Source organism: Mustelus asterias, chromosome 4, assembly GCF_964213995.1.
Source record: "Mustelus asterias chromosome 4, sMusAst1.hap1.1, whole genome shotgun sequence".
NCBI classification, from domain to species: Eukaryota; Metazoa; Chordata; class Chondrichthyes; order Carcharhiniformes; family Triakidae; genus Mustelus; species Mustelus asterias.
The window spans coordinates 47,814,258-48,055,512 of NC_135804.1; the positions used below are offsets into that span (position 1 = coordinate 47,814,258).

General features: G+C 42.9%; 2 protein-coding genes across 2 annotated transcripts; one reads left to right on the plus strand and one right to left on the minus strand.

Moving 5' to 3' along the window:
- The first annotated feature begins 5,160 nt into the window (after positions 1 to 5,160).
- Positions 5,161 to 11,087, plus strand: tmem170a (transmembrane protein 170A). Its single transcript, XM_078210935.1, has 2 exons — positions 5,161 to 5,328; positions 7,875 to 11,087. Exons 1-2 carry the CDS (start codon positions 5,163 to 5,165, stop codon positions 8,003 to 8,005), a joined length of 297 nt encoding a protein of 98 aa, XP_078067061.1. The 5' UTR covers positions 5,161 to 5,162; the 3' UTR covers positions 8,006 to 11,087.
- An 8,136-nt stretch (positions 11,088 to 19,223) lies between these two features.
- LOC144493103 (dynein axonemal heavy chain 5-like) lies at positions 19,224 to 233,640 on the minus strand. Its single transcript, XM_078212005.1, has 81 exons — positions 233,545 to 233,640; positions 233,071 to 233,205; positions 227,535 to 227,619; positions 219,454 to 219,614; positions 216,984 to 217,202; positions 215,617 to 215,748; positions 208,444 to 208,620; positions 207,807 to 207,920; positions 207,587 to 207,694; positions 205,849 to 205,971; positions 204,393 to 204,617; positions 202,151 to 202,156; positions 199,127 to 199,234; positions 195,733 to 195,818; positions 194,916 to 195,237; positions 193,786 to 193,992; positions 192,760 to 192,931; positions 188,583 to 188,728; positions 187,284 to 187,407; positions 184,415 to 184,645; positions 182,404 to 182,591; positions 181,873 to 181,975; positions 180,482 to 180,609; positions 178,447 to 178,648; positions 174,228 to 174,463; positions 172,196 to 172,414; positions 168,971 to 169,033; positions 167,450 to 167,688; positions 163,583 to 163,823; positions 161,831 to 162,030; positions 159,604 to 159,757; positions 148,709 to 148,872; positions 147,300 to 147,456; positions 143,428 to 143,640; positions 143,044 to 143,268; positions 141,177 to 141,349; positions 137,747 to 137,925; positions 137,468 to 137,655; positions 135,849 to 136,043; positions 133,154 to 133,288; positions 129,081 to 129,194; positions 128,689 to 128,836; positions 126,639 to 126,785; positions 126,053 to 126,294; positions 118,503 to 118,679; positions 117,789 to 117,993; positions 115,142 to 115,284; positions 114,170 to 114,304; positions 112,107 to 112,229; positions 109,307 to 109,520; positions 108,759 to 108,982; positions 105,399 to 105,597; positions 104,327 to 104,499; positions 102,319 to 102,449; positions 100,746 to 100,899; positions 96,262 to 96,529; positions 91,473 to 91,596; positions 89,192 to 89,299; positions 87,637 to 87,751; positions 79,642 to 79,818; positions 74,301 to 74,501; positions 70,963 to 71,142; positions 70,345 to 70,482; positions 66,740 to 66,875; positions 62,871 to 63,187; positions 61,674 to 61,829; positions 61,295 to 61,477; positions 58,883 to 59,126; positions 56,936 to 57,050; positions 56,577 to 56,767; positions 53,257 to 53,378; positions 46,962 to 47,114; positions 45,067 to 45,312; positions 44,311 to 44,530; positions 41,364 to 41,569; positions 37,261 to 37,464; positions 33,336 to 33,551; positions 28,404 to 28,616; positions 26,077 to 26,229; positions 21,573 to 21,807; positions 19,224 to 19,619 (listed from the first exon to the last, which is right to left on the minus strand). The coding sequence occupies exons 1-81, from the start codon at positions 233,638 to 233,640 to the stop codon at positions 19,468 to 19,470; spliced, it is 13,881 nt and encodes a 4,626-aa protein (XP_078068131.1). The 3' UTR covers positions 19,224 to 19,467.
- Positions 233,641 to 241,255: the final 7,615 nt, after the last annotated feature.

The window sequence follows — 241,255 nt, forward strand, 5'->3', positions numbered from 1 at the left end:
TTCTGCTGCCGATGGTCCACACACATCTTGGATGCCCAGATTTGGGGTGCTGGATCTGTTCTGAATCTATCCCATTTCATAGAGTGGTGGTGCCATACACCAGTGGTGTCCAAGAACTGGCTGCTCCCACCATGGATAGAAGCATCTGCTACAGGTAGATTAGTGAAATCAAGGTCATATCACTTTCTCCCTTTGTTCTCAGCACCACCTGTGCAGTACTTGAACACAGCTTTATTTTGTATGTAGGAATGTTGTGTTTAGTCTATGTGCTATTGCACTAACCGTCATTCCACAGGAGAAATGAACAAGTCTGGTCAGGTCAGACTACCATATCTGTCTGCCTGAGTTGCCCTTTGTTGGTTCGTCCCCAATGCACCTCTTTCTTTGTCCACTCATTTCCCATTAGCAAGATCCTTGCTGACATTCTGCTAAGCTTTCATCATCTTTCTGACTAAGTTCAAAAGTTCAGAGCAGCTTACAATTTGCATACACCTTTTTTAAACATTGGTGCTATATGTTTGCTCAGTTCGTTTACCTATTTCAGGTGTGTTGACTTCAATGTAGGACACAACAGTCAAACCAATGCTTTTGCTGGACTGGTATTAATATGGGAGGGCTTGCAGCCAAGTTCTCCCAGCTACAGGAGAGTGTATGGCTGGGAAGAAAGTAGAAAGTGTGGTGTGGGTGTGTTTTGTAAATGGTTCTTGTAAGTGTTAGAGTTTGGGGGAAGGAAATGTGGCAGTTTTAAACTTGGAAGTTGGATGGCAGCAGGCTACAAGCAGCAAGTTTTTTTTCCCTAGACAAGGAGGGAGCAATGTCTCTGCCAAAGTACAGTAGGGGGAGGTGTCTGTTTGGACGAGTGGGGGCGGTCCCTGAAAGGCACTAAATAGAGACATGGTGGTGATTGCATACTCCGTACACTCAGAGCAGATAGCTGTAGTGCTTTTGGATGCAGTTCATTGAATAGCCCATTCTGCAGCACACCAGTGTCTGATTTTTGTTTTATGTTAAGTCCAGCAGGACTGTTAATTAAATTAACTAGTGTAGAATTTTCCCTCCCGATTCTATAATGAATGAAAAATTTAGTTGAAATTCATTGGATGAAATTGGAATCTACAGTGGTTTGAATATTATGTTGTTAATAAATTGAGTGAAGTGCCCCAGAATTTGCTGGATAAATAAAGGTGAGTTAATATGCACACCATTTATCAGTGTGTAGATAACCCAGCAATTTGTGCCAAGGAAGAGAGATACTGAGTTGTGAATTGTCATGAATTGCTGGCCAGCTTGTACCTTTCACTGTTGGCCTCTTGGAACTGGCAACTCATTGTCAACTTCTCACGAATATCTCAAAATTACTGCATATACACTGTTAAAGCGAACTAAAACTCATCACAAAAAGTTCTGGCTGGTATTTCACGATGCTAAAACTTGTTTTTAATTACAAGATTTTACTCTGCAATGCCACACAGAATCATTGGCGCAGAAAGGGAACAAAGCCAATAGACACTCACTCATGGAGGGTGAAAATTGTTCCTCGAGATTTACAAAATACAAATAATTTCTTTTAAAATAAAACCTTATGTATTTTTTTATGTATCTCTCTCTCCCTTCCCTTCCCTCTAAATTTATTCTTTTGCATCTTTTTCTACCTCTTTTCCTGTATGTAGTTTTACTCTAATTGACTCTTCTCCTGTAGATCATGTTTCTTCTTCTTTAAATCTCATTGGTTAGAGAGATGTACTGTTGGTCCCATCTTTCACCAAATCCCAGATGCCCTGTTGAGCTTGCAATGCCATTATTTGTTCATACTTCCAGTAATTTATTCCATGCTGAGGGATAAGGAGAGAAATCCCATTAACTGCACGAACCATGAGATGCCACTGCCGCTAATTCTCGACCATCAGTAGCTGCTTCTGTGAAATTAACACTTTATACCAACAATATAAACATTTTAAAATCTCTGGTATCATGTGAAATATGGAGCTGTTTCTTTTGGTATCTGACAAAAGGTGGCAATGTCATTTATGAACTAATCCTAATCCTCAATACAGTACCTCTTTTTCTTCAACTGCAACCAGAGAAGAACATGTTTGACTTCAGCCTGCCTTACAGAGAGTGTACAATCTTGATTGCAATGCAGCAATCCCCTGAAGGAAGCTGTACATTATGAAGGGTGTTCGTTATCAAGGAATATGATTTAGCCCATCTGTACACTGCAGGACAAATCAGTCTTCAGAAGCGATTAGGGCCAAGGTTGGGGCAGTGGAAGAATGAGTAAATGAAGTAATTTATTGAGGAGCCAGATGAAGATTTAGATGGAAAATGCTATTATTGTGAGGCCACACTCGGAGGGCATTGTCTAAGGAAGGACATATTGTACATAGTCATGTAGAGTCAAATTCTTGAGTCAATTTTTAGGTCAAAAGGTCGGATTTTACCCAGGTAATATTTTTGAGGGTTAACATTTACTTGATTTGGGTCCAAGTGAAATCCCAAAAGGGCCATCACAGTGAAACGGTGTGAATCAGCACCAAAGAATTGATATTAATTATCCTTCATAATCTGATCATTTGAATATGAATAACACTTAAATGTTTTAAGCATTATCTTACTGATATTCAAATTAGTATTTGTTCATTTACAATGAATTTGAATCGTGGGAGTATAAGAATAGGAGTAGGCCATTCAGCCTATTGAGCTGAAGGCTGATCATCTACCTTCTCACCATATCCCTTGATGTCATTAGTCTCCAGAAATCTTATCAATTTCTGTTTTCAATATGCTCAATGAGCTTCCACAGCCTCCAAAGATTCGCCACCCTCTGAATGAAGAAATTCCTTCTCATCTCAGACTCACCAGCCAGGAGAAACATTGTGGGTGTGATTTTCCCGCCCCACTACCCTGGTCGAGTAGCCTAGCAGGGCGGGAAATGTAACTGGGAGGCCAATAACTGGAATCACGATCGGCAATTGACGTGATCAGCCTCGCACCAGGGAATGGCACGTGACTGATTTTAATATTCAAACATTAATTTAAATTCTTCTAGCGAGCTCTGTATGCTATTGTATGGGCTCACTTGGATTTTCACGCTCGCTGCTGAAGGTTCCCACCAGTGGGGATCACAGCTGGTCCCCTGCAATGGGGACCTGTCGTAATAGCCTCATTGATGGGACCTGAGGCCCCTGGGAGGTCAGCGGCAAGGGGAAGCTGTGCCAGCCTGGCGGGGCCTGAGGGGCAGGGCTTTGTGGGGACAGGGCCAGACGAGGAAGGAGGGAAGGGGGAACTCTTCATTGTGGGGGGGGGGGGGGGGGGGGGGTGGCTAGTGGTGGGGCCGGCTCCCTGCAGGGGAGTGGAGATGCCAACATAGATCTCCCAATGTACTGTGAGATCAGCGCATGCCTGATGACCCTGCTGAGCACTTTGCTGCCAGCCCCTCCAGCAGGATCAGGCTCTGCACCTCCCCCTGCCCCCATAACCAGCATGAATGGCCTGACGGCCTCTGTATGACAGAGTGCCATAAGTTACCAACACAGCTCACCAAATATTCAGGCAGAAAGCCCCCCCATTGGACACTTAGAATTATTTTGGGAAACCTGTCTTTATCCACCCTGTAAGAATTTTGTAAGTTTCAATGAGGGGTCACTCCTCATTCTTTGAAACTCTAGGGAATGCATACGTAGCCCCCCAGTCTCCTCTTATAAAACAATCGTGCCATCTTGGGGATTGATCTGGTGAGCCTCTGTTGTACTCCCTCTGACAAGTATGTCCTTTCTGAGATAAGGAGATCACCAGAATTCTCCAGGTGTGGTCTCACCAAAGCTGTACACAATTGCAGCAAGAGATCTTTACTCCTGTATTCAAATCCCCTTGCAATGAAGGCCAACACACCATTTGCCTTCGGCCCGGAGGGGGGTGGAATGTGGGGGGGCGGTTGGGGCTGGTTCGGGAATGGTCAGGGGCCCAGCAGTTGGATAGTTTGGGGAGGGGGGTTGGGGCGGAGGGCCGGCGATTGAACTGGCCGGCAAACAGGGGTTACTGTGCATGGGCCAATCTCAGCGCTGACAGATCGCCACATGCGCAGTGACATGCTTAACGCTATGCTGCCGGCCTCTCCGGCGGGAATAGGATGCCCCTGGATTTTTAATGATATACACGCTAATGACCTCTGCAGTGCACAGAGTGTGGGAGATTCTTCTCTGAACTCCCACTGAAAAAGCCAGCGTGATTTACTCCAGTTTTCTCACAAATTCGACACTTCGAATTTTTTGGGGGAGAATTCCAGCTCTCCAGCCGTGTGCTCAATCACTTAATTCAATTCTCTGACTTCGATGTTCACCAACATGTGCGACTGGAAGTAATCCTATGATTTCTCCTTGTGAAGTCCTTCTTAATCTCCTGACCATGTGCCCCTTGTTGATCGTGCAGTTTGAAAAGGCTGAATCCTCCTGAGACATTGGCAAATTTAACTTGCTGCTACAGTAATTCGCATCAATTCAACCAACTGCTTTAGCTGACTGATAGATAACTGCCGCTTCCAGGCAGTTCCCTATTTAACAAAGTAGTCTAATTTACTTGGAGGTTGTTAATTTATATCAGAACTTGGCTTTTAATCTATCTTTAAACCCGAAAAAATAAACCTGATTCATTAACATCTCCAGGATTATACTTTGGTTCTGAAAACAATGGGCTTTGAGCTCTGAAAAATTAGGTTGACCTTTACACCAAGTTTTTAAGGTACTTACAAGAGTGTGAACAGAGAGGTTCACAGACTAGTTACCAGACTTGAGAGGATTGTCCTACATGGAAAGATTATCTCGTATGGCTTATTATCCCTGGAGTGTAGAAAAATGAGATGATCTAATTGAAACACAAAATTCATAAGGGGTTTAACAGGATAGATGCTGATTAAAATATGTTTTCCCCTTGCTGGGAAATCAGGGGCCTCAGTCTCAGAATAAGGGGTTTAGGACTAAAACAGTAATTTATTTGTCAATCTTTGGAATTCTCTATCCCAGAGATCTGTGGCTGCTCTGTACTTGCGTATATGCAAGTTAATGACTGGATTTTTAAATATGATCATTTATGGATCGCCTTCAGCTCCAGGTTTGCTGCAGCAATGATAAGGTTTTGGTCTAATTCTTTATTTTTGTGTTACAGAGATGTGGTATGGAGTGTTCCTTTGGGCTTTGCTGTCCACAGTTTTTATCTATGTTCCTGCTGGGTTACTGGCATTTGTAATGCTACGGCACCACAAATATGGACGTTTCATGTCTCTGGGTATCCTGGCTGGAATCCTGGGACCAATCACTGCAGCAGTGTTGACCAGTAAGTATTTGTTCAATATCTCTAATTATTTAACAAATCAATTCAGAACGTTTTCCAAAAGGTTGTTTCTCCTGTCCTAAAGTATCTGAATGGTCAGGTGAGAGTGGCTGAACTTGACGACATCAAAGCAGTATTTGACAGTGTATCAAGGAGACCGAGTAGGGAATTGGGAAAAGCACTCCACTAGTTGGAATCCTACCTTTCACAAAAGAAGATGGCTGTGATTGGAGGCTGATCATCGAAGCCACAGGGCATGCTCACAGGTGTTCCTCAGGCCACTATCTTCACCTATTTCATCAATAGCCTTCTGTCCGTCATAAGATCAAAAGTAGGGATATTTGCTGACTGTGCCGTGTTCAGTTTCATTCACAACCCCAGATACTGCTGTCCATGCCTGCATCCTGCAAGACCTGCATAACGTTCGTGCTGGAGCTGATGAGCGGCAAGTAACATTCACACCACACGAGTGTCTCCAACAAGAGAAAGTCCAATCACTTCACTTCTCTTTGAAAATCAACTGCACTACCACCCCCAAATTCCCCACCATCAATACTCTGGAGATTATCACTGACCAGATACTAATCTAGACCAGCCACATAAATACCTTACTACAAGAGCAGGTCAGAGATTTTGACCTTTGTGTCAAGTGACTCTCCTGAATCCCCAAAGCCTGTCCACCATTTCTACGTGGCACAAGTCAGGAGCATGATGGAATACTTTCCTGGATGAATGCAGCTCCAATAGCTTTTAAGAAGCTGGACACCATTCGGGTCAAAGCAGCCTGCTTAACTCCTTTCTCCACCTTAAACATTCGCTGCCCATACCACCTCTGCGCAGTGCCTACCATCTGTAAGATGCACTGCAGCAACTTGTCAAATAAGCCTTGACAGTATCTTCCAAACCCGAGGCCTCCCCCATGTAGAAAGACAAGGGCAGGAGACACATGGACTCACCATTACCTGTGAGTTCCCCCTCCAAGTCTCACACCACCCACTTTGGTTAACACTTCTTCATGGCCATTTGGGCAATATTCTAGAACTCCCTACCTAAAATACTCTGGGAGTATCTACCCCACACAGACTGCAGTGATTCAAGGAAGTTGTTTCCTACCATCTTCTCCAAGGCAACAAATGGTGACCTTACCTGTGGTGTTCATATCACTTCAATAAATAGAACAAAAAAGCAGAGAAACCATTTGAAAGGCGAGTTCTTGGGCAGCAGATATCCTAATCCTTCCTTCCTTGCTGATGCCAATGTTTGAATTATGGGATTTATCGTGATTTCTGTACTTTCCAAGATACTTCCATGCCAGACAAAGGCTGGTCAGACGGCAGTTTAATAGGTCTAACAGAGTTAATTTTAAATAGATGGCCGTGTGAAGCATACTGAATTATATGTATCTATTTCCTCAACATTTGGAAGGAATGTAGCGTTCAGTCTTCACCAGCTGTGAAGTGTGACAAAACCTAACAGTTTCAAATTTAATAAAATACTACTGACATTGCATTTGTTTGACAGAAGGGGTCAGTTACAATCTTTCAATAGATTCTCCCTTCCCCTGAAACACAATGTTACTCTGATTTTTGGTCACTGCATTTTATCTATTCCTTTTAAACAATATCCAATATTTGTACTCCGTCAAAGATCATTCCTTGTACTGTGTACACTGGAGGAAGTATGGGGGCATACGAGCAAGAACTTGGTTACAGATGGGTTTTGTGAAGTGACTTCAAGAAAGGAGGTGGAGAGCGACTGGTTTAGGGAGGAAATTCTGGAGCCTTTGCAGTAGAAGCCACAGCCGCCAATGATTAAAAGGGCCAAATTTAAAGGAGCGCAGAGCATTGTAGGAGATTAGGAAAAGACCGGAAGATCACAATGGAATTTGAAAACCAGGATGAAAATGTTAATATCATGATATTGCTTAACCAGAAACCAATGTAGGTTATTGAGCATAGGGATGATGGGATGACCAGAACTTGACCAGAGTTTGGACTCGAGCTACAGAGTTTTGGATGATCTCCAGTTAATAGAGGCAGAAAATGGGAGGTTGGCCAGGGGTGAGTTGGAATAGTTAGTCAATTGAGGTAACAAAGCCCATAATACACTTTTTGTACATCAATATACAGCCTGATACATTTCCAAAGTTATCAGTATTCCTAATAATTAGGAACCTCCAGAGCACACCTGTTTTCTAGGCATTACTAACCTGTTCTTGGGCACTTCCAGAGAGACATTTGGTAATCTCATTGAGATTTTATGGCATTTTTCACTTTCACCTGCTCTAATGTTTCCTCCTTTGACTCTGTTTCAGTTGTTGTCTCATTAGGCTCCTATGAAGTCCTGTGGGACAGTTTAGTTTTACTACATTAAATACACTATATAAATGCAATTTGTTGTGACAACTGAATTTGTTGAGGTTAAAGCCTTGTTTGGCCTTTGTTGCATCATCAGATCCACTTGATTATGTTGCAGTTTTTGATGTTCCCATGTATTTATGACCATTACATATATCATGGCCAAATAACATGCCACTCAACCTTTTGCAGGTGCAGCTATTGCTGGTGTCTACAGAGCTGCTACAAAGCAAATGGTGCCCCTTGAAGCTTTGGTGCTGGGAGTTGGACAGGTATTTTTCATCGTTGCAATAGCCTTTCTGCGAATTTTAGCAACTTTATAGCAGCAGGCGATCTGCTTATCCAAGAGGACCCAGGCACAGAAGCCTCAGTATCCCAACTTTCTCCAACTTATGGCTGCATATAGATTGCACCGTTTCTTGTGGACTCCAAACCAGGGTCCACGCCAATCAATGCTGCTCAACTAACAGGAATTAGCAACAGCTTGGATGTTGTGGATTTCCGTGGATTGCCAAGCTCGAAGAACAAAGGACATATGCACTAATTTTTGTTGACTATCTCAAGTGCTGAGATTTGTTCTTTGTTATAAAAAAATTCAAAGCCAAAAGAGGTAACAGTCTACGTGCGTATCTTTCAATGTCACTTTTTTGCACGTTTCAAATTGTACAGGTGTCTTTTTAGTGTGGAGACGATGATAAAGTATGCATATTTATTGTAGGATTAGAAAGTCAGACAACAGATTTTTCTTTCTGTGGAATACAGAAACTGTATTTTGATTCAGCCTGCCACATTTCAATATTTCAGCAATTGGGGTAATTATGAAAAGGCAAACAAAACCCTCCCATCTGAAGGTTACCAAAGGCTCGGCAACTTAAGTATATACCCAAAAGATCTGAAGTATTGCAGTTTCATGGGTTAAGCAAGGTGAACAAGTCCTATTGTACTTAACAACAATAATGGACTCTATTTTCTGAGAGTTCCTCTTTTTATAATTTATTACAGGCAATTTCACAACTTCCTTTTTTTAGAAATAAAAACTGAATAGTTGTGTTTGACAGTAATTATGAAATGCCATCAATCGTACCTAGCAAAGAATTCAAGATTTTATCCAGTCCTCATTGTGAATCAGCTCACTTAAACACTTAATGTAAATGTATCTATCTTATCATCCCCTTTTTCATTGTATAGAAAATTAATTAAAATCTAGAGTTCAGTGATATTATTGATTTAAATGTATACTGACAGTGAAACAGAAGGTGTTTAGTTTTAGAAGCATTAACAGCCAATATTAGAGCCCAGGCCAGCCCTAAGTACCTGTGGTCATACATTCAGCTTCTTTAAAGATATCAAATGAACAAGTGTGGTTTTCTAAATGTAAATTTGCTGCTGCAAGTATTTTTGCTGAGCCAATGAACAAGAATGTCATCCACACGCCAAGCTAATTAAGCAGGTACTCATGCTTGATTGCACAAGTTGAAAGTAGGGCATGTCTTTGGAAGTGAGATGCAATATTAATGATGACAGCGTGGACTGTTTCTCATTTTGAGTTGCAACTTGGGAAAAAGTAATGTCTTTTTAATGGACAGCATTTGCCATCAGCTTGTGTTTAACTGCAGCAGTCACTGTGCACATATACATACAATGCAGGTGTGCCAACTATTTTAATTTTTTCTAGTATTTAAAACCAACAACAAGTTGAATATTTGTACGCTTTTTGGAGAAAATCTCATTTATATTTCATGTTCAGCCTGCCTAAGCGGAAGCACTTGGTTAGTTTGCCCATTTAGTACTGCGTGCAAACAGTTGTTCATGGGTATAGTTTAGAATGATAGTGAGGAAAGGAGTCTTCTAAACTGAATTGTGCTTGCATTGCTGTTGCCGTTTGCCCATTCTGTTCCCTTTAGCAAAATGTACCAAGCATTTCCATAGTTGTCCATGTGATGTGCTGTTACCAAGCATCTTCAAGTCATACTATTCTAATTGTTTTGAACATTGTTTCTTTTTATACCACGTATGCTGATATAATTACCATGAAATAATATATTACCTGTTTTAAAAACAGTAACAATGGTGAATAGGCCACATTAACTTAGACTGTGCTGTTTGCAATGGGACCAAGCACTCTAGGATGTGGTAGGGTGAGGGCTTGTGTCAGCACTTTAATTGCACCCTTCCTGATGTCAACTCTTCCTAGGGAGGTAAAATTCTTCACTGAAAAAGAAAATCAGGGCTAATGCATATGGTCTCTAGATTCAAGCTACATAGTGGCAATTAGAGACTCTCAGTAAGGGGTTGCTTACTTGCCCTTCACCTGGGATACAGTGAGTGATTGTGGTGTTGGAGGGAATGGGACTGAATAGCCCAAATTCTCTTGAATAGTTTTTACCAGATATTTAGCTCTACTCTCCCAACTGCCATTATTTACTCTTCATGGTCCTTTTCTTTCCCTCCCTTATTCTTCATCTGTTTCTCCTATTATCTCTTTATCCTTCAACTCTCCCATCTTCCTTTTGCTGGTGCTCTCCTTTAGACATGATTGTGTTGGTCTTGTTTATTAAAATTCACTTAGGGTGGGGGATTGCTTCATTTTTAAAAATGCATTTTTGGTATCAAATATCCAGTGTGTTTTGTGAATTTCACAGAAAAGTACTTGGAATTCCAGACTATGACCTTTAACACGTTCATAAAAACCCCCATATAATGAACACTGATTAGACTTATTCAATTGCCATAAAGCAAAGGGCCTGTTGATGATGAACAGTGGAAAACTCGCCTATCAGAAAGATTTCTCTTTCCAGTTGATATACTCCAATTCCACTTTTTCTCTCATAACCAGAGGAATATTTCCACATTCTTTTGTTTCATCACAAATTTGCTTACAAAGTAATGCATACTTAACAGGTGATGCTACCAGTGTACCAGGTAGAATACAGAAGTCTGCAGTACTGTGCCCACAGTCATTCATTTAGTGCCTGTAATATAGTCTGTGTTCAAAGTAAGTTTGCACCTTAATTTTGGTGTTGGTCATAAGTTTAAACCACATTCGCAATTAATCATTGTCACTTGCATTCATTGTAAGCCCAATTCACTTGAGTTAATTATACCTTTTGTATAACACTCAGTGTATGTAGTGGAAGCCTCTAACCAGTAACCTTTCTTTCTTAATGAGTTGGTCTGGTAAAATCAAATAAGGTTGACTAAATTTGAATGCTCTTTAAACATGTCTAACAATGTGAATTTAAGCATTTATTATGAGTTTTTACTGCTGTGTAATGATCAAATGTTTGTTTTGAAATTTATATTGTCAACATGGGGAAATCAAAATTTTTATTTTTCTACTTACATGGCTAATTTTGGTGACATTTGCTGGTAAATATATTTATACAAAAATAAATTTTGTTAAATTGGCAATTGTGGTTTGTAATTGCTTAGCAGAAATGTAGTATGCTGTATAATTGACCTAATTTTTACTTTTATGTACTTGTGTATGACTATTTTTGGAGCATGGCCGGCGGCAGGGGGGCTTCTTGGAGGGAAATACTGGAGTAGCATTGGTTATTCATTTACTTCTGCAAGAACATTCGTCCCCATGTGATTTTAGAAAAAATGTTACACAGATTTTAAAAGAAATACTAGCTGTTTTGATTATGGAGCCAGAGGACGACAATGAACACAATGCTTGTCTTGCCTGTTACTTCGGCAGGAAAGTGCTAAGAAACAAGAATGTGGAGTTCTTTCCAAGGATCATTCTAGTACCCCTCAGTTTCTTAGCTAATCATCAGTCTGTGATTGAATGTGGCATTTGCTTGGTAGGTATGGTTTAGTACACTACATGGGCATCGCCTTGATGGAATCCAATGCAATATGGTGTTAACTGAAAGAAGATTGAATGGGCTTGTGGATTTTAAATTTGCCTGTATACCCCTAGTTGTATTTTTATGTACAATTTTTAGTGTCTTGGCTCAGAGGACATGAGGGGAGATAGTAGAGAAAGATACAAGTTCAAAGCATTAGAAGAAGTTTGACCAGATGAATCGGGGAAAAAGAAGAGACACAACAGAGGCAGCTAATCAAATAGTCCCGAATTTTAAAAATATATTCATTCGTGGGGTAGGTGTCGCTGGCTAGGCCAGTATTTCTTGCCCATCCCTAATTGCCTTTGCTAGGGCATTTCACAGTCAACCTCATTGCTGGGGATCTGAAGTCGCATGCAGTCCAGACCAGGCGAGCATGGCAGATTTCCTTCCCAAAGGGACATTTGTGAACTAGATGGTGTTTTACAGTCGACAATAGTTTCATGGTCAGCAGTAGACTTTCAATTACAGATTTTTATTGATTTTCAAATTCCACCATTTGCCATGGTGGGATTCAAACCCAGGTTCCCAAAGCATTACCCTGGGTCTCTGGATTAGATTCCAATGATAATGCCACTGCCGGACACCCCCCTCCCCTGCAGTGATGACTAAAACAGTTGTCCACCATATCCTTACATGTCTGCATTACTTGGACTTAAGAGAACAGAGATGAGAGCCAAAGGTGGAGGAGAGGGTGTGGCTGCAGGAATGTTGTCAGTGGAGGGTGAAAGGCCAAACAATTGGGATTTTGAAAGTGCAGCTGTAAGTGTATTGGGCGGGGGGGGCGTGTACATTTTCCAGGGACGGATACAGGAGGAGGTAGAGTTGGGGAAGGGGGTTGTGGGTGGAGAGTGTGACAAGGAAGTGATCAGAGATGCCCTTATCTATAATTGATGCAGCGAGGCATGCAAGACCATGAAATGACAAAGGGATGACCATGAATATGGTATGGGAAGTTTACATGGAGGGAAAGATTTACGGAAGATAAAAGGCCAATGAACTCGAGGAGAAAGAACCTTATAGGTTGAGATGGAGATTGAAATCATTGAGGATGAGAAATCATTTGGTGCAGAAACTGAGGGAGGAAGGCAGTATAAATATCTCGGTGAGAAAGTGTAGACTTATTTATGAGGGAGCCCGAGCAAGAAAGGAGGAAGTGGAAGGTAGAGAACTGGAAGGTCAGCGTACCTGAGAATGGAGGTATGATGATGGAAGAGAGGTGTAACAGTTAAAAAGAAATAGTAAAAGTAGAAATAGATTGGGCATAACCAAAAAATGAAACAAATTAATTTCTCTCGTGGGAATAATGTACTATAAATACTTGGAGGGTGGTAAAGAATGATGATTTTGACTGAAGGGGGATAGAACAAGATGAGATTCTCAGGAGGAGAATGTGCCAGAGGAGTTGTGTTTCAGGCCAAGATGTCATCTGTTGTGTTACATCACCATGATGCAACCAGACGGAGAGGCTACATTTAAGGGGTAAGGTGTCATCACGTCAGCCAGGTTTCTGTTTAGGCCATTGTATTAATGCAATCATCCATAGTAAGTTCATAGATGGCAAGGGTCTCGTTCACAAGTGAATTAACATTCTAAAGGGAGATATTGAGAGGGGTAGTCAGAGCTGCTCAGTTGGCAGAGTCCACATGGTCAGCAGTGGGACTAGTGAGTTGGACAAGAAGCTTACCAAGATTGCACACCTAAATAGGAAGATTGATGACACAGTGGGGTAGGGCTATTGGGGTTGCTGCTCATAATAAATCAACGCTTAATGAAGAGATGAGCCCTCCAGTGGATGCAGAGAGAGGCACAGAGGAAAGATACAAACTTATTAATGAGGGTGCCTGAGCAAGAGCGCAGGAAGGCCAAGGTGGATTACTGGGAGGTCAACATACCTAGAATGGAGGCATGATAGAAGAGAGAGATCAAGGTTAAAGTTAAAAAGACATAGCAAACATAGAAATAGATTGGGCATAACAAAAAATGAAGCAATTTAGTTTCTCTCCTGGGAATAGTGTACCCAATACTTTATCTATTGCTGTTGATTTAAGTCCATTTTGATGAATCCGGTCAGGTGGACGTGGCATATAGCAAAGCAATGTTTATAAGGGCTTTCCTTAATCTGCATTTTTCCAAGGGTACATGAATATTAAAATATGCACAATTTAATACAACCAGAGCCCAGAGCAAGAGGAGGATTAGGTCTCCCTTATCTATTTGTGTATTCTTTGGCTTAACAAGCAAATCAGATGCAAACCTCACCATAACAGGATATTACAAAAAGATCAAGCGATGACTACTTTCCACAGACTGCAGGTATTCAAATTAGGGACCCAAAAAGGGGTGTGTGTCTTGAAAACAAATACAGGAACCCATAGCTGTAACAGTGAAAAGTTGTTCCACGTTACATTGTCAAATATAGTGGCAGGCAATCTACTAAAACACTGACAACTATTTTTAAGTGACCGATAGAATCCATCATTGATTTTCACATATTTAATTGTGTTTAATGAAATGTGTGTGTTCGGCTTTTTAGTAAGATTACTATTGGTTTCACTTGATAGCTGGTTAATGACATTGAAGTAAAACCCCAAGCACAATGAAGAATGACAAATTACAATATCAAGTTTGAACATTTTATATCCTGTCAAGCCATGATTCCACATGACTGCATAAGAGTTTGGAAGGCAAATCGAGTTCTAATTATTACACAAGTTCCATTCAAGGGCAGTAACACCACATGCCTCATCACCGTTCCATTCTTTTAATTGTAAGTAATATACATTTATTAAAGTAGCATGGAAGATGCAAATCACCTTTTTGAATCACATTTCCTGTCTCCAGCTAACACATTTTACCCCTCGATGTGATTTCTTCCTTAGTTTTAAATAATTACTAATCAGTAAACACGTAGCTTGAATCTGATTAGAATTCTTATCAATTAGGCAACACTGAGCTATCCACAGATTTCATTTTATATAAAAACAGTCACTTCCAGAACTTGAATATTGCTGAACAGTGCAGAAGATTTGTCTTGCACACATCAGGACATATGCAAGAATTCCAAATATCAAATGATCACAACAGTTCATGCTACAGGAGAAAAGGGTGCTGAGGCCAATCAGAATTGACTTGCCGACAAATTAGCAACCTTTGTCTCTTGTAGTGGTCATTTGGAATTTTCCCTGATGAATGCAGGACAAAAAGCTTCAGCAATATTCAAGAGGCAGCGTGGCAGCACAGTGGTTAGCACTGCTGCCTCACAGCGCCAAGGACCCAGGTTCAATTCCTAGCTTGGGCACTGTGTGTGGAGTTTGCGTGAGTTTCCTCCGGGTGCTCTGGTTTCCTCCCATAATCCAAAGATGTGCAGGTTAGGTGGATTGGCCATGCTAAATTGCCTCTTAATGTCAGGGGGACTAGCTAGGATAAATGTATGGGGATAGGGCCTGGATGGATTGTGGTCGGTGGAGACTCGATGGGCCTCCTGCACTATAGGAATCGTATGGTTTCATTTTACTACAGTGGAACCCCGATTTAACGCGCCCCGATTTAGCGCGAATTCGGATATAACGCGATGAATCATTGGACCCTTTTTTTCCGCAAAAGAATTGGCAAATTTAGCGTGACCCCGATTTAGCACGACCCTGCTTTTTTCGCGATAACATTTTATGGACCCCAACCATCGCGTTATAGCGAGGCCGCACTGTATTTCCAGAAAGCAGAAGAATTATCATGAAGGAACCAAACCTTTTGGAGTCACTTGGTTCAAATACTTGGAGCCAATTAAGTTACAAGAAGCATGCAGACTGTACAACATCATTAGAAAAGTTTTGTAGTTCTTAGTTTTGAGGAAGAGAAGGTGTTACAGGCTAATAGGCTGGAGGAAATAGATGTTCGGAGGGAGGATGTCCTGGCAGTTTTGAATAAACTGAAGGTCGATAAGTCCCCTGGGCCTGATGAAATGTATCCTAGGATTCTTTGGGAGGCAAGGGATGAGATTGCAGAGCCTTTGGCTTTGATCTTTGGGTCCTCGCTGTCCACGGGGATGGTGCCAGAGGACTGGAGAATGGCGAATGTTGTTCCTCTGTTTAAGAAAGGGAATAGAAATGACCCTGGTAATTATAGACCGGTTAGTCTTACTTCGGTGGTTGGTAAATTGATGGAAAAGGTCCTTAGAGATGGGATTTACGACCATTTAGAAAGATGCGGATTAATCAGGGATAGTCAGCACGGATTCGTGAAGGGCAAGTCGTGCCTCACAAATTTGATAGAATTTTTTGAGGAGGTAACTAAGTGTGTTGATGAAGGTAGGGCAGTTGATGTCATATACATGGATTTTAGTAAGGTGTTTGATAAGGTCCCCCATGGTCGGCTTATGATGAAAGTGAGGAGGTGTGGGATAGAGGGAAAGTTGGCCGATTGGATAGGTAACTGGCTGTCTGATCGAAGACAGAGGGTGGTGGTCGATGGAAAATTTCCGGATTGGAGGCAGGTTGCTAGCGGTGTGCCGCAGGGATCAGTGCTTGGTCCTCTGCTCTTTATGATTTTTATTAATGACTTTGAGGAGGGGGCTGAAGGGTGGATCAGTAAATTTGCTGATGACACCAAGATTGGTGGAGTAGTGGATGAGGTGGAAGGCTGTTGTAGGCTGCAAAGAGACATAGATAGGATGCAAAGCTGGGCTGAAAAATGGCAAATGGAGTTTAACCCTGATAAATGTGAGGTGATTCATTTTGGTAGGACTAATTTAAATGTGGATTACAGGGTCAAAGGTAGGGTTCTGAAGACTGTGGAGGAACAGAGAGATCTTGGGGTCCATATCCATAGATCTCTAAAGGTTGCCACTCAAGTGGATAGAGCTGTGAAGAAGGCCTATAGTGTGTTAGCTTTTATTAACAGGGGGTTGGAGTTTAAGAGCCGTGGGGTTATGCTGCAACTGTACAGGACCTTGGTGAGACCACATTTGGAATATTGTGTGCAGTTCTGGTCACCTCACTATAAGAAGGATGTGGAAGCGCTGGAAAGAGTGCAGAGGAGATTTACCAGGATGCTGCCTGGTTTGGAGGGTAGGTCTTATGAGGAAAGGTTGAGGGAGCTAGGGCTGTTCTCTCTGGAGCGGAGGAGGCTGAGGGGAGACTTAATAGAGGTTTATAAAATGATGAAGGGGATAGATAGAGTGAACGTTCAAAGACTATTTCCTCGGGTGGATGAAGCTATTACAAGGGGGCATAACTATAGGGTTCGTGGTGGGAGATATAGGAAGGATATCAGAGGTAGGTTCTTTACGCAGAGAGTGGTTGGGGTGTGGAATGGACTGCCTGCAGTGATAGTGGAGTCAGACACTTTAGGAACATTTAAGCGGTTATTGGATAGGCACATGGAGCACACCAGGATGATAGGGAGTTGGATAGCTTGATCTTGGTTTCAGATAAAGCTCGGCACAACATCGTGGGCCGAAGGGCCTGTTCTGTGCTGTACTGTTCTATGTTCTATGTTAAGCTCATTGGGTGTATTTTAACCATTTCACAAGTGAATTAGCCAACATTTTGCTAGTGTGTTGTAAATAACTCCTCATTGATTGCACAAAGTGTATTAAAAGTAGATTAGAACTGTTTCCCTACAGGTTTTCCTCACCTCAAGAAAAGGAGACAAATTAACTCATTTATAACACTCTTAGTGGGAGGAAATTAACATCTTTAAAGCGTCTGAGAAGTTTCTCCAGCTCTTGCCAAACCGGTTTGGAAATTTGAGTAGACAAAAGCATAGAGCCTTGGAATAAACGAATGGATACAATCCACAAACTTTGTGTACGAGACATTTAACTGTAGCAAATTTCAAGCCTTCAGTTACCTATAATAGTTAGCATTTCACTGTTAGCTGCAAAAAGCTGAACCATTGCCAAGGTCAGTGTGAGAAGAATGAAGGCTAAAAAGTTAGATTGCTTGGAAGAAATCAGAATATGCAGTGAGTATGTAATTTGACTAGACGAATGAGACAGTCAATGTGCCACCATTGTTACTTTTAACATGTAATCATAAAAGGGAAACTGATACTTTTATTCTGTTAATTTGCTCCTCTTAAAGCCACTCTCTTTTTGAGTTGAATGGATAATATTCAACCCTGCCACGCCATGCAGTTCTCAGGGCAAACATATATTCGTAAAGTACTGCAATACACTTAATGAGGGGCCAGATTTCCACCACCAAGGCAGTAGTTCGAATTAGGAAATTTCAGGTGGACCTGCCTCGATGGAAGGGCCCCCATCACATAATTTTCACCCAGGGGAGGAGGGGCTATGGCCTGACAATTCCAGAGGCAGTCATGGAAGTAGACAGGTGCTGCGGTGGGTTGATTAGAAAGAATCATAGAATCCCTACAGTGCAGAAAGAGGCCATTTGGCCCATTAAGTCTACACCAACCACAATCCCACCCAGGCCATAACCCCACTTATTTACCCTGCTAACCCCCTGGCACTAAGGGGCAATTTAGCATTGCCAATCAACCTAACCCACACATCTTTGGATTGTGGGAGGAAACCCACGTAGGCATGGGGAGAATGTGCAAACAGCACACATAGTCACCTAAGCCGGGAATCGAACCCGGGCCACTGGCTCTGAGGCAGCAGTACTAACCACTGGGCCACCGTGCCTTCCCATGCTTTGCTGAGACTTTGGCCCAGTTGTATAAAAGGTTGTTAGGCCCTCTAGCTCTTACACCTCACCCTCATCCATTCCCATGCCACCTTGCCTCCATGTTCTCTCCATACCACCTCACATCAATGCCCCCTCATAACCCCGTGTCACCTCCATAGCCATTGTATAATATGGGCAGCCCTCAGGAGCCATGTGGAGATGAAAAAATAAACTTTTAACAATAATAGAGCTCTCACACATACATATTGGATCCAGGAAAAGAAGCTCTCATGCACAAAACCTGAAGACTTTAAATACCCTTGAATGGGTAACCTGTTTTAGAAGTAAATAAACTTAGATTTAGTAACCACATCAAAAATAGACAATCTTTTAATAACCTCTTAAAATTGTTACACCATTTGAAATTCAGCTGAGCATTCATAACAGACTCAGCTGGAAAACAAACCTTGGGAAGTGTCAGAATGTCTAATAAACTGCAGGAACAGATAGTTGTATTTTTCTCAGCTACACCAGGTGGCCTGTCAATCATTGCACTCCAGCAACATGTTTTTCTTTTATTCTCACTGACAGCTGCATCACAGGTTTATTTTTCTTTTAAAAGAGCTGGGATATAAATAACCTAAGATCATGACACGTATGCCTCCATAAATTTGTGACTCCCACACTATGGGTTAAGGCCCTGGATTAGCAAAAATTGGGTCTTTTTAAACTCATCACTATTTTCAGCTGGCCGAGCAGATTTGTGTTTTACGGCTGTGCAATTTATACCAAACCCTACCTGTATCAGCCAGAAATGGGGGCACGACATCTGAGTCCCATCCACCCTTTGTAAAACTCTCCAGAATTGTCCTGAGTCTGCAAAAATCTTACCCAAAGTTCAGTAAATTACTTTGTTATAAAAAATGAATTTCACTCAGTGAGTAACTTAAGGCACTTAGGACTCTAATAGTGTGGAACCATATCTGTGCTGCAAAATGCACAATCACTAACACTTATATCGTTGAAGATTACTTGGCCAGGCTTTGTGTGACAATTAGGAATAATCCCTTAAAGCAGGCAAAAAAGAATTTTTTTTAATGTGTTCACCAAAAGCTTTCATCTGCTGCTAAACTAATCATGCTATAATATGGGGATAGAATAAGAATTCATACATTTCAATATGTCAACTGGAGTATAGTTGTTTTGGATCAACACAGTTCTCTACCATTTGTGTGCTGCAACCAGTCCATTCCCATCATTACGTCATATGGTACAGTATGTAACCTTAATCTGTACATTTTACTTAACATCGCAGAGCAATGCAACACCCCTCAGTACCCAGTGATCAGGAGATCGGTTTGTTCTCAAGTCAACAGCGGCGATATAATTCAGATCCGTTCTCACAGGCTTTTTATAAATAGGACAGGAATACAAACATGTTTCTTTAGAACCTGTGAAAAAGACAAAAACAGAAGTAAAAAAGTTACCGAGTGTCATAAAGTTAAATCCAAGAAATGTAAAGGAATAGATAGAACCAATAAAAGCTGTAGGGTAGAACCATTCCATCAATTTCACCAAGGCACTGTGAGCAGAGATGATTTATTTAAACTGCTGGAGAAAATTGGCTGTGTTCAGTGTAATTTATCTCCATGACAACATGGTGGGCAGGCAACATTAGCCATGACGGAGCAACATCCACAATGTGGTCAAACAGGATTGTGTTCTGGCATCAAGGGTGGCACGATGGCACAGTGGTTAGCACTGCTGCCTCACGGTGCCAGGGATCCGGGTTTGATTCCCGATTTGGGTCACTGTGCAGAATCAAAATTCGTGGGGTTCGTGGTGGACTTCATGTGACATCCCTCAGGGGTCTCTCTGCAGCCTGGGCAATACATGCACCATGAGCCTGCAGCCAGCGGCAACCCCCAACCTGTGGACCCCTAGAACAGCACGGGCCCCCCAAACCCCAGCACTCATACAAGCCCCCCACACCACCCAGCAACTTTGCAGCACCTGGGTACCTCACCCGTGCACTCCGGGGGCTGTTGAACAATGGGACTTACCTTCTCCTTCCCTTTCACTAGCACTATGCCTGGCCCAGACTTTTATTGATCAGCTGTAAATGATGCCGGCGTGATGTCATGCCGGGGAGGGGGAAAGGTACAGGAAGGGGGGGAAAGGATCATGCCAAACTCGTTAATGATATGGAAATTAATTCAAAAACATTTAATTTGACATTGGCGTCCATTCTGGGCACAATGCAGATCATGCAGGAAAAATGGCCTGGGAGGATTACAAAAGGCCCAACAGCAGGCGCGTTTCGAGCTTTATGGCTTCTGCTTGTACTTCCTGCCCTGCTACGCTGCTGGACCAGTGCAGCATGGTGGAATGATCCTTTCAATAAAATAGCAAGCAAGACTGCACTCGATTGTGGTCGAACCAAGTTTTGAGGCAGGTTTAGCATAACTTCTCTACTTTTCAATTCTACCCCTCCAGAAATAAAACCTAGTGCTTTTTTATGGCCTTGCAAACCTGTGCCACAGCTTTTAGTGATTGATGTATTTGTACTCCAGGATCCCTTTCATCCTCTACCCCAACCAGACTTCAACATTCCAAGTAATAAGTGATCTCCCTATTCTTCCTCCAAGAACATACATCAATGCTGAACTTCATTTGCCAATTATTTGCCCATGTATTTTGTTGCAGTCCTGACTCACCCCTTTGCTAATCCCGATAAATACATCTACTGCATTACTTTTGTCCAATCTTTCTGTTACCTCCTCAAAAATTCAATACGGTTGCCCATGCAAGATTTTGAAATCCATGCTGACTATTCATTGTTATATTTTTCATTTCTAGATGTTCTTCTATTCTCTCCTTTAGTGAAGATTCCATTATTTTTGAATGATCGTTCTGCACGAGTTTATTTTATAATGATGGGAAACAAAGTGATGGCATTTTGAGGTTGTGAAATATTTAGGCCTGGATTTTGCAGTTAGGATGGTGATGCAACTGACAATGTTCACTGTCCTGACAACTGTGAAACTGACATCAATTTCTGGTATTTGCAAATGTCAGTCAAACCAGAGAAACCTGATAGAACTCAGATACAACTTATTCAACAAAGTGTAACATTTTCAAGGGGTTTTAAAAGCATAAAAGTGGAAGTTCACATCAATTCAAGTGGTTGCAGAAGATTTCCATCTGTGGAGATTTCAACAGCACAACCTGTGAAGGAACAAGCAATCACTGACTGGAGTTCCTGGATTTCTGAAGTTAAATGGCATAAATGTTGTGGATATTGAATTGATGATGTTAAAATCCAATTGTTCGTGCTATGACACAAATTGTAAGGGCAATATATTTCAATGTAATACCAAGTGTGAACATTTTTCCTGACTTACTGTGGTGGTTAATAGCAGAGATATGAATAACAGGCAGAATTTCAAACAAGACTTTTGGTTTTGACTCTGTCAGTCTGTTGTTACGTCGGTCCCATCCAGCACCTTCTAGATATAAGCCGTAGACATAGATTCCCTCAGAAGGAGGTTGCATGACATCTTCCTTTGATAATCTACTGACGTCATTGTGAAGCTCCACGCTATCTAGAGCCCAGCCCTTGTGAAGCCGAGTAACCTCCTGTTATTAGTTAAAAGAAAAGCTCATGTTAACACACAATGCACAGAGAAGATGATTAATCGTGTATTGATGTTAAACAGCAACAATCCAGAGTGGTATTACTGCTAGACGTCTTCAACAGCTCTCATTAACTCTTCTAAATACTAATTACAAAATGTCAGGCAAAGCCTTGGATCTGTTCAACATGACTTGGAATATTAAAGATGTCATTAGAGGTGATTTTAGGGTCTTTGCGTTTTAAGTGGGACATTGACAAGACATCAAACTTTGTACTTTATTTTCTTTTTTGGTGAGTCAGCATTGAAAAATGAAAAACCTAATCCAGATAATATCGAGGTTAGCAGGTTATGCACAATGCAGTCGGATGCATAATAAAATATAAGTAAAATACTGCGGATGTTGGAATCTGAAACAAAAACAGAAAATGCTGGAAAATCTCAGCAGGTCTGACAACATCTGTGGGGAGCAAATAGAGCCAACGCTTCGAGTTTAGATGACCCTTCGTCAGATCTTATACATCTTATGCATAAGGTGCATGATACAACTGTCTCAAATTCTACACATCAGTGTCCTTAACCTCTTCCTCAGACGAACACTGATACAAAGCAGTTTAAATGGTTCAACTTACTGCAATAATGAACAATATACCTTGCTGAAATATACCAACTTATATAAAATAGAACAATGGAGAATTTTATACTATCTTCCTATGTTAATAAGGAATTGGACTAATACAATCCAAATTCATTTCACAATAGATTCTTAGGAAAAAAACATAGAATCTTCTCAGCAGATCTGGCAGCATCTGTGGAAAGAAATTAGCAAGTGCAAAGACGGAAAGAGAAGTACATTGGCACTAGCTCAAAAATGAAATTGAAATTGCCATCAGCATCAATTGTGTATTAATTGAATGTTCAGTTGTATTCAGGTGGTGGGTATTAATTGGGGATTCACTTGGGCTACAGCAAACTAAAACTGCGCTGTTGGGTTTCCAAGTTTATGTCAGTAATGTGCATCACTGTATAAGCTTGAGCATGTAAGTGATTGGCTCCAGTTCCACCCTTTACCACCTGGCTATCTTGAATAAATCAATCATTTTAATGCCTTATTTCAGGAAGCAGTTGGGAGGAGATTTCTTTCATCTGTTCCCTCATCTAAAGAAATTTAGGATCTGCTTTAAAAATCTGCAGAAAATTTTCTGGTCAAAGTTGATTCACATATATCGATAAGAGACAAAAACTGCAAAGCTTCCATGATATTCTTAGTGACTCAAGCCACATTGAATGGATTTGGCATTTTATAGCTAGCAATAGGCTCTAGAGAAAGTCAGAAAATGTTGGAACTACTCAGCGTATCTGGCAACATATCTGTGGAGAGTAAAATAGAATTAACATTAAAGGTTGATGCTCGGTGGAAGAAGCCAGGAGGCAGACTCAAGAGGATGTGTATGAAAGAGAGATGTAGGGATGTGTGTGAGGAAGAGACAGTGAGTGTGTGTACTCTTTTGGGTGTTTCCTTTGAGTCTGAGTCTGTGCATGTATGTGTGTGTCTGATATGAAAATGCAGCTCTCCTGCAGCACTCCCAATATTAAACCTCCTATTTAAAATGACAAAAAGGTAAGATTTAAGCATTCGTTGAGTAAGCAAACTTTTAAATTATAATAAATGTATACATATAAGAAATAGAAAACACTTTTATAAAGTTGATTTTGTATGTTTGTTGCTAATGCGCAATAACAATCATTTTTTTGTGGTTTAACTCTTCAACATTATGCTCGACAAGCAAAGCTGTAAAAGAACAATGGATTACCTTTAAACCAAATATGATTTAGATATAGTCAAGGGATGTTCCCACAAAGGCGAAAGTTATGTAACCGAAACCAGACCTCCCCGGATGATGAGAGAGATAGACAATAAAATGATTCAGAAAAAGGGGGTTCATGACAGATATCAGATTGATCAATACAATTGAGAACCTGGTCAATGTAGAAAATGTCAGAGAGAAAGTGAAAAAGCAAATGAGGGGCAAACATGGAGACTGGCACCTAACATGAAATGACATACAAAGATCTTCTATATGTGTACAAATAGTAAAAGGGTAGTAAGATGAGGGGTCGACTGATTAGGGAACAGAAAGGAGACCAGTCATGCAGACTAAGGGTATGGCTGAGTACTTTGCATCTGCCTTTACTAAGGAAAAAGATGTTGTTAGGTGAAAGAGGAGATGGATGATATATTGGATGAGCTAGAAGCTGATAAGGAGAATGTACCTGATAGGCTGATTGTCACCGGGACCAGAAATTAGGGGTGGAAATTATGGAGGTATGGCAATAATATTCCAATTCTCCTTCGATAGAGAGGAGGATTGAAGAATCAAAAATACTACACCCAGGTTCAAAAAAGGGTTCAAGGAAAAGCCCAACTTCAGGACACATTAATTTTGGTGATGGGAAATCTTTTAGAAATGATAATCCAGATCAAAGATGCAGTGATAGTGGAGTCAGACACTTTAGGAACGTTTAAGCGGTTATTGGATAGGCACATGGAGCACACCAGGATGATAGGGAATGAGATAGCTTGACCTTGGTTTCAGATAAAGCTCGGCACAACATCGTGTGTTGTACTGTATGACATAACTTGCATTAGTCATACTGCAAGTTATTGGAACTTATAACTTCCAATATAGTACTGGAAGTACTGTTTTGTACTGTACTGTTCTATGTTTCTATGTTTCTAAAGTTAATGGTCACTTGGACACATGTAGATTAATTAAGGAAAGCCAGTAGTGATTTGTAAAATACAACTTGTGTTTAATTAAATTTATTGAGTTTTTTTAACAAGGTGACAGAGAGGATTGATGTGGTACATATGGACTTTCAACAGACATCTGATAAAGTGCCACATAATAGATTTACTTGGACTTAGTTCCCCAGTCACCTGTTGGACAACACATAATAGGCTTACTATCAAAGCTGGTGCCCATGGAATAAAAGGACACTGCAACATGGAATCAAAACTGGTTAAGTGACAGGAAACAGAGTAGCGATAAACATTTGTTTTTCAGACTGTTTCCTCGGGATCCATATTTAATATATTAATGTTATTTGGTTGCGTGGAGCACAATTTCAAAATTTTCAGATGACACAAAATTTGGGAGTGTAGTGAGCTGTGAGGAGGATACCAATAGACTTCAGAGGATATACGCTGGTGAAATTGACAGATGCGTAGCAAGCAAAATTTAATGCAGAGAAGTGTGAAGTGATACATTTTGGTAAAAAGAATGAGGAGAAGCAATACAAAATAAAGTTCTATAATTCTGAAGTGGGAAATGGCAAGATCAGAGAGACCTAGATGAATACATGCACAAATCATTGAAAGTAGCAAGGCATGGTGAGAAAATAGTTAAAAAGACATATGGGTCTTGGGCTTTTTAAATAGAGTATACAGTACAAAAGTAAGAAAAAGAGCACCTTTCTAAATCTTTGGTACAGCCTTGACTGGAATATTGTGACAAATTTTGGGCATTGCATTTTTGGAAGGACACAAAGGTTTGGCGCAGCATCCAGAAAAGATTTACGAGAATAGTTCCAGTAGTGAGGGGCTTCAGTTACAGGGATAGATTGGAGAAGCTGGTATTGTTCTCCTTAAAGAAGAGGAGGCTTGGGAGGAGATTTAATCAAAGTCGTCAAAATTATGAGGGGTCTAGACAAAGTAGAAAACGAGAAACTGTTCCCATTGGTGGAAGGATCAAGAACCACCTGACACTAATTTAAGATGATTGGCAAAAGATCCAAATGCAATATGAGGAAAACCATTTTTAATTCAGCAAATGATTTGCAATGCACTGTCTGAAAGGGGAATGGTGACAGGTTCAATCATGACTCTCAAAAGGGAATTCTTTTAGTACCTGAAGGGCAAAACTATGCAGGACTATAGGGAAAAGACAGGGAAGTGGGATTTGCTCAACTTCCCTAACAGAAAGTTGGATGGGATGAATGGCCTCCTTTTGTGCTGAAATAATTCTATGATTCAGTCAAGACTTCACTTCAAAAAAAATACAAAGAACTTTGGCTCTTGAGGGACACCATCAGGGGAAAATATACATAGTGAAGTTTGAACTCCACATCCCAACACTACTGCAAAAGAGAGGTTTAATAAATAGTTGTTTAGTCTAATATTCCCTGACATTTGCTGATAGTATTTGTACCTTTTGATTCCAGTAATCTGCATTAAGAATAACAAGATGTAAATAATCTATTATTGTCTGACCTGTCTCATAGCTGTAAGGAATCCTTGAGGATTGAAGAAACCTGTCATCCAGAAGCAGTTTGGCCTCCCTTCAAAAACCCAAGAGTGGAACTGATAGTTCCTTTCCAGTAATTCAGTGAACCAGAATCCCAAAGTACTTGAAGCCCAAGATGCCTAAATTGAAAAGTAAACAATAGTACAATACCAGCACACCAATAACATATCCTCTCTTTCCAAATGTTTTATAATTAGAATCTATACATTGCCAAAGATATTGCACAATATATATTTGTATCAGAATGTTTTTTGGCAAACATTCAACAATTGGAATGTTTTCAGGTCACTTTGTGGTGGTGTGAACACATCGAGGCATGCCTGGATATATCAATAAATATTCATTCAATCTACTGACAGATGTTGCTAAGAGGAGGAACATGTATGTACAGAAATGATTTCAACATAGGTAGAATTTCCTTCTGCACTGCCCTAGTGAGAAACTTTAATCATAATCTCAAAATAGTACCCTGTTTGCACCAGAAAAAGTATTTGTTCCCTCGACTACTCATATTTATGGCTGATGGATGCTTCAGGATGATCAAACATATCAAACATAAAAGTAGAAAGGGTCAAGAGCTTCAAGTTTTTAGGTGTCCAGATCACCAACAACCTGTCCTGATCCCCCCATGCTGACACTATAGTCAAGAAAGCCCACCAACGCCTCTACTTTCTCAGAAGACTAAGGAAATTTGGCATGTCAGCTACGATTCTCACCAACTTTTACAAATACATCATAGAAAGCATTCTTTCTGGTTGTGTCACAGCTTGGTATGGTTCCTGCTATGCCCAAGACCGCAAGAAACTAAAAAAGTCATGAATGTAGCCCAATCCATCACGCAAACCATTGACTCTGTCTACACTTCCCTTGGCAAAGCAGCCAGCATAATTAAGGACCCTACGCACCCCGGACATTCTCTCTTCCACCTTCTTCCGTCGGGAAAAAGATACAAAAGTCTGAGGTCATGAACCAACTGACTCAAGAACAGCTTCCCTGCTGCCGTCAGACTTTTGAATACACTGACCTCGCACTAAGTTGATCTTTCTCTACACCCTAGCTATGACTGTAACACTACATTTTGCACTCTCTCGTTTCCTTCTCTATGAATGGTATGCATTGTCTGTATAGCACGCAACAAACAATTATTTTCACTGTATGCTAATACCTGTGACAATAATAAATCAAATCAAATATTGACTAATGCAAGTTATGTCATACAGATACTAAGTATTTGTATGAATTCTAATTTGTGATTTATCTTGCAGCTATTTTGTACTACTCTAGAAGTTAATTCAATATACAAACATGTATGTTAGAAGTATTGCAGCAGAGTTTACTGCACAGCTAGCTATATAAAAATACTGGGGGAATTTGCTGATAGAAAGCACTATCAGCAGGAATAAAAGCATCAAGCTCAAATTTGTACATGGTAACGAAAGAAATCCAGCTACATTATGATAGCTAAAATGAAACTGTTGGACATTACAATGGATTTAGAGTGAACACCCAGCAAAAGATCTTGCCTGTTGAACTATGTGCTGACCCCATCATATGCACAACATACTGTCTACCCCAATATACTCTCTGTAGGTACACATGTAGTAGCCCTCTATAAGTGCTTTGTGCCCAACTGTACAGTGACTTTATAACATATATGTACGTTTAAAAAAAGCATCATGCAATTGATCAAAATAACTATCTGTTAGAAAAAATTGAATGGCAGTTACTGGATCTACTAATTTCTGCTCTCTCATTTCTGGCTTCATAAACAAAACATGAGTTTCAGACCAATAGATTGTTTGCGAGGTGATTTGCTGTCTCTGATCAACTTCCTTCCAACTTGAACACACACTGATCAAAAAAACAAAAAAATATAACTTGCTTACTGCAGGCAACCTTTCTTCTTGATTTTAAGTCCACCTACTGAGCTTAACTTTCAACACAATAATCATAGCATCGTTACAGCTAACGCTTAACACCGACTTAGATCACAGCATTATAAACAACTTGCCACAACTACATAGCTAGTAAATGAGCAAAGTCTTTAACCTGATGCCACTGTATGTTGATGTATCAATACGCTATATCACAGGCGGGTAGGATGTTGGCTTGTGCTTGTGACCCACATGAAGAATTAATTAAACTAAATTCTGGTAGAGGTTTATATTTTCACAGATAATTATTTTGTGTCACTGAAAGATTCATGTAAAAATAACAGTTGGTGTGGAAGCTGCTCTATCCCAATCACCACACAAAATGAATATTATGCACTTTTGTAAAGCTTCTACCTTACCTTTAGCCACCTGACTGGTATACGGGCATCATACATGCAATCTAGTGCATCTCTCAAGTTTTCACTCATAATTATCGAACCATCTATGGCAAGTTTTAAATCCATTAGTGTGTTGCGCACCAATGAAATCACTTGCTGCATACGATCAGTTTCTTGATGGAGGAAAATGTTCATTGGCTGAAAAATACCCATCTGTGCCAATCTTTCTTTAACCTGTAATAAGGAAACTGATGTATCAAGTAGAGAGCAACTCATTTACCACCATGCAGTGAAACAAGACAATCTAAAATATCTGAAATAATGAAACAAAATTAATGAATTGTATTTATTTAGCCCAATATTGTGGCTCAAAAACGTCTCAAAGAACTTTATGCACCAAATTATTTTGAACTGTACTCATGACATTACATGGATAAACCTAGTAGCCATTTTTACACGGACAGCAAATGAGTAAATGGCCAGTTCATCTGTTTTTGGTAGAACAGATTGAGAGAGAAATGTTGGTCAAAATGCTGGAAAAATCCTTGTTCTTCTTCAAACAATGCAATGGGATCATGAACAATTTGGTTTAGCATATCATCCAAACATTAGACACAAGAACTAGGAGCAGGAGTCAGCAATTCAGCCCCTGGAGCCTGCTCTGCCATTCAATATGATCATGACCTACTTTGTCTTGGCCTCAACTCCACTTTCCTGCCCATTCTCCATAACTCTTCAACCCATTATTAAATAAAAATCTATCCATCTCCTTCTTAAATTTACTCAATGTCTGAGGATCCACCGTGCTCTGGTGAATTTCACAGATTCACCACCCTTTGATAGAAGTAATTTCTCCTTATCTTTGTTTTAAATCTGCTACCTCTTATCCTAAAACTATGACCTTTTGTCCTAGATTGCCCTACAAGAGGAAGCATCCACTCTATGTCTATTTTGTCAATACCTTTTATCACCTTATATACCTCAAATAGATCTCCTCTCATTCTTCTAAACTCCAGGGAGTATAGGCCTAAACTGCTCAATCTTCCATCATAAGACAAACCCCTCATCTCTAGAATCAATCTAGTGAACCACCTCTGAACTGCCTCTAATGCCTGTACATTCCTCCTCAAATAAGGGAACCAAAACTGTACACAGAACTCCAGGTGCAGTCTCACCAATGTCATGTGCAGTGTAGCAACACTTCCTTACTTTTATATTCTATTCCTTTAGCTATAAGCCAAAATTCCATTTGCTTTCCTCATTACCTGCTGTACCTACATACAGGAGTTCCTCAGTACTGCATTGGAAAGCCTGCCGAGGATATATTCTGAAACCCTGAAGTGGATTTCAACTTATAAGCATCCACCTAATTTAATCCAGTGACAGTATCTCAAATCTGTTTATCCAAAACACTGTAATGTCCAGAAACTGGACAATTGTAAAAACTATAATATATGAATTTTAATTATTACTAGATAAGTAAAATAACTTACCAGCTTGTTTGGCTAGGTGCTGCATTGGCACGGTGGCATGCTGACTATAGTTAAAGGCTTCACCCGCCTGTCTTTTCCCATTGTCTGAGCAACCCTTGACCCCCCCCCATCCAATCTGGCTCAGCCCAATCCCCCCACCTGACCCAGCCCGAACCAAATGACCTGAACCCGTGCAAGGTCCAAAATCCAGCGGTCCCAAGGTAGCCAGTTTTGATACACTGAACACGTAACAGCTAATGTCTTTTAAAATATTAGCTGTGGACTTTCTCAATCTTCTAACTACAAATTTTAATAGCAGAAGTACAATATCCTGTGGCAGTGTAATGAATTTATTCCACAGTGTCCCTTCCTTAACAAATACAATCAGAAGCTTGAGGAAAACTGCAGACTTCAGACAACGTATAATTTAAGGGGAGCATCAGCCTGCAGAGTGATTAATTATAGCTTTGGAACAAACACGGGAAATAACCACTTCATTTCCAATGCAAAAACAACAGTCATGGGACTTGGACACAATTTCCTGCCAGAGGATGAGGCAGTATCAACAAATTTGACCTTCGGCCAGATCATGGGCAGCCCTAGGAAAGATTGGAGATTTAGGTGAACTTCTGGGAAAGTTCAGTGTTCATTGCTGCAGGGTGACTGACACTAATATATGTTGTAAGGTTGTTAATATGAAGGGGCTTGTTAATTTTCCCTCCCATTTTCTTCACTGAAGGTATAATAATGGTCTGTTTGCTTAGAATTGGCTTGAATACACTTGTATTCAAAACACTTTACCTTCTCTGCAACATTGCCAATATCTGGAGGCAAATATCCTTCAATAAAAATCTTGTTTACATGTTATAAATCTAGGCTGGTCAAGATAATAGAAAACCCATTTGTTCTTTTGTTAAATATTGCTGTGTTTATAGCTGAAATGAAAATTAATAAGTATCAGAAATTAGTACATGTTATGCTATATGTTCACAACACATTCTTAGCTTTGTTATAATGTTGAAAATGGAAGGGCATGTTAGTAGCATAGTGAAAAAGGCATATGGGACACTTGCCTTTATCAATCAAGGCATAGATTATAAAAGCAGGGAAGTCATGTTGGAGTTATATAGAACTTTGATGAGGCCACAGCTAGATTACTGTGTGCAGTTCTGGTTGCCACATTATAGGAAAGATGTGATTGCACTGGCGGGATGCAGAGATGATTCACCAGGATGTTGCCTGGGATGGAACATATAAGTTATGAAGAGAGGTTGCGTAGGCTTGGGTCGTTTTCGTTGGTGCAGGGAAGACTGAAGGGTGACCTGATCGAGGTGTACAACATTACGAGGGACATGGACAGTCCCCTTAGTTGAAGGGTCAGTCATGAGGGCACATAAGTTCAAGGTGAGGGGCAGGAGGTTTAGGGGGGATGTGAGGAAAAACTGTTTTACTCAGAGGGTGGTGGCGGTTTAGAATGCGCTGCCTGGGAAGGTGGTAGAGGCGGGTTGCTTCACATCCTTTAAAAAGTATCTGGATGAGCACTTGGCACATCATAACATTCAGGGCTATGGGCCAAGTGCTGGCAGACGAGATTTGGTGGGAGTTCAGGTGTTTCTAACATGTCGGCGTGGACTCGATGGGCCGAAGAGTTTCTTCTGCGCTGTATGATTCTAAGGAAATTTGGCACGTCCCCGCTACAACTCTCACCAACTTCTAGAAATGCACCATAGAAAGCATTCTTTTGGGTTGTATCACAGCTTGGTATGGCTCCTGCTCTGCCCAAGACTGCAAGAAACTACAAAGGGTTGTGAACAAAGCCCAGTCCACCACTCAAACCAGCCTCCCATCCATTAACACTTTGATTAGAAATATAGCAATTGCTACAAGTATACAAATAACTAATTGTATTTGTCTACACTTCCTGCTGCCTCGGAAAAGCAGCCAGCATAATCAAGGACCCCACACACCCCGGGCATACTCTCTTCCACCTTCTTCCATCAGGGAAAAAGACACAAAAGTCTGAGGACACGTACCAACCAACTCAAAACAACTTCTTCCCTGCTGCCATGAGACTTTTGAATGGACCTACCTCACATTAAGTTGATCTTTCTCTACACCCTAGCTATGACTGTAACATTACATTCAGCACTTTCTTCTTTCCTTCCCTACGTATAATATGTTTTGTCTGTATAATACGCAAGAAACAATACTTTTCACTGTATACTAATACATGTAACAATAATAAATCAAATCAAATTCTATGATTCTATGACAAGCAGGAATACGAATGAGGGCACACTTTGTATTATTTAATATTTTAATAATGCACAATTGAGCAGTATTGTTGTTTTCATTTCTGACTCCTTTAATCCAACTCTACGTTGACATAAAACATGTAATGCCTTCATCCTGTGAGTCTCAGGTCTACAAATACATTTAATTTCAGTTAGTCTGTGTTTTCAAGCACATAAAATGTTCAAAATTACTATTTTAAGTTGTTAATGCCCCTATACTCTTGGGAAAAACCTATGACTTGGTAGTCCCTTTAAAAACTGGAATTAGAGTTCTGATTTAAAAAAAGGCTGGATTCCATGAAATGGTTATGTGATCATGTTGCCTGGGAGATGAACAGTGATAAAAAAGGTCAACAAGTTAATTATTGGGTTAAGTAAGTTCCTTGGGGTGGTTCTCTGTTGGAGCAGAGTAGTTTGAGAGTTTAGAATAGAATGAAGGAAACATCTGTTTCAGCAGAATTTGGTTGAAATTCTGAAATGTTTGCTAGGAAAAAAACTCTTGTTAACTGTAGGGCTCTACCAACAGTGAGTTGGATTTCTAGTATAGCCAAGCTGAGAAGCATGAAGGAGAGAGATTGAGAGAAGGAGAGAGATTGAGAGGGGGAGAGAGATTGAGAGTAAGAGAGAGAGTTTCAGACTTACAAATCGCCACCATTAATGAATATTAGAAGGGAAGCTCTGAGCTGAGGGAACCACTCATAAAAGGTGCCTATGTTGAACCAGGAATTTATAACTTTAGGGTAGTTGGGGGAGATTTGAAGGACAATCTTGTCAGAAGTAAATGGAAGGCCCAAGAAAACTTCACCTGTATTCTTATTGTTGACACATAACTCAGGCCACAAGGTTAACCTTCCAAATTTTGCTAAGTATGTGACTTGAAAGCTTTAGGATACAAGTCTAATGAGTGTAGAAAGAAAGTAGAGTTAAAACATTTGACATACAATATAGGTAATTTGCTTTCATTGTGTTTTTATTATCTTTAATGTAACAATCTATTTAACATAGAGTGCAGTTAATATAGTTCATATTCTTTGATTTTTGTGTAGTAAAATTCTTTTGTATAAACCATGAACATTCTTTTAGTAAATATCTGGGTTTTCAGATCCTTAAAAATAACTAAAAACATTGTTGGTCTTCACCAAAATCATAACAAAATACAGAAAATTAGAGTTTTCCTCACAACTTACTTCATAAGTTATGTAATCTGGAGGTAATTTCATCAGCATGTCATCAGCTAGATGGGCAACTATAGCCTCCCGTGTTTCTCCAATCCCTGTTGCACTGTCCTTTGGCTGGATGCTGAGTATTGTATCAAGCACATCTTGGGCTAGTTTCCTTTGATAGGTGATGTCAGCATTAGGATGGAGGCCAAAGACCTCTGGTGTGTCATATGCTGGCAGACTCTATTAAGACACAAAAACAGATTAAGCCGACAGGTATAATTTCATTCTTATTTATTTGCGTTTTTTAAAAAACACAATTTATTTCAGGTTGCAGGTTTGAGGGAGAATTTCTGCAGTTCTTCCAATTTTCCATCATAACTTTTATGGAAGTACTGGAGGTGAGGCATGAATAGCTATTTTTAGACCTTTATAACATTTTTCTGAACTCTCATTGGAGAAACCCAGAAGCTGTGAAGAATGGGTCAACTGAAATTTGTAAGACTCAAATCAATAGATTTTTGTATGCTGATCAAAGGTTATGGAACAATGATGAATAAATGGAATTGAGGTACAGTCAGCCATGATCTATCTGATCAGTGGAACAGGCTTACGGGATGAATGACCTACTTTTGTTCTTATGTAACAAATCAATCCTAACAAACATGTAGCCTCCTATCAGGTTACATCTTCATAATTGAACCAATGCATCTCTGGATGAGATTACAGGGGGCGAAAACTTCCTGATACTTATTATTTTCCTTTACTCAATCCTCAGGAACATTTTCAATTTCAGCTAATAAAATAAGAAGCTGTATTTTAATTAAGAGTCCTTGATCCTTAATTGTTGGAATAGCCACCAGACTTATACCAAGGATCATTTAAGCAGCATGGGTGGATGTAACAGATTCCATGGCCAGAATTTTGTGCTCCGTGTAAAATTGCATGGACACGATTCCTTCTGGGATGCCGCTTGCTGTGGCCCAGATACAATTTCATGGTAGGACAGGACCTTGAAGAAGAAGCCCATCTATGTCCCTGTTAAAGTCCTTAAGTTACCACTTAAGGGCCTTTTACTGCCCAGCCTCAATTTTTAGGCTGGTAGGCACCAGTTGGATCAGCGTGCCGAATGGAAAACTGAACAATCCTGAGATAGGTGGGAGGGGGGCAGTGGATCCTCTCCTCAGGGACATAGGAGCTCCGGCCCTCGCTCCCCCAGGTCTACCCTCAACACCAAGATTGTCCTCCTCTCTCCCCTGCACAGGGCATCCCCTGAAGTCCGGCCCCTCAACTTAGGCTCAAGCACAGCACTGTAGTACCTCTTCTGGCCACTGCAGTGCTGTGTCTGGAGGGGCGAGAGCGCTGTCAGCCAATCTGATTGCCCAACAGCTCCCCAAAGCAGGACTTCCATCAAGCACTCACCATCCTGAAAATTCAGGCCCATGACATTATTTGAGGAATATCAGGAGTTCTCCCAGTGTCTTCTCTCAAAGTACTATGCACACACAGGTCCTTCTTCCGCAAGTGTGCTGTTTCAAGGGAGCTTGCTTTGGATGCATTGGCTGCTATACTTCCCTACATTATAATAATAATTGTGCTTTGAAAGTAATTAATTGATTGTGGTATGTTGGAATTCCAATGCACATGATAAAGACCTATATTAATGACTTGTAAACCGATCAATTAAAGCTGGGGACTTCTGCAGTCACAACAGACTGATGCAGCATAACTATTTTGCACAAGTTTTACCTTATTGCTTGTTATATGCATAAAACATTGTCATGAAAAATTAACACCCTAACTACATACATTATCCATAAATTTTGCTTTATTATCTTGGCTGGGATCGGGTGTGGTGTCGACGTGCTGTGCTTGGTTGAAGTCATTAGGTTACATTTTAGCTTCATTTGAAGCAATTTTTAAAAGCAGCATCTCGGCCTTTTGGCTAAGATGCAAATGAGATTAAGCCTTGGAGGAGGAGCTACTCCTACTCCAATCAGCTTGGATCATGTAGATCAAGCCCAAGACAGGAGGTGAGAGCCCTGTCTTCTCAGCTTGGATCGGGAATGTCTCAACTTGTTGAGACTCTGAATTGGACTTGATTTGATTGAATTGGAATAAAAACAAAAAGAAATCTGTAAAACAAACAATATATAGTGTGCCAAACATACTTTTATATATAAAGTAGCATTGGCCATATTAAAACAGATGACACACAGCTAAAAAAGGAGTGGCTTACTATACAAAGCAGGCTGTATTATTCTACGGTTAAGGTTGCATAAAGACTGCAAAATTTTCTTCAAGACCATTGAGTTTTAACTGTTATTTGGTAATGGACATTCAGGTTTTAATCACTCTTCAGGTTGCGATTTAGCATTTGGGATAAAATTCTTGTACTGTTTCTTTTTTGAAAAGATGATCACTTCTCAGCCTTTGGGCTAAGATTGAACAGAAGATCAAGCCTGAGATCAGATGTAATGACTGTTCTTATCAGCCTGGACCTAGAATGACTCTTTTGTGCAGACCGTGAATTGGATTCAATTTTCAATTTGAATTGGATTTTGGACCTCCTCTTCCATAAGAAATTTGCCTAAGCATGACAAGGAAGTATGGTAAAAGGAGATCTACAGGAAATCTGTGGGCACAGATGTTCTTATTACGTAGACAGATACAGATAGTTTCCTCTTTAGGCAAAATGGTTTTGCCTCAAACTCATTTTTGGGCTACGTAAAATTGTATTTCCTTTGAAGTATATACTTTTATAATGAATTTCTTTCTAGAATTAATGAATGGTATGAAATCATAGGATGTTGCAGCTCCTGGGTGGAGTGCTGCACACCATCTTAATTACTGACCTGTGATCCAGGTGACACAGTAGCACAGTGGCAAGCACTGCTGCCTCACAGCGCCAAGCACTGCTGCCTCACAGCGCCAAGCACTGCTGCCTCATAGCACCAGGGTTCAATTCCAGCCTCGGGGCACTGTCTGTGTGGAGTTTGCACTTTTTCTCCATGTCTGCGTGGGTTTCCTCCAGGTGCTCCGGTTTCCTCCCACAGTCCAAAGATATGTGGGTTAGGTTGATTGGCCACGTTTAATTGATCCTAGTGTCAGGGGGATTAGCAGGGTAAATGAGGGTTACGGGAATAGGGCCTGGGTGGGATTGTGATCGATACAGACTCGATGGGCCAAATGGCCCCCTTTCTGTACTGTAGGGGTTCTATGATCCTTTAACTCACAAAGAACAAAGAAAATTACAGCACAGGAACAGGCCCTTCGGCCCTCCAAGCCTGCACCAACCATGCTGCCCGACTTAACTAAAACCCCTTACCCTTCCGGGGACCATATCCCTCTATTCCCATCCTATTCATGTACTTGTCAAGACGCCCCTTAAAAGTCACTACCGTATCCGCTTCCACTACCTCTCCCGGCAACGAGTTCCAGGCACCCACTACTCTCTGTGTATAAAATCTGCCTCGTACATCTCCCTTAAACCTTGCCCCTCGCACCTTAAACCTATGCCCCCTAGTAATTGATTCTTCCACCCTGGGAAAAAGCTTCTGACTATCCACTCTGTCCATGCCTCTCATAATCTTGTAGACTTCTATCAGGTCTCCCCTCAACCTCCGTCATTCCAGTGAGAACAAACCAAGTTTCTCCAACCTCTCCTCATAGCTAATGCCCTCCATGCCAGGCAACATCCTGGTAAATCTTTTCTGTACCCTCTCCAATCAGGTCACATCAGTCACCTTCCTATCTTTGTTCCCTTTTCCCTCCCAATTACTTGTAAACCGATCAAAGTTGGGGTCATCAGCAGTCACATTAGAATGATGCAGCATATCTTTATTTATTATATAAATTTTAATTTATTTTCAGAAAAAGAATTGTTATGAAAATGTCACATTATAACCACACAATTATGCAACATGTTTTGCATATTATATGTAAAGCAAACCTGTATGTGTTGTAAGTATTGTTCCACTGTAGTACAGTTAGGGATGGTGTAATCCTTATAAAAGCAGAAGTTTGATCCAAACATATGCTCACTGAACCACACTTTAGCAAAAGTGTTTAACAGTCGCTTATCATAATCATCTGTGACACGACCTCCATACTGGATTTCTCCAATCATGTAGTAAACTGTATTCCAAGACACACCCTATTAAACAGGATGAAGTATTCACCCATTAGTCCAGAATCAGACTGAAACGGGAAAATAAAAGTTTAAATATGATTTACAGTTTATAACAGTGCTTTTGGAAAAATGTAGTTTTAAAAAATAAATCAAATGACGAGATGTAGTGGCACACCATGTAGTATTGTTCCATTGTAGTAGTTAGGGATGGTGTAATCCTTATAAAAGCAGAAGTTTGATCCAAACATGTGTTAAATTGCCCCTTAGTGTCAGGGGGACTAGCTAGGGTAAATGCATGGGGTTATGGGATAGGGCCTGGGTGGGATTGTGGTCGGTGAAAGCTTGATGGCCTGAATGGCCTCCTTCTGCACTGTAGGATTCTATGATACAATCAGGGTGACGAGTTGGTTGTTGGTAAGTATGGGATTTGTGGGGGAGAGGTGGGTTGAGGGTAGAGGGGTCTTCACACCATAATAGCAGCCCCTTAAAATACAGAGCAGTTGGGCACCCTGGATACAATTGATACCAATGACAATATCATAGACTTCTAGCCTTGGTCAGGACACAAGGAGAAAGTACTGAACTGACAACAGACAACAGAGGGTGGTGAATCTCTGGAATTCTCTGCCCACTGAAGTGGTGGAGGCTACCTCGTTGAATATGTTTAAATCACGGATAGATGGATTCCTGATCGGTAAGGAATTAGGGGTTATAGGGATCAGGCGGGTAAGTGGAACTGATCCACTTCAGATCAGCCATGATCTTATTGAATGGCGGGGCAGGCTCGAGGGGCTAGATGGCCTACTCCTGCTCCTATTTCTTATGTTCTTATGTTCTTTACATGAAGATAGATCGGGGAAATAAAAGACAAATAATTATTGAAAGCAACGCTTGCTCTGATGGAAAGATTTCCCCTGATTTCCGGGTATCAGTGTTATTTTCCAGACTAACTCTTTCCAGAAAAATACAAAAAGAAAATTCTAACAGTACATGTCAATTACACAGAAATCTTCCCTTCAATTGATAGAGGCACTGACAAGAGTTCTGCCTGAGGATTAATAAATGCTGTGGGGGACCTAATGAAAGGCCTATGATTCCCCACACTGACCAATCACAGCCATGTTGTCAGGGGAGGCATGGAGAGAAAGGAAAATAATTGAGAGGCAAGTCTGACTGGATTGTTCTCATCTAACTCTGAGTAGCTGGACATTGACTGGCATATGTCAGGGCCTGAGAGCTGCTTGTCTGCATTTTCAGATAGTGTCAATGTGGAGAATTGAGAAAGACACTTTATATAGATGAGCATCCAAGCCCATATCCTCTCTCTCATCAAGATGCCTACTTCCAGCTCTGTCATATCATCCTTCCCTGCCCCACCTCAGTCCATCTGCTGCTAAACTCTCATACATCCTTTTGTTACCTCAAGACTTGGACAAAGCAGCACTCTCCTAGCTGGCCTCCCAACCTTCACCCTCTATAAACTTCAGTTCATCAAAAACTCTGCCGCCTGCATCCTCATCACTTCTATTTCACATATCATGCCTGTGCTCACCAACTTACATTGGCTCCCTGCCCAGCAATGCCTTGAATTGAAAATGATCAACTTTGTGTTAAAATTCCTCAATGACTTCACACGTCACTTTTCCGTAACTTTCTACAACCTTCTGAGAACTCTGTAATCCTCCAATCTTCTGCATTCCTGATTTTCTTTGTTTCATCACTGGTAGTTGTGCCTTCAACTTATTGAACCCATTACTTTGGAACACAACACCTTTTCACCTCTTTACCTCAGTTAAGACAGTTTTTAAAAGCTATCACTTTGACCAAGCTTTTGGTTACGAGCCCTTATGTAGGTAGGTGTCAAATTTTGTTTGATAAGGCTCCAATGAAAACCTTGAGAGGTTTTATTACATTAAAGGGCACTTTTTAGTTGCAAGCGTCATTGCAAACAAGATCTTAAATAGGCTATTTTGTAAATAACATTTTTATTTAACTATATTATAAATATTGATGCAAGGGGTCCTTCCACAAGACTTTAAAGGGGGCTTCATTGTTCACATCTACAAACACCAATCCTGTGACAATCACAGAGGAATAGCTCTCCTGTCTATTGCTAGAAAGATCCTTGCCAGAACCCTTCTAAACGAGCCCATATTACATGTTGAGTAGGATCTACTTCCAGAGAGCCAGTGTGGTTTCAGAAAAAGCAGGGGGACCATCAACATGGTGTTTGCTTCTCTCCAACTGCAAAAGAGGTGCCAAGAACAAAATGCTGACCTATAACACCACCTTTGTTGACCTAACAAAAGCCTTTAACACTGTCCGCCATGAAGGGCTCTGGAAGATTATGAGCAAACTTGAGTGCCCAGAAAAACTTATTCAGATGGTTTGACAGTTCCACAATGGCATGCAGGCTTGTGCCCTTGGTGACAATGAGACTTCAGCCCTCTTCCCTTTCACCTCTGGAGTGAAACATGGCTGTGTACTGCTGCCGGCCTTCTTTAGCATCATGTTCTCAGCCATGCTCACTGACGCCTTCCAGGGTGAGGACCCAGGCATAGACATTAACTACCAATTAGATAGCAAGCTCTTCAACCTGCAACCCTCCAGGCCAAGACCAAGGTCCTTATTGTTAGATTGTGTGACTTTCTATTTGCTGATGACTGTGCACTAAATGCTGAAAGTGAAGTAGACTTGCAGCACATTATGGACCTGTTCTCCACATTCTGTGATAACTTCATTCTCACCATCAGCACGAAGGAGACAGAAGTCATGTTCCAATCTGCTCCAGGAAAGCTCGATCAAGAGCTGACGGTAGGAGTAAATGATCAGTAGCTGACCGCTGGAGACAGCACCCTCTCACTCTGTGTTCATATCGATGATGAGACTGATGCCAGAATTTCCAAAGCCATTGTGTTCTTTGGGAGACTTGACTCTTCAGTACGGGAATGTGGAGGATTGAATCTAAAAACAAAGCTTAAGGTCTATCAAGCAGTCGTTCTCTCCGCCCCTCTCTACATGAGTGAGACCTGGACTGTCTACCAGCAACACGCAAAGAAAATCAATCGCTTCCACCTTTGCTGCCTCCACAAGCTCTTCAATATCAAGTGGCAAGACAATGTCCCAGACGCAGAGGTCCTCGGGAGAACCGGCATGGTCAGCATCTTCACAATGTTACGACAAAGAACTGTTCCGAAGGGCTGGACAAAAATCAGAATGCCTGACAACCAACTCCTGAAGTGAATTTTCTACAGTGAACTCCAGAACGGAGCATGCTCCCATTGCAGCCAGAAGAAACACTTCAAAGATACCCTGAAAGGCTCCTTCAAGGACATTAAAATTGACACTGCATCATGCAAGACCCTTGTCCAGGGCCACTCGGCCTGGAAGAATGCATTTGCCAGCTGCACATCAGCATACGAAGAGCAATGGATAGTGTTAGTCCAAAACAAGCGTAAAGGAAGAACAGTGCCCCCAACTACCTGCCAACTCATTTTCCTGTCCCCACTACACTAGAACCTTTCATGCCAAGATAAGACTTATCAGCCACCTTCGCACTCACACAGCCCAATGTCTGGATGAGAAATGAAGATGGTCTTCTTCAAAACTGAAGATGAATGATGATGATAACATATAATTTCTACATAATTTCATGGAACATGATTAATTTGAGGTTTTGGTTTTATAAATCTGCCCTACCCCTTTTATACTAACAGAATGAAACCACTTCCAAGTTCCTAATATGCGCAATCTATTAGAACAGGGAGGGGTTTTTTTTTGTATTTCCTGCAGGAGTGCAAGCACGATTTCACCAGCATTCAGTGGAAATTCTTACTATTTAGAAATATAAGGACATTTATTGGAACAAAGTCAGAATGGGAAAGGTTAAAATGGCTACTCAACTTTGAGAAAAAGGATTGTACCTTTTTGCTGTCTGTATCATCAAGATGGTTTTGCACAAACTGGATTGTAGCATTTAAATCAGCTTGATTGAACTCATAAGGAATGTTCCAGCCAAGAGGTCCGAACTTACGCCTTTCTTGCACAGTTGAATGAAGGAAAGCCACTGCATATAGCATGGGTTTCCAATAAGGTGTGTTACTAACATCTAGCTGGTCTTGGCTGATACCTTAAAGATAACAAAAGTAGAAGTGCATTGGTGGAGATCCCATTACGATTTTTAAGGTTACAAGGCTTATCTGCTATAAATAGATAATGTGGTCAATTAGTGGTGAATTCATCTTAGGCACATCCTGAGGTATAAGCAAGGGTTTTGAGAAAGTTTGAGGGTTTGATGTAAAATCTTTAAAGAAGGCATTAAAAGATTTAGAAACTATTCATTGTTACACAGTACTTACCTTACATTTGGCCGAATGGGTCTATGGGTCTATGCTGGCGTTTATTTCCCATTAAGCCTCCTCCCACCCTTCATCATTTAACCCTATCAACTATTCATCTATTCCCTTCTCCCTCACGTGCTTAACCAGCTTCCCCTTAAATGCAGTTATCCCATTTTCTTTATTTACTCTGAATTCCACCACTCTCTGAAGTTTCTCCTAAATTCTCAAACTGGATTTATTAGTGACTATCTTATATTCCCCTTTGTCATCACCTCCTTTGTTGTCTATTGAATTGATGTATGCCATCTCCTTTAGTTTCAATTTCAATGTATACCATCTACAAGGAACTCATCAAGGATGCGTAGACAGCACCTTCCAAACACATGACTGCTCCCATCTAGAAGGACAGGGGCAGCATGGGAACACCATCGCCTGGAAGTTTCCCTTCAAGCCATTCACCATCCTGACTTGAAATATATCGCCATTCCTTCAATGTTGCTGGGTCAAAATCATGGAACTCACTTTCTAACAGCACCGTAAGTGTACCGACACCACTTGGACTGCAGCGGTTCAAGAAGGCAGCTCACCACTACCTTCTCAAGGACAATTAGGGATGGGTAATGAACGTTAGCCTAACCAGCAAAGCTCATCCTGTGAATAAATTAAAGAAACCTGCTCTCTTCACCAGGTCTAGCCTATATGTCACTCCAGTACTACATCTTTGTCGTTGGAATGGAGGCACGGTGGTGAGTATTGCTGCCTCACAACGCCAGTGACCCGGTTTCAGTTCGAGGCTTGGGTGACTATCTGTGTGGCATCTGCACATTCCCCCCATGTCTGCATGGATTTCCTCTGGGTGCTCCAGTTTCCTCCTCCAACGATGTGTAGGTTAGACTGATTGGCCAAGTTAAATTGCCCTTAGTATCCCAAGATGTGTAGGTTAAGGGGATTAGTAGGGTAAGTATGTGGGATTACAGAGATAGGGCCTGGGTGGGATGCTCTGTCGTAGAGTCGGTGCAGACCTGATGGGCCAAATGGCCTCCTTCTGCACTGTAGGGATTCTATGACTTTTAATTGCCCTTACAACTGTATGGTTTAATAAAGGGCAGGGCAGTGTTCAGCAGAAAACATTAATTTTTAATTGATTACTATATTTCTAAGATTTGGCAATTTTGGTTCTTTTTAATATCTCCATCTGCTGTCCTCCAGTTGGGAAGGTAGGGAGGCTTTGAAAATTCTCCACGGCTGCTGTCAATGCGATGATCTGAGCCAACACAAAGCATGCTGAGAGATAACGTAGGATGAATATCAGGTGAGGCTTGGAAATTAAATTCCTAGTGTGAGAGTACATCAAATTATATCCAGGTCCTGAACTGTATTTAACACTCCAAAAATTCCCCACAGCATAATTTCATCCTACAGCTAGTGGAACTATGCTGGAAAACCATGATTCTCACAACATGAAAATGCATGGAATGCTGGTCTACAAATAACATTTAATCAATGCACATAAAACAATTTTCCAAACAGTTCTGCAACTCCAGATCTGTGATCAATAAGAAATAGTACAGCACGCAAGGTACAAAGGTCAAGTTATTACTTCTATGTGGAATACCAAGGTCCAAAAATGTTGTAACTATTTAGGCTTAAAAACATAATCTTAGATTTGTTTAATATGTAAGTAGCTTTTCCAGCTGACAAAGGAGATATTTGCAATGAAGGCCAGTAAAAGATAAAGAGATTGTAGTGGAAGGAAAAGAAGAAATCATGTTCAGAATAAGTAGTTTTGTGGCCATGAAGAAGAAAGAAATGGATTGGTATACACTTATTGACTGAGTATAGGATACGTTTTATTTTCCATGCAGGCATTGTTTAATGTGGACACAGTTTGCCACCTTCATTATATCCTAGTTTGACTGCTTTACTGTGCTGGAAACCTCTTTAAAAAATCTCCTGTCTCAGTCCATTATAAAGCTTTGTTCAAATACGAATGGCAATTTAGGAAACAGAAGACACCCAATTGTGCATTACCGATCCAAATTACAATAATTTGTGCTTCATTTTACACAAATATTTAATTTGGGTAATGTTAATTAAACAAAAGCGAATGCAATTTTTGCATAATTCTCGGATTAGCAAAGACAATTACATTTTTAAATGAGATGGATCATGATCATTATAAATGTAGTGATTGCTCATTGTGAATGTGCATGTGTGGACATTGGGTGAGGATATGATTGGGGTGCAATATCCCTTCCCTCTCCATATTTGGATACCTAGCTCATTGACATGGCTTACATATGAAGAATGGTAACTGAAGTAAAATGCAAGAAGAGCAGTCAAAGCTGCTGGTGGTTGAACCATCTTCCAGCGAATTCAGTACCTCCAGGAGGAAGCAGGACATTAAAAGAGGGAAAGTAATTGTAAAACGTTCATTAGGTTTGAACACAGTCTGTATCGATGCATACATGGGAAGTCATTCAAGCATAAAACTACTTTGGCAGATAATCTAAAAATTGACTTTTTTAACCTGTGTATGTTCGCTTCAGACCAGCTTTTAATCCCTGAGGTGGTTCATTGGTAAATTTTATCGCCATTTGCAGCAGAGTAATGGGGAAGTGCCTGTGGACCTCAGTTGTTATCCACAGTCGGAATGAGTTGTGAATAGTCTCAGTTTCTGTAATTGTGTCCATCAGTTCATCCATGAAATCCAGTCCTAGGTGGCAGTTCTGAAGTAAAGCCCAACCTCCCTAAAAGTGAATCCCAAAAGCCAATTACATTAATTGCAGATGAATTTAAAAGCCAGCACAAAACAGTTATTATTTAAAGGTGAAGATATGTAGTCACTTTCTCTTTTCCTCCTGTGGTTTTTATATTAATGTCCCAAAATAGACTCTATTCATGAATTTTTTCCCCCACTTCTTCAATGGTTAGTGGCTGGCCTCTATTTGACAACTCACTCCATTAAATTGTTGAGATCAATAGTTGAACCATTAAAAGAGATTGTGATTGTACAGTAGCCAATTCGGAGTGCTGTTGATGTATCAATGTCCTGTGGCAATACGTTGATGCAGGAGGTAGTTCAAATCTCTACAACAGTAGCTTGTTCTCAAGACCTCTATACAATAAAATTACACGGTCTCAAAGAAACATGCTAACTGAACTAATCTGCCAAATTAAGGATACAGAGATAGATGTTCTATCTTTAGCCACACTGATAGTAAGAAACACAGATATCTGTAATGAACAGGTTTGTATATAAATTGGTGAATGTTAATCCTCTTACACTTGACATCGTCTGCTGAAGCAATCTGCGCGCATGTGTCTCTTGGCCCTGACCCATAGAAACATAACGAGTCTCAATGTTCAATCTCTTTCCAAGGACAATGATGCGGTCTGTAGGATCAGAGCCCATGGAGAGGAAACAGATGAGAGGGGTCCTGGTGTCAGATTCCTCCCAGGTTTTTTCAAGGTCCAGAATAACACCTTCCGCATATTTCTCACCCATAGAATCGATAATATATTTGCGGGCCTAAGTGCATAAAAATATTAGGTCTCTATTTTGTTCATATATCTCAAGTTAAATTATCACAAAAAATTCAAAATTAAGTGCAACATTTCTGCAGTTCTTAATGAGCTGAATACAAATACAATGAGGTTCTGTGAAAATCACCCCATTGGACTGTTGACTCTGACAATCTATTGGGTCAGTGCAGTACCTGACAGAACCTCGCACAATTACCTGACCTCAGTTAAGGAGGCAGTAAGGTCATTCATTTTCAGAAGCAGTTACACTTATAACAATTGTTAGCTTTGCCCAGAGGGTATTCTTTCCACTGTCACGGAATTTTCCAGCCACACCCACCCCAAGGCCAGGACTTCCTGCCTGAGGTCAACGGACCTTTGCATGATCCACCCCACCCACTACGATTCCCGTGGCGGGTGGGATGGGAAAATTCCGCCAGAGTTCAAACCCTGTTCCACATAATCAAAGCTTCTGTGTTTGCCAACATTATAGTAATGAGTAAATCTCCAAAATCAATGTTCATTGTGTATGCCTTTTGCTTTCCCATTGAAGAATAGCACTGCCAACTGTTCCTTTATTTATGAACTAGATGAAGTTTTAAGAATGGCAATACAGGAGGCGCAGTGATGGGCGGTTTCTTCAAGTTGAGGGAGTTTCAAGGTTTCAAGTTAACATGGACAAACACGTCTGAGAACATTGTCTCCAGCTGAGATTATTTCAGTTTATACTCACAGAAGCTGGGGCCACCTATGTGTCAGGGAAGGAGAAAGATTTCTGGAACAAATGTTTCAGAGGCAGTAATTGTCAAAGAAGGAGTGGTGACTATCCAGATGTCAGGCAAGCAAGGGGAGGCAGTGGCATGGTGGAATTATCACTAGACTAATAATCCAGAGACCCAGGGTTATGCTCTAGAGACCTGGGTTCAAATCCCACCACTGCAGATGGTGATATTTGAATTCAATAAAAATCTGGAATTAAAACTCCAATGATGACCATGAAACCATTGTCGATTGTTATAAAAACCCATCTGTTCACTAATGTCCTTTAGGGAAGGAAATCTGCCACTTTTACTTGGTCTTGCCAACATGTGAGTCCAGACTCACAACAATATGGTTGACTCTCAAATGCCCTCTGAAATGGAGGGCAGTTAGAGATTGGCAATAAATGTTGGCCCAGTCAGCGACACCCACATCCTATAAAAATGAATTTAAAATTTAAGGAGGGATAGGCAAGAACATCCAGCGAGCAGATTACTTCCAACCAATTTGAAGTAGTGGATTCCTGTGGGGAGGGTAAGAACAAGACTGTCAAATGGGTTGCAATGGAATCAAATAGTATCAGATGACTCTTGTTGGAGAAGATTGGCAATTCAATTAGCTTGTAGTAGGGATAGGAGAGTTGAAAATGCTCTGATGAAGTGCAAGTATGGCAAAGATATAAGTTTGGAAATAAATTGGGTGAAATGGAATAAAGAGATATGAGAACAGAGCACATAGAATTAGGACTGCTGCTTGTGTGCCAGATAAACACCTACACTGACTGGTTGGGTGGAGTGGAACAGCTTGCCTGTTAAATCATTTCTGTGTATTTCTGTGCCAAAGTGGTGGTTTTACTGAGCAAGTTATTGGTTCACTTTTTATTTACAAAAGTTCCACCTGTGCAATCGTTCTATCTGGGCACCAGGATCGGACCAGTAAAAGCTTGCCAAAACAATGCAGAGATTGATGGTAACCATCAGGCATGAACTCCTCCTCTTCTGGAGCATCTTTATCATACCAGATTTTCCACTGCTTCTCATTGCGAGCAATCTATAAATGTAATAAATGAACAGCTGTTAATTACTTGAGCATTAGTACCTTTAGGAAATGGAATTCCTCTGTAAAATTCCAGTCACGACGGATTTCATATGTGGTGACCAGAACTGCACACAGTACTCCAGCTGTGGCCTAACCAGCGTTTTATACAGTTCCATCATAACTTCTTATATTCAATGTCTTGGTTAATAAAGGGAAGTATCCTATATGCCTTCTTAATCACTTCATCCACTGTCCTGCTGTCTTCAGAGATCTATGGACATGCATACCAAGGTGCCTCTGATCCTCTGCACTTCCTCAGATCCAACCATTCATTGTATATTCCTTTGCCTTGTCAGTTCTCCCAAAATGCATAATCTCTCATTTTTCAAGGTTAAATTCCATTTGCCACCATACTGCCCATCCAACCAGCCCATCTATATCATCCTCTAATCTAAGGCTTTGCTCTTCACTATTTACCACACCATCAATGTTTGTGTCATCTGCCAACTTAGATACCGCTGACAGTCACATCCAGATCCAGAAGTGATCCCTGCAGAACACCATTGGACACAGGCTTCCTTCGACCATCACCCTTTGCCTCTTGCCACTAAGCCAATTTTGGATCCAGTTTGCCAAATTGTCCTGGATCCCATGGGCTCTTACCTTCATCATCATGTGGTCCCATGTGGGACCTTGTCAAAAGCTTTATTGAGCTCCTTGTAGATTACATCAACTGCCCTACCCTCATCTACACATCTATTGCTTCCAGTTCTCTTAATATATATTATCAAGTCATTAATCTTTAGTTTACAGCTTGTTTAACTTCACTTTCTTATATTCAAGTTGGACCTCTTCAATTGCAATTGTATCTGTTTTTGGTTCTTGTAGCTGGTTCTAGTGCACCAATCTATCAGATTATAGCACATTTGATTGCACATTTTAGGACACTGCATCAGTTCTTACTGTGGTAATTTGCTTTAGAAATAGTGTTGCACATTGCTGCTCAATTATATCCAGTCACTCTGAGTGCTGGCAGTCTGGTCCCATTCTGCACCCAACATTCAACCAGTCCCAATATTCTGCACTCAGTTGCTCCAGCATTCTGCTGGTCCTGATACTCTGCATTCAGCAACTCCAGTATGTCATCAGTACTGATACTTTGCACTCACTTTCCCAAGTCTTAAAACAAGAAGGAAATATCAAAGGAACCATAAGGCAGAAAAGCAGCGTTCAAATTTGAAAGAAAATGGTTTTGATTAAAACATAATCTGCTTTTTCTGTGTTTCAGTTTACACAATACAGCAACCCATCAGCTCTGATTCTTTGCATGCAGTTCCCCAGCACCTTGGCAGACCAGTTCCCAATTCCTATGAAATACACCATTGCTACTCTGCTCTGATTTCCTGTAATATTCGAGCAGTCTGGTTGAACACTTCCTACCTCTGAAAGCATCTGTCCTAGTTCTTTTACAATATATGTTTTTTATATATGGCTCAATCATAAAGGGGAAGCTACGAGTTAATTCAACATTTTAAATCAGCCCTTTTTATTTTTCCCAATTTTTAATTCGCTAGCAGCTGACACCCTGGTCTCTGACCACCAGGTTCCCATTGCTGCACATACTGTATACCATACTGTTCCTGTGACAAGTGAATCTCAGCACTTTGAAGTGTTTCTATTTGACTGTTTTTGTAACCCATTTCTAAATGGTTGAAGCCGCTGCACTTCTTTTACTTATGTGCACTGCAACAGATCTCAAAGGCAGCCACCAGAAATAAATTCATAAACAGGAAGTGCAAGCCGACAGGAATATAAATAAGAGACTCAAATTTAAACATGTTTCTTTAAGCTAAAGTTTTCAGTAACATTCAGTAAGCTACATAGTTACTTGGGAGTGAAAGAAATCTACAAGTTAGTTTAATCAAATTATATATTTTTTCAGAGTTTGCTATGAAAACACGCACCCTGAACAAATGTGGACATCCTGCCCATTGTCATTCTACACAAAAGGCTGGTGTGCACATGGAAAGAGGTAGAATTTGCATTCAATTTGCTCAAAACATTGGGTGGTATATCTTCAAACAAGGAGGACATGTTGTAAAGTTGCTTTGTATGGAAAGGATGACAAAGGACCAACAGGTTAAACCATTTACTGAGAGATCTTAGCAGCTCTTACATGTTGTGCATCTGTCCATCAGCTGGGGGGAGAGCTCCCGTGCCATCGACACGTCACTTCCAGTGTACACGTCATCACGATGTACACAGACCACCAAGTACATCTTCCCCATTTTAATTGGGACACCAGTACTACAGGCATATGACAATGTTGGATAGCGGTGACAGGTCATTAACGATTTACAATATACAGAGCACGGACTTGAGTTGCCACACCTGGTTGCAAAGCCCATTGCATCTCTTGGTCCCTTTTTTAAAAAAAGATGGCCCATATGTAAACTAAGTCAGCACTTAGTCCTTGAGTTTGGGGTTTGGTTTGTTCAGGTGCCTCTAGCATGCAATTGTGCCTGTTGGCTGTGCTTGGGGTGCACTCAGATTGTTGTCCACCATGAGGATGGCCTCATGCTTTCTGGGTGCGCACAGTGGTTGCAGCGCTTGTTGTGTTCGTATCCTAAGGGCCTCCATCTCCCCCAGTGCAGGAGTTGCAGATTGCAGACTCGGGGGGAGGAGGTTGGGGCCGGGGGGGGAGGGGATGTTACCATTTTGACTCTAAGTGCTGAATCTGGGCGTGATTCAGATCTGACTTGTAAATCTGTTCTCAGGCGCCCCCATACTCACTCAGCCTGAAAAACAAAGTTGTGAATCTGGATCGTGCTGTGGGCGGGGCTTATCGCACCTGAAATATTGCTGCTCCGATCGGAGCCTCCAACTGCACATGCGCAGTAAAAGAAATTTGAAAAACGTTCCCGCCACATCGCTCCCAGGCCGCAAAAAGCGGATAAAGCGGCCCGGGAGCGATGGTCCCCATAGACATCACTCCACCCCCACAACATAACTGTCCCCCCTTATCCACCCACACCCACCCCGCTACCCAGACCGATCATGACTCCCTGCCCCCTTTCCCCCCCCACCAATCGCCCGCAGAGTGGCAACGGACCCCCCCAGGACTAGCTTAGGGATAAAAAAAGGGGCGGCATGGACAAATTGGGCTGAAGAGCCTGTTTCCATGCTGTAAACCTCTATGACTCTATGGTTCGTATACCTGTAATAAGTGATGCCAGTTTCTGACATAGAGAGCACCACCTGAGGCAACCACTAAGTGTTTGGCATGGCTGTGGATCACAGCCACTTTGTCATGGCCGCTTGTGGTCTGCGTTCTGATTGTCTGACCCGGTTCTAGAGTGCAGAGTCTGCGGGTGATCCGGTCACAGTACCTTTTCCCTCTTTGTTGCTGTTTCATGAAGGCTCCACCTACATTTGCTTCCACTTTGGGTTGCAGACGGGCCTTGGCGACTTGGATCATGGTTCTGGTACGTCTGGAGAACATTCTCTGTGCTGATGAGGGCAGGCCCTGTCTCGGCAAATTTCACAGATTGATTATTGCAGCATTATGGTCACGGGGGCATTTTTTGAGGAGATGCGTACTGCCTGCTCTGCCAAGCCATTTGATTGTGGGTAGAGGGGACTACATGTGATGTGTTCAAAGTTTCATGCGTATGCAAAGTCCTTGAGCTCCCTGGAGACGAATTACCGGGCATTTCTATCATCATCTTGGGGAATGCCATGTGTAGTGAAGTGTCTCTTCAGCTTTCCCAGGACTGTGTTGCTGTTCATGTCAGGCAGATAATGAACTTCATACCAGCCTGAGTATGAGTCGACAAGGACCAGATGCTGTTTCTCATTCCTTTCAAATATATTTGCCACCGTGAGTGACCATGGGAGGTCTGGGACCTCATGGAGGTGCAGCAGATTTTTGGTTGGATGAGGCTTGAGTGCGTTGCATGGTGCACAGCTGCATCCTTCCCTCACTGTGTCTACAGACATTGAGGGCCAGTACTTGATTTCCTTTGCCCTACACTTTGTTGCTTCCACCTTCTTCCAGGTATCAGCGATGTTTTTATTGAAGATGAGTGGGTCAGTGCAGCAAAGTCCTTGTGCTATCCCGGCCAGATTCTGACACTATGCAAAGTTGCTGGGTTGTATGGAAAGGATGACAAAGGACTAACAGGTTAAACCATTTACTGAGAAATCTTAGCAACACTTACTTTCTAAGTGTCTACCCATGCTGGGAGAGAACTCCTGCGTTACCAACACATCACTTCCTGTGTACAAATCATCATGGTGTACACATGATGACCTAGTCTACACATGTAAAAAGAGCCCTGGGGCAGAACAGCTGTGTTCAAACAAACAAAAGTAACAGAACTGCAAAGACACAATGCAAACCTCAGTTTCATAGGAAAAATAGAAGTCCTTTCTTCCCAACTTCATCCTTCATAAGCTGGGTACTTTGTCACATGCTTCTTCTAATAACCTGGCCAATTGGTAAAACTAGGGGTTCAAACATGAAAGCTGGGATTTCATCAAATAGAATCCCTACAGTGCAGAAGGAAGCCATTCAGCCCATCGAGTCTACACAAAGGCGCCAAACGAGCATCTTAACCAGGCACACTCCCCAGCCTAGCCCTATAATCCCACGCATTTACCATAGGTAATCCACCTAACCTACACATCCTTAGAATGTAGGAGGGAACCAGACCATCCGAAGGAAACACATGCAGACAAAGGGAGAATGTGCAAACTCCACACATAGGGGACGATTCTCCCACCCCGTTGCGCTAATTTTCTAGCGTAGCAAGGTGGGAGAGTCGCACAGCCAGGCATGCATGCATTTGCGCATGCGTTCCTGTCGCAAGTGCATTTCCCAGCGCCAAATTTCTGGCGCCGTCAGATCTGCGCTGGAAACTGGCAGGAAGACAGATAAGTTATTTAAATCTTTATTTAAATGTAATTAATGGGCCCGGGACTGAATTCTCCAGGCCCGCTAGCCTCTCCCACCCCACCAGAATATTTCACTCTAGCAGGGTATAGCGTAGCTCCCTACTTTCGGGGAGCCAACGGGACAACCCCGCTGGAATGAAGGGGGGCAATTGGGGCCCCCCAGTGGGTCAGGTGGTAGGGGAGTGCCCATGGGAATTGGCACCATGGCAGTGCCAGCCTGTCCCCCTTGGCACTGCCCAAGGGACAAAGTGTCCATGCCCAGGGGGCACCTTGGCACAGCCCACTGGGCATCAGGCAGTGCCAAGGGGGCGGGGTCTAATGGGGTGGGCGGGGCTTAGGGGTGATCGGTGGGGGTGGGGGCTCCGCTGCCACTGTGCCATTGGGACCGGTTGGGCCAGGAGGGAAGCCAGCGATTGCGGGGGTGGGGGGTGGGTCTGCCTCTTGGGGGGGGTAACTGAAGATCGAGGTTGGCTGGGGGTGTGTTTGCCTGCTGGGGGTCGGCACTGCCTGGTTATGGGGCCGGGACTGCTGGGGGAACTGTGGAGGGGGGGCTGGAGATTGGGGTGCTCCGGGATGGGTGGGGGGGGTCGGGGTTGGGCCCGGAAATGGTCAGGGGGGCAGCCACAATCGGGCCGTGGGGGGGGGTCAGAGGGGCAGCACTGTTAGGGTCCCAGGCTGGCCTGCAAAGAGGGAGGCTGACAGTTCGAGGCCACTGTGCATGCGCAGAAGTCCGCTGATTTCAGCCTCTCCAGCGGGAATAAGCCCCGCTCCCTGAAATCTAATCATATTCACGCTGATTACCTTTGCATTGCTGAGTATGGGAGGTTCTTCTCTGAACACCCACTGGAAAAACCAGCTTGAATTACTCCAGTTTTCATGCAAATTTGACACTTAGAATTTTTTGGGGGAGAATTGCACCCACACAGTCACCCAAGACTGGAATTGAACCCAGGCCCCTGGAGGTGTGAGGCAGCAGTGCTAACCACTGCACCACCACGCCTGCAGATTTGAATCTGCAGCTCTGATCGGAAGATTAAGTCAACTATTAGATCTGCTGGGTCAAACACATCCAAAAATTTAACATAAATCTCATGCATCTATATTTGCTAAAGTTTGAATCAGTAACTTGATGAAAGATTATTATTAATCACCGCAATAACACATCCAATTACGTTTAACCAGTTGCCTTCAATCTTACCTGGAAAAGGATGCCTAAAAACTGATGAAGTTTACTAAGTTCAACTAAATTCAGCCAGGTCATATCAAGAATCCACTTGGCAGGTTTTTGGGGACAGGTTTTGAGGTCCAGAGAGGCACCACCTGGAATTCAGATGGCAGGATACATATAATGTGTACAAAATATATAGATCACACTCAAAAACATGATCAATGTTTCCATGTCACATTTCGATGTATTGATTTAGATAGGTTACAGAGTTCACAGTCTCTGATCTCTTGGTAGCTGAGTACACAACAGCTACAGAGCAGGCTGCTTGTTCCTCTGCCCAAGAAATAATATCCAACAGTTCAAAGAGAACTAAGCCAGAGTTATGGAGATAAAGTAAAAGGAATTCCTCCCCCAACAAAATGTATATTCATGTTGTGGACAGAGAAAGATTAGCTACAACAATTATTTAACAACAATAATGGCAATAGTTGCTTTAATATGGCTATTAAGGCTGAGAGCTAAGCATGCTGGGACATTTGATCAACTTATAGATTAAAACCAGATGCAAGTTGTAAAGAGGCTCTGGTCTGGGATCTGTGATCTGAAGCTTCCTGTGTTGGTCAGATCAGGGAAGTTGTTTACATTGACCCAAACATTGTGTCTCTGGTTTTTATGGCTGTTATATGTGTGGAGTATGCAGTTTGAACTAAGCGTAATGGCATTGTTCAAAAGTAATTTCACTGGATGTTCGAGCCATGTGATCGATTTCTGCTTACACAGTTGGCTGGATGACAGAGAATCTTCCAGAAACGAGTGGAGAATTGTGGATAAAGAGACATGCGAGCCTTTGTTTGGCAGCGATAACTCGAAGAGACCAACCATCGCAGGAAGACCTGTGCCCTGAAGGATGCTTCAGAGGAGAAGATAGATTCTACATCGAGGATATTTCTTGGCCAAGATTTTCCTAAACTTGGTAGTATCTATTTTCAGTTAAAGTTGATGTTTAGTTAAAGTTGATGTTCAGTTGAAGTTAAAATGCAGTTTAAGTGTTAAAGTTCAGTTGAGAGTTGATGTTCAGTTAGAGTTAAAGTTCAGTAAAGAGTTAATGAGTTGCAACTGTTTATGTTTGAGATGTACTAGAAATGTTAAATAAAGAAATAATTGAATTACTGTCCTTGTTTGTCTCATTAAACTGGAATGCCTGGAAGGTGTTTAAATGAAAAGCTATATAACAATGTGTATATTCACAAATAGAAAAATGAATTTTCGGAGTGTATGAGTTTCACTTGATAACAAAACAGCAAGTTGCGTTCCACATGCTTACTGTATGACACCTGCAACACACCATATCCCTAAAATCAATCACTATTTAGGGCCCTGTTATACCTCCACTTTGGCATCAATGCAAAGCGATTTTGGACATGCAGCACACAAGCAGCAGTGTAGCCGATCATGTGTAAAGCTATGGGGATGTAAAGGCCTCCAGGTGCCTGTATCATGCTGGTTTGAGTTTGCACTGTCTTCTGTAATATAACTCAGACATCAGAAGGACTGCTTTCTAACCAGAGAAGAGAAATTTCCTGTATCCTGTAAATGTTAAATATTCTATGGAAGAAACTAAAGGGATGGTTTTGACTTCGAGTGTTTGTATAAAATGGGTGATAGCAAATCAGCAGTATGTTTTACATCTCCATGATTTAAGTCAACGGAAATAAAAATTGTATCATTGACTTTACTCTAGCTACAAAGCTAAAGTTACCCGCTACATGTTAAACAGCAATTTTAATTACATTCATTATTAATTTCTATAACATATAAAAATAAATACATGTGTGGAAGGCTGGTCCATCTTAGTTCACCCATTTGGAAAAGTCTACACCTTAAATGCTTCAATGGTTTATGTCTTATTCCATGTTAAAGCAAGCAAGTTACCTATCCAATTAAAACCACAATTATCATTGATGCAATTCTGTGCAAATCATTTGTAAAATCTACATTATACAACGCACATGTTTCCAGTTTAATACTATGCTGCAGTTAAGGCGGCAAAAGGTATGTTGGCCTTCATTGCAAGAGGACTTGAGTACAGGAGCAAGGATGCCTTACTGCAGCTGCACAGGGCCTTGGTGAATTATGTATAGTTTTACTACCCTTACCTAAGAAAGGATATACTTGCCATAGAGCGAAGGTTGACCAGGCTGATTCCTGGGATGGAAGGAATGTTGTTTCAGGAGAGTTTGATCAACTAGACATGTATTCACTCGAGTTTAGAAGAATGAGACAGGATCTCATTGAAACATATGCAATTCTGACAGGGATGGACAGACTGGATTCCGAGATGCTGTTTCCTCTGGCTGGTGGTGTCTAGGACAAGTGGTCAAAGTCTCAAGATATGGGTAGGCCTTTGAGGACTGAGATGGGGAGAATCTTCTTCACTCAGAGGATGGTGAACCTGTGGAATTCTCTGCCACAGAAGGCTCTGGACACCTAGTCACTGAATATTTAAGAAAGAAATCGATTTCTTGATTCTAAAGGCATCAAGGGATATCGGGAGAGTGCAGGGTATGACGTTGAGACAGAGGATCAGCCATGATCATGTTGAACGGCAGAGCAGACTTGAGGGGCTGAATGGTCCATTCCTGCTCCTATTTTCTATGTTTACCAAATGAATCATAGTAAGAGGTTAATTTTTTTTCATGTATATGCTGAGGATTGCAATGATATGGTAAGGCCCTACCCAAAACAGTGCGAGCAGATGAATCCATAACTACTTTCAGAACGAAAATGGACAAATACTTGGACAAAACTAAAAAGGCAATGGGAAGAGGACTATGTAGATAGTTATTTCTGAACAGTGTCTCTGATGTGGTGGTTTGAAGTGCTGCAAATTCTATGATTTTATGATACATTTATGATAATTGGATCATTTAGTGGATATGTTTAAACAAAATGCTTCTGAGGGAAACTGCATAATTTCTTTCAAATGTGCTTTATCTATTGCCTCAGTTGAATCCTTTCATTAGACAAAATTTCAGAAGCAAGAAGGAACAAGCATATTTAACAAAACGTAACCCAATTGTAATTATAGAACTTCAGAATTAAAGATAATGCTCTCCACTTCGTTGACTATTAATATTATTACTGTGCTAAAGGCACTATGTAAATGCAAGTTGTTATTGATATGGAGCAGTGTGGCAGACCCTTCTCAAAGCAAAACTTAATTATTCAACTTAGACTACAATTAAAAGCTCACTCTAGTTCACATGCTCTCTAACCGAGACATCCATAATAAAAGCATTCTAATTTTAAAAAGCTGTGGTTCCATTTGACTTATTTTTGAACCAACATACCTTTAATGAGCGTGAGAAATTCATCATGCTTAATTTTGTTGCATTGCATATCAATTTTCAAAGTGAGCAAAAGTGTGAAAAGGAACTTGTGTTGCTCATACAACCCACGAGCTGTGTATGTGTAGACTTCATACGTCATATAATCAATAATGCATACTATTCGCTTGCTGGTGAATGGACTTTTAGCAGACCTGGTGGAATTGGTTATAAAAACATATTAAATGTAATAAGAACTATATTAAATATAGCATGCAGAGATGTAAAATAAAAATTACATTGTAAATTAGGATGAGGCTGGCAGCAAGAAAGAATGTAAATCTGACTGGTAGTTCCAAGTAAATACAATTGTGGCACCAGACCTGACTAGCGACAGATCGAAGATCCCAAGGAATTGCCTCAGAGAAGTCTGATACATCACATTCACCATACTCATCTCAACAATCAAGAAATACAGGATGCTGCCTCTGGTAGCCACTGTGTAAAAATAAAGAGATGTGTGATAATTCACCTACTGCAATGATAACTTATTGCAACACAAAGTTAATGTCAAATTTGGAACCAGTACTGGAAAAAGTTTAGATGTTGCACAGAAGCTCCTCTTTTGTTATAAAAAGCACAATGTGCGGGATTTTCCCATCCCATCCACTACAGGAATTGTAACGGGCAGGCCACAGGCCGTACAAAGGTCCACTGACCTCGGGTGGAATTTTCTAGACTTGGCGTGAGTGTGGCCGGTAAATCCTGCCCAATGGTGTCTGAAATTTAACATAACCTCAGTCTTAAATTCAATGCTGGTTCAAATTACGTTTAGTCAACTGTTTTTGTGGACTGACACATTAAACCTTGAGGGCAGAATTTTCTCATTTTTGCACAGAGTGCTGGCTAAGGTGAGTAAACCAGTGTGCATTTCCCCTCTGGTCAATTCTGGTCACCCTATTATAGAAAGGATATTATTAAACTAGAAAGAGTGCAGAAAAGATTTACTAGGATGCTACCGGGACTTGATGGATTGAGTTATAAGGAGAGGCTGAATAGACTGGGACCTTTTTCTCTGGAGCGTAGGAGGCTGAGAGGTGACCTTATAGAGGTTTATAAAATAATGAGGGGCATAGACAAGGTAGATAGTCAATATCTTTCCCCAAAGGTAGGGGAGTCTAAAACTAGAGGGCATAGGATTAAGGTGAGAGGGGAGAGATACAAAAGTGTCCAGAGGGGCAATTTTTTCACACAGAGGGTGGTGAGTGTCTGGAACAAGCTGCCAGAGGTAGTAGTAGAGGCGGGTACAATTTTATCTTTTAAAATGCATTTAGATAGTTACATGGGTATGATGGGTATAGAGGGATATGGGCCAAATGCGGGCAATTGGGATTAGTTTAGGGGTTTTAAAAAAAAAGGGCGGCATGGACAAGTTGGGCCGAAGGGCCTATTTCCATGCTGTAAACCTCTATGACTCTGCACAGTCAGCTTTTCTCACCTGATAATCTAGCACTTGTTGCCCTTTTTAAAAGGCTCCCCAATCGCCGATAACAAAGAAAATTACCCACCCCCCATGTATATGGAGGCCCCTCCCCCAGCAACCCCTCCATGCACCACCCCCCATGGACCTGGGGAGGCCCTCCCCCAATGGAGCTCCCCAGAGGGGTCCCCCCCCACACTGCCCCCTGGCATTGCCCCCTCGCACTACCCCAGTACTGCCCTCGCACAGAGGTTAGTGCCGGGGCAGTGCCAGGGAACTACCAGAGTACTGTCCAGGCATGTCCCTCTTCCCTGGGTGCTGTACTTAACTGTGTGACCCCTGGCGGGATCACTTCACCTGGTTCCCATTTTAAAAAAACAGGTGTAGGGAAGATCTCAATGTGGGGGGATGATATGGTGAGGAAATCCTTGAATATTATTATAATTAATTGAAATGAGGCTCCTGACTTTTCTGGGTGGAAACCTTGTTATGTCATAAGCGGGCAGGGAAAATCTGTAAACAAGATCTTGCTGGCACAAAATTCCAGCCTTAACTTAAAGCATTTACCTCAGGAAACTATACTGTACATCAATAAAGGTATAGCAATAGGCTGGAAATTTTATTATTGTCAAACAATTAAAAATAAATGTGCAAGAAACAGCATTAAGACCAAGGAGTTTCTCTTCTGTTAGTCAAAAGCCACAGTCTGAATTGCTTCAGTCAGATCTTCAAAGCTAAATTCAAATTTAAACATGTAAACTAAACCCCAAATATTTCTTTTGAAGAATAAATCTAAGTTTATACACCGATTAACGTGATGCAGCAAATTCCACGGAGAGTTGTGACGCACCTAGTCGGTACTCCTCCCGGGCAGTATTTATTTGCATTTCAGTCTCAGCTGCTATCTTTAACTTCTGTGTTACTTCTTCAGCTGTTTGCTTAGTGTTCTGAAGTACTACGATCAAACTTTCATCATCCACAAGGGAACCCTGGGTAGTTGTTAAACGGTAAAGTAGGTTATCTTCCAACTCCTTCATCTTCCTTTTATTTGCAGTCACATCCTCCATCAGGTTTGTCCGCTCTCTCTCCAGTTCCTAAACAAAAATTGCCAACAGAATTATTTACAGCGTAATTATAAAGCAAGCTCTCCTCCTGGTTTGAAAAGAAATACCTCCTACTTGAGGACTTTATGTCCGAAAAACTAAATGAACATTATCTATTTGTGTATTTTTTAAATATTCTAATTTAAACTAAATATTAATGCATTCGTTTAGTCTCAATACTTAAAATTGCTTGTCAATAATTTTACTGCAGGGAAAGGTAAATCCTGTTTGACAAATTTATTTGAGTCTTTGAGGATGTAACTAGGAGGGTAGATAAAGGAGAACCCAGTAGATGTGATCTATCTAAATTTCCAAAAGGCATTCAATGTGCCACGCAATAGGTTGATACACAAGATAAAGGGCTCATGGAATTGATACATTAGCACAGACAGAGGATTGGTTAATGGATGGGAAGCAGAGAGTAGGAATAAATGGGGCATTTTCAAGTTGGCAGGCTGTGCCTAGTGGAGTGCTCAAGGTTCAGTGCTGGGATTTCAACTATTTACCATCTATATTAATAACATAGATGAAGGGACAGAGAGTAATGGATCTGAGGTTCCTGACAATAATAGAGCTAGGTGGGAATGTAAGCTCGAAGGAGGACACAAAGAGGCTGCATTGAGATATAGACAGATTAAGGGAGAGCACAACAAGATGACAGATGAAGTATAATGTAGGGAAGTTCTTTGGTCATAAGAACAGAAAATCAGAATATTTTAAAGGCATGAAACTTGTAAATGTTGGTTCTCAGAGAGACTTGGGTGCACACATACAAGGATCACAGAATGTCAGAATGCAGGTACAGTAACCAATTAAGAGAGCAAATGGCCTGTTGACTTTAATTGCAAACAGATTAGAGTGTAAGAATAAAGAAGTCTTGCTAGAATTGTATGGGCCTTTGGTGAGACCACACCTCGAATGCTGTGTGCAATACTTGTCTCCATATTTAAGGAAGGATATACTTGCATTGAAGGCAGGTAGAAAAGTGGAGTTCAAACACACAGTTTTGTTTTACATGTAAATTACTCTAACCGTATCAGTTATATGTTTTTGCTATAATTACAATAAAACAAGTGTGCAACCCAATCTGTTAAATTTTGAGGTATTGGTGATGTTGGTTGAGTCATATTGTAAATCATATTGTATTCTGGGAACTAATGAACATGGATCATTTTACACACTACTGTACAATTGTTTTTATAAGTGTGGGGGGAGTGTATTATAGATCTCTATATAATATAGTGCAAGATCTGAGCATTTAAATTACTCTCTCCATTGCCCACTCTGTTGGGGAAGTGTAAAGTTAGTTCAATAATGACTGCGGCTGCAGCTGAGCATGTGTTAGTTTTGTGCAGTGTGATACCCAACAGCCCTAATGAAGCTGGTGGCTTCTCCACATGGCATCAGTAAAATGCCGGCAACCTGTAAAATGACCTCTGTGGAGCAACAGCCGGGGCGAATTTTCCTGTTTCGCCCGCCACAGGAATTGAAGCAGGCAAGGGAAAGGTCCATTGACCTCAGGCAGGATTTTCCAGTTTTGGGCAAGTGCAGCTGAAAAACCCTGTCCCAATCTGCCTCGCAGATCACCTCTGGGAATCTCCTCTGGTGGTGGAATAATGTAGGATAGTTATCCTGCATTATTCTCCCTGCTACTATCATGCCCCCCACCTCCTTTTCTGTGATCTGGGGACCAGTAAAATTCAACCCAATAAGAGAAGAAATGGTCATTTCTGAGAATTTGCAGGTGAGAATTGAATGGGATTAGAAAGTATTAGCCTGCATGGGAACAGTCATTACACCTTAAAGGTAATTCATTGTGTGAAGAAATCTAAATATAAGTGTTATTAATAATAAGCGCTCTGTACCTGGGACAAACAGCATTCATGCCACTTCCTATTTATTATTTTCCTAACGCCTTATGGGCCAGGGAAAGATTGGCCTCCAACTTCTACAACTGTATGCAAGTGTGGCTGTACTTCCCCAAGCATTCCAGCAAGTTCTTTTTGACAATCCCCAAATACATTGCATAGTTACAGTCATGTCTTAAAAGGTGAAAAATCCTAATCCCTTGGTTTGAATACAACTCTGCAATTACTTTGTAAGTGTCCCAGATTGCACTCACGTTTCTAATGAGTCATTAATTGAAGGATTTACATCACCTGTTTCTCAGTGAGAATTGCTCGCCCCAACAGTTGATCCTCCAGACCTTTAATGGTGACAGTGAAGTCAATAATTGAAGTGCGGGCACTTATCTCTGGAGTATAAGCAGGATTTGCCAGTTTTGTTGTAATGTACAGTCTGAAACCACTCATGACGTCCATCTCCTTATCTCCTATCTTTACCTGCAGAAAAGACATCAAGAATTTTGGGCAATAAATGCTGGTCTTGCTGGTGATGCCCAAATTCAAAGACTAAATATTTTAAAACCTACAATTTAGGTCTGCAATATAAATATTACTACATAAACGATGCAAACATCAAATTTAATTTGTGTCATTTATGTACACAGAGAATACTATATAAATATTTAGAAATTACCTTATGTGTGGACCCAGTTTTGATGAAGTTTTTCTCCAGGACATTGTCCAATGCTGGGTCAAGTTCTTCCCCTACATCCTCAATTAATAATGGTCTTCCCAGTGAAAGGCAGTCTTCCAAATGGTTTCTAAAGTACTTATGATTTAATGATGTTACCTATAAAAAAGGAGGAAAACTTCTGCTGCATTACATGACACATTACATTTATAGGTTTTATATTCTAGAAGATTTTCATTTATAAAAGATAAATTAAATGGAACAATACTAACAAAAATACAATTTTTAGTTCTTTATACTAGAGCTTGCAATTCTGATTTCTCTTTTCTGTCCCTATGGAGTTCCTGTGGCGCGGTGGGTGGCATCCCTGCCTCTGAGCCAGAATCTCTGGGTTCAAATCCCACCCCAAATCTTGAAGGCCAAGGAAGGAGCATTCATAATGCAACTAAAAAGGTTGAGTATCAACCTGAAAATCCTTCCAACACACCGATAGCTGGTGGTAAGAGCAGGAGAGACTCCTGGTCAGCCATGCTTGATGCACAGCGGTGCCCTTAAGCTATAAACTTCTAGCGACCTGTTCCAGGAATTACTAGCTACGAAATTAGATAAAAGTCTGTCTTAGTGCACCACTAGGTACGGGAAGAGAATTGGAATTTTTTGTCCCTCCTATAATCAGTGGATTTAAAGCCCAAAATGACCTTTTCTACTCTTTATATGTCCATCCATCTCTATCCAGCATTGCTGTAGGTTTATAGCTCTTCCCCTCTATTTTGTACTTCTCTTCTGATGTGGCCTTGGAACTGATTGCCCATGATGCTTGAACACCAAATGGCAAACAGTACCATGATGAAGTGGAACAATGAGTTCCTCCACTTCTTTCTCCTCTTTGCCCCAAATATTTCACCATGACTAATCTACTGACAAAGTTCTGGTGAAATGCCTAATATTACCAAGCAATTTAACTGTCAGGCTGCTCTGTGTTTACATTTCCAGCCTTCTGAATAAAAATCAGTATTGTTGCAGTTCAGCTCATTTTAATTATTCGTACTCCATTTGAAAAACATTCATATCTACTTCAGTTGTATTGTATGTTAGTACTAGAGTATCGTGTCATGACTTGAATGTCATGCTGAAAAATGGTGTAAGATGATCCTCAAGTACTGGAACCATATATTTACCACAATAGTTCATGTCCACTACCTGAAGTTCACTCTTAGCTTCTTTGTTCTTTATCCAGGTCTTCCCCTGAGCCTGCGGATCAATCAAGAGTGGGAAGCGAGCTGCCTTTGCAACGATGATTCCATTTTGTATTGAGAGGTCATCATTCGGAAGGCCTTGCAAGTTCCACTCTCCAACTGTGGGCCCATCAATGAGCATCTCTGAGACATTTAGATTTATGGTGAATGGAATTTGATGTAATATTATTTCTTCCTGCCATTTGGTCAACAACAGAATTCTAAATTCCTGGTTGAATGGGCCTGCGTAGGACAGGAAAGCTGTCGCCAGCAAAATATTCCCTGCAACAAACATAAGGACATAAAAAGCATAGAATGCGACGAAGCCATTCAGTCTATAAATCTAGCATAGAATGAGAAAATGTTATTCAGCTTCTAAAGCTCACTCCTTCCATAGACCAATCTCCTCAATGTTGAAGTCTATTAAATAGAAAAGGAAATCACTTCATTCCTTTAATGCGTCTGTTGCAAGAGTTGAATAGATGAAGACATGTTAAAATTTCATCTGGACTATTTGACTAAGTAAAAAATTATCAGAAGAAAGTCTAACACCAACCTTACAAAGAAGTTAAAGAATACTTTCTATTGTTCGTCATTTCTGTAGAAGGAATATTTAGATCCAAAACACTAACTCTGTTTCTCTCTGCAGAGGCTGCCAGGCCTGGTGAGTTTATCCTGCCTTTTCTGTTTTTATTTCAGATTTCCAGCAGCCGCAGTATTTTGCTTTCATTAAAGAATACCATCTTCAATAAAGAATACTGTGCAAACCTTTTACCATTCTTTACATAATGTAATTTTTATTTGTAGTCAGCATTGCAAACTTGTGTGACATCTGTGTGGTGAAAGCAATATTTAACAACATCTTTACCGAGAGATAATGCCCTGGATTGTAGTTTATCCGCTATTATGCTATTCTGTCTTATGACAACAATTTGGATTTATACGTGTTCTTAATGTAGTAAGTGTCCTGGGGTTTTTGGAAGAGTATTAGCAAACAAAATTTAACAACAAGCCATGTCAAGCGGTATTGGGGCAGATGGACCGTAGAATCAGGTTATAAAGAACACCTTGAAGGAGGAGAGAGAAATGGAGAGGCAGAGAGGTGTTGGGTGGAAATTCTGGAACTTTGGGCCTATGCAGCTGAAGGCATGGATGGAAATGCTGGAATGATTAAAATCAGGAATGTATAACAGGCCAGAATTGGAGGACAGCAGAGGCTGTAGGATGGAACAGGTTACAGATTTGGGAGAGGAAAGTCATGGAGGCATTTTAAAAACAAATATGCAAATTTTAAAAGCACGGCCTGAATTCTCCAGTCACTCCGGCTGGCAGGATTTTCTGGCTCCGTTGAAGTCAATGGTTGTTTGAATGGCTTGCTGCATCTACCACAGGGGAACCTGCCACGATGGAGTTGGGAAATTCTGGCCCAAAACTTTGCCGGAATGAGAGCCAATGTAGATCGAAAAGCGCAGAGGTGATGGGTGATCAGGACATGTTAATTTTTTATTTATTCTTTCATGGGATGTAAGTGTCACTGGCAAGGGCAGCATTTGTTGCCAACATGCACAGTGGCACAGTGGTTAGCACTGCTGCCCCACAATGCCAGGGTTCCAGGTTCGATTCTGGCCTTTGGTCACTGTCTGTGTGGAGTTTGCATATTCTCCCTGTGCCTACATGTGTTTTTTCTGGATGTTCCGGTTTCCTCCCACAGCCCAAAGATGTGCAGGTTTAGTGGATTGACCATACTAGATTGCCCCTTAATGACCACATTTGTGTAGGTTAAGTGGATTCAGCCATGGTAATATGCGCCTGGGCAAAATGCTCTTTTGGACAGTCGGTGTGGACTCGATGTGCCAAATGCTTCCTTTGCACTGTAGGGATTTTATGATTCTATGATTAATTTCCTTTTGAGGGCACATTGCTTTGGGTCTAGAGTCCCACAGACCAACCAGGTAAGGACAGCAGATATTGTGGTGAGGGTATAGTTGGGTGGATTAGCAAATTTGCTGATGACACCAAAGTCGGTGGTGTGGTAGACAGTGAGGAAGGGTGTCGTAGTTTGCAGGAAGACTTAGACAGGTTGCAAAGTTGGGCCGAGAGGTGGCGGATGGAGTTTAATGCGGAGAAGTGTGAGGTAATTCACTTTGGTAGGAATAACAGATGTGTTGAGTATAGGGCTAACGGGAGGACTTTGAATAGTGTGGAGGAGCAGAGGGATCTAGGTATATGTGTGCATAGATCCCTGAAAGTTGGGAATCAAGTAGATAAGGTTGTTAAGAAGGCATATGGTGTCTTGGCGTTTATTGGTAGGGGGATTGAATTTAGGAGTCGTAGCGTTATGTTGCAACTGTACACAACTCTGGTGCGGCCGCACTTGGAGTACTGTGTGCAGTTCTGGTCCCCACATTACAGGAAGGATGTGGAGGCTTTGGAGAGGGTGCAGAGGAGGTTTACCAGGATGTTGCCTGGTATGGAGGGGAGATCCTATGAGGAGAGGCTGAGGGATTTGGGATTGTTTTCGCTGGAAAGGCGGCGGCTAAGAGGGGATCTTATTGAAACATATAAGATGATTAGAGGTTTAGATAGGGTGGATAGTGATAGCCTTTTTCCTCTGATGGAGAAATCCAGCACGAGGGGGCATGGCTTTAAATTGAGGGGAGGTAGTTATAGAACCGATGTCAGGGGTAGGTTCTTTACCCAGAGGGTGGTGAGGGATTGGAATGCCCTGCCAGCATCAGTAGTAAATGCGCCTAGTTTGGGGGCGTTTAAGAGATCCGTAGATAGGTTCATGGACGAAAAGAAATTGGTTTAGGTTGGAGGGTCACAGTTTTTTTTTAACTGGTCGGTGCAACATCGTGGGCCGAAGGGCCTGTTCTGCGCTGTAATGTTCTATGTTCTATGTTCTATATCTTTCCCTAAAGGAACTTGAGTAGAGCAGATGGGCTTTTACAATTATTGCTGATCGTTTCATGGTCACCGTTACTGAATACAATTCCAGGTGTTTTTAAAAATTACTTGATTTATTAATTGATTGAATTCAAATTCCACCACTACTGTGCTGAGATTTGAACTAGCATCCCCATAGCATCAGTACAGGCCTCTGGACTACTCAATCCAATGACATTATCACTATTCCAGTGTTTCCAACTTGGTGCAATTTAAAAGAAACAAGGGCCGTAGCAATCAACATCAGATTGCTACTATGTGCCTACTTACCTGCGCCAAATTTCTTCTGTACATGTCTCGCCCGACCTTCTGACTCAGGCAGGGCGAGACAGTACAGTACAGTTGTCACTGAAGCCCAGAGCCTACCGAACTGCCTACTCCTGCTCCTAATTGTTCTTTTTATGCATTCGTGGGACATGAATGTCACTGCGTGGCCAGGATTTATTGTCCATCCCTAGTTTCCCGAGGGCAGTTGAGAGTCAACCACATTGCTGGGACTCTGGCGTCACAGCAGATTTCCTTCCCCATAGAACATTAATGAACCAGGTGGGTTTTGTGACAATCAACAATGATTTCATGGTCATCAGTAGATTCTTAATTGTGGATATTTTTTATTGAATTCCAATTCCACCATCTGCTGTGGTGGGGTTTGAACCCGGGTCTCCCAGAACATTAGCTGAGTTTCTGGATTAATAGTCTAGCGATAATATCACACCACCTCCCCAGTGTTCTTATGTATTAACACTGACATTTGATTTCAACTTGGCCTTATTTGTTCATCATCATAATTTATGATTATTTGTCATATTTTTCATAGTTAGGTACATTGCAGTTGTTAAAACAAAGAACATTTTCATAGCATGAGACAAGTATTTTGTTGCTGCTTACCCACAAGTCGTTTTTCATCAGCAGCAAATTCTTTGCTTTGCTCAGTCCAACGTTCTTTCTCACCTGACAAACCATCAATTAGACTTGAAGCCATTTGCATCTTCTGCCTGCAGCGCTCAGCATCCTCTAGTAATGTCTGAGAATCAAGTATTGCAATTATAACACTATTCAAAAATGAGTATTAACCTCCCTTTGCTTTCCAAATGATCATCATCTACTGAATAAAGCAAAGTCAGGGATTCCTAATAATGTGGGGTAATCCAATTTACTATGTTGAACCTTACACCAGTTTCCCCTTTTCTGGGCAATGATTGTTTCTTTTGCTGAGACAGCAATCTTGGTTTAACAACTTATTTTGTCAGCCCCTCAAGCCTGCTCCTCTGTTTAATGAGATCATGGCTGCTCTGATTGTAACCTCGAATCTTCATTCTCACCAACCTCTGATAACCTTTCAGTCCTCTGCTTATCAAGAATCTATTTAGTGCTGCCTTAAAAATATTCAAAAACACGACTTCCAATGCCTTTTGAGGAAGAGAGTTCAAAAGAGTCATTACCCTCTGCAACCTTTTGCAATTCATGCACGAGAACCCCTAAATCCCTCTGTATCTCAGGGTTCTGCAATCTCGCACCAGTTGTACATGGTCTCAACAATACAGATCCCACTTTCCCCAGTATTGGAGCCAGTGCCCCATGAACAAGTCGGAGGTGACGATCACGAGGGGTCACGGGCTCAAGCTGAGAGAGGCGAAGTATAACTCAGACATCAGAGGGACGTTTTTTACACAGAGGGTGGTGGGGGCCTGGAATGCGCTGCCAAGTAGGGTGGTGGAGGCAGGCACGCTGACATCGTTTAAGACTTACCTGGATAGTCACATGAGCAGCCTGGGAATGGAGGGATACAAACGATTGGTCTAGTTGGACCAAGGAGCGGCACAGGCTTGGAGGGCCGAAGGGCCTGTTTCCTGTGCTGTACTGTTCTTTGTTCTTTGAACTGGGACCCAATTCTCCCACACCAGTCTTTGAGCCAAGCATGTATCACTCTAATTTTATGAACCCTATACAAATGTGTACATGGTTCAGATAATAGTCCAGAGATTCTGCTTTCTAAATTAGTGCCTAGCTTCTCATGCTGGTCATGCAGAACTTCTTTTCCAGTTCTACCTTGGTTGTTGGTACCTACATGGACCACGACAACGAGATCCTCCCTCTCCCACTGCAAATTTCTCTCCAGTCCTGAGCAGATGTCCCAAGCCCTGGCAGTGGGCAAACAACACAGCCGCCTGGATCTCGTTCTTTGCTGTAGAGAACCGTGTCAATCCCCCTCACTATATTTCTCCCTACTACCACTACATTCCTTTTTACTCCCCCCGACTTAAATAGTTCCCTGTATCTCAGTGCCATGGTTAGTCAACTCATTCAGCTTGAGGCCCCATTCTCATCTAACCAAGTTGAGAGAACCTCAAACCTTTTGGACAACTACAAAGGTTGAGGCTCCTCCTCTCCTATCCTCTGGGTCCCCTTACCTGCCTCACTCACAGTTACACCCCCCCGTCCCTGACCAAATCAGAAGACCCTATCCTCAGGGATGTGACTACCGCCTGGTACAAAGCGGGAAGGTGATGGCCTACTGATATCATGTTCTGGGGACCTGGGTTCAAATCCCACCATGGCAGATGGTGGAATTTGAATTCCATAAAAAATATCTGGAATTAAGAATCTACAGATGACCATGAAACCATTGTCGATTGTCGGAAAAACCCATCTGGTTCACTAATGTCCTTGAGGGAAGGAAATCTTTACTTGGTCTGGCCTACATGTGAATCCAGAGCCACAGCAATCTGACTCTCAACAGTCCTCTCTCTGAACATGGGCTACTAGGGATGGGCAATAAATGCTGGCCAGCAGCGATGCCCAAGTCCCACAAATGAATTTTTTAAAAAAATTCCACCTCCCTGATGTGTTGCAGTGTCTGGAGGTTGGTTTCCAGCTCAATGACTCTGAGCCGAAGATCCTCACGCCGCCAGCATTTACTGCAGACATTTTCCCTGGGTCACAGTGCATTCAAAAATTCCCACAGGCTGCAGCTATGACACAACTGCCATTCTTAATGTGCTTTAATTAACTATTTAATTATATCATTCAATTATTTATTTTCCTTTTTTATACATTTTATTAAACATACAACCAGTTCCTGTACTATTTTAAACCTCAGGAATAGAATAGATCTTAACCACTCACCAGATACTCATCAGCTAGTTTATTTCCCTGTTGCAAAGCAAGAACCAATTTCTATAGCGTAAAAATTTAGAAAAGCAAAAGGAAAGGAATAGCTCCTTTCCCTCCTCATCAAACTCCCCCACTCACTGTAATGACTCAGGAAACCCAACTGGAAAGAAACATAGTTTATTACAGAATGCAAAGTAAAGCCGCTACAGTGGTATACACACACTAGTCCTTGTCTGGGTCGACAGTTCAGCAGGCCCAGTCCTGGACCTGCCTTATAAAATGCTTTGGTAATGAGTTCCAGCTGGGTAGGCCACTGCCTGTTACCAACGAGTCCCACAGAAAGAAAAATCAGTAATTCCCTATGGACCTCATGGGGGTTATCATACTCACCAAACTATCAGGTATACACTACAGTGTCAAACTGCAATCATTTAACAATTTGTCTTTGCTGAGGATACATATTCATAAAGTGTAAATTACTGTGCATCTGCTAAATAATATGGGAAATTTGTCAAGCAGAAGTTGGGAGTCAAATAATTTCTGACTGCTCTCATGATCTCTCCAATCTCGGTGCAGTGCATTACCTCCAAATTTAGTCAGTATCAATGCAGTTCAGCTGTTTGATGTTGTGCCTAGGTTTCTAATAGAGCATATGGTGTGGCATGGCATGAATGAGGAGAACACAAGCAAATTAAAAACTGCTAACAACGTCGCATAGCTAATGTGGTCCACTAAAGAATGGAATTCAAAAGGTGTGAAGGCAAATTGGGAAAGTCAACGTTGGGAGACCTAGGGTGGGATTTTACAGCCTTGCTTGACCTGAGACCGGAAAATCCTGCCCGAGGTCATTGGACATTCCCATTGTCCCCCCCCCCCCTTCGCCCGCTCTGATTCTATGGCAGTGGGACGGTAGAATTGTAAGTTTGGCTTCCTCTCATCGTAAAATACAATTTTCACCCGTAAAAGCAATCAATTCTAAAACAAGTTCTGGTCCATCAGTTGATGACTGAAGATGCTTTGGTTTATTTTACCTATTTTGTTTCTTGTAATGAGCTTGGACATTTCCTGTCTGAAATGCATGTTGCAACAGTTGGTATTTTTGAATCTACCTTTGTCAGTCTTTGTAGTTGAAAATTATGGGTCAATAGTTGGTGGCCTATAATTCGCCTGAAACACAGGGTCCTAACCCTCTTTGCTAATTATATTAAAAGACCTTGAGGTAGAAATTTGTCTCGGGATATGATATAAAATGGGCAGTATCAGATTGGCCACCCGTTCCACAAGCATAAATGGAGGTTCTTTAGTTTTACATATCAGGACAAAATATTGAAAAGAGCACAAAATAACTCAGTTAACTAAGTAGCAGGACTTGCAGTTACCTGCTTCTCTCTCATTGCTTGTTCATATTCTGCCTGCACAACATCAAGCTCAACTTGTTTGGCATCAAGCTCACACTGAGCTTTCTTCAGATCCTCCATGGCAATGGCTAAACGACTTTCCTGTATGGTGAGGTTTGCCTTGAAGATATTGAATAAAGGTATTATAGCTGTAACAGGGACTCTAAACATCTGCTAAAGTTCCAAATACAAGTTCTAATTAATTATCAGAAATTGCATTCAGCTAGTTTTTATTATTAAAATAAGAATAAGCTAACAATATGCACTGCTACATATATGCAAATACTACATGAATTTCAAGCAAGGGGCAAATGCATGGATAAACATGGATATCCAAAGGTTTCTGTCTCAGTTGTGCTGCTCCCCAGTTAGCTTTGCGAGAGTGGGATTCCATTGGGTGCCTCATCATTGAAATGCATTGAATGGTGTGAAGTTGCCATAATTGCAATGTGCACGAGCAAACCTTACGAGTTGAAGGTGGTACTGGATGCCTTGCTACAGGAAGTTCTGGTCCATTATTTTAGGTATAATAACAGTTTTGGTGAAAGTTTAAACATATTCTGCAATGATCCTATCATAGTGCGTTAAAGTGTAACAAACCTTAAGTGGTAACACTTCTTTATTTATTCCATGAAAGTAAGCCATGGCTTGAGTCCAGGAACAAAGACCAGCCACATTACCACAAACCCGTCTGGCAACATCAATGTTGTAATCTGGCATTTCAAAATTGGGGCACAGCAGTTCTACAGTCTCCTCATTGATACTGTCCTTGGGAAATTGCTATGAAAACAAAAGAATTATTTTGATAACAGATAATTTCAGAAATATTCAATTCGAAGGCAAATTCTTGCACACCACTTCCTAGTCCACTTTTGGCAAGATCAAGCATCCGATCAAGCCCAAGTTGCCTCATCTTGTCAGCTTGGATCTTGTTTGTCTCCCTTGTGTGGGCCTTGAATTGAATTTGGTTTTCGGAACAAGCAAGGAATGGATTTGGGTTTGCCAAATCTATTTGGGTCTATTCTGAGCTTTGAAGTGGCACGGTGGCACAGTGGTTAGCACTGCTGCCTCATAGCTCCAGAATCCTAGGTTCAATTCTGGCCTTGTGTCACTGTCTGTGTGGTCCCCGTGTCTGCGTGGGTTTCCTCTGAGTGCTCTGGTTTTCTCCCACAGTCGAAAGATGTGCAGGTTAGGTTGATTGGCCATGCTAAATTGACCCTAGTGTCAGGGGGATTAGCAAGGTAAATGTGTGGGGTTGTGGGAAAGGGCCTGGGTGGGATTGTCGTCAGTACAGACTTGATGGGCCAAATGGCCTCCTTCTGTACTTTAGGGATTCTATGATTTGGCTTTGTAACTTTAAGATTAAAAATTTAAAAAAAACAACAGGTACTAGCCTCGCTTTGGTTACCAGGTTCAAATGAACTGATAGACAATGCAAGGTGAAGTGAAAGGGGCTGGATTATCCTTCTGCCAGGGGGAAACAGAGGCTGGGACTGTCTCCAGATTCTGAACCTGCAAACACACCCCTCCACTCACTGGAAACAGTCAGTCACCTGTGACTTTCCCCGGGGCAGCTAATTAATGCCCAGAGGGCAGGTCTGATGTCCAATTCAAAATGGGGGTGGGTGAGCTCTCATAACTAGAGTGCCAATCAGAGGAGCAGCAGGCTGCAATGGAAGATGGGTAGAAGAGAGGCCATTCCAAAATGGAGGCACCCTCTCTGAAACAGATGCAAATCTTTCCTTTAGAAATAGATTCAACAGCCTGGCCACCGTTGTGGCGGCAGAGGAGTTTGGGGAGCCCTCTACAGGATGATCTGTAGTGGTTCTTGCACCCAATCAAGCTGAAAAGGTCACTAAGCCTGCCTGGGGTGCTGACCTTTGGGTGCCCACCACCAGGCACCCAAACTGGCCCCTACTGCTTGTGGAAAGCTGGAGGCCAGCTGGAAAGTTCAGTGCAGCTGGCTAGCCCACTGGCTCGCAATTCTACCTCTGCGAAAATGGCTCAGAGGCAGGATTGATGCGGGGAACCAGCATACAAGTCAACAGGGCTATTTTTAGTGCCTTCCAGTCTCTGATCCCAGCCCGGGAATCTGGCCATTAATCCAGCTCAAGTACCATGCACTGTGCTTACCAGCTCTTTATTACCTCATGACATTTAAACACTAGGCTTCAATTTGCATGCATGTAATTAAAGGAATTGAAATCAAATAGCTGATAGGCTACATAAAACAACAAAAGCCTAGAATTATAGCCAGTTGCGAGCTCTTCATTAGCTTCTGACTGAACTAGAAAGGCCAAACTACAAAAGAACTTGTCTCTTCAAATATAACTGTTTCTAAACAGTTGGTTGGCATGCTAGCAGCTCCCCTCTTTCCAGATGCTCAATGTAATGTAACTGTGGGGAAGGGAGAAGCCTTGGGAATAAAAGGGTTTATTAATTCATTAAGTTGCCTTGATGTATTAAACAATATGACTTGTTTTGCTTTTCCTGCTGCTTAGGCCTTCATACACTCACTAAAAGTCATCAGGAAAAGCAATTTCACTTCTAATTGCTAAAACTAGCAATAGTCATTTGGTAATACAGAACTTTAGTATTGCTGGAAAAAGAGACATGCTATCAAAGCTTTATCTCTTGCACTCATCAGGATAGCTTGCAAGAATTTTACAACCGTCATGGTAGAACAACAATTTATACTGAATGAGAAGAGAGTGCTAATTGGTTGCCAAATGGACTTCAATTGGTGGAGGTGTTGCCCCAGAGAATAAAAAAAGTGCACGACTGTTCTCTAAGCTTCTGTTTAGTTTTTTAAAAAGGTGCAATGAGTGCGCAAGTTCATTTTATCTGCAAATGTCAAGACCCTAGTTGTGAAATGAGGATGCGAATAAGGCCATCTTATAGTTTGTGGAAATGTAGGAATCCCAACAACCAGTGAAGGTAGGTTTGTGTAGACAATAGCAGAGAACCTATTGGCAGATTTCACAACTAGCACATTGAGGAAAGGGAGCTCATTTGATTCTCCTTTACAAAGGTGAATTTGACCACAGGATTAAGATTGTCAGTTGGGCTTGCAGTGTGGCTTACTTACGTATGCCAGAAGCCAGACATATTCAGAAACAGAGTCTTGTCCACTGCAAATAAAATGAACATGCATAGTCATTGTGCTTTTTCCAACTGAGCAGAAGCTTAGATTTTTTTTTGTTTATATCCAATTCAATCCAATCCAAGTCTCAACAAGTGAGACATTCCAGATCCAAGCTGACAAGACAGGCTCACCACTTCCTGTCTTGGGCTTGATCTACATGATCCAAGCTGATTGGAGCAAGCATTGCACCTCCTCCAAGGCTTGATATTCATTTGCATCTTAGCCAAAAGGCCTAGCTGCCGCTTAAAAAAAATTGCTTCAAATGAAGCTTCAGTGTAACCTTATGACTTCAACCAAGTGCTGAACAGCAAAACTACACTTGATCTTAGCTAAAAGGCCGAGACTGAGCAGAAGCTTAGAGAACAGTCATTCCCTGGTTCAACCCCCAGGACAATGCCTTAAACAATCAGAGTTGATCTGCCCAGTTTGAATTTGAACAAAGCTAGGCAGTTAATCTTTGCATGCTGCATTCTCCATAATAACACCTCCACCAATCAGAGTTCCAATTACCAACCAATCTGCACCCTCTTCTCATTCAGTATAAATTATTGTTCCACCATTACAGTTGGAAAATTCTTGCAAACTACCCTGATGAGTGCAAGATGAAAGGCTTTGATAGCACGTCTGTTTTTTTCAGTAATAATAGAGAATATTTTGAACAGACATTTCAGTTTTTGATCAGGATGAAAGCTTCTAATTTTCCCTGCACCTTTGAATCTTTGCAGATTCATGTTTCCCGGCTATAGTTGCCAGTATACAGTTTACAGTCACTCTGAATTCCCTGGCTCAGTACCTGTAATGCTTGCAAGAGGTTTCCCGCCATAAGTTTGAGTGATTCCTGCCATGATGGAGTGACACAGTTTCTTTCCACATCAAGTTTTACTGGGTTCAGCTTCCTTTGGAAAAGCAGCAGGACACAATCCATTATTCTCATAATCAGATGAGGAGGGCGAGCAAGTGTCCGCACTAGGGTTATGTCAGCTGGTTTAATTGTCTGTAATGTTTAGAGGGAAGAGATTAATAGGTTGACTGTGAGACCTCAGCACAAATAAATGATAGTAACTTGGGGTACATTCCAGCTCCCTGCAACATCTATCACTTTTCCTGTCCAAGGGAACAGGCGTCTGATCAGCTTTTAGGAGTTCAGCAATGAGGTTCTGTGCCAGATATTTAAAGGTTTTTGAGAGAGGCTGGGTTTGAATCACTGGTGTGGATTTTCTGGTCCAATGGAGATGGACTGAGAAGCAGACCATTCAAAAAAGAACTTGTAAAACAGCACATTGAACACCCAATGCATTCCTGCCTCCAAGTAATCGTGATGGAGGCTGGGTCAATGAACCAAAGGTTATCCACTCGTCAGCGATGGGTAGCCAATTAAATGGCCAATTGGGGTAGAGGTTGTTGCACTGCTGGGATCTTTCTGACAGGCCCCCATTGAGATCAGGGACTGGTATTTGGAAGTGGTTTCCTGGGGACATTTCATAGGGCCATTGGCCCCCTTTCTCACTCACCCCAGCACAGATCAGTTGCGATGCGACCACCACAGTCATGGCTTCAAACATCCCGTGGAGGGTATTCCTTCCACAATGACTGCCTGACAGCTGTGACCATGCATGATTTATAATTACTGCTGCAAAGTGTCCCTCCAGGGTAGCATGGGGACACAGCGGTTAGCACTGCTGCCTCACAGCACCAAGGACCCGGGTTTGACTCTTAGCTTGGGTCACTGTCTGTGTGGAGTTTGCACATTTCTGCCCGTGTCTGCGTGTATTTCTTCCGGGTGCTCCAGTTTCCCCCCACAGTCCAAAGATGTGCGGGTTAGGTGGATTGGCCATGCAAAATTGTCCCTTAGTGTCAGGGGAACTAGCTAGGGTAAATGCATGGGGTTATGGGGATAGGGCCTGAATGGCCTCCTTCAGCACTCAAGGATCCTATGATTCTATGGGCCCAATTTTACCTTTGCGTTGCGCCCATTTTCGGGCGTGAAAATTTGGTAAAGTCAGGTGTGAGGCGATCCACGCCTGCCTCCGTGCCGGTTCCCCCTTTACCAAGGTCCGAAAATGGCCACGATTGGGACCACTCCCAAAACGGGCGTGACGGCCATTTAAATGTATCTGCATGCATTTAAATTGGCTTAATGGGCTGCACGCCCAACTTTAGCAGCACTTCTCCCTTTACCACCGCATTCACCCATCCAGAATCAGCGCGAGACAGACATGCTCCATACAAGTCCGATTCGGGTGCTCCAGTTAGTGAGGATGTGAGTGCCGAACGTCCGACGGCTCTCTGCTTGAGATCGGTGGGGGGTTGGGTGTCCGCTGCCACCCTGCCTCTGATCAGTTGCGGGGGTGGGGGGGGGGGCAGAAAGGGGGGTCCGCTGCCACTCTGCCTGAGATCAGTAGTGGATGAGGGAGGGTCCACTGCCACTCTGCCTGTGATCAGTGGGGGGCGGAGAGGGGGTTCCGCTGCCACTCTGTCTGAGATCAGTGGAGGGGAAGGGGGGTTTGCTGCCACTCTGCCTGAGATTGGTGGGGGGAAGGGGGGGGAGGGACCGCGATTGGTCTGGGTGGCAGGGTGGCAGTGGTGGTGTAAGGGGGTCAGTAATGTTGTGGGTGTAGGGCAATGTCCGTGGAGGCCAGGGGGAGGCATTATCCAGCCCAGAAGGGATGTGGCAGGGGAGCCACATTCTATCATTTTTTTTTCTGTGCATGCACAATTGGAGGCACCGATCGGAGCTGCATGATTTCAGGCGCGTTAAGCCTCACCCACAGGCTTGTACAGCACGATTCGGAATCGCTGATATTTTTTCAGGCAGAGTGTGTATGGGGGCACCTGAGAACGGGTCTAAAAATCGTATCTGAAACACTCCCAATTTCAAATCCGCCCAGTACTTAAAATCAAAATGGTAAAATAGGGCCCTGTGATTCTATGAGCAGTGCCACCTCTCTCAGTGGGTGGTTGCCGACCAGACATCGCTATGGGCCCTTCAATTGGGCCTCCCATTTTCCAGATCTGTCCACCATACCCAATTGGACATGGCTCCCAGAGGAGGCTTCTTAATTGGCCACTTCCGGGAAGATCATGCATGCTCATTTGAGGCCGACGTTCAGATCACAACCCAGCCAGGAAATTCAACCAAATTGTCTCAGTATTGTCTTTCCAAATGAAAGCATTAAACCTTCCGCAACAATTTTATTAACTTTGGAGGTTCATTATATGAGTCATTATATGAGTCATTCTTATTTCCGACCCAATTGTGGCACAGCACATTCACAGAAAGAGTTTTTTTTAAATTGGAAGCATCCAAAATTCTACAGTGAGGAACATTTAGTTTAGATTCACCTGAGTGAAAATCTTTTCTATCAGATTGTTATATCATTATAAAGCGATGTGATCAGACATTTTTATTGAAGCTTTGCACTAGGATGCCACGAATGGCGAGGGGAGCAACAGTTTCCACCGATTATCTCCTGCTTTCTTCTAGAAATAACTTCGAGAAGGACAAAGCAGAAAAGCCAGTCCTGCTCTGCAATATCGCCTCCCAGGTTGCTCTGAGCAACTGAGGATTTCCCCCATTACCATGCATGACAATCCAATTATCCTGTGTATAAACAGGAATTGCTTCATCTCCAAAACTCACTGTTGTGGTAAAATTGTACTGCCTGTGTGTACTAATGTACTAACCTGGTGTTGTGAGACTTCTTACTGTGCCCACCCCAGTCCAACACTGCCATCTCCACCTCATGTGTAAATGAACAAGGCCACCCCTGCAATTTATACTGATCCCAATGGAAATTGTCTCGCCCAAGCATCCAGATGAAAGCAAATTCCGATGCAATATTTGATAATGACTGGACTGGTTTGTATGTCTAAGGATTAAAATTCCCCTCAATCTGAATGGATCATAGAAACATAGAAAAACTACAGCACAAAACAGGCCCTTCAGCCCACACATTGTGCCAAACACATCCCTACCTTCCAGACCTACCTATAACCCTCCATCCTATTAAGCTCCATGTACTCATCCAGGAGTCTCTTAAAAGACCCTATTGAGCTCGCCTCCACCACCACTGACGGCAGCCGATTCCACTCGCCCACCACCCTCTGTGTGAAAAACTTACCCCTAACATCTCCCCTGTACCTACCCCCCAGCACCTTAAACCTGTGTCCTCTCGTAGCAGACATTTCCACCCTGGGAAAAAGCCTCTGAGAGTCCACCCGATCTATGCCTCTCAACATCTTATACACCTCCATCAGGTCTCATCTCATCCTTCGTCTCTCCAAGGAGAAAAGACCGAGCTCCCTCAGCCTATCCTCATAAGGCATGCCACTCAATCCAGGCAACATCCTTGTAAATCTCCTCTGCACCCTTTCAATCTTTTCCACATCCTTCCTATAGTGAGGCAACCAGAACTGAGCACAGTACTCCAAGTGGGGTCTGACGAGGGTCTTATATAGCTGCATCATATCCTAAACTCAATCCCTTGATTGATAAAGGCCAGCACACCATACGCCTTCTTGACCAACTCCTCCACCTGCGGGGCCGATTTCAGAATCCTATGGACTCGGACCCCAAGGTCCTTCTGATCCTCTACAGTACTAAGAGTCTTTCACTTTATATTGTACTCCTTCATCCCATTTGACCTACCAAAATGGACCACGACGCATTTATCTGGGTTGAAGTCCATCTGCCACTTGTCAGCCCAGTCTTGCATCCTATGTCCCTCTGTAACTTCTGACATCCCTCCAGACTATCCACAACCCCACCAACCTTTGTGTCGTCGGCAAACTTACCAACCCATCCCTCTGCTTCCTCATCCAGGTCATTTATGAAAATGACAAACAGCAAGGGTCCCAGAACAGATCCCTGGGGCACACCACTGGTGACCGACCTCCATTTAGAAAAAGACCCATCTATACCCACTCTCTGCCTCCTTTGGGCAAGCCAGTTCTGGATCCACCAGGCAGCAGCCCCTTGGATCCCATGCCCTCTCACTTTTTCCAGAAGCCTTGCATGGGGGACCTTATCGAACGCCTTGCTAAAATCCATATAAACCACATCTACCGCCTTCCCTTCGTCAATGTGTTTAGTCACATTTTCGAAGAACTCCACCAGGCTCGTAAGGCACGATCTGCCCTTGACAAAGCCATGCTGAGTATTCTTGAGCATACTAAACCTCTCTAAATGCTCATATATCCTGTCCCTCAGGATCTTCTCCATCAGTTTACCAACCACTGAGGTTAGACTCACCGGTCGGTAATTACCTGGGCAATCCCTATTCCCCTTCTTGAAAATAGGAACCACATCCGCAATCCTCCAATCCTCCGGCGCCTCTCCCATCTCCATCGATGACGCAAAGATCATCGCCAGAGGCTCTGCAATCTCTTCCCTCGCCTCCTACAGTAACCTGGGGTACATCCCATCCGGACCCGGCGACTTATCTATCTTGATGCCATTCAAAGATTCCAGCACAACCTCTTTCTTAAAGTCCACATACTCAATCCTTTCAGTCCACCGCACGCCTGCAGTACATCCACCCAGGTCTTTCTCCTCTGTGAAAACCGAGGCAAAATACTCATTGAGCACCTCTGCCATTTCTACTGGTTCCGTACAGACTTTCCCGCCTTCACCTTTTATAGGCCCTATTCCTTCACGTCTCATTCTTTTACTCTTCACATATTTATAGAACGCCTTAGGGTTCTCCTTAATCCTACCTGCCAGGGTCTTCTCGTGACCCCTTCTGGCTCTCCTAATTTCCTTCTTTAGTCCCTTCCTACAAGCCGTATACTCTTCTAAATCCCTATCTTCGCCAAGCTCTCTGAGCCTTTTGTACGCTTTCCTTTTCTTCTCGACTAGGTCCCGCACAGCTTTCGTGCACCACGGTTCCTTTAACTGACCAACACCTCCCTGTCTGCTCGGAACGTTGTCCTGTAGAACTCTAGACATTGCTTTGAAACAATATCTAAATTTATTAAAACTGGAGGTTGCATACAGCAAGTGTGAAATGCATAAACATTTAAAATGTCTTGCTCTATGCAGGTTTTTGAGCTATCATACTTTGGTTGAAGTTTAGTGTGATTCCTGTCATAGAAATACTTCTACAGATATGACACTACACATTGCCCTTGCTCACCTGCAATGCAGCTTCAGCTTCCTCCAGTGCCGGTCTGGCAGCTTCAAGTTTTTGCTCAGCCACAGCCTTATCTGCAGATATACTGTCCACAATCGCCTGAGCTCGGTCTTTCACCCTTTGTACTTCCATTTTCACTTTCTCTGAGGCCTGAGCCTTCAGAGTCACCTCTTTCAGCACCTATCAAACAACAGTTTATAAATTCTGAAGGGGGAGGGGAAACAGTCACAAGTCGTGGTGCACATTGGTACCAATGACATAGGTAAGAGAAGGGACGGGGATTTAAAGCAGGAATTTCTGGAGCTGGGCTGGAAGCTGAGAGCCAAGACGAAACATGTGGTCATCTCTGGTACGTTGCCGGTACCACGTGATAGCGAGTTGAGGAACAGGGAGAGAGTGCAGTTAAATATGTGGTTGCAGGGATGGTGTAGGAGGGAGGGTTTCAGATACGTGGATAATTGGAACACGTTCTGGGGAAGGTGGGACCTGTACAAACAGGACGGGGTGCACCTGAACCAGAGGGGCACCAATATCCTCGGAGGGAAATTTGTTACGGCTCTTCAGGGGGGTTTAAACTAATTTGTCAGGGGAGTGGGAAAGGGAGTTGTAGTCCAGAAGTCAGTGAGGGTGGTGAGGTATTGGGGAAGGTATCAGGGTCAAGGGTGGGTACTGGTAGACAGGAAGGTGGGTTGAAGTGTGTCTACTTCAATGCAAGGAGCATCCGGAACAAGGTAGATGAACTTGGGGCGTGGATTGGTACTTGGGACTACGATGTTGTGGCCATTACGGAGACGTGGGTAGAACAAGGACAGGAATGGTTGTTGGACGTTCCGGGGTATAGATGTTTCACTAAGTGTAGGGAAGCTGGTAAAAGAGGTGGAGGAGTGGCATTGTTAATCAAGGATAGTTTAACGGCTGCGGAAAGGCACTTCGTGGGGGATCTGCACACTGAGGTAATATGGGCTGAAGTTATAAATAGGAAAGGAGCGGTCACGTTGCTAGGAGTTTACTATAGGCCCCCAAATAGTAATAGAGATGTGGAGGAAGAAATTGCTAAGCAGATTATGGATATGTGTGGGGGTCACAGGGTAATTGTCATGGGGGACTTTAACTTTCCAAATATTGATTGGAACCTTTGTAGGTCAAATAGTTTGGATGGGGCAGTTTTTGTGCAGTGTGTGCGGGAGGGTTTCCTGACACAATATGTGGATGGGCCGACTAGAGGTGAGGCCACATTGGATTTGGTACTGGGAAATGAACCAGGCCAAGTGTTAGATTTGGTTGTGGGAGAGCAATTTGGAGATAGTGACCACAATTCGGTGTCTTTTGTTATTGCAATGGAGAGGGATAGGGCCGTACGGCAGGGCAAGGTTTACAATTGGGGGAGGGGTAATTATGATGCGATTAGGCAAGAATTAGGGGGCATAAGATGGGAACAGAAACTGTCAGAGAAAGGAACTAATGAAAAGTGGAACTTTTTCAAGGAACAAATACTGGATGTCCTTGATAGGTATGTTCCTGTCAGGCAGGGAGGAAATGGCCGAGTGAGGGAACCATGGTTCACAAAAGAGGTGGAATGTCTTGTGAAAAGGAAGAGGGAAGCTTATGTAGGGATGAGGAAACAAGGTTCAGATGGCTCGATTGAGGGTTACAAGTTAGCAAGGAATGAGCTGAAAAAGGGGCTTAGGAGAGCTAGGAGGGGACATGAGAAGTCCTTGGCGGGTCGGATCAAGGAAAACCCCAAGGCTTTTTACTCTTATGTGAGGAATAAAAGAATGACCAGGGTGAGGTTAGGGCCGGTCAAGGACAGTAGTGGGAACTTGTGTATGGAGTCAGTAGAGATAGGCGAGGTGATGAATGAATACTTTTCTTCAGTGTTCACCAAGGAGAGGTGCCATGTTTTTCAGGAAGAGAAGGTGTTACAGGCTAATAGGCTGGAGGAAATAGATGTTCGGAGGGAGGATGTCTTGGCAGTTTTGAATAAACTGAAGGTCGATAAGTCCCCTGGGCCTGATGAAATGTATCCTAGGATTCTGTGGGAGGCAAGGGATGAGATTGCAGAGCCTTTGGCGTTGATCTTTGGGTCCTCGCTGTCCACGGGGATGGTGCCAGAGGACTGGAGAATGGCGAATGTTGTTCCTCTGTTTAAGAAAGGGAATAGAAATGACCCTGGTAATTATAGACCGGTTAGTCTTACTTCGGTGGTTGGTAAATTGATGGAAAGGGTCCTTAGGGATGGGATTTACGACCATTTAGAAAGATGCGGATTAATCCGAGATAGTCAGCACGGATTCGTGAAGGGCAAGTCGTGCCTCACAAATTTGATAGAATTTTTTGAGGAGGTAACTAAGTGTGTTGATGAAGGTAGGGCAGTTGATGTCATATACATGGATTTTAGTAAGGCGTTTGATAAGGTCCCCCATGGTCGGCTTATGATGAAAGTGAGGAGGTGTGGGATAGAGGGAAAGTTGGCCGATTGGATAGGCAACTGGCTGTCTGACCGAAGACAGAGGGTGGTGGTCGATGGAAAATTTTCGGATTGGAGGCAGGTTGCTAGCGGTGTGCCGCAGGGATCAGTGCTTGGTCCTCTGCTCTTTGTGATTTTTATTAATGACTTAGAGGAGGGGGCTGAAGGGTGGATCAGTAAATTTGCTGATGACACCAAGATTGGTGGAGTAGTGGATGAGGTGGAGGGCTGTTGTAGGCTGCAAAGAGACATAGATAGGATGCAAAGCTGGGCTGAAAATGGCAAATGGAGTTTAACCCTGATAAATGTGAGGTGATTCATTTTGGTAGGACAAATTTAAATGTGGATTACAGGGTCAAAGGTAGGGTTCTGAAGACTGTGGAGGAACAGAGAGATCTTGGGGTCCATATCCACAGATCTCTAAAGGTTGCCACTCAAGTGGATAGAGCTGTGAAGAAGGCCTATAGTGTGTTAGCTTTTATTAACAGGGGGTTGGAGTTTAAGAGCCGTGGGGTTATGCTGCAACTGTACAGGACCTTGGTGAGACCACATTTGCAATATTGTGTGCAGTTCTGGTCACCTCACTATAAGAAGGATGTGGAAGCGCTGGAAAGAGTGCAGAGGAGATTTACCAGGATGCTGCCTGGTTTGGAGGGTAGGTCATATGAGGAAAGGTTGAGGGAGCTAGGGCTGTTCTCTCTGGAGCGGAGGAGGCTGAGGGGAGACTTAACAGAGGTGTATAAAATGATGAAGGGGATAGATAGAGTGAACGTTCAAAGACTATTTCCTCGGGTGGATGGAGCTATTACAAGGGGGCATAACTATAGGGTTTGTGGTGGGAGATACAGGACGGATATCAGAGGTAGGTTCTTTACGCAGAGAGTGGTTGGGGTGTGGAATGGACTGCCTGCAGTGATAGTGGAGTCAGACACTTTAGAAACATTTAAGTGGTTATTGGATAGGCACATGGAGCACACCAGGATGATAGGGAGTGGATTAGCTTGATCTTGGTTTCAGATAAAGCTCGGCACAACATCGTGGGCCGAAGGGCCTGTTCTGTGCTGTACTGTTCTATGTTCTATGTTCTATTAAGTACTCATATTAATGTGAAGGATCAGTAGCTAGATTTCCTTCCAACTTTGTAATGTACTAATGTACCTCATTTCTGCACCTTGTTTGTGCCATGTATACAGTGGTGAGAATACATTTTGGCACATCCATCCTAGATGACTGAAGGCCTCAATGTCAATGATGGGGTAAAGGAAGATAAGTGATCCACAAGGCCAGAATTAGAGGGATGAAACAATGGAGAAGATTGTAGTATAAGGGTCTGGCATAGAAAGGGTTAATGTGGAACTAGGTACAGTACTGGCCACAGTGTGATGTCAAGGAACACATGATCCGAGTCTAGAAAGCAATATTGTAATGGACATACACGTGTGTAGCACAGAAACAGCTCCTAGCTTACACCTTGTACTGCATGCATGTAAATAGCTATGAGTAGTTAATAAATACTTACTGTTGAATGAAACAAGACTCCAAACTTCTTCAACTATACATAGCATCCTACAATGAAGCTTACAGAGAAAAAAGGCCGTGCAGAATTTTGAAGATGAGGATGGGAATTTTAAAACGGGGTGCTAATATACATGGAGCCAATGAGCTCAGTGAGCCTGGGGACAATAGGTCAAGGGGGCTTGGAGTGAGTTAGGATATGGGCTACAGGGTCTTTGATGAACTCAAGCTTAAAGAGGCAGCCAAGAGAAAATTGAAGTGGTTTGAGAAATCAGAGAATATATTCTGGCTCAAGTTCAGGTTTGCATCTCACCAGGAATCTGATGAAGAACTATACACAATACAACCTATTAGTTCAGAAAAGTTTTGTTGGGTTTGTGAACTAATTAGGAAAAATTATGCACCGTTTGTCACCAGAGTGTGAACTATTACGCAAGCTCATTGCAAGGATGTGCAGTGGTGTTGTGGAACAGAACAAGAGGCAGCATTCACTAAAATCAAACAACTAGTGACAATAACAGCACTACTAAAGTTATATGACTTCAAAAAGGAAGTCACCTTGCAGTGTGACATCAGCAAGACAGGTCTTGAAGCATGGGAAACGAGTCGCATTTGCACCCCGGGCACTAATGCAAACAGAACAGCGTTACACTCAGACCAAGAAAGATTGCCTGGCTACTGATTTTGCTCGTGAGCATTTCCATTTCCTTGGGAGAGACAAAGTAATGATGGAGCCCGACTAAAAGCCACTTCAAAGCATTTTCCTCAAACTACTACTATCAGCTCCAAGGTGTCAGCAAAGAATGTTACTTCATTTACAGAGATATCATCTGGACGTGACATACAAGCAAGGGAAACAGATGTACATCGACTCTTGTCGAGAGCAGTGCTGCCCATTAAGAAAGTTGAGGATGCTACAATGGAATGCAAAATCATCCGATTCAACATGAAGCAGCAGCTTGACATGATCTGGAAGTCATCAAATGCGCAGAAACGTTAAATCTGACAGACAAGCGCCTTTTTCCAATTCAGAGAACTACCCGACATGGCGCAACCCTCCACGTGCTATATGAAGTGGTGAAGGATGACTCGAGAGTATCAAGGACGTACCTCTGGTCACAAGAGCATGTTGGGCATATTGAGATTAATTGACATCCCAAGATGGCATCTTGTACAAAGGAAATAGAGTGTTCATCCCTAAGGAGATGAGAGGAGATGCTGAAGTACATCCATGCAAGTCATCAAGGAATTGAATCGAGTCTCAGAAAGCCAAGAGAAGTGGCCAAACATATCCAAAGATGTGCAGGTTAGGTGGATTGGCCATGCAAAATTGCCCCATAGTGTCAGGGGGACTAGCAGGGTAAATGTGTGGGGTTACGGGAATGGGGCCTGACTGGGCTTGTTGTTGGTGCAGGCTTGATGGGCCAACTGTAGGGACTGTAGGAATTCTATAATTCTATGATGAGCAATCAAATTAAAGACAACATAGACCAGTGCAGTGCTTATAGTGACTATAAACTTAAACAAGCTAGAAAACCATTGATGATGCATTATATCCCAGACAGACGATGGATGAAATTGAGAGTAGACCTCTTCACTATAGAAGGAACTGATTATCTTCTCACTGGAGGCCACTATTCTGATTACTGGGTGTTAGACCAGATGAGTTCAAGGATGACAGGAAATATAATAGAATGCCTGAAAGCACACCAGTCGGTAGGACATTTCAGACATTGTGATGAGTGACAATGGCCCTCAGTTCACTTCCTCAGTGAAGACTTCAGTCAATTCACAAAAGAATTGGGAAATTCAACACTATACATGATCTCTGCACTTCTCCAGTTGAATGGAAAGGCTGGGGCAGCAATGAAAATCGCCAAAGGAATCTTCAACAAAATCAAGCAAATCTAGCACAGATGCTTACAAGACAATACTTAAGCAGGGAAACACACCAACTGAAGGCATGAAAAGTAGTCACGCCACACACAAGCTACTCTTCCAATAGCAAAAAGCTACTGAAACCAGAAATAGTAATGGGTTCAAGTGAAAAAATCAAGGTGAAATGGCAGAAAGTCAAATTTCATTTTGACAAAACTGCCAAACCATTACCAGAGCTGAGCATTGGACAGCCACTCAGGGTACAAATCTTCAATGCTCTCAACAGCAGTCAACCCATGTGACAACTTGGGACATGTGTAATGAAGTCGTCACCTCAATTATATGCGGTAGAAGTGAACAACCGAATATATGTATGCAACTACAGGCAAATACGACCAACAAGAGCAACTGTTCATTCACTTCAGTCGGACAGTCAGGAGAAGGGATCTCACCAGTTGTACTGAGTAAAGTACTACCATCAATCCTAGAAGTCCACATGTCCCCAACAACAGAAATGGAACAAGTTACCATGGCAACATTTGCAGTGACACCCTCCAGACAAGGAGCATCATAAACAGCCAATGACAATGCAGACGTGTATCATTAAGAGACCTGTACAATTTAAAGACAATGGGTGGGATTTTCTGCCCCCCCAACCCCCAAAGTGTACTTTGTGGCAGTAGAGGCGGCCCATCATTGGCCAGTGGCAGCATCTTCCGGTCCCACTGCTTTCAACAGATTTTTCTGTTGTTCGCACCCTTTGCCACTGGGGGAACTGCAGCGGGGGGGGGGGGGGGGGGGGGGGGGGGGGTTCGCCATCGACTGAACCGGAAGATCCCACTGAGGGGAACAATTGGAGAATTTTAGCCTATGTAAACAATGTAGGTGCAGAGACTGAGGTGTCGAACAAACAGTTGTTGATGCATGAGAACAGTGAGTGTATAGTGGGTCACTTGGGTAACTCACTTACACATGATCATGCATGCAAATGTGTCTTCCGTTAGTTAGGAAAAGGGGGATGTTTGGGTTTTGAAATGCAACAATGCTACAGGTCCTATCAGGCTTGCTTTGGTCATGTGACCCCTGCCATGAGGGATTCTCCGTATACTGCCATCTTACAATCTGTTCAACAAAAATTTCTCACTGAGACAGACACTAAGAAGCACTGCTGTTTTTGCACACAAAACGTGTTGGAACCATTCCAAGTGTTTTGGTAGATTTGGATTGAAACACAGACCCGAAGCTCAATTTCTAAGAGTTATTTCACTATTTGTTGTGAAAGAATTTTTGACAACAATTTTCAATGCATCCTGTTCATTCTTAACAAATATTTAAACCTTTCACAAAGGGAATTAGAGAATGTCCCTTTATTGTACCAGAGCTACATTAACCATTTGTCCCTGGTACCGACTATGGATTTTGCAGCCTGGTGTAAAAGTTGGTTAGAAACAACAGTACACACTAATTGTGGTATTTAAATACAACTGGGACTTTTTTCTCTGGAGCGTAGGAGACTGAGGGGTGACCTTATAGAGGTCTATAAAGTAATGAGGGGCATAGACAAGGTAGATAGTCAATATCTTTTCCCAAAGGTAGGGGAGTCTAAAACAAGAGGGCATAGGTTTAAGGTGAGAGGGGAGAGATACAAAAGTGTCCAGAGGGGCAATTTTTTCACACAGAGGGTGGTGAGTGTCTGGAACAAGCTGCCAGAGGTAGTAGTAGAGGCGGATACAATTTTATCTTTTAAAAAGCATTTAGATAGTTACATGGGTGCGATGGGTATAGAGGGATAGGGCCAAATGCGGGCAAGAGGGATTAGCTTAGGGTTTTTTTTTTAAAAAAATAGGGGCAGCATGGACAAGTTGGGCCGAAGGGCCTCTTTCCATGCTGTAAACCTCTATGACTCTATGACGATGACTCTATAATCATTAGATTCCATCATTAATGAACAACAGATTTCTGACATACTACAAAAATCACACAATTAGTTCTGATTCAAAATCAATATTGGAATATTAGTTGGCACAGATAATTATGGATTAAAAATTGGCCAGAGAATAATATCTTGAATGAACAAAAAATGAAACTGATGCATTGTAACCTCTTTTCATTGTTAAGTTCGTTTCACATCCCATTACCATGTCGGCCTTGTCATTAGCTACTTTAAGTTCCTTTTCTTTTATTTCCAGTTCTTTGCTGAGTGCCACAACTGATTCTGAGGCCTCTTTCAATTTCTGCAAACCAGTCTTCATTCTTTAGGAGATAAAGAAGACACAAACCAGTTTCACTTATGTCTTTAACTAACCGAAAGAATAAAAAACAAATATAACTGAATAAAATGGCTAACCCAAATGTTAATTATAGTTCTCATCTTTGAAGGTTTCAGCAGTGGCTCAATGCTAATATCAAGGTGTAAGACTGAAGCTTATGGGTTCAAGTCCCACTCCAGAGACTTAAACAGAAAAATTTAGCCCGAGACTCTCGTGGGAGTGCTGTATTGTTGGAGGTGCTGTTTCTGGATGAGGCATTAAACAGAAGCACTGGTTGCATTGTTAGATGAATTTAAAATATCTCAAGCACCAGAACAAGAGAAGCAGCTGAGTTCTCATGATGTCCTGGCCAAAGGTCCAAAGATGTGCAGGTTAAGTAGATTGGCCATGGTAAATATGTGGGGTTATGGGGATCGGGCAGAGGGGGTGTACCTGGGTAAGATGCTCTTTCAGAGAGTCAGTGCAGACTCGATGGGCCGAATAGCCTCCTTCTGCACTGCAGGGATTCTATGGAATATTTATCCCTGAATCAACATCATTAAGAAACAGATCGCCTGATGATTTATCGACTACTTGTAGGAGTTTGCTGATAGCAAATTGACTGTCGCGTTGCCTACATTACAACAGCGATGACAGGCTGAATTTTGCCACTTAAAGGCAAGTCCTACCACGGGGCCTAAAGTGGGAGGCTGGCCACGGGACCTGGTCACAGTCAATTTAGGACATTGGCCCATTCCCAAGAGCTGCTAGCCAGTCAGGGGGCTTGGCAGCTCAGCAGCACCATCAGTAGAGGTGGCCATTGCTGAGGCTGCAGCTACAAGAAGAGTGTGCCTCAATGGTGGGACACCCTCCAAAGACAGGTAAGTAAGGTTTGGGGAAGCCAGAGCCTGGCAGCCAGGATTGGTGATTGAAGCACCATTGCCATAAGGGCAGCTGTTGCTCTTGAGGGCCCCGGCCATGGTGCATGGAACACCCATCAGGAAGAGCCCCCCCCCCCCTGCTGAATCTATTGGAAGGCCCCAAGGTTTCACCTAGCGGTCTCTCTAAGCAGTGAAAATGCCCGTAACTGGCCATTTAGATGGCATAATTTGCCATCGAGTGGATGACTAAACCATCACTTTTTCCACCTCTGGCAATATGGCATGGGAAGGGGAGTGGGAAGGCATTGGCACCTCTCTTGACTCCTCATCACGCCATCTTTCTGGCTCTCCCACCTCCCAGCCTCCTGCCAATGGGCTAGGAAAATTCAGCCCTACATTTGAAAAGTATTTTATTGGTTGTAAAGTGCTTTGGGATGTCTTGACGTTGTAAAAGTTGCTATATAAATGAACATTTTTTCGTTTCAATTTTTTGGAAAATACACACAACACATTTTGAAAATGAACAGGGAATGTATATTACGGGATGGGCCAGCTTACTCCACCTTTCTGCCACAGTCTGCAGCTCTGACCGTTTCTCCTGGTATACAGCTTTATATCCCTGAATGAAGGACAGATAGGATTTAGGTGTAACGTGGGTTGACCGCCGAAATCTGTCAATGCAAAATTAAAGCTGGTTATCTCGGTACAATTAATAATGTCGTATTTGTAACAAAATTTTCAGGGGCACAATTTACCACCTGCTTGACATAGTTGCTGCGGAAAACATTTTATGACAGTGTTAAATACATTTAACACAACACATATATTTAACTAAAACACTTACAGATAATTAAAAGTTGATCATTGTTTTATATCTTGTTGTGCTACAGAGGCCAATTCAATGGCTTATACAGAACTACAGGTGTGATTTTTACATCTCAAAGTCATGTATACATTGTATTTACCAAAATAAAATTGATTTCTCTTCTCTACCAACCTAAATGACCATAAGAATGGCTAACTTCATGTCAGATTCTTTTTCAAATACAATTTAATTAAAAATAAATGATAACAACATAAATAATGGCCAAAAATTAAGTTATTCCAGCAAATTTGCAACATCCCTGCAGTGGCTTCAATAAATATCTGGGATAAAAATTAAGGCTAATGCCTTAAGATATTTCCTAAATGAAGGCTCTATGTTGGGTATCCATACTTCACCAGCTAGCCAAAAATTAAACAATGAACATAACTGTAACTACTTTCTGTTGTTAAAGGATCTCTGAGCTTCATCATTTCCAGGTGTTTCAGCAGATCACTACACTGGAAGCTTGGTCAATGATTTCGAAGGTTTTGAAAATATGACTATCCTATTGATGTTAATTGTGCTGAAGGTATCTCCTCCACATGAATTGCTGTCCTTTTCATGTCTACAGGTGGACAATGTTGGAGTGTGAGTGCAACTATGTCATATGTACAACCTACATTGCAGTAAACAATGGGATGGGTTTTACACTGAGGGCAGGCACCCCCTATCGCAAATTTTGGGGGTGAACCCACCTTTGCTAAGTCAGTTCACCCCACATTAATTTTTCAGGTGACAGGCCTTTAACTATATAAATCAGGTCTTCTGTCCATCTCTAGGAGGGCATTCCGCCTCATAGAGCTGCCGGTCAACAGGAGGCTGGCAACTATGGGCAGCACAGTGGCACAGTGGTTAGCACTGCTGCTTCACAGCTCCAGGGACCTGGGTTTGATTCCCGGCTTGGATCACTGTCTGTGTGGAGTTTGCACATTCTCCTCGTGTCTGCGTGGGTTTCCTCCGGGTGCTCCGGTTTCCTCCCACAGTCCAAAGATGTGCGGGTTAGGTTGATTGGCTACGCTAAAATTGCCCCTTAGTGTCCTGGGATGCGTAGATTAGAGGGATTAGCAGGTAAAATATGTAGGGATATGGGACAGGGCCTGGGTGGGATTGTGGTCGGTGCAGACTCGATGGGCCGAATGGCCTCTTTCTGTACTGTAGGGTTTCTATGGTTTCACTGTTGCCTCACAGCACCAGGGACCTGGGTTCGGTTCCTGGCTTGGGTCACTGTCTGTACGGAGTCTGCACATTCTCCCTGTGTTTGTATGGGTTTTCTCCGGGTGCTCCGGTTTCCTGCCACAGTCCAAAAGATGTGCTGGTGAGGTGCATTGGCCGTGCTAAATTTTCCCTCAGTGTACCCGAACAGGCGCTGGAGTATGGCAACTAGGGGATTTTCAGAGTAACTTCATTGGAATGTGAATGGAAGCCCACTTTTGACACTAATAAATAAATACACTCTGCACATCAGCAGTGCCAAGCAGGAATGGTAATCAAATGTGTGGAAGGACCCCCAACTAACACAGGAGTCCTAGGAAGGGGGCAACAAGCCTTTCAGTGACCAGTAACCCTGCTAGGCCAGACGTTGAGCATAGGCCTCTCCTGAAGAACATCATATCAGATCTATGTTGGGATGAGGCCTTTAATTGGGCATTAATTATTACGACCACTGTTGGTCTACAGGTGGATGACTCACCTGACAGCTCCCTGGCTGCCCATAAATTATGAAGGAAGAAGGCACGGGTGTACCAGCAGCAGATGGCACAGTGCCCTAATTTATGGGTCCACCTGCTTGTTTCGTCACCATGGAGAGGCATGTAAAATTAAGCCTAATGTTTCAATTAGCAATACCCTAAAAACCAATATTGAAATGTTCTTATCCATACTATTCAGCTGTCAGCACTTTAAATTGAAAGATTCCAATATTTTCCACCTGTAATTTCTCTCAATTCATTGGTTAATTATCAATTAGTTGGTTGACTCACCTTTCAAAGTACAACACACATTTCTCAGCTACACCATCTTGGAAGGTACCCATACACTCCACCACTTGCTGTTTCACTTTCATAGTGCAATCAATCTCAAATGAGGACAAGAAGTGGTCAGACACTAAAGAAAAACAATTACAACTATTACAATTCTGGTTGTAACTCCAGTGTTTCTCTCAAGGAGGCTATAGCCCCAGGAGCAGGTAGGAAGCTTACTACAGTATTAGTGAGTGCAATTGGTTATGGAGAAGTGGAGGGCGTCGAGTTCCCAATCACAGAAACGGGTCTGATCCCGAGGGATTTCCAGTTGGTCTTTGGATGGGATGGGGGGTCAATGATAAAATATCAAAGATGAAGATCAGCTTGGTGGGGCTGGGGGAAAGCATTCTTGCTCCCCCTGGCCTCAAGCAGTGCTGGAAAGGCATTCACATTTTCCATACAGTAGTTCTCATCTCCCTTTAGCTGTCGGGTTTCCTGAGGCTGGGTAACCCAGCTAGCTAGGGTCACACTGGAATACAAATTAATTGTGACAGAAGAATCCTCAGTTTAATACTTAAATGGTCTAACCACCTCCTGGGAGAGGGTGGTCGCCCATGTCCCTCGAAACCCATAAGTGGGCTGGCTGGAAGTGAGTTGGAATAGGACATTTAATTTTTTAAAACATTAACATCCCATACGATTAAACTTAATCCCTATATCTCTGTAATAGATCTAAATAGATTGGGAGTGCAGTACCTTCCTGCCACAGAGAATGCAATTAATTGCAGCTTTTCAAAGGTTTTTAAATAATGGGACTCGGGAATAAGTGGTCGTGGGTAGTTCACTGGCCTATCATCTTTGGCCCCTGGATCTGAATACAACCCAGATGAAAGAAAAGTCTCGCTGAGCTTTGATAAGAAACCATGAAAGGTCTGGACAGAGTATGTAGGGAGAAACTATAACCAGTGACAGAAAGGTCAAGAACCAGAGGCCATTGATTTAAGATGACTGACAAAAGAAACAATGGTGACATGAGGAAAAAGCGAGTGGTTAGGATGTGGAATGCAATGCCTGGGAGTATGGTGTAAGCGGGCTCAATTGAAGCCTCCAAAAGAAAATTGGATAATTATCAGGAAAGCAAAACCTTGCAGGGTTAAGGGGAAAAGGTGAGTGGAATTAGGTAATTTTGGAGTTGTACAGAGTGTTGTACCACAGGCCACAGCTGGAGTACTGTGTGCAGTTCTGGTCACCTCACTATAGGAAGGGTGTGACAGCACTAGAGAAGGTATAGAGGAGGTTCACCAGGATGTTGCCTGGGATAAGGCATTTGAGCTATATGGAAAGACTAAATAGGCTTTGATTGTTTTCTTTAGAGCAGAGAAGGCTGAGGGGAACATGAGTGAGGTGTATAGGATTATGAGGTGTATGAACAGGGTGAGTAGAGAGTAGCTGATCCTCTTGGTTGAGGGGTCAAGCACAAGGGGGCATAGTTTTAGGGTAAGGGGCAGGAGGTTTAGAGGGGATTTGAGAAAAAAAACTTTTTCACTCAAAAGGTGGTGGGAATTTGGAATGCATTGCCTGGAAAGTTAATGGAGGCTGGAAACCTTACAACCTTTAAAAAATATTTGGGTAAGCACTTGAAATACCATAACATTCAAGTATATGGGATAAGTGCAGGATAATGGGATTAGTGCACCTTTAGTGGTAGCTATTGTTGGTGTAGACTCGATGGGCCAAAGGGCCTTTTCTGCACTGTATGACTCTAGGTGAGATATTTTTGCAGAGAGTTGGCACCGACATTAAGGGTTGAATAGCTTTCTTCTGTGCTACAACCATTCTAGAATTCTATGATTATTTAAATACTGGAAAAAACAAAGTAATTAGAACCATAGAATCCCGACAATGCAGAAAGAGGCCATTCAGCCAACTGAGTCTACACCGACTCTCCAAAAAAGCACCCCATCCAGGTCCTATCCTCCACCATATCCCTGTAACCCCAGGCATTTACCGTGGCTAATCCACCTACTCTACACATCTTTGGACACTAAGGGGCAAATTAGCATGGCCAATTCACCTAACCTGCACATCTTTGGACTGTGGGAGGTAGTCATGATGTGGAGATGCCGGCGTTGGACTGGGGTAAACACAGTAAGAAATCTCACAACACCAGGTTAAAGTCCAACAGGTTTATTTGGTAGCAAAAACCACTAGTCAATACACCTCTTTAACCTGTGCTTAACACTCTCTCCACTCACATTGTCTGTACCTTTAAGACTTGATTACCTGTAAAGACTCACATTCCAACCATTATTTTGTAAATTGAGTTTGTGTCTTTATATGCCCTGTTTGTGAACAGAACTCCCACTTACTTGACGAAGGAGCAACGCTCCAAAAGTTAGTGGCTTTTGCTACCAAATAAACCTGTTGGACTTTAACCTGGTGTTGTGAGACTTCTTACTGTGGGAGGTAACCAGGGCATTCAGAGGAAACCCACGCAGACAGGGGGAAAACATGCAAATTCCACACTGACAGTCATCAAGGTCAGCATTGAACCCGGGTCCCTGGCGCTGCGAGACAGCAGTGCTAACCACTGTGCCACTGCCTTGTCTTCGGTTCCTGGAACAAACTCTGCTTCCGTCAATCACCAACTCTATCCCTCTACCTGGAAAATGTCTGAGGTTAAACCAGGCTATTTACTATCTTGGTGTCATAATGAAACCCTAAAGTGAGATTCTAATCACTTATTTACCAACATGGGTAAATTATGGGGAAATATATAGCACTGGGAGGTGCCTGAAATGAAAACTGTTCCTGTCCCAACACAAGCATACATTACTTTCATCTGTACAAAATTCAGACACATCTTTTTCTTCTTCACCCAAATGGCTAAGATGAGCTTTTCATCTATGACTTGAAGAAATAAAATCATCAACTCAATTCCAAACAGACCCATGTTTAATTTTACAAAACATGTTTTTAAACCTAGCTCCATGACTCACAGCTCTATTTTGGAAATATTATTAATTTCTCCATGAATTGGATTTTCAAAAATAATGTCACAATGGCATAATGGTTTCTGATATCAGTGTTGAAGACAATTTGTGCAGAAAATGTCAAGACTATCACGTTGAAAATGAATCTGGTAATGTTGTATTTCAACAGCAGGCTACTGCATAATTTATTGGCCATTTAATTTCTGTGAAACAATCTTTTTCTGTTTTGTCCCAGGAATGAAGCAATGGTAAAGTTTAATTTAAAATTGGCCTGAGTTCAAATTTAATATTTCAGTACTTAGAAGATATGAGTCTAATTGCAGTCCTCCCTGTCCATTTATCAAGCTAGCTAAATCCTATTTTGCTGATGAATTTGATCGCCCAAAACCTCCAACCACGTTCGCGGCTGGGATTCTCTGGTGCCACTGAGTGAATGGAGTTTGGGCTGAAGGCCAAATTCCCCATTATCACTGGCAGCAGGGGTGGGTACAGATAAGATTGGAGAATCCTGCCGTTGTTTCTCAGTGCCACATTAATCTTTAAAATATCAGTAACTTGTGATACTTTCAAAAATATTTTGTTTCTTTAATATGAGAATTGGCTACCCTAATATTCAGAACAAACTAAAACACACTTACAATGATGTTATTATAACAAAAATACCTCTGCATTACTGCCAGGTGTTAAAAGGTTATTACTTGATTATTGTTTCCAGACCCATACGGATGGCACGGTGGCACTGTGGTTAGCACTGCTGCCTCACAGCGTCAAGCTCCCAGGTTTGACTCTGGCCTTGTGTGACTGTGTGGAGTTTGCATGTTCTCCCTGTCTCTGTGTGGGTTTCCTCCCACTGTCCAAAGCGGTTGAGGGTTAGGTGGATTAGAGATGGTAAATGCGCAGGGTTACGGGGTAAGGCAGAGGGGAGAGTCTGGGTTTGATGCTCTTTTGGAGAGTCAATGCAGACTCGATGGGCCGATTGGCTTCCTTCTGCTCTGCTCTGCTCTTCTAAAAATGAGTCAGTTCACCAATTATTCTGTTAAACAAATTTCACTGAGTTGAGAAAGTAAACGTGATGCCCAGCTGTCTGAAAGTAAAAAAAGGTAAAAAGAGGCTTCCCTGATGTTTCAGTGCAGGGCTTCAGTTGACCTCAGCACCATGGATTTCAGGGGAGGGATAAGGGAAGTTACCAAAATCCTTAATCCTGATAACTCCAGTATCTCTCGCTGGAAAGTGTACATTGACACACATTTAGTGAAAACAAGATGCCTCCTGTGATCAATTTGCTATAGATGAGGATGTAGAAAAAAAGGTTTAAAAAAAGGCAATTAAAAATAATTAAGATTAGCTAAATGATGGAAACCAGGGCACATCAGGTTTTTAATTTTCAATCTTGGCAGCAGTTACATAACAACATAAAAACTAGGAGCTTGAGTAGGCAATTCAGCCCCTCAAGCCTGCTCCGCCATTCAATACAATCATGGTTGATCTCATCTGGGCCTCATCTTGGCCTTCCTGCCTGCTCCCCATAACCCTTTATCCCACTACTAATTAAAAACCTCTCCATCTCCTCCTTTAATTTGTTCAGTGTTCCGGGGTCCACTGCAAAACTATAGCCTCTCGTTCTAGAATGTCCAACAAGGGCAAACATCCACTCTACATCTACCCTTTAGCAAGTCAGACCTTAGTTAGATCTCCTCTCATTCTTCTATGCTCCAGCGAATGTAGGCCTAAAATGCTCAATCTCTCTTTATAAGACAAGTCCTTCATCCCCGGAATCAATCATAATGTCCCGTGTGCTGCACTTATAATCTTACCTGCGATTAGTGCATCCTTTGGCCAACGGCTAAACCAGTCCATGGTGCACCCAGAAATCAGTGCTGGGAATTTCAAAGCTCGATTGCGGAACTTTTCTCCAACTGGTGAAAAACAAAGCACTACATGCAAGTTTTGCCGGACCCGGCTCATAAAGTAATCATACAGGTTCTCATTGGTTGGCGGTCTCCTTGGAAATTCTTGCTTCATTACAAGGGTCAGATCATTGTTAACTTCATCCATTTCATCTCGTGTAAACAGGTTTGAAACCTATATAAAAAAATACAAGTTAAAAATGACTTGCCATGCCAACTCTCTGCAGAAAATTCATCCATGCAAGACCTCAACTGGCTTTAAAGCCTGCAGCCACCTCACCATGGAGGTAGGCAGTATTGACTTTATAGCAAGGTCTATGCTTTTACAGAAAGTTTATGCCACCTTTATTGCTTTTATATATTCGAGGAGAACAGAGAAATGCATTTCACCAAGAAAGGACATCATTTCAAGACGTGGGGAGGGGGGAGTTTTCTCATCCCACCCGCCACGGGAATCATAGTGGGTGGAGAACGGACCATGCAAAATCTTTCGGACTGTGGGGGGAAACCGGAACACCCGGAGGCAACCCACGCAGACAAGGGGAGAACGTGCAGGCTCTGCAAAGACAGTGACCCAAGCCAGGAATTGAGCTCGGTTAATTGGTTATTTTCATTCATCTGCCTCATGGAAACAAAACCACTTGTTGGTTCAAAGCCTGTTCTCCATTTGGTAAGAATGTACATATGGTTCACTTTCCGAGTGGAGAATTCACATGGCATATTCCAGGAACCAATGTACAAAGTATATTGCTACAATTCCTTGGTCCTGCTATTACCAATCTAGATATTGAGTACTATAGATCATAAGGAACATAAGATCCACTTGCTGAGAACTGGCTTGAACTCTGCCGAGGCCTTCTGAAAAGGCAAAAATCTTTGGAAGGGAAGGTAATTTAATCCTTGAGTTGTTGTGGACCACTCTGTCTTATACAGTAGGTTGGAGGAGGTACAGCTGATGCAACTAACCATGTCCTCACAATTGGAGATGGAGTCAATAGCTAAGATGAATGAGGATTCTGCTCAGACCGTCTTACACCAGGAAAATGGGCCTCGCTGAAATCCAAGCTAAAACCTTAACACCAGTAAAGCATCAAACATGAAACGTCATTGTTATAAAATCAGTAACTGAACTCTCACTATATGCACAATCATTAAAGATTCACTTTTGGACCTTTTGTTTATGGTTTAAGAATTCTTTACTGCGTTGTGTCTAAAATGTTTCTTAAAGTTCTTAAATTTATTTCTTAAATTTACCAAAGCCAGTTTTTGCAAGGAACAAGAGCTTCTATGGAATATTTTTCAGTAAACTCCACATTATAAAATGTTCGCGGTGTACAAAAATTCAACTTCCAATCTTTTTTCCTGACATAGATATTATTGTTACATTCAAGAATTGTGCAGTGATATTTTAACATCTAGACCCTCTATGTATAGAAGTGGGATCATTGCAAGGCTGTACATCACTGAGGAAATTTGCAAACTTGGCAGTGTTAGTGTAACATGGAGCAATTTGCAACATGTCAGGACTAAAGATTCTGTTACGTCCTGTAATAACATCACTGCTATTTGATACCTCATTCATCACATACTGTCTTTTGTTGTATGAAGGTTTACTATTGAGTTTCTATCTCTTTCTACTTCTTGTAACCAATATGTTCCATCATGTGGATTTGAACCGTGCAACAAGTCTTTTATAAAGATGTTTAAATCCTTGTTGTAGTGAGCCTCTTTAAATAGTAAAGGTTCAGAGGGTTACATGACCCATTCGGCCAATCGAGCCGAAGCTCACGCATCTTGGGGCTGAAAGCGGGCTCTCCCAGGCAGTCCCAGAACGGGAGTTGCAATAACTGGTTGAGTCTATCTCACTCTCTGTATATAGTTGTCTATTGTTGTCTTTGTTATTCCACTTGGTGGTCGCCATTCTTTCCAAGATATTGCATTGGCGCGCTTTCCATTTGCCATGGAGAACGGCAGAGCAGACACTGTGTATAAGTCTTTGGAAGCAGATCAATTCAGCAGTCAGTGAGTTATCATAATACCTCTATTTGGGAAGCTTGAGTCACTTGACCCTAATCTGGAGGATTGGGTTCAATACGATGAACGCCTGCAATACTTCTTCAAAGCAAACAAAATGGCGGGGGGAGTGGGGGGGGTGGAAGGAGAAACAAAAGGTAATTCTCCTAACAGCCTGCGCTGCCCAAACATACACGCTGATAAGAAATTTGACTTCTCTGGATGCCCTGATACTAAAACCTTTGAAGAACTTATGGCAGTAGTAAAAGGGCAATTTCACCTGAAGCCGTCAGTCATCATGCAGAGATATAAATTCAACTGGATAGCAAGCGCCCCCGGAAAGATGAAGGCAGCTTTTGTATGAGATTGAGACAAACAGCTGAACACTGTAAATTTGGGCCTGCTCTTAATGTGATGTGAAGAGGCTGGCCATACAGAAGAAACTGCTGGCTGAAGCAGAAATAACCTTAAAGAAGGCGTTAGAAATTGCCCTTGCTATGGAAAGTGCAGAAAAATGCATGATGGAACATCAAGCATGCAAGCTGGCAAGGTCCACCAAGTTTGGAGGGAAATGACTAATGGCAGTAATGCTAGGGATTTGGGCACAGAAAAATGGTGGACAAGTTAAGGCAAACCTTCACCACCCATGGTTTGCCGGAGGTGCTGGTTTCGGGCAATGGCACAGCATTTACCAGCGAGGAGTTCCAGCATTCCACATTGTCAAATGGCACTAAACATCTACGTACTGCACCACCCTACCTCGAATGGATTGGCAGAGAGGACCGTGCAAACCTTTAAAACAACCATGAAAAAAAAACTCCAGCATCCCTACGTCCCGATTAGCGTGCTTTCTTATTACCGGAATAACTTCTGCTGAGTTGTGGATCGAACCAGGTTGAACCTGGTGTTTCCAAATTTGGCAGGGAGGGTGGAGGCAAAGCAGAGTGTGCAAAAGAAACGTCATGATTCAACAAAGCCAGAGAGAACATTTGAAGTGGATGATCCAGCATATGCTAAAGATTTTGGGACTGGTCAGAGTTGGGTCCCAGGGGTTGCTGTGGACAGGATAGACCCAATATAGTATGAAGTTAAAGTTCAAAGTAAAATATTGAAGAAGCATTTAGATCACTCGAGAAGAAGGGAGTCGCATAGAGAACCAGTGGGGCGGTCCATTCTGAATATGCCCGTCAGTGATGGTGTTGTGGTTGAAAGCAGTATGGAAATGAGTCAGCCTGAGAAAAGGTCGAGTGGTGTTCCAGTGGGAACTGGAAAAGTGATCCGTTACAATTTGGAAGTCCAATTTCGGAAAGTCAAACTTAAATGATCCATGCTCTGGAGGCACTGCCTGTTGAGCTGCATCACTCCCAGAGGAAGAGGAAATCCGCTGACAGATTGATTTTATAATGGATTGTGCTAAAGAAATCACTTATGGTGTTATTTTGTAAATAGTTTAACTTTTGTTGGTATGTGTTAATAAGGGACTTAAAGGGGCAGGAATGTAGTAGTGAACCCCTTTCAGGAACAAGGGCTCGGACAGTGATGTGATCCATTTGGCCAATTGGGCCAAAGTGTGGGCTGTCCCAGGCAGTCTAGCAATGAGAGTCATTGTAACTGGTAGAATCTATCTCACTCTCTGTAGGTTTATTGTTAATAAATAGTTCTTTGTTATTCCACTCGGTGATCACCACTCTTACTGAGATATCACATGCTTCATGGCTTTGATGATCCCTATCTTTGTAACTTGTCCCTCTCTTCTGCCAGAATTCTCTGATCCTGCTTCTTGTGCATACCCCCCACTCTTTCCTCTTGTTATTACGGCAACATTTAAAATATATGGTGCAAAATTTGGATGCATACCACCGTTTCATTGGTGTTATAAATACTGCTTTGCCTCCAGAATGACATCAGTGATGCCTGCACACAATTCTGGTGCTACCCTTGCCAGAGGCCATTTTGGTGAGGGTGCTGGGGTGTGCAGGAAGTGTCTACTGCGGGTCTACAGAGTAGGCAGATCACGACATCAATCATCGCATAATGCTGATTTGATGCCAGTGCTGAAATTTTGGAGCTCAGTTAATGTCCTCTCTTAACCTCTCGCAGCTGAACACATGTTCAGCAACTGAAGGAACCCTCTACCAGAGCTATTTAAAGGGATCATCAACCAGTTTCAGGATGATTGTTCAATGATCTGCTGTGATTGCAGAAATGTTTGGTGGTTTCCAAAGCTGTTTAGTTTGATGAAGTCCACACAGAGTGGCATGCTCTAACCTTCACTAGTAAGGACAGGAATAAAACTAGCATATTTCAACAAGGCAGATAATCACAACATAGATAACTATTTTGAAAATACACTGGGAATGTTAATGACTACACCGTACCTCTCCAGAGGAGAGAACATTGTTCAGGTACTCCAGAAAAGCCTCATCCTTGATGTCATTGTCGGTAAAAATAAAGGTCACTCCGTTTCCATCCTGTCCGGCTGTTCTGTACAGAAACTTCAGATCTTCCAGAAAGTTTGAAGCACTATATGACCTAAGTATATATACATGAAGTTACAAGTAGATAGCTCCAGTATTATTCTCTTGTGCTTCAGTATTTTTCTATTGTTTGCAATATATTGCAGTCTAACATTCCCACCTCCAATCGTTCTGTTTTTTTTGATTATTCAGTCTGGTGTATGAAGCAGTTTACATTATAATGAAGACAGATTTCAGACAACAGCCAAGAATGTCACTCCTAGGATTTCTGAAATGACAAACTTCCATCCAAAACCGTTTCTGAAACAAAAGGTCATCTTATGACACTCTATTAGGTTCTTAAACATAAATTAATTCAAGAGGTACAAATACGATGCAAAATGCAGACTGAAAACCAAAAAGAAAATCTATTCTACACTCTCTAATTCCCCAGTGGTGGAAATGCCACCTTCATATTGTAGCAGAGGCGTTTTCAATGCAACATTAATATATGACCCTACAACAAAGCAAAATTTACTTTCAACTAACTTTATAGAATTCCTGCAATGCAGAAGGAGGCCATTCAGCCTATCGAGCCTGTACCGGCCCTTCAAAAGATCATTCCACCTAGGCCTACTCCGTTGTCCTAACCCCGTAACCCTGCGCATTGATCATGGCCAATCCATGGGGGTGGAATTCTTCTGTCCTGCCCGCCACAGGAATCATAGCGGGGGGGGGCCGTACCACACAAAGGTCCATTGACCTCGGGCGGGATTTTTCAGTTTTGGGGTGAGCGCAGCTGGAGAATCCCACCCCACATCTTTGGTCTGTGGGAGGAAACCAGAGCACCCAGAGGAAATGCATGCAGACAAAGGGAGAACGTGCAAACTCTACATGGACAGTCATCAAGGCCGAGGTCGAACCTGGATCCCTGGCAGCAGTGCTAACCACAGTGCTAATCACGATGTTGTCCCTTTCGCATTGGCAATGACCAGGATGTCACAGGGCTACAAGCTATGCAATATCACCTCAAAGATTAGCGTTAGAAATTACTGTTATTTGATGGTATTTAGCCAGATGCAGTCAATGCAATTTTCTTACATATGATGGCTTTTCAACCAATTGTAATGATTATTTTAGTTCAATAGTAGAGGTGTATATCACGTAGTCCTCCCCTGCAATATATGCCGATTGGATGTATAGTTTGCTATTACGTGTTGATTTGTGTTGACCGTTACTGTGTGGCTTTCCTCCGGGTGCTCTGGTTTCCTCCCACTGTCCAAAGATGTGCAGGTGAGATTGATTGGCCAGGGTAAATTGCCCCTTCGTGCCAGGGGATTAGGAGGGTAAATATGTGGGGTTATGGGGATAGGACCTGGGTGGGATTGTTGTCGATACAGGCTCGATGGGTCAAATGGCCTCCTTCTACACTGTGGATTCTATGATTCTATGCTGTTCATCCCAAGCAATATTAGTATTTTAGTTCTGAGTTTACCTTGTGAGAGTGACTTGGAATGTCTGGTATCCAGCAATAAATGAAGTGAGTCTTGTAAGGCTCTGTTTGCCTGACCCACCCACACCAACAAGCAGTGCATTACCCCGAGGAGTTCTGATGACACGGGATATCTGTAAGTGGATGCCAAGAGGTTAAAATGATAATCTTATCACCAATTGAAGAAGTGTAGATAAAGATGTTGGAATGATGGGTGAATATCAATCGTAAAATATTCAAATATGATTTACATAGTCAAACAGCATCATATAATATCATGTCGCATCATAAAATTCATTATTTTTCACTGTGTCAATTGCCATTAGTGTCAATTCCAACAGTAGTACCAAAATCCTGTCTTTTCTGTACACTACCACCGCATCTCCCCCCCCTCCCCCCCCAATAATTTAAGTAAAACGACTGATGTTTAGTTTGGCCCAATGTTGGAGGCTATGCCTTTAGCTGGCTCAGTCCTTCAATCTCTGGAATTGCATCTTTAAACCCTGCTGTTTCTTCTTTTCTCTTTCCTCCTTTAAAACCTGCCTTAAAGTCCACCTCTTTGACCAAGCAATTGGTCATGCCCACCAACCACCTCCCCTTACCCCGTCTTCCCCCAAACCCCAACTTCTTAGCTCAGCATCCATTGCAAGATAAAATTATGTCTCTGTGATGCTTGTTTCCTCTGTTAAAGGCACTGTACAAATGTAAGTTGATGCATTCAAAATTGCGTTGAAACAATACTGCTTTAAGAAGAATGTTGAGGCATGGAGAGTAAGAAGTCTCACGTGAGACTTCTTACTAAGCTTACCCCAGTCCAATGCCAGCATCTCCACATCAAGGCATGGAGAGGCAGCAAAAGCAATTCACAAAAATAAAGTTAGGGTAAGAGGTTTCAGTCATGAGAGCATAGAAACCAGGCTTCTTCAATTAGAAAAAAGGCTAAAAGGAAACCTGACAGAGGTGGAAATTTGGATAAAGTTTGATAAAGTATGCTGGATCCCAAATATAACCTGGAATCCTAGTTGCCTTATGAGGGAGTGAACCTCTGTCTATGATCAGCCCTTCCAGTTGAGAGATGAGACTGGATTCTATAATCTGGACTTCCCTCTTCTCTAATCCATATGGGGCCAATATATCAAGGGAGATTTATTGGCTTCCAGGAGAATGTAAATAAATCCCATCTTGGATGGAGGGGCAGTGGATGTTTCCAGTTTAGAGTTACTGCCAAAGATGAGATTAAACTTTTTTTAAATGTTAGAATTGCCTCCCCTCCACTACCCACCACAAGGGGTTGGGAAGAGGACTGCTTGGGTCACAGTGAAGGCTTAGAACAATTTCCTGGTTTCATCAGCAATATACCAGAGAACCTGCTGGCCCATACAAATGACTAGCCCCCCCACAACTGACTCTGCAAACTCTAATGGAGTCAACCTTCAAGATCAGTAGGTGCATCATGGCTAAGATTGCAGTAAATTTCTGAGGCCACGTGATGGTATCAAAAAAACAACAGCTTAGCAAAACCACTCAAAACCATAAACAAAAAAAAAAGATTTAAATGATAAGATGAATGTCAAGATAAACAGTTTTTACGAGTGTTGATTGAGAATAAATGTTGGTCAGTGCACTTGGAAACTCCCATGCTCTTTGAATAGTGCCATGGGATCTTTTATGTCCATCTGAGAGGATGCACAGGGTCTCAATTTAATGTCATCCAAAAGATAGCACTTTCAACAGTACGCTGCACTGAAATGTCAATCTAATCTATGTGTTTTAGTCTCTGGAGTGGGGCTTGAGTCCACAATTTTCTCACTCAGTGGAGTGAGCCAAGGTGGACACCAAAAACAATATTCTAACCAACTCTAGTTCTCGATTTCCAAAATTTGCCATTGGTTTTGGTAATTCATTATGAACAAATATCAATCTAAACTCACATTTCGGTCACAAGCACTTAATTCACATGTTCAAAGTTAGGACAAAATGATGTTCAGAAAATGAATTAACCCTATCCCACCTTGACTAGGTGAATCATAGCATCTTCAAAGAAGACCAAGTCCAAGTGCCCCCCTCGTACAGTTTCATTGTAAAGGAACATAAACAGGTTCAGCCTCTCTTTCAACATTTCTAAAGATTCTATGGCCTCATACACTTTGGGCATCTCATATTCTGTATCCTCTGGTTCCTCACCTGTAAACGGCAAGAAAAAGAACAAATTATTTTGTATGTTTTAACAAGCCTTTTATAGCAATTGTACATTGGGCATATCTGAAGGAAGAGAAATGTTAGATATTCTCCCCCCGCTTAATATTTGAATACTAATATTAAAATCAAGTCGATAAATTGAGCATAGAAAATGTTAGCAGTATAACTAATCGTATTTTATAATTACAAGTTTCACTGAACAAAATCCCAAAAACTGCTGGCAACAATCTGAGGAGAATTTTATTAAATATAAAAGTGAGATGAAATATAAAAGTGACATTTGCATCACGTTTACTTGAGGTTGAAAGACAATAGAAGGGAGGTTTCTAAAACAAAAAAGATAACAAAGGGTTAATATCTGAAGAGCAAATTTAAGTTTTTTGGATTGTTACCAGGTCCAGAAAAATTCCAGTCTCTCTGGACCAGTTTTGTAAATTTTCAAAAGCTATGGCGTTGTGCTAAATATTAACGCCACAGCAGTAAAGTTGCTCAAATGATCTGGGTGAGGGCCATGAATACAAACTAGAGGAAAAAGATAATCAAATGGCACATGCACATCATGCTGCTGTCACACATCTCCTGGTGACCAGCCTGCAGCAACACTGGCAAGGCCTTCAGCAGCCGACTGCCCTTCCCACCCTCTTTTCCATAAACGTGCAAGGTCAATAGAAGAACCTAAATGAGGAGAAAATGGGAAAAAAAAACAACAGGATGCATGGTCTCATTGCAAAGTTGTTTCTCGAAAAAGATACATATTTTCAAAATCAAATATAAGAGTCATAATTGCTTTGATAAATATGGTCAATTACATAAGCTCAAAATTCATATACAGACATTTAATATGTTGAGTGTATGGTAATTCTGTGTAATAATAATGTCCAGACCTGTGGCTTCAGGTGGATCACGCAAGAAATCTACAAAAAGGTCTTCATTCTCCACATTGATAACACGCTTGATTTCTTCCCCAAGTTCTTCAGCAGCAATGTGAATTAATGTTTTATCAAACCATTGACAATCTTCAGAGTTTGTAAAGCGATCGGCCACCACTCGTGTACATTCATGTCTCCAGAGCTTCAGAAGAACCTATTTAGAACAGTATGTGCAATAAAGTTAGGATTAATATAGAAATGCTTTACATTTATTGCCAATTATAACTGCACTGGTTTCAGTATTTTCGTTGACAAACAACCACATCTATTGTAATCACAGGCCAATTTGTATGAACAGTCCTAAGATTAAGAGCACGGCGAGATCATCAGGCTGATTCATAATCAAATGCTACCAGAGCAGAGAAAAGCAGCGAGCATGAGTTGGGAACTCACAAGCTCACAGTACTTGATTTTTCACTGTCCAAATCCCAATTAGTTCTAGTATATACCAATTGAAGTTCTCAACTTTGCACTCATTAACCCACAAGCTCCCTCTATTCATTTTAATAGAATGTAAATATGTGATCTAACAAGCACACAGTAAAAAGCCCGACCACTGAATTAAAGGTGCACCCTGACATTTTCCCTCCATTGTGGCCACTGAACTCTGCCTCTGGGATCAGACAGCCTGACTCCATCCCATACCCACTACCTCCTTCCTCCACCCCTCTGAGCAAAAATTGCACATTTCACATCGGGTAGGTATGGTAATAGGAGCAGAAATATCTTGAGAACTGCAAAGTCATGTTTTATGTCCTTGGAAATGCATGCCCCCCCCCCCCCCCCCCGCTCTCTCCCCACCTCTGGGATTTGATACTTCCTCAGTATCAAATGATGTTTTCATTCATGGAATTTATTCCTCGGTGAATTTACTGCTTTCACTGGACTGTATTCACTGCCCACTGTACAGCATCCTCTGCACTGGGAAAATTAAATGCAGATTGCTTGACCACTTCTCAGAAACATCTCGATTCAGTCAAAACTGTGGCCCTAATTTTCTGATTGCCTGTCATTTAAACCCTCCAACCCACTAAAACTCTGACCGCTCTGTCTTCAGCCTCCTACACTGTTCCAATAAAGATGAAAATAAACTTGAGAAACAGCACTTCATCTTTTAACTCGGCACTTTACAGCTTTCTAGACTCAATATTGAATGCAATCATTTCAGATAATAACCTTTATGCCCATTTTTTCAGACGGCACATGTTGGTGATGATTGTGCTATTCCCATTTACACCTCCTTTAAATTCATAGTTAATTTCTTTACTTGTCCCATTATCCTCTCCGATTGCCTTGCACCCTCAGTCCATTTGCCAGTTAACCATTCCTGCCTTCCACCCCATCGCAGACTTTCCCATGTGCTCTTTCCCCATTCTCTTTCCCTGCCTTTATATTAAAATCTGTTACACCTCTACAAAAAGGTAATTGTCCTGAAATGTTGATTTTTTTCTCTCCACAGTTGCTGATTAGACCATTACATATTTCCAGCATTTTCTGTTTTATTTTAGATTTGCAGCATTTGATTTGATTTGATTTATTATTGTCACATGTATTAGTATACAGTGAAAAGTATTGTTTCTTGCGCTATACAGATAACCCATACCGTCCACAGAGAAGGAAAGGAGAGAGTGCAGAATGTAGTGCTACAGTCATAGCTAGGGTGTAGAGAAAGATCAACTTAATGCGAGGTAGGTCCATTCAAAAGTCTGATGGCAGCAGGGAAAAAGCTGTTCTTGAGTTGGTTGGTACGTGACCTCAGACTTTTGTATCTTTTTCCTGACGGAAGAAGGTGGAAGAGTGTATGTCCGGGGTGCGTGGGGTCCTTGATTATGCTGGCTGCTTTTCCGAGGCAGCGGGAAGTGTAGACAGAGTCAATGGCTGGGAGGCTGGTTTGCGTGATGGGAATTGCTACATTCACAACCTTTTGTAGTTTCTTGCCGTCTTGGGCAGAGCAGGAGTCATACCAAGCTGCGATACAACCAGAAAGAATCCTTCCAAGGTGCCTCTGTAAAAGCTGGTGAGAGTCATAGCTGACATGCCAAATTTCCTTAGTCTTCTGAAAAAGTAGAGGTGTTGGTGGGATTTCTTAATTATAGTGTTGGCATGGGGGGACCAGGACAGGTTGTTGGTAATCTGGACTCCTAAATACTTGAAGCTCTCGACCATTTCTACTTCGTCCCCGTTGATATAGACAGGGGCATGTTCTCCTTTACGCTTCCTGAAGTCGATGACAATCTCCTTCATTTTGTTGACATTGAGGGAGAGATTATTTTTGCCGCACCAGTTCATCAGATTCTCTATCTCATTCCTGTATTCTGTCTCATCATTGTTTGAGATCTGACCCACTGCGGTGGTGTCATCAGCACACTTGAAAATCGAGTTGGAGGGGAATTTGGCCACACAGTCATAGGTGTATAAGGAGTATAGTAGGGAGCTGAGAACACCGCCTTGTGGGGCACCGGTGTTGAGGATGATCGTAGAGGAGGTGTTGTTGCCTATCCTTACTGATTGTGTTCTGTGGGTTAGGAGGTTCAGGATCCAGTCACAGAGGGAGCAGCCAAGGCCCAGGTCACGGAGTTTAGAGATGAGTTTCATAGAAATAATGGTGTTGAAGGCTGAGCTAGAGTCAATAAATAGGAGTCTGACATAGATGTCTTTGTTATCTAGGTGTTCCAGGGTTGAGTGCAGGGCCAGGGAGATGGCATCTGCTATGGACCTGTTGCGGCGATAGGCAAACTGTAGTGGATCCAGGCAGTCTGGGAGGCTGGAATTGATTCATGCCATGACTTACCTTTCGAAGCACTTTATGATAATGGATGTCAGAGCCACTGGGCGATTAAAGTATGCTGCCTGGCCTTTCTTTGGTACTGGGATGATGGTCGTCTTTTTGAAGCAGATAGGGACCTCAGGTTGTTGTAAAGAGAGGTTGATGATGTCTGCGAATACCCCGGCCAGTTGATCCGCACAGGATCTGAGTGCTCGTCTGGGTACCCCATCCGTTTCTGTGTTGTTCTTTTGTTAACTTGGACCAGAGAGAAAATGGACCCAATGCCCCAGGCCTCCAGGCCCAAACAAGCTACACATAGCATAAAACAAAGAGAATTATGAAGAAATCCAAAGCTGGGAGTGAAATGTAGGAAGTTTAGGAGATGAGTGAACAAAAAGTAATGTTATGAATCATGGTGCTCTTATTTGGAAGGAAGGAAGATAAATGGAAGAATCCACATTTTAAAAATGTCTTATTGTGTCCTCAAGAAGTTCTATGGTGCTTTACTTTTGGAGTGCAGTCACCATTGCTATTATTGAAAACCTTACCTCTTTGTAACAAATGATGTCTGCAGTGGCATTGAGCATGCCTTGCCAAATTCTGGAGAGATCTCGCAAATTAAACACATAATGAAACTTGGCTGGCGTTGGAAGCATCTTAAGTTTGACAACTTGCCACAATTTGCGAGTGATGGGAACAAGCTGAGCTGCCAAGCTTGAAACTTCCTCAGTAAATCCCCGCTGCTTGCAGAAATGACCAACTCCAATCACACCTGCAGCCATCAGGAAATAAAGTTACAACAGAAAAGAACTCACTTAATTATTTAATTACACTATTGAAAGTAGCATTTCTTAGCCCAAAAATACTTATTTCCAACCTATTCCTAAATATTGAATTACCTCACAAAATATAAAGGTTCAGAATACTAATCATAACTAAAATATCTGGATGCTGGTTACATTTCCCCTCCCTGCTGTGAACTTTCTATAATTTGTGATTTTATATGAAGGGTGGCAAATACAATCTGCAAATTATAATGGTTACATTTTACAAAAAGAATTGGTCAAATACAACATACCCATGAAGCCTGACTTACCAAAGACTTTGTCGATGGAGATATTGGAATACAGTGTACAGTTAAAAATGGAGAAATGTCTCTTCAGCCTTTGAGGAATGTCGTTCCGTCCTCCACCAGGGTGAATCATCGCAGCAATAAACTGGATGTCCACAATGTGTGTGAACTCTCCGGGCTTCTCCAGGTTGTAGAACCCTCTCTGTTCCATCAGCTGCCTCAAGATCTCATTGGTTACCTTAGAGCATGACAAAATAATATTTTACTCTTCCTGTCATAACCTTATTCAATTCCATTCTCATGGTGAAAGGTCCCAATCACAACACTGCAGGAAGGTACATTATCTTGTTGCGAACTCAATATAGTTAAATGTAAATTGTCAACTGCGTCATATAATCGTGTACCACTGTGTCAAAACACATTAAAAAAATTAAAGCAGAAAATTTATTGTGAAAAAATGTACCACTTGTTCACATACCCGAGGATGTTTTTGTCCCAATTTTTTAAGTTGAATTTTTTTGAGAAAACAAGCTGTGCCTTCTGCTCTTGCCAGGGCAAAATATTTTCCTTAATTCTTATGGGTGTAACATAAACATTTATGGCATTTGTGTCCTAATGCTAACACTTACATTGATTAGTTTTAAAAGGACTTTAAAAATCAATATTGTAATGCAAAAAATATAAAATGAGCAATTCAGTGGAAACTATTTTTATACATGACTTTTTAACCAAGGTACTGCTTACATCACTATAGTGCAGTGAAGCCGGGAAGATTAATCTTGCATATGGAGCAGGGTTGCCAACTCTGATTGGAGTTTTCAGCTCACAATTTCAGAAATCTTACTGCTCTGCCCTTACACTCCTTTCATTGGTCACCTGACACATCCAATCTTGCAGTGTCCTGCCTTTCCACACCAATTGGAAAATGAGAAAAGTCTTCATTATTTAATTGGATGAGTTGTGACTGTGAAGCAGCCGTTTTTCCCATTTTTCCCACAGCCCGACGCCATCTCCCTGGCCCTACACTCAACCCTGGAACACCTAGATAACAAAGGCACCTATATCAGACTCCTATTCATTGACTACAGCTCAGCCTGCAACACCATTATTCCTATGAAACTCATCTCCAAACTCCGTGGCCTGGGCCTCGGCACCTCCCTCTGTGACTGGATCTTGAACTTCCTAATTCACAGACCACAATCACTAAGGATAGGCAACAACACCTCCTCCACGATCACCCTTAACACCGGTGCCGCACAAGACTGTGTTCTCAGCCCCCTACTATACTCCTTATACACCTATGACTGTGTGGCCAAATTCCCCTCCAACTCGATTTTCAAGTTTGCTGACAACACCACCGTAACAGAGTACAGGAATGAGATAGAGAATCTGGTGAACTGGTGCATCAACAATAATCTCTCCCTCAATGTCAACAAAATGAAGGAGATTGTCATCGACTTCAGGAAGCGTAAAGGAGAACATGCCCCTGTCGACATCAACGGGGATGAAGTGGAAAGGGTCAAGAGCTTCAAGTTTTTAGGTGTCCAGATCACCAACAACCTGTCCTGGTCCCCCCATTCCGACACGATAGTTAAGAAATCCCACCAATGCCTCTATTTTCTCAGAAGACTAAGGAAATTTGGGATGTCAGCTATGACTCTCATCAACTTTTCCTGCTCTGCCCAAGACCCTCAAGAAACTACAAAAGGTTGTGAATGTAGCCCAATCCATCACACAAACCAGCCTCCCATCCATTGATTCTGTCTACACTTCCCACTGCCTCGGCAAAGTGGCCAGCATAATTAAGGACCTCACGCACCCTGGACATTCTCTCTTCCACCTTCTTCCATCGGGAAAAAGATACAAAAGTCTGAGGTCACGTACCAACCGACTCAAGAACAGCTTTTTCCCAGCTGCCGTCTGACTTTTGAATGGACCTACCTTGCACTGAGTTGATCTTTCTCTACACCCTAGCTTTGACTGTAACACTACATTCTGCACTCTCTCGTTTCCTTCACTATGAACGGTATGCTCTGTCTGTATAGCGCGCAAGAAACAATACTTTTCACTGTATGCTAATACATGTGACAATAATAAATCAAATCAAAATCACTGCTAATACTTTCATATCTAATAAACAAAAATAAAAAATACTTATTTTTCAAACTCATGTTACTTTTCTCTTTGGTCACTTTCAGAAGTACTCTGGAAATTAACTTTTGATTCCTGGAGACCCACAAAAGTCCTGAAGGATTGGCAACACAAGTGTGCAAGTCATATTTGTATAGCACTGCCAACTTTACCAGAGTTTTGTTTTAGAAATCAACACTCAGAAATGTAATAAGGTGTTTTTTTCTTTAAGCTAATGGTCTGGCTCATGCCAAAAGCATGCAAAGATTACAGACCACTTTATCTTCTTGGCCACCTGGAACTACATATTGGAAAATGACCATGCACACCTTCTATTCTCTCGATGGACTGCCATTAGCAGCCTTTCCCCTTGTTTTTGTGGCTATGACTCATCTTTCATTCCCATACCCTACAGCATAAATATCTCCCACCATCCCTGCCTTTGACAAAGGGTCATCTGGACTCAAAACGTCAGCTCTTTCCTCTCTTTACAAATGCTGCCAGACCTGCTGATATTTTCCAGAATTTTCTCTTTTGGTTTCAGATTCCAGCATCTGCAGTAATTTGCATTTATTGGAAAACACCTACTTCGCTTGAACAAGTATAGCCTTGTTAGATACAGTCAACAAGTTAATGGAAATCTGATATAAACAATGTTAACAAAGAAGTAAATTGACTGAAGAGTTTTATTTACCTGATCGCCCCACTTGTTAATAATGGGCATGTTTACATCGTCGATAAACACGGTTATTTTCTTTCCAGCTTGAGGTCCATAAACATTCCCCATTCTTTTGTCCACATAGCTTTCGATAGTTCTCTAGTTAAAAAGTCAAAATATATAGACTTCACTTGAAAGATGAAAAGTCTAATAATCTTTTAGGTTCCTCATACTAACTACCCTCAAAATTGTGTGAAACCATTGCCAACATTTGACTTGGAAAGTGAATGTGTTTTTGATCTTATTTGTAGCAGCTTTTCTTGAAGCAGTTAATCACTTTAAAAAAAAAAGTTACTGTCTGCAATAGATAAAATAATGAGATCAGAGAAGGATTACATGACAGTCAGCCATTCTATCCATTGAACATTCACTTGAATTTCAACATTACGTTAGTGCCTGATATCTGTTAGCTATAATAGAGGAGCTCTGTCGCCAATAGGTTTATCTGCTGTCAGCAAAGACTGCAAGTGACTTCTATATCATTGACACAAGGGACCTTGATAAGAGGATTAACAATGAAAATATCATAAGAGTTGTATTGAAAAAAATGAACAATTGATCATGAATAAGTTTAATGTTCAGTTATGAATAGGTGGGAACAGATTATGGTGTCGTAATCCAATGGAGTTCATCTTGAATTGCAAGATGTTTGACACATTTAAATTATTGATCACGCAAACCCTAAGATTGAAATATAGTCTGTAATTTTCAGCTGTCTAGTAAATGTTTGTGATATTAGTTCAGCTCCAGTGGGTAGATGGGATGGTCATGATCTGGCTTGATGTTAAGGTTAAAGGGTAAGTATATTGACAAAGGTGGAGGGAGAGAGAAACAAGGATCTGAGGTGGAAAAGAGGGAGTAGGGAGAAACGATGAGAGAGGTTCTGCTGGTTGACCAACGTAGCGAGCCAGTAAGATCACAAGAGAGGCGAAAAACCAGCTTTTCCCCCAGTTTCCCACCTCTCGTGATACTACAGCACTGATTATAAGTGAGTTCCAGATGCAATCATCTGGGCTCACTTGCCTTAACGGCCTTGCCGGTGGAGATCCTCACCAGCGAGGATCACGTATAGTCACCCACCAATGGGGACCAGCTGTGATGGCTTTGATGGTGGGCTGGAGGCAATTGAGGCTCCCCAGGTGATTGGGGGCAGGGGGACAGTGCCCCTTGTGCAGTGCCAGCCTGGGACCCTGGCACTGCCAGCCTGGCACTTCACACCATACACCCTGACACTGCTCACTGGGCACCGGGCAGTGCCAAGGGGCGGGGCCTAAGTTAGGCAGTGGGGGGGGGTGCTGTGTACTCTGCAATTGGGGATTGGCCGCCTGTGTATCAAGGCGGCGGTTGGCCAGGGAGGCCAATGATCGGGGGGCGGTGATAGATCTCTCAGTGTACTATTTACACTTGTATACAAAACACAGAGATCAAGGCACATGTGCAATAGTGTCCCTCCGCCTCCTCTCAACTGAAGTCAGCAGTCAGCTTTCCGACGAGAATAGATTCCATCCACTCCCCCTCCTGGCATGAATCACATTTTGCCTTTTCTTTGCACTAAGTGGCATGAGATCGTATCTGAGAGCTCACCAAAAGAATTGGAGTGATTCTCTCCCATTTTCCCACTCGTTTGGCACTTAGAATTGTTTTGGTAAGATCACCCCCACTGTACTTCATTAGTGGAGGATATTAAATGATGTCAAATCCATGAAGCTGCTAGTGGTGGTAGGCAGTTGTGAAATATGCTAAATTGCTTCATTAGTGGAAGCCAGATGGAGGAGACTAGGAAGAATTTTCCGTGTTGCGAGAAAGCTTTGTGTTCTTTCTGAGTTAAGTGTCACCATATTTCAATGCAATGCAGGAGGTTATTCATTCACTCTTCTTTTAAAATTATTTTTATTTCAAAAAGAGATAAAGAGCAGACAGGGTTCAATACAACACAATGATGCAGCTGCCCCCTGCCCCCACCTCCAGTATATAAGAGACCAAATAAAAGTTGGGCAAAACAGAAAAAGAAATTAAACTAACATTCATTCACTCTTTACCTGAAACATTAAAGGTGTAGTGGCTGAGGAGAAGTTGAGGCATTTTGGCAGATGACTCTCAGTGTTATACTCAGACAGATAGCTTTTTACGATGACTGTCTTAGCAGTTCCTTGCTCACCAGTCAAAAGCACACCCTATAAAAATAAATCAACTTAAATCATCTTGGCTATAAACTTCCTTCAGCCTCTGAGGTATTCCCAGAGTGAAATGGGCAGGACAGCAATAGAGGAAGAGTGAAAATGAAGCAGGATCAGTCAGCAGACAAGTCACAGAGATCTCTTCCTGGGGCCAAGACTGGGCCAAAGTTTCTCGTACAAGGTACCGAATCCCAGAAGCAAAAGGGGCTAGTTAGATAGTCAGAATTCACATAGCTCCTACTTCCTTGAAGCCGAGATGTGAATGGAATAGACTTGTCATTCAGGCCCATGGCAATGTGCAAGAGGGGCCCAAAGTAACCCACAGGTAGGCTACAGTTATGGGTTTAAGTTCCCAGAACTGAGTTGTTCTGTTTTACTTTGTCTATTTTGTAAGGGTCCAAATGGCTTAATGTTTGGACGGAATTCTAGCTGCATTGTCAGTGTTCTACTCCCCTTTCTCTGGCTGCCCTCATGATGAACTCATACTGATACATGATAAATATTTACGTCTGCTGGGTGATCTTCCCAAAAACATTCTAGGGCCGGATTCTTACAACCGTTCACAATGGTGGGATTTTCTGGTCCCGCTGCAGTGAACAGAGATCTGGCTGGGCGCCAAATTCCCCATCCTCGCTGCAGCAGCAAAGGGGGGTGAATGGCCCGTAAGATCACAGTAATTTGAAAGAAAGAGGCCAATCTCATTTGTATTTATTTTGCAATCTTGTGATTTTTAACAAATGAGTTAATCTTAGTGTCTGCTGTGTATAATTTCCTGCATTGTTTAAGCACTGAAAACTAGTACGACAATTAGTGTATCCAGTAGGTTTACAGTACCTTGGACTGTTTGGCAATATTGTGAATGAGAAAATTTGTCCTAACATTGTCCACATTTGGCACTAAGATGGATCCATATTCAGGAATGGTATCTACAGGATAAACGTACTCCTCCACCTGGGTGCTCCAGTGTAACCAGTTCCCTGTTGTGAAATGAAAAAATCCTTGAGAACTGCTGAACGTAATTAAGCACAAAATGTTTGATGAACAAAGAAACACTCAACTGCAACAATGTGATTGGAAAGTAATCCATTTTAATTGTGTTGCAGCAACTCCCCAAGTGACTTGCAGGACTAAAGCAATTATTAAGTTCATGTTGAAAGGAAATTACTGCAAATGCTGGAATCTGAAACGAAAACAGAAAATGCTGGAAAATCTCAGCCGACCCGACAGCATCTGTGGAGAGAGAACAGAGCCAACGTTTCAAGTCCGAATGATTCTTTGAAGATAATAGAGAATAGGATGAGATATATACTGTTGTGGTGAGGAGGGGGAGTGGGGGAAGCTGTGATGGCTGGATAGAGAGCCAGCGGTTGGTGGAGATGGAAGAGATTGACAAAGATGTCATAGACAAAAAGACAAAGGGAACATAAATAGTGGCGATCATGGATAAGAAGGGTGCGGGTAGCATCACATTAAGAGATCAGAATGTGTTAACGGCAAATCAAAGGTAAACAGTGTGTCAAAGGACAACCTGAAACAGGTAACAGATGGCTCTAGTGGGGTGGGGGGAGGGGAGACAGTGGTAAGGAAAGAAAGAGGGAAAGCAAGACTTTAAAAAATTGAAAATGAAACAATGGAAGAAATGAAAATAAATTTTAAAAATGAATAAAATAAATTGATGGAAATGGGGTAAAGATGGAGAGAAAATTCATGGTCTGAAGTTGTTGAACTCAATGCTAAGTCCGGAAGGCTGTAAAGTGACTAATCAGAAGATCAGGTGCTGTTTCTCCAGTTTGCGTTGGGTTTCACTAGAACATTGCAACAGGCCAAGGATGGGCATGTGGACAAGAGAGCAGGATGGTGTGTTAAAATAGCAAGCAACAGAAAGGTCTGAGTTCCGCTTGCAGACAGACCGAAGGTGCTCTGCAAAATGGTCACCCAGACTGTGTTTGGTCTCTCTGATGTAGAGTAGACCGCATTGGGAGCAGCAAATGCAATAGACCATCACATTAAAGATGTTGCACATGAAGTGCTGCTTCACCTGAAAAGATGGTGAGCAGGGAGGAGGTAAAGGGGCAGGAAGGTGCCATGGGGAGGAGGTAAGGCATTCGGTATGATGGAGGATTGGACCAGGGTATTCCGGAGGGAATGATCCCTGCTGAATGCTGAGGGGGCAAGTGAGGGGATGATGTGTTTGGTGGTGGCATCATGCTGGAGTTGATGGAAATGGTGGAGGATGATCCTTTGAATGCAGAGGCTGAAGGGGTGAATAGTGAGGACTAGGCAGACCCTATCCTGGTTCTGGGAGGGAGGGAAAGGGGTGAGAGCAATGGCATGGGAGATGGATCGGACATGGTTGACCTGTTAACCACAGTGGATGGGAAGCCACGATTATGGAAGAAAGTAGCCATATCAGAAGCGTCATTTTGGAAAGTGACATGATCGGAACAAATGCGGTTGAGGTGAAGGAACTGAGAGAATGAATTGGAGTTCTTACAGGACGTGGGGCAAGAAGAACTGCAGTTGGTGGGCTTGCAATGGATACTAGTGAACAGTCTATCCCCAGAGAGGGAGGTCAAAGAAGGAAAGGAAAGTGTCAGAGATGGACCATGTGAAGGTGATAGAGGGCTGGAAATTAGAGTTCATAAGTTCATGATGATGTTTTACCCGAACATTAAACAAGCAGTGTTGATACTTTGACCCTTCATAATCGTATATATGTCAACTTTTCAACATTCAATTTATTTCAATTGAGAAACACATTTAATGCTGCTTTCAGAATAAATTGAAGGTATTAAACACCATGCACTATGATGAACTAATTAAACAAATGAGGCTCTCTTCTGGTTGACCTGCTTGAACAAAGATTTTTCTCTCAGTAATTATCAGGGCTGCTTTGTCTTTACAAAGGTTTCAGAGGTCCAAGTGAATACAAATCGCACTTACACCTGGTGAGGGGCTAAGTTATGGGTGAGCCAGATTATAACCATGCTAGAATTCTATCCCATTTGGGCTGACACTTCAAATTTTCTGCACTTTGTCCCTACTCCCCCAATATCAAGGATATGTGTTGGGGGAGGTTCTCAGAATTCTCCAGGAAGTCCATCCCTGTATTCCCTTGCAAAGCTTCAGTACAGCCCATACCAATTGAAACGTGGCATCATTTTGTGACCTGCTAAAGTTCAAATTTTAGATTAAGGTAATTAATCCCAATGAAGACTAATCACCATCAATAACTGGAGTGCCTGTTGTCCAAGGAACTTATTTATTCTTTCTTCACCCCATTTGGATTTCTGGAGGACTCTGCCCCATCTTGGAAGGACCATGGACAGGCCTGCAATGTAACCTTGTTGATGCTGGCAGCCCACCTCAGTTGCACTAGTTCCCATCGCAGGAAATTGGCATTTAGAAACCACAATTTTCAACCATAATTATCAGTTTTTTAAAATTCTTCTGATGTACTTGAATATTAGAAGTGACTCACCATCAGGTCCTACAAGGTAGTCGAACATTGTGCCTTCACCATCTAAAGAAATTTCAGGCATATCCAATTTGGTACAAGTATGATTTCTCAGCCAATGCTCCATCTTCCTTCTGTCATCCAACTCAAGAGTAGCACCAACACTCCACATGAGACCAAAGATAAACAATCTCTCGAGATTCTGTCGGTTTAACTCACCAATCTGTTCCTAGAGTATCAGGCAAAGAAACAATGAAAATGTGAAGATTAAGTTCAGTTTTAGATAGAGGCCTGATAACATTTTCTACTATACATCTTTGATTTGCTTTTGATTTGATTTATTATTGCCACATGTATTAGCATATAGTGAAAAGTATTGTTTCTTGTGCACTATACAGACAAAGTATACCATACATAGAGAAGGAAAGGAGAGAGTGGAGAATGTAGTGTTATAGTCATAACTAGGGTGTGGAGAAAGAGCAACTTAATGCGAGGTAGGTCCATTCAAAAGTCTGATGGCAGCAGGGAAGAAGCTATTTTTGAGTTGGTTGGTACGTGATCTCAGACTTTTGTATGATTTTCCCGAAGGCATTATTAAGGATCCTGCTAAAACACACCTCACTATGCACTATTGCTGGACCAGTGATTATTGACATAGTCCTTTTCCCAATTGGACAATAAAAACATATATTTAATCCTAACAACCAGTCTTTGAGAACTCAGGATTAAATGGTATACCTTGGATGGTAACAGTCCTTGCAGCATGTTAATACTTTGCATAATGACCAAGGCTTCAAGCATTTTCATCTTTTGATTTAAGGACTGTATGCTAAAACGGTAAAGCTCTGGGAACACAGCTGCGTACAATTCCTTGAGAATTTCAGCCTCATGATGGGAACGTAACTTTAACCAATTCTGTTTAAAGAAAAATAATTAAGTTCTGTGTAAAGTCTGCTGTAGGAACTACTCAACAAAGAGTTTTGGATCAAAGACTACCAGTTTCTCTTAAGCATAAATGTAGTGATGACCATTCACTTAAGAATTATACTTACAAATCCAATTAGTACTCGAAACACATCATCAAATAATGTGAATTTGTATAATCCTCAATAACTTTAAAAAAAAAGTATAAGTACAATAATCGTATTAATAGAATACATGTGTCCCCATTTTGTACCATTTCTACTAAATCAAACAGTTGCATGGGTTTTCTGAATTTGCACATTTGTAACATAATGGGCCTGATTTTACCATCAAGTTGCACCTGTTTTCAGGCGCGAAAACCTGGTAAAGTCAGGCGTGAGGCGAGTAGCGCAATCCGCGCCTGTCTTCGTGCCAGTTTCCCCTTTACCAATGGCTGAAAATGGCCGTGATTGGGACCGCACCCAAAAGAGGCGCAACGGCAATTGAATGCATTTAAATTGAATTAATGGGTTGGACGTCCAACTTTACTGGCACTTCCCCCTTTACCACCACGTTCACCAATCGGGAATCGACGCGAATCAGACATGCTCCATATAAGTCTGATTCGGGTGCTCCATCAGTGAGGGTTAGTGAGGAGGTAAGTGCATAGCGTCCTACGGCTCTCTGCTACTCACAGGTGTCCTGTTGGTGTGGACATTTTCTGTCTCGGGTGGGTGGCGGCTCTGCGAGTGTGTGGGGGGGGAGGTGGGAGGCTGTTGCTCTGCAGGGTCTCCGATGTCTGACTTGCAGCACAGACCCAGGTCTCAGCACTGACCTCGGGTCTTGCGGTGCTGCTGGGTCCTAGCGCACTCAGCTCACTCCCAGCTGAAGGATGTGCACAAAGCCCTTGCAAATTGCACTGCTGCAGCCTCTCAACTTTGCAAGGAGCTGTGATCGTGGGGAGCATGTGGCTGGGGGAATTGGGGAGGGCTGTGATGTGGGGAGCAAGTGACTGGGGGAATTGGGGGAGCTGTGATTGTGGGGAGCATGTGGCTGGGGGAATTGGGGGGTTGTGATTGTGTGGGGAGCATGTGGCTGGGGGAATTGGGGGAGCTGTGATTGTGTGGGGAGCATGTGGCTGGGGGAATTGGGGGGTTGTGATTGTGTGGGGAGCATGTGGCTGGGGGAATTGGGGGTGCTGTGATTGTGGGGAGCATGTGGCTGGGGGAATTGGGGGGGTTGTGATTGTGGGGAACATGTGGCTGGGGGAATTGGGGGGGCTGTGACTGTGGAGAGCATGTAGCTGGGGGAATTGGGGGGCTGTGATTGTGGGGAGCATGTGGCTGGGGGAATTGGGGGGGTTGTGATTGTGGGGAACATGTGGCTGGGGGAATTGGGGGGGCTGTGACTGTGGGGAGCATGTGACTGGGGGAATTGGGGGAGCTGTGATTGTGGGGAGCATGTGGCTGGGGGAATTGGGGGGCTGTGACTGTGGGGAGCATGTGACTGGGGGAATTGGGGGAGCTGTGATTGTGGGGAGCATGTGGCTGGGGGAATTGGGGGGGGGGTTGTGATTGTGGGGAGCATGTGGCTGGGGGAATTGGGGGGTTGTGATTGTGGGGAGCATATGGCTGCGGGAATTGGGGGGTTGTGATTGTGGGGAGCATGTGGCTGGGGGAATTAGGGGTGCTGTGATTGTGGGGAGCATGTGGCTGGGGGAATTGGGGGGACTGTGATTGTGGATGTGCTAGGGGCAAGCAGCGTTCCAAAGCCTCTACATGCGTTCCTCTCCATCTCCCTTCCTTCCCATCCACACCCCCCAAACAGCACCCCGCCACCGCACCCCCCCCCCCCCCCCCCCGCAACTTCAGAGTGATAACATGGCTTTTTCTATGCAACCAATAGATCTAGCTGTTCTTTTGGTTGCTGCTGGAGCTGAGGAGGAGGAGCAGGAGGAAGAATTGCAGGCACAGCTTACCACTTTCAGGACCAGAAGGAGACGACCACCAGAGGCAGGAGATGGCCACCATTCACCCAGAGGGGGGAGCATGGAGAAGGAGGGAGCAGAGACCCCGGCTGCTCTGTGCACGATGTTGGACACCGTGTGCCGCTGACATCTCCAACTCCAAAAGGAGACCGTGCAACACCTGTGTAACCTGTTGCAGGACCTGGCACTTAGAGGCAGTTGGGGGGGGCACCCACTCTAAACTTCTACTGGCTACTGGCTCTTTCCAGACCCCGAGTGGAGATGTCTGTGGCATCTTCCAATCTATGTGAGGCAGGTCACTGAAGCTCTGTATGCCCGGGCTGTAGGGTTCGCAGCCATTGTGGGGATGCCGAATGTGCAGGAGGCGATCAACTGCACACACGTCGCCCTCAAGGCCCCCCTACAGAATCCGCAGAGATTTGTAAATAGGAAGGGGTTCCACTCCCTGAATGTTCAGCCAGTGTGCGACCATAATATGACCATCATGCACATCTGCACCAGACATCCAGGCAGCGTGCATGACAGCTTCATTGTCAGGAGCTCGGACATCCCGGAGGCATTTGAGGAGGAGCCCAGGCTGTGAGGTTGGCTCCTGGGTGATATGGTTACCTACTTTGGACATGGCTGATGACGTCTGTGCGGAGGCCTGTGTCTGAGGCAGAGACCCGCTATAATGAGGCTCACGTAGCCACCCGCGCAATAGTGGAGAGGTGCATTGGGCTCCTCAAAATGCGATTCCGGTGCCTGGACCGCTCTGGCCCTCCAATACACCCCAGTGATCTCTTCCCACATAGTGGTCGTGTGCTGTGCCTTGCACAATCTGGCTCTACAGAGGGGTGACATATTGGAGGAGGAGGAGGACATGAGGATGACCAGCCGGGCATCACTGGGGAGGATGACCAGCAGCAGGAGGGAGATGAGGAGGAGGAAGATGAGGAAGAGCATGCCGAGGAACACCAACCAGGCGCTGGAGGGCTGGCAGCCCAAATAAGGCATGCGAGGGTGGCAAGGGAGGCCCTGATCACCAGGCAGTTCATTCCCTAGGGTTTTGTGTCTGTGGATTCCATGCCCCCTACCCCCCATAAAATTCCTTCTACATCCTGCAACATTGTCACACCAGAGTGGTGGGCCTGGGTACTCTGTGTTAGCGAGTTTTTTGGCAGGCAGGAGGGTGATGACGACTCGCTAAGCACCATTAGGATGATGCCCTGGTGCAAACTAGTCTGCCTCCTACCTGAGCTCCGCATGCACGCTGGCACCTGGGCCCATGTCTGTGTAGTGGGTAAGTGATCTGAAACTCCCATACAGGGCCCTGGTGTGGGGGACGGGAGCGAATCATTCGTGGGGTCTGGGGAACCACTGCCTTCCTTTTCTCAGTGACACAGCATTGAGAGGCTTCCCCAACTGAAACAACATGAAGCATCCCTTTGGCGAACATCAATGGAAGAGGATTCATAATCGAGACAAGTCAGTCACAGATGGGTGGTGAAAAAACATTTATTTACAATAAAGGTGTTTAAATAAGGTGTTCCAGCATAAAAACCTGTGAACTGAAAAAGTGAAGGTGCTTAAATATCTTTCTAACTAGTGCAGCCCTTCACATGTGCCATCTCAGTGCAACTACAACTTCCTAACCTTACGTGGCCTATCACCACATCTTAGTGACTCCCCAGAATATACATCGGAGGTGGAGGGGGCCAGCTGCCTACCTCACCCCGTGGTCTGTGATGCACATGGCAGGTGTCCTCTGAAGGCCCTAGACTTTGAGGGCCCTGGCCGGCTTCCAGGTATCTGGGATGTTTCCATGACACCCTCTTCATCCCGCTGCCCCTGAGATGCCCCGATGTCAGGAAGGGGAATCCGAAGGTGTAGCCACAGCCACAGTCTCCTGGCTGGAAGGTCCCGGCATGGGCTTGAGCCCTTCCTCCTCCCTTGGGGTTCCTGTGGGCCCCTGGGTCACTCCATGAGATGGCAGTGCTTCTGAAGTGAGCTCCAGAAGCTCCAGTGTTACCTGGCACTGCCAGCCCTGGAGCGCCACCTGCGTCCTACCCATGGTGGTCAAGCCCACTGCGATAGCCACTTGATGTGGAGATGCCGGCATTGGACTGGGGTGAACACAGTAAGAAGTCTCACAACACCAGGTTAAAGTCCAACAGGTTTATTTGGTAGCAAATACCATAAGCTTTCGGAGCGCTGCTCCTTCGTCAGATGGAGTGGACATGTGCTCTCAAACAGTGCAAACAGACAAAATCAAGTTGCAGAATACTGATTAGAATGCGAATCCTACAACCAGCCAGGTCTTAAAGGCACAGACAATGTGGGTGGAGGGAACATTAAACACAGGTTAAAGAGATGTGTATTGTCTCCAGACAGAACAGCTAGTGAGATTCTAGTGAATTCTAGATTCTAGTGAATCTCACTAGCTGTTCTGTCTGGAGACAATACACATCTCTTTAACCTGTGTTTAATGTTCCCTCCACCCACATTGTCTGTACCTTTAAGACCTGGCTGGCTGTAGGATTCGCATTCTAATCAGTATTCTGCAACTTGATTTTGTCTGTTTGCACTGTTTGAGAGCACATTTCCACTCCATCTGACGAAGGAGCAGTGCTCCGAAAGCTTATGGTATTTGCTACCAAATAAACCTGTTGGACTTTAACCTGGTGTTGTGAGACTTCTTACTATAGCCACTTGAGTCAGAGGCCACCTCTCAATGTCCATAGCAAGTCCCCTCTGAGACTGGGCCATGCTCTGCAAGCCCTCAGCCATGACCCTCTGAGACTGGGCCACGTTCTCAATGGCTGCTGCCAAAGCCCACTGTGTCTCAGCACTGTCCCGCTGGGTCTCCTGCAAGCTCTCGAGCCTCTCAGCCATGGGCCGCAGAATCTCAAGAAGCCTGCTCAGTCCCTCAGCTGTGGCCTGCTGTGACTCAGCCATCGCTTGGAGTTGCCACTCATGGTGAGGATCCCCTGCCCCAGGCTTTCCACTGCAAATGCCACCCTTGTAGTGTTAGCCTGGGAAGCACGCAAGACAGGCAATAACTGGTCCACCTGAAAGCGTTGGGACTCCTCCCAACAGCCTCGCAGTTGGTCCGGTGTGGCCGTCAGCCCCTCCTGCATTCCCTGGCTCTGTTGCTGCATCTCCAGCAGCTGAAGGAGAAGTGATCTCAGAGGCCCAGCATGTAGCCTGGGGCCAGCTTAGTCCTCGCCTCCAGAGGCCCATCCCCCCGTCCCCCGGATGTGTCATGCTCACCAGAGAGTGACCCAGAAGCCTCAACACTAACTGGACCCACCGACGTGTCAGTATCTGGGATGATGAGTTGTGAGGTGGAAGCTGATACCAAAATGGTGCCACCCTCGGAGGTCCCTTCACCCATATCCTCCGAGGACTCGTCCGAACTGTCTGGACCAGGATGGGCGGGAGCTGCAGAAAGGGCCTGGAGTCCAGAAGGCCCTGGGGCGCCCGGATCTGTCCCTGCAACACAGGACACAAGGCTAAGTGCAAGGGAGGGAGAGGAATCCAGGATGCCAAACACATGATTCACATGTCTCCATTGAACTTAGAACAAAGAACCAACAAAATTACATCACAGCAACAAACCCTTCGGCCCTCCAAGCCTGTAGCGACCAGGCTGCCCATCTGATTTGTTAGCCCCTACCCTTCTGAGCACCATATGCCTCTATCCCCATCCCATTCACACAGCTGCAAAGATGCCCCTTAAAGGTCACTATCATATCTGCATCCACGACCTCTCCCGGCAGCGAGTTCCAGGGACTCACTACCCTCTCTGTGCAAATAAACATGCCTCGTACATTTCCTTTACACCTTGCCCTTCGCACCCGAAACTCGTGCCCCCGAGAAGTTGGCTCAAAGTGATTGAAGGAATGACAGCTGCTCATGTCTTGATGGCAGCCCGATCATGCTGTCGCTGACAACCCACATCTCCCCTTCTCTGTAGAGCTCCAGCGCCTGCTCCTCAAAGGGGGTGAGGACCCGGAGATCTGGCTCACCTCCCCTGTCTTCACCCTCTCACAGGTGTTGTGCTCGGTCTTCTCCTGTGGAAACAGAAGGAGCCATGAAAGAAATGGTGGCGTGACTCCTGCAGAGTTTCAGGTGGTGGCCCTTAGAGAAGCACAGTGGGGCTCACTGGGGGGAAAGGAAGGAGGTGCTTGGGGGTCAGGAGCTGGAAGCATGCAGGGTGCTGGGATGGGACGATCTGGGGGAGATATGGGGGAAGATGCAAAATGGGGTTGAGACCTCACCCTTGCTGCACAGATGAGGTCATTGATTTTTTTCCGACACTGCTTCGTGGTTCAGGGGGCCAGTGCCCTGACACTGACCGAGGCAGCGACTTCCTCCCAGGCCGCATTTCCATCAGCCCCCCTTGATCTGCATCCTCCTGGGAGGAAGAGGGTGTCCTGCCTCGACTCTGCTGCATCCAGCAGCCTCCCCAGGTCACCCTCAGAGAATCGGGGGGCTGGTCGTGTGCACATTTTGTGCAGGAATGCCTGCCTGCCTGTCCATTCTTGAGTTTTTAATGGAGCTGCCCCTCGTTAGGGCAGATCAGCTGCAGGCAGTTTGGCAGAACATTCCAGCAAGTTCCATGCAGTTTGCTTGTTAGCATTGAGGGGATGGCAAGTGAGCACTTGCAGGTGTGCTGATGGGGAGGGGGGTGGGTGGTGGATGAGTGTCTCAATGATTGGGGGCAGGGGAAAGAGAGGGAGGTGTCACACAGCCATCAAAGTCCGGAGGAGATGGGGGCCTTGTGCAGGAAGGTCTGGGGTTGGGGTGAGGGGGATCACTCTGCCTGAGATCAGTGAGGGGGAAGGGGGGTGTCCGCTGCCACTCTGCCTGAGATGAGTGAGGGGGAGGGGGGGTCCACTACCACTCTGCCTGAGATTGTTGGGGGGAAGGGGGGGAGGGGGCCGTGATCGGTCTGGGTGGTGGGCAGGTGGGGGGATAAGGGGCTCAGCAATGTTGTGGGGTGGGGCAATGTCTGTGGGGGCCAGGGGGAGGCATTATCCGGCCCAGGCACGATGTGGCAGGGGAGCAGCATTCTATCATTTTTTTGTGAGCATGCACAGTTGGAGGCACCGATCAGAGCTGCAGGGTTTTGGATGTGTTAAGCCCCGCGCACAGGCTTGTGCAGTGCGATTCGGAATCGCTGATTGTTTTTTAGGCAGAGTGCGTACGGTGGCACCTGAGAACGGGTCTAAAAGTCAGATCTGAAACACTCCCAGATTCAAGCCCGCCCAGTACTTAGAATCAAAATGGTAAAATAGGGCCCTATGAGTAAAATATGTCAAGAATAAAGGCAAAGATTAATGAGTTCTTCATGATTCTATTTGCAAATCTCAATTAAGCTTCTTGATTCCTGTTCAAGCTACAAGTCACTGACCTCTAAGATAGGCCTCCAGTTAAGCACAGAAGAACTCATGTACACCATCCCATTCCGAGAGACAGTGGCAGGAGACGCATTGTCAATGTTGTGAGGTTCAAAAACTATTTTACAGTTTGGGGCCATTGGGATACGATCTCCATTTGCCAGCGTGAGTGTCTTGTTGTCATCGAGGACAGAATTAAGATTTTCTATCCAAATAGCATCAACAGGGCCATCTAGTACGAGCCAAATGTGTTCACCTACAACATGTTCAATGAATTCAGTGGAAAGAAAACATCACACAATTATCACGATAAAATAGAAAAGCTGTTGGAATCACTACATTTCCCTGAAATACTTCAGCTTTTCCTGCTACTTAGTGATAAACATTTACATGCAGTTAATATTCATGTGTGCAGTTCAAGTTAAAATATATAAAAATATAAAAATATTCATAGTGAACATAACATGTAGACCACTGTCTACAGTATTTTCTAATACAAGCAAAATTCCTTGAAATACAAATATTAATTTTCATCGAGTAATCAAATCTTGCACATTTTATTTTGGTGAGTGATAGAATATGTCAGACTTATTTTTATACCTTTCTTGGCTTTGAGAGTCTTTCTCCACAGTGTGGAAAATATTCCATCGGTCCAGTCATTGGTTGCTACATCCAGACGGCCAAACATTTGAGGGGCTGTAATTGCTTTGGGATTCATCCGCAATTCTCTGTGGGGCCTACCACACTCTGGGCAGCAAAAGGCAACAGGTTAGCTGAAATATTCACAAAACAGCTACTGTCTTTCAGTGGTGCCAATGACTGCAATAGAAAGAACATTTTAAAAGGTATGCCAAGCAACTGACTGATGCAGTAATTTGGAGTAGCTATTGGACCTCTGGAACTGGGATAAAATTACTGTCCAAACACCAATGTGATTAAAATCTCTTTTCTTTGCCAGCTCTCACAAATCAGAGAGAAATCAATTTTGACAAACTCAAGGCAATTCTCATAGCAATAAATTCACAGAATTAAACTGTCATAATTTGATAAAAAATAATAATCTCACTGGAATGATCAATGTAGGGATGGGAAATTCCCATTGGTGCAGAGGGGGTTCCTCTTCTGAAGCTGTCGTTAAGATAGGTATTATATAAGTAACTATATCCACCTGCACTGTACATCGCCTGAAATCCTCAATGCTGACATTGGGTGAGAAGAATTGGAAAGCAATGCATTTTTCAGCATTAACATGTGCATACCAACCAGTGGTATAAATAATAACAATAGTGGGGGCGATCTAGAGCCTGTGTGCAAATGCCGACAGGGGTTCAAGATCCAGAAATCGTAGATCTCGCCGGTGAGATCTCAATCATGGATCTTCCCCGCCCCTCAACAGCCATAATGGGCGTGAACCTATTTTACATGAATTTCAATGGATTTTAATATCATTAACCTGCCCCCTCCCCACATATTGACACCGCACCGACGTGACATCACACGAGCGCAGTTAACAACAGGTTCAGCCTCATGGGGAAGTGAGTGGATTCATTCAGATTTGGTTGTGGGCTAGGAGCGGACAGAAGAGCAAGGGATGCCAGTGATGGCCGTTGAGGGGTGTGTGTGTGTGTGAGGCACGTGTGTGTGTCTGTGTGTGTGTGAGTGAGGTGTGTGTGTGTGAGTGAGGTGTGTGTGTGTGTGAAGGCTCTGACTATGAGGAGAGGGGAAAGGAGTTGATGATCATGGGAGGGAGGGAAGGGGCAAGGGGCCAATGATCAGCAAGGGAAGGGGCCAAAGATCGGGGGGGGGAGTGGGGGGGTCAAAGTGTCTGAAAATCAGGGGGTGGGGCCTATTCCCTCCAGAGAGGCCAGCAGCATAGCGCTGAGCGGGCCACAGCACATGTGCTGATCTATCAGGCTGGCACTGCCCAAGGGGCACCTCCCTAACCGCTGAACTCCTTAATAGACTCTCTTCTCTCCAGCGGTGGTCAGCCGCCTGTTCCCCGTTAGTGGGGAGCTGTTGTAAACCCCACTTGAGTGAACCTCTGCTGGCAGGGGTGGGGAGACGGTAGCGGGCCCAAAAAATTCAAACCCGATTTCTGGCCTCGAGCTGATGACGCTGGAAATCTTTGGTGGGGAAACACGCAGAGGCTGTGGCGCCCACTGGGAAGCCCATGAAACAGCCTCTGCTGATGCTGCTGCACTGCTCTAGCCTCCATGATCTTTCACATCCTTTCTGAACATTGCTCATTTCCTTTCCTAATTATCGATTATGTTCCGTAATAAAATACACAGGGGCTTACCTTGTACTGTGCAAATTTGGTAACAAAAGTAAAAACAAATTTGTATGAAATTCATCTGTCTACAATTTTAACAAATACACTAATCCACTTCCAAATAATGTTGGTGCAAGATCATCATGGATAAAATAAGTAAAAGTTGCAAATCCTGAGGCATGATGCAACTTAAGCATAAGTAAATTACTCATCACATAACCAGTAGAAGTTTACCCCATGTTTTTCTTTTATTCACTTTACTACACATATTATACATCAACAATTTATTATATATTAGTGATTTTTATTAAATTAGACATGTTCCACACTATCCACTGCGACTGACTGCCAATAACTGTTTGTGTCAAAAATCTTTACCTGTCATAGCCTTCATGAGGGTATGAATACAAGTTGTCTTTCCAGCGCCACTTGGGCCCAAGGTCATCATACCATGCCGGACACGCTGAGTTTCAAACAACTGGATAATCTTTAGTCTCCATGGTGCATGTTTTATTAGACCTCCACCCTTAATCTGAAAACAAAGTCTTAAATAGTTCTGAATAATTCCTGTATCTAGAATTAACATTTAATTTTCACTACTTGAATAGAATGAGCCTTTCATAAATTTGTTCAATCACTCCCATTTACCATTTTGCAATTATAATTTTGGTAACTCATGCAGTCCATCAATGAGGTGTGCTTTGGGATGGAATGTTGCTAAAAACTGCAATCATAATGAACTGAAACAAATAATTTGCACAGCGAATGACCAGTACCTGTCTGTCGATAGAAGCTTCAAACTGTGGATAACCAGCCTTATCCAACTGAATTCCAGGAAACAAATCCTCTACCAGACTGAGAAACAATGGTTCATCCTCATCAATCTGGAACCAGAATTCAGAATCTGAGAAACAGCAAATTACTTGTACAAATACCTCATATACACACCCTGGTTGTGTTACGAAAATTATTCCTTGGATTTAATGGAACATTTTTCAGCAGTTATTAAGGGACATTTGGTGGACCAGAAAGATATAAAGTGTGCTTGTCTGCAAGGGTCAGTGCTGACAATATTGCTCCTCCCGCTAGGGCTTATCTTCCTCTTCCAGTTGTTGTGAGTATCTAGTTGATGATTCATGTATTTTTAGAGGATAGCTTTTGGTTTTGGGAATTAAGTCTTAACTGTAGAAAATGGGATAAATACAGTTAAAGCAATCTTGGAGTCTGTTAAAGTTTTTTAAGTTTTAAGTTTAAGTTTATTTATCAGTGTCACAAATAGACTTACATTAATACTGCAATGAAGGTACTGTGAAAATCCCTAAGTCGCCACACTCCGGCACCTGTTCGGGTACACTGATGGAGAATTTAGCATGGCCAATGCACCTAACCTGCACATCTTTCAAACCGTGGGAGGAAACCGGAGCATCCGGAGGAAATCCACACAGACAGTGGGAGAATGTGCAGACTCCACACAGACAGTGACACAAGCTGGAAATTGAACAGGGGTCCCTGGCACTGTGAGGCCGCAATGCCAACCACTGTGCCACCATGCACCCCCAACTTAAAAGGTTGGATCATAGTGCTTTACAACTGGAAAGGTAAGATCATAAAACAGCAGATGGGTTTACTTAGGTGAAGAACTGGACACGTGTGATCTATACAACGTTCAACGACAACTTTTGGGGGAATTGGACCTAAATTAATTTGAAATCATTTAGTGAATCCTCAAAGTTAATAAAAACATTTACTTCATCAGATCAGAAAATAAATTGTAAATGCTTGAGGATATCCCAAAGCAGACTATGTCATCATGGAGATGGGAGGCATGGGGAAGGCTCTTCCCCCTCTTAAGGCTCTTAACTTTCTACTTGTCTGGATGTTTTCTGGGAAAGTTTTTTGGACCTCACGTGCTTTGCAGCTCTTGGAGAGTAGATAGCCAAAGTAAATGATAGTTAGATAGACCTGCACAGTAAGCGGAGTAAAATGAACTTCTTCATTCACTGTGTAGAAGGCAGGTGAAGGTTAATCTCAGTTTAAATTTTGTAAGAGAACAGAAGCTGTTTCCTAGTTTGAAACTGGTGGAAGAATCTACATTGGTCCTCCACAAGTCTTGTGGTAAAGAAATCAACAAGTAGAATAACTTGCAAGTATTGAAATGTAACCAGAAGAAGGGATCAAGGCATCCACAGGCCAAGAAATGGTAAAAGAAAGTTTTACCTCTGAGAATAGCTGGAGCTGAGAAAAACTCTTCAGACAATTGTGGCATACGTATGGGTGATTCCTACAAGTGTAAATAACTTTAAGATTGATGTGTCTTATAGGAGAATTCTTGGGAAAGTAAGAAATGAACCCGAGTGCATAGCATACATAGTTAAAAACCATATTAAGTTAAAAGTGACTGTTTTTAAAATTCATTTACCCATAATAAAGTTTGTTTTTTGTTTAAAAAGTGAAATCTTGCACCAGAGTTCAATTGATTAAAACAAGGTGTTTGTATTTATCTTTGTTACGACACCTAACTGGATTGTAGCTCAGTCCCGCAGCACTATTGATGCTCAACTGCAATTTCAGCACCCTCATGCCCTGTTAAGTTTCATGAAAATAAAACAGGTATGAGTGGCTATGTTTCAGGATGAAAATAAGGGCCAGAATTCACCCCACAAAAAATCTAAGTGTCAAATTCACATAAAAACTGGATTAAATCACACTGTTTTGTTCAGCATGTTTCCCGAAATGATTCGCCCACACTCTGTGCATGGTAGATGCCACAAGCGTGATTATCATTAAAAACCAGGGGGCAGGGCCTATTTCCACTGAAGAGGCTGAAAGCAGCACGATGAGCGGGACTCCACGCATGCGCACATCTCTGAGATCGCTAAAAAGATCTCCCAGTACTGTGATTACTGGCCTCAACCCCCCACAGACATCACTGGGCTCTCACCCCCCCTGCTCCCATGGACATCACTGGCCTCTACTCCCCTCCCCACCATGGCCTTCCCATCCCTCCCTTCCCCCCCAACTTCACACATACTGGCCTCACTGCTGCCTTGCACACAAATAGCGCTGTGCTGCCATGCACACCCCCTGCCTACGGGCATTCCCCCTTGTTGAGTGAGAGCCTTAAGCATTGCACCCCCTGGACACAGCACCTTGTTGAGTGAGAGCCAATCAGCATCCTGGGAGATGGCTCACCCTCTACTGAAACCAGATTCCCTTTACATTTCTCACAAGGAATTTTAACTAACGGGCCCATCACTGGCCCAAACTCATTGCACCTGGACTCCCCTAACAAGCCAGAGCTGTATATAAGCTGCAATGATGAACACACAGCCAGTCACCCCAGGAAGATGGCTGAAAAGAAACCTGCCCCAAAGTTCTGCCAGGCTGACCAGACCTGCCTGATGGACACAGTGGAGGAGAGGTGCCAGCTGCAGTTCCCCACTCAGGGCTGTCACCGAAGGGGTTGCACCGCATGGGTATTGTGGGGGGAGGTGGAAATGGAAGTTAATGCCAGGACCTTGACACCTTGGTCTGGGGAACAGGTCAGAAGAAACTGAACGACTTTCTTCAGGCAGCAAAGGTCAGTGTGGATCCCATTCTGAAACCTGCACATGTGCTGTACTAACAAGGTCAAACCTTGCTCGGACACCTGAAGGGCATCTAACAACAGCTCTCCACACCCCCCCAAGAACTGCATCCAACCCCTTTTCACCCCCCAATCAACACACCCCCAGTGATGACCCCTTTTCCCCAAAATGGCCAACATAAGCTCCAAAACTCAGGCACACATTGCACCCCATGCACTTCAATATATCCATGCTTTCAATCCCCATTATGTCCCCACAGGAAAAAAACGCACACAACCGGTACAGACTGGTGGTGGTGTGCCTGACATGTGGCACCTGATGCTCTGCGAGCAGCCAACCCTGGAGCTGGCAGGGGATAAATCAACTCCTCTTTACACAGCCATTACCCCCGGCCCAATGCTCATTGATATAATGATGGTTTCTTTTCTTTAGGCTTTGTACTTTCACTCATTAAAACCGTTGGCAATGCACCATTCATCAAAATGCTTCAACTTCTCCATTATCTCCAACTATCAACTTATCTACAACCCCACATTCTTCGCTAAGATCCTCAGATATGCCAATGGCGGCACGGTAGCACAGTGGTTAGCACTGCTGCTTCACAGCTCCAGGGTCCCGGGTTCGATTCCTGGCTCGGGTCACTGTCTGTGTGGAGTTTGCACATTCTCCTCGTGTCTGCGTGGGTTTACTCTGGGTGCTCCGGTTTCCTCCCACAGTCCAAAGATGTGCGGGTTAGGTTGATTGGCCAGGTTAAAAATTGCCCCTTAGAGTCCTGGGATGTGTAGGTTAGAGGGATTAGCGGGTAAATATGTGCGGGTAGGGCCTGGGTGGGATTGTTATCGGTGCAGACTCGATGGGCTGAATGGCCTCCTTCTGCACTGTAGGGTTTCTATGATTTCTATGATTTCTATGACATGTAGTTCTACACCCAAAACTCCTTGCTTCAATGTCTCAGTCCAGTTTTCCCCCAGCTCACATCGCCAAGAAAACGGTGTCAGAATCATCAATGACATCCTCTTCAAAAGTAATGAACTCTCCCTCTTTGTACTCCTCAAACTCTGTTCAACTCAATCAACTGTTTAATCTCCTCTAACATCACTCCTGAGGCCTGACACACATACAATTGCTCATACATAAATCCTGCAGAATTGAATTTCAAGGCTATAATATTTTATCTTTTTAAACACAAAATTTTTCTCCAGGATAAGATGCAGCATTTTAAATGCCATCAAAACAAAACTAGAAAACTGAATTACCAGCTTGGAAAGATTCATATCTCGCAGGACTCTCATGACGATTGTAGATTCAGTATCTTCAGGGCTGGCTCGCTTAACAGCTCCAAGTGTTCGTAAAACAGACAAAATATTGCGGAGACCAAAATCATAGTGAACCTGAAAACCATAGGCAGTAATCATGGAGTAGAGAAAGTTTGCAGCGAATTTTCTTACCTATAACTTGCATCCAGGACCAAAGTTTAGAATATTCTGTCAATGCTCATCTGTTTGCATGGACAAGTATTGGATATAAAGCTTTAAACTACATCGAATTCTAGCTTATTATTTATTTTTACTCTATTTTATAGGCTCACTAATGTCAGGGATGTTATTGCTGAGGAATCAAACTTATCCTTGACCCAGTATTGCACCCCCAAACCAGGCATGGGATAATCAGGTGTAGAGTAATATTCCATGTACTCTATCCGACGATATGCCTGAGTCCCAACCTTGGAAGAGCAACCACAACTGTGTCAATGTGACACTTCCCAAACAAATTAATTTAGCTCCAATTCCCAAACCAACCACACTGTAGCTTTCTGAATTAAGAATAGTTGAAATGTTCTGCAGGCTATCTCGAAACTGAACTGAAAGTGTTCGATCTGATTAATAGGATCTTTATAGCAATCAACCCTTCAGTTGGAAATTATACCACAAATTGAGTAAACATATACTGCATTTTGCTAATAGATCCCATGTAACAAAGAGGAGCAGAAAGTCCTGCCACTGTCCTGTGCAATGCCAAAGTAGATTATCTAGTTATTTATCTCATTGTTGTTACTGGGGCATTTGTTATATACAAAATATCTTGTCATATTTGTGTACAAAAAAAATGACTATATTTCAAAGTACTTTATGTGCTGTGATATATTTTAGTTTATGGAAAAGGGTGGTAAAATGAAGAATGGGGCTGACTGGGGACCAAAGAGGAGATTTTCAAGATAGGGACATGGATGAATTATTACAGCTGTCTTTATCAAGGAGGTAGTTGAAACACAAAGGGATAAAAATTGATAGAGGAGTTATTATACAGGCTGGCTATACTTAAACATTGCTAAGTCACCTGAATCGGATGTCATGCACCCAAGGGGGGGAAATTACGGAGGCACAGCCCAAAACTTTCCAATCTTCTTTAGATAGAGTGCTTGTCCGAGAGGACTGGGGATGCTCTACCTTTGCAAATGCTATATCCTTGTTCAGGAAAGGGTGCAAGGATATACCCAGTAACTCCAGGCCAATCAGTTTAACACTGATAGTGGGAAAGCTTTTAGAAACGAAGGGCGGAATTCTCCCATCCAGGACCAAGTCCTGTGGTGGGGTCAGGGATAGGTAGTGATGGGGAGACCAACAGGAAACCATTCAACATCTTCTGTCCTTGGCATAATTAAATATGCATCCAAGGTTTTTGCGCCATCTTCTGTGGTGGGGCTGGCTTGATGGCCACTTTATTCCTTCACCCCCAGATGCTATATTTAAAATCTGATCCACCATTGAAGAAAGAAGATGATCTTCCTCAAAGACATTGAAGCTGGAAGATCCATCTGATAGATGCTCCCCCACCCATTGCTGTGGTTTTCCAGAGTTCAGCACTTGTGGCAGTCTCCATCCCAAACTCCGGATGCAGTCCAGGCCCTATTCAGGTAAGTCCCAACTTTTGCACCCGACATTGATCCAGACATGTTGTGGACCAACGTGTTTTCCTTCTGGTGTCACAAAGAATTGGGAATGGAGAGGAAAATTTGGGTTTGGCATTCATCTGTATCCCAATGGTGGGATGGAAATTGGTTTCGCACTGGCTTCCAGCGAGATTCCAGATCCACCATGGTGGGCAGTATTGGAAGATACTGGTGTAATTTCACATCAGCATTGGCAACTTTCTGGTCCTGTGGCAAAATCTCAATACTCAAGAATATTTTGAAGATTGCGTCCAGTCCTATATGTTATATTTTCTATTTGCTCACAGTTCATTCGATGAGATGACCCTGGTGCCTTTATCAGGAATTATTTAATTATTAGTTTCTTTCTGTCTAACTTCTCCACCTCTTGTATCATTAAGTTGCACCACCATAATCTCCTGTGAAAACTGAGGCACAGTACTCATTTGGTGTCTCTGCAATTCCTTCATCACAATTCACATCTAATCATCCCTACCCTTTCTTTAACTGAAGGAGATGTACGAGGCAGATTTTTTACACAGAGGGTGGTGGGTGCCTGGAACTCGTTGTCGGGAGAGATAGTGGAAGCAGATACGGTAGTGACTTTTAAGGGACATCTTGACAAATACATGAATAAGATGGGAGTAGAGGGATATGGTCCCCGGATGGGTAGAGAGTTTTGGTTAAATCGGGCAGCATGGTTGGTGCAGGCTTGGAGGGCCGAAGGGCCTGCTGTAATTTTCTTTGATCTTTGTTCTTTGTATAATTTTTAATTTGTGTTGATAAACTACTATTTCCCTAAGTCCCTTGTCAGTCTTAATTTATTCTAGTCGCTTAAATCTTTTTGCTTTACCTTTAACTTTTTTATTCTGCTTGATATTTTTTGTATTATTACCCCTAGATTTGACATATGACACTTTTGTTAAATTTAGCTTTAATTTCTCTACTCATCCAGGGACCACAAACATAAATGCACCATTTCATCTTATTCTCAGAAACATCACTATGGCTGGTTGGCAAACCTGTTTAGAGAGCTGTTCTTCGCACAGTTTGTAAAGCACAAAGAACTTGCAAGCCAGGATTATGTTGTCTATGAATCCACAGCTTGCCAGCTTAACACGGATGATGATTTGTCGATCTGGGACCATCATAGCCACTGACCGGAAATTAATCTTGAGGTTTTCAGGAAGTTCCTGTCGCCCAGCATAACCTGGATTCTGTTCAATGAAAAAAATCAAATTTTAGTCAAACACAAAACCATACATTACATGCAGATTAAGAAAAAAAAACATTTATGGGTCGCGATTACATTGCAGAATTCCAATGGCTACAACTTTAGCCATCCTAATTAGAGTGCTGACTGTCCAGATACACATGTGCATGTGTCCAGGTACATCCATGTGCGTATCCAGATACATGCATACACATGACGAGATACCCACATGCACAGAATTATTAATTCAACAACTGAAAAAAATAAATGTTCAGATAGTGGGGAGGTCAGAATTTTCTCTCTGAATATTTCAAGTAAGGAATGGTTTGAAAGGCATCAAACATACGCAGCACACTTTGCAAACCAGATTCAACACGGCACTGGATTTACACTCCACAGACTGTCAAACACAAGGGAGTGCAAATCACTTCCTCCAGTGACTCACAATCTGCTTTACTTCAGTCAGATCAGTATTACACTAACAAAAGTAAAGTCACCATAGTCCTAGATGACCACAGGCTGCTTTCCCCTTTGAGGGGAGAGCTGACTGGTGGTAATTTAACCGGAGGATCACTACACATCAGGCAAGGGGCAAGGTTGAGAAGACAGGCCTGCGTGAATAACCCCAGTCGTGGGAATTGAACCCGCGCTGTTGGCGTCACTCTGAGCTAACTGACTCCCAATCACCCCAGTCAATACACACTGATAGCGGTCGAAATACTTGTCCATGGCAAGGACTTGGAAAATTTACCTGTAGTGCTTTAGCATCACTGTGGAATGTAAATTGTTTTGTCTCTGTTAAACCTGCAGTTTCCATACAAGCAAATATTTCCGAGGCAATATTACAACAAACATACCCATTGAAATAAGCAAAATACTGCAGATGCTGAAATCTGAAACAAGAACAGAGGGTACTGGAAAAACTCAGCAGATCTGGCAGCATCTGTAAGCAGAGAAAGTTCTTTTGTTACACATGTTGCCAGACCTATTGTACTTTTCCAGTATCTTCTGTTCTTGTTTGAAATACATCCATTGGCTGGGCAGGGGTATCGGGTTTGCTTTGTACGTACTTCAATCGGTGTGTTTAATAAAGTTTTTAAAACTGCAATCTTTGACTTTTGTCTTCATATTTTTATTTTTCATCCTATATTCTGCCTTCTTCAAATTCCTAAAATTTGCAGTAAACACAAATTCCAATATTGAACATACTTCTCTAAAACAAATCATGATGCTGCTAGATGTTTGGTTCAGTGGAGGGTCTGTTCATTGAATCTTCATGGCAGATTAAGTAGATATAAACAGAGGATCTAACCAAGAGGGAATGTTGCACCGATAATTTAATGGTCGACTATTTATAGCTCATCAATTAGTCTCTTTTAATTTATCTATAAACTAAAGCCAGCTGCTTAACAAGTGTTTGATTCTCACCATCGTCAGAAAGATGCCGAACTCTGGATTCATTTCTACTGTATTACTGTCTGGAAATATAAAATATCTTCTGCGTTCCTTCTTGCAAGTCAGGACAATGGCTATTTGCTGAGCAGCTACTGAAAGTACAGGCAAATCTATCCGATTGAATTCATCAAAACATCCCCAAGAACCTGACTGTGCCAGACCTAACAATAATGAATAAAAATAGCATAGATTGATTCAATGTCATTGTGTAGCTACAACAGATCAGATTGGTCATTTTCCGACATCCGTTACCTTTGAAGATTCGGCCGAGGCCTCGGAAGTCCATCTGATCTGAACAGTTGAACACCACCACATACTTTCCCAAGCATTTGCCCATGTCTTTGACAGTTTCAGTTTTACCTGTGCCGGCTGGGCCTGTGGGAGCACCACCCATATTCATCCCCATCGCCTGGGCTAAAGTAATATAGCACCTGAAATAAAAAATCATTCACAGCATAAATTGAATTCAAAGCATCCAGGTCTCAAGGGAATGAAATGTTGAAAAGGATAGGCCAATAACTGCAATCCAAAAAAATTATTTCATACAAGAATGGGAATACCACTTGTCGACAAAAGCACCAGCCAGCCAGCTAGTTTTTGATATGATCAAAATAGTGACCTAGAATTTCCTGCAATGGTGAAATGGGCCACGAGCAGTGGAAGTTAGATCATGCACCCTGTTCACGTTTGCTGAAAGCTGATTTAAATATCCACAGTGAAGATATGACATCCAAAGATGTGCAGGTTAGGTTGATTAGCCATGCTCAATTGTCCCTTAGTGTCAGGGCGATTAGCAGGGTAAATACGTGGGGCTACAGGGATAGGGACTGGGCAGGATTGTTGTCAGTGCAGGTTTGATGGGCCAAATGGCCTTTTTCTGCACGGAAGGGATTCTATGATTCTGTGAAATCAGAAATGAGGCAGATATTCAATGACTCTGCACATAAAGTATTATCTGCAAGAATGGTTTGTTGATCAGATTGCCAAGATTTTTTTCTAAAAAAGATGTTTTCATTTAAAGTTCTCATTTTACATTTACCACAAGACATAATAAATCCTCCAAAACAGTGGAATAATCATTATTCCACATAAACATACAGAAAAGAGGAGGGAAAAGAGGGGAGGCAATGGCTTAGTGGTATTATCACTAGACTATTAATCCAGAACTCAGCTCATGTTCTGGGGACCTGGGTTCCAATCCCACCACGGCAGATGGTAGAATTTGAATTCAATAAAAAATGTCTGGAATTAAAAGTCTAATCATGACCATAAAATCAATATCAATTGTCGGAAAAACCCATTTGATTCACTAGTGTCCTTGAGAGAAGGAAATCTGCCACCCTTACCATGTCTGGCCTACATGTGGCTCTAGAGTCACGGCAATGTTGTTGACTCTCAACTGCCGTCAGACAACTAGGGATAGGCAATAAATGCTGTCCAGCCAGTGACGTACCACGAATGAATAAAAAAAAAGAAATTCATACAATAATCCAAAAAAGCATTCATTGTAGTTAGCATCTCCTCTCTTACGGATAAAGAAAGGATACCAGATAGAAGGGGGATCTCAGGATAACAGGATAAAAACATGAATACATAGCCGCATACTGTGCACCCTCCTCCACAGGATAACAGAGGCAGAGCGACATAACATATGGGATTGCTTATGGAGTAACCAGGGCCGAACTCAGCATCACAGGATCTCCAAGCAATAAAAGGATAACTTAGAAAAGGGGGAAACATCAGAATACTGCCATCAGTACAAGGTATGACGTGGAAGTGTATACTCTCATGTATAGGAACCAGGAAGCCAAGGATTCATACACCTTGCCTCGGCTCACAACACAATAAACCTCTCTCCTCTCCAACCGTATCAAAGAAATCAATCAGGCTTGCCCTTATCAAAGAATTTAAAACATATTCCACCAAGGAAACCCAACTAATAAGAGGAAGAAGAATAATCAAGTCACTCATTAACATGGTATCTCAGGAGATGTATGACCCACCTCCTCCTGACAAGGTAAGGGAAACCCTCTAGGATTAACTATAATAAATCAGAGCCAGTGGGCGGCACGGTGGCACCAAGTTCAATACTGGCTTTGGGTGACTGTGTGGAGTTTGAACATTCTCCTTGTGTCTGCGTGGGTTTCCTCCAGGCGCTCTGGTTTCCTCTCTGAGTCCAAACTTAGGTGGATTGGCCATGCTAAATTGCCCATTGGTGTCCCAAGATGTGCAGAGTAAATGGATTAGCCATGGCAAATGTGTGGGAATAGGGGGATAAAGTACGGGAAAGGACCTGGGTCGGTTTGAGTAAGTGTTTGGGAAATCTCATTTTGTGAGCGGACCACAGCACAAAGCAGTCCACACATCAACTAAATGAATAGTTTCACTCAGAGAGGACAGTCCATGGCCAATGTGGAAATAAAGAAATAGATTCTGATGCGACAGAAACTATTCCTCGGAGAGTAGAGGCGTAACACTTGCTTTTGGGTGCAATAGATTGAACCTTTAGTCTGTATCAGGCTCATACTATTCCTGATCTGGGAGTGTTTGGTAATTGGTGCTCACAATTGATGCAGAAACTGCAAAACCACCTCTGATTTTCCTCAGCATCAAGGGTAAAAATAAGGGGAAAGGGGAGAAAAACAATCATCAGGCAATAGTCAGATAGCTGAGTTACTGACATGCCAGGAGCAGAGACTGAAACTGAATTCTGGCAACTGCTGTAGCTTTGGCAGGCATCTTAAGGTTTTGAGCTTAATGGGCATGTTCAGAATAAACTGCTTATGTGAATCCAAATTAGTTGTTCCATCTGAATTAGCAACACTTACAGAATACTTTTGAATAACTTTGGGTAACAGCATTGAAAGTTACTTGCTGTTTGATAAGTAGGAATAATTAGTGGGTAAGAAAGAAGGAAGGGCTGATTTATTATAGGCTACAAAGGATGATATGCAACAAGAAAGCATTTTGTTTTAAAGTTTATTTATTAGTGTCACAATTAGGCTTAAATTAACACTACAGTGAAGTTATTGTGAAAATTCACTAGTCGCCACACTTTGGCGCCTATTTGGGGACACTGAGGAAGAATTTAGCATGGCCAATGCGCCTAACTAGCACATCTTTCGGACTGTGGGAGGAAACAGGAGCACCTGGAGGAAACCCACACAAACACGGGGAGAACGTGCAGACTCCGCACAGACAATATCCCAAGTTGGAAATTGAACCCGGGTCCCTGGTGCTGTGAGGCGTCTATGGTAGTCATGATGTGGAGATGCCGGCGTTGGACTGGGGTAAACACAGTAAGAAGTTTAACAACACCAGGTTAAAGTCCAACAGGTTTATTTGGTAGCAAAAGCCACAGCAGTGCTAACCACTAAGCCACTGTGCAATGTATTCCAGTAGTGTGTTCATTCATTGAGTAAATAAGGAAGCTACAGCCAATCTTTCTTTAACATAAGTTTATTCACATAATGCAGACACAGACATCCATTTCCTCTCCCCCCACATCGGTGGAAACCAGTTCTTATATACTTAAGAATAATGCATGAGCATTAGTAACACCTGCTGTCACTTACAACTAGAGCATACACTTCACTGTGACAGGATTCTAATATTAGCATAATACTGAAATCTGATTGACTGATAGCAGTGTAATTCAAGTGCAGAGCAACAACATGTGTACCTGTCAGTGAGTGGAGTGATAACTAGTCTGTCAGTGCATCCCAAAAACTCATTTTGATAAGTAAAATCCACATCAGTAATTGATATCTGCATTTTATCAGCATCCTCATCGAAGTAGAACCTGCATTGCTTCAACCATTCAAAGTCCGTCGGCGATTTTACCTGCATCCGGTGCTATAGGAAATTAAAGCAAAACAGAATTCACTTTGCAATTTGGATCCAAAAAAGAAGATTCCAATTCATGTTAAAACAAAATTAGCAACCAGTTTGTTTTCAACGTGCGGGCGGCACGGTGGTACAATGGTTAGCCCTGCTGCCTCACAGCACCAGGGACCCAGGTTCAATTCCTGGCTTGAGTCACTGTCTGTGTGGAGTTTGCATGTTCTCCCTGTTTCTGCGTGAGTTTCCTCCGGGTATTCTGGTTTCCTCCCACAGTCCAAAGATGTGTGGGTTAGGTTGATTGGCCAGGCTACATTGACCCTATTGTCAGGGGATTAGCAGGGTAAATGTGTGAGGTTACGGGAATAGGACCTGGATGGGATTGTGGTCGTTGCAGACTCGATGGGCCCAATGGCCTCTTCTGCACTGTATGGATTCTATGATTTGTTGACAGCTGGACATAGTGGCTTGCCCGGAGACGTCTGGGAGGCCAGTGATCAGGGGTTGGAGGGTGGGTCGGAAGGCCAGCGATGGGGGGTTTGTGCAGCTGGCTAGTGATCGGGCGACTGACCTCACTGGAGGGAACAGTGGACATTGGGGCCCCCCGCCGCCCCCAGGAGGTTGGGAGAAGGGGGGTGCCCCTTGGATAGTATCAGCCTGGCAGAGTAAGGGGGGTTGGGGGGGGGGTCGGGGCTATTGGGGGGGCTGGGGGGGAGTGGGGAGGTCGGGGGGGGGAGGGGAATTGGGAGATAGGGTCTGGTCAGGGGTGGGGAGATGTCGGGGCTTGCCCAGAGACGCCTGGGAGGCCAGTGATCAGGGGTTGGAGGGTGGGTTGGAAGGCCAGTGGTGGAAGGTTTGTGCGGCTGGCTAGTGATCGGGCTGGTCAGCAATTGGCCACTGCGCATCTGACAGAGCAGAGACCGGCACATGCGCAGTGGCCCGCTCAGCGCTATGCTGCCGGCCTCCCAGATAGGAATAGGCGCCATCCACAGATTTTCAGAGGGAATCTCGCTAGGGCACTCTGTGATGCACAGTGTGTCAGAGACTCATTCTGAAAATCCCACTAAACCAGCGGGAGTGACTCTCGTTTTCACGTGAATTGGGGACTTCGAATTTTTTTGGGAGAATTCCAGTCCATCTCATATAATCTAATCCACCAAAAGATTTGGAGACATGCACTTATTATTTTCACAGAAAATACACTTGCGCAATTACAAAAGATAGATAACAAAAAGAGGAAGGGAAGAGGATAAAAAACACAATTTTGTTGGAACAAAACCTAATGGTTTAAGAACTCTGTATTTTTTAAAATCTGGGTGACACCTTTGATTGATGATCAAAATTTATTTTGCTGTTTTTTTCCCGATTAACTGATTGAGAAATTAAATGTTCTGCCAATCTTGTTCATGAATGTAACTTCACTTCATAAAAATCTGTGAAAGTAGTAAGTGCATGTCTCCAAATCTTTTGGTGGATTAGACAGTATGAGATGGGCCGGGATTCTGTCAAAAAAATTCTAAATCCCCAATTCACGTGAAAACGGGAGTAACCCTCGCTAGTTTTTTAGTGGGATTTTCAGAATGAATCTCTGAAATATTTATGGTAATATTCTGTGTTGAAGATGTGACACAAAGATGACATCCACCAAAAAAAGTCTGTACAGATTAACAAAAGGAAAAGAATATTGCAACCACCGTTGTCAAGATTACCAGCTCATCGAAGATGTCTCTCTGATGGACATGGATGGTGATGAGAGTCTCATATTTCACACGCTCATTAAGATCCAAATCTTTGGTTGTCCTATCGATCAGCATATTAAGGATTTCCAGAAAGTAGTGGTTTGTTGTCTGCATGATTTTACGGTCAGCTTTTGAAAGTCTCAAGGCATCTTGTGCATCTCTAGTCCAAATCATCTGAATTCCAAGAAGACCAACCTGTGATGGCCAATAATAACAATTTCACTAATATCTGCATTATAACTCTGCGGGGGGTGAGGTTGGGGGCTAAATTTTGACCACAGTAATCTTTCAAAACATATTTTTATAATAGGTAAGAACAAAACAACATTCTAATTATCTGATTTCCCAACTTACCTGGGCGCAGAAAGTATTCAGGAACTCAATAAGATTGAAGTGTTCTTCCTGTATTACATAGGCAGCGTTACGAATAATGCTGTGTAGTGAACTTTGAGATTCCTTAAGCAGAGAATTCAACCAAACTTCGACGTTTCCTTCTGTGGCAACTGGTTTATCAAGTTCAATAGTGTTCCCTTCTCTGGAGCACACAGCCAATATGCGATCATAGACCTGTGCAGCACAAATGTGGAACGGTGACCCAAAACATTGCACTATGCTAGGAACTATGTTTCCGCTGCTTAACACATCGTATACAAGATATACAGCTAATTCCATGATCATTAAAAATATTATTCCATATGTCATAGTCTGTAAAGTTCACACAAACTAATGAGACAAGTACTTTGATGGGTAAGAATTCCTCTGGTTACTATGGGCAGAATTTAATCCAGGCATCAGGGATCTTGCCCACCAGCTGGAGAGCCAGTGAGACCCCCACAATGTCTCAGATAAGAAAAGCCCACTATATTAACTGCCAGTCAGGCCTTGCCCAGGGTCAAAGAACCGCGCATGGAAAACCTGCACCCCAGGAGATGCTGGTCAGAGGTTGGAAGCTCCTTATTGCCACCAGGGAGGGATGGTACTACTGGCAATGCACCCACCAAAGGCTCAGCATCAGCAAGAGACCCAGGCCACTTGCACGATAGCACATGGGAGTCAAAGGAGGGGGGTTGCTGGCTGCAGGGCAGGTGAGGGTACAGAAGAATGGGCGAGGTGGTGTGGCTTTCAGCATCTCTCCACTTTCCAATGCCTGTTCCTTTGATTCAGCACTAAATGCCTTTGAACGAGGGATCAACCTGTGAGTCCGCAGGCAAACTCAACAGGGTTTGCTTTTTGGGCTTTGCACGTGAGGACTGCCATACCTGCCATTGGTTAAATACTGGTGGCATCAGGATGGGAAGGCCATTCACAAGTCTTCGCTTCCTGGACTTAATGGTGCCAGAGGTAGGAAGGTGGTGAGATCTACATCTGGCATCCTCCTGCCAATTAAATGCTCCCCTGATCCAAATTTACCTTGGGGAGAGGGTACTAAATTCCGTCCTATTGCTAATATTAATAGTGAATTCATAGATACATCCTAAAGGAACCTATTTACAACTTGGCTAGAAATGTCGGAGGAGGTTTTCAGAAACACATTCACAATGTTCCTGCAAATAGAACTTAGAGTAATTCTTGTTTTTGTGTTTTGTCAGCCTGACACAATCAATAAGTATTCTCGCCACAAAGTCAGTGACTTTGGCATCAAGCTCAAATTCAGGGTTTGAGCATAAATTTTAGTCTGACACTGTGGCCGGAATCTTACCGCCCTGCCCGGCACGGGGTTTGGAGTGGGCGAGGGGCGGACAATGGGATGGTCCATTGACTTTTGCATGGTCCGCCCCCCTGCCCGCTATGATCCCATTCTGCAGTACAGTGTACATTTTTTGGGATACTGGTTGTGATTTTCTGGCTGCGTCGCATCCAGCACAAATCATGTTGGGGCAGCACAGAACCCTGTTGGAATCCTCCCAGCCACAGTGCCCGAAGGTAATCTGGTTCTCGCCCTCACTGGGCAGAAACCAGATCAGCACTTAAATATGCCCAGTCTGTTTGAAGCCAGATTCTCCCTATTCCCAGGATTCTCTGTCTCTTGGGCAGAGCGGGAACTCAGCGGGAATCATTACTGGGCTCCACAAACAGAGACCAAGCGCAATGGCCATGCCATGAATCCCTGGGTGCTCAGTGACATGGCTGGGCTTGCCCATCTGGCAGTGCCAACTTAGCAGTACCACCTGAAATGCTGGCAATGCAAACATGACATTGCCAACTGGCACTCTGGCAGTGCCAGGTGGGCATTGCCAGGGTGCCTGGTGGTATTGTCAGATGGGCACTGCCTTGGGTGCCAGAGACAGTGCCAATGGAGTGGGGCCTGAGGGGGCATTAAGAACATCATGGGGAGTATAAAGGGGTCATAAAGTTGGGCATAAAGGGGGGCGTAAAGGAGGATCCTTTGGGAGGGCCTCAATGCCAGCAATCTATGTTGGGGAGGGGGGGGTGAAACATGCCTTCAATGACGTGGGAGGGAACTTTGGTCACTTTTTGGGAAAATTTTGTCCGCTGTCTTTTAGACAAGATTTTAAACTGACGTCTTGTCTCCCTGTGCAGGTGGGTATTAATGATCCCCTGACACTATTCAAGGAATTGTAGAATGTCTTGGTTGACATTCTTTCCTCAAACAACAGGAACAAAAACTGAGATAGCTGGTTATCTTTGCTCATTACTATTTGTGAGACTTCACTGTATATTTAATGCGTTGAATTTTACATAATCCCAGCAATACTATTTTACAACCACCAGAGGCTGTAGGTGCATTCCATAATACTCAGGATGTTTTCCATTAAACAATCCTGACAGTTTTCAAGCATTAAAACTTTCTGGTGAATATAGTGAATTACTCCAAATCATTGTATTTTTAAAAATCAAATTACTGAAGGGGAATGTTACAGGATTGTGAAACTGGAATAGATGTGCAGATAAGGAAATTAATTACACACATACAGGTGATAATAAATTTGAATAACGTAGAATTCAAATCTGCTGCAGCACACAGTTAGCAACAGCACAGCATAGAAAGTGAAAAATGGTATCAGTCTAAAAACAGCAATCAAAACAATTACATTTAGATAGCACTGCTTGTGTAAAAGAATATCTCAGTACATTTTACAAAGGGAGGAGAAGACCCTAAATAATTGGACCAGGGGGAGATTTTCCTTCACATGTGAATGGTCACTAAAGGCATGTTCAAGGCACCTACATTCCCGAACAGGTCAGAAGATTCAGTGCAACTTGGTGGATTCATTTTTTCAACGGGCCTAAATTTATTTTTTTATTTAATTCAATCCATTCAGAAGTTGAGGCCACTGTTTCATGTTTCAGAACTGCAGTGCTTCATCAGTATCTTCTCAGTGAGAGGCTTTTGAAGCTGCATTGTAAACGAAATTGTATGCTTTTAGAGAGACAGCCTCATGGTATAGTCACATGGCAATGGAAAGCCAGGTGTGACATCAGACTGATTACATTTCAAAACCCAAACATCCCTCTTTTCATATCAAACAAAAGATACAAACACTCCCCTTTTCCTAGCTGACAAAAGTCATTTGCATGCATGATTCTATGTGACTGTGAGTTAACCAAGTTACCCACTATACACCCACTGTTCTCATGTCACCTCTGCTTCTTTTTGTCTATCACCTTGAGTTTGTGCCCAATCCTAATTGGCCCGCCACCAGAAACGGTTTCTCTTTAGTTACTCTTTCTGAACCCTTCGTGGTTTTAAACTATTATCAAATCTCCCTGTAGTCTTGTCTGCTCTAAGGAAAACTATTCCAGTGAAAACATGGCATTGGGTGATAATATGTACATGGGAATATGATTGAAAATATTTATCTTTGAATTCTGGTCTTAAAATATAGTTAATGGTATAACTCTTAATCTCTTAGAGATAAAACAAATGGAAAGATAGAGTCCAAAGTGATGGAAAAATTACAAAGAAATTAACTGAGAATAGGACAATTAGAGAATTAGAAACAGGAAGATGAACTGAATTATAAGGTGTAAATGTTATTCTTTGTTAAAATGTCAGAATCAAAAACATTACAGAAAGAAGACTATTATGCCTGTGCCAGTGCTAGCTCTGTATCATGGATATCTATATTCATTCAATTTCCCTCATTTCTACATGCTGTATAATTGTGCTATTTTAGTAGTTGGGGTTAATACTATATTACAAGCTTTCTGGCAGGAATGCATATTATTTGCTTATATTAGTTATGTAAGCAATTCAAACTCACCTTCTCATGGAATAGGACCGATTTAATATTGTCAAACACATTAAGCAAATGAGCTTGTATAGTATGGGAATCAGAGGCTTGGCCCAGAATTTCCAGCAGAGTAGGGTCTGATACAAAGAAAAACCTTGGAAACATCAGGCGCTTCTTTTCCAGATAACTGATATTTAGTAGCAGCAGGAGAGAAAGTGAGAAATACATCATTAAAATTATGTCTTGATTTCAGCACATTTGACTATCCCTTAATGGGAAACAACAAGTAAAAATAATTTGCATTACAGTAACAAGAAACAACAGTTACCCAAATCTGACAAAAGCATACCTTCTTATGAAGTTCCATGTAATCCTGTACCTTGTACAACTGCAATCTCCTAAAACCCATCTATGTTACAGGAATGGTTTTGCTCTGTGATCTTGGTCCCTTACTGCAGATCTACACCATTTATGGAGATTCAACAACAAAGAACTGCAGAGATGTAATATTCACAAGTCCACGATTGGTCCTTACAGCACAGAGTTGATGGAAAAATCGTGCTTGTCACTTTGATGGTTGGGGCATTCCCTATTGTTAACTATGGGGGCTGCAAGATCACAACCCAAAATGGTAGACTATCCATGGTAATTTACTTCCAACAATGCCATGAATGGTCATCCCAACACCCGAGGTACAGCAATAGAGTAAACAAGACAATCCATCAATATAGACATTTTAATTCACTCACCAGCCTTCATGCACCCTTCTCACTCATTGTGGATGAGCAAGAAACAAAATTACTTGGTGCAACTGCACCAGCAGTTTTTCTATGATTCAATGTATTGACAGGGCAAAATCACAGCACCTAAAGGTCCACAAATTGTTGCAAACTAATTCAGCTTGGATATGTAGATCTCAATCACTTATGGTTGACTTGCTGTTTAGTAGGGTAACTAGTATATAAATTGGAGATGACACATTCATGCCCGCCACATTGTGCCATGTCAGGTAAAAGGCAGAGATCATAGCTCAGGCATATGGCCGCAGAGAGTCAGCAAAATAACAGGAAGAGTCTCCAGGACCACCATTTTATATCCCACCAAAAACCAGCACTGATTGACAGAGGCCTGACATGAGATCATATGGGTGAGAAATACGTACAACAGAGAACTAAGCCCTTTGACCCATCTTGCCTGTTCCAGTTCTTTGCAAGGACTATCCAAGGAGCAATAATAGAAGAAAGAGGAAAAAGGACAGAGGACAGAAAAAATATCACTCACTTGAACAACAGGAATGGGGTGCTGCATCTCTGCTCTTGGTAGTCTGGCTGCACACTTTAATAGGCTGAAAATACCAATCTGCTTATCTCAATAGTTTTTCATTACAATAGTAAATAAATAAGCCCAAAATTAACACATATTCACAGTTATGCATTTACCCAGTTAATGATTTCTGACACATTTCAAGTTGTTCCAAAAGGTGTGGTAACAGCTGGATCATAGCTTCATCTCCTGTGCAGCACTGGACCACATTCGGGATTTCATGGGCTCGGCTCATTATCTTCATCCAGGACTTGTCGATGTTGGAAAATCTCTTTGCTTCCTGTAGTGACACAGTAGAATTGCCTTTGCAATTTTACACAGATTGACATTTTAAGATTGAAAATCATCATGCATGATTTTGTTCCTTGTACTACTTTTAACTTTGTAATCCTTTCAAACTCCTACATATTTTTACTTTTTATTTTTCTTTCTGCTAGATGAATTGTTGGTTCCAGCACTGATTTTTGCTGAATGAGCAAAAGATTCATGACAGATCCTAAAGAATTTTTTAAAAATCACATGATTCAAGTAGCTAATATAAATCTGGGGAAAAGGAGAACATATATTTATGATGAAAGGGTTTTAATATTTCAAAATTCCCTTGATGTAAAATTAAATGGAACAAGACTCTTGAACTTACAAGGAAATGTGATAGTCCCTGACAGGAAGCAGCAAGGAACTGTAATACTCAATTAACCCAAGCCTGCTGATTGTGATGTAGAAAACACACCAGTTTTGGGCGACCTGTCCATTTTAGTGACTTCAACATCCAGCCAGCATCCAACGGCACGATGGCACAGTGGTAAGCACTGCTGCCTCACAGCGCCAGGGACCCGAGTTCTCCTTGTGTCTGCATGGGTTTCTTTCGGGTGCTCCAGTTTCCTCCCACAGTTCAAAGATGTACAGGTTAGGTGGATTGACCATGCTAATTTGCCCCTTGTTGTCCAAAGATATGTAGGTTAGGTGGATTACCACGGGAAAAGGCCTGGGTTGTCCAAACAGATTGCAAAACATGCATTGGCATCGTTCCTTGTCTCTTACAGGACAAGCTTGTACACAACAGGATGCTGCAGAAACTAACTGAAAGGGGACAGGCCCTAAACTTCATGGAGGAGATGGTAACGACCATTACTATGATGTCCATTGCACAGATTGTGACTAGTGCTGAATGTGAAGCCAATGATAGCCTCCTTCTCACGTTCCACCTCCCTTTCATTCCACATTCTCTCTTGATTTAAAGTCTGCAGCTGACATAACATGCAGCCTCCCTCCATCCCCACCCTCACCACCACCACTCACCAAACCACAACTTGTCTTTTTTTAAATATTGTGCAACCTGGCCAGACAGTGAAGAATAGACACAAGACAGTGATGTTAAAAATACACCAACGTTTGACTTCATACTCACAGCTGCCTGCTCAGATACTAACACTGGGCACAATTTAGAGGGTGCGTTGGAAGGTGTGATACACTGTGCACAAGTCAACTGCAGCCAAGAAAGACATGGGCAAGGATAGCACCGGTGCCAGCTCATCAGATGAGCACTTTGATGGGACAGCCGACTGAAGAAAGCTGATGGCCATGCACAGCTCAATGCTTGGCATATTGGGAAGCTCAGAAGCCTGCAGTCAATATCAAGGAGCTTGGAGGGAGTCTGGAAACAACTTGACATAGAGCTTAGCAGAGCCCCTGGCCTATTCTTTTCAGGTTGGATGTGGTAGCCAACTCTGGTCGTACAATTTTAGACCCATCGACACTGCAGAGTCTGAGGGCTGACGCCAAATTTCTATTGCAGCATTAGCAGCACAGCCACCCTACATCTGCCATGCAAGCTCATATTGCTGTCATTATGACTGTAGACTACAGTGTGCAAAGGGGCTTGCAGGGTTTCATAGCAGCTGAGCAATTTGTCCATTAAATTGGCGACAGGAGTGGAAAATATTGCAAGAAGTCCGAAGTTGCATTTCACGACGACATGAAAGCATGACGTGATTGCCCCCTCTCTTCGTCAGCGACAGGCCATATTTCAATACATTCAATGTTGGGAACTACATTATGATAAATTTGCATATAATTACAAGGCCCATATGCCGGAATCGTCCCCCGACATCAAAACATCCATCCACAGTGGCGTGATGGCAGAACAGAATGTAGCACCTCTGGTTTCTCAAGGCATGCACTGGCGAGCAGTAGTCCAAGGGGAGCTCAGGCGAGTGCAGTATTCAGAGGATCATGCCCGAGGAGTGTCGGGGGAGGGGGGGATGCAAGCTTGATACCAAGGTAGTGCCAGGATTGTGCCAGGGGGTGCATCTGGATGAACTGGTTTGCCTGCTGGAGCAGCTTTTAGAAATGGTGCCCAGATCATTGAGTGTCTATGTTGCTGGCAGGGCAGGTGAATCAGAGGCCACCCTGCCAGCGATATGTCGTGTGACCCGTGACTTTGAGTTTTTTTCCCCAAAGTTTCACACTACATGGTGGAGAAAACCGCCATCATTGTCAACAGCTTCAACGCTGCTTTTCCCACCCAGCGTTGGCCTTTGCCAAAACTGGAGAAAATCCCAACCCTAGTCTCTGTAAGAGTGACCATTAAATTATAACTGATTGCTGTAAAAATCCATCTGATTCACTAATGCCCTTTAAGGAAGGAAATCTGTCATCCTTACTCAGTCTAGCCTATATGTGATTCCCAATGCACAGCAATGTGATTGACTCTTAACTGGCCTCTGAAATGGCCGAGAAAAGCCATTCAGTTCAAGGGCAATTAGGGTGGGCAACAAATGCTGGCTTTGTCAGTGATACCCACATCCCATAGAAGAATTAAAAAAAAGACCATCACAGAACTTCATACCCACACTATTGATTACTGTAGGGCTCATCCAGAACAAGGCATTGTTTCAACACGCTATTGGTCTGCAGTACTATGTTCATGTAGCAGCATGGCTTTTAGCGTGTTATTTAAAAGTTCATTCTTAGGAAATGCACGTTGCTGGGGAAGCATTTATTGCCCATTTCTAATTGCCCTTGAGAAGGTGGTGGTAAGCTGCATTCTGGAACTGTTGTAATCATGTGGTGTAAGTACACCACAGTACTGTTCGCAAGCGAGTTCCTGGATTTTGACCCAGTGGCAATGAAGGAACGGCAATATAGTTCCAAGTCACGATGGTGAGTGACTTGGAGGGGAACTTCCAGGTCGTGGTATTCCCACGCATCTGCTGCCCTTGCCTTCTAGATGGTAGTGGCCATGGGTTTGGAAGGTGCCACCTCAAAACAGTGCATCTGGTAGATAGTCCACACTGCTGCCACTAAGGGCCCGATTTTACCATTTTCATTCTAAGTGCTGAATCTGGGCACAATTCAGATCCAACTTGGAAATCTGCTTTAAGGCACCCCCATTAGCACTTAGCCTGAAAAAGAAATCGCGAGTCTGAATTGCGCTGTGCGCGGGGCTTAGCACCTGAAACGATTGGAGCTTTGAACTGCGCATGCGCAGTTAGAAAAAAAATTGAAAATTGTGCCGCTGTCACATCGCTCCCGGGCCGCAAAAAGCCCCCACAGACATCACCCCCACCCCGATAACATAACCTTCCCCCTTATCCACCACCTCCGCCCCCCCACTACCTAGACCGATCGCGACCCCCTGCCCCCTTTCCCCCCCAACTGATCGCCCACAGAGTGGCAGCAGACGCCCCTGCCCCTGCTTCTCCCTCCCGCCCTCTCCACCAGAGATCCGTCTGGCCTCCCTCCCAGTATATTTCACATACTCACAGCCGAGTACTTTGACAGCTTCATTAATTAAGTGCACATGCACTATTATAGCTGTGGAATCCCTTCTCTCTGCTGCCTGTACTTGCAAAATCCACCGAGGTACATATCCAGGCCTTTATTGAAGTTGTGCAATGAAACATATAGGTGTGTGAACAAATAACCATTGGTTAATTCACAAACCTTTGGAATTGTGTTTAGCAACAGAAAACTTGCAGTTAATTCTAAGAGCTGCATTTCCAAGTTTCGAAGACAATTTGGGAAATGGTAATACAATAATTTCTATTTCTTCTGAATTTGCTGGTGTAGGGAAAAAAACATTCATGGCAAGTGAAATATAATCTAAGTGGCATTTATAACAGAAATGATCAGAATTAGAAATGTGATAGGATAGAATGAACTTCCCCCCCCCCTCCCCCATCCCCCCCAGAGAATGATTGAGCCTCCCCCTCCCCCTCCCAGAGAATGATCAGGCCTCCCCCCACCCCCCAGAGAATGATCGGGCCTCCCCAACCCCATCCCCCGAGAATGATTGCCCCCCCCCCCGAGAATGATCAGGCCTCCTCCCCACCCCCTGCCCCAGAGAATGATCGGGCCCCCCCCCCCCCCCCCGCCACCCCTCCAGAGAAAGTTCATGCCTACCCCTCCACCAGACAACAATCTGCCCTCCTCCTTCCCCCCTACACCAGAAAATGATCGGGCCTCCCTCCCACCCCAACCAGAGATATATCTGACCCGCCTCCTCCTCCCTCCCCCCCACCAGAGAATGATCGGGCCCGCCTCCCCTTCCCTCCCACCAGATGACAATCTGGCCTCCCTCAGCCCTCCCTCTCCCCCACCAGAGAGTGATCTGTCCTCCCTCCCCCCATCCACCAGAGAGCGATCTGTCCTTCCTCTCCCATCCACCAGAGATACATCTGACCCGCCTCCTCCTCCCCCACCAATCAGAAAATGATCGGGCCTCCCTTCTCCCGCCTCCCCACCACCCGCCCCCCAGCCACCAGAGAATGATCTGGCCCGCCTCCCTCCCCCCCCACCACCGATCTGAGTCAGAGAGCTGTTAGAAGCTCTGAACTTACTTCTTCAGCAGCTGGAGCGCCCTGAATCAGACCTTTTGCAGAGCATGTCTGTTTTGTGCCGAATCTGGACACGCGAACACGATAGTAAGAACATAGAACAGTACAGCACAGTACAGGTCCTTCGGCCCTCGATGTTGTGCCGAGCTTTGTCCGAAACCAAGATCAAGCTATCCCACTCCCTATCATTCTAGTGTGCTCCATGTGCCTATCCAATAACCGCTTGAAAGTTCCTAAAGTGTCCGACTCCACTATCACAGCAGGCAGTCTATTCCATACCCCAACCACTCTCTGAGTAAAGGACCTACCTCGGACATCCTTCCTATATCTCCCACCATGAACCTTATAGTTATGCCCCCTAGTAACAGCTACATCCACCCGAGGAAATAGTCTCTGAACATCCACTCTATCTATCCCTCTCATCATCTTATAAACCTCTATTAAGTCGCCTCTCATCCTCCTCCGCTCTAAAGAGAAAAGCCCTAGCTCCCTCAACCTTTCCTCATAAGACCTACCCTCCAAACCAGGCAGCATGCTGGTAAATCTCCTCGGCACTCTCTCCAATGCTTCCACATCCTTCTTATAGTGAGGTGACCAGATGTGGTCTCACCAAGGTCCTGTACAGTTGCAGCATAACCCCATGGCTCTTAAACTCAAATCCCCTGTTAATAAACGCTCACACACTATAGGCCTTCTTCACGGCTCTATCCACTTGAGTGGCGACCTTCAGAGATCTGTGGATATGAACCCCAAGATCTCTCTGTTCCTCCACATTCCTCAGAACCCTGCCATTGACCCAGTAATCCGCATTCAAATTTGTCCTACCAAAATGAATCACCTCGCACTTATCAGGGTTAAATTCCATCTGCCATTTTTCGGCCCAGCTCTGCATCCTGTCAATGTCTCTTTGCAGCCTACAACAGCCCTCCACCTCATCCACTACTCCACCAATCTTGGTGTCATCAGCAAATTTACTGACCCACCCTTCAGTCCCCTTCTCCAAGTCATTGATAAAAATCACAAATAGCAGAGGACCCAGCACTGATCCCTGTGGTACACTGCTGGTAACTGGTCTCCAGTCTGAAAATTTTCCATCCACCACCACCCTCTGTCTTCTATGAGATAGTCAGTTACTTATCCAATTGGCCAAATTTCCCTCTATCCCACACCTCCTTACTTTCTTCATGAGCCGACCATGGGGAACCTTATCAAACGCCTTACTAAAATCCATGTATACAACATCAACTGCTCTACCTTCATCTACACACTTAGTTACCTCCTCAAAGAATTCAATCAAATTTGTGAGGCACGACATGCCCTTCACGAATCCGTGTTAACTATCCCGGATTAAGCTGCATCTTTCCAAATGGTCATAAATCCTATCCCTCAGGACCTTTTCCATTAACTTACCGACCACCGAAGTAAGACTAACCGGCCTATAATTACCAGGGTCATTCTTATTTCCTTTCTTGAACAGAGGAACAACATTTGCCACTCTCCAGTCCTCTGGCACTATCCCCGTGGACAGTGAGGACCCAAAGATCAAAGCCAAAGGCTCTGCAATCTCATCCCTTGCCTCCCAAAGAATCCTAGGATATATCCCATCTGGCCCAGGGGACTTATCGACCCTCAGGTTTTTCAAAATTGCTAATACATCTTCCCTCAGAACATCTACCTCCTCCAGCCTATCAGTCTGTATCACACTCACATCCTCAAAAACATGGCCCCTCTCCTTGGTGAGCACTGAAGAAAAGTATTCATTCATCGCCTCTCCTATCTCTTCTGACTCCATGCAGAAGTTCCCATGACTATCCTTGTCCGGCCCTAACCTCACCCTGGTCATTCTTTTATTTCTCACATAGGAGTAAAAAGCCTTGGGGTTTTCCTTGATCCGACCCGCCAAGGACGTCTCATGCCCCCTCCTAGCTCTCCTAAGCCCTTTTTTTTAGCTCATTCCTTGCTACCTTGTAACTCTCAAGCGACCCAACTGAGGTTTGTTTTCTCATCCTTACGTACGCTTCCTTTTTCCTCTTGACAAGACATTCAACCTCTTTTGTGAACCATGGTTCCCTCACTCGGCCTTTTCCTCCCTGCCTGACAGGAACATACCTATCAAGGACACGCAGTATTTGTTCCTTGAACAAGCTCCACTTTTCATTTGTGGAGGGGGAAATGCTAATAAAGTTGGGCAGGCAGTTCATTAATTCAATTTGAATGCATACAAATGCATTTAAATCGCTGTTGCGCCCATTTCGGGCGCGAATTGGATCGTGACCATTTTCGAGACCTTGGTAAAGTGGGTATCTGCGCAGATGCGGGCGCAGATCACGTTAATGGCCTCACGCCTGACATTACCACGTTTTCGCGCCCGTTAGCAATGGTAAAATCGAGCCCTCAGAGTGATGGTGAAGGGAGTGAACGTTTGCCAATGGGGTGCCAATGAAGCGGGTTGTTTTGTGTGAAGCTTTTGCAACAAAGTTGTCAGTGAATTACCCAACACACCCCAGTAGTCACCTTTTGGTTTGCTGTGGTGACCTAAATGTAGCTGGTATAGCAGAGTGCCACAATGTGGAGGGTATTATGAATTTGCTGCAGGACTTCAAAAATTCACTAACGTGATTTGCTTTCTGTGATCTCACACTATCTGACATTGAGGAATTGAAATCTATTTTGGTCTGAAAGGACATAATTGACATGCAGCAATGTGCATGCAGTTTATGGCACCCTGCATCATGTGAATGTCTGCAATCCCAGTGAAGCCATGTACATACTCCATTTGCTTCATTCTGTAAGAGAGAATGAAATATAGTTCTAGTTCCTTGACAAGACAGCCTCAGGGCCCAGTGGATTGCAAATGGCAATATATTGCAAATAGCTCCAGTTCCAGCCTGGTAAGAGCTAGAATCATAAATGTTGATTGTTACGGTCACCTTCACAGCCACTGGCAATGCAGTCTTTGTCCTGCTCTAAAGTTTCAGTTGTGGCTACAGCACATAGCAGATTTCAGTGATGACATCCTTACTGAACTGTAAAGATCTTCACTCATTGTTTCTTACTGACATTCAGATTGGAAAATTGCATGTTGTGGATGTATATGGCTGCTGTGTGTTCATGATACTTCTAATGTTTTCTCAGTAGCAGCCTTGCAGTGGAACAAGGGCACTTTAAGAGACTGATCATGTCCCATTTGCGTGGGCAAACAGGCAATGTAATATTGCAGCCTGTAGTGTCAGCATCTTCTCAATAAAGCCCTTTGCTGGTTTGAACGTCTGAAGCCCACAGACATAATTTTGAAGTGATCACAATGGCTTCCTGGTAAGAACTCTTCTTCCTGCTCCTCCTCCCTTTTCCAGCAGCTTGCTGCACTCAGTTTGGCCTCTGCCCATTTTCCAAGCCATGCAGTATTCCAAGGAAATGTCTAAGATTGCAGCCATATCTGGCTTGTGCAAAATCATTGAAGTCAGCAAAAACTCCCTCAGCCCCTGCCAAATTGCAGGTGCAACTTTGGACAACAATCAAAAACACCAAAAACTTGCAGAATCAAAACAACAGCCAGAAAAAAAAATCAATCAACTCATCTGTGATGGTCTCATTAAATAATGTTCATTAATTTGGCGGGGGGTTGGAGGGGTTACTGAATGCATATTCAGCCGTGCGAGGTTCAGAGAAGGCATTAATTGTAGCATTGAGCTCCAACATGGCACTGCTGGTATCATATCAGTATTATATGCTGATTGATGTCATGACCTGCCTGCTCTGTATACTTGGGGCTGCAATTCACTGTGTGTACACTTATGCTGTTACCAATATGGCACTGTCACAGTTTATCCTCTTCATGGCTTTGCAGACACCACTTAGAGCTTTGAAGGCTGTCAGAGTGCCCAAACTCTGCTGCAAATGGCCCCCAATTTCTCACCCATATTGTTTTATGGATAACAATTGATCTCCTGGACTGGTTTGTCAGAGGCTACAGAAGGATATAGATAGGCTGGAAATTTGGGCAAAGAAATGGCAGATGGAGTTCAATCCAGATAAATGCGAAGTGATGCATTTTGGTAGAACGAACGTAGTGGGGAGCTATACGATAAATGGCAGAACCATAAAGGGTGTAGATACGCAGAGGGACCTGGGTGTACAAGTCCACAGATCCTTGAAGGTGACGTCACAGGTGGAGAAGGTAGTGAATAAGGCATATGGCATGCTTGCCTTTATAGGACAGGGCATAGAGTATAAAAGTTGGGGTCTGATGTTGCAGTTGTATAGAGCGTTGGTTCGGCCGCATTTGGAATACTGCGCCCAGTTCTGGTCGCCACACTACCAGAAGGACGTGGAGGCTTTAGAGAGAGTGCAGAGGAGGTTTACCAGGATGTTGTCTGGTATGGAAGGGCTTAGTTATGAGGAGAGATTGGGTAAACTGGGGTTGTTCTCACTGGAAAGACGGAGGATGAGGGGTGACCTAATAGAGGTGTATAAAATTATGAAAGGCATCAATAGGGTGAACGGTGGGAAGCTTTTTCCCAGGTCGGTGGTGATGTTCACGAGGGATCATAGGTTCAAGGTGAGAGGGGGGAGGTTTAACATGGATATCAGAGGGACGTATTTTACGCAGAGGGTGGTGGGGGCCTGGAATGCGCTGCCGGGCAAAGGTGGTGGAGGTGGACAAACTGAGAACGTTTAAGACTTATCTAGATAGCCAGTTGAACGGAGTGGGAATGGAGGGATACAAAAGAATGGTCTAGTTTGGACCAGGGAGCGGCGCGGGCTTGGAGGGCCGAAGGGCCTGTTCCTGTGCTGTATTGTTCTTTGTTCTTGTTCTTTGTTTCAAATGCCTGAGGGGTCAAAGAGGAATTTTCCAGAATCTTTTTCCCTAATTGTCAGTGGGTTTTCTTCCTCATGCCTCTCCCAGGAGATTACATGATTGAGGTGGGAGGGAGGAAAGAAGTGTTTATTTATGTAGTGGTATATTTTTGAAGTACCAGTGGGTCTTTCCTGTCCATCAATTTTATATCTTTGTATATTGAACTTATTGCTTGGTTTCAGCAAAAAGCTGAGTAACATTTTTTTACTGTCTAATGTGCAGTTCAAATATACTTGATAGCTCTGGTTTAGGTTTCCCATTTGGAATGAACAGTGACATTGTAAACCGATTCTTAACATTCAAACTTTTCAGTATGAATTTGATCCTTACCAGGGTGATGTGCGGGTTAGGTTGATTGGCCACGCTAAATTGACACAGGGGGTAAATGTGTGGGGTTATGGGAATAGGGCCTGGGTGGGATTGTGATCAGTACAGACTTGATGGTCCGAATGGCCTCCTTCTGTACTGTAGGGATTCTATGATAGTTTTATAGTGGTATATAGATTAAACATAATTCTATGTTAGTTTTTCCAGAGAATGAAGCTCCTCTGCATTAACAAGCTAGCATGAGTGAGGCAATCATTGTTTTAGAATACCACTTATATCAATGACCACTTTGTAATTAAGGAGGCAAGCATGCACCTTTTTCATATTTTAACGTGTATTTATTAGTGTCACAAGAAGGCTTAATTAACACTGCAATCAAGTTACTATGAAAATACCCTAGTCGCCGCACTCCGGCACCTGTTCGGGTACTGTTGGAGAATGTAGCATGGTCAATGCATCTAACCAGCACGTCTTTCGGGCTTTGGGAGGAAACCAGAGCACCCGGAGGAAACCCACTCAGACACAGGGAGAACGTGCAGACTCCACGCAGATCGTGACCCAAGCCAGGAATCGAACCTGGGTTTCTGGCACTGTGAGGCAGCAGTGCTAACCACTGTGCCACCGTGCTACCCATTGCTGTTCCTGTCACTATAATTGATATCTTGGAGATATCAGATCTTCTCTCCAATTCACTCTCACATGAAATTCTGCACCTTGTGCTTGCCTCTTTCTTGCTTGAAGCAACTCAGTGTTGGCAGCGAGGGGAGCGGGAACTTGAATATGTGCATACCCACACTTGGAGGAACTAAGCATTAAAACACCAGCATTGATCATCACCACTAGCCCATTCCCTGAGTTGTTTCGGTGAGGTCATTTGACGTCAGAAAAACCAAATATCACTTATTTGCCCATCAATCCAAAACTTTGATACTTTGCATGATCTTGCATTTCCAGGTGGAAATTTTATTTTAAATAAATGATAGCTGACCTTTGGAAGCTGCTTGGCAATGTCTCCACCCACGAACACTGCTTCCAGATAGATCCAAAGGTTTTGTACAGTCAGCCAGCTCTCGATGATATCTGTGGTGGAGGACAGCTTGTGTACCCATTTTTGAATATGTGCTTTAAATGGCACATTGTACCTGAGAGAATAAAATAGGCATGTCAAATAAGCTCACTTTGACAGTCAGGAGGAATTTACAGTTTTGCACTTTTTTTGCTGTTTTGGATATTGAGTTGAATTTTACATTGGAATTGTTCATGTAAATTCAATGCATTCTCATGTGAATGATGTTGTCAATAATCTTGACATTTACACTTCATTTCAGGTCATGGAGTCATAGACTCAGGTGTTGATGTATCTATCTGTCTTTGAATAAATCTATTTTAGCAAATGCTGATGACACTCAGGAAACATAATCTAGGTTTTCAAACTGCTGAATTCATCAGTGTGGAAGAACTAAGTTAGCATGCCGCTCTTAAATACTGAAGAATAATGAATCTCATGATAGATCAATCTTTATACTCATTTAATACCCGACTATGATGAAACCTGTCATTGCATTTCTGACAATGAGTAACTGTCTACTCCCCTTAATTCAATGTTGTTTTAATCAAATATCCAATCATTTAAAATTACAAAGGCACAGAATGTAAATGCAGATTAAAGGAATGGCATTATTTTGCAGTGATTTTCTGAACAGAATACTGACGATATTCACTTTTTAATCGAGTAAATTGTCAAAGTTCAGTTCATATCGATATGAGCTTCAGACTGGAGAATTTAAAACTAGGTCACAGCCTCAGAATAAGAGTTTGCCCATTTAGGACTGAGATGAGGAGAAATTTCCTCAATTCAAAGGATTGGGGATCTTAGGAATTCTCAATTCAGAGGGCAGTGGTGCTCCATCATTAAATATATTCAAGATTGAGATTGATAGATATTTGGATATTAAGGGAATTGAGGAATAAGGGGATAATTTGGGACAGAGGGGTTGAGGTAGAACCATGATCATGTTACATGGTGTGGCAGGCTCGAATGACCAAATGGTCTATTCCAAATTGTGTTGTTTGTTTCTTATGCTTTTTTAAAAATTCATTCGTGGGGCATGGGCGTCACTGGTTGGCCAGCATTTATTGCCCATCCTTAGTTGCCCTTGGAGGGCAGTTGAGATTCAACCACATTGCTGTGGCTCTGGAGTTGCATGTAGGCCCGACCAGGTAAGCATGGAAGATTTCCTTCCCTAAAGGACATTAGTGAACCAGATGAGTTTTTTCGACAATCGACAATGGTTTAATGGTCATCAGTAGATTCTTAATTCCAGATGTTTGTAATTGAATTCAAATTTCACCATTTGCCGTGGCGGGATTCGAACCTGGGTCCCCAGAACATTAGCTAAGTTTCTGGATTAATAATCTAATGGTAATACCACAAGGCCATTGCCTCCCCAATGTGTTATCTTAATACTGGGCGAACATTTCAGCCAGGATCTTCGCACTTTTAAGATCCGGTGCAGTCTTTTCCAGTCTCTGTGTACAGACTACCACCTGTTGATCCATACTATTTCATTCTACAATTTAATTAAACTCTCTCCAATCTCAGGTTGAAATTGAGACTTATTGTGTCATCCTTCTATTCCAAATCAGCTTTCACAGAACTGTGGAGCCATGCAGCTCCCTCAATCTTCCTTACCTTGGATAATCTATGGGTTTTTAAAATAGAAGCTTTGAATCACCTGAACACCAAATCTGGATATATCTCATTTTTCCTTATACTCTCTTCAGCTTTGACAGTTACTTGCATCCTTAACCCTGACCCATAATCTAGGCTCCTTCATTTGTTTTTAAGTTATGATGGTAAAATTAAATAATAAAAACAGCTTTCAGATCAAACCATCCAACTAGTTTTTATGTCAACCTGTTACCTGATATGCCCAAATCCACGATCGTCCATTATATTTGATGGGATTGTCCTTAAGTTGCAAGTTGGATAAGGACATCTCTGAATAGATGCTCTAATTATGATAAATTTTGAAGGTAACATTATAATGTTCTGAAATTTGATTGAAATCAAAGTACAGATCCCCTGGAAGATTAAACAGTATCTCACCAGTGAATAACATACCAAAAACAAATCCTCGCTTCTATCCATTTTCTTTGATTGGGGATGCATTACCTTTGACAACTGATAAATGATGCACACATTGAGATCTTACCGATTGTTCAGCAGAGAACCAAGAACCATTAAGCTATCTTCAGCAAAAGTGATGATCTCAGAAGTGCTGTCACCACGGAGAAGGAGCTCACCGCGTGTTTTGAAATTGGAAAATGTGAAGTATCGATTATCCCACTCCACTAAGACCTGCTTCAGCTTCTGTTCAATATCTTTTTCCTTTACAGCACTGATGCAAATATCCTAAAGCCCAAACATGATAATCAGAATACTGTTTTCAAATCTTTTTCACATGTCTCCAGATTAGTAATGAAACTGGTTGGTTATAGAACCATAGAGCCACAGAATCCCTACAGTGCAGAAAGAGGCCATTGAGTCTGCACTGGCTCTTCGAAAGAATATCCCACCCAGGACTCCTCCTATGCCCTATCCTTGTAACTCCACACATTTATCACGGCTAATCCACCTATGGCGAACCCACTTAACCTACATATCTTTGGATGCTAAGGGGCAATTTAACATGACCAATCCACCTAAACTGCAAATCTTTGGACTGTGGAAGGAACCAGTGCACCTAAAGGAAACCCACACAGACACAGTGCAAACTCCACACAGTCACCCGAGGCCGGAATCAAACCCGGGTCCCCGGCACTGTGAGGCAGCAGTGCTAACCACTGTGCCACCATGCTGGGTATAAGTGAGGGACTCAATATTTTGCTTCATGTAAAAAGATTGTTAGATCAAATAACGCATAGCTCAAAGAAAGTAAATAATTATAATAAATTATAATTAAACAAAAAATAAAGAATTATTGGGGATCAGAAAGTGGAAAAGGGAAAACTCAAATGTATAAAGTACAGCTGTGTGACATTGTGGGGCTTAATGTTAGTTTAAGTAAGTACGTTTTCATTATATCTGTTACTCTGTACTTTCATCAGTTTTCTGTAAAATGGAGGAACTCACATCTCGTCTCATATCACAAAACAATTGTCACTCTGCCTACCAAAACGTTGGGGGAATATGAGCAAGGGGTACAGGGGTACAGTTTCTGCTCACAGTGAAGTTGGTTTTTGCAGTGTAAGCAGTGCAAAGTACATTAAGCACAACCAAGCTCGATGATCTTCTGCACCAGTTTGCAAAAGATTGTGCTGGAAGCCAGCCCCACTTACAAAACTGGCCACTTCATAGGAATCATAGAATCCTACAGTGCAGAAGGAGGCCATTTGGCCTCCTATCCAGGGTCTATCCCCATAACCCCATGCTCCCTGACACTCAGGGGCAATTTAACATGGCCAATCCACCTAACCCCCACATCTTTGGACTGTGGGAGGAAACCGGAGCACCCGGAGGAAACCCACGCAAACATGGGGAGAATGTGCAAACTCCACAACGACAGTGACCCAAGCTGGGAATCGAACCCTGGTGCTGTGAGGCAGCAGTGCTAACCACTGTGCCTCCGTGCCACCCCTAAATCAAATCTTCCCCAGGATAAAATCTCCTTTGGGGATTTCCATGAATTGCGCTCACTTGCAAGTCTTCAAGGATACTCTCAAAATTAGTTGGCTCTATTGGATGCAAGGAAACTAATGTGGAGGTTTAAAAAACTTTTAAATGTATTGTTTAAATTGAGTAATAAACTGACCATTGTACAATAACGTTTGTTTTTTTAAAAAATTGAAATCCTGAGGCATAGTTCTATTGGTTCAGATTTATTTTTAAATATTGACAGTCCCTAACCAGATCATAACAATAGTCAATACCATAAATTCTTATATCTCTACAAATCAAGACTCACCTCAATCTCCTCTTTGTACTTTAACAGTGGAGCTTCCATAATATTGGACAATTTAAATGTTTCACTGTCAACATCAAAGTCATGATCTGTGACTTGGGCAATACGCTGCCAATGACGAGGCATCATGGCCTTGTTGGACATCATCTCTAACAGTGGGCAGCTTTCACTGAAGTCATCAATAGTCTGCTTTAAATCAAGGTAGGCCGGCCAGTCCTTCAAACCTCGAGGCAATTTACGACACCTGAAATGCAGTTACTCCAATACTGATTATGCTGTAATCCGCTCTAACACAAACTACACTTCTAATAGGGTGCACTTAGGAACTAGACTTTCAAATTTATTCATTAGTAAGTTGTTGAGATGAAACAAAAACAATGGATTACTTTTCAGTTGTCACTTTTCTGAAAATCAATTAACAATGTATTTTAAATTTCAGCTGACATTTTTGAAGTGGCGATCGGCTGGTTGTTACACACCCAGTCCAATTTTCCCCTGAAAGTCAATCAAAAGAAAAAGCAGAAAGGCTGCACACCAGTGGCCAAACTGCTACTGCCCCCTTTCCATCCCAACCAAATTGAAAGTTCAACTTAATGACTGGCAAATTGAAATATACAAACATAAAATGGGCTCCTAAGGGCCCAACCAATAGGTGCTGTGTGGTCCACCAAAACAGTTAGGGCTCCACCATCACCGTCCAGGGCAGGTGCCTAAAACTGGCATGAAACCTTTTTCACCTGTAAATCTACCGACTATCTCCAAACCCCATTCACACAATTTGATTGCAAATGACCTCAAAACATAAGAAATTTTAGACAACACCTCTCAAATCCACAAAGTCTACCATCTAGAAGGACGAAGGCCATCGGCACAATAGGAACACCACTACCTCCAGGTCAATTATCATACTACTCATTGATATATCATCGCTCTGTCAGCATCCCTGGATCACAATCCTGGAATTCCTTCCCTGACAGCACTGTGGGTGTACCTACACCACATGGATTGCAGTGATTCAAGAAAGAAACTCACCTCCACCTTGTCAAGCATCTTTTTTTTTCATTTACAGGATGTGGGCATTGCTGGCTAGGCCAGCATTTATTAGGGATGGGCAATAAATGCCAGCCTTGCCAGTGATGCTCACATCCTCTATATGAAAAAAAATTAAAAGTTTATTTGGATTCTCAGCAGCCAAGCCAAAGGTATCTTAAATGGACTGCTGGAGGCTGTCATCCAAAGATAGGCTTTAACTATTTTTTATTTGCTTCAGTGGGAAGCCAAGAAGAGCATTTCTACCCCTTTAGGCTCTACATTAAGCCTACCAAGTGCTGCTTGCCACCTCTCAATTCTTTCATTAAAACCACACCAACCCCTATGTGACTGTCAATCTGTGATGCCACAGCTCACTGACAATAAACAGTTGAAGCTGGTTGACCAATTTGCATGATACTGCTGCTGAACACATTGGATGTGTGCTGCACCATGTTTATGACACACTTTCTAGGCCAATGTCTTTATTAAATGCTCTATCTGGCAATGAAAAAAGGATTTCTGCCCTTCAAGGAAGGGAACCAGCCACCCCAGTCCAGTCAGAATCTCTTCTCAAGAATAGACTGGGGAAGATCCAAATCCCCATGAGAATTAACCCCATTACTGCCTTCACAATAACCAAGACTAACAACAAGTTCTGCCTTAATGGTATCCACATCTCAAGAGCAAATAACTAAAAAAAAACAAGTTTATTATAAAATACTATTGGACAAAATATGAAACACAATTGTCTGAAAAGTCATTATAAGCTTCATCAGCAGAATTAGTCAATGGCTGGGATTTTCTGCCTCCTGCTCCGGTCCTGCCGCCGTCAACGGGGTTTCCCTTTGTTCACGCCTCCACTGTTGGGAACCTGCGGAAATTCACCATTGGCACCAGGGGGAATGACCAGAAAATCCCACGCAGTATCAGCAGACAATAAACCTCAGTGTAGGACCCAAGCAAGTTATACAGAAAAAGGTAGCTGCCTTTGATATTACAATATAGTCTGCTCAGATAAAGAAAATACTTTTATCTTTATGGCAGAACCATAAAGGGTGTAGATACGCAGAGGGACCTGGGTGTGCAAGTCCACAGATCCTTGAAGGTGACGTCACAGATGGAGAAGGTGGTGAAGAAGGCATATGGCATGCTTGCCTTTATAGGACGGGGCATAGAGTATAAAAGTTGGGGTCTGATGTTGCAGTTGTATAGAACATTGGTTCGGCCGCATTTGGAATACTGCGCCCAGTTCTGGTCGCCACACTACCAGAAGGACGTGGAGGCTTTGGAGAGAGTACAGAGGAGGTTTACCAGGATGTTGCTTGGTATGGAGGGGCTTAGTTATGAGGAGAGATTGGGTAAACTGGGGTTGTTCTCCCTGGAAAGACGGAGGATGAGGGGAGACATAATAGAGGTGTATAAAATTATGAAAGGCATAGATAGGGTGAACGGTGGGAAGCTTTTCCCCAGGTCGGTGGTGACGTTCACGAGGGGTCATAGGTTCAAGGTGAAGGGGGGGAGGTTTAACACAGATATCAGAAGGACATATTTTACACAGAGGGTGGTGGGGGCCTGGAATGCGCTGCCAGGCAAGGTGTTGGAGGCGGACACACTGGGAACGTTTAAGACTTATCTAGATAGCCACTTGAATGGAGTGGGAATGGAGGGATACAAAAGAATGGTCTAGTTTGGACCAGGGAGCGGCACGGGCTTGGAGGGCAGAAGGGCCTGTTCCTGTGCTGTATTGTTCTTTGTTCTTGTTCTTTATTGCTAAAAAAAGGTACATGCTGTTGAAGCTTTTCATCCTTCACTCATCTGAACAATTTGCAAGAATACCAAATGTAAAGAGAACAACAATTCACATTGCATGAGAAGACAGTGCTGATTGGTTGATGATCGGTAGAGACATTGCCATGGAGAATGCACCAGTTAACTGATGACGGACAGTTAACTGTTTTGTTTGAATTCAAACCAGGCAAGTTGACTCTGATTGGTCAAGGTATTGCCCAAGGAAATGAACCAAAGAATAGTTGTCGCCTATCTTGTTTAGTTGAAAATGGCGCAATATGTGTACATGTTCTTTCCATCTGCAAAGGACCTGTGTATTAATATATGTACTGATAATGTACTGATAATCTTAAATTGGTTATCAGTTTAATTCTTAGCACACTCAGATTGTTTGGCAAATGTTGTCCATCGAAGGTAGATAATATTAAAATCTTGTCAGATCAAAACATACTGACTTCCATCCAAACCTATTCCTAATAAACCCTATCCTACAGTTCAAATCAACTTAACCCTCAAGCTTTAGCAACTATGTCAATAAACCAGCCTGGCCCACTGAAAGTGAATCTGAATCAAAATAAAAATCATCAGCAGTCCCTCTCTTCTTCCCACCCCCTCCCTCTCTAACTGATCTTACCATGTTCAGTGTTTTCTTAACTTTAAACATTTCAAAAAGTTGTGAAACTTTGCTAATCAAACACTTTGTGCCACTGATGAATTTGTGATGAAGATTGCCAAAATGATCAAATAGTGGGATGTGTGTTTTTGCAATACCAATAGCACTCATGTAGGACATTTCCCAGGCTGCTCCTTTGGTTTTGCACTTTGATAGTTCAGTTTTTCCCACCCCCTAATGTATTTATATACAAGTTCAAGCCCAGCAGACAATCTGAAAAAGGATAAGGAAATTCTGATACAAAGCTTTCTGAAGTAATTGGGACAATTGAAAATAATTGCCTGAATCGTTCTGCACGTGCATAATCATTAAAAATGAAATCACAGAGTTGCGTAACGTCTGTTGAAAGCTCAGTAGAATACATACATCTAACCAACCTGTTTTGAAAATCCAGAAGTTCATCGTTTATCTTCTCTATGTTCACCTCAGACCAGAGAATATCGAAGTAGCCATTCACTGTGTTGATAACATTATTATAGAGGCTATAAAGTTTTTGCAACAGGTTCAGCTCCTTCTTTATCTCCAACAACTGGGGACACTGTGTAACTGACAGTCCAAAGAGTTCCTCGCCACCAGTGTAGGTGATGAATTTACGATAGAGGTTGTCAAAACGATTCTGCAATGATTTGACAGGGTATCTTCTAATTAAACATGCAACATAGCTTAGATCGACATAACAAACCTCCCACAATTAAATTGTGTTCAGAAATATAGCATTGCAGACCATTTCTATTTCCCTCAGAACAGAAATTTGCAATATTTTACCAAAAATAACTGAAGACACACGCCAATACTTCACAGTCCTTAAAATATAAAGTTGGAAATGTGATCAATCTTATCTAGGGAAAGTAGGTAACTGTTCAGATGAAAAATTATTTAATATTTTCAGTTTATATTTCACTTAACTTTGGCTGATTTCATTTTTTAAAAATATATTTCTTGCTCCTTTTATTGATATTAAAGGGTTAATCAGAATGATCATCAATAGGATGGGTTCTGTGCACTTTTATTACTATATTTGCGAGGGTAATACTAGCACTCCCTACCTCTTCATACACACCAAAGTCATAGAATCATCAAATCACTACAGTGCAGAAGGAGGCCATTCTGCCCATTGAGCCTGCACCAACCACAGTCTCACCCAGGCCCTATCCCCATAATCCCATGCATTTACCCTGCTAATCTACCTGAGGCTAAGGGGCAATTTAGCATGGCCAATCAACCTAACCCGCACATCTTTCAGACTGTGGGAGGAAACCGGAGTACTCAGAGGAAACCCAAGCAGGCACGGGGAGAACATGCAAACTCCACACAGACAGTTATCCAAGACTGGAATTGAACCTGGGTCCCTGACGCTGTGAGGCAGCAATACTAACTACTGTGCCACCGTGCCGCCCTATGTACTGTACATTAAAAGCATCTTTTAATCATTAGCACCTCACTTCAATTCAGATTCATTTAAGCCCTTTGGTAAACATCCAATTACCTGAATGAACTGACGTGGCTTGAATCCACTTAGTTTACTTAATTACTCTGCTTCTCAGTCACGGGAGCAATGACCAAAGTAGATACACAGAGGTGAACCCTCATGGGTTTTTCCAAATTGATAGTACACAACCTTAAGCCAATACTGGGCATACAAAACATATATAAGCAAACATTTCAACATTATACCAATTAAGTGACTCATTGAGAAGTGTGACAGGATTCATTATTAGAGTGGGCATATGCTTTGTTTTAGTTCCATGAATAAAATTATTGCTTTCGAAATTACACCTTCCCGAAATTCTATTTATGTTATAAATAACAAGCATATTTAGATAATTTGTCAACAAAGAATAGAAAACATGACTTGCAAGCAGTTAGTTAAACACATACAAGTTCTGTGGTCACTGCACCTGATAAATAACCAATTGATCATTTGCTTCTTGTGGAGACAGTCCAGGCTGCATGGGGCCTCCCTATTGAAAAGAATGGAAGAAAGGATTTGGTTTTGCATTAGCAAAAAAAAAGGAAAGTGAAGAAAACAGGAAATAATCCTGGCAGACATAAAAAAAAACTCCTGCAGAGAAAGACAGTCCTAAATTTCATCAGGAGTTCCAAAGAACTCCCATTTTAACTGCAAAGGGAAACTAGTAAACCCAACACAGAATGCCAGGGATCTGAATGTACCACGTCACAACTTTTTCTGGGATTTTCTCCTCTATTGGATTTTCAAGTTGCATGAGATTTGCACACACTGGGCAGAATCTTCTGTTAACAATGAGGTTATCAGCAGCAGGACCAGAAATATGTGACACTTCTGCTCATAGGCAGGACGGCTGGCCACAGGCAATCATGCGGTGGCCAGCCAATTAGCTATTCAGGGTCGAGGAGGTCAAATGTTCAAGTGTCTTATTTAAAAGGCACCTGGAGAGGCATTCATTCCCTGCAAATGGAATTATCAGTGTGACTGTCCTTCTGGAGGCGTTAACACTTTTTCAGCCCCTGGGAAACCTGCTGCTGCTACCATCATCAATCATGTCTCAGCGCAGACAATAAATGGCCCCTTGGTTCAGCACTGTTTCCCTGCATGTTCTCCTCCTGATCATCCGGGAACAGCTGGAGGTCGTGCTTTCCAGGACTGGTTGCAGGAAATCCTCCCACTAGATCAAGGCAGCCTGGACAGAGGTTGCAGTGGAGGTTAGTAGCTTTTTGTGTCCACAAGTAAAACTGTGTCTATTACTGGAAAAGGATGAAAGATCTTCAGTGATCTGCAAATATAAATGGCACTATGTTCTTTTTTAATTCATTTATGGGATGTGGGCGTCGCTGGCGAGGCCAGCATTTATTGCCCATTCCTAGTTGCCCTTGAAAAGGTGGTGTTGCCCTCCCTTCTTGAACCTTTGATGTCCCTATTGTGTAGGTACATCCATATTGCTGTTTGGGAGGGAATTGCAGGATTTTGACCCAGCGACAGTGAAGAAAGATGATATATATCCAAGTCAGGATGGTAAGTGACTTGGAGGAGAACCTCCAGGTGATGGTGCTCCCAGGTATCTGCTGCCCTTGTCCTTCTGGAGGGGAGTGCTTGTGGGTTTTGAAGGTACTGGCAAAGGAACATTGGTGAGTTCATATGGTGCATCTGTTAGTCACTGCAACTTGACTTTCATTGGAGCTTTAAGCAATATAAATGTGCAGTTGGAGAAGGTTGCCAGACAGGAGTTTGGGTTGCAAGCTTCAGAATCAGGCGAAACATGTGGACTGTATTTGTGGAAGCTACTTCATGGTATGAAAGTTGTACCATTTGCAAGACAGTGCATTTGTGAAACACCTAGATGAGGGAGGGCAATGGAGCTGTCAGATATGCAGATCTATCAAATCTGTTAAAAAGGAAATCTTGACACTTGCAAATGAGGAGCTTGATCCGCCACTGTCAATCCATTGACAACTTAATACCATAGTTTCATCCCATCATCGGGAAACTGACCTTTGACCTCCTGCACAGTTAATTGCCCATGCCCACTTCACTTCCAGATCCCAAGAGCTTCACAAGATTGTGACCACTGTCGTAAGCATCTGCTAATTCTATGTAAATAAAATGCCTCCAATTACCAAGAAAATTCAGATGGGGTCAGTGCTGGATAGCACCAACTGATTTTTGAAAACTTTGTTTTCATTAAATGGAATAGAAGAACTAGTCTATTACACTCTGTAATAATACTCCTTAACATGTTCATATCACAGAATTGTTACAGTGCAGAAGGCAGCCATTTGACCCATCATGTCTGTACTGACTTTCTGAATGAGCAACCCACCCCTGCCTTCTCCCTATAACCCTGCACATCCTTCATTTTCAGTTAACTTAATTCCCTTTTGAATGCTTCAGTTGGGAATTAGACTGTTATGTGAAAAGGATGAGTGTGCAGGATTATGAGGAGAAGGTGGGGGTATGGCAGTAGGTGACTGTACAAAGTGACAACATCTGCTCTTTCAATAGAATCAGTAAGTGCGAGGATATCTTCTTTAAGATTCTGGGTTATTGTTCTCAAAAAGTGGTTACATTATATTAATAATTGAAATCATTAAATAATATTAGATACAGAAGAATAACATTTTCAATATTTAATGGCGAGACTATTTAACTATGCAGTCACATCATACTCAAGTCACATCCTGTTGTGACCCACATCCGTACAACTGTAATTTTCAATAGGAATTATCACAGAGCACTCGCACACCAGAATTAGAGAGCCAAATGTGAAATTCCTACTGCGAGCTCATCAAAGGTCAGCTAACACAGCACAAAGCAAAACTGAAACCTGCGATCTTCCTGGTTTGTACCACAACATGTATATATCCACTGAGCTACATGGGCTGATGGCGGGGGGGGTGGGGGGGAGGGTATGTATTCTATTCATTGTCGGTTTTTTCTTGACTTCCATTTTCATAATCCAATAGCAGTTGTGTGTATTGAAAAAGCAACAAACTTTTCACATTTTGTGTACTGATTTTAACACTTCAGTAATGACATTTAATGATGTGCTGGCTCCACTGCCATTGCTCAATTCCAATTACATTCTGCAAATATACTGTCCTCCCTGTGGGCAATGCTTGAAAATTGTTTGTGAAATCTTACATCCATTTTCTTCCATAATAAGGACAGCTACTTCAGTGAGCCTTCCCTAGAGTGTTCTTTAATTGATTCAATTCAAGTCGACATCAGTATGTTATCGAATACGTACTGAACTCACATTGCATGACTGCAATGAATGGGACCACAGGGAATGGCAGACACTGCATGAGCAAAATCCACATCAAAGCGAATCCTTAATATAGTAAAGACTGACTTAATTTTCTATCTACACTTTACTGCAATGAAATTGGAGACAAGCATAGTTATAAAATCATTTCCAGTTACTTTGCTTTTTAAACTAAAACTATATGAGCTTTGTGCAAGTACGGAACCTCTTGTTCTAAAAATAAATTAACATTTTAATTAGTTCATTTTTACTTATGCATGAGCCAAGAAAGTTGAATTAGTCATTTAGTGACTAATCATTTCACTTAAAAGATTTATAAGCCAGAATAGGTCAAGCATTTATCAGAAATGTAACCTGTGTTTAACGTCGCGTTAATATTACCTTCTCATAGTCACAACAAAATGTATTAGAATCTTCTATGAATGTTTTAACATCGATGATTAGTTCAGCACGGAATGAAGGTTGCAAAGAGATGAGATGATTCTGTACTTCTGTTGCACGTAAAAGGAGCTTTTCCCACGTGTAACGCAATGTATCCACTCTGTCAGAGTCTTCTTTCACTACTTGGATCTCATATTTATTTAACATGGCAAAAAATTCCTGCATTATTTTAAAAGAGAAGCCATTAAAGAAAAAAAACCTGCTTTCAATATATGCATCTTTTGTTTACTTTTTCTTTATTTTCTACCAGCATGGCCTGACAAGTGTTCTCATTGGCATGTCGCGTTCTTTCAAAACTATCCCGACAGTTAACTGCAGAATGCCAAGAATAAACTTGCAAAAGCAAACACAATTTAATTAAATTCGATTCAAAATCAAAATGAAAAATGATTTTCCAACCATTTAAATTAAGCAACTTCAAGAGATTGTAAGCACTACTTTGAGGATTTTGGGGTCTTTGAACAATATTGCTATTCCACCAGCCTACTGAGGTTTCAATACTCGGTGTTACATATTACATATAATTTTACAGCACAGAAACAGGCCATTAAGTCCAACAGCTCCATGTCAGTGTTTATGCTCCACTTAAGCCACCGTCCATCTTACTTAATTGCACCTTGTCAACACATCTTCTATTCTTTTCTCCTTCATGTATTATTTAGCTTCCCACATTTAAGGTATAGGGGGTGATTCTCCCATCCCGCTGCACTGCGTTTCTAGAGATCGGGTCTGCAGGGGGCTGGTTGGGAGGTGTGTGTGGGGAGGGGGGGGGGGAATTGGGGGGTGATTTCAAAGCTGGCCCGGACATGTTCGGGGGGGCCAGCAATCAGGCCATGGGGGTGGGAAGGCCAGCGATGCAGGGGTCGTGCGGCTGGCCAGTGATTGAGCTGGCCAGCAATCGGGAGGCCGGCAGTGCGGGGCCACTGCGCACACACCAATCTCCGCTCTGACAGATCGTCGTACGCGCAGTGGCCTGCTCAGCACCATGCTGCCAGCCTCTCCAACGGGAATAGGTCCCACCCACTGATCTTTCAGGTGATTTACGCTAGTGCACTCTGCAGTGCACAGAGTGTGGGAGATTCATTTTAAAACTCCCGCTTAAAACAAAGCATGATTTACTCCAGTTTTTACGCGAATTCGACACGTGGAATTTTTTGGGGAGAATCTCCCCCATCGTGCGCAGTTGACGATTTAATATAAACCGTGGTACTGTTTTCCACAGAATTAAACAATGTCATATCAGAGTAAGAAAAGATTGGTTAACTTTCCTCTCATTAAAGGAGTTAGGTTAACTACTGGGGAGCAAAACACTGCCCTAAAATTTTGTCACCAATATTAGCAGAAAGCAACCTAGGGTCAATTATAGTGCATGGTGGCACAGTGGTTAGCACTGCTGCCTCACAACGCCAGGGTCCTGGATTCGATTTCAGCCTCGGGTGACTATGCATGGAGTTTGCACATTCTCTCCGTGTCTGCATGGGTTTCCTTGGGGTGCTCCAGTTTCCTCCCATTGTCCAAAGGTGTGCAGGTTAGGAGGCTTGGCCCCTTCGTGTCCAAAGATGTGTTGGTTAGGTGGATTAGCCATGGTAAATGCACGGAGTTATGGGCATAGGGCGGAGGGAAAGGCCTGGATGGGATGCTCTTTCAGAGAGTCAGTGTAGACTTGATGGGCCAAATGGCCTGTTTCTGCAGTGGAGGGATTCTATGGTTCTATAAATATAGATGAATTGCACTCTAATTGCTTTAAATTTTGCAAATTCTTTCACATAACACTCTCTCAGAATAATTCATTTTCATGCCGTTGGACAGGGATTTTCACCCTGCCAAGTTAGGTTAATTCTTTTAAGGCAGAGGTGAAAAGATCAGATAGCATTTAGAAGTTTACTATTTTATATGTATTATTACCTAAAACTATTGCAAACGAATAACCATTGTGATAAGATGCTTGAATAAAAATGGAAAAGACTCTTACCTCAATAGGCCCAATCTGTAAATCAATGTCAATCTGTTTCTCCCGGATCTCTTTCAAAGAACCCATGATTATTCTTATATCGTCCATATCACTGACTGGGCGATTTAGTTTCTTAGAAGTTTCTTCTACAAAAGTCAAGATATTATCCAGATTTGTCCTATAAATTTCATTGCAGTGGTGGGAATACCCAAACATCCAAGCTCTGCTTTCTTCAATCAAGGCTACCTTCAAATCATCTGTTTTTAAAAGATATGCAAAACCATTAAAATAATAAAATTAGATTAATCACAGAATCTCTGATTTCTCAGGGCAGAAAGTCCACTTCTGATATGTTCATGACCACAGCAGAGAATATTTTTGATATTTACAGACATAAGGAGGGTTTGAACAGCATTGAAAAAATGAGATCAAGTCACTTGTAGTCCTGTTAATGTCACCATGATCTTTTAATCTACCTTCCATGGTGTTGAACATGGAGAGTCAGACCTTAGTCTGGCCTAGTTTCGGTGTGAGGTGAAAAAGGAATAATTGTACTAAGTCACACAGACATAATTCAATCTTTACTTTAAAGTCATACATTCTAACTTTATTTTTACATTGCTATTATATGCTCCTGGGAGCAAAGTTGGATAGTCTCCAAGAACAAGTGCCAAATACACTGCGTCATTGACTGCGTCAATGCCAGCAATATAACCCCAAGGACTTGGAGGCAGTGCCAAAGGAAGTTCAATGACCTTACGAGTGGTCGATATGAGTAAATGTATCTTCAAATGTCATATCTTTACACGGCTGGAGAGCAGAACACACTGTTCAATTCACCAATCAATAATCTTTATCAAACATGAATCAGAATCATACTTCATTCCCTCACACATTTAGCACTGCTGCAAGCCTCACACACAGATCTCAAAGCTTGCACATGTTGCCAGTAATTCAACTATGACAGCCACATAACACAAACAGATTGCATCACATTCACTGACACACTCCCCTTTCTTTTGCAGGACAAGGTGACAAAAAACTGCAGCAGTATCTCATTGAAAAGGGACAGGCATGGTTGCAGGTCCTTATCCCCACAGTGGTGGTTGTTACCATTGGTATGGCTGGAATGAGGCCATGGCCAGCAGCATGGCTGAAACCATCACAGTATGCTCCTACCAAATCCTCCTTGTCACATTCTACTCTCTCCACATTACACAACCTATTCTAATTTACAAGCAGAGAATCAAAGCAGGTGGTCTTGTGGTGCAGTGGGTAGTGTCCCTGTTTCTGAGTCAGAAGCTCTTTGGTCAAGTCCCATTCCAGGACTTGATGGCCAAGGAAGCTGCATTATAGCATGGCCAAAATAGGTTGAGTACCAAACTGTAAATCTTTCCAACACACACCCAATGCCAGGCGATAAGAGCAGAAGAGATTCTTGGTCAGCCAAGTGATGTGAAGAATTGGAACCTCTAGCACCACTATCCATAGCTCCAGACTATGACATGCATGTAAAAACTACATGTTACCACAGCAACTCAGACTCCCTGAGTGAACTGCATCAAACTCTGATGGTCTAAACATGCACAACTTACTTCCCTCCTGTCCCCTCAGCACAACCCCACCTTTGTGCCTTTTGTTTTCCAGATGTAAAGACGGGATCTGCACATGGTGAATCACTGGGTATAAATGACCTGTTACCAGTCCAGGCGGCAAGGGTAGTGCAGGTAGTTGCTGGCCTGAGGCTCCACTGCAGAGGATTTAGGAGAGGACTTTGCTAGGGCAGTCTGTCGACAGAGGCTGATGGATATGTACACATAAATGCCCGGTGCACTAACAGGTCTACCAAAACATCTGCAGTTGCTAATAGGGAGCATGGAGGAGACTGGCATCAACTTATCACAGGTTGCTTGGAGCCAATCCTGTCCAACATTGAAAGGTGGTCAACTCCATTGCCATAGTTGTGGACCCTACTACAATGTAGTGCCGGATTGGCAATGTCTCAGCATCTATTGTAGCATAGGCAGAATACACGCACTGTGAGTGGTGCTGTGAAAGCTCAGGCCGATATCATGCAAGTTCAGCTTGTTGGCATACAAGCTCAGATTACCCCCATCATGGCTGTGGATACCAATGTTGGTCCAGAAATCTGTCTTCCTTCAAATTACAAAGATTGCTGAGGTAATGCCCCAGGTATGAATTGCGGTGGATCCATGGAGAGTGAACATTCATCCTTCCACCACTGCCAATGACATTGCTGTTGCATAACAGCCAGCACTGGCTTTGCCTCCCATGCCAAGGTGGAGTATAGTTTGAAGCTAGGCCTTCTAGAACAGAACTGCTCAAAGCCTTCCTACAAGGCCATCTTCCGTCTCAACCACTGAAAGTCAGCATTCTTCCTCCAGCCATGCTGCACCCACTTGGGTAGTTACTGCATAAGAGTGCTATGAAAGGCAAAGGCACACAGAAGTATAGCACTAAGGGTTGTACAAGAGTGATTAGTTGACTTTGGTATGGAACACTGGATGATTTGATTTATAAGGTTGGTTTGAAATGTTTGTTCTGTAGTTGTTTTTATTACATTATCGTGACCAGGAAGACACTATGATGGCCTGTGGCACAGGAAACGCAAGGTGTGGGACAGTTGACCAATACTACAGCAGTCAGATGAATCAATCACTCAGTACCTGGTCAGAAAGAGGTTAAGTTGATTGCCTCCTCCCTTCCTCCTCAGCCTGTTGTTGCATACTTAGTGGTCACCTCACAATGGGAGGGTTGTGCAGTGTCCACCTGAATTTGGCAGCCCTCCTATCCACAATGTTACTGGAAACTGCGATGCAGCACTTCCACTGATGGGAGAATATAATTGCAGTACAATCGGGATTTTACGGCCTTGCTCGGCGAGATCATAAAATCTCACCCAAGACCAACAGAAATTTCCATTCTGGGAACCTCGCCCGCCCCAATTCCAGGGCGAGCGAGGTGATAGTTTGGCCAACATGTTTGCAGAGGTAGTTCCATTATAAATGTAGACATCAGATTTGATAATAGAGAAAGCTGATAAGAACTATAGCAAATATATATTTTTTAATTGTATAGAGGAGCTTTTTAGTTCGACATAAACAATCAGAAATTTGTCCATGCAGCACCCATTTATCAAGTGTGGAAAGGGAGCTGATGGGCAAAATGTAGCGTAGGGCATGTTCAGCTCATTCAGCAGGCAGCATTGAACCATAACTGGTTAGAAATCCCATGCCCATTACCTAAGCAGATTGGAAATCTAACACTGAGTTCAGGGCCTTTGCCAAAACTGAGCAGTTAAACCAGAGCTTTGAAGAGGCCACTAGAGTCTGTTACAAAAAAGATAAATAACAATTTGTTTAGTCACTTGCGTGTGCAAGAGTTTTGACTCCATGATAAAACTGCAGACTGGCTACATTCACACCCTGTCCCGTTTTCATGGTTCCTTCCCTCCCCACCTGGACTCACATGCTCTCTGCTGTTGGCGTCTCCACCAGTCAACCTTCATCATTTTTTGTAGCCAGAACAATGCCCCTTGGAGACATCAGTTGTGTCCTAATGACACAGGATAACCATTTTCATTGACCCTCTTGCTCGTTAGTCTCAATGTGGTCAACTTCAAACTTGAAATTGAGTGCAAACCAATTTCCAAATGATGTGTTATAAGGCTATTTCTGAAATCTAGAATATTGCTAAACATTTTGTCTCGATCGGATCTAAATCCTACATCAGGACATGCAGTTCTTTCAAATGTATCATTTTGAAAAACCTTTAGACAATATTTCCTCCCTTCAACTGGAAGGTTACCTTATATGGGATCAGAATAGCCTCAATTTGGTTCTTCACTTAAAGGGGATATAGCAGAGTTAGATAAGCAATCAAAATATTGTCTCCTTTACAGCATCACAACTATGTTATTGTTGTCTATACTTTGCTAAAAAGTGTAAAACATTCAATGTTAAATATTGAAAAAAGCAGTCACTATTATTTTGCTGCCATCAAATTAATGCCAAGCCAAATTGGATTTAATACTTACATTTCCAGAGGCTTTACAAGTGTAAATGAAAATTGTACTTTAAACAAAATGTTGGATTATTAAACAAATGTTGAAAATAGTAAAAACTTTGTCCAACTGTTATTTTTTTTCTCCTTTAATTGATTTTTATCTTTGCAAAAATCATAGCACTGAATTTCATAAATTAAGCTTTGGAGCAAATACCTGAGCACAGTGCAAGAGCGCCCATATATATGACCCGAGGTTCAGCCTGAATTTGGACTTGCAGGTTGTGATAAAAAGTGATTTGGAATTCAAAGGCAGACAGTGAAGCGTAATCGTCAATAAACTTTGCAAGAGTTTTTTCGCGATCTTGTCTCCAGATATGTTTGTACTTGCTGAATTTTTCTAGAATTTCTTGTAGCCCCTAGGACAAACCAAAAACTTGAGAATTTTAACAGCATTGAAACGTTAAGGAAATTATCACATCTTGGGCTTGATCGAAACAAGATCCAAGCTGACAGGATGGGGCATTACACCCTCTCCCGAGCTTGATCTGAGCATCACCTTAGTCAAAAGGTCGAGATGGCTTTGAAAAATTGCATCAGGTAAAGCCTCAGTTTGACCTACTTGGCTACCTTGATTACAGCAGATGCCATTTCCCTGGCTCTGCACTCAACCCTGGAACACCTAGATAACAAGGACACTTATGTCAGACTCCTATTTATTGACTACAGCTCAGCTTTCAACACTATTATTCCCACGAAACTTATCTCCAAGCTCCGTGGCCTGGGCCTCGGCACCTCCCTCTGCGACTGGATCCTGAACTTCCTAACTCACAGACCGCAATCACTAAGGATAGGCAACAACACCTCCTGCACGAACATCCTCAACATCTCAGCCCCCTACTATAATCCTTATAAACCTATGACTGTGCGGCCAAATTCCCGTCCAATTCGATTTTCAAGTTTGCTGACGACACCACTTTAGTGGGTCGGATCTCAAACAATGACGAGACAGAGTACAGGAATGAGATAGAGAATTTGGTGAACTTGTGCGGCAAAAATAATCTCTCCCTCAATGTCAACAAAACGATGGAGGTTGTCATTGACTTCAGGAAGCGTAAAGGAGAACATGCCCCTGTCTACAAAAATGGGGACGAAGTAGAAAGGGTCGAGATCTTCAAGTTTTTAGGTGTCCAGATCACCAACAACCTGTCCTGGTCCCCCCATGTTGACACTAGTTAAGAAAGCCCACCAACGCCTCTACGTTCTCAGAAGACTAAGGAAATTTGGCATGTCAGCTACGACTCTCACCAACCTTTACAGATGCACCATTGAAAGCATTCTTTCTGGTTGTATCACAGTTTGGTATGGCTCCTGTTCTGCCCAAGACCGCAAGGAACTACAAAAGGTCGTGAATGTAGTCCAATCCATCACGCAAACCAGACTCCCATCCATTGACTCTATCTACACTTCCGCTGCCTCGGCAAAGCAGCCAGCATAATTAAGGACCCCACACACCCTGGACATTCTCTCTTCCACCTTCTACCTTCAGGAAAAAGATACAAAAGTCTGAGGTCACGTATCAACCGACTCAAGGACAGCTTCTTCCCTGCTGCTGTCAGACTTTTGAATGGACCTACCTTGCATTAAGTTGATCTTTCTCTACACCCTAGCTATGACTGCAACACTACGTTCTGCACTCTCTCGTTTCCTTCTCTATGAACGGAATGTTTTGTCTGTATAGCGCACAAGAAACAATACTTTTCACTGTATGTTAATACATGTGACAATAAATCAAATCAAAATCAAAATTACTCTACCCTAGCTCAGGGAAACCACGATCGCAGGCATCTGCATACCCCCCAGTGCAATGGGCTAACCACGTCCCCTGCATGATCATGGTTTCACCCCTGCCAAGTTTCATTTCATTGCTGCGCAATCCCCCATAAGGCTCAGTCAAGATCTGATGAAACCTGTCACATCCACTAATTAAATTGAGGTTGAGACAAGGCTGGGATTCAAATAAAAGGTTCCACCAAAAAACATTTTAGGAATGACTTTCAAAAATAAACATATCAAGCGAATGAAAAATTACTATGAGCAACTATTTTACAATTATTCATACCATGTTTCCCTCCCCATTATTTTAACAGGTTTTTACCCATGCAAATCAATGTTTCACTCACTGGAAAGTGCAATTAGATCCAACTCCAATTAAACATCACTCACAGCAATTTCCAAGCTAATCATTTTACCTTTCTAAATAAAGTTGCAGATGATGAAATTAGAGAAACCAGCTTAATTATCTCTTTATTTTCTGAAATTATCTTGTAGTAATTGTTAGGTTGGGCATAGACAGCAACCACATCTCGCACAGTATTATCTGCACATGAAAATAAGACAGTAAATTTTGCTGGTATTCTGTCATAGAAGAGCAAATTAGTGTCTTATCACGTTACATAGGATATCCAAAAATACCGCATAAACAACTGACTTTCAGATGCACTCCCTATTGCTGTGTACACACAGCAGTATCCAACTACAGCAATGGGATCAAACAGCAAATATTCTAAGATGGATTTCCATGTCCTTTTGCAATTAGGAATGCAGTTTGGAATCACCAAAACTTTGTTTTTTATATACCAAATTTAATTTTCCTGCAAAAAATTGCCCAACACAAATTTCCTACAGGTAGGAAGGTTAGGATTGTGTCACAACCCACACACAACCTTTGATATCAGGGTTCAGCATTGACAGCCTTTGGGGAAAGTCATTTTTCCTATCTCTGATATTTTCATTAGGTTAGATAGATTTTGGAAGGCTTCTGAAAATCTGTCTCGTTAGTGAGTTGGAGAAAGCTGCTGAGGAGTCGGGAACATTCTTCCAGGGAAGTGTTAAATGTCATTATTAGATGCTGTATTATAAATTAGATGTGTTTTTTATTGCAGTGATTAATTATAGGGTTCTATCCTGGAAAGGTAAGTTGATTATGTTGATCAGCATGGTGTAAGGGTTGAGAGTACTATGAATAATTTTTCCAGTGGAAAAGGTACTAAAATGCATTCAAAACTGAAGAAAACAGTGCTTATGAACTCTAGTGTCATGATCTAAAGTGATTTAACAGTCCACAGTGTTTAAAATTTGAAAAGAATGGTCTGCAGCTTTCACTTAGCAGATAAAAAGCAGCCAACTGTTCCTGGATTGCTTTAATTGACTAGCCATCTAGTGTAGCTTAGAAAAAGATCTAACCATCTTTTTTCCAGTTTCTGTGGGATCCATTATCTGAAGTAGTAAATGTTTGCTTTGGCGGCTGAGACCATATGAATGCTTGGCTGAGTTTCAAAATTTCAGAACTACATCTCAGGAAAATTCACCACTGTCCCATTCTAGATGCCAATTTATGATCTGATGATCTTATTAGAAAACTATGAATTTCTGCACAGAGTGCAGCCCAGGGTCTACTCTCAAAGTGAAGCTACAACTTAAGGTACAAGTTGGAGCTGGCACGTGAAGAGACATGAGGAAATGAGGAAACCAGGCAGGAGACATCTCCAAGCCTGGTGCCTTCAGTCAGCAACGTGATTTCTGCAGTCTGTGCATGCCTTGGTGCAGCATAAGTACCTGCATTCATTAATGTGGAAATTACCTGCTACGTTGCCTTCATGAGTATCCACAAAGACATCAATGGGGCGATCACTCTCTTTATCATTTCTTTGTAATTCAGCTATTCGATGGTCACTCATTTTTTTCTGTCAATGAAATTATTTCAGTCTCTGTAAATAATTGTCAGGTGCGCCAGCCATTTCAGCTCATCAGTGTTTTTCACTGTATTTCTTCAGGTAGCTTTCATAGCACAATATGGCTAATATTTCACTCTTACTGCAAGTTAACAAGCTGAGGCTTTTTAATGCTATACACTACCTTGCTTTATAAGTAGAAAGGTATTTCATGCCTGCTGGCATTTACATCATTGATCTCCACAGAGTTCAGTTTGGCGTTTTCTAGAAATTTCCACTTTAAATTTGTTATAACAACATTTTTCTCTAACATTTAGACAAACAATTAATGCAAGCAGCTTGATGAGACATGTCACAGATTAAAAAGAAATTTAAACTTAGTTTGCATTGCCCAACTTCATTATATAGTAGGCAAGAGTTAAAATGTCCATAATACATACTGTTGTCATTCTTTTCTTGTTCCACATAGATATTCCTTTGGAAACATTGATAATGCAGTCACAGACTCTATTCAAAATACCCTGGATTTCTTCCAAGGAGGGATTCAGCACAATATCAGGTATGGCAAGGCAGATGTCAACATGGAGAACTGAGCTGAAGATTTGCTTCGGTTGGTCCGAATTAGCATCTAAGATGAGAGAATCCGTCAAAACAGAGCCCATATACTTGCCTATCATTGTTACTCTAGATCTGCTCGAGCTAATTTCCTGCAAGAATCAGAGCAAGGTCAGAAAACACAGCCAGATAAAACCAGATAAAATGTTCACTGCATTGCCACCAATATGTGACTAATAATTTATGTCCAATCCTAATTGCTGGATTATTTATTTAATGCTTCAAATATTACCATGTTGAATACTTGAATATCTTACATGTTCAAATTTCTGTCATAAATTGTTTTTTTACAAATGTATGAGAATATGATGTTCTTTATGATAGAACACAAAGGTAGGAACATTGGACTCAGGAACAGGAGTAGCCCCTCAAGCCATTCAGTAGGGTCATGGCTAATTTGGTTGTGTCTCAAATTAATTGCATAGCCACCAATAAATCTATGTGCTGACTTTATACTGCTAAAACTAATCACATTTTATTTATTTTGGTCACAGAATTCAGCCTCCGGGATCTTGCCTGGAACATTCATAGGTAAGGGAGCAGGATCAAACAGTACAGGTAAAATTGAATTGAGGTATACTGTCATTTATGATTAGAGCTGGGCAAAATTTTCCCATAATTTGTCAGTGTCAGGCTCTGACTGAAAACCGGTGTGTATCGCTCCAGATCCTGGGCTTTCTGACCAGATTTCAGCCAATCTAAACCAAAGAAATCGGGAGGGGTGAGGGGGTACTTTATGTCATCACTCTGGCAGGGCCTGATAGAGCCAGCAAGGCCGGCTCCATAGAAATCGAAGCACCATCTTTAAAGAACACCCCAGTCAGTGTTGAATTAAACTCCCCAATCCCTACACAACCCCCACGGACACAGAGTCAACCTGTGCTGGGGCAGTGCCAGGGGTGGGGCAGTGCCAGGGGTGGGGCAATGCCAGGGGGCATGTCACTTTCCCCTCCAGGGGCTATCCAGATCTTGGTGCCTAAGGCAGGAGCCTCTCGACTGGATCCTATCTTTAAATACCTGTTGTGAACATCATCACGTGACATCATGCCAACAAGGTTTGGATATTTAGTGAGGAGGAATCATGTTGTGAGAAAGCCTATTAATAATATCCAAGTGTAGTCAAATGTATTTAAATGAGGTTCCCGCCCAGTGTGGACAGAAACACCGTGTATATCACCAATGAGGAGCAAGGGGAAAATCGAGAAATGAGATCTCGCCGGCTAGAATCTTGTTTCCCACATCTTGCGGGGTTTTGCACCTGCATTGCCATTTACACTTGCAGCAGACACAGGAGCAAAATCGTCCTAAAATCTCTAACAACCACATAATTTCTTTAAAAGTTAACTAACACGATGATTCAGCGTGACTTTCCTAGCGAGGAAGCCTTGACTGGGTTACAGACCTTGTCATACTTCTGTCAGGACAGCTATGCAATTTGTTGTTCATAATTGCATTTCTGAAAGGCGGCAAGTGATTAAGTACTTGGCAAATCTTCAGCACTTCTCCCAAATTAGAATGCTGAACACCATAAAGTACTCTGATTGGATCTTTAAGGATGGATTCAAACCAGCCGACTTATATTTTACTGTCATTCAGATCTAATATTTCCTCCAATCACTTTCAATACTCAGCTTCTTCCGTAACTTGCAATGGGTTTGTAAAATATGCCTTTAACACTAGGCTTCCGATTTACTACTTCAAGCTTCAATATTCTATGACTTGAATTAAAGAGTGCCAAAGTCACCAAATCATTCATGTCGAATTATTTAATTATAGATCATAAAAGGAGCAGAACATATCTCAAACAGGCAAACTCTATGAACCTCAGAATCATACCCTGATGATGGGCCTTGGGCAAAGTCTGCATACGTTTTCTTACTGTTTCAAGAGCATTGCGTATGACCTTAACTAGTGCATCTACGTTTCGGCGGCTGAAGTGATTGAGCAGTTCCTTTGCCTCTTGCTTCAGGAACCTGGGATCTTTCCATTTCCTCACTGCTGAGGTGGAATGAGCGTCTGAAGAAAGGTCTACTGGGGATTGCACCGATACTTTTGTTTCCTTATTTTCTGTCGTGAAGAATAAAATATTGTAAATGCTTCCAGCCAAATTAATAAAAATCCTCAATTTTCCAACACCGCCAGTCAAATTGTAGATATTTTTGGTGTTGCCTCTGTTTGTCAATGCAGACCACAAGATATTAATTCACAGAATCTATGTTTGGAGGTTTGCACAAATGTATCATGACCTCCAAATCTCATATATGCTGTCAAGGGGCAAATGAGAATCATAACAATGAACTCTCCCACAAAGGAAATTCAAATGGAGAGTTAATCAAAGCCTATTGTATCCTCCAAACACATTGAGTAGGAGCAGATTGTCTGATTTTTGATGTATAATTTAATCCAAAAAGAAGAAATACTTACCATCAAAATGCAATTTTCTCCTTAAAAATATCATGGAAAATGTCTGATTCACCCATAACATAGAAATTCTGCAATGCCACTCCTGATTCTGGTTTCTTGGAACAGGATCTGTAATTCACTACATCTGCCTTTTCCCCATATCCCCCAATACCTTTGGTTAAAAGGAATCTCAGCTTTAAAATTAACAATTGACCCAAAGCTAACTCATTTGTGGAAGAGAGTTCCAGACTTCTACCACCCTTGGCATATTACCTGATTTCACCCCTGAAAGGCGTGGCTCTACATTTTAAGGCAATGCATCCTAATTCTAGACTCACTGAACAAGACAAGTAGTTTCTCTCTACATACCATATCATAGAATCCTTACAGTACTGAAAGAGGCCATTTGGCCCATTGAGCATGCACCGACCACAATCCCACCCAGGCCTTAACCCAGTAACCCCAAATATTTACCCTGCAAGTTCCCTGACACCATGGGACAATTTAGCATGGCCAATCCACCTAATCCACACATCTCATGATTCTTTTTGATATCTTTAAAACGTTGATAAAATCACCCTTCATCTTCTAAATTCCATGGAATAATATCCTGGTTTGTGCAATCTCTCTTTGTCATTTAACCCTTGGCGTCTAGGTACCATTCTAGCAAATTCTCCCCAAGACTGTCCTAAACTGTGATGCTCAGAACTGCACTCCAACAGTAGAGTTAGAGTTATTATAGTACAGAATGAGCTAATTTACATGCTGGTTCTCAGTAGAGCAATCCATCAGTCCCAATTACCCGCTCTATTCCTTTGCCCCTGCAAGTTTATTTCCCTGAAGTGCCCATCCAATTTCCTTTTAAAATCATTAATCAGCTCCAATTCCACCATCTTAGACAGCAAGCTCCAGATCAGCGGTTCCCAACATATAGTCTGTGGACCACTGGTGGTCTGTGAGAGTACTGCGGGTAGTCTGTTGGAAAAAATATTATGCAATTACGTTAAAGTTTATTTATTAGTATCACAAATAGGTTTACATTAACTCTGCAATGAAGTTACTGTGAAAATCCCCTAGCTGACACACTCTGGCGTCTGTTCGGGTACACTGATGGAGAATTTAGCATGGCCAATGCACCTAACCACCTCGTCTTTTGGACTGTGGGAGGAAACCGGAGCACCCGGAGGAAACCCACACAGACATAGGAAGAAGGTACAGACTCCACACAGACAGTGACCCAAGCCAGGAATTGAACCCGGGTTCCTTGATGCTGTGAGGCAGCAATGCTAACCACTGTGCCACCGTGCCACCCCATTCTGTCCTCAGTACTTCTTCCAAGTTGCTTGGTAAAGCTGCAACATGCCTTCTAATCCCTTGCATTCTCGCCTACTCGATATTAACACCAGCATTCATTGGCAGTTCGATTATTTATTTTTTGTACCTGTCTGTGATATTAAAAATATGTATTTATATGGACCCGAAAGGCTCTTTGGACCTCAATTTCTTCTAGCTTTCCACCATTTAGGAAGAACTCTGATCTATCTTCTAGAACTATATGTAGAATAATGATGATGCACATGGTCCTTTGGAACAAGACATAATAAAATTGTTATCAACATTCAAACATTCAATGGCTTTAAAATATTAAAAAATAAATTGTTGAACCTTTTTACATAATTGGAGTTATGTTTTTTTTAACTTTTGAATCTTTACATGCCAATATAATTACTTGTATGGTTGTAAGTTCTCAACAAAAAAGTATCTTTGCAATTGGTAACTCTGTCAAACTGATACGATTATACTTAAGCTTAAGAGAGTTGATAACATTCTATGTGTGTGGCCATTTGAAAAATTCAGAAGCACTTTAAATCTACTCACTCCCAAAGCCAAAGCATACTACCCAATGATGTTTATAGAAATCATAGAAACCCTACAGTGCAGAAGGAGGCCATTCGGCCCATCGAGTCTGCACCGACCACAATCTCACCCATGCCCTACCCCCACATATTTACCCGCTAATCCCTCTAACGTACGCCTCCCAGGACACTAAGGGGCAATTTAACATGGCCAATCAACCTAACCCGCACATCTTTAGGTTTAATCTTCTGTAGTGATATTCTATTATTCCCTGCTACGAATCCTTCAAATGTGAGAAGGAGAAAGCATTGTCATCTGAATATATTCCATCAACTTTGATTTTATATTACTAATTTGATTTAATTAATAACACATTACAGCAACAGCAGAGCATGAATGAATCCTTAAGGCAACATGTGTGAGGCTCATTCCAGTTCCATTATACCTTCTATGTCATCATTTTCATCATCGGAATCATCATCAAGCAGCATGTTAATGAGTTCATTGGTTGCTACTTCCACCAGCATACTCTTACATTGCAGTGACTGGGCTCCTTTGATGCACATGTCCTATCAGAAAATGGATGTTACTTAAAAATAAAAAAAATCTTCCAATTTTTTCAATATATATGTGTGTATACAGTGAAGACAAATATATAAATATAAAATGGAAGAGGACAAAGAATTGTTTTTAAATCATTGAATGTTCACACCATTTAATCAACAATATATTATTTCTACATGATTATTAATTAGTGACACTGTTTTTTCCTGAAATACTTGAACTCTCCATTCCTATAATTCTGGCCTTTTGTATACCCAGGGTTCCCAAATTGTGATATGTCTACCTATGGAAGGTTTGTAAGACATCTCTGGAGTGATGTGAAAGAAATTGCCTAATGGCAAATCCTCCAATTGCTCGCTCTTTCTCATTCACTCCCTCCCATTTCACTGCAACCTGTTACAATTTCTACCAAATTAAGAGTTGTAGACTCTCAGCTAACAGCATTGATTTTAGTGCGGGCAGTTCAACAAAAAAGCCTCCAGGGGTTGTTCAAAGCATTTGACTGGGTTTAAGTCTTTGATAAGTTGAGCATCCCCATGTTTTATTTATTAACGTAGTTTAAAATTAAAGGAAAGACTTGCAATTAGGAATATTACCAAGGTCAATACTGACAAGACATTACAAGAGGTAGTGGAGGCAGGTCACAGATGCTTGGGTATATTCCTTGTGTTAATGTGTCCAGCCTTTGACTAAAATCTTATTGTTCTGCAAGTGCTGAATTTTAAGGCCCCATAGGAGAAAGCGCAGTGGTGGACAGCTGCAGAATTTTGTGCCTTCGGCTGGCATGCTGATTTCCCAGGCCGTTTTCCCAAGGTGGGTGGGGGATGCAGCAGGGCTAGCCACCTGCAAGATGCAAGAAGCCCAGTCTGAAACTGTAAGTGCACCGGACACACACACAATCACCATATTACACTCTAATTCTGATTTTTATTTATTACTCTTTTGTCTTTGCTCAGCAAGCTGTTTCCTTTCATACCTCCCTTTTCAAATTCATGTGCATTGTGCCGGATGTTATCTTTCTGAAATTTGCTCATTGGCCCCTTGAGTGAATAGAAATTTGAAATGTAGCCCCTCTAGGTGAAGAGGTAGGACAGCCCTGTTATAGAATATACAAGGACCTGGTTCCATTAACGGGCTCTGCTTTAAAGGGCCCTGGACAGCCAACACAATGCCACTATACCTGTGTACAGCTTAAAAACTCCTCACATGGCCATGGTGTATCCTCAGGAAATTCACAAAGTGATGTGGTGCTCATATCCTGCAGGATCCAGTCAATACGATATTCAACAAGATCATTTATTCTGCGAACCAGCAAATCAATTTCTCCTTTGGGACAGAAACATTGGAACAATTCAAATAAAGGCCTGAAAATCTGTAATCACAAATTCAGAAAATGGAAGAAGATGATGAATGGAACTACTTTCACATCAATTGGAGCTTATAAAATTCTCCTTTTGCTATAACTAGAACATATAAAGATTTCTGTTGAACATATTAGCCTTCATGATTATTACCATCTATGTGTGGTTGGCACGGTGGCACAGCGCAGGGAGCCGGGTTTGATTCCTGGCTTGGGTCACGGTCTGTGTGGAGTTTGCACGTTAGACCATAAGACCATAAGACATAGGAGCGGAAGTAAGGCCATTCGGCCCATCGAGTCCACTCCACCATTCAATCATGGTTGATTTCAACTCCATTTACCCGCTCTCTCCCCATAGCCCTTAATTCCTCGAGAAATCAAGAATTTATCAATTTCTGTCTTGAAGACGCTCAACGTCTCGGCCTCCACAGCCCTCTGTGGCAATGAATTCCACAGACCCACCACTCTCTGGCTGAAGAAATTTCTCCTCATCTCTGTTCTAAAGTGACTCCCTTTTATTCTAAGGCTGTGCCCCCGCGTCCTAGTCTCCCCTGTTAATGGAAACAACTTCCCTACGTCCATCCTATCTAAGCCGTTCATTATCTTGTAAGTTTCTATCAGATCTCCCCTCAACCTCCTAAACTCCAATGAATATAATCCCACGATCCTCAGACGTTCTCCCCGTGTCTGCATGGGTTTCCTCCGGGTGCTCCGGTTTCCTCCCACAATCTGAAAGACGTGCTGGTTAGGTGCATTGACCCAAACAGGTGCCGTAGTGTGGCGACTAGGGGAATTTCACAGTAACTTCACTGCAGTGTTAATGTAAGCCTTACTTGTGACTAATAAATAAACTTTAACTTTTATGCTGCTCTAAAATAACAAAACCAACTGGGGTTTGAAAATACTATTTTACTGGTTGCATACAATGATACTTTGCCTTTATAAATGCATCGTGTTACAATGCCCGAATATTGCAGTCAACTGAAAATTGATGTTGCATGCCTTTCTCAATGTTAGTTTAATCCCGGCATTAGTCACAGAAGATCTCTCGTCATCGTGCAAGCTAAGCAGTCAATCCCATTGAAGAATTCTCATGGACAGCAGATTGGGGAGTTAAAAGCATTTTTTCATAATTTTTTCATAATTTTACAGCGCGAGATAAATAAAATTGAGATATTCACGTCGGACTGAGGTAGAAGCTGAAAGGTCAGTAAGTGTTTTACCATAACAGAGAAATTCGACATTTCATTAGTTTTCATCACCAAAGAGGCTGTTTAGCAGTAACTGTGACTCATATAATCATAAAATGGTTGTCGTGCCTAAGGAGGCCACCCAGCCCATTGTGTCTGTCCTGGCCCTCTAAAGAGCAATTCATTTAGTGCCACTTCCCTGCCTTTTCCCTGTAGCCCTGATTTTCTTTTCCTTTTCAGATGATGATCCAATTTCCTTTTGAAATCCTCAACTGATGCCACCTCCACCACAATTTCAGACTGTACATTCCAGATGGTAATCACCTGCTGTGTGAAAACATTTTTCCTCATGTTGTCATTGCTTCTTTTGCCAATAAACTTCAATTTGTGCCCTTTGGTTCTTGATCCTTCCACCAATGGGAAGAGGTACTCCCTATCTACTCTGTGCAGACCCCTCATGATTTTGAATACCTCTTTCAAATCTCCTCTCAACCTGCTCTTCTCCAAGGAGAACAATCCTAACTTCACCAATGTTCCTACGTAACTGTAATTCCTCATTATTGGAACCAGTCTTGTGAATCTTTTCTGGACCCTCTCGAATGCCTTCATATTTTTCCTCAAGTCTGCTGCCCAGAGCTGAATGCTGTGACTCAACTGTGCCTTTAAGAAATGTATTTTTAATCATGTTCTCTGCAGTTTATAAGCAGGCCTGTGTTTTTTCTTTGTTTTTGTTATTGGCACCATGAGGTCTGTAGTAGCATATTTTATTGCTGCTTAAATGATTTAAATGGGGTTTTGTTTGTTTAATCTGGGCCTAATGCACTCTCTGGGATTTATGACCTTTTGAATTGTTGTGGGAAGAATGATTGACAGATCAGGTGGGACAGTCTTTTTTCTCTCCCAAGAGTTCTTTCTCTTTCAATTTTGGTTGCTGGCTAGTTAGAAGCTACTGGACTCCAAACTGAAAAGCAGCATTTCTGTAGCTCTCCCTGGCATTGGAAATTCTGCTGGCTAGCTGGGGCAGTCTTTCTTGTCTTCCTGGAATGAAAACTTTACTGTTGGTGATTTGCTAACTAGAGGTCAGCAGTAGCACTTTCTCTACTTTGAGGTGCTGGGATTTCCAGAACGGAGAAGCCAGAGTTTCAATTCTCCATCCAAAGGACTAATTCACAGCAGGTTTTGCAGAGTTGCAGTTCCAGCATCACGTGAGCATTCTTATTTTCTCTACTAAACCTGGGACGGGTGTAAGGAGGTTTGTTTGGTTGGAAAAGTGCATTTGGTTGTCAAGGTTTATACAATATAATGTTTCTTTTGTTTGTAATTGGTAAAAGTTATTGCTAATTTTCTTTCTATATGTTAACTGTATGTTTAAATAAACTTTGTTTGATAAAAGCTTCCGAGCGGGTCGTTTGAATCACAACTAGAGTGAAACATCTTATGCTTATCCTAGCCAAATTCAAAGTGCAAAACGTATGGTCGAGGCTGACTTCAAAAAATACCTTGGAGTTTCTGACCTAGATTATAACAATGCAATATTCTAGTTGAGGCTGAACCAGAGTTTTATAGAGGTTTAACATAACTTTCTTGCTTTTCTACTCTATGTCCCTATTAATAAAACCCAGAATGCCATATGCTTTATAAATCATTCTCTCAAATTATTCCACCATCTCCAATGATTTATGCACATATACACCCAGGTCCCTTTGCTTCCAAATTCAGGATTCGAAAGATCCTGCCACTGGCCAATGGTGAGCTGCCTCTGCTGCCAGAAAACACGCTGTGATAGGGAGGAAGGGGGGGTGGATTCCAGTCCATTGTTTCTCTGCATTCTTCCTACCAAATGAATCACTCCATACTACTCTGCAATAAATTACATCTCCACTTGTCCACTCATTACACTAACCTGTCTGTGTACATTTGAATTTATACACTACCTTCTTCATGGTTCACAATACTTTCAAATGTCATATCATCCCCAAGTTTTGAAATTATGCCCTGTACACCAAGGTTTAGGTTATTAACATATATCAGGAAGAATAGGGATCCTAACACCAATAGGTGAATTGATCATTCAGAGAGCCAGTGCAAATATGATGGGTCAAATGGCCTTCTTCTGCACTGTGACAACTCTGTGATTTCCAAGATTTCCATGTGTGCACGCTCTTCCCCGGAGAGCAATGGAAGCAGGATCATTGAATACTTTTAAGGCAGAGTTAAATAGATTTTTGATTAACAAGGGAGTCAAAGGTTACCAGAGTAGTGAATCGGGATTTGAGGCCACAATCAGATCAGCCATAATTTTATTGAATGGCAGAGCAGGTTTCAGAGCCTGATTTGCCTACTCCTGCTCCTAAGTCATATGTACAAATGAGGTCATCAACAACACATCCCGTGGAGGAGCGACGAATAACTGATAGCCGCTTCTGTATTTTTGTGTTTAATTCTGCATGTGAAGATGGCAGAAGTTGCTGTTAATTTTGCAAAAGTAATGACTGCAAACACTCGCAATTGCAACTGCAAAACGTAGACCATTGAATATGGTGAGAAACTCAAAATAAAAAATTCTGTTAGGTATCTTATCTCCATTATTTATCAAATAACTTGGAGTAATTTTGACTTTAAGAGATAGTGTAAAATGCGCAATATCTGTTCAACCACCTGATAAACGTCTTTCCCATATTCCATTTTCTTTAACCTCACAGTGTTTAATGGATAGCCAGGCAAATGTTGCACAATAATCCAAATAAAAATGAGCTTCCTTTAGTCAAAGCTGACGTAAAAGGAATTGGCTTAATAGAATTAATTACCTAATTTTGTGTATACATTATCCACAAACAAGTCACTGTTTAATGATGTCCAGTTAAGTGATACAAGACCTGGCTGAAAAGCTTCATCAATCCTGTGCACATGAGGTGCAATAAGGGTCTCATAGATCGGCTTAATTGTTGCACGTACTCTGGAGTTCTCTTCGAGCAATAGCTGGAAATAACCACAAAGAATATTAGGATCCTCAACTCACTTTATAATTTTGATGGAAGGATAAAGTTACTGAGGTTACAATTCCTTGATACTCATCAAGCAAAGCTCTTCAAGGTGCACTAATTGTTAAAATTACCCCTTATCAGTAATTGATGCGAGGAACAATTAAAGACAGCAATCTCATGAGCAGGTAATACAGAAACATTAAACTGGGGTAGTTCAAAACTGTCAGAGAAACTAGACAAGATCATAGCCTTGACACACACCTGTGTGTCTCGAAAAATATATTGATCTATTTTTGTGCTCAAAGTATGGGAACTCGATGCTAAAGAAAGGAAGGTTTTTGGCCGGGATTCTCCCAAAGAAATTCTAAGTGCCGAATTTGCGTAAAAACGGGAGTAACTCCTGCTGGTTTTTTAGCGGGATTTTCAAAATGAATCTTCCACATTCTGTGCATCACAGAGTGCCTCAGGGAGATTCACATTGTGGGCGGGGCCTATTCCAGCTGGCAAGGCCGGCAGCATAGTGCTGAGCGGGCCATTGCACATGCGCCAATCTGTCAGAGTGGAGATCGGCACATGAACAGAAGCCCAAAGTCGCAAGACGGCCTCCTGATCGCTGGCCAACCCTGCATTGCTGCCACACAGAATAAATTCAGAGGAGAACCTTTCCACACTGGACACGTATTAAAACAAAAATAAACATCATAAAACAGTTCATGTGTGTCTGCCAGATCAATTTGGACGATCAATTTGTATGACAATGTTCATCTATATACATTGCTATATCTTGTGAAGAGAAGCATAATCCTCCACATATTAACACTGTGTAAACTCAGTGGTAGCCATTAATACCTGCAGCTTATTGTACATCCTTTTCAAAAAACGCCGTTTTTGTAGAAGTGCCTTTGCAGTCTGGGAGATCTCTAAACCCATTCGAGCCATGCACTCAGCCTCTCTTATCAGGACTGTCAGATAAGGATCAAAGTTCACAAACATCTCTCCAGTATCTGGATGCTTCACCAGTAGAGATGCCTGGAGACCAAGTTGAATATTGTCCATCTGAAACAGAATTATGTTGTGTCAAGAAAAGAAATCCAAATCAGAATGTATAGTATCTGTATGTATCAGAATAATATTTTATTCCTTCTGCTATTTTTAAAATGGACTTTTTGCTGATCCAAAAATGGCTGCTATCAGTCACAGGACTTTGTTCTAGAAGCTACCAATAGGATTACAACAATAATAGAATCCTCCTTTCAGCATTGTGGAATCTCACATCCAATTGTAAAGACATTACGGTCACAAAACCAATGGACTCACAGACTGAAACATATCATGCCTGCAAAGCTGTTTATGGTAGTCATGATGTGGAGATGGACTTTAACCTGGTGTTGTTAAACTTCTTACTGTGCAAAGCTGTTAACAGGCTCATCTCACACTTGGGGACCACCCAGGTCCATTTCCTGTGGGAACATGGATGTTATTCTATTAGCAAGTGTCTTAGATCTTAAATTTTGGCTATTTTAATCAAAACATTATTGCTGTCTAACCAGACCTCCCCACAAATGGGGTTTGACCAAGGATCGAAACAATTCCCACGACGTAAAGTTCTGCACAAGTAGTGAATCTCCACTTAAGTTGCTTGAAGTGGTGCCTTACTAATAAAATGTCTTAATCTGATGGTTAAGATTTAATATCTCTCTTGGATATTTTTCTTAATGTAACTAGGTGGACTGTATTGCAATTAATAAATTGTAGCAAAGTAGCAAGAAACCTGACAATATTTCTGGAATATTACATGCTTAATTCAGCAAATGTGGTGGTAAACATACTGTCAAGCAACCCCATGTTGTTTTAATGGGCTCATATGAAATTTGTATTCATCCAATAAGCAAGGCTGTATACAAGTGCTGTATACGTATATTTGGAGAGAATGTGCAGGACCAAATAAACTGTATTTAGTATATATAACAAGAGCATACCTGTTGCATCCAGGCTCTATGATAAAGCACTTCATACTCCAGCAAAACTCTGGCTACTTTATTATAACTACGGATGATAGACTTTGCGTCCTCGCTCTGCAGAACACCAGGCCTCTGCTCAAACAGCAACATGGGCTCCTGTATGCGCCTGAAGAGTTGTCGAGCCCAAATGATTTTTCCAGCTACTGGAGGAAAGTCGCGTGGTATTGGAGGGTCAGTCTTCTCTTTAGTGTAAATCTGGGATACCAGGTCGATATCCTTACTGTAACTATGGAGTATTTTCTGAAATTGTTTATCAATTCCCAGATCTGGTATTCCAAGCCTGAAATTAAGTTGATCATGTATTAGGATTTTAAAAAACCTCAAAACCTCTTCTGAACGTAGTTAATTAAAGCATAGTATTTTCCTTAAGTCGACTATGGCTCAAATTGCTGTGTAATTGTCTCCAGGTTCGAATATTTGCCAGCTAACAATATGCAAGGGATTTTGTCTAAAAAAAACTGTGAATAAGAGAGGCTATGCCACTGCACACTAGTGTCGAAGTGAGAACTTTGTAATTGTGGAATCAAGATACCAGTCAGCTATGTTAATCCAGCAAGGGTTTAGCGCAACACTACTTCTAAATCTGTGATTGTGAAATTATTGAGGATATGGATCACGAGGCTAGAAAGCGCTAAAAACAAATCCCCACTCCACTTTCACATTAGAAAGCCTATATTGAGCCAAATGTAGAGCCTACAGCCCTTCTAAAGAAACATGGGAAGGTACAGATTCTTCAAAGGCACCAGTACATTTGTAGCGACATATTTAGTATTACCTCTCAAACTTCACCATGAGTGACAGGGCCTTTTGAGTGCTTGAGATACAGTCAAGAGGTGTTTCCATGAGCTGTTTGATTTCAACCTGTCAAATTAAAGTTAAGAATGTGGATATAATGTACACCACTTTTTTTCACTTTTATTCTATTTCTTTTGGGTGTCCATCTCCTGGCAAGAAGCAACAAACAACCAGATCCCAACCTTGTGCTAATGCCACTTTGTTACATTTATCTCATCATCTGCTCGATGGTGGATGATCCTGGGAACTGACTACATGGGTTTTCTTTCCAACTCCTGGACTGCTGAAACTAGCTAGATTTTTGAATGACTAGTCATACATTCTGGGTTGCAAGATTAAACAACCCATCTAGGTGAGTGATCAGAGATGCAGAACCCCAACAAATTACCTTGATTAAAAACACATGTAGCATGTAAATGATCTATAACAATATACACATACAAGGCAATTGTGGCAGAATTTTATCTGCCAAGGGAAGAAGGACTTAGCTGCATACGGAGATTAAAACCCAGCGGAGCGATGGGGGGGGGGGTTTAGAGTGCAGCCTTCCTACATCTTGCTTCCATTTTACACCGAGTTCCTAGTTCTCACTCGTACCTTCAATGTCTCGTTTAGTTCTGCCATCGTGAGGTCTCACCTAGTGTTGCTATAATGGGGTCTCACTTAGTGTTGCCATTATGAGTCCATTTAAATAGTTATCCTCCATTGCTTGTTTAGGCACATCATCCTGCCCACCCTCAGGATTGGCCGAGGAACCCAGAGATGGGATGATATTTCTGTGGTTCAGTGAAAGAACCTCGGTGAAGCCCATTAAGTAATCAAATGGGTTCATGACCCAGAAACAGTCCCACCTTTTCAGCAGGGACTAAGTTTATACAATTCCACCATTGATGTTTGTACAAAGAGTTAGTATCAGCAGTGTTTAGGGATTAAACCATTGTATGAATGCCAATTAACTGGTTTTGTAAATTAATACAAAGATATATGAGGTTTTAACACCATTGTTTCATTTCTGGAACCAGATTCAGACTTGATGAAGATTGATGGGATCCAAGTTCTTCTGTCTCTGATAGTTGTGAAGTTCACAGGAAAGGTGATTTGGGATCAGCTACCAGCTGTCCTGAATCACCTGGGTGCAGCTAATACTGAAAAATCAGGCTTTCTGTAGTGTAAGCCTGTAAAGGAACTCACTCAATTCTCCATTTACATTAATAGATGAGAAGTGGATGGGTTTCCTTTACAGAAATATACTCCAGCAACCCAACTATGATATTCGCTGTATCCAGGTGTCCCAGAACAAAACTGACTTCAAGCATATTGTGGCATTATGATAGCAAGGCTGAAAGCACGGAAACTGGGAACAGGAATTTCTTACTTCCATGGTTAACTAGGTTTTGGTCACCTTGACCCTCTTCCTTGACCTAATGAAAAACTACAGCAGAAATATTTCCCAAAATGCCTGCCATTTGGCCATCTCACTTGAAGATGTAGAGATTGGAACATGACAATGATGCATCAACTCATGAAAGGCTGATTTTAAAGTTGGTACTTATTGAAGTGTGCAAGGAGCTTTACTCTTCAGCTGAAAGTTAAAGTGCAAGTGTTGGAACGGGATGTGACTGGCAAGCTGAGGGGCTTGCTAGCCCATTCAGAGGTGCTTAAGAATCAACCTGTGGGTTGCTGTGGGTCTGGAGTCACATGTAGGCCAAACTAGGTTAAGGATGGCATATTTCCTTCCCTAAAGGATATTAGTGAACCAGATGTTTGTACGACAACTGATGATAGCTTCATGGTCACCTTGTTGAGGCTAGATTTATATTTTAGATTTATTCATTGAACCCATGGCCCCAGGGCATTAGCCTGGGCCTTTGGATTACTAGTGCAGTGACATTACCACTTCACCACCGTCTCCCATGTTGTTCTCCAGCTCAAAATTAAATTAAGTATAGAAAATTAAAATACTCAGGCAGCATTGATCTCAGCTGACACTTATTGACATTTTTGCAAACTCAAACAAATTACTGCCTTGCAGTCACTCTCATCTATTGACTGTTACCTGTAGTTCCATGCTTTCATCCTAGCCACCTCAATAATGAAGTCAATTTTTTCAATGGAGACTTGATGAGTTACCAGTAGTGAGGGTGGAATAAAATCCAGAACGTAGAAACATAGAAAACCTACAGCACAAAACAGGCCCTTCGGCCCCACAAGTTGTGCCGAACGTACCCCTACCTTTTAGGCCTACCTATAACCCTCCATCCAAATAGAAACATAGAAAAGTAGGGTAGGGTACGGTAGGGATGAACTTCAAAGGAAATTTAACCTTTTACTGCCTAATCATTGTTGATAAATGTAAGAAATGTTAAAGCAATTGCCATGGTTTTATTATTGGCAAACATGCCTTCAAATAATAATCCAGCTCTAACAATGGGTCATCCTGACTCGAAACATTAGCTCTATTCTGTCTCCACAGATGCTGTAAGGAGTCTAACAACACCAGGTTAAAGTCCAACAGGCAAACGCCACTAGCTTTCCAAATAACTACCAAATAAACCTGTTGGACTTTAACCTGGCATTGTTAGACTCCTTACTGTGTTTACCCCAGTCCAACGCCGGCATTTCCACATCATGACTTCCACAGATGCTATCAGACCTGCTGACATTTTCCAGCATTCTCTATTTGTTTCAGATTCCAGCATCTGCAGTCATTTGCCTTTATCTCCAAATAATTGTTTTGATTTGATCACTTCTACATATAATTGAAAGCTATACTAAGTGATGTTACATACGATTAGGAAAATGCTGCTGCACCAACTGTTTTTCCCCTGACAAATTGTTCAACATTTGCAATTCTAATCACGTTCTGCTTATTTTTTTCATTTTTCTAGTGTGCAAGAACACTTTCACAATAGTACGGTGCAAATCTTTCAGTCAATATTCTACTTCCATGGAACTTTTCCCTCTGTGCACTAAATGCTAGGATGATGCAGTGATAAGTCAGGTACATACTGTAAAGTAAAAACTATTCAGACTGCACAATCTCAGAGTTAATTCTAATGCATCAGTGTAATATTTTAATTGTATACAAAGGTCACTCTTCCACACTGTCTACATGGCACTGACAATTAGCTTATTCAGGATAGTTGTGTGCTATGTACCCGGTCCTCCAGAGAACACATTTCACTTGAAAATCTCACAAACATCAGGAACAAGAGATATTTATCCCATCAATTTGCCCTGGATTCAATCCAGAAATAAAACAAGGAGTTATCTAACCCAGTCCTGAGACCACATTCAATGTGCATGCATTTTTAAATAAACCCACATATTACGAAGCTAAGATTGCTCATTCAGATCTTTAAACGAATACAAACATGTAAGTCACTGATCTGTGCGGTAAAATGCTTATAATCTGCATCGAAAATAGTCTTTTTGTGATCCAGGATATTATAATCTTGCTTTTTCATTCCAGACACAATAACCTGCAATATAAAAAAAACAGAAAGTCATGCAGACTATTCAATCAATACACCAGATTTATGGTCTAGCTTACTTCCAACACATGTCCTTATGCTGAGGTGCAAAATATGAGAGACTGTCCCTCATCTAATTCATAAAATATACCAATGTTATTGGTACACAAAACACACTGTTAGAAATCCCAAATAAACACATTGAGGGCGATTCTCTGGCCCCGTTAGCCCCAAGCAAAAATCCCGCTGGGCCAGTGAATTTGGCGAGAGGCCATGAGAAAACATGATTTACACCGGGCATTACACAGTTTCTGATGCTCCCAGCCCGTTCTACCTGGCATGATCAGGATCTCACCCAGAAAGGGGGAGAGCCTGATCCAAACTCATTTGCAGTGATTTTAATCTCATTAGTGAGATTAAAGTTGAATGCAGTGGCCTCCCAGCATGCTCCTGACCCCTACAGCGGGAAGTCACCTGGGCGTCAATCACTACAGTTCCCTAAAAGGAGGGACAAGAGGCCTTGGGCTCCAAGAGAGAGCAAGGAGGTGAGTATCACTCAGCATTCACCTCCAGGGTACACATGGGCAAAGCATCTGCTGCCAGGGTGCAGAGGAGGGTCCTTCAAGGGAGCTGGGGGTTAGGGGGGCTCAGGCTGGGCTGAAGGGGTTCAGGTTGGGGTCTCCCCAGGATGGAGGTTGTGTGGCTAGTCTTCCCTCAATGGCTTTCAAAGGCTTTGAACTGTCTCTCAGCATGTCAATTTTGAAGAGCTGTCGTGTTGCAGGGGCTAGTCTCCTTTCACTCCATTAAGTTTTACAACCTTCTTGAGTGACTGCTGATGGCTCCTTCAAAGAAGGGATTATGATTGTTTATTTACACAACACTTAATGGTCATAACTCTGAAGTGCTTCCTCAAAATCTAAGCCGTTAAGTCTGGGTTCATTTTATTAAAGGGAATTTTTTTTCAATCTCATACCTGAACAGTTTGCCTTTACCGGAGGCTGGTTTTAACCAGTACAAGAAACCTGCACCACTCAGACATAAAAGTACAAGGATTCCTCAATGAGCACCTTCTCACAGCCACTGTTGAATTCTCTGGATAAACTTGATGACCAAGCCGGAGGGTTCAGAGACCATTGTAGCTCCCAGGTGGTTAGGGACATAGTTGGACAGTGGCCTGGCACTGCCCCCGGCACCTTGGCAGTGCCAACCTGGGTCAGCTCAGGTGGGTGGAACTGAAAGTCAGCACAACTGGACAATTAAAGGGAAAGCTTAACAACTGTGGAGACTGTGTGAGAGCTTTCTCATTTGCTATTCCTCACTATTTGGTGAAGGCTACATGGCAGCAGACTTGCCCAGAGAGTTCTCACAACAACAACAAGGTTTGGAGCTGCCATTCACTCTGAGTCATTGACTATTAGCTCCAGGCAGAGTTAGGGAAGAAAGTGGGGTAGGGAGGAAGGGGCATGCAGGTGAATGGCAGTCAAGTTGTGACCATAAACCTCCATCTTCCCAGCAGAATTGACCTGCCTGACAAGGGCCTATTTGGTGTTAGTCTTTCCATTGTGACAAAATCTGTCCAGAGAGCTTCAATGGTAGTAGATGAAAGTGGAATTGTGTGATTGGGAGGCCTGTAACACATGGCTCCCTTGTCAAAGAGTGATGTCTCCATGTGGAGCCATGCATTAGGGGGAGGAAGATCCATTCTTGATCGCTCCCCCCCCCCACCCCACCCCCCGACTTGGAGGGGGGGGGGGGGGGGGGAGTGCATGCGACCATTGAAACTATTAGCAGTAAGAATGAATCCAGGAGATTTCCAAACAGTGCAACATAACGTTGATGTGAGAGCGCATTAACGATTTACGATGATTAAATAGCCGTGACACCAGTGCTCACTCCATACTTCTTAATTTTCTTTACTCTTTTGCTGCAGTTAGGTATTTCCCTGATATCTGCAGCAGAGGTGGAGTCAGTTTGCTACTACCACACCCTGCTTTCTGTGATGACTTTGGTGGATGTCCTCTGTAGGTCAAGGTCTGGAGAGCCCCAGCCTGCTTTGGGCTCCTGCTCCAGGACAGGTACACCCTTCTCAGCCTGAGTAGCTTAGGGCGGCATGGTAGCACAGTGGTTAACACTACTGCTTCACAGTGCCGGGGACTGAAGTTCGATTCCAGCCTTGGATTACTGCTTGTGTGGAGTCTGCACATTCTCCCCACGTCAACATGGGTTTCCTCCAGGCTCTCCAGTTTCCTCCCACAGTCTAAAGATGTACATGTTAGACAGATTAGCCATGATAAATACATGGGGTCATGGGATAGGGCGGAGGGAAGGACCTGGGTGGGATGCACTTTCAGAGAGTCAATGCAGACTTGATGGGCCAGTAGGGACTCTATGGTTCTATGGAGATGATGGAGTCACAGACAAAGGGAATTGAGAATGCCCAGACATCCTTGGAAATTCCTGGGTAGGTGCCCTTGGGTTGTCTGACTGACGGCTGCCCTCCCTTTGGGTGCCCAAGGGCACCTCCCTGAGTCCATAAGAAGGGAGACCTGAAGGGAGATTGTGGTGTCTCGCCCCCTGTCATGTAGCCACTGCAAAGGCTCGCCCACGGTTACAGTGATGTAGTGCAAGTCTGAGCCCATCTCCAGCAGAAACTGGGCATTCTGCTGGACCAGTCCACCATCCTCCCCATGGAGACTTTGATTCACATGTTGGAGCCATCACATCAGCAAACATGCAGACTCCTCAGCCATGCGTGCCACTCTATTGTGGGCCGCTGGCACCTCTGACTGATGTATCCCTAAATCTGGCTGATTTTCCAGCATCTTCTCCATGGCTACTTTCAGAAGCTAGTCATCTGACTCAGATGTGCAGAGGCTTCTCCTCTAGCAGTCCTCTGAGTCCAAAGGCCTTGGCTGTCACAGCCACCTCCCACTGTGAATACATTTTTGTGCCATGACCACCAGAGTGTGAGCCTGAGCCTAAAATACATGTACCACCGAGATGAGTGTCTCTGGACTGGTAGAGGGTGCAGGTGAATGCGGTGATGGCTATACAGTGAAACGTTGTCCTCATCCTTTGAATTTCCTGCAGACTGGAGCTGATTTCAGGTGCGGGGGTTGAGCTCACCTTCTTCCTGCTGTCGCCTAGAATGGAGAGAATGAGTGACTGCCAAGGCTGGTTCAAATTGGTACATATCAATCACCTTGATTTTCTGAGGTCGCCTGGATTATGTATATTTCCTCACTGGATGGATGGGGGCAGCCGACCTTGCCGTCGGCACAGGCACGCGGTCCTCCCCTGCCGTCGGCACAGGCATGTGGTCCTCCCCTGCCGTCAGCACAGGCACTCGGTCCTCCCCTGCTGTCGGTACAGGCACGGGGTCCTCCCTTGCCGTCGGCACAGGCACGGTTCTCCCCTGCCGTCGGCACATGCACGCGGTCCTCCCCTGCCGTCAGCACAGGCACTCGGTCCTCCCCTGCTGTCGGTACAGGCACGGGGTCCTCCCTTGCCGTCGGCACAGGCACGGTTCTCCCCTGCCATCAGCACAGGCACGCGGTCCTCCCCTGCCGTCAGCACAGGCACGCGGTCCTCCCCTGCCATCGGCATAGGCACGTGGTCCCCCCTGCCGTCGGCACAGGCACGCGGTCCTCCCCTGCCGTCGGCACAGGCACGCGGTCCTCCCCTGCCGTCGGCACAGGCATAGTCCTCCCCTGCCGTCGGCACAGGCACGCGGTCCTCCCCTGCCGTCGGCACAAGCATGGTCCTCCCCTGCCGTCGGCACAGGCATGGTCCTCCCCTGCCATCAGCACAGGCACGGTCCTCCCCTGCCAGCTCGGCGGCCCACCATTCAAATTGTGTGAGGGGCCGGAACTCAGGCATCCCCCCTTTCTCGCTCTCCCTCCAGTTGTGGGCTATCTTCCCCTGCGTAAACTCAGAGATGGGTTATGAGCATATATGGTGTAAGAGGTGGTCGCAGGCTACTAATTCTGCGGCTACTAACTGACCTTTTGATTCATCCCCAAAACTTGAACACCATGTGCATGGCACAATTGAGGGGTGAGATGGACTACTCTCCAGTTGTCTAGCTGAGTGTAGTTCCAAGAAGGCTCCGGAAACTTGGCACCATCGAGGACAAAGCAGCCCGCTTGACACTCATCCAACACGCAGTCCCTCCACCACCAACATAGACTGGCAGCAATGTGTACCATGCACAATATGCACTGTAGCAACTCACAACGGCTTCTTGAAGAGCATCTCCAACCCTGTGAGCTCTACAAAAGACAGGGGCAAAAAAATGCATGGGAGCAGCAGCACCTGCAAGTTGCTCTGCACTCCACCCTATGGCTGCATTTTCACGGTGGCTGAGTGAAAATCCTGAAGTTGCATTGCTAATAACGCAACACATGGACAGCAGGGGTCCACATTATGGAGCAGCCCACCACCTTGTCAAGGACACTTTGGGATGGGCAAGAGAAATGCTGGCCTAGTCAGTGACACCCAGGTCCCATGAGACAAACAAATGAGTGATGACATGGGTTGGAAGGGTAGAAGTTTCATTTACCCTAGCAGCATGGATCAAGTTGTTGACTCCTTTCCTGCACTGTAGGGCAATCCTCCTCTGCAACGCGTAGGCATGGACTGCCCTGGTTACCTCCTCCCAGACCATGATGGTCAGTTGGGATGGCCTCGTGCACCCTCCTGGGGCAGAGGCCTTTCTTGCACTGCCTTCAGGGAATACTCGAGGAATGTGTTGGTGAAGCCGGGAGCCGGAGCTTGCAGCCTTCTCTTGCTCCTCCCTCCTATTAGTGAAAGCTTGCCCATGTACCTTTTAAATCTGGTACATGGGCATAATGGTGGGTTATCTGACTTCTTGCCTGTCCTGCCACCAGAGTTGATGAGGAATGCACGCGTATATGAGTAATGAGGCAGAAAGCGCACAAATGTGCATAAAATCCTTCCCCATCCTGCAGCAGGAACCACTCCGACTTTCTCATCCCACCAGGCAAATTATGATGCAAGGGGAATGATTCCACACATAGTAGTGAACACCACTTCCCGGTACTCCTCAAAATAATTGAATTGTAACATAATGATGAAGAGAAATTAGGCATTGATGTATAAACCCAGATAAATTGAGGCAAAATAAACAATTGTCTGATTTTCTCACATAACCTCTAACCTGGAATTTGCTTGCCATCTCTTCAGCCCCTTCAATAGTGGATTCTTCCAGGCTGGAGTATATTTCAATAGTCTCGAGCATCTTAATAATCTTTTTAAGTCGTCTCTCAAAGGTGTCAAACTTCCCAAAGGTGTACATTTCACTAAACTCAAATGGTTTTTTATTCTGATTCTCCATCTTTTGCTTGGTAATATTATAGCAAGACTGGTATTCCTAATGTTGTAAGAGAAAGGACAAATAGTTTACATTAAATCCCAAGCTTTATAGTGACACAGTTGAGTCCACAAGTTTTATCTCCGGTAGTTAATTGTCAGGAGATATCAACCTCTTCAGACATATTAATGTCCAGAACTATAAATCTGGATTCCCTGCCTTGACTTCACAAATGAGGAGTTCTACATCCCATTGTAAATTTAGCTGTAAAGCCCCTCATCCGTCCGAATTATCAGCTTTGTGTTACTTAACTGCTTTTGGAAATAGATTATGGTGGGACAATTTTCATCAAAAGGGTATGTAACATTGTTAGGGTGGTGGTGAAGGATAGTGAAGGGGGCCCCTTCGGGATTTAGACCAGCACATGGCAGATCAAGATGAATTTGAAGGTGGACAGCAAGGGAGTAACCTTCAATCTTCCCTCCAGCTATGCTATCAGGGAAAGCCAAGGTTTCCTTGTCAATGCTGGTCCATCCAAATTTGTTGCACCTGCGGAAAATCTGGCCACAATGCGGCCAACTTCACTGCCATCATCTGTAAGAATTGCAAGTCGGAAGACTATGATAAAAAGGGCTGCAAGCATACTAAGTACGTATAGCATGGTGGGGCAGGCCACCTCTACAGGACCTGTCCAAATGCTGCCTTGGTTATGCACAGATAACAACAATGAAACAGGGGCATGCAGATGGAATAGCAAGCATGGTTACCAAAAAGAAGATGCAACCCTCTATCCACCAAGTCCTCCAGTGAGAAGAAAACAACCTGCAGTAGGTCCACATGAAGAGTTCATCATTTTAAAATAGATCTTGCTTCTCAAAATGGTTTTCTTTTGTGGAATTAATGAAAGAAAAACTGGGCATGTTCCTGTCAGGGGCATGTGCTCAGCCTTCCTTGATTTTGTATTACTTACTGCCCTCAGTTGTCTGAATAGATGTCGGCGCAGGGAAATCTTTCCGTTAACTTACCTCACTGAGCGAAAGAGCTGGGTGAAGGAACTAGTCCATGAGCAAAATTGGAACAAGGACATGCACAGTGTGCAAGTGTGAAATAACAGCAAGTGGCTTTTCCCCGACTGTTTAATTAGGTTATTCACTTTTATGTAGACAACCAATAAATTAAGAATTAAAGGAAAATACACACTTTCTCAGAATGTGGCAAATCAGGCTAAAGGAGACACAACATGTTTGTGATTGGGATCATGCAAAGAATTCTTACAAATCCTATCAGTTACCTGATTAAGCTGAACACAAGCTTTCAACTTGATAACTATGGTGGCTGGAGGCAAATCCCAGATAGTAACAGTTCCATCATTGGTAATGTATGCCTTGCATGCAGTTATCATCTGATTTGTGACCTGAAATAATAATATTTTAATACTCATTTGTTCAAATTGAATTCTGAATCAATCTTTAAAAGAAAACTCCTAACATGAACTTCCCTTCCTCTCTAAAAGCTAATCCAGCAATGTACATAGAGCATAAGGGTGGAATTTTCTAAACTTAGGCCCTGGCCAAAGGGAGGGACCATTTGTGGATTGGGAACATGTTGATTGATGGAATGGACTTTGTCAAGGCTCTTTGACTGATATTAGCATCCTGATTCTGAGTTCTCTGGTTAATCAGGGATGGTGGGCAAGATGTTGCATCTATTCTGTCAAAGGAAAGATCTCTAATTAAAGACATTACAATTACTTTGACTTTTGAGGCTATAGTAACCACAGAAATGGAAAGGAGACTTGCCTTCATCAGTCAGAACATTTAGTACAGGAGTTGGGACGTTATGTTACAACTGTACAAGACATTGGTAAGGCCACATTTGGTGTACTGCGTACAATTCCTTCTATAGGAAGGATGTTATTAAACTGGAAAACATGAAAAAAGACTTACAAGGATGTTACCAGAACTGGAATGTTTGAATTATAAGGAGAGGCTAGATAGGCTGGGACTTTTTTCCCTGGAGCGTAGGAGGATGAGGAGTGACCTTATGGAAGTTTATAAAATCATGAGGGCATAGATAAGGTGAATAGCCAAGATCTTTTCCCCAGAGTAGCAGTGTCCAAAACTAGAGGGCATAGGTTTAATGTGAGAGGGGAGCGATTTAAAAGGGACCTGAGGGGCAATTTTTTCACATAGAGTGTGACACCTATATAGAATGAGCTGCCAGAGGAGGTGGTAGACAATTACAACATTTAAAATACATTTGGACAGGTACATGGATAGAAAAGGATTAGAGGGATATGGGCCAAACACAGGCAATGGGACTAGTTCAGTTTAGGAAACCTGGTCAGCATGGACAAGTTGGGCCAAAGGGCCTGTTTCCATACTGTATCTCTCTATGAGACCTGAGAAGGCTGATCTCCTGGTCTCTCACTCTTAATGGACAGATCCTACTGTGAGCTCCAGGAGGCTGCAGTGAGGTGAGCTCTCCCCAAGATGAGCAGAAGTGGACAACCTCTCCTCGCAAACAGGCATGGATGGAAGTGGCTGAGGAAATCATTAGCAGAGCTTTGGGGGAAGAGCAGGGGATAGTGGGACTAATTAGATAACTCTTTCAAAAAGCAAGCAGAAGCACAATGGGCCAAATGGCTTCCTTCAGTGCAATTGCAATTCTTGCTAAAGTAGGCTGTTCGTTAAATTAGTTTCTTAATTTACAATATAATCTTACTGCCAGCAAAAAGGCAGATTAACCTTTCTGGCCTGACCTATCCTTGACATAATTCCAGTTCGAATGAAGGATCACCACCCAAAACATAATTGAGTCTTTTCTCTTTTCAGATGCTAACTGCAGTGTTTTGCTGGACTGTTCCAGGGTTGGATATAAATCCTTTTTCAAGGCACACATTACTGTGCTCTAGTAAAGTGAATAAAATCAGGTACAAAAGAATTGAGGCTTTATTATTTGTAACCACAACAATACTGGTATTATTACTGTAGGAAATTCCAGCAAATATTGGCAGGAAATAAGTTTACCTTGGTAAATAGAGAAGTCATCTTTTCAGAGGTGTTGTAATATGTGGAAATTGTATGTATCATCCTAATAACATTCAGGAGGCCTGGAATAGCATCAAGCATTCCAATCTGGAATGAGGAGAAAAAGACATGCATTAATCTCTGAATTGACTTTCAAAATAAATATATGTGATCACCGACTTTTGAAATAGCGTTATCGAAGAAAAAAAAAGGGACTCACAGGGTCATTGTTATAGAGAGGGTCACAAAATCGTTCCAACATGTAGAGGTACTTCACATTATCTTTGGCTTCATTAGATACATCTGTAATCCGTCTATCCAACTCCTTCCAAGTCTGCAACAGGAATTAAATTGTTTTCAAACAATTCACCCAGATTGTTGTGTAAAACACACCATTTAATTCAAAAGGAAGGTCGCAAATTAGCTGCAAGATATAGAATCATAGAATCTTACAGTGCAGAAGGAGGCCATTTGGCCCATCGAGTCTGCACTGACCACAATCCCACCCAGGTCTTATCCCCATAAACCCATGCATTTACCCTAGCTAGTCCCTCTGACATTAAGGGGCAATTTAGCATCGCCAATCCACTTAATCCGCATCAGTTTGTAAGTCTCCAATTCTACAACCGAGTGGATGTTACTCCCATGTTTAAACGGGATGTGCACTGTTTTGGTATAAGCATTAGTTGTACCCATCAATTCGTCACAGCAACAAACAATAATTGCATTAACGTATGAGGTTCAAGCAGTACAATCATTCTAAAAAATACTCAAAACAGTCAGAGGAATTCAATAAAATATTTTATAACTTTACAGGAGTTAAATGCTTCTATGAGCAAAAATATTTTTCTGCAGACCTTTAAGAGCTTCGACTTAGCAGCTGTGATGATTCCAAGGATGGTTTTAACATCTGCTCGCTGAATTTCTTGAGTCAGGTAATTGAATCTAGTCAGACGGTGTTTCCAATATTCCAGCTCTGCTCGTGGTCCAATATCATCAGCCTCCTTCCGCACCTGCTCACTTTCAGTCAGTACCTGAGAGGAAGAGACTATTAGAACTTTCAAAGCACCCACTGTAGATGGTCGTTGACCTGGTGTTGTGTTATGTTTTAGGAATCCTGGGGGCGATTCTCCCAAAAATGCTGAATTGGCGGCAAAACTGTTCTAAATCCCGACTGTTTTGTCAGTTCAGCTTCTCACCTGAATCACCGCACTTTGTGCAATGCAGAGGTCCCAGTCGTGAATATCATTAAAAACCCAGGGGGGGCAGGGCCTATTCACACTGGAATTTGACAGGTCTGGAATTCTGCGCATGCGCAGTGGCCCCGATCTGTCAACCTCCCGTTTGCTGGCCAGCTCGATCGCTGACCAGCCTGGGACCACTGCAGTGCTGGCTCTCCAGCACCCCCCATGGCCCAATCGCGGCCCCTACAGAAATTCCCGGGCCCTGACCCCCAACCCCCCATCCCAGAACTCCCCGTTGCACAGTCCACCCCTCCAGCAGTGGTAATCCCCCCTCATCCCAGCAGAACACCCCCCCCCCCCCCCCCCCACACCCCCCGGGTCAGACCCTCCCTCCCCCGGAGGCAGGCCTCCCCCGCCGGCAGACCACCTCCCCGCAGTCCGCCCCAATCGCTGCCCTCCCTCCATCCCAAACCGATCCTGCCTGCAGAGTGGCAGCGGGATCTCCCATCCCCACTGGTCGCCCCTAGGCCCTGCCCACAATAGGCCCTGCCCCCTTGGCACTGCCCGATGCCCGGTGGGCATGCCAAGGTGCCCCTGGGCATGGTCATTTTGCCCCTTGGGCAGTGCCGGGAGCACAGGCTGGCACTGCCAGGGTGCCCATGCCCAGGGGGCACCCCCCTACCACCCAACCCACTGGGGTCCTGATTGCCACCCCCTTCATTCCTGCCGGAATGAAGTACTCCTGACGGGGTGGGAGATTCAATTGGGACCTGAAAGGTCCCGATAATGAACTGATAAACATACTTAAAATACATTTTAAAATGATTTAAATTACTTACCTGCTTTCCTGCCAGTTTCCAGGGTGGTCTGACCAGCGACTGTTCTCCGGCTCTTAGAGATGTGCATGCATTCCCGGCGCATGCGCAAATCCCGGTTCAAGGCCGGCAACGCACACCTCCCACCCCGACCCGCCAGAAAAGCTGCGGGTCGCGATGGGAGAATCGCGGCCCCTAATTGCCAAGTAATGATGAAGGAATAACACCACAACTTACAATTGAAAATAACTTTACACATTAAACTATTCGTCCAGCTTTCATCTAATCACTTCCTTGATTTATGAACATTTCTAAATGTTTGAACTCAGACTTGCACTTCTGATGGGAATTCCTTTTTCCTCAACAGTGTAAACTGTGTGAACTGTGGTCGGTGCAGACTCAACAGGTCGAATGGCCTCCTTCTGCACTGTAGGATTCTATGGTTCTATGAACTGAGGATTCTCAAATTGTGGTTGACAGGGCCCTCAACTGTGCCTGACCCATTTCCTGTACTTCCGCTCTCACCTCTTCTCCTCTGTCCCAGAACTGCAAAAGGGCTTCCCTTGTCCTCACTTTCCATCCCTCCAGCCTCCACGTTCAAAGGATCATCCTTCCCCATTTCCATGATCTCTAGCATGATGGTATCATCAAAAACACTTCCGCACCCTTCCCCTGTCAGCATTCCGAAGGACAGTTTTCTCCATGGATCCATGCTCCATTCTTCAATCACCTCATCCCAACACCTCATCCACTTCCCTTGGTACCAACTCTTGTAATCTCAGGAGCTGGAACACCTGTCCTTATACCTCCTCCCTTCTCATCTGTCCAAGGTCTCAACCATTCCTTGCAAGAGGCCAGCAGCATAGCGCTGAGTGGGCCAGTGCGCATGTGCCAACCTGTGCGGAGATCAGCACACGTGCAGTGGCCCCTCGTCACCAATCTCCCGATCGCTGTGCTGGCCTGCCCTGCAACCTCCCTGATTGCGGCCTTCCAGACCCCCACCCCACCCCCGGTCACTGGCCTACCTGACTTCCCCAGGTCAGCCCTAACCCACCCCCACCCTGCCCAACCCGATCTCTCCCCGGAACCTCCTCTCCCCCCCCCCTCCCCGGCCAGCCCCGACCCCCCCCCCCTCCCCCAATGGCCAGTCCCAACACCCCACCCGATGACCAGGCCCAAAACAGCCCCCCCCAACTTGGCCAGCCCCAATCGCCTCCTCCCTCCTTCTCCCACTGATCCCGCCTGCAGAGTAGCAGCGGATAGCCCCCCATCAATCACCCTCCCCATAGGCCCCACTCCCTTACTTTGTCCCATCCCATCTGGCCCCGCCCCCTCGACACTGCTCAGTGCTCAATGGGCAATGCCAAGGTGCCCTGCGGGCAGTGCCAGTTTACCTCCAACCTCCCAGGGGGGCCTCAATAACCTCTGTCCCCACCAGGGGGGTGAGGATGCCTGTTCCCCATTAGTGGGGAGCAGTCGTAAACCCTGCTGGGGGAACCACTCCCAGAGGTGGGGGAGAGGCTAGCAGACCCAGAGAATACTGTCCCGGCCCGCTAATCATATGAAAGTTGTAATTTCCATACGATAATCAGCTCCACACCAATCTCTGGCACGGAGATAGTTGCGCTAAAAAAATGTGCAGTGGGCTGGGAGAATCCCAGCCATGATGTTTTACTTGAATTACTTTGTTGTTTGGCTTTTCCTCAGATAAATACATCCCCTTCCTTCCCCACACCCTGCTTTCTCCCTTGCATTTATTTTCTTTTCAGGCTGGATATCTTCTCCAAATGAGAGGGTCACATGAAGATATCTCACTGGCTGGCAGGAGATATCTGGTTCTTGTGGCATTTCCTCATTTTCTTTCATCTTTGTGCCAGAAGATACTTTTCACTGTTCAAGGTGGTTTTACACATTCAGTTCAGATAAATTAAACTTGATCCATACCATAAGGATGAATCATTTTCATTTCTCACAACAGCCATCATTTTGATCCTACTGCTGCCTAATTTATATTGAATAAAGACTAGACTTGAGCCGTGTACTTTGTTTCATCATGAATCAGATTAATACCCCAAGGGTGCAGAAGAGATTTATCAGGATGTTGCCTGGTTTGGAGGATATGGACTATGAAGAAAGGTTGAACAAACTTGAATTGTTTTCATTGGAGCATCAGAGAATGAGGGGGACCTGATAGAGGTTTACAAGATTATGATAGGGTTGGATAGAGTGGATAGTCAGAGTCTTTTTCCCAGGGTCAAAGGGATAATTACTCAGGGGCATAGATTTGATTTGACTTATTATTGTCACATGTATTAGCATACAATGGAAAGTATTGTTTCTTGCGCGCTATACAGACAAAGCATACTGTTCATAGAGAAGAAAACAAGAGCGTGGAGAATGTAGTGTTACAGTCATAGCTAGGATGTAGAGAAAGATCAACGTAATGCAAGGTAGGTCCATTCAAAAGTCTGATGGCAGCAGAGAAGAAGCTGTTCTTGAGTCAGTTGGTGCGTGACCTCAGACTTTTGTATCTTTTTCCCAACGGAAGAAGGTGGAAGAGAGAATGTCCAGGGTGCATGGGGTCCTTAATTATGCTGGCTGCTTTGCCAAGGCAGTGGGAAGTGTAGACAGAGTCAATGGATGGGAGGCTGGTTTGCATGATGGATTGGGCTACATTCACAACCTTTTGTAGTTTCTTGCGGTCTTGGGCAGAGCAGGAGCCATACCAAGGGGTTGACACAACCAGAAAGAATGCTTTCTATGGTGCATCTGTAAATGTTGGAAGTGAGGTTGAAAGTGAGAGGGTAAAAGTTCAAAAGAGATGTAAGGGGCAAGTCCTTCACACAGAGGGTGATGAATGCCTGGAACGCACTGCCAGAGTAGGTGGTGGAAGCAGATTCTATAACAAAGTTCAAGAGACATCTGGATAGATACATGAATAGGCAGGGAATAGAGGGATATGAACCACGTAGAGGCAAGAAAATATTAGATGAGAGAGGCATCTATGTTGGCATAGACTTGGTGGGCTGAAGGGCTTGTTCCTGTGTTCTTTGTTCTAATACACTATGCACTGCTTTCAGCGAGATAATGTTTTAATCAAATCTAAACTACTGTTGCTCATAACCATTTTTATTATTGAAGGTCAAAGAAGGGAGGAAAAAATAGAAACAAGTAGTCAATTTATCAATCCAAAGTCATTTTAAGCTGCAAAACATTTGAATTAAGCAACAATTTAAATTAAGCATCTGTAATGGTGCGGAGGTGGTTTAATGCAATTTAAATTCAAATTATCCACCGCAGCAACACAAATTCGACAAAGTTGAAATGTCAGGATCAGACACTAAACAGCAAATTTTAATTCCCTGTCACTGGTGGATACCAGGCAGAATGAAAATCCAAGCAATGCATTTCACATTTGTTTTCACATTATATGAACATACAATCAAGCAAGAGTTGGCCATTCCACCCCTCCAGCCTACTCCACCATTTAATAAGGTGTCGATTTGGTAGTAATCTCAAATCTGTATCCCCCCTATCCACAGCAACCTATCACCCCCTTGCTTATCAAGAATCCATCCACCTCTGCCTTAAAAAAAACAAAGGCTCTGCTTGCACCACCTGAGTTCCAAAGACCCCACCATCCTCAGAGAAAAATTGCCGCCTCATCTCCATTTTAAATGGACAACCCTTTATTTTAAACAGTGACATCCACTTCTAGATTATTCCACAAGAGGAAATAACCTCTCCACATCCATTCTGTTAAGACCCCTCAGGAGCTTATGTTTCAGTCAAGTCCCTCTTACTCTTCTAAACTCCAGCAGATGCTCAGCCTGTCCAACCTGACCTCATAAAGCAAACCACCCATTCTAGGTATTAGTTTATTAAACCTTCTCTGAACTGCTTATTTACATCCGTCCTTAAATAATGTGATCAATACGGCACAAAGTACTCCAAATGTGGTCTCGCTCGTGCCCTGTACAACTGAAGCATAGCCTCCCTACTTTTGTATTCAATTCCCCTCACATTAAATGGTAGAATCCTAGATCAATACATTGTGGATCCAACCAGGGATCAGGCTATTTTGGATCTGGTAATGTGTCATGAGGCAGGTTTAATAAACAATCTCAGAGTAAAAGATCCCCTAGGAAACACTGACTATAACATGGTAGAATTTAGTATTCCATTTGAGAGTGAGAAACTTGGGTCAGAAACAAACATGCTACACTTAAATAAGGGTAATTATAAAGGAATGAGGGCAGAGTTGGCTGGAGTGGATTGGGAAAGGTGTTTAGCAGGAAAGATGACTTATCAGCAATGGCAGACATTTATAAAAACAGTTCATGATTCACAACAAAGGTATATCTCTGAGGAAGAAGAATTCTAGGAAGGGGATAAATCAAGCATAGAAAGTTTAGACTGCTGCTGCCTTGGTGTCCCACAGAACGGACAATCTAATGCGGGTGGGGGGAATTATTACGGGTAAAGGCTTGATAATGACATTCAAATGTATTCAAATGAAAATCCTGACATTCAAAACGAGATTCCCATTACATCATTGGCAGGAGCGGGCACAATCGCAATGGAACATCTCACCGGTGTAAACTTCATTCTGGGACTCCCGTGGGATTTTCTGCTCCTGTTGCCAAACCTGCCCCCTGAAAACAGGAGCTGAACTCCCCCACATTGTGGTTTAACAGAGAGCCTGAGCTGTCAGTCAAATAATATTTCCTCTGGAGAACAGCTTTTCTCATATTCTAAAACTGTCTGGGTTCTTAGCCAAGCATACATAATGAGGCTTGACTGAGATCCCAGACAGCTATTAGAAAAGGAAATTACCTGCACTCAGAGGAAACAGTGTTTGTCAGATTGGTCTCCTTGCTCTCGATAGTCAATTTCACAGGGTTTGTTGACACAACTTCAGTAGTTTCATAGATTTGTGATTTTTGAAATGTCCAAGAGCGTGGATGGATGACACTTTAATAGCTTTCAGTCCACATAGCTTTTTCCAAGCAGAGGAGAAAGTTATTAATGGATTACGTTTCTTCAAAGCTTTTTTATACATACCACTATACACAATGGTGTTCAGTGGTCCAGAAAGTGTACAGTGAGTCAATGGAAATGGAAGTGCCATGAGGGGTCTGAGGGAGTGGGTGCAAGGGCAGAGCTTGGCATAGGGGGTTAACACAGAAACCCTACAGTGCAGAAAGAGGCCATTTGGCCCATTGAGTCTGCACCGATCACAATCCCACCCAGGCCCTTCCCCCATATCCCTACATATTTTACCCGCTAATCCCTCTAACCTACACATCTCAGGACACTAAGGGGCAATTTTAGCATGGCCAATCAACCTAACCCGCACATCTTTGGACTGTGGGAGGAAACCGGAGCACCCGGAGGAAACCCACGCAGACACGAGGAGAATGTGCAAACTCCACACAGACAGTGACCCAAGCCGGGAATCGAACCCAGGTCCCTGGAGCTGTGAAGCAGCAGTGCTAAACACTGTGCTACCGTGCCGCCCTGTTGAGGGTGAAGTTTTGAACTTGCCTTTTAAATGTCCCCTCATGCACACTTGGATTCATGATTCCTCTCAGGGGCCATGAACTACAACTCTTTAAAAACCTGGCCTGACTCCATGAAAATTGCAGAGGAGTAGGATAGGCCTTTCCCGGCAATGGAGCCAGCCCGGTAGAGAGTTTCCAATGCTGGCTTTCAACAGGAACCAGCCTGCACCTTCTAAAGGCACACCCAAAAATTAGACAACCCGGCAAAGGGGCTGGGAATCTTGGAATCAGGACCTGCCTGTCAATTTTAAAGGGCTCCTGAATCAACCCGACTCAGGTGAAAAATCCAGGCTCTATTTTTAAATTTGTGGCCTTGCACACCTCACGTTTGGTCCCATCCATGTGGGTTTGGTCAGGGTCAGGAGGAGAAAATCCAGCCAAAGTCTTCTATTTCTAAAACACATTGCTGATATCTTGTAAAACAAAAGCCAAAATCTGCCCAAATGCTAAATATCCCCATTCTTCACCTGCTCAATTTGCTTCATCCAAATTTTCAGGCTCTCTTCAGCTTGTTTCAACACTTCTGGAGAAGCAATGCTCAAATCGGATGGGCCTTTCAAGTTCCTCAGCTCTTCCAAAACACATTGCTCAAACCGAATCTGAAAGCAGCAAAACAAAGCAAATGTCCTCCTGAGTTGTCTATGACATTAGCAGGAATTCTAGAAGAGGCATCACTAAACAGAGTACATGGGATAATCCAGTTAGACATCATTTGTTATTCACCAGATAAAAATGACTGTTTTATCAATTCCCAGGATGTGGGTATTGTTGGGAAGGCCAGCATTTATTGTTCATCCCGAATTGCCCTTGAGAAGGTGATAATGAGTATAACTGAATGGCTTGCTCGGCCATTCCAGGAGGCAGTTAGGAAGCAATCACATTGTTATGGATCTGGAGTCACAAATGGATCAGACTGAAAGATGGCAGAATTCCTTGCAGAAAGGACATATTGAACAGAGTAAAAAAAACACAATTGGCAGTTTCATGGTCACCATTATTGATACTAGCTTTTCATTCCAAATTATTAATTTATTTAATTGAATTTAAATTCCCCAAATGCCATGATGGGATTTGAATTTGTGTCTCTGGATCATTAATGCAGTCCTCTGGATTACTAATCCACTCACAACCACTAAACTACCATACCACATTTCTGTAGTAGCTTTAGTTCGCATTTGTGGAGAGAACCGTAGATAATTACAACACAGAAAATGGCCTTTTAGCCCATTATGTGAACACCGCACTTTGTCAGAACCCCTTCCCCAAAACTGTATGTCATCCTTTTCTTCAAATATTAATCCATTTTTCAAATCAGTAAGAAGTCTCCACAACACCAAATTAAAGTCCAACAGATTTATTTGGAATCATGAGCTTTCAGAGCGCTGTTCCTTCATCAGGTGAGTTTCAAGCTAGTGATTCCAATAAACCTGTTGGACTTTAATCTGGTGTTGTGAAACTTCTTACTGTGCCCATCCCAGTCCAATGCCGGCATCTCCACATCATTTTTCCAATCATATACCTGTCTCACCCATTCCCTGAAGCATGAGTTCATCCACCCTGTATTTTTCCAACCTCACCCTCTACTTCTCCTCTCTGTTTCTATCTCTCACCATGTTCCTTTTCTCTCTCTCCCAGTATGTATCTCTTTCCTTCCTGTCCCTTCAACCTTTCCTTTGTTTTGCCTGACCACATCACTCCTCCTCCTCTCATTTCCTATTTATAATGGAAACAGCTAGTAGAAACTTGTCAAGATGGCACATTTCATTGCTGGATTAATTTTTCCTCTAAAGCCATTGCAGTAGACAGAAATTTTAGTACGAGTTAGACTTTTTACCTCCTTGGCCAGATTCTGTTGCGCTGCAGAGAGGGCACCGACAAACCCATCTAGAGAATTGAGAAATCCCTGTCGAACTGCCATGGATTCAGGTTTGTTCAGCACTCCCCATCCTTGGTTCATCTTCTTCAGCACTGGTATAAATGCATCACTCAATAACTGTTCAATAGATTTCAACAACCCAGTCCTTCCAGCATCCAAAACACTGAAACTTACTTCCTAGAAAATAGAAAATACATTTTACTTAAACAAAAAAGGCAACATTAAATTTTACAAGAAATGCCCACTAATTTGTGCCTTTTTGGTAAAGATATAACACTGTTTGGTTAGCCTTCCCTGAGGCTTAAAGAGAATGAAAGAAGAGAGAGGGGCTTGGGATGTTTTACAACGTTAAAGAGAATATTTAAATGCAAGTTATTCTTTAAGACAGGAGGAGAAGAAATAGCGAGAAAATGGCTGAAAGAGCTGGAGACAGAGGACAATGAAACTTGTGAGTAATGTAGGGAAAAGAAGGAAGACATATAGAATGGAACACAAACAAAAAAGAAAGGGGAGATAGAATTCGAGAGTGGGAGAAGAGCAGAAAGACAACTACACAAGGAAAGAGAGAGACAATTTTATTTTTCTCTTTATCCCCAGATATGGCTACAAGTGATCAGTGTATATTCTAAAATTATAATATAAAAAGATAAAATCAAAGCAATTTACAGCATAATAGAGAATTGAAGCTTGTGATTGGAGTCACAAACAGATTTAGGTAACATTAGAGTTTCAATTACCCTCAACATATCTGGCAGTACCAGTTCTGTTGAAAGATCACCGACTTGAAACACTGGGCAGGATTTTACGGCCTCGCTCAACCAGAGACCAGAAAATCCTGCCTGAGGTCGATGGACCTTCCCATTGTCTGACTCCCGTAGCAGGCGGGCGGTAGAATTCCGGCAATTAACTCTGTTTCTCTCTCCACAGATGCCACCTGAACTTCTGAGGTATTTGCAGTTTGTCTGCTTTTATTTCAGATTTCCAGCATCTGCACTACTTTGCTTTTGTGCTAAAATTACCTTCAAAATTCATTAGAATTAAAATGTAATGGAGTCCAACTCCATTGGCATTACTTTGCTGATATATAGGGGAAACCTCACTTACACAAGCAAATGGGATTTCTACTGTACTTCTAGCTAAGAAAGAGCAGCAGAACAGGAGCAACTCTGAGGAATGTGCAGGCCATTAGCACATTTTAATGCATTCTTTAGCCCATTTAAATTAAATTAGTGTTAAATTATGTAGAGGAGAATTTTATGAGTGAGCTAATTGCGACAAATAATACTGGTAAGAATTTCAACTTAGCCGTATAATGGCTTCCACATCTACCATCTGTAGACTTTTCACAAGGTATCATTTAAATTCATGAGTTCTGAGAGAAACACAGCCTTCTTGGTCTTTAGATGTCAGCTTCAAATAGAATTCCAAAGAATCATTTAGTCATTATACATAGTGCATATAATCGTTCATTTTTATGGACCGAGAATGTCATCAAGGCATCAAGTTCATGTGTGGCCCCAAGGAGACCCAGTAAAACTGAATTCAGTTAAGATCAAGTATAAACTGGAGTCATATCTGCCACAGAAGGAAGATGGCTGTGGTTTTTGGAAACCAAACTTCTCAACCCCAGGACATTGCTGTAGGAGTCCCCTAGGTAGTGTCTTATGCTAAACTATGTTCAGTTGCTTTATCAATTACTTACACTTGGTTTAAATGTCAGAAGTTAAGCTGTTCTCTGTGATTGCGCAGTGTTCAGATAATGAAGCATTCCATGCTGCCTGCAGCAAGTCTTAGACTGACAAGTAGCAAGTAACAATTGTTGCACAGATAACGAATATCTTCAAGAAGAACGCGCTAAACCATCTCCCTGTGATCAGTGGTACTACCAAGTTATCCATCATTAATATCCTGGAAGACACCACTGACTATAAATTCTACTGAACCAGCCATAGAAATGTCATGATTACTACAGCACAGAGCTCAGAATTCAGCAGGGAGTATCTCATCTCCTGATTTCCCAAAGCCTTTCCATTACTTACAAGGCACAAATCAGGAATGCTTTGCAATACTCTCCACTGGGGATGGATGCAGCTCCAAGAACACTCAGGAAGATCAATGCCATCCAAGAGAAAGTAATTCTCTTCATTCATTAGCCTAAGTAACTGTCCACTCCATCATCAGTTTATTGTGGTTGCAGTGCGTTATTTACAGAATATACTGCAGCAACTCCCCAAGGCTTCTTTAGCAACATCTCCCAAACCTGCAACCTCAATCACCTAAATGGTGAAGGGTAGTGTGTACATGGAAACACCATCACCACCAAGTTTCCCTCTGAGCCACACACCAACCTGACTTTGAGATATATCATAGTATCTGGGTCAAAATCCACTAATGATTAGAGTGTGAGAATGAAAATTAAAATATTTACCCTGTATATGTTTTCATATGTAATGGCTCTGCTGGCATTACCTCGAAGAAAGGCAATACAAATTCCAGTCAAAGCAGCTTGCTTCCCATCAGCAAGGAACAGCTTTAATATTTTACCGCAACTCAAAGATCCTGGCACAGGTCCACTTGCCCCAAGAGCAACTAGATCACAAAAGAAAACAATAGTTGAAAAACATTGTGTGCCACAAACCTTCTCTAAAATTATTTCATTATTTCTGACAGTGGTCCAGTGCTTCATGCTTATTTGACCAGTATACAGATATTGTGCAACATCCAGACATCATTCAAAATGGATAAAGATTAATGCAACTGCAAACAATCTTGAATACAATTGACCACTCAGAACCCAATATCTAGGTTTTGTTTAGTTTTTCCCCAATCCTCAAAGGTTAGTTTCAGTCATCTCTTTAGCTTTCTCCTATAAACCAATTTCTCCAGTTCCCAGGTCTCTACTGATGCATCTTAAACTGGTCATGAGGTGTGTTAGGAAAATAAAAGTAATTTTAATGGATTATAATTGTTTTTGGTAAATATTAGAAATAGGTATAGTTTTGACTGAGTTAAATTTAACTTTTTTGTGCCTGGAAAGGTAAAACCTATAGGTAGATTCATGCCGGATAAAAGGTGTTTATATATGTGGGGGTTGAATAAGTTCCAACTGTGATTCAATTGTGCTTGGAAAGGGTTACAGCATGAAAAATAAATAAAAGGCATAAGCATGTGGCCATTGCTTAGCAACTAGAGGCCCATGTAGGGTAGAAAAAGCTTTTATGTTTTAGTTTAAGCTGGATATATTGCAGTTGGAGACAGGACACTGGGGAGTGAACATCTCTCAATTCTGCCAGGTGAAGCTGGACATGACAAGGGAATTGCAAAGATGCAGGCTTCCTAAGAAACAAGATACAATCCAGTTAACCAGGAAATTGGAACAGAAAGGATGTCTTAGACGACTTAGGTGTTGCTTAGAAGAATTCAGGGAAGAGTAAACAAAGGCCCATAACTTCCACAGAGTGGCAATCTCTGTCGGATTGCCATTTTTGACAGACTTGCCCATGCTGGGATTTAGAAAGCTCTGTCTCGGCCAATCTTCCTCATGCAGGTTGGATGAGACAGGAGCAGTGCAGCGTTCCTCCGGCAGCATCTCTGCAGAATAACTGGGGTGCAGAAAGGAAAGGAAGGCTCCCTTTTACAGCAGTAGCCTGGAGACTAGGATGGGGAGGAGAAACTTGGGGGGGGGGGGGGGCGGGGGGGGGGGGGGGACGACCAGAAAGTGGGGGAACTCGGAAAGGAGGTGGAACCGGGAAGGGGGACAGACTGGGAAGGAGTGGGCTGGCTGACCACGGAGGGAGTGGGAAAGATTGGTGTGGGTGGGACAGACTAGGGGTGGGGGAGTCAGAGAAGTGGAGTGTCGGAGCAGAGGGAGGAGGTCAGACTGGGAAAGGGCTCACAGCAGAGGTGGTGTTGGAACAGACGGGGGTGGTCAGAGGGGGGGTCAAGGGGGGTTCAGAATCTAGAGGGTGCAGAAGAAGGTGGAGTGTGAGCCGCAGTGGAGTGGAGTGGGGGAGAGAGAGAGAGAGAGAGTTCCATTCTGGGATCTTCCACTCCGGTTATAACATCAACTGAGATTGTAATAGGAGTTACATAAAAAGACATGTAGAGTTAACCTTCAACAACAACTAATATTTATATAGCACCTTTAAATGTAGTGAAATGTCCCAAGGCACTTTGCAGCCGCGTTATCAAATTAAACTTGACACTGAGCCACTAGGGAAAGATGATAAAAAAGCTTGATCAAAGAATTAGCTTTTAAGAAGTGCCTTAAAAGGAAGTAAGAGAGGTTTAGGGAGAGATTCCAGAACTTAGGGTGTGATAGCTGACTGCCCCCACCTCTGCTTTGGATGTGGGAGGAGGACCAAGATAGAGTACCACCACAGTGAAGTATGCAAAATTAAGAAATGAATGCAAAATGGTGGCACAGGTGTTTAAATGAACGTGCATACTTTGCACCTTTGTAAATATATCTTGCTTCTCTCACGCAATGTCTCAGGTACTGAATGAATCACATGGAAAGGCCAAGCCAATGGTCCTTGTTCAATCAAGGGTCATAGGTGCAGATCTCAAGTGTGCCCCTCAGTTCCATATTGTCTAACAATCTCATCCCGGGTTAGTCTCCTTTAGTTCCACAAAAGCAAGATGAACAAAGGCAGTTCCTGAACGAACGTGATGGTTGGATAATGCAAATGTATGCCTTGGTCTCATGAGTACTGTTCTTGGAAGGCCACTGATCATGCCAATGTAGCAGCACTGAAGTCTGTCCTTTCTGAATGTTATAGGGCTTGACCACAAGTTGTGTTGGACTCACTCTAACCAAATCCACATTGTATACATTGCATTTAATAACAGTTAGGTTTTGGTCACAATATGAATCATCGCTCAGGATCATTGACTTTTATCACTGCCTGCAGCATTCCTTTGTTCCTGCATTTACCAATTAACATTAGTCCTTTATTAGTTCGCATTCTCCACATGCATGATGCAGAGCAATGGAAATTGGTTCTAATTGTTATCATTTGAAATGTCTGCTGGAGGGCAATGAGTGTGAAATGTCAGAGGTGTGTGTCAGCCTGATGATACCAGCCCATTACAAGTGAGAATGTTGGCTTGTAGCTGAAGGGCTGCCTGGATTGGCATGACAAAATCCCTTTGTCAAGTCAGATAGATATTCCATTTGGATTTCGTCACCTGACTGTGCACCAATGCTTTAGGGTTTCTTGGAAATATTGCGCTTCAGGCAGGACAAAAATGCAAGGAATGGAATGTGATAAAAGCAATGCTAAGGGACATCTCTTGAGTGCTCTTCAGGATTAGCAAGGGTACTAAGTTATCATTAAAAGACGTATCAATACTGAATGGGTCACATCTCTCCCAGACTGCAGGGGCATGCTACATGTTGATTTTACAGGTTTCTGACCAATGCAGGATCATGAGTGTCTGTCTGTGATCAGGTGATAGTCCTGTTGGAGACATTCACTGAGCTTTCAAAGGTCACCTAACTGGCAGATTTGCATCCATGCTATATATTGTCAGCGTCCTGAAATCCTGAGGCTCAGTATAAAGATGTGACCTCACCATTAATTGTGCATGAGAACTGGCATTTGGAGAGATGCTTCTACGCAGATTTAATTCTGCCTTCAGCCACTCACGTGAGAACGCATTGACAGATGACTTTGTTCCTACAGCCACCCAGCTATATTTCTATCATTGTGCCATGGGTGCACTGACATTTATAGTCACATTTCTGCCTCATACAGGCTGCCTTATTCAGTGAAATTTTCTTCATGTGCTTGAAAAGACTACAATGTGTAGTTGCTTCAGAATGAGCGCTATTGGAGTGCTTCATTTATTTTTTTTAAAAAAGGACGGCATGGACAAGTTGGGCCGAAGGGCCTGTTTTCATGCTGTAAACCTCTATGACTCTATGCTTATCCCATTGCACAAAAGCCACATATTTAACCTTCCAACGATGAGCCCATTGTTAGTATTAACTGTTACTATTCTTTTGGAGATTGATGACCTTAATTGAGCTGCCTATGATGACAAAGAAGGTTTTGATGTCTTTCCGGCCTCAAAGGAACAAGAGAACTGCGCAAGGTATTAGCTTATCCTCACCTTATCCCTCCTGGAACCTTATCATTGTGAGGGTGTCAGGGGCACATCTTCGAAGCTGTGCCTGTGCAATTGCATTCTCAAGCGGCACATCTGCATTCTTGCCCTCTTCAGATTCACCTTGTTCCATGTCCTCCTTGTCCAAGGAAATGTGTAGCTCGTCCATGTTGCCATGTGGCAACTCGTCGCTCCCTTGGCAGTACCAGATTGTGTAGAGCATAGCAAACAATGACAATGCGGAACTCCCTTTGTTGAGAGTACTGGAGAACCCCACCTGATTAGTCCAAATTTCAGAAGCACATTGTTTAGGATGCCAATAGTTTGCTCTATTAAGGACCTTGTGGCTGAATGTGCCAAATTGTATCTCTCCTCAGATGTACTGAGATAACAAACAGGCGTCATTGGCTGTGGCTTTAGGGGGTTAACCTTACCCACCAAAAACCTGCCCCGCAATGTGTCAACATCCTTGAAGACCTGTAGCAGCTGGGACTGACTCAAGATGTAATAGCCATCCAGGTTCTAAGGGTACCTGGCAAAAAATGCATGAGAACGCATCGATTGGAAGTTTAGAGAGTAGAATCCTTTTTTATTAAATGAACCTTATTGGCTGCTGCTCACGTGTGCAGTCGCTGGTGCCCTGCACTTGTGGGAAGTAGAAGATCGCTGCAAATCCCACAGCTCTGACAGCCTGGTTTAATTCATCCATGGTGAGAATGATGTAATGCTTTACTGAAAAGATCATCAATCACCTCCCTGATACATTTATGTGTGGACACTTATTCTATAAAGGCAGAGCCCTGGAACAATCCACTGACAAACAGTCACCCTCAGAGCATCTGGCAATGGATAGTCTCCCAGTCAATGTGGCATTTGACCTTCAAGGAGATTGTGGTAAATATGATCTGCCATAATCCTAGAACAGCGAAGGTGTCTTTCGCTCATCTCCACATAAGAGAGGCATTTTCTGAGACCTTTGGGCACACCAAATGCCTCAGCAGATGTGGATCCTTCTCATCAGCACCAGGGTCTTCCTGGGGCCTGCTGGCTCTTGTTTCAGGGCGATGCTCTTCCCTGAGCTCTGCCATACGGTATCCTCACTCGTATCAAAGCTATCAACAAGACAGCGTTGCCTGCAGCCTGCATTCCTCCTTGTATTTGTGAACGAATAGATTAGACACACTATTGCACCTTACCCTATAATGCTTTCCCTCCATCACCCAGCCTGGAGGTCAGTCTAAAGCCCTCAGTTTGCCCTCTGGCATCTCCAGACCATCACTTGCAACTGAAGCACATCCTAAAGGTTCACAAGTGGCTGAGAATTCCCCTCTGACATGACTGCACATTCACAAAGTGGCTTTGATGAAGGTCGATACAGCCATGTACTCTTAATTCAGTTAGGCTACTGTCAGCCTGCCTCCTTTAGCCTAGACATTAGCCCAGCCTTGCTTTAATTTCATGACTGCAGGTGCTGTGTCCTGTAAGTCATGACCATGCATCTGGAAGCTTGCTTTGAGCAACCGTGGTCCCTTGATCCTTCTTCCCTTCTTACATTCCCCTGTGACAGACATGTGGGCAATCAAATCATATGCCTGCCTTTGCCTTAACGGTTCTCTGAAGAATGTTCTTCATGCATTAAAGTGCCAAACTCCTTAATTTGGAATTTAACACAAGTTAACAGTTCTCGGCTGAGCCTTGATCACCATGTCTTCAGATGAAAATTATTAGGATGTCCCTTCCATCGGCCCAATTTTGCAGTTGTCAACTCCTTCACCACAACCTCAGAACCCTCCAAGTGATTTTTTTCAACTGCGTCATTCGAGCTCCTTCTCAAAATGGTGGTGCTTCAGTTCCAGTTTGAGACCAGCTCCAAACTCCCCCATTACCCTCCTATGTTCCTGCATCCAATTTCCTTTCCTCTGATCAGTCTTGTACCTCTCCCTTCAACCCTGGCACATTCATCATTGTGGTTGATGTTCCTGTCCTCCCCACTGAACCCAGGTCTGTCAATATCATAATGTCTTATGTCGACCTGGCCTCCTCCCCTTTGACACCAAATGTAAAAAAACTTTCAAGGGACCCCTTCACCCCAACCACAACACCATCCAATACCCCCCATCCCCATGATTTACCAGCCCCAAAACTACAGGCTGCAGATGCCTCCCCAACAATGATTATGCCATCTGCCACCCAGTACAAAGCCCCCTACCCCCAGGACCGTCTTTAAACAACTGACCATGCCCTTCACACCATGCTGTGCACAACTGACACTGCCCAGACAGGCCTCCCCCTTCCTATGACTGAGACCAAGGCATGCATATCATGCATTGACCCTCTAGCATGACCTGCACAGCCCCATGAGAGTCTACTGATTCCGCCCCTGATAGTGTGGCCTCAGTCTCAGAACTGTCTCATGCTACTCCCTTTAATCCTTTTACAATGACGCCTACCCCAACCAATCACACCTTTGACTTCTCTTCCACGGTCCAGTCACCCTGCCCCAGGCAGGCCTATGTCCCTCTACAGTACCCCTCCCCCTCACCAAATTACCTATTCTTGCCTGTTGGTCACTGAATCTGAGAAGCAGCGAGATTATGGCAGCATTGCTGCTAAAGGTAGGCAACAGAAGCATCCACAAACTTCAAAATCATTGGTAAAGTGAAATCGCCAAGTGCATGCCACGTATATACATGAGTGAATCAGGCCATTTAAATTTTCCGCTGATGTGTTACTTAATTTGGACACAGAACGTGATTCCAGAGAGTTGGCTGTATATTGAGTATTCGTGATATGAAAATGTATGAAAATGCAATTCCTAACATCAATCAGCAGCAGGTTGACCCACCGTTAACCCACCATAAAAGTCGAGAGAACAGTATTCCAAAGGGAAACTGACTTCTGCCATGATTCCCACCACTGGCAGGAGTGGAAAATTTCATCATTGTCTCTCCTCTGAGTTCATACAATGAACATTCAAGTCTGCATCCCTCGAACTAAGGATGAGATCTGTACCAAGGAGAGCACAGTAAGAAATCTCACAACACCAGGAGAGCAGCCATAGTAAAGAGAGTAATTGTTTAAATAGGGTCCAGGGCATCAAAAATGAGGGTGAGGATGCGGTTGAGAAGACTGGCACTTGCAGAAAGGCTGTGGTGAATGGAGGGCCAAAGGCTATCATGCAATTGTAAGTGAATTGGGGAGCAGAGAAGGATGTAGGGTTCGGAAGGGGAATTATTGTAAATTGAGAGCAACACAAGGAACTTATCTGTGGTTCTAAAGATAAATTCGTGAAACTACTTGATGGTAAAGTGAAGGGGGTTGCCATGTACAATGGTTGGGGAGTTTATATGAAGGGAGGGATTAAGGGAGAATAGGAGTGCAGTGGACTCAAGAGGAGAGAGAACCTGATGAATTGAGATGGAGTTTGAGATGACAGAGGATAGGATATCACTTGAGGGGGAAGCAGTGAAGATATCTCGGTGAGAATATTTTATGGTAAACAGGATGGGCAGTAGAGAACAAGGATTTTAAATAAGAGATGAAGAGAGTGGAACAAAGTGTGATGTTGAAATGAGGAGAAAGTGCCAGAGAAGGGGGACAGAACATGGTTTGATTTGATACCTGACAGTATAGGTGGGGCAAGTGGTAGAAGCTACACCCAGGCAGACAGGCTTCATTTAGTGGATGACATCATCCCTCAGATGGGTATTGGTCCAGGCCATGACATTGACAAAGAGCTTCTACATGGTGAGGGCCTGTTCACCTGTGAACAGACATCTGGAGAGGTATGTGGAAATGGGCGGTGATAGCTGATCCATGGGCAGAGTCCACAGATCAGCACCAGAAGGGGTGAACTGGACAGCATTGTGATCGGCAAGATTAGCCCCCAATGGATGGGCTATGTGAGAAGGTTGACAAGAAAGAAGGATGCAACAGTTGAGGTTGCTGCTTGTAAGAGGGCAGTGACAAATGCCTCACTGGACCCTTCGAAGGGGGCCAAGGAAGGCCCATAGGGCAGCTGTAGGCTTACAGCAGTGAGTTAAGCTTGGCATGGTGGCAGAAAAGTAGCAGGTCGATGAGTGCTGTGGAGTTGGGCAGGAATTTAGGCAGGCAGAATACCCAAAGGGGGAGAAATAAAAGGAGGCAGAATGACAGGAAGGAGGAGTCAAAGGCAGATGGAGAGAAAAGATAATAGAAAGGAAATAAGTTGAAATAGGAGTAATACTTCTCAGTATTAAGAATAAGAAGCCAAGAACTGGGAATAATTTTTGATCTGCTTCTTAAATAAAGCAGTGATCGGCTGCAATACATACTATTATTTATGTAACTTTTGTAATCTGTAAGAAAATGAGTTTGAATGAAATGCTGCAACTATTATCATATTCTGTAAAATATAACCTGCATCTGGAAGATCCACTTCCTGATAGAAGAACAGAAGGCTTTGTCTGCCATCTACAGTGAAAAAGTTATCAATTTGTTCCAGCTGAAAAAGAAAAAAAGTTAGAATCAAGCTTTTTTTTTGATCTTTAGTTGCATTTTCTATTCTTCTCCTCTTGTTTGCCATGCACCACCCCTAGCCAAGAATCAAAGGACCTGCCTCCCATCACACGTGCCAGCAAGATAGTGGCATTTACCATTTTTCTAAAGAAACTTCAATCTACATGTAGCAACCTCTTCACCCCCAACCCCACCCCCACCAAAATACAAACGTCCCAATGTACCTGTGATGCCCACAAACATTTTCATTCACTTTAAAGCAGAAAGTTTCTTTATTTTGGAATATTTATAACAAGTCACTAAAATACAATAAAAAGCAAGTTCCTTACTGATGCACTTTACCATCCATAATGTTATTCCAGAGATCATCCATCTGGCAAAGAAGCTGGAGCCAGGCTGTCTTCAACATAGGTTTATTCACAAAACTGAGTACAACATAAATACAAACTATTTTCTCTTCCACACAGTTCCTCCACACAGGTGGAAATTGGTTCTTACATATGTGTCCTAATCTTTCCCCAAATAGTACTGGCTGCTCTTAATCATAACTGGAGCCTGCACTTAATTGTCACAGCATTTGCAACATTAAGGGCGGAGTTTTCCAGCCATTCGCGCTGGCGGGACCTTCCAGTCTCATCGATGGCAACTCCCTACCACAGGCGCGAACTACGGGAAACTCCATTAACAGCGGAAGAACCAGAAGATCCCGCCACCAACTAGTGAAGGGCTGCATCTGCCACCACAAAACATGCCGTGGAGTGGGGGGAGAAATTCCCGCCTGAGGATTCCTTCCTCCTTTAAAAGAAAAAAAATTAACACGTGCATATCTACAGACAAAATTTCGAAAAGGAACTGAAGGAAGAAAAATAAATCTTATGGCTTGCAAGACTTATATCATGATCCTTCTTCTGAAACTACCAATAACTTCTCACTGGAAGCATTCCTTTTGGTAAAATGGTCGGACAATCAAGGGCTTGTGTCCACCCATTTAAGTTTGGAGAATTATTTTCTCTCCACAATTGTTTCAAACTAGCAATATCAATTCTTAATATCTTCTCATTCACGCATCTTGTGGAGCGCACATTATTCCAAAGGGAACAATTGTCGATATAACGTTCAAAAGGTATGGTTTCTTCCGCATCTCCTTGCTATAGGATTTCCCCCAACATATTTGATAAAAGAATGCCATGTCAAGTGCAAGAGTTTCAGCAGCCAGAGGACATTTTGCATTTCTCCTTATTTTTTTGGTTTCCTAAGCCAAGGGGCAACATATACTTTCTCTCCCAGAAGCAATATTATAAAACCAGCTGTGTTTGCAAGCTCATCATAAAGGTTTGCATGAAAGGCATCACTAAAAACAACTAACTTTATACTCCTGGGGTCGGTCATCCAAAGATGGAAATTACAGCACACATTTCTCCATATTTAATTTTTTAATATTTTGTTTGCCTATAAAATGTCCTCGACCTTTGAATGTTTCATTATAGTACTTAGTTCCAAGGCATCAAAACTTGCATTGAGCCTTTTCTGTGTTCCTAGCCAATTCAATTGTTCAACTCGACTTCACAGCTGCTCTATCTCAGCTTTGGAAGCATCTGCATCTTTTTGTGAGGACCTGGCACAATTAACTGTGATAAGGTTAAATACTTTCTAAGTAAGATACATCTAAAGGCTTCAGAAGCCTGACTCCCAATCTTGAATTCTGTTTTAAGCCTGTCAATAATCTTTTTTTCAAACTCACCAGTACTACCCCAAAAGAGATCGTAACATTCACTATAAAGATGCCAAAGAGTTTTGCATCATGGTACCAATAAAACATGGCAGGATCCAATTTTAGTTGGAGACAGCCCAACTTCAAGAAAATGGACCAAACCAAAAGATGCCATACACTGGAAGCATCATTCAAACTATAGACATACTTATTTAACTTCCAAAGTTTTCCCCCTACATCTGGCACCACTTTAGGAGGTTGGAGAAACACTTCTCTCTACAGATGTTTCCTCTACAGAAATGCAGCTTTTAATGTATATTCTATTGTCTTACGTTCCCAAGAAAATATTGCTAAGAGGCCCAAATGTTTTAAAACTTCCCTTTCTTGCTGTGGACAAGTGCACTCTGACCTTTTGATTTCCTAAGCATTCTTCAAAACCCCAGGGCACTAACATTTTGATTTGATTTGATTTATTATTGTCACATGCATTGGTATACAGTGAAAAGTATTGTTTCTTGTATGTTTTACAAAGCATACTGTACATAGAGAAGGAAAGGAGAGAGTGCAGAATATAGTGTTACAGTCATAGCTAAGCTAGAGTGTAGAGAAAAATCAACTTCATGTGAGATAGGTCCATTCAAAACTCTGATAGCAGCAGAGAGGAAGCTGTTCTTGAGTCAGTTGGTACGTGTCCTCAGACTTTTGTATAATTTTCCCTATGAAAGAAGGTGGGAGAGAGAATGTCTAGATGGCGTGGGGTCCTTCGTTATGCTGGCTGCTTGGCCTTATAGCTTTGCCTTATGGCTTTGGCCTTATAAATTCCATCCTGTAGGTCCTTTTCTGTGCAGATCCATCTATGTGGCAATGCTGGTTGATCCCTGTCAGAGACCTCTGAAAACACACCAAACTCTCTCCAACTTTCTAACCCTTTCTGTTGAGCTTCTGTTGTTCCTCTGTTTAAGAAAGGGAATAGAAATGACCCTGGTAATTATAGACCGGTTAGTCTTACTTCGGTGGTTGGTAAATTGATGGAAAAGGTCCTTAGGGATGGGATTTACGACCATTTAGAAAGATGCGGATTAATCCGGGATAGTCAGCACGGATTCGTGAAGGGCAAGTCGTGCCTCACAAATTTGATAGACTTTTTTGAGGAGGTAACTAAGTGTGTTGATGAAGGTAGGGCAGTTGATGTCATATACATGGATTTTAGTAAGGCGTTTGATAAGGTCCCCCATGGTCGGCTTATGATGAAAGTGAGGAGGTGTGGGATAGAGGGAAGGTTGGCCGATTGAATAGGTAACTGGCTGTCTGATCGAAGACAGAGGGTGGTGGTGGATGGAAAATTTTCGGATTGGAGGCAGGTTGCTCACGGAGTGCCACAGGGATCAGTGCTTGGTCCTCTGCTCTTTGTGATTTTTATTAATGACTTAGAGGAGGGGGCTGAAGGGTGGATCAGTAAATTTGCTGATGACACCAAGATTGGTGGAGTAGTGGATGAGGTGGAGGGCTGTTGTAGGATGCAAAGAGACATAGATAGGATGCAAAGCTGGGCTGAAAAATGGCAAATGGAGTTTAACCCTGATAAATGTGAGGTGATTCATTTTGGTAGGACTAATTTAAATGTGGATTACAGGGTCAAAGGTAGGATTCTGAAGACTGTGGAGGAACAGAGAGATCTTGGGGTCCATATCCACAGATCTCTAAAGGTTGCCACTCAAGTGGATAGAGCTGTGAAGAAGGCCTATAGTGTGTTAGCTTTTATTAACAGGGGGTTGGAGTTTAAGAGCCGTGGGGTTATGCTGCAACTGTACAGGACCTTGGTGAGACCACATTTGGAATATTGTGTGCAGTTCTGGTCACCTCACTATAAGAAGGATGTGGAAGCGCTGGAAAGAGTGCAGAGGAGATTTACCAGGATGCTGCCTGGTTTGGAGGGTAGGTCTTACGAGGAAAGGTTGAGGGAGCTAGGGCTGTTCTCTCTGGAGCGGAGGAGGCTGAGGGGAGACTTAATAGAGGTTTATAAAATAATGAAGGGGATAGATCGAGTGAACGTTCAAAGACTATTTCCTCAGGTGGATGGAGCTATTACAAGGGGGCATAACTATAGGGTTCATGGTGGAAGATATAGGAAGGATATCAGAGGTAGGTTCTTTCGCAGAGAGTGGTTGGGGTGTGGAATGGACTGCCTGCAGTGATAGTGGAGTCAGACACTTTAGGACCATTTAAGTGGTTATTGGATAGGCACATGGAGCACACCAGGATGATAGGGAGTAGGATAGCTTGATCTTGGTTTCAGATAAAGCTCGGCACAACATCGTGGGCCGAAGGGCCTGTTCTGTGCTGTACTGTTCTATGTTCCCATATGGCTTTATCTTTTAATTTGTCGGCAGCTATAAAAACTATTCAGTCAAGAGGACTTCTGCTTCTATTAGCTTGTCAGGATGGTGCTGCATTTTCCATTACATTGTGTTGTCTAGTCAAACCGCAACCTCTGTCTGTCTTGCCTGTCCGGGCTACTACTGTTAGATCCGCTATATGTCCGATCTGAGCCCCTTTCCACCATATGTAAACGTTTCCTCAACCAGGACTCATCTCCTGACCCATGACTGGATCTTGAACCATGCCTTCTTATTTTCTATTTTCACACAGCGTTCTCCCAGTCCATGACCCTCACGCCATGATCCTGGACATTCAACCAATTGTTCTATTTTACTGAAGATTTCCCTGCAATGTTCCACCATTGTTGCATCTCTCCAGTTATTCGAACCTTTCCAGTTCCTCACAATCAGCTTCTCTACTGGCACCTAACCACTGATCTATCATAGCTTGTCCCTCTGACCTATCCCACAAAATATATGATTATGTGTCAGCTAAATGTAATAAATCCTGTTGCAAGTCATACCCTGCCTGAACACAATGGTTAACATAGTGCTACTACCCATTAGCTGAAAATGTACTGTCAATAGATATTGTAAAAATACCACAAGAATTTCAAATATATGAATGAAAAGACACAGGAATGACTTAGAGTCTGTGATCTGATCTCAGTGTTCAGAATAAAGTTAATTGATAGATGTTATCTAAATAAATTTAATTAGTTTGTTGCTTCAAAGTGATTCATTATGCTAAATATGTTTTTTAACTTTATATGTTCATAATTTAACAGTTCAGATTGATCCAATATTGAGTCACACAAATTCTGAACTCAAACAATAAAGCACCAAATTCCCATTGTAGGTCATGTGTAGCCCTGCTCTACTTGATTTGAGTAGCCATGCTAACTAACCTATATCATCCTAGTCAGTTATATATTTTCCTCCACCAAGAGATGCAAAAGGTCCAGAGGGGCAAATTTTTCACAGAGGGTGGTGAGTGTCTGGAACGAGCTGCCAGAGGGAGTGGCAGAGGTGGGTACAATTTTGTCTTTTAAAAAGCATTTAAAGAGTTACTTGGACAAGATTAGTAAAGAGGGACATGGGCCAAATAAAGGCAATTGGGACTAACTTAATGGTAAAAACTGGGCGGCATGGACAAGGTGGGCTAAAGGGCCTGTTTCCATGCTGTAGACCTCTATGACTCTATAACTCTAAATCATACAATCTATCTTAATGTTGTGTTTGTAACAAATACTTATGATCCTGTAATCCCACATGTTACACAATTTTGAGATTTAATTCCTAAATAAAACTAAATAGAATTTATGTGCAAACAAAACATTTTGCTTACTTGATCCCCTTCCAGTATAAAATCTTCAACGTCGGATCTTTCCAGATGGACACAGGTCGCCACAATATCAAAAACATACTCATGTCTGCTATCTAACTGTGTCCGTTTAGCTTCGCGTTCTTCTCTTAGCTTGTGCTGCAATACAGTACAAAACAGTGCAAGGTCGAGATTTTTCTTACAATATAGGGAAATTTAATTCATTTTGTAAATATTTCCATCAAGGTAAATGTGTCAGTGTTATGGATGTAATATATTTCCCCCAGTGTTGGGATTGGTGTCCAGTACTAGTAATACTACTGTATGGCCAGAAAAGCTTATAATGGGATGTCTAATTTGACTTCAGTTCTAAAGAAAAGCCATATTGGACCTGAAATGTTAAATCTCTCTCCACAGGTCCTGTCAGACCTGCTAAATCTTTCCAACATTTTCTGTTTTTATTTCAGCTTTCCAGCATCTGCAGTATTTTGCTTTTACTTGTCTAGTTTTGGTATTGATTTGAAGTGCAGAGTGAAGAAACAAAGTGCCTTGCAAAACAAATCTCAGTGGGCTTATTGATATGATATGTCCCATGGTCTAGGCTGCAGACCACAATCGTACATCCAATTGTTTCCCATCTTCATTAGTGGGGTAGACTATATTATCCCTGCCCTGTGCGGATTTGCTGAGTTCCAAACAGGCACATTAGTGGATGGTGCTGATTCAAATTACAGCATTTCTATATTATAACAACACCAACTGCAGAAGATTGCCTGCTGCTGTTGTACCTATTCCAAATTGGACGCCGAGGCACATAGGAGATGCTTGGGCTGATGAGCAAAAGCTTTATAAAAGAGGTAGGTTTTAAAGAGCATCTAAAATGAGTAATGAGAAGAAGAGACATGGAGGAGTTGGCAGAGAGGAAACAAAGAGTAGGAATTAATGGGTGCTTTTCAAACTGGCAGGCAGTAACTAGTGGGGTGCCACAGGGATCAGTGCTGAGACCCCAACTATTCACAATATATATGAATGATTTGGATGAGGGAACAAAATGTAACATCTCAAAGTTGCAGATGATACCAAGTTGGGTGGGAGGGTGAACTGTGACGAGGATGCAGAAATCCATCAGAATGATCTGGGCAGGTTGGGTGAGTGGGCAAATCAATGGCAGATGCAGTATAATTTGGATAAATGTGAGATTATTCACTTTGAAAGCAAAAACAAAAAGGCAGATTACTACCTGAATGGTTGTAAATTGGGAGGGGGGAGTGTGCAGCGGGAACTGGGTGTCCTTGTGCACCAGTCACTGAAGGTAAGCATGCAGGTGCAGCAGACGGTAAAGAAGGCAAATGGCATGTTGGCCTTCATTGCGAGAGATTTTGAGTAAAGAAGCAAGGATGTGTTGTTGCAATTATACAGGGCCTTGGTGAGGCCACACCTAGAGTATTGTGTGCAGTTTTGGTCTTCTTTTCTGAGGAAGGATGTCCTTGCTCTGGAGAGAGTGCAGTGAAGCTTTACCAGACTGATTCCAGGGATGGTGGGACTGATGTATGAGGAGAGATTGACTAGGTTAGGATTGTTTTTGCTGGCGTTCAGATGAATGAGGGGAGATCTCACAGAGACTTATAAAATTCTAACAGGACTAGACAGGGTAGATGCAGGGAGGATGTTCCCGATGGTGGGGGAGTCCAGAACCAGAGGTCACAGCCTGAGGATTCAGGGTAGACCATTTACGACGTAGGTGAGGAGACGTTTCTTCACCCAAAGAGTGGTGAGCTGTGGAATTCATTAGCACAGGAAGTAGTTGATGCCAAATCATTGAATGTATTCAAGAGGTGGCTGGTGGCTGGGGCGAATGGGATCAAAGGTTATGGGGAAAAAGCAGGATTAGGCTATTGAGTTGGATGATCAGCCATGGTTGTAATGAATGGTGGAGCAGGCTCAAAGGGCAAAGGGCCTCCTCCTGCTCCTATCTTCTATGTTTCTAAAGTGGGAACTCGAGAGCTTAGCGCTTTGGTAGCTGTAAGCAAGGCTACCATAGTTGGGGTGGTGACGCTCCTGCTCCAGAGGCCAGAATTGGAGGAATTACAAATATCTTGGAGAATTTTAGAATGAGATTATGGTTTGGGGAGCAGTGGGAGAAAAATTTAAAAACGAGAATGAAATTCTTAAAGTCCAGGCTTTACTTAACCAGGAACCAATGCTGCCTTGAGAGCACTGGGATGATGAGCGAATGGGAGTTGATATGAGTTATGTATTCTTAATGTGAAGGTTTATAAGTTTGTTATGTTTTAAACCAACTTTTTAATTTAAGGTAAAATGGGGTAATGAAGAGAGTCATGTAGTCTATTGAGTTTTGCCTGGCAACAGACAGATAGCTTGGTAACATCGGGATGGGGGGCTCAAGGTTTATTTAAACAAGATGCAAAACTTTCAAACTTGAAACAAAGGCAAGAGCAAACGGGGCTGATATTGGCAGATTTTCTGTTTCCGGGTTTTCAGACAGAAAAAGAGAGGTCTCATTGAGAGAGAGAAAGGATGTTGATGGTTTGTTGATTATGTTATTAAAGATTAAATGATGATGAGCCATATTTGATTAAGGACTAGGGTCACGTATAAAGAAAGTCATTCCTGGTGGGGAGGTGGGGGCAAGAGGGAGGAGAACTTCCTCTTAGGCCTGCTCCGAGGCATGGCCAAGTAGGCCATTAACAGGTCCAGGCAGTGGGCAGTTGAGGGGGTGATTGGGTCCAATAGTCTGCCCCTCTTCCACAGGGATGTTTGCGCACAAGTGAAGGAGAGGGACCAAACAGTGTTCTTTGGCACGTTTGACACCTTCCATGACTGGTGGCCACCACAGGGGCTGCAGTGCATTATCTGCTTCAGAAACCTTAAATGAAACTTTTCAAACTAAATTACAATGAAGTTTTGACTTTTTGTTACAGTACCCCTTTAAGGGATTGTTAATTTTATTTGTTAATTCATCTATTTGGTACTCAAAAAAGTATAAAAGGAATCAACTGGGACATTGGGGTGATAGTTCCAATTCCAATTCTTGTCCTGCACCTAGTGGTGCACTAAGGTAGATTTTCATCTGTTTCCATAGTTAGTTATTCCTGGAACAGGTCTCTAATCTGTCACCAGAGGTTTATACTTTGAGGGGCGTCATTCTGCATCAAGCATGGCTAACCAGAGGTCTGTCCCATTCTTACCGCCAGCCATTAGCATGTTGGAAGGATTTGCAGGTTGACACTCAACCTCTTTGGCTGCATTATGAATGCACCTTCTTTGGCTGGGGTAGTAGTTACAAGACAGAAATCTGTAAGGCTGCATCTGGGAATAAACCTACTCTCAAAAGACCTGTGTCATGTTTTGCACTTCACCATCTGGCTTAAATCCATTTAATGAAGGACTGTAGCTAGTGTGGTCAGCAGAGCGGAAAGTGTAGCTTTTCTTTGGAATACTCAACAGGATGCGGGAGAGAGGATGGACTCTCATCAAAATAATGCATCCCATGGCAATCTAATTAATCCAGAAGATTGGTCATGATGTTGTCAGGAGGGAAAGAATTGCTGGGATGAACCTTACTGCTGGCATTTGGTTTGGAGTTTCTCTGGAAACTGTGAGAAGTACCTTTTGACAGTCACTTGATGTTATGACTTTGGCAAGATAGGAAGAAGCAAACCCAAGGAAGTTAGGCGTGATGTTGGACTGGTTCCTAAAAACTGCAGTTCTGCAGAGTTGGTAGTACAGAGTAACAGTGGCGTGAGGTTTTTAATTGTGTTTGAGGGGTGATATATTTTCTGTAATTTAGGGTATTGCTTAATAAATAATCTTTAGGTGATATTGATTCTTATCTCTGGTGAAGAGTCACCCAGACTTGAGACATCAGCTCTGATCTCTCTCCATAGATGTTGTTAAACCTGCTGAGATTTTCCAGCATTTTCTGTTTCTGTTTCAGCTTTCAGCATCCGCAGTAATTTGCTTTTATATTCTTTGTTGTAGCAAAAATTTTGGGCGGGATTTCCTGGTCCCTGGTGGGTGGGACCAGAAACCTTGGAGTGCAGCTAAAAGCCAGTTTTCCTTGGCACAAAAACAGGTTGTAATTTTCCCCACCTGGCTTCATGGCGGGTCGGATTGGCTGCTGCACCATGTCGGGAAATGCATTTGTGTTCCTTTGCATCTCATGAATGCTTGTTAAAAACTCAGCTCACAGGTTCACAAATCACGTTCACATTCCAAATCTAATTGCCACACCAGTGGATTATTAGACTGGTGTGAATCACGACTGGATATAATTGACATGCATCTGCTGAATTGTGCTTCACTCACAACTTCAAGGTTTGTATGCACGCCTATGTTTCACTGCACTGTTCTTGTGGCGACTTCGACCCCATACCAAGGTTGCTCAGGTAAGAGCAGTGGGAAGAGAAGGGGGCTGGAAGGCACATGCTTGACAAGGAGGAGGGTGACTGCACAGAGGCAAGGGGAAGACTGGAAGGCACATGTTTGACAAGAGGGGGTAGGTGGTGACTGGAGCCCTAGAGGGAATGGATGGACAGAGACAAAATCATTGGTGGATGCTGGGCGCTGAATGGAGCGCAGGAGAGAAGGAGTAGAAAGGGACACATGGCTGAGGATGGGGGAGAGGGGAGCAGTTTAAAGTAGGTGGCAGGACAAGGCTGAGGCAGTCCTATTGGCAGTGCACACCAGGTAGCTAGGGCCAGAAAGCTAAGGCAGTTCTGTGGCAGTGCACACCATGCTACAAGGCTATGCCTGGCATGTATGTGTTGGTCCCAGTCCAGGGAAGGAGGTGAGTGTGTCTTTGCTTGTCATTCATGCACAGCATGAGTGCAGGGTGCAGTCAGTCCCTCACATTGGGACCCAGGGGGTTGGTGATTTGATACCTGGTGACAGATGGCACAGTCAATGGGGAGGCTTCTGCAGCCTGTTAATGGAGAACTGGTAAGTAAAAAGGGGCTGCTCAATTGTCTCATGAGATGAGTCTCAATCGGTCACTGTGCATAGGGCCTCAAGATGGGGGGCAGTGAATTCGACATTGGGGCATAGACATACACAAGGAATGATTCGGGGAGGATAGGGATATCTACTAGAATAATGATGAGCTCCTGCATTAAAGAAGAAGGCAGGAGAATTATCAGATGGAGGGAAACTTATGCATGATGCCCTTCTGTGACAATAGGAGGGGCTTGAATGGTGAGAGAGCTGGTTGGAAGCTGGTCTCATAATAGAAGCAGAGCAATACTATTTTAACAGCTTATGTAATCATGCAGTTGAAAAATACCTTGGGGAAAAAAATCGCTGGGGGAAGTATCTGAGGGCTTCTGGGAGAAGTCAAATATTACACATTTGGGTGGATTGAAGAGGCACCTTAATCATTTTTTTCATTATCCTTTCATGGGATTTGGGCATCGCTGGCAAGGCCAGCATTTATTTCCTTTTCCTAATTGCCCTTCAACTGAATGGCTTGCTTGGCCATTTCAGAGGGCAGTTAAGAGTCAACCACATTGCTGTGGGTCTGAAGTCACATGCAGGCCATAGAATCCCTACAGTACAAAAAGAGGCCATTCAGCCCTTCAAGTTGGCACCGACAACAATCCCACCCAAGCCCTATCCTCGTAACCTCATGTATTTAACCTCCTAATCCCCCTGACACTAAGGGGCAATTTAGCATGGCCAATGCACCTAACCAGCACATCTTTGGACTGTGGGAGGAAACCAGAGCATCCGGAGGAAACCCACGCAGACACGGGGAGAATGTGCAGACTCCGCACAGACAGTGACCCAAGCTGGGAATCAAACCCAGGTCCTTGGCGCTGTGAATCAGCAGTGCTAACCACTGTGCCACTGTGCCCCAGGCCAGATCAGGTAAGGATGGCAGATTTACTTCCCGAAATGACATTAATGAATCAGATGGGTTTTATGACAATCAACAATGGTTTCATGGTCATCATTAGACTTTTAATTCCAGATCGTTTTCTTCAATTGATTTTGAATTCCATCATCTGCTGTGGTGGGATTCGAACCCAAGTCCCAAGAGCATTACCCTGTGTTTTTGGATTACTAGTCCAGTAACAATACCACTACGCCACCGCCTCCCTATAAACTGATCCTGGTGGTTGATGGCTTGGTACCGGCTGGCAGATGGCGCAGCCACGGTCAGGGGAGGCTGATCATTTGTCCTTCTCATAGAAGCATGAAAAGATCAGAATCATCCTACAGTAAACACTTCACTGAATATGGCAGCCTTCAAGAGAGAAGGAAAGCACTGCAAAAATCAGTATGCATGGAGTGTTGCAAGGTGCCTCAAGAAGGACAGTCATCAATTACTGGTTCTTGCTTGACCGTCTCAGAACTGAGCTGAATCCAGACTCTGGCATCTCTCCAAAGGCCATCTTTCATACAATAATAATGTTCTGGCCTCATCCGCACACTGAAACCCCAACATGAGATTATTCTTTAGGACGCTGTGATCTGTCACTGTCAATGATGGATGTAAGCCTATGAGTCAGGTCACCTTTGTGTGTGCAGAGAGAGCTTCAGCAGCACTGTTGTCTGATCATTGGCAAGCACTCATGACCCCACCTTTGTCTGGAGCTTTCCAGGTTCATGTCCAACAATGTCTTGGCCTCTAATAATAAAGAGAACACAGCATATGCACTGGAGCTTCATTCTTATTCCATTAGAAGCTTCCAACTTCTGGCAGGTTAAGATATACAAGAGGAAGCCTAGGACAGTGTCAGGATCAGATAACTATGTTGATTGCCATTTTCAAAGCTAGCACAGCGTTTCTGTCAAGTCATGCTAGTCAGGCCTCCAGGTGCAAACCAGCATCCTCACATAGACCAGCATCATGAGGCTAGACACACACCTATAACATTGCACTGACGTGGCTGTCTAGCAGACATTTCAGGAGTTATCTACCAAGTACAAGCTAGGTCCATAGCTCTGCATCATAAGTGGGAAGTGGGAACTATTATCGGGCTAATGTTTGGCCATAAACGCAGTTACAAAATCACGCTGCAGACCACCATGAATGGCTAAGGTTACATACTATTACTTGAAATGTATCCCATATGCAAACCAGGCAGATATTATACGGAGGCCATCGAAAGATGCACTGGGACAGACTAGCTTCAATGCGGCTCACCAATAAAACATATAACATCCATAGTGAACAGACTTCAGTGCAACAGCCTCAGGATAATAAAAGACTTTCCAAACTTAATACTCATGAGGTCACATGCTATGATCCTCTGATGTATGTTTATAATATGAATTGCCCCAACATCATGCTGATGGAACTTTGTTCATGTCGCTCCTATTGACATAAAGGGGACTGACTGAACTGAGATTGGACGAAACATCAGAGACCTGAGGCTCAAGATGAGAGATAAATGAGGAATGGGGCATCTGTTACACTTGGATGGGTCAGAGCATTGCATCAAATAGAAGAGCCATTCACTAGAAGAGACTTCCAGAAAAGCAAAATAGACATACAGATGTGCGAAGTATATACAGTGTGTCAACATCCGTGCCACCATTACGCTCTCATTAGTTCTTAATTTTTCTTAGCCTTTCGTTGCATTTAAATGCATCCCAGACATCGTGAATTTTAAGTAAATAGATTAAATAAACTTTCAACCCTTTATCTTCAAATTTTATATAATGATAGACACGGACCCTGACTGAAAAAAACATTTGTCATAAAATGACAAGTTTCTCAATTTTTTAAATCAGGAAAATTACCAATCCAGTTAGTTTTCCATTTTCTCTTGATTCCTCCCAACAATTTTCACTGTTGCTCCCTGATTTCCTTCATTCCTATACTACCTGGAGCTTAGAATGAGGAGTGATCTTGTTAAAACATACAAGATTCTGAAGGGGCTTGACAAGATAGGCAGATAGCTTGTTTCCCAGGTCCGGGAACCTGGACTGATATGCAGTCTCAGGATAAGGGGATGATAATTTAGGACTGAGATGAGATGAAATTTCTCCATTTAAAGGACTGTTAATCTTTGGAGTTCTCCATGCCTGAGATTTTTGGATGCTCTGCTATGAATATATTTAAGACTGAGATAGACAGATTTTTGGTCTGTCAGAAACCAAGAGATATGGGGAGCTGGCAGGCAAGTGGAGTTGAGACGAAGATTAGCCATGATCATATTGAACGGTATGTTAGTATATCCAG

Bases quoted from the DNA above. Each gene is read 5' to 3' on its own strand.
- LOC144493103 (XM_078212005.1), bottom strand. From the start codon at position 233,640: ATGGGACATATCATATCAATAAGCCCACTGAGATTTGTTTTGCAAGGC. The intron at 195,819-199,126 runs GTTTGTATTCGT...TTAATTTGACAG, and splicing joins CACAGATCAGTGACTTACAT to GTTGAAATCAAACAGCTCAT. The intron at 143,269-143,427 runs GTAAGTTGGGAA...TGGCCATCACAG, and splicing joins TGAATACTTTCTGCGCCCAG to GTTGGTCTTCTTGGAATTCA.
- tmem170a (XM_078210935.1), top strand. From the start codon at position 5,163: ATGTGGTATGGAGTGTTCCTTTGGGCTTTGCTGTCCACAGTTTTTATC. The intron at 5,329-7,874 runs GTAAGTATTTGT...AACCTTTTGCAG, and splicing joins CACTGCAGCAGTGTTGACCA to GTGCAGCTATTGCTGGTGTC.